Here is a 288,358-nt window from a genome sequence, read left to right as displayed (position 1 = left end):
TTGCACTCCCCAGGATAAAGCAGTGGGCAAACCACCCACTGTAGAGACTTGAGAGACTGTGGCTTTGCACTCCCCAGGTTGGTACAGTGGGCAAACCACCCACTGGAGAGACTTGGGAGACTGTGGCTTTTCACTCCCCAGGATAAAGCAGTGGGCGACCCACCCACTGGAGAGACTTGAGAGACTGTGGCTTTGCACTCCCCAGGATGGTACAGTGGGCAAACCACCCACTTGAGAGACTTGAGAGACTGTGGCTTTGCACTCCCCAGGATAAAGCAGTGGGCAAACCACCCACTGGAGAGACTTGAGAGACTGTGGCTTTGCACTCCCCAGGATACATCAGTGGGCAAACCACCCACTGGAGAGACTTGAGAGACTGTGGCTTTGCACTCCCAAGGATACATTAATGGGCATGGAGCCCCCTCGTGGATCTGGTGTTGTGCACTCATCCGGCTGAGGTGCCCCCCTTCCCTTCCCCCTGAGGTGCCTGCTGTTTTTCTATCTGTTGCCCCTGCAGTGTTCTCTCCGTCATGTTCGGGTATCTTGTGTGGGCCTCGCCCATGCATTTTGGGCCCAATGGTCCACGGACTATGAATGGTGTATTACCTGGACTACTATTCGTGGTGTATATTTTGTTAATAGTGTATATATGTATATTTTTGCTTACTCTATTTAGATATTATACAATGGTTACACTCATTTCCTTTTGTCTTTGCATTCTTCCGGGGGGTTAGGGGGTGTTAGTGTAATGTTTGGACATGCTGTATTAGTGTGTGTGTTGTAGTGGGTGAGGGTGGGGGTGTTGCGTGTGTGTGTCCCTGTTTTTTGCCTCCCCCCTCCCCCCTCCCCTATGTCATAGGTGCAGTACTCACCGTGGCTTCGCCGCCGGCGTTGGTGCTCCTGGTACAGGAGCAGGAATACTAGTGCAGGAAGAATATGGAGTTCCGGCTCCATGGTGCCCTCCTTCCTCGTGGAGTGTGATGAGGTGAGCGTTTTTCCTTCGAAATTCCTGTTTCCGCCGTATTTTTATCCGCGGTGAATCCGTCCCGGAAAAGGTGGCGGATTGGCCTGTAATAATAGTGTGGGCGGTACATTGTCTCCCGCCTGTCTGTTGGCAGTGACCGCCAAGCTGTTTGTCTGTACCGCCGTGGCGGTCAGAGTGTTAAAGTGGCTGTCTTTGTTGGCGGTTTCCGCCACAGTCGTAATTCCAAATATTTTACCGCCGCTTTAACACCGTCCGCCAGGGTTGTAATGACCACCTAAGTCTTTAGCTTGCAGTGCCAACATTTTTCAAAGATTTTGCAATCTGTGTTGATAAGGGAGATTGGTCTATAATTTTTACATTCCGCCAAGTCTTTATCTTTCTTGAGAATTAGACAGATCATTGCTTCCGTAAAAGAACCAACCTTGGTGTTAATGGATAAAATATGTTGAAAGATTGAGAACATGTGAGGAACCAAAAGAGTTAAGAATTTAGAATACAACTCGATCATAAAACCATCCGTACATGGTGCTTCGTAGTTTGGAAGTTTAGAGATGGACATATGTATTTCAGCCTGGGAAACATCTGCTTCCATTGGGGAGAAATGAACCTGTGGGGCTTTTCGTTTTGGAATTGAATTAAAGAAGGGTTCCAAGGAATCCTCAGTGGGCAGGGTGCCCTCAGTGTAAAGGTTAGAGTAAAATTCTCCAAAACGATTCTTAATTTCCATATTGTTTAATAATTTTTTCCTGGAGGCATCATGTATGGCCTCTATCCTAGATCTCTGTTTTTTAACTTTTAAATAGTTGGGAAGCACCTGTTTTGTTAGAGGCGCTATAGTACTTTGCATTGATTTTTAGGAGGGCATTGCTAGCATTAGTGATGGAAGAGCTATTAAAATCAAGTTTGGCTTGGATGAGTCTGTCTAGAACATCTTTGTGAGATGAAGAATGGTGTGCGTATTCTAATTTCCTTATATGATATAAAAGAGCAGAGGATTCCCTGGCAGCAGCCTTTTTTGCTGAATACATAGTTTATAATATAGCCTCTCCCTGTAGCTTTAAAAGAGTCCCAAACATGGTGAAACTTGACGCCTGGACTTATATTATCATTAAATAAATCAATAATTATTTTCTCAAATTGTTGGTCTTGTAACAGCCAGTTACTGAAGTGCCACCTGCTAGAGAGAGTGAAAGATTGGGTGGGTTCTAAATCGGTTATCACCAGAGCATAGTCTGAGACAAGGATGGGACATATTCAGTGTCAAGTAATCCTCTGTGTGTAATAGTTCTGTAAAAAGAGTTTTGTATGTTGTTAGGGATATATCTAAAGTCAGATTTGCGGGTTAAAAAAAAGGGAACCATAAGTTGGTCCATAAACAATAAAAAAAGGAGTTGGCTCATAAACATTAAAAAAGGAGTAGGGGAAACCATGGATTGTAGCTATGAGGTAAAGCCATTTTCTTGTTTCAGTTTCTTGTTTTAAAATCACAACAGATAGAGATTTAGGAAACAAATAACCACACCATTTTAATGATGAACAGCAGCAGGACAACAGACATAACCTCCGCAACTTCTTTTCAACATATGAATATAATTTTAAAGTAGATGTGGCTCTTGTAGCATGGCAACAGGACAAAACAAATGAGAGAGGTGAGTAAGAACTCTCTGTCTCCTGATAGGGATCCAAAGGCCCTTGACTTTCCTAGAAACAATTCTATAACTATTCATAAAAAACAATGTTAAACATTATTTAAAGAAAAAGAGTAGCCTCCTTTAATTAAGAGAAAACATAACTTCATAATTGTATACCATCAATTACAAACAAACAGAACATGGACACCTAAAATGGGAAAAGAAAAAGGGAACACAGGAATAAGGAGAAAGGGAGAGATAAGGTATGAGTTTGAAAAAGACCCACAGCACAAGAAACAAGGGAAGGATGGCAAAAGATCAAAGGTACGAGCCATCAAAGTAAAATGAGAGAAAGGAAAAAAGTAATGAATGAAGCACAGAGGAACAAACCAGAAAACACAGTCTGGAAATGAAAATGCAAGGAAAAAAGAGACCAGAGGAGACAGAAAAAGAAAGAAACAAGTATGTAAATGAGATACAGCAATAAAAAAAATAAGCCATTAAAAAAACCAATGGTCTTACCCATTCAGGAGGAGAAGCTTGGGGTGGACGTTCTATAGAAGGAGGACTAGACAGCATGTGAATAACAAACAGTAAAAAGATGGTAATGGTAACAAATAAGGAACCTGGAGGAGAAAAAGGCAAATAAAATGCTGGTAAAAGACTAATATATAACAGTGCAATAAGACCTAGACCCTTAATAAATAAGAACAGAATTAGAAGGAATAAGAATATAAATAGAGCTTCAGGAGCCACCAGTGTCCATAGATTTTCTCTTGTGGAACTGAATAAATTCCTTAAGTTGTGCAGGAGAGTCGAAGGAAGTGGTCCTGTCATTGTATGTAATCTTCAAAAGCATGGATGAAGAAGACCATGTCTTGCATTCATAGCTCACAGTGAGGGGAGCATGTTCAGTATTTCTTTGTGATGAGCAGCTGAAGTTGAGGAAACATCTTGTGAAAGAAAAATCCTGTGACCAGACCAAATCGACTGTTTACGTTGCTAAGAGGCTTGTAAAACCTGGATTACGTCTGTATATTGGAAGAAGAGAATAATTATCCCTCTGGGTTTAGAGTTAGAATTGGTGATGGAGGATCTAGGGCCAAGACGATGGGCTCTTTGAATGTTGAGTTGTGAACTGCCTGTGAGACCTACTAACTTTGGTACATTTATCTGTAGAAAAGCAATCATATCGCCTCCGTCCGCCCCTCTCTGGAAAACCATAAATGCGAAGATTGTTGTGCCTATTTCGATTTTTCAAATCCTCGGTTTGTCTTTTGAGTGAGGCAACTTCCTGAGCCATATTGTTTACTTTTGAAGTGACGTATGGGGACTCTGCAATTTGTAATTCAATGTCCAAAATCCTAGATTTAAAAGAGGACCATTTATTTTCAAGACGTTAAAGAGTAGAGGTTGTGTCCATCATGAAGGTTTTCAATAGTTTTAGCTCATCTATTAAGTCCTCCATAATAATAAGGGGAGGAGATTTCCTAGGAGAGGCTGGGTCTTTTTTCAGTCATTTGTCACCTCCACCATTATTCTCTTTGGGTGAGACAGAAGCCACATTTATGAAAGAAGTCGCTTTTGAGGGAATACTGCCACCCTCTGCCATTATGAAGGCATAGCAGACAATAAAAAAGGCTAAATTATGTCATATCCAAGGATTTGGATGAAGTTTGGCCAGGCAAGAACCAGACATGAATTTGAGGGAGAAGTGCGTGCTTAGAATTTGCTGCTGAAATGGTGGGAAAAACGCTGGTCTCACCATGCCTTGAAAAAGGAGAAGCGAGCTGTTTTCTAGAAGGTGGATGTGTACTCACCGTCAGAGTCGCCCATCTGTCAGTCTTCCACTGCCACCACTGTGAGGGGAAAATTGTGCCTCTAGTTGTTAAAGCAGAAAGCCAGACCAAGGAGCAAGAGTTCAGCTAGCCGGTGGCCACCTTGGGAGCATTCGAGCTACATCTTTACTTAGTTTGTTTTATCTACCATATTTCTGTCTAAGACTGTATCACTTCACTGTGTGTGACATGGACTAGATAATTGTCATTATGATTTGGAGACTTAACTACATACTTTCTCTTATGGTTTTGCCATTTCTCATTTCTATTACCTTTCTTCATTTTGGCCCTTATTTGGAATTTGATGGATGGGATACTCCGTCACAAATGTGGCAGACAACTTGTGCACCATATTACAAGTGCATTATAACTATTCTCACTTGTAATACATCAGAAAGAAATCCTCCAAGTTTTTACGAGTATTGTGTCCACCAGACTCTAAATGAGGACCTTTTTCTTGTTTTGTTTTCTTTTATCTATAAAATGAATAATATGTTTTGAACATGCATAGGAATCACATTGAACTATTACTTTCTGCCTCTTTATTTTATTGGGTGCTGGCTGCCCTGCAAGTCTCACCAATAGGATTCCCAGTGACTTCACTGTCATTATTTGCAATTTCACTCAGTATTCCTTGGTGAATAAAAATGTTCTTCCCCAACTACAAAGCTACATATAGTTAATCTTGGTTGTAACACAATTACCAGAACTCTGTAAAAGCTGCTTTGATATAATTTGCATCAATGGATTGGCTGGTACCTGTTACTGTATATGCTGAAAATCATTTAATTGAAGCTCTTCAGGCCCAATGTGGCATCTGCAGGTGTGTGTTCTCTAGAAATAGGTTAAATGTGAATTTTGAAAGTCAGACATCATAGCCCACAGATAATCCTCCCCAGTAAAAACCTTATCATCTACATAACTGCACAAAATTGAAAATACTACCTCACTTCACTCTAGCAGTGATGTCTCCCATGTATAGCTAAACGTAAATATGACATGCAATCAGTTTGTAAACTACTTTTCCCAGACACTTGTTCTGTTTTGATATTGATAGACTTCCAATTTGAGGATAGAAATTCTTAGTCAGAATCACAAAAGACATCTTGAGGTGCCCAGTGCCAAAGCAGAGTACGTCAATTTTTGTGGCAGCCGGGGTTAGATTAAGAGGTGGACAAGTAGACAAAACAGTTTAGATTTTGCAGCATTAATGACAAGCCCAGTAACCTTGGCTGAGGAGTCCTCTGCGTATGGATCTTCCTGAGGGCCCATGTTAGATACTTAGGCTGCATGTGATTGGTCCATTCAGTGTTCCCAATAGAAGAAAACCATTTGTCCTCACCTTGATAGGCTAGTACACTAAGGGCCAGATGTAGGTAGGTTTCCTTTTGCGAGTTGCAAATTGTGAGTCCCAGCGACTCGCAATTTGCAACTCGCAAAAGGAAATGCAGAAAGGTGTCTCAGACACCTTCTGCGACTCGCTATGGGGTGGCAAAGACCCACCTCGTGAATATTTATGAGGTGAGTCGCAGTTTGCAACCCCATAGCGAGTCTAGGCACTCACGGGGATGGTGGCCTGCTGGAGACAGCAGACCACCATGTCCGTGACTGCTTTTAAATAAAGCAGTTTTTTTTTCTCTTTGCCGCCTGTTTTCCTTAAAGGAAAACGAGCTGCAAAAAGAAAAAATACCTAAACCTTTTTGTTTCGTTTTTTTCAGAGTAGGGAGTGGTCCATAGGACCACTGGCTGCTCTGAAAAAATATTTTTGTGAGCATTCACAAAGGGAAAGGGGTCCCATGGGGACCCCTTCCCTTTTGCGAATGAGTAACCATCCACTTCAAGTGGATGGTAACTGCGAGTTGGTTTGTGACCGCTTTCGCGGTCACACAGCAACTCTACATCGTGATGCGGTCGCAAATAGGAAGGGAACACCCCTTCCTATTTGAGAGTCGGAATCACATTTTTCGAGTCGGTACCGACTCGCAAAATGTGATTCTGCATCGCGTTCAGCCTTTTGCGCCTCGCAAACTATGTTTTTAGCAGTTTGCGAGGCGCAAAAGGCTTCCTACATCTGGCCCTAAGTAACTGTATTTTTAATTGCTGGACAGTGTTTCATTAGAAGCTTTTGTCACTTTTTAGAGGATGTCTTCTGAGTGTTTAGCTTCAGACAACTTACCTCAATTTACTAGTTCTAAGTTTTCTGAGTATATGGCAAGATGTGGAATTCATCACAGTCATGTTATTAAAGAGGCCATATAGTAGTTGTCACTGGTGAATTAGTTTGGGCAAGGCTTTACAGACAAATTTGCTATTTTACAGGACAACACCTAATTCAGTAACAAGGTATTCCCTACTTGAAACCTGGCTCATGGTTGGTGCCTTGGTGGTTGAAGTGGAATCCTCAACTGGTCTAAAGCATCAAGCAAAACAGCGTATGAATATGTAGGCTGAGGAGTACAAGTGGAAGATGAAGTGGTACATATGAGATAAGAGGGGTAAAGTTTCTCAGGGAGTAATTAATGTGTGCCTTTAGCAACACAAAAGGATGATGGACAGAGTGCTTAAACATTTCAAACATTCACCCCCAGCCACAGAGCTGGGTTAAATCATTTGTTCTTTTGCTCACCATGCCACCCCAGTTTGTGTCCCTTGCTTGCTGCATCACCGGTTTCAAGGTAGCCTGGCTGATGAGGGGTGATACCCCAAAATCGGTCCCAGGATGCTTGTTTCTAGTTCAGGGAGAACATGGCCTGGCAGTTCGGGCTGGACTGTTCCCATGCGGAGCAGGGTCAAAACTGATTTACATATGGCTGGGCCCAAACTGCGGTGATGTGGTGAGCAAAATAACAATAGATTAAACCCAGATATGTGATTGGAGATGAGTGTTTGAAAAGTTTCAACACTCTGTCCATCATTTTATTTTGTGTTGTTGCTATGTTCACCCTATGTGGCCAGGGTGTGCCCAGACATGGGTCCCTTGCCTGCTGTGCCACTGGATTCAAGCAACCCTGGCTGATGAGGGGTGATACCCTGGAACCTGTCCTAGAATGCTTGTTTCTGGTCCAGGGAGGACCCGGCATGGCAGTTCAGGCTGGATTGTTCACTTGGGGAGCAGGGTCAAGACTGATTTGCTTATGGCTGGGTCCAAACTGGGGTGATGTGGTGAACAAAATAACAATGGATTAAACCCATATACGTGACTGGGGTGAGGGTTTGAAAAGTTTCAACACTCCGTCCATCATTTTATTTTGTGTTTTTGCTATGTTTGCCCTAAGTGGCCAGAGTATGCCGAGAAGTGGGTCCCTTGCTCACTACGCCATCTGATTCAAGCTAGCTTGGCTGATGAGGGGTGATACCCCAAAACCGGTTCCAAGATGCTTGTTTCCAGCCCAGGGTGGGCCTGGCCTGGCAGTACTAGCTGGACTGTTCCCATGGGGATCAGAGTTCAGACTGATTTGCATATGCCTGGGTCCAAACTGGGGTGATGCGGAAAGCAAAAGAACAATGGATTAAATCCAGATCTGTGACAGGGGGTGAGTGTTTGAAAGTTTCAACACTTTGTCCATCATTTTATTTTGTGTTGTTGCTGTGATTAATGTGCGCCAGTTAATTTGGTTAAACTGACTGATAGGCATGGAAGTGTGCTCTAATAACAGACTGGCCTGATGAAAGTCATAGAGGTCTTGAAGAGTGTGATAACAGCAGAAAATTGGACTGTCTAGAATCTAAACTGATTATCTATTTTCAATGGTTTGGATGAGTGCAATAGTGGTGGTGAGGCTGATGGTAATATTTTTTTTCATGTGTGAGTTTTCCTGGTTCTGGAGAGTGTTTGGTCTCCCTCACATGTGTATCTGGGCAGATCAGGGGTACTAACTTGCTTTCTGAATGAAATGTTTCGATGGAGGAAGTAACTTCAGTGGGACCAATTGAGAATGTTGAAGTTAGTAGTACCAGAAAGAGGACTTTAGACATGAATTATGGAAAATATTTTTATTTTATGTCGCAGGTTCACAATGATTTTTCTCTGGTCGCTTATTTTGTTTGGGTCTTCTTTCTGACATTATTATTTTCTCTTGTTCAATCACTCAACCAACATTCATAAAGCATGGATTATCACCCAGGGGGTCTCATGGCGCTAGCTGGTATATGCGGATCAGTCAAAGAGCCAGGTTTTGAGGTCCTTCCTGAACTGAGCCAGCGATGCGGACTGACTGAGGTGGAGCAGCATCGTGTTCCAGGTCTGCGCAGTAAGGTAGGAAAAGGATCTTCCTCCAGCCGTGTTCTTCCAGATCCTGGGGATGGTAGAGAGGGCCAGTTGCGCTGAGTGGAGTTGCCTAGAGGGGGTGTAGAAGGAGAGGCAGTGGTTGATGTAGGCAGGTCAGACATTGTGTAGGACCTTTTATGCGTGGGTCAGGAGTTTGAAGGTGATGCGTTTGTTGACGGGGAGCCAGTGTAGGTCTTTCAAGTGTTCTGAGATGTGGCTGTGGCGGGGGATGTCCAGGATCAGTCTGACCGCAGTGTTCTGTTTTCTCTGGAGTCTTGCTTGGAGTTTTTTGTTGATTCCGGCATAGAGTGTGTTTCCGGTGTCAAGTTTCCTGCTGACAATTGCCTGGGTGACTGTTCTACTTGTGTCGATGGGGATCCACTTGAAGATCTTTCGTAGCTGGCGAAGAGCGTGGAAGCATGATGAGGAGACAGCGTTGACTTGGCGGGCCATGAACAATGATGAGTGGAGAATAATGCTGAGATTGCAGGTTTGCAGGCATGGTTGGTTGGAGGTGGATCAATTCTGAGGCTACTGGGCCACCAGGAGTCATCCCAGGTGGAAGTGGCGGCCCCGGGATGAGGATCTCCATCTTATCTGAGTTGAGCTTGAGGCAGCTGTCCCTCATCCAGTCGGCAACTGCCTTCATTCCATTGTGAAAGTTATTTTTGGCTGTTGATAGTTCATCAGTGAGGGAGAGAATGAGCTGTGTGTTGTCGGTGTATGAGACAATGTTGAGTCCATGGTGTCTCACGATCTTGATGAGCACGTCATATAAATGTTGAAGAGGAACTCTGCATCTGGTTTCAGACGGCTTCGAGATGAAGGGTGGGAACCTGACTTTCTGGGTTCAGCCAGTTAGGAAGGGCTTTGCCGTGGATGCCGGCATTGTGTAGTCTGGTGCACAGGGTGGTGTGTAGGAGGCGGTGTCGAAGGTGGCAGAGAGGTCGAGAAGGATGAAGTCAGCTGTCTCGCCACAGTCCAGTAGGGTGTGGATGTCATCTGTGGGTGCTAGGAGAGCGGTTTTGGTACTGTGGTTGCTCCTGAATACGGATTGGCAGGGGTCGAGGATGTGGTTAGCTTCGATGAACTCGGTGAGCTGCCCGTTGATCACTTTTTTCAATTACCTTGGCTGGAAAAGGGAGCAGTGAGATACGTCTGGTTTTTCAGCTTCGTTGGGTCCGTCAAAGGTTTCTGCAGGAGGTGTTTCCAGACATCTGGGAAGGTGGAAGTGTAGATGGAGAAATTGATGGTACGGCATAGCTCGTGAGCGATGATGGCACTGGCTTGATTAAAGATGTGGTGGGGCCATGGGTCCGAGAGTGCCCCAGAGTGGGTGGTATTCAAGAGCTTGAGTGTAAGTTCTGGGGTGAGGAGGGTCCAGTGCTCCATGATCGGTTGGTGATAAGTGTCTGTGTTGGTGCTGGGGTATGGAGGATTGTCCTTTGCTTGCAAATCCTTCATAGATGTCCTGAATTTTCCAGTGGGAGAAGATGGCTAGGCTGTTGCAGAGGTCTTTAGAGGGTGGGATGTCCATGGTGTCCGTGTCAGGTTTTGTGAATTCCTTGACTATGGTGAAAAGTTCCTTGCTGTTGTGCGCGTTGGTGTTGAGTCTCTCCTGAATGGCTAATTTCCTAGTCGATCTGATGAACCGATGGTGTGATGTGACAGCGTCTTTGAAGGCTTTGTGGTCTTTTGTGCTCTTACAGTTTCTCCACTTTCTCTCAAGTTGTCTGCATGCGGTTTTAGATTTTTGGAGATTTGGGGAGAACGAGCTGGGTCTCCTGTGGTGATGATTGCCGGCTGGTTTCATTAGGGGGGCTAGGATGTTGGCACAGTTGGTGATCCATTGGTGGAGGTTGTGGGCTGAGGTGTTAGCGTCAGTGGTGTCTGGTGGTGGGGAGTGGCAGGGCATCGTGGTGAGCTGGGTTTCGGTGACCTTGGTCCAGTTTCTGCGCTGGGTGGTAGGATTTGTGCTGTTTGACCATCTTGGTGAAGGAAAAGTGGACGCAGTGGTGTTCGGTCCAGTGAAGTTCGGAGGTGTGTGTGAAGGAGATGTGGTGTCCGGCAGAAAAGACAGGGTCGAGGGTGTACCCTGCTGAGAGCGTGGGGAGGTTGGCCAGTTGCGTCCGAGTGTGGCGAGGTTCTTCCTGAGGGTAGAGGTATTTGGGTCGCTATGGTTGTTGAGGTGAAAGTTGAGGTCATCAAGGAGTATGTAGTCTGTTGATGTGAGGTCATGGGGGCGATGAAATTGGCCAGTGCTTCGCAGAAGGGTGGGTGGGATCCGGGGGGATCTGTAGATGAGTGTTCCACAGAGGGTGGTGTTAGGATTAGTCTGGATCTGAAAGTGAAGGTGTTCGGCGATGAGGGTCTGGATATCAATGCTGGTCGTGAGGCAGAGTGATTTTTTGTGGACGATGGTGACACAATCCTCAAGGTCGGTTGATGCGGTCTTGATGTATGATCTTGTAGCCGTCGGGGATGGAAATAGCGGTGTTCAGAACTGAGGAGGTGGTGATCCAGGTCTCAATGAAGAAGATGACGTTGGGGGCGATGGAGTAGAGGAGACTCCAAACTTCTATTGCGTGTTGAGAGGTATACATCTGAGGTACCTGGGAGGTCCACACAGCGCTGGGAAGGGGGCAGGGCCACAGAGGCGGCAGAGGACGTGCGGGGAACAGAGAACAGAGAAAAAAAGGCAAAAACAGAATGACAACAGAGCAAAAAGGCAGAAAAAGGGCACAGAAAAGGTAGAAGGCAGCAGAGAGAGAGAGAGAGACAGAAGGCAACCACTAGGCCACCAGGGATGATGCGTAGGTGGGAGCATGCGAGTGGAGGAGGGCCTCGAACACAATGAGCCAGGCAGGCTCAGTGGGTGAAAGGCAGCAGCAGCAGCTGGAGCTGCACAGGGAGATCGATGCAATCACTGACCAGGGGTCAGTGAAGTCGTTCCTATCACCCTGTAGCGGCCGCCATTAAGAAGGGGAAGGAAATCGGAGGGGTTGCTAAGCTGGAAGGCGGGAGGGTGGGAAACACGGTGCTGGGTGGAGGGGGGTCGAAGGGGCAGCAACAGCAGGGGAGGTACAGGGAATGGTGAACTAAAAAAAAAAAGGCAAAAAAGGCAAAAAGGAGAAAGAATGGCAACAGAGCAAAAAGGCAGAAAAAGGGCACAGAAAAGGCAGAAGAAAGCAGAGAAAGACAGAAGGCAACCACTAGGCCACCAGGGATGAGGCACAGGTGGGAGCATGTGGGTGGGGGAGTGCCTCGAACACAATGAGCCAGGCAGGCTCAGCAGATGAAAGGCAGCAGCAGCAGGTGGAGCTGCACGGGGAGAGCGATGCTATCACTGACCAGGGGTCAGTGAAGCCGCTCTTATCACAGTGTAGCGGCTGCCATTAAAAAGGGGGGGAAATGGGCGGGTCGCTAAGCTGGGAGGCGGGAGGGTGGGAAACACGGTGCTGGGAGGGGGCGGGGAACAGAGGCAGCAGTGGCAGTGAAGGTACAGGGAATGGAGAACGGAGAAAAAAAGGAAAAAAGGAGAAAGAAAGGCAACAGAGCAAAAAGACAGAAAAAGGGCACAAAAAAGGCAGAAGACAGCAGAGAGAGAGACAGAAGGCAGCCACTAGGCCACCAGGGATGAGGCACAGGTAGGAGCATGCGGATGGAGGAGTGCCTCGGACACAAAGAGCCAGGCAGGCTCAGAGGATGAAAGGAAGCAGCAGCAGTTGGAGCTGCGCGGGGGAAGCGATGCTATCGCTGACTTGTGGGAAAGTGTGTGTGTTAGGAATGAGTTGGAGGTGGTATTTGTATTGAGTGTGGGTAATCTGGGTTGTGCATGAGAGTCTAAGGTGAAAGGTAGTTGATATGACGCGTTAGCTGGGCACCTCTCGATTTCCTTTGCTCCTTCATTTATTTAACTTTGGCGAACAAAGAATGTTGTAGATTTTATTGGGCCATTTTGGTGGGCCTCCTAACGCCGGAACGCCCCCCCCCTGGGATAAATTATGCCTGGAGCAGACATAATGTGGCTCCAGGGGTTGCAAAGTGGCGCAATGCATGCATTGTGCCACCTTGTAAATATGGTGCAGAAAAAATTGCCTCTTTGGGCCACATTAGCGTAAAAAAATGATGCTAGTTTGGCACAAGGAGGCGCAAGGTCCTTGTATATCTTGCCAAGTCTGTAATATTTTCTGACTTCCAGTACCAGCCCTTCGAGCAGTATCTCATTCACCTGTACCTCTACGAACCATGGCTCACAGCTTGAACCCCCATCGAGTCTACATCACTTCCTTCTGCCTCATTCTCCCTCTCTTGTCCTCTGCCAGCTGATCCCTACTTTTGTACATAGTGTTATGTTATTCAAATCTCTATCTGTACATCCATTCACACATACAGAAATTCATTCTTCTTCATTTGCTTATCGTGATCCTCGTCACATATACCGACTGTTGCATTCATGTCTTGTGTAGCAACCAACCTATCAGTGGTTTAGAGGAAGTCCTTTTTAGTAAGTTGGCAAAGTGGCTTTTAAAAAATATATCATAATACCTATATCATAGTTGCCCTCTTTTGGTTATTAGCTTTAAAGACCACAAAGTTCCTTTTCTCAGACAGTTGTAGAGCTACTGAGGTCCTCATTATGCGTGACTTATTAAAATACCTATTATGTCACAGCTGTGTAATTATCCTTACCGTGAGTCCTTGTAATTTGTAACCAGTGATTGCACTTTTTGGGGGAATAACATGCAGAACTCGATCTTTCTTCACCAATTCTCCTATGTTTTTCCATAGAGTTTCACATGGAGATTTCAGCTAATTTCAGAAACTGCAATCACTGTGTAAAACCATCTCAAAATCTTGACGGGCCGTTACAGCGTAGCTTTGTTTGGGGGGGAGGGATTAGGGTGTGGGGCGTTGAAGTGTTACACCCCCTAATAAATGTATTTTTGGTAAAGAGTTGGATACAGGTGCTTTCAGTCGGGTATGGTGAGGTGTCTGTCGGATTTCACAAGGAATTTTTACATACGCAGACAAACACGGACACACACTCTCCCTCACTCTGTTTTGAAAGTCTTCAAAAATATTGGTTATTTAAATAAAATATTGTTTCCTCTCACCTAGTCCCCCACCTGTGTTCTTCTCCCTTTCCACTGCCTCTAAAGCCCCTGTCATGTGCCCTGCCTCTGTATAATGCATTTTAACATTCTAGCTGTTGTATCCTAGCAATGTTGATGTGCTGCTGGAGTTCTAGAAATGCTCCAGCAGAGAGAGAGGACAGTTGCAGGAGTGATGACACAGAGAAGACGTGTATGGGGTTTGTTGCTCTAAATCTAATAAACTATATATGCTTATAACCTATTGGACCCAGGATTATTCTTAAAATTGGCAAAGATGGTGGGAGCCACATATGAATGAATTGGAATGGAAGGTATGGATGGATAAGGAGAACAAGGTAAAACCATTATTGGAAGCTAAGTCGGATCATAAAGGACATTGTGGCAAGGCAAAACCACAATTGGTAGTTGAAGGGTGCAAGAAAAGCGTTCCAAGACCAGATCAGTCTGGTGGAAGGACTATAATAACATGATGTAGTTTATTTGTAGACATGCTAAAAAAAATATGTATATTGAAGGTGAAGCAGTTACAAGTGAAGATGTTAACATGTTTAATTAATTAATTAATTAATCTTTATTTCGGCCAATTTGGCCATAAAAGATGTACACAAAAAACACACATATGAACATGTAGAACCATCAAGGAAAAGTAAACAAAAAACACATCAGATAAAAGACCATACAATTAAAAATAAAAACTTAAAATTAGATAGGAGCCTGCAACTTTAAAATACGGGTACGAATATGCCAGACATTGGTAAGGAATTTGGCTAGTGCAAACACAATTGGACCTGAAACATCAGTTTTTAAAATTCTGTACACCGGGAGGAACTCCCTAAAACCAAGGTTTCTAATAAGTGGTAGGAGCCAATATTTCCTGGCGGCCTTGTAAGTTGGACAAAACAAGACCACATGCAGATCGCTTTCCTCTGCTCCCACACATGTCGGACATAGCTTGGTAGATGGCAGTGTTGACCAGGAGCAGGTGTAAGATCGCAGAGGCAATGTGCCATATCTCCATTGGAGAAATAGCTTCCTGGCCAGCACAGGAGACATAGCATCCAGAACCCTCTCCAGGCGGTATGAGTCCTTGCTTTGCGCGAATACAGATGTTAATGACCCCTCATTCTTGCAGTCTAGGGCCATAGCTAATTTCTGCTCGTGGTAAGCACTGACCAAAGCTCTTCGTGGGATCCTTAGTGAGGCGTTAGCTGGATCCGACCACAGGTCAGGGAGGCCCAATCCCATACAGGACTTTTTTATATATTTTATCCACGGGATCTGTAGAGCTTTGGGGTGGGTTAAAAACTCCCTCAGTTCCGCCCTATAAGAAGAGAGTTCTTCGGTGCTCCATAGCCTTCGCCAGAAGACTATGGGTCTGAGACCTAATTCATCTGCTATTGGTCTCAGACCCAGATCCATCCTCAGGGGGAGGAGCGGAGTACTGGACGGGAGTGCTACTATCTGTCTAATGAAGTTGTTCTCAGTTATAGACAAACTGCAGGAAGCTGTGTGACCCCACAGTTCCGCCCCGTACATCAGAGCTCCTCTAGCCTGTGCCTTGTATATCTGGATAAGCGGCCCCAGCGGTGGAGCTTCTCATCAACCGAACAATGCCGCCAGTGGTCTGCACTAATTTAAGATTAACCCTAGTCTGGTGAGTTCCCCAGGACATGGTTTCATTCAACGTTACACCTAGATATTCAAAGGTGGAGACTCTCTCTAAACGTGAAGCTCCCAGTAAGGGGTTCGGGCGTGATCTTGGGGTTGGGTTCATAACCATAAACTTGGTTTTGTTAGCATTGATTTCTAACCCCCTATCTGTGCAAAAAGCCACAAAAGAATCAAGGATCCTCTGTATCCCCATAGGGGTTTTGGACAGCAGCAGGGTGTCATCTGCAAACATGATTAACATGTTTGGTTTTCTTTTCTTTCTAAGTAATATGTATGTATAAAAGGTGTGGGTAAAATTGTGTGTATTTCAAAGTAATGTCATGTGTTTTTGGATGGTTTGGGAAAAAGGGGAGATGTTGTATCCAGCAATGTTGATGTGCTGCTGGAGTTCTAGAACTGCTCCAGCAGAGAGAGAGGACAGTTGCAGGAGTGGTGACACATAGAAGACGTGTATGGGGTTTGTTTCTCTAAATCTAATAACTATATATGCTTATAACCTATTTAACCCAGGATTATTCTTAGAACTATCTAGAGTGACTGTTGGAAAGCCTGGAGCTCACGCCTCTGCAGTATTAGTGATCAAGCTACGTCCCTGCGCCCTCGAGGCATAAATGAAAAAATAACATGCTGACATCCGATCAAAGTGTGTGAAAGGGAATACAAGTGTAAGTTTGATTGTTCGCTGTTGGTATCTTTCCCTCAGGTACAATAAACCTTTCTAGGTCACAGTTTAGCTCAGATTTCATGGTTCTGCATTCTGTCGTACAAACTTCAGACAGCACTGCCATACATATACATTGACGAGGAGCAAACCTTCTGAAGTTTAAAGGGAGGCGTTTCTGTGTCCTCACCTGGTGAGTGAGGCTTTTTTCATTAAAGCAGTGGTTTCCGCTCGTCTAGGTTGCCACTTGTCTGAAAATACATTACACCAGGTGCAAGATTCCGCAGAATTGCATTCCCTGTTGTTTAAACACTGACTCATCCTGCTAGGAGTTCAAAGTAATCAAGCCCGTGGGTAGAGCAATGTTAACTTTATGATTCATCGTTCAGAACAATTATTCATCTTTCTGCGTAGCTCTCCTTCAGCCTTCCATGCCAATATTGAGATCAGTGACGTAATTAGCTACTAGGATATGCAATTTCAGTCACTTGTTTATCGGTAATAGAGATACTCAGAGTATTGAAGAAGTATATTTCTGTTTCTGTGCAAATGTTTGAGGATTAGTTGTCACAATGTCGTTCTGTCCTGCTGTCCTGCCCCCTGTAACACTGTTCATTGATCAGAACACGGTATCGTCAAAACCTCGCTGAAGCCAATATTAAGAAAGACTGAGCTCGACATTGTCACTAATCTCTTAATACTTACACCCCTTGTCACCTTGCCCTGAGGTACATTTGAAGCCATTTTGCTCAAAAACTTTGTTTTTGCAGGTGGCAGGTCAAATCTTGTAAAAGAAAGGGGTGCATATCCCACTGCCTTTGGAGGGAGATGGATGGATAATTGTGATGATTTCCAAGGAGGATGTACTGGTAAACGTAATAAACATGATGTGTTTTCCACGGAAAGTATCTTTGATTATTTCACGCTACTGCACGACAGGCTTGATCACTTTTTTTTACAGAGTGTTACAAATTTAATATTTTCCAATGTGTTACAGTTAGAGAGTAAGACATTATAACATTATTATGCCCGCCGCACTCCAGGCGGTCCAACCGCCACATTACAACCCTGCCTGGCTCACCGTACCACCATCACAGCCAAGAACATCGTTCCCGACTGGGCTGAAGGTGGTCTGGGTTGTACTCAGCCACGACAGTGCTAACGCAGAGCTGCCGTGCTGATTACAACTCAGCTTACCGTCAGCCTTTCCATGGTGGTCACCCTGCCATGGAAAGGCTGATAGAAAGCCAGTGCCGGGGACCACAGGAGTGGGCTCCTGGACTGCCCATCTCATGGGCAGTGTAGGGGCCCCCCTGCCCAGCACCATCGGTAGCGCACTGTCTGTTTTGCAGACAGTGCGCCTTACGTTGGTGCTGGTGTGCTTTGCAGACAGTGCACATTTCAATGGGGCTGGTGTGCTATGGTATTGGCAATGCCGTAGCATTGTTCCCACAGGTCAGCCCGGCAAGAACAGCGTAATACAAGTTTTGGGCCGTGAGCCCGGCGAGAACATAGTAATAAACTTGGGGGAGACGTCACCACCATGGTGGTGGCGTCCTCCCTGAAAGTTTGGCAGTCGGCTTGTCCGACCCCCAAACTCATAATTAGACCCATATGCATTTTAAATTAATAGGGTTAACATGATGGTTAATATTAGGGTTCAGGTAAACCACATATTTTTAATTAATTTAATTTAATTAACATAATTAGGTATTTACCCTTGGTTAGGGCCAATCTTGGGACGAGGGCGAAAATTCTCATTTTGTTTAATGAAATTATATTTAATTACTATAGTTATATAAAATTACCTGGAATTACTGTTAAGTTCACTATAGGTTTTCCTCAGTTTTTGATGTCATTTACTTTAATTAATTTTAGTTGTATCAAATGTTTACCATTGCTTAATTTAGGGGTATGAGCTAGAGGTATGGTTATGACTATGGTTATGATTAAAAGATATTGGTATGGTATAGGTTTACATGAGGTGATGATATCAAGGCAATAACATTTTTAAAGATATTTTAAACAGACAAGGTAATGAAATAGTGGTTGTAAGTTAATTACAGTAGTTGTAATTGTAAATGTATTTATATAGAGAGGAAATAGTACGTTGTTTGTAAGTAGTGGTCCTGTGTGGTTGTTGGTTAGGTAGCCTGTCTAAACAAGCATTGGCAGAGCCAATAGTTCTCACCTATACAAGAGCTACTGGCTTGGCAATGTATTTTTGCCATGTTGTAAACCAGTGTGGCTGCTATTCAACATTGCTATAAAGAAGTGGTGTGGAGTGTCGTAGATTGGAGTGGGGGAGTAGTGTTGTAGAGTAGACTTGTTGGAGTAGAGTGCTGTGGAGTGGAGTGGGGGAGTAGAGTGTCATAGAACTAAGTAGAGGGGAGTAGAGTTCAGTGGCAGAGTGTGTTGTAGAGTGGAGTTGTGTAGAGTGGAGTGTGATGGAATAGGGTGGAGTGGGGTGGACTGGGTGGAGTGGGGTGGATTGGAGTGGGGTGGACCGAAATGAGGTGAGGTGGATTGGAGTGAGGTAGATTCGATTGGATTGGGGTGCTAGTACTGGGGTGGGGTGGATTGGATTATGATGGGGTGGACTGGATTGGAGTGAGGTGGATTAGACAGACTGGAGTGGTGTGGATTGGATTAGATGGGATTGGATTAGCGAGGGGTGGATTGGACTAGAGTGGGGAGGATTAGAGTGGGGTGGATTGGATTGGATTGAAGTAGAGTGGATTGGATTGGAGTGGGTTGGGCTTGATGGATTGGAGTGGGGGAGACTGACCTGGGGTTGGGTGGATTGGATTGGGGTACAGTGGGGTGGATTGGAGTAAAATGGACTGGAGTGGATTGAAGTGGGGTGGATTGGAGTGTGGTGAACTGGATCGGGTGGATTTGATTGGAGTATTGTGGACAGAAATGGAGTAGGGTGGATTAGATGGGGTGGGGTGGGGTGGGGTGGACTGAAGTGGGGTGGATTGGAGTAGGGTGGGGTGTATTGGATTGGTGTGGGTTAGATTGGGATGGTTCGGGATGGGTGGGGTGAATTGTGGTGGGGTAGGGTGAATTGGATTGGAGTGGGTTGAATTGGATTGATAGGAGTGGCATGGAGGTTTGGAATGGGGTGGATTGGAGTGGGATGGACCATAGTGGGATTGGCTTGGGGTGGAGTGGACTGGATTTGAGTGGGGTGTTCCATGTTGGATTGGACTGGAGTGGAGTGGGGTGGATTGGAGAGGGGTGAATTAGATTGCTTTAGAGTGTACTGGATTGGTGTGGGGTGGACTTTTTGGAGTGGGGTGGATTTTGGAGTGGGGTGGATTGGAGTGGGGTGAATTGGCCTGTTTTTGGGTGGATTGGATTGGTATGGGGTGGGTTGGACTGGAGTGGTGTGGATTAAGGTGGTTTCGGAGTGGGGTGATTTGGACTGGAGGGGGGTGGATTAAGGTGAACTGGATTGGACTGGAGTGGGGTGGACTACAATGAATTGTATTGTAGTGTGATGGATTGGAGTGGGGTCCTTTGGGTTTCAGTGAATTGGATTGGAGTGGGGTGGAATGGATGTGAGTGGGTGGATTGGGAAGGACTGGAGTGGAGTGGGTTGGATCTGTGTGGGGTGACTTGGACTGGAGTGGGTGGATTGGAGTGGGGTGGACTTCTTGGAGTGGGTGGATTTTTGGAGTGGGATGGATTGGAGTGGGGTGGATTGGGGTGGGGTGAATGGGATCAATGTGGGAGGATTGGATTGGTGTGGGGTAGATTGGATTGTAGTGGGGTGGACTAAAATGGATTGGATTGGAGTGGGATGGATTGGAGGGCGGGCAATTCGGTTTCAATGAATCACATTTGAGTGGGTGAATTGGGTTGGACTGGACAGTGTTGGATCAGTGTGGGGTGGATTGGACTGAAGTGGGACAGATTGGACTGGAGTGGGGTGGATTGAACTGGAGTTGGGTGGAGTGGATTGGAGTGAGGTGAATTGGAGTGGATTGGGGTGAGGTGGATTGGATTGGTGTGAGGTGAATTGGATTGGGGTAGATTGGATTGGGCTGTTTTGGATTGGTGTGGGGTGGATTGGAGTGGAATGACATGGGACGGAGTGGGGTGGATTAGATTGGGATGAGGTGGATTGGATTTGAGTGGGTGGATTGGAGTGGGGTGACATGGGATGGAGTGGGGTGGATTAGATTGGGGGAGCTGGATTGGATTGGAGTGGGAGGATTGGAGTGGGGCAGATTGTTTTGGATTGGAGTGGGGCAGATTTTTTAGGATTGCAGTAGGGCAGAATGGAGTGGGGTAGATGGTTTTGGATTGGAGTGGGGCAGATTGTTTTGGATTGAGGTGAGCAGGTTGTTTTGGATTGGAGTGGGACAGATTGGAGTGGAGCAGATTGTTTTGGATTAGAGTCTGGTTGATAGTGGTGGATTGGAGTGGGGTAGATTGCGGTGGATTGGACTGGGATGAGGTGGACTTGAATTGGATACGGATAGATTGGATTGGAGTGGACTGGAGTGGGATGGATTGTGGTGGGTCAGACTGTTTTAGATTGGGGTGTGGCACGTTTAGTGGGGCAGACTGAAGTGAGGCCAATTTTAGTGGGAAAGATTGGAGTGGGGTGGATTGGAGTGGGGCAGATTGGAGAGTTGTAGATTGGAGTGGGACAGATTGTTTTGCAATAAAGTGGGGAGGTGGCAGATTGAAGTGGGGCAGTTTGAAGTGAGATGGATTGGAATGGAGCAGATTGTTTCAGATGGGAGGGGGGAGATTGTTTTGGATTTGAGTGGGGCAGATTGGAATGGGACAGATTGAAGTGGGGCATATTTTTGGGATTGGAGTGGGATGGATGGGACTGGGGCAGATTGGAGTGGGGTAGATTGTTTTGGATAGAGTGGAGCAGATTGTGTTGGATTGAGCAGGGAAGGTTGTTTTGTATTGGAGTGGGGCCCAATGTTTTCAACAGGAGTGGGAAAGAATGAAGTGGGGAGATTTTTTTTAGATTGGAATGGGGCAGATTGTTTTATATTGGAGTGGGCAGATTGTTTGGGATTGGTGTGGGGCAGATTGTATGGAATTGGAGTGGGGAATATTGTTGGGGATTGGAGTGGGGCATATTGGAGTGGGGCACATTGTTTTGCATTGAGTGGGACAGAATGGAGTAGGACAGATTGGTACAAGATAAGATTGAAGTGGGGCAGATTGTTTTGGATTGGAGCAGGGCAGATTGGAGTGGGGTAGATTGTTTTGGATTGGAGTGGGGCAGATTGTATTGGATTGGAGTGGAGCAGATTGTTTTGGATTGGAGTGGGGCATAATAGCGTGGGCCAGATTGTTTTGGAATGAAGTGGGGCAGATTGGAGTGGGGCACATTGTTTTGGATTAGAGTGGGGCAGATTTAGGTGGGGCAGATTGCTTTAGATTGAAATGTGGTTGTTTTGGGTTGGCGTTGTGCAGTTTGGAGTGGGGCAGATTGGGGCATAATAGAGTGGGGCAGATTGTTTTGGATTAGAGTGGGGCAGATTTTTTGGGATTGGCGTGGGGCAGATTGTTTTGGATTGGAGTGGGGAAAATTGTTTTGGATTGGAGTGGGACAGATTGGACTGAGACAGATTGGAGTGGGGCAGATTGTTTTGCATTGGAGTTGGGAAGATTGGAGTGGGGCAGACTGTTTTGGATTGGAGTGGGGCAGATTAGGTGGGGAAGTTTGTTTTATATTGGATTTGGTCAGACTGGAGTGGGACAGATTGTTTTGGATTGGAATGGGACAGATTGTTTTGGATTGGAGTGAGGCAGACTCGAGTGCATCAGATTGCTTTAGATTGGAGAGAAACAGATTGGAGTGGGGCAGATTGCGTTATATTGGAGAGGAGCATATTATTTTGGATTAACGTGGGGAAGATTGTTTGGGGTTGGAGCAAATTGTCTTGAATTGGAGTGAGGCAGGTTTTTTCTTATTGGAGTGGGGCAGATTGTTTTGGATTGGAGTGGGGCAGATTAGGGTATGGTGGATTGGAGTGAATTAGTGAGAGTGGTTTGGTTTGAAGTCGGGTGAGGTTGGTTGGATTGACGTAGAGTAGACTGGAGAGGATTGGATTGGAGTGAGGTGGATTGGGGTGTACTGCACGATTATGTGTGAAAGCATCATTTCTGAAATTACACATAGGAAAGAAACAATGCTTCTTTGTAATATGTAGAACAAAGTAAGCATCATCTTCTGAGAATGGTGCCTACGAACAAAAACAAAGCATGAGTGCAAAGGGAGAAAAGAAGACTTGGCAAAATAAAATAAAAGAATTAGCTATAGAAAATAAAAATGTTTTTTGCCAGTCACACACCTTCTGCTTGCAGGGCCCTAGAAGTTAAAAAGTAGTACCTGAATCACGTTGGAAGCAGCGGACGGCACAGATTAAGATGAATCAATCAGTGCATAGTCCCTACTTCACAGACAGGAAGGGAAATGATGTTTGGCCTGCATTGATGAATTACAAGGCTTTAAAGAACAGGGCTGCGCAAGCCTACAAATGGAAATCAACAGGCAGGCTCCAAGCCCTTTTAGTTAACAGCAGAGTCTTGCCAGCAAGATGCATGCTCTCGGAGGCTCAACCCTAAAAAGAAGGGGTGAAAGTTTGAGAAGGATATTTGGGAGTTCATAGTATTCAGAAGAGTTTCGGATGAGACAGAAGGATGGGAAGGACGGAAGGAATTTTTCTTTTTTTAATAGTAAAATGTAAATAATTTATGTTAGGGTAAGGGTAAGTAAGACATGATTACATGTCTTTCATGTTACATGAAACGTGTTTTCAACTAAAAGTGTGTTTGGTTATTTCACATTACTGCACAACAGGTATGACCACTATATATATATATATATATAAAAATATATATATATATATATATCGCCAGTATGTAGTTATAGTCAGGACCTAGTTTCCATAGAAAAAGCGTTTTTTGACTTGGCTATATCTTTGGCACCATTTGACGAATTGCCATGGTACAGGGTTGGTTGGTTATAGGGGGTTGGCTGGAGGCCCTGCAGCCAACCTCCGCCATGCATGGCCAAAGGCCATCTGCGGCAGTGGTTGGATTAATGTATAGTAATTACAAATAATTTATGTTAAAGGGACGTTATAGTTAGAAAATAGAATTAAAAAGCCATAGAAATTCACTTAAAAAAGGAAACGTTACAGGGACTTCATAGTTAGGCTCACATTTTAAACGCACAAAACCACAGAAATGTAGCTGTTAGAGTTATTTCAAGTAACTCTATGGCAGGGACACAAGTTTGCGAGTTATAGTTGCCTTAGGGCATGCGTTTTGGAGAGAAAGGAAACTGGGGCACTTCAAAACCACTCTTTGAAGTCTCCCCCACTTCAGAGGCACATTTGGGTATAAGTACTGGGCTCTGACCTGACACCATACACTCAGTGAGAGGAATGGATCAAACTCTCTACATCCTGCAATCTAAAGTTTCTCCAAGTGCCTGAGTGAGCTTGCATCCTTATTCTGAAGTCTCAGGGACATCAAAGACTTCACCGGCATCTTGATACCAGCACTTGGGCTCCTCTGCTGTGAGTCCTGCTCTGCCAAGTGGTGCCAGATCCAATCCTGGGCCCTTGGAGGTGAGTGTGGTGCTGCAACACAAGAACTGATGCAACAACACCGGCACATCACTTGGAATTGACACATCCTGCTGCAGAAACGCTACTTTGCCACTGCCTGCAGCGAAGCCACAGACACTGCTTGCCGACTGCGCAGCTCAACAACCCCGACTTACAGTGCAGCCCCAGCTTGGCCAACGCAGCAGATAGATAGATAGATAGATAGTTCTGGTTGGAGCAATTGTGTTTTAAGCACTGCATTTTGATAGATTTTTTTAAAATTCATAAGTTGGATTGTGTATGTTGGATTTTTGTCGTTTTTTTCTTGTTTGACTTAGATAAATATTGGCTATTTTTTTCTCAACTGGTGTGGAGTCCCTTTGTGGTGTTTTCACTGTGTTACTATGTGTGTGCACAAATATTTTACACATTGACTCTTTAGTTTAGCCTGACTTCTCTGTGCTGAGGTACTAGAGGGTGATAACTTTAAACTTTCTAACTGTATTGTAGGGTTTCTAGGTCACATTTAAACATGCTCCACGTATTGCCTTTATTATGCATGTTTTTTAACCATTCTTTGCCTGGTGAAGGGCCTTAGCAAACGCAGTCTGTCTAAAGTGTATTTATGTAAATAAATATTCCTATGGTGTTAGGACTTTAAAATGACAGGTTAATGTAACATTGTGTCTCATATGAGAAGTATTTGTGTACTACCTTATGCATACTAGAATTATGAATCCCCAAATTATACAGATTTAATTTTTCAGCCAAAGAAAGAGGAAACAGACATGGGTGAAAGCAGCATTCGCACACACGTACTCATCTAAACTGAACAGTCAACTGTACCCCAGTGTTCTGCTGTGGAACGAGCGCAGGACCACCTGACGTCAACAAAGGCAGCATCCCATGCAAGCTTCTACTTATGCATCTCTCCACCATCTGAGACAACTTCAGAAGCAACGAATGAGTCACAATGAGGTCAAGGGCTCCACAGGTGGATGGCTTTGAGGGAGGTGTACCAACTCCTCGGTCTTCTCAGACACTAGTGTCTGGTATGCTAATGGTACAATAAGAGCAAGGGCACATCATACAGCGACTGAGTTAAAGGGTTGGCAGACAGCTTTTACAAAATAGTAGGATATTTTAAAAACATAAAATGCAACTCTGTAACTTATAAACTCTATTAACAAGAGAGTTTAGACTCTCCATCCTACAGGTTAGTGCTTGATGCAGTAAAAGTAACACCTGACAATGTGGTCACATGATGTGCCTGCAGATCTGGGCTTCAGAAACATATGAAGGAATTAAATGAAAGCAAATGCAGTAGCGACTGAGGAAGCATCAGTCCCCACTTAGGCAGGCATGGATTCAATCCCTGGAGGCAAAAACAGTGAAGAGATATTTGTGACATTGAGACTCCTATATGGTCAAACATTTGGGATGACCATTACAGAAAGACCGTTCACTATGCTATCTCGAGGGCCATACTGCCATAGAGCACTACCCAAAGTTTCCAATCTGAAGACAGATTGCCAGGGGACTGTACGCAAGTGTGAGTGCGTCTGACCTTATTTTGTCTTTTATAATTTAATTAATAAGGGGACACGTTAGAGGTTCGATGGACCTTTTGACTACGCCTGGAGTGATTCCACTATGAGCTTCACATCTAAACGATGAGCTTTTCAATATTAATTACTAAACAAATGTTTCATCTGGAGTCAATAATCTTCACACGCCATGACCCATCTGGCCACGAATAACCACACCTTTATGTAAAAGTTAGAAAGTTTATTTCCCCTATATTAGCAATGCTAATGTCACGTAAATTAATCTCAAAACCAAATGATAAACATACATGAATAACACCGGCTGACCAAATCTTCTAAAGAATCTCAATTTAACCAAAACATTAGCAATCAAGCATTCAATATTCACAGTACAAATTAACAGCAACAATAACTGTGCAATAGAAATGACATACATCAAGATTTAACAGGTGAACAACATCAATTCTTTGTTAAATCTAATGTTAACCTCTCCAGGGCTCCCTAACTCATCTTCTGATTGGAATAGCATGTTTGGGCTTCATGCAAAACTATTTAGTCAAAGTTCATTCTGAAAACATCTAACTATGGCTCTATCAAAAAAAGCACTTGGTACCTAGAAACAAAAAATAAATCTACAACAACAACAACAACATTTTGTTATACTTCTCCTCAATATGGATCAGCAAGCTGTGATTCTCTTTGTCAGTTGTACATCTGTCTGGCCAGCATCAGCAACGGGGCAGTGAAGGGGGATGGCTCAGACACACGGGACTCTAAGCTATCTGAACCATTTAAGAAGCAATCTCTAAGGGATCAGCATTCGGCATTAGAAACTCAAGCAATAAAGTCAAAGTTAGAAATAAAGTCATAAGGTACTTATTCAGCTCCCCAAATCAGGACCACTACGGGGGAAACCAGAATAGAAAGAGCTCCCTCTCCTCTGTGCAGTCGGGCTAAGTTAGAATGTCCTAAATAATCTTCCCACATTGTCATTGGTCAGAAAATTATACGTTCACAATTTATCCAATAGAAACTAAAATCCAAATCTAAGATATAACTAAACTGTCTTTCACACGTCGATGATTGGCTCCTCTTCTGTTATCATCGTCAGACTCGTCAGGTAACTTTTCTTGTTCCAATCCTTACTCCAGTCAGTACATCAATTGTTGGTTCCTGGGAACATCACTGTCTCATGCATCAAACTTTACAAAGTTGCAATTTCTGGTACAAGAAATTCTAGCAGCAGTTCTCATAAGAAAGTCTAAAACATTTGCTAAACGGTTGATCAGCACAGTGTGAACAATAAAAGCATTGATCCTCAGGTCATACATTTGCTACTATTTTATAAGACACTGCAGCGTAATATGAGGTTGTGCAGACTAGGCCCAAACCTCGCTAACTTAAGGCCTATAGTAAATAAAACAAATACATAGCATAAATCATTAATATGACATACTACTACAGTTTTTCTTTACACATGCACTTCAACTAATAATAATATTCATTTACTAAAAGCATTAAGTATTTAATGGCTACCTCTCAAGTGGGCACATTTTCCAAGTCGCACATTATTTTCTATATTAGCTTAATTCTATGAAAATCATTAGAAATAAATTCAGCTTTCACACAAGTAATATAGCCAAAGTAGACTCATCATCCCTGATGGTGTAACAACAGCCATAATCTAATGAGTAACATCAAAGTGAAGAAAATGAAGCATTGCTTCTCAACTTAAAAATAACATATGAGAGAGATATTTTATTGCCCCTCCTAACAGGGAAGTGAGAATCGAACTGAAAGGGGTAGTGAAGATGGAGAGCATTTACACCAGGAGCAACAACAGTGCTCAAATTACGGAGGAATCAAATTCACAAGAGGAATTGGATGCATGAGTGTGTTTGCACGTATTAGCAGAGAAGACAATGACTCACTGTCTCCCATTATCTGAGTGCCCTTACCATTGCTAACTTTAAGAAAACTAAGATGAAATAATCATGCGTTAACGCAGATAAACATTAGTCGCCATCTTGTAAAGTTGCGTAAAATATGAACCTGGCATATTTCCGTAGGCTTTGCTTTCTCACCCATGGGTGACATAAGTGAACTTGGTTCAATGGACCAGCCATGAATGCGACAGACAGGTTATTGTAGTCCTGCAAAACCCCACCCAACACATTTTTGTGAGAAATTGAGTTGCTGGTTGAGTGGGATGTGAGCCCTGGTCCAGAACATACACAATCCCTTGAGGGGAGAACCAAAGAAAGTCACAAAATTAACCTGTGCTTAATCCTGGGGAGCTTGGCAAAAAATCAGTCAGGTTTAACTTAGGGGCAATGTGCAAAGTATTTATGAAGCACACAAACATAGATAAAGCGAAAATACAAAACAAGAAAAATCCCACATCAATTTAGAAAACAAATACTAAAGTAAAATTTAATAAACAATTTGACACTAAAACAACAAAAATCCAATCAGTAGAGCCGGAGTTATGAATTTTTAAAGAATTTATTTTAAAAAGCACCAAAAAGCACAAAGCGCCAGCTATGGATATCTGGTCGCCCTGGACTGAATTAAAGTCACAATTACTGGAGCACAGGTTAGCTTAAGTCACCATATAGGCCTGCTGAAAGTGATACCTTTTCAAATGAGCACCAAGAGGACCTTTCGCAGTGGAGGGGGCTGCGAGGAGCAGAAAGAGCATCGCAGAAGGCTGCATGCAGGAAGAGCATTGCAGAAGGTTGCTCAAGTAGCACGAAGAGCAGACCAGGAGTTGTGGATGGTTATCGCTGTAGGGCATAGATCCTGTAGTCATTGCAGATGGGTCTTGCTAGAGTGTCACATTGGCGGTGTCTGGGAGTGGTCAATACTGCAGTGCAAAGAGATGGCTACTGGAGCTACATGCTGCAATATGGCACAGGTGCGACAAGGTCTTGGCACAAACAGGTCCATTTGAGGTGTTGAAGAGCCCAAAAACGTCAATGCAGCTCACTGAGGCCACACAAGGGTCCAGGACCTGAGGGGGACCACTTCAGCATCAGGAACTCACTTCAGCTGGGTCCAGGTGCTGGTGCAGGATGTTGGGCAGCCTGTTATGTCTATGAAGCTCAGATCAGGAGGTTAGCAGATTAGTCCTTGGAGTCACTCTGGTAGACTTGAGTTCAAGATGAAGCTGCAGGTCCAGTTCCCCTCGCACAGGCAAGAGGACAGCGGGTCAATAGTTCTTCAAAGCATCAGTCCAGCAGGGCAGCCAGCAAGCAGCCAGCAGCCAGCAGCCAGCAATCCAGCACAGTAACAGTTCTTTCAGCAGCACAGCAGTCTTCCTTCCTGGTACAGTGCACAGGTCCAGAAGTGTACCCTAGAGTTAGTGTCTGGGGCCCCTTTTTCACCCTGGAACTCTCCTTCTGGAAGGTGGGAGAAGCATCTCAACAGTGGCTTTGAAGTGCATGGAAATTCCTGACTCTCCAACCTCGGCTCCAAGCAGGCTGCAGTGAAAATGTGAAGGTGATAGGCCCTGTGTCTGAAGGCAGAGCACTCCCTATTCAGTTGCAAGTGGGGTTGTGCTCAACTCCACCCCCTCATCTTGGCAGCAGATACCCATGAAGGGACACCTAACCCCTCTATTGTGTGACTGTCTGTGAGGAATTCACAAAGTCTAACTGTCAGTTACACCCAGTCTTGTGACCCTAGAGAGGTTACAGGCACAAAAGGGCTAAGGGCTGACAAATGCCAACTTTCTAAAAGTGGTATTTTCACAATTGTAATAAAAAACCTGACTTTACCATTAAATAGAGTTTTTCATTACAATTCTAAAGACACGAAAAATAAACTAGCACCCTTCTCCCAAATTGGAAATTACAGCTTATTAAATGTATTAAGGATTCCTAAATGTTATCCTATTGAAGGGGTAGTCCTCTCAGTTGTGAAAAACAAATGTAAGAGTTTTTCACTACCAGGACATGTACACCTAAATACTACATATCCAAGCTTTAAACTACAGGGCACCCTGCTCAATGGGCTAAATAGATCCTACCTTGGGGGTGAAATGTGTTATAAAAGGTGAGTTTAAGACTTGGCAAGGGGGTTTTATTGTCAAGTCAACATGGCAGTTTAAAACTGCACTTTGGCTGCAATGGCAGGCCTGGGACATGTTGTAAGGTGCTATTTAAGTGGCAGGTTAACAACTGTCTCCCCTTTGCCCTTGACCTCATTACCCTACTAAAAAAGGTTAATCTTAAGGAGATCTAGGCCTTCAGCAGTTTGGTTCTCCCCTGCCTTTAGAGCAGAAAGGTTGTACTGTAAATGCCTTGAGCGGAGTTGGAGGAGAGGGTATGATTAGGAGGCAAAAGCTACATACAAGAGAGCCTTGGTAAATTTCTGTAAACCTTCTCGGAGGGTGAATCGGAAGTTTTTCTCATCCTCAATTTCATCTGCTTCTAATAATCCTCAAGAATTTTTTAAGGTGGTTAATTCTTTTATGCCCCCAAACGCTTCCCAGCGTGGCCTGACCCCATCAGCTAGTCTATGTAAAGACCTTTCTAACTTTTTCTTTAACTTTGAAGATCTTATTAACTTCTTCTTTAACAAAATCAAAATGTTTATGAGCAATTCCCCTCCCAGAGGCCAGTGACATTGATTCTGGAGAATATGCCATTCTCATGCCCAAACTGTCTAAGTTTAAATCCATTTCCCTGGAGGAATCTCATTCTTTAATAGCTGACTCTAAGTCCGGCTCGCTGCTTGATCAATGTCCCCCAGACGTTCTGAAATTGGCCACCCCTCTTGTTAATCTTGTGTTGCACAAACTGATTAACTCCTCCCTGGAGTCCCTCTCCCGAAGAAACCTAATGAGGATCCTAATGTGTTGAGTAACTTTAGGCCTATTTCTCTTCTTTCTGCTGTAGTCAAAATGTTAGAAAGGTGGTTAATCATCAACTATCCCAGTATTTCCAATCCAACCACCTCCTTCACAATACAAAATTAGGCTTTTGAGTGGGCTACAGCACAGAATCCGCTCTCTTGGCTGTATTAAAGACAACCTGGATCAGAATGCCAAAGCTATGGTAGTGTTACTTGATCTATCTTTGGCGTTCGACATTGTATCGCATTCAATCCTTCTTAACATGGAATGCCGGAGTCCACGGACAGCTATGGGCCTGGCTTGAATCCTATCTGAAAGGTAGGTCACAGAAAGTTTTTCTTGCCCCTTTTACATTAACCTTCAAACCACTTGACTGTGCTGTGCCCCAGGGTTCAGCCTTGAGTCTGACCCCTTTGTAAAACTTATATGACATCTCTTGCTAGCCTGCTGGAATCGTGGGGTATCTGCCTAATTTGTTATGCTGATGATACTCAGCTGATGCTGACCTTCCAAAATAATGAAGCGGAGGCATTGCAGTCCTTCAAGCATTATTTGAAGGTGGTCTGGAGTTGGATGAATGTTAATTACCTTAAACTGATCTGAAAAAACTGAAATCCTTGTATTGCCAGTAGCATCCACCCAGGTTCTCATAACTGGTGGCCTTCAGAGCTTGGACCCCCCTGTATACTTTTCATGTGTAAGAAACATTGGTTTTAAATTCGATTCAAATCTGTCCTTGGAACAACAGGTGAATGTTGTGTCTGCCAGCTGCTTCTTCACTTTGAAATCACTCAGGAAAATGTTTCTTCTACTGGTGGAAACTTATATTGGAAGACCTTTGTACATGCTTTGGTTACATCTAAACTGGATTATTTGAACTGTCTTTACCTTGGCATGCCTCATACTGAAGGTGCCGGTGCGCTTATCAGTCACTGCCTCTGTGGGCCAACTTCACTGGCTGCCCATCAGTTGTCGCATCAAATTTAAAGCATTAATTTATGCATACATAACCCTTCTCGTTGAAAGCCCTATGTATCTGAGGAGAAGGCTGAAAGTGTACTGTTAGGGCAGAGCCTTGGGTTCCAATGCTCTGATGCTATTTCAAGTTCCAATGGTGCACAGGGTGAGAAAGGAAGAACGATCTTGTACTTTCCTGACTACTAAACTCAGGAACTCCTTCCTTACTGCACTATCCTCCATCCCATCTGAATCAATTTTTAGTGAACAGCTAAAGACTTTCCTCTTTGGTGCTTGGCTCTAGGCTTTCTGATTCTTGAGGATTTTGGTCTTTGTAGTTTTTCTGCCCCTAGCGCCAGGGCTCTTCCTTGGAAGCAGCTGAGGGCTTCATAAACTGTATTGCATTGAATTGTATTATGTATTGTATGAGGAGTTCCTTGAAAGCTCTTTTGAGCACTACACTGCTCCATATTTACAAACTGATGCTTTGGGCCCAATGCGTCAGTTTGTAAAGCCCTGTGTAACATTTTACCTGTGCCAGGAATAATGAATGCAGGGTAGGCATTCCCTCAGAAAAAGCCATATAGAACTGATGCAGTGAAATGTAAAACTTCCACTGCGTCATTCTACGACTTCACTGTGTCATCATTTAACTGCCTGCTCTGAGCAGGCGTGAAATCGGCGTAGGGCTTTTTCCTATGGGACTCTCCTCGTATTTCTGAAATTGTGTCAGTTTAATGGCACAATTCCAGCAATGCGTCAAGTTAGCTCTAACAGATGCATCAGAATTTCTGACACATCTGTGAAAACATGCTCCATGGAGCTCTGTATTGTAAACACAGCGCATCCATGGTGTTGTTAGGGGATGTGCGGCAGGCGCAAGAAATCTGACGCATCAATGATGATGCGTCAGATTCTTGTAAATTAGGCCCTTTGTGTTTAGCTGGCAGCCACCTGGCTTGGTGACTGTGCTGTTAGTTAGGTGTGTGTCTGGCGAAATTACAAAAGGACTTCTAGCAAAATTTAGAACTTTATCCAGAAGAGTAATGGAATGTATGCAGAGACATGCTGATAGAGAATTACAGAAGTCACATATGGACAAGTGAGGAGAGCATTATTTGAACTCTATGCAAAGAAACAATTAACAATAGTTTTATGTATATAATTTAAAACTAGCTGTAGTGGCAGTGTTACCAATGAATTGCAGTCTTTTCCATCTTTTAGGATTACTAAAACATTAACTAATTTCAGCTGCAGTAGAAATTTGAAATGTTTTAATGTTATTTTACACACATCTCTTCAAATCTCTGGAAAGTTTATCTTCAACTGGAAAGCAGCAGGACCAGGTGCTGAATTCCCCTTCAGAGACTCTGAGTCCTAAACATATCCTACAGGTCGCACAAGGTTATAGGACAGAACATACTCAGTTCTGAAATTCTAGGAATAAGATTGTGGTTTAAGTACTCCTGACTTAATCCTGGCCTACACCTAGAATTGAGAAGTAAGCTAAGAGTACAACAAGAATAAGTGAATGCAAAATACTTTTGAATCAGGCCCAGTACTTTACCATTTCCTTTTCTATGCTCCCAAGTCGGCAGTTTGAGGTAACATAAGGCATATTCAGATGCATTAGCCTGAAGAATATGTATTTTATATTGTACTTTCTTCACTTATGTTAGAAACGGGGTCTCTGGTTGGCAGTGGTTTGCACCCTTCACTCTAGTCAGGGTAAGGGAGCCACACAGCTAAAATAATCCCTGCTCACACCCTCGGTAGTTTGGATCAAGCAGACAGGCTTATCTCAGAGGCAATGTGTAAAGTATTTGTACACACACACACATACACACACAGAGTAACACAGTGAAAGCACTACAAAAGTACTCCACACCAGTTTAGAAAGATAACCAATATTTATCTAAGTAAAACAAGACCAAAATCACAAAAATCCAACATACACAAATAAAGATATCACTTTTTAAAGGTTTAAAACAGTCTTAATCCATAGGAATCAATGGTTATGTCCTTTTAACACACAGTACCTGGGATGCGTCAAAAATGAAGATAGTACAGAGTGCAGGGGAGGTGAGGCACTGAAAAGCAAAGCGATGCATCGGTTCCCTACTGTGCATGGGAGGTAATGCATCGATTCTTTCCTTGCAGGAGAGACAATGTGTTGGTTTATTACTGGCAGGAGAGGTGATTCTTTCCTCACAGGAAATGCAATGCACTGATTTCCGGACACGCAGTCTTGGTTCCTTACAGCTGTGTGGGGTTGATGAGAAGTTGACGCCCAGACGTGATGCATGGAAAACACAGATGCACTGAGTATAGGCACAGCTTTAATCAGGTATGTCAGCTCCTCCCACCACTCTAGCCCACGAAGACCCACCAGGATATGCAGGGCACACTTCAGCTCCCTTTGTATGACAGTCTAGAGTGAATTCACGAACATCCCAACTGTCATTCTGATGCAGACGTGTATTCCACAGACAGGCAGAGGCACGGAATGGTTAAGCAAGAAAATGTCCATTTTCTAAAAGTGGCATTTTCAAACCTTTAATTCAAAAACCAATTTCACCAGAAGATGTTTTTTTAAATTGTGAGTTCACAAACCCCAATCTCCATGCCTGTATCTGCTCCCAATGGGGAATTATGCTTAAAAATATTTCAAGGCAATCCGCAAGTTACCCTATGGGAGAGATAGGCCTTACAGTAGTGAAAATAGAACTCAGCAGTATTTCACTATCAGGACATGTAAAACACATCAGTACATGTCCTACCTTTTAAATACACTAAACCCTGCCCATGGGGCTGCCTTGGGTCTAGCTTAGGGATGACATATGTACGAAAAGGGAAGGTTTGGGCCTGGCAAGTGGGTGCACTTGCCAGGTCGAAGTGGCAGTTTAAAACTGCACAAACATACACTGCAGTGGCAGGTCTGAGCCATGGTTACAGGGCTAATTATGTGGGGCACTATCAGTGGTGCAGGCCCACTAGTAGCATTTGACATACAGGCCCTAGACACACTGTTGTGTAATGTAGTTCTTACTTAGAATGTAGAGTTAGTGGAATGTTTGTAGTTGAAAGAATGGAATGGGGAGGATGTGAAGAACTGGAGGAAGGGGCAGTTGGAGTTGACCAGGGTGGAGAACAGGCAGACACTGGTGTTGGCGTGCTTTCTTATTTGAATAAACTACAAGGAAACTCAATGCTGTTTGATGAGTTATACTACAAGAATTTTGGCGACGACTACATTTCAAGTCTGAAACCCTCGCTGATCCGTCTCGTCTTTGAGAGTGTCCAAGGACCATCCGGAGTGAGTAGCGCGCCAACACCTTCCCCTTTTTGTGACTGGGCATCTCTAAAGCAGTTTATCCCGCCCGTACCGCTGCGCTGCACCGTGTGTTATTATTTTTTTTTATGTGGACGAACGGACTAGCGCTGTGCTGTCTCAAGTCGTGAGACATCAACGCCACGAGGCATCAACCGTTGCTCTTGTGCGATCTCGGCTGTGTTGTATTGCGTGTGCACATACAATGCTCGCGCTCAAGCTTCGGTGAAGGGCGCAAGGTGTTTTTTTTTTAAGAGGAGCGCGCTGTTTCCACTGCTACACACGTGCCCAGGCAAAAGAGGTCTTACACAGCGCTCAGTCCACAACAAAGCTCTGCAGAAATAGCTAGTAAAGAAGCCCAAGTGTCTGCTTTACCGTCCTCTACTTCACACGCCCGCTCCTTCGCACTCACTGTGATCTCGGTGTTGTGATTAGGGCGTGTACTAAATGCTACGTCCTCCTGGACACTAGAACTCTTTGAGGTGTCTTCGGCGGCCGTATTGGATGTACCTTTTTGTTTTTTGAGAGACTTCTTTCATAATTTTGTAAAGTAAAGAAACAAAAATGAGTGCTGCTCAAACATTTACTCTTACTCCTCCACAACCTTTTCTGACTTCCACTGGAGATCAACATGTCAAGTGGCTAGAGTGGAAAGAATACTTTTTGAACTATTTAGATACTATTGATGACGAAGATTTGACTCAAACTAGAAAGAAGAAAATTTTATTACACTGCTTGGGTCCTATGGGTCTTAAGGTGTATAACTCAATAGAAAAAAAAGTTCAACAAGATGGGGATTTGAATGTGTTTTCTCATGCTTTAGAAGACCTCGACAGATATTATTCAACATCAGTCTGTATTGCAATTGACAGATACAATTTTTTCAGTAGGAAACAACTGAAAACAGAATCTATTGAAGAATATGTTTCCGAGCTAAAAAAACTAGCACTTACTTGTAGATTTGGTGGGTTGCATAATGAATTTATCAGGGATCAAATCATTATGCATGTTAATAATTCTCACATTCAAGAGAGATTGTGGGTACATGGAGAGTCACAGTTGGAGGAAGTTGTGGCTCCAAAAAAGTCAAGTAGTAGTCAAAAAAGCTGAAATTTCGAATAAATGTGCAAAGGCTATTTATTGTGAAAAAACAGAAGTACAGAATGAAGTAGTTAGCAAGGTTAAATTTAAAAGGAATAAGGAAGAAACACATAGGAAACAGGTGGAAACAAAGAATATTGAACGAAAATGTTTTTGATGTGGGAGTAAAGATCACTTAGCATTTTACAAGAAATGTCCGGCGTGAGACCAACAGTGTGCTAAGTGTGGCATTAAGGGCCATTTCGCTAAAGTGTGTAGCAGAGGTAGAAACGTTGCAGCGGTGATCAGTAAATCAGATTCGGAATGCAATTCTGATTCTAGTGCAGATTCAAAGGGCCATGAGTATGTCTTAGGTATTAACAGTGATTTTGATGTAGAAGATTGCGTAGAAGTAAATCAAATAGAAAATTCTTGTGTATCACACTTAAGTTTACAATCTAGAAATAAGCCTGTTTGTGAAATTCTCTTGGGGGGAGTGCGTGTACTGATCGTAGCAGACTCTGGTTCCCCGTACACAATTATAAACAAGAATATGTGGGAGCATAAATTTCAAAAGGTTCTGGGCTCCACATTAAATCCAACAGATGTGTCTCCAGAGAGTTTTACAGGTGAATCCATTCCTATGATTGGTTTTAGAGACGTGGTTTTTGAATTCAAGGGCAGGAGAGCCGTGGGCAAATTATATGTTGCTGAAGAAGGACCAGCAGTATTGGGTTGGTTGGATCAAAGGGCCCTGAATATTGTTTTGGATCCCAACGGTGTGGAACAGGTTAAGGTAGTGGGTGACTATAAAAGTTATAGTGTTACTTTGAGGAATGAATTTCCAGAACTTTTTTCTGGGAATATTGGTGCCCTTAAGAATTTTACACATAGAATTGTGCTGAAGGATAATGCTGTACCGAAAGTCCACAAATCACTTGATATTCCCTAGGTGAAAAGAGACGAAGTAAATAAAGAATTAGAGTCTCTTCTACGCAAGGGTATTATTGAAGAGGTGGATGCCTCTGAATGGATCTCACCTTTGGTCGCAGTACGCAAAGCCAATGGGAAGATTTGTCTATGCATCGACTTGCGGTACCTAAATAACAACATAGTAGTGGAGAGGTTTCCTTTACCAAAAATTTCTGAAATGCTTGCCCTGACAAAAGACATGGAATGGTTCACTTCCATTGACTTATCGTCCGCTTACCATCAGGTGAGATTACATGAAGATAGTAAGAATCTGACTGCGTTCATGACCTCTCAGGGTTGTTTCCGTTATGTTCGTATGCCTTTTGGACTGGCCTCAGCGGCAGCGGTCTTCCAGAAACTGATGCACAAACTGTTTAAGAATATGGAAAGTGTAGTTGTCTTTCAAGATGACATTTTAATTATGGGAAGGAACAGACTGCAACATGATAAGAGGGTTAATTGTGTATTAAGTAATTAAGGGGGTTATTCTAACTTTGGAGGAGGTGTTAATCCGTCCCAAAAGTGACGGAAAAGTGACAGATTTACCACCAGCCGTATTACGAGTCCATTATATCCTATGGAACTCGTAATACGGCTGGTGGTATATCTGTCACTTTACCGTCACTTTTGGGACGGATTAACACTCCTCCAAAGTTAGAATAACCCCCTAAGTATCTTAAGAGAGAATGGTCTGACAGCTGAATTTTCGAAATGTAAGTTTGGAGTTCAATGCTTAAATTATTTAGGACATGAAATCACTATGAGGGGGATTAAACAAAAAAAAGAGTTGTTATCAGCCATTAGGGGTGCCCCAGCTCCTAGAAATAAGGACGAATAATGGTCGTTCCTTGGCTTAGCAGAATTCTATGCAAGGTTTGTCAGGAGTTTCTCTGAGAAAACGTTTAACTTAAGACAACTGCTGAAAGAAAGATGTAAATTTGTATGGACGGATGTGTTACAAGAAGATTTTGAATGTATAAAACGAGAGATTTGTGAGGGCATAGCGTTGTCAGGGTTTGACCCTAACCTTGCTTCTATTCTCACTACTGACGCATCAAATAGAGGTATTGGTGCTGTATTAAGCCAGAAAGGTATCACTGGTGAGGAAGTTACTATAGCCTTTGCCTCTAGAGCGCTTTCTCCCACAGAAGAGAGGTACTCAGTTATTGAGAGAGAGACTCTGGCGGTTGTTTGGGGATTAGAACATTTCAGAAATTTTCTGTGGGGCTTTCACATTGAAATTAGATGCGATCATAAACCCCTAATCAAGGTGTTGACTACGGAAGGTTTGTTAAAGTCAACGGCAAGAATAGCTAGAATGTCCATAAGATTGTTGGATTTCAAATACAATTTGGTATATGTTCCAGGAGTTAAAAATAAGGTGGCGGACTGTTTGAGCAGATTGCCCTTACCACTTAAAGAATTAGTGGGTGATGACGAAGAGTTCATGGTCGCTTGGTCAGGGAGTTATGATTGGAAGGCCATTAGTTCTGAGGTTTGGAATGAAACTGTAGCAAATGACCCCATATTAACCACGCTTAAACAGTATATTCAAGAAGGTTGGCCAGGGAAAAATGAAATGCCAGCAGAATTCAGAGTTTTCTTTGAGTTACGAGATGAGTTATCTGTAGAACAGGATAAGGTATTGAGGGGTGATAGGATAATTCCACCTGAGAAATTAAGGGACTCCATTATTAAAATAAATCATGAAGGACATCTTGGCATTGTCCAAACTAAAAAGAAAGTTAAGGAGAATTATTGGTGGCCTGGTATGGATGTCAATATTGAAAGAATTGTTAGGAGTTGTGATTTATGCGTGAATGCTGACAAATCGCTGGTGACCTTAAAACCTACTTTACATCCCGTGCCTTGCCCTGAGATGGCTTGGGAAGTTATAGGTCTGGATATAATGGGACCAATTGTAGAGGAGAATGTGCAGTGGTACATTATAGTAGCAGTAGACTACTTCTCAAAGTGGCCAGAGATTAAAATTGTTTCTAAAGCTAATTCAAAGAATGTTCTTATATTCTTGGATGAACTGTTTCAAAGGGAAGGGCTGCCTAGGAAGATAATAACTGATAATGGGGTGCAATTTAAGAGTGAGGAGGTTGGAGAATTTTTTGAGAGAAATGGCATAGAACACAAGTTAGTTTCTGTTTACCATCCTAGTGGAAATGGAGAAGTGGAGAGGTTTAATCGAGTTATTAAAGATTCTGTACAACTAGCTAAATTTAGAAATGTTGATTGGAAAACTAGTGTTAAGAAAATGATCTGGCTGTACAGAACCACCCCAACGGTAACAGGCTATACCCCTTTTACAGTTATAAGGGGTAGAATTCCATTTACAAAGGATAATCAGGGTTGGTTAAGCAAATCTAGAGTAAAAGAATGGTCACTTGCTGAAATTAAGGAGAATATTCAGAAAGCACAGGAGTTGTATAAAACCTATGTGGATTTTAAAAAAGGGGCAAGAGACGTTGGTCTGAAGAAAGGTGATGTTGTTCGAGTTAAACTACCAGGTAAAGTTAAAAAAGGTGATACTAAGTTTTCAGAGCCTAAAACAGTTCTTGAAGTATACAAAAACTCTGCCAAATTAAGTGAAGGTCGTATGTGGCATATGAGTCGTTGTGCTAAGTTATTGGGTGATGCTGTTGGGGCGAATTCTACTGTACCTATGAAGAATTATTTGTGGCTAGACCCTGTTTATGAAGACACATTCTCTGGAGCTGGTAACATCCTAGAAGCTGATTCGGCGTCAGAAGATGTTATGGACAATTATGACATCCCGGCACAGGAAGTGGAAGTGTCCAAGGACCATCCGGACAATCTTGGAAGGAATGCAACCTACAGGAGCAGATTGGGTAGAATGATTAAGAAACCTTTGCATTTAAAGGACTACATTGTAAATTAGGATCTGTATTGTAAATTAGTTTACTTTGTATCATTTTCCTTCCTTTCCTTCCTTGTGATTTATGTTTTACTTATTGTTTATTTCCCAAAGGGGGAAGATGTGTTGTGTAATGTAGCTCTTACTTAGAATGTAGAGTTAGTGGAATGTTTGTAGTTGAAAGAATGGAATGGGGAGGATGTGGAGAACTGGAGGAAGGGGCAGTTGTAGTTGACCAGGGTGGAGAACAGGCAGACACTGGTGTTGGCGTGCTTTCTTATTTGAATAAACTACAAGGAAACTCAATGCTGTTTGATGAGTTATACTACACACACATAATTTACTTTACTGGAGACTTACTAGTAAATCACATGTACCACTCATGGAGAAACCAATCACCAATACAATTTAGACAGAGAGCACTTGCACCGTAGCACTGGTCAGCAGCAGTACTTAATTTGAAAATAAAAACGTGCCGGTGCCCAAAGCCCTCCTCTTAAATATGCGGCTTCCGCAATTAAATGTACGAACACGGAATACTGAGGCAGCATACCCCTGAAGCCATCTTGGGCATCTTTACTCCATTTATAGCCACTCTCTGCCCCTTTAGCTCACTCCTGCAGCTTTCTGCTTTCTCCTTTTGTAAGGCTTTTTCGTTTTTCTCTTCCGCCGCCTTTCCGAAATGTGTCTTTTGCTCGCAATAAATGCTTGAGGCAGAAAATTAAGCTCCGGACCTCAAAAATAAGTGTTGGTGCTCAGCTCCGGAAACAACAAGCACAAATTAAGCATTGGTCAGAAGCCTTCTTAATGGGCATTTCAACTGGGATTTTTCTTAGAATTTTAGAAAATGAACCTCTGCTTTGCAACATTATGCAGGTTATTCATTGTCAAGTTCAGTGTGACTCACGACAGTTACTTAAGGTCACCGCGAGAATGAGCTACAAAGGGGTGAAAATAAAGCCTGCAAACACCTGACTCCGGGCCCTTTGTTAGATCAAAGCGTGGGAAAGAAAAATAGTACGTGACAGCAACCTAAAAAAGCCGGCGATATAAAACAAGGAAACTATGTGTAAAAAAACAAAATGTTGGATAAAATAAATAGTATTCACCGAAGTGCTACAAAGGAACCAGCAACGGAAGATGATAGCCGAGTGTGAGGCCTAAGAGGCAACAACCTTGTATGAGTAATAGCATTAGCTCTAGAACAATAAATCCTCAAGGCGCTACACTGCATTCTGAAGTGCTATGTTGGTGACAATGTGTAGCGGCTGCACAGAGCCACTGTCAGAAATGTGGCCCAGCCCCGCCCGTACATTTAATAGCCCGTCACTAAGCACTGAAGAACTAGTGTTCTGTGATGAACGTAGACATCTAACTACATCACCGTGTAGGACAAAACCACTGGCAAGCAAAAGAGAGAGAACCTTGACGCATAAAGTCTGATTTGAAGGCTGAAAGTAACAAGAAACCCTTAGATTTTTTGAAGTACTGCTAACCCTCAGGTGAATCCACTGGCGGAATTTTCTCCACCGTGAGTAAATTCCGCCAGTGCATTCATGTTTTAAATTGGCACTTACTACAGAAATAGTAACCAAGCTTCATTTTTTTTCACTAGCTTCTCTAGTCTTATGCAATTTACCTTCAGTGGAAGCCTGCACTATTGGGGAGTCGCACCACAAGAAATTCAGGCAATGCATGTATTGCTACGAATGAATAACATCGCCTGAATGATGTGTAGCACGTAAGAGGTGCCTTCATCATTGTTCAACAGGTAAGTTGGTCAAACTACAGGTTACATGCAAGATTATCAAGCAAACAAGTCTGATATTTCTATACTAGAACGCACTCCTATGGGGCAAACACCAGTAGAGAGGAGAAAAAAATGAAGTATTTCAAATTTGAAAAAAAAATCACATTGTATCCAATCACATAAGTACATCTATCTCACTGCACTACTGGCTATTCACCATCTACAATTGCATCTCAACCGTTTAGCTTCAAGATAAAACTTGGCGGCATCGGTCACCATTCGCCCATTCAGAACACAAAGGGGGTCATTACAACCCTGGCGGTACAAGACTGGGCTGTAATGACGGAAGCACCGCCAACAGGCTGGCGGTGCTTCTCAGATCATTACGACTGCAGCGGAAGCGCCGCGGTCGCACCGACGGGCTGACGGTTTTCCACCACAATGGCCCCGGCGCTAGCAGCGCTGCCCAGGGGATTACGAGTCCTCCTACCGCCAGCATTTTCCTGGCGGTTTGAACCGCCAGGAAAAGGCTGGCGGTACGGGGAGTCGTGGGGCCACTGGGTGCCCCTGCACTGCCCATGCCACTGGAATGGGCAGTGCAGGGGCACCCTGACAGGGCCCCGGGCAGCTTTTCACTGTCTGCATAGCAGACAGTGAAAAGCGCGACGGGTGCAACTGCACCCGTCGCACAGCCGCAACACCGCCGGCTCCATTTGGAGCCGGCTCCTGTGTTGCGGCCGAGATCCCCGCTGGGCCGGTGGGCGGAAACCAGGTTTCCACCCGCCGGCCCAGCGGGGATCTCCAAATGGCCGTGGCAGGGGTGTGGCCGCATTGGCGGCCGCCCGGCGGTCCGATCTTGGCAGGCGGCTTCAGCCGCCCGCCAAGGTCGTAATGAGGGCCAAAAGTTTCTAAATCAGCAATCAATAAATAAACTGATTCCTAAGAGGAGAAAGCAATGGTTCCAGTCGGTAGCCCCGGTTTCACCACCAATACGCAACATAACTCTGTGGGTGGCACCGCTTCGTGGTACTGATGTGGCACTTACTGCACAGGAGAAACCACACCTCTTGGCCCGCGTGCTGGATGAACTTGAGGAACTCATTCTCCTAAAGCAAATACCCATGTTGCCTCCTTTCGATTGGAGCCTAGCAAATCAGAACCTTTCCAATAACTAAAACAACCCAAGCCCTCTGAAACTCCAGATAACAACACCCATATGGGGTACTCATACTCAGTAAGCACCTCGTTCTCTTACAATCACTTGCATCCCAAACACAAGCTAGTGCAGTGACAACATTCACCCGACCAACATCAGGGGCATCTCTTCCTTTCCTCACAACATGGAAATTCGAGGCAAATCCCTTCATGACCCCCTTGCACACATATATCTAATAGGAAATTACATTTACTCCCTGAGTGGAAAACAAAGTGTGCAATAATGAGAGAGTGTGCACATGCTTCCTGAAGGGCCTGCCCACTTTTAGCAACTAGAGTTCTACGTCAGGTTCAGAAATGACTGCTGAGGTTAGTAGCCATCAGTGTTGGCTCACTCAGCACATTTAGTCTGCATCAGAAACTGAGGGGTCCTGATCCAGCATCTCCTGTCTGATCTCCAGGCCTTGGTGGGCCTCTCAAGGATGGGCTCAGTGACACCCACTGTCTGCCCACCTTTGTATCCACGGGGATCCTGTCCTGAATCAAAGCTGTTCAGAGACCTTATGCCCTGAGAACATGGAATGGAGTAAAATGGCAACTGTGTTTGAAGTAACCCTCATAATCTGCACTCCTTTCCCCAGGCCCCCAAAACCCCTCATGCATTGCTTCTGATGTAATAATTAACGTTACATCTCAGTGTGATTGTCAGAAAAACTGAAGCTGACACCCCCAAACTTACTGATCAAACTACACCCCTCGGGTTAGCATGGCTAACAAAGGGAGGTGAATGCAGCTTTTGCAGACAGCAGAAGGGTATTAAATGCATTCCTGTGGCTGAAGAGTGCAGGCCTAGAGGCTGAAGTGAGGGAGTCTGGGGAGTGCTCTGCAGAGTACTTAAAGAGCTGCTGTGTGACGAAGGCTGATATACCAATGGCAGCCAGCCCCCATATGTAAGGGAACAATTTGAAGTGTGCACCTCTTGCTGGAGAAGCCGAGGTTCTGCATAGTGCTTTGAAGCCTGCATGCCTGCCTGCTCAGAGAGGAAAGGAGAGTGTTTGGCCCTGCTGGAGGAGAGACTGTCCAGGAGGAGAACCTCTGCATGTTCCAGGTGGGAGGAACAACCAGAACAAGCTGCCAGAGGGATTGAAGCCAGTAGATGACCAATGTTGTGACTGCCCAAACCTTCAACAAAAGAGCTACACTGTGTCATTCGGCATCCCTGCCAAGGGTTGAACCCCTCTCACAATGCCGAAACTGATAACACATCCGAGCCGGACCTGGCAGGCTGCAGCTGCTGAAGATGAGTCGTGCAGACCTGCCGCATTGATCACTGTCCACCAACCCATGTGCCAGGTGAAGCTTCCGCTACTGTCTGCATTATCAAAACCACTCATCCAGAAGCAGTTACTGAGAATGCACCTGCTAATACCACAAGAACCACATATTTACGCAAGGTAAAATTGAGCCTAGCCGTGAAAGGACTAAGAGACTAAACACACAGTGGCAAATCTGTTGTAAGAACCTTAAACTTTGTCCATGTGAACTTGCAGTGGCACAAACTGTTGAAGTCATCTACTTATTAACCAGTGGCACTATCCAGAGCGAACTGCGCCAGCGCCTAATCAATGTTTATGACCATATTTCCTAAGAGGAGCTGCAGACATTAGGAGAACCCCTAGAGCTGGGAAATGGGCATCAAAGGGGGTGCAGCAAGCCACTTGGAATTCATATAACCCTGTAACTGTATTTCTATTTACATTTTGTAGGATTTCATTTTGTTGTTTGATTACAGTACTTTCTGTTTTTTACTAAGATAATTACTGGGCTGGACAATACATTATTGCACTTGTTGACTGACTGAGCTCCTGTTCCCACACTACCTCCATGGAACTCTATGACTGCTCGCCCTCACTGTCTCGATAGTCAAGTGCAGCAAGGGTGTTTACAGACCCTTGGGAGGACAAACCCCTGGACACCAGTGACAAACAAACACGACCACCACTTATGAAGCCCAGTGACCACTGTCTACCTTTTATCCCCAAAAAACGGGATCTGACAGTCACCCTGTCAGTTTTTCAGGACACTTGGACATTTTGTCCCAGGAATATGTGCTTGATATAGGTTAATCTATTCTATTCAATGGGGGTTGTGCCTTGCCGACCCTCATGGCGGCCACATAGAGCAAGAGCTTCCGCTCAAGCCTGCTAAATCCTACACAATCCTACTTTCAGACAATGGGAGAAAGGTTCAGATTGAGCTCCCGGGCATTGTGTCTCCTTGGGGCCTTCCTAAAGGAACAGATGGTGAAAATGCAGTGCTGTTGCCTGCCTAAGGGTGCTGGACAGCAGGTGCTACTTACAGAAAGAGATGGTGGCAGAGCAGTGAATAGGTGGCGGACGTCTACTTCTGGAAGTTGGGGCTCCAGGGCCTGTTGGTATGTGGCTTGGTAGCCTGGAAGCTGAGTGGGGGCCCACCAGCCTCACAAGGCCCCCTGTGGATTTTGGCAAAGAGGATGCAGTGGTGCCCACTGCATTTAGGCTGCAGCATGCCAGATACAGCAGTGCCCACTTCATTTAGGCTGCAGCATGCCACTGGCCAGGAGAGTGGGTCCAACTGCTAAGACTGAGGCAGTGTCATGTGTGTCCGCAGCTGTTCAGATCACATTTAGGGGTGACAATGTTATGAACCCGGGGGCACTGGGATAGCAGGTGTGCCCTCCCGGCCAGTCCCCGGACTCCTTTCCACCCCCTGCCACTGATCCTTCTAGGATGGCTTCCTGGTGGTCTCGGTGAGCGACGCAGGTAATGTTGACTGCTGAGGGCCTAGGGAAATTGGTGATCTATCATCCACCTGGCTGCAACTTCTGGGACATACTGCAGTGGGTAGCTGTAACAGAGATCTCCTCTCTCCCTCCCTTGCGGTCTGCTTTTCGCGAGGCGAATTGTCACCCTCCCATGGTTAGGATTGACTTGGACACACTCCTGAGATTGGTGGTCCATGCTCTCCCCTGTCTGCTGCTACATGGGACTTTTGGGGAATCCATCTGTGACACTGAGAGGGCTCCTTATGGGGCACTACTGCTCCATAATCTTACAGCATTTACCTACGCATGACTTGCTGGCATGTCCTCTCTGGGGGTCCAGTACCAACTGTGCTGTGCTGCTCTCAAGTCACCCCCAAGCAGAACATGCAAAAGAACAGGGCAACACCTCAGCAGGCAGAACTTGATAAGTTCACTAGACTGATACCTGCTGATGGAGCAGACCCTGGAGGGGATGGATTGAAGGAGTCGAGGGCTAGTCTGACCTCGCCTTCACCACTGAAATTTGGGCAATAGGAAACATCCATTTCTTTCAGTACCTGTACAGGAGATGAATGACGTTAGACCTTCCCTCCATGATGAGGTGCTAGAGCTCTGGAACAAGTCTCTTAGAGGCTTCGGCTGACATAACAAGCTGACTAAAGAAACTCCACAGTGGGTGAGAACTATTATACAATGAAACTGCTGCTGAGAAGCGCAGCTTGAGAGATTATTGAGATTTCCAGAGTGGAAGACATGAGTTTGGGGGTTCATAGGAGCTCATTGTTTAAGCGTCAAGAATTTTATGGTATGCACAAATAACACTTTCTCAGATCTTTACAACTCTGCCATGCCCAGCACCACTATGTTAAAAACGACGATTCCCCTGACTTTAATCTACTTTAAGCCAAGCTCCTGATGGGGGATAGGGGCTGAAAAAAAATCCTTGTACCGCTCCTTGGTTATTAATACATGTGATACCTTTGGCTTGCTCCAATTAGCCTGGGAAAGAGAGGTGGGTGAAATAACAGATGAGAAATGGCATGCGGACAGTCTAGCCTCCAGAGAAGTGGCTATTGCCACCCAATTTATGATAATTCAGTTGTGGTTCCTCCACGTGGTTTAAAAGGCCTTAAAAGGCATTAAGCTTGAAAGCCGTGGGAGGATTGAGTCTCCCAATTCTCAGGTATGGGAATGGTACTGGTGTCTTCCTCCACACTGTATGGTCAGCCCCAATGCTGCACCGTTTTTAGAAAGATGTGATGCCCACGTATAGAAAAGTATTGGAAAGAAGTTTAGTCCCAGACCCCAAAACTATCCTCCTACAAATAATGGTCAATGTCAATACTAAAAGGTACAAACGCCCTCCTATGTGTTGGCCTACTGGTCGTCAAGCGAGAGCTTCCCCATTGCTTGACAACTGGGCTCGAGGAGTGGACAATTGTAGGGTACTGGAGATGCCAGTGTCCCAGTCCCATGAATGCCCGCTCGAACACATCAAGATATGGGGTGATTGACGGGAGTATAGAGGTCTAGTCCTGGGCCCACAGAGAGGCGACGACAGACCCAGGGACATATTGACTGCTTAACAAACATCATGATGTGAGACTCTGGATCTACATATCATACTGATGGAATGAAGAGACCACTTTGTTTTACCGTTGTTATCACTGTGCTATAGCCTTTGTATCAGATACTTATTAAGAAGTGATGTGAGATCTTGAAATAAAGATAGCCATATATGCCCTGAAGGGTTAATAAATAAGAGTAAACTTGTTCTATAAAAACAAGCTAGTCTATTTCAAGGTTAGATTTGCCTTTCGAGAGGGAGTTGTAGTTACAGCAAGCCATCTTCACCCTACGGGTTCCACATTCTACTCTGTTTTGTATATCGGCCTCCATTTATCAACAGTTTGTATTCTGTAAGTTACTTACTTGCAGTTCCACAACCAACACATACTCATAACATATTTGCTTAATCAGGTTGCAATTGTGCAAGCACAAAAATATGTGGGGCAGTTGGAAAACTAATGCCATTGCAGGAGGGAGAAAGGAGTAAATGGCTCACCAGATGCACTTCACCTAAAAGGAGACACTGATATTTTATCAGCTACTCGGTGCATCCACAGTGTCGCTCTCCCTAATCGTTCCACTTCCATCTACACAGTAAAACCTACGCCAACTTATGGTTCAGAAGCTGACCGCAGAGACTATGGTGGTCATTCCAACCCTGGCGGTCCATGACCGCCGGGTTGGAGGACCGCGGGAGCACCGCCGACAGGCCGGCGGTGCTCCAATGGGCATTCCGACCGCGGCGGTAGGGGGGGTCGCGGGGCCCCTGGGGGCCCCTGCAGTGCCCATGCCACTGGCATGGGCACTGCAGGGGCCCCCGTAAGAGGGTCCCTAAATGTATTTCACTGTCTGCTGCGCAGACAGTGAAATACGCGACGGGTGCAACTGCACCCGTCGCACAGCTTCCACTCCGCCGGCTCGATTCCGAGCCGGCTTCATCGTGGAAGCCTCTTTCCCGCTGGGCTGGCTGGCGGGCGGCCTGAAGGCGGCCGCCCGCCAGCCCAGCAGGAAAGTCAGAATTACCGCCGCGGTCTTTCGACCGCGGAACGGTAACCTGACGGCGGGACTTTGGCGGGCGGCCTCCGCCGCCCGCCAAGGTCCGAATGAGGGCCTATGTATCCAACGATAATGAAATGCATCTAAATTCCAAAATTCCCCCGTCCCTGTTTTTGAAAAGTTAAGTCAATTGGCCGTTCAGTTTCGTAGATGCAGAATACTGCACATTTAATTTCCTTTCCCCAACATGAATACAAAATAATAGGTCCGGACTCCATCCAGTGTTGTAGGCTTGAAATTAACTTTGCAAATTAGTGGGATCCTTGACCCTTGTCGAATTCCCATAAAGGAGTAGTGAATTGATTGCTTACCCATTCCCTTCAAATGTGCATTATTTTATTTTATCATCATTTACATAGGGCATTTTTAACATTTGTGTGGAACACCACAGATCATAGTAATCATTTCAGACAAATCACTTCAGGCTTATCAGACTGGCTTGACTTAAGAAATTCTAAAAACTGAATCTTCCAACTATCAATAGTGTTTTCAACTTTTCTGAAATGTCCTGTGACTCTTAATGGTTAAGGCCGTTTGGTGTGCCGATACATAAAACACCATTGCACCTTGGCTTAATGTTGGGTCATGAACTCCAAACAGTTGGGCAATATGTCAGCAAAATTACCAAAGTCTAAAATGTCTGAAACTGAAAGCAGATTCCCTGGTGGGAGTGATACAAAACGAATCTGACTCAGTAACATAGTAATTAAATAATCACTATCAAGGACATACGTTTACCGTAGGGCACTCCTGTCTTCATCAAAGCTTCAGTGATGAGTGTTTATTTTTCAAAATGAGACGGACCAAACCCAAATTCCTCCTCGTTGACAGCAACGTCAGGTGCACAACAATCCAGGAATTTCACAAATGTTAACCTTATCCTTTGAAATGTTGATGCATGCCAGATCTGCAAAGTCTCTCAGAAGACAACACAATCTCATCCAATTTACCAAGTGAGGAACAGAGCTCTGTCTATCTGACAGAAGAATAGACATGACCACACTGACAATTTGTATCTCTGGCATCACTCCTAAACATACAGGAGAACGTTCTATTGGATACACATCGCTAAACCCTCCTCCTTAAAATGGTCACCAATTTCTAGAGATTAATAATAACTTTATTGTTTGGTTACTTAAATCCATTACAGTCGATAAAAAGTGAACAATTTTAATATTCCAAGCCAAATTGCATTTAAAGCTTTTTTTATATTTATCGATTACCAAGTACAATTAATACATTTCAGGTGCAAGAGGCCAGTGCTTCAATGAGGAATAAAAATGAGGTGCAAAGTGCAACATATAGAATAGTAGCAAACTTTTATCAACACAAATTGGCGCGAGGGCCTAATGTCCCAACTGAGAGCTAACACCTGATATACATTTTGTTTTTATCGAAAATACAGACGCTGACAACTGCTCCAACGGCTAATAAAAGCAAAGTGTGGCATGCAATTTATAAAGCTGTAACAAACTTATCAACAGAGGTTTAGGCGCAGGAGCTTGTTGTTCCCCATCGGAGCTGACACCTAGCTTTCTCAGATTACTTAAACCTGTGACGCCCAAGGAGACGTGACGGCAACTTAGCCAAGGAGCCTCAATAAGGAGTCAGTAGAGCGGGGCTAGCAGACTACACAGTTTAATGCTAAGGACAAAGGGCGTCATGAAAGAACAGATAGTGACAGGCTTTTATCAGTGGCGCAAGGGCCAATTTCTCCGTATAGGGACTAACACATGAGTAGACCCGGAGTATCTTCAGTAGTTACATAAAGCTCAAGATGCAATTACAATGCTTTTCACACAGCACAATGTAACAAAGAGTTAGGCCCATATTTATACTTTTTGAAGCAAAACTGCGCAAATGCAGTTTTGCATCAAAAAGTATAGCACCAGTTGGGCGCCAAAGTTATGGAATCCCACAAGCCAGCACAAAGGGTGGACTAACGTCTGGGTAAATGACGTTAGCCGGGTGGGGGTGGGGGTGTGAGGAAGGGTGTTTTGCACCAAAAAAACATTACGCTGGTTAGAGGCAAAAGAAAATGCCTCTAACCAGTCTAGCATCATTTCCTGACGCAAAACCATCCATACCACATGACTCTTGTCTTATAAAAGACAGGAGTCATGCCCACCACCCCAATGGCCAGCACAGGAGACAAGGGTCCCCTGGGCATGGTCATTGCATCCAGTGCCATGTAGGGGGTCCCATTTCACGGCCCCCAATGACACTTAAAAAATATTTAAAATACTTACCTCTACTTACCTGGGATGGGGTCCATCATCCTCTGGCATCCCTTTGGTGTGGGTGGGGGTGTTCCTGGGGTTTGGGATGGGCACCTGTGGGCTCTTTCCATGGTGTTTAACCATGGGAGTGGGTCAATCAATCAATCAATCAGTGAATTTATAAAGCGCGCTATGTACCCGACAGGGGGGGGGTGCTGCTAGCGTTCGAAGAGCCATGTCTTGAGGAGTCTCCTGAAGGTGAGGAGGTCCTGGGTCTGGCGTAGTGAGGTGGGGAGAGAGTTCCAGGTCTTGGTGGCGAGGAAGGAGAAGGATCTGCCGCCAGAGGTCTTGCGCTGGATTCGGGGGACGATGGCGAGGGCGAGGTTGGCAGAGCGGAGTTGACGTGTGGGGACGTAGAAGTTGAAGTCCACAGGTCCCCTAACGCCTGCCCTGACCCAGGCATTAAATAATGGCACTAAGCAGGCTTAGCAACATTATGTAGGCCCACCTCCCCGTGCACCTTTTTGCACAGGAGGATAAGTAAGGCACTAGGGCCTTAGAGTCATTTATTGGACGGGAACACCTACCTTGCATCTCATTGACGCAAGGTGGTTTCACGCATCCAAAAAATGACTTTGATATTTTGGCGCTAGACGGGTCTAGCTTCAAAATATAAATATGGAGTTAAGTTTGCACTGAATTACCGTAAAAAAAAAATGTTGGTATATCAGCGCAAAGGAAATATAACCATGCTTTCAGTCCTTAAACTTGATACGGTTGATTAAAAGGAACTGCCTTGATGGTCTGTGGAGCTGGTGAGCAGTCCAGTGGAGTGCGTGAAATAATAATTGGATCCACACCATGCATTGTTGCATCCAAACTTAACTTCTTGGCCGCTAGCACCGCAGACTTGACCAATTGTTGTGTAGCCATTTTTAATTATGGCTCCATGCACGTTATTTTAATACACTAGGCCGCTGTGCACTTTAACCTAGATATATTTTATTCAACTTTGTTTTATTATTGGTACAAGAACCATTTTAACGGTCTTGTTTTATTTTCCATTTATCTGTTTTTGCCTAGGCCAACACTCTGTTATCAAACAAGACATTCTTGATCACTCTGTGCTTCTTCCAAGGCTACAGCACGGTACATTGCCGGTGAACATGGTAGAAGTTTAGTCTCCAATATTCGTAGAAAATACACATCCTTACGTAGGGACATTTTCTCAGAATATCAGCTGTGTTGTTATAAAAACACTTCCTTGTCCCTTACACGTTAGAGGGGGATTCCAGCCAGGGAACCACGACTGTATGCTGATTACTGAATGCTTCGCTACAGATGCTAATGCAGACCGCAGGCCTTTGCTCAGGTATGGGGGTTGATGTCTTCTTAGGGAAACCTGAAGGGCAGAATTAGAGCTCTATCTTAGCCTAGGTAGGAGCTAGTCCATTGATTATAGTGACAATATGATAGCGTTATTCTTATGCTTCACTCTGCTAGTTACAATTTTAATACTGTCATGTTGTGTCGTCCTGGTTGTTGAAGCTCACGCTTTGCTAACTAAGATGCAGTTGTTTTATTAAACCTATTACTGAAACATGTACTGCCTCTGTTTGTCATTTATATGTGAGACTGAATTGTAAATGAGAGAACCGGATGAGACCTGAGTGACCACGACTTCCCTGAGAAGCCAAGTATGTCATGCGCTCGGCTGCCCAGTCATCCCTACCCTTGGGTGGAGATGAGGCGCTGCTAGTTAGCCGGAGCAAAACCCGGATTGGAGCGACCGGTGTCACCTGCAGTGGGTTCGACTTAGTCTCCCACACAGCGGGCGATTCTGCCGCTCAAAATCCAGTAGTCTCATTAGAATAATGAGAGCCTACATGACACAATAAGGTCTTCAGAATGGCATTGTCAGGGTTCAGGGCATTAATAATTGCCTGCCAGCATGTACACATGGCTAATTTGATCCATTCCAGTTTTAGGATTACTTTTGATTCTTCTTGCAAGGCGGGACAGCTGCAAATGAAGTGCTGAAATGACTCATCATACATGCTGCAACCTCTGCATATTGTGGATTCTGAAGACTGGTACCACCTGTCTAGGTGTGTAAAAAAATGGGTACTCCCCAAGCCTCAGCATCATAAACTTTGTTTTATGTTTTGGGTATGTGCAGCCCTGTTAGGGTTGGAGATGCCTCAGCTGATAAAAGTTGATGATGACCCAAGCATGTCTGCACTTCGCCAAGGTATCCATGTCAGCCTGACGTAAGAGAACACACACTTGCTTTTTATTGCTTAGCTAGAAGACATTTTGACTCACGTGGGAAACCCAAAGCTGCCCGGCATTCAGGAGACTGCAACAATCCTCAAGGTACAAGGAATACGGTTGTCTGGTGCCACCAGATTCAATTTTATCCCACAATAGGAACTCCAGACTTCTTCTCCTAGCAAGCCAAAGTTTGTGTTAGAGGTTCAAAAAGGTACCTGCCCTTGCCAACCGTGGGTCGAGGAGGCTAAATTCCAGTCGGATTTGATTTGAGCAACTGATGAGAATTTCGGCAGCCGAAGAGCGGCCTTATAAGTTTTAGTGACCAACTTGTTTAGAAGCTTGCCATCCTTCTTCAGCAGTGCCATAAGCCATAGATGGAATGAGTTTTGCCCTCATTACCTTCAGAATTGGGTCAAAGCTCATCCCCCACAATTAGTTGATAGTTTTGAGAAGGGTGACAGGAGGAACAAAGCCTTTGTTTCCACGGCCTTCATTTGCCAGGCAAAGGATCACCTTGAATCAATTCTAACACCAAGATATATATGTCTGTTCCTTCGAGATCTTATTGCCATTGAGGTGCCAGCAGCCTGCATTTCCTGCCCAATATTAAAATTTTGATATTCTTTAAGTTAACTTCCAGACGGTTAACGTTGGAATAAGAGTGCAATACACTTTACAAGTGCTGCAATCTGACTCTTGTGTGACTAAGCAGAGCTAAGTCATTTGCATAAAGCAAGTGATGTGTTTGCCTCTGATCTTCTGGAGGATGGCTGTTTGTATTATCAAGAGCACTGGACAAATCAGAGATGTATAAGTTGAAAAGAAATGGTGCCAGCACGCGCCCCTGTTTGAACCCCGCAAGGTGGCGATTTTCCTGGATACGCTGGTACCATCACCCAGGTTGATACAAATCCATGTGTTGGCATGTAGTTGTAAAATTTCATCAAGGAGTAATGGTGGGATGCCCCAATCCTTAACTTTGTCTACAGGGCCCCCTGTGGGACACAGATGAACACTGTCCTGAAGTCAACAAAGCAACAGTGCAGCAAGGTCTGAGATGTTATTGCCCTTCCTGAGAGGAAGGATATTGCAAACAGGTTTGTCGAGACGCCAAACTTCTCAACAAGCTCTGTTTGATTCTTCGGAATGAGGCCTCTCAACTCCACCCATTATACCAGATCCTCCAGAAGTAAGCTTGCAAAACCTTTTGCTTCATTGTCCTGAAGAGCTATCAGTCTATCATTTCTGGGGTCGGATTTAGAGCCACCTTTAAAGATAGGTTGAATGATGGTACAGCTCCAAGAGTCCAATACTGATTAACTCCTTAGACAGTAATTGAACAGAGGGGTGAGTTTGCTGGCCAAAAAGAAGATGGCCTAACAGATCTGATATTCGCCAAAACCAGTTTCAGCTGGCACATCAAGGAGGACCGGTCATCTGAAGAGAGGGTACTACCCACAGAGCCTCAATAACTGACAGGGTTGAAAGCCTCTGTGGTGCCTGTAAGGCCAAAATAACTCCCTTGCTGGGTAGCAGACTGAGCTTTCTGCAGATTCGCTGGATGTGAAGTGTTTAGACAGAAAAGAAGGCCAATCCGATTCAGAGATGTTGGCCCAACCTGCTCTGCAGGGGCCATTTATCTGCCAGTTTATCAAAGCCCAAAAGTTTTCTGAGTTGCTATTTTTACTCTCATTTAAGAGTGTCATCCAGAACTGGTCAATGCATCTGGTCTTTTCAGCCAATACTGCTAGCTTGAGGCATTTTTGCACCAGCTTAAACTTGATTGCTAGCTCTTTGTTGTCAGGTTTTTACGAACTAGTCTCAGGGCAATTCTCAGAGCCTTTTTCAAACTTCCAATCATAGCAGTTGGAGGGAACAGTTTGTAGTGGGTCGGAGGCTATGAGTTAACTTTCCTTGTATGTGTAAATTTCACAAGCAGCAGGGTAGTAAAGTTAGACCATTCAGCTTTTCGAGTTGTAGTTTCAATTGTGACCCCACATCCCTAAATCCTCCTTCCATAAAATTATCACCAATTTCACAAACCCGGAGTCACCATTTATGACCTCACCAATTCAACTTCTCTATGACGCTCTAGCAGTATACTGCTTATCTCCAAAAGGTACTCTAATGGCATGAGCAATCCACCCAACATTGATCCAGCCTTTTGTGCCTTTAGTTCTTAGTCATGTGACAATAAAATAATTGAGAAAAATTCTGTGGCACGTCTGGTTCATTTGCTGACCCTGGGCATCCTCGAGGAGGACATCCTTCTATCGGCTTAGGCAGCTGCCCAGGCCATGACTATTCCTTTCTGTTTTCTTTCATCAGGTACCTTCAAGAAGGATTCACGAAAGCACACATCACACCTCTCCTAAGAAAAATACTAGCTCCATCTGATCTAAAAAATTTCAAAGCATGCTTCTTGGGGAATCTGACTGAGAGACAAGCCTTCCATAAGTATCAACATTCTTGGAAGATAATATTATTCGATCTGATGCTCAAACCAAGTATGCCCTGGATGAGGCACTGGACCATCACTGATTGCTATTTAGGACAATCTCAAATCAAACATTTCAATACATTGAGCTGGAATCACTCCTTATTCTTGACCTCTCGGTGGCATTTGACTTAGCCCATCATTGCACCCTACTGAGCAGACTAAGGGGGTTATTACAACTTTGGAGGAGGTGTTAATCCGTCCCAAAAGTGACGGATATACCACCAGCCGTATTATGAGTTCCATAGGATATAATGGACTCGTAATACGGCTGGTGGTATATCCGTCACTTTACCGTCACTTTTGGGACGGATTAACACCTCCTCCAAAGTTGTAATAACCCCCTAAATGATTTTAAAATCCAAAAAAAGAGTGTACTGGGCCTCTTCTTTCCTCACATGGGAGTTCAAAATAATCACCCTCTCACCTTTACAATCTTTTCTGTTCAATATAGGCGGTATCCCTCCATCCTCAGAGGCGGTGCCTTTACTTTTCTTTGTTTATTTGAGTTTTCAAACATCTTCAAAACTTTCCTCCACTCGTGCCATGACAACGCTGATAACACACAAATCAACATGAAAAACCTATGGACATAGACAGTTGTGCACTTTGACCTTTACTGCTATCAGTCCAGACCTGGATGATCTGAAACCATCAACATGAGAAATAATAATAATAATAGCTGGAAATGTTCTATCACTGAGATATATGCCCTATAGCCCAAGGAACTTGGAGCACACCACATCACTACCAGAAAGGTCATGTACCTTAGAATCATCATGGTCACACAGCTTTGGCTGACACCTAATATGAATACATAATTAAAACGTCTTTCCACATGCATGTGACCCTACCCTATGGTTCATTCATAATTCCTGGGGGTTCCTCCAAGGCCACCATCACTCTTACATTCTCATAGATGAACTATGCTGATATTGTATAAGTTAGACTCCCTGCCTTTCCTCCAAATACAGTGCACTGGATTCAGTACACTCCTGCCACATTCATCCGGCACTTTCGAACATGCAATTAGACTCCTATGCTGAGGCTTGGGGTGTGTCCTTCAGCCACACACTGCACCAGTACCCCCAGAAACCACTGGGCCCATGTTGTGGCTGATGGGTCCACCCTGTGCCCTGTCCTCTAACCTGTGCAAGCTGAGCATGACTAAATGCTATGTCCAGTGGCTTCATACTAAGTCAGGGTTAGAGAAAATTAGGGTTTGGTCAAATCTCGTTGCACCCGGTCTTTGTTTTCATTCCCATTCTTTAGGACCTCTACAATATTTTTATGTGGCACTGTAAGTGTACACTCATTTTTATTGGATAACGGTTTGCAAATCAGGAAGAGATTCACAAATGGTTTTCAGGGGAAAGGTATTGCTTGGTCTCACATATGGTTGAGGGTGGATACCCTTCCTACACATGGCTCCAAGAGGTTCCAAGATTATTTTCCTTAACGTGGTTTATGTTCCAGGAGCAGAGGTCAGTTTCATAATAGTGATGGGGGCTCTTGTGAACTCATTTGTCCAGTTTACTTTATTTAGGGGGAGGTTGACCCTTGGGGTGCAGCCTGCTCACCATGACCTAACATAGCCCCCAATAAATGGTTTGGTACATCGATGATATTGAACACAGAACACCTTTCATAATCTGTGAAATTTTAACATTAAAAAATTAAGACCTGAAGAGCAGCGGTTCCAGGTTCCATATTTTCCCCGATCAAATCCACCCAATGATAAAGTGAAAGCACAGACTTTAGCAAAAAACATAACGTAAGATCTGATTTTACTCGACTGTGAGGTGTCCCTTCGGGTACCAAATATGTTTTTCTCGATAAATGCATTCACATTTACACATCCTTTTATATTTAGAATAACTCCCTCAATATATGCCACAATATGCTCTTTTCTGGAAAATTAATACAGTATCTACATGATTTCTGTAGAACTGGAAAATACGGAGAATGAATAACATCTTTTGATTCCCTATACTTAGCAAAATATATATATATATATATATATATATATATATATATATATATATATCCATCTTTCACAATAAAACATAACATGTACAATTGAACCTGAGAATTACCACATAAATGGCAAGTCACCAAGTTGCAGCTTTCTTCCATTTAATAGTAACTTCGAGTGATAGTAATTAACCAAACAAACCAAAACATATTTTTTATCAATATTTGCGTAATCAATTACTTGTTGAATACATCCAAATCTTAATAGCACTTAAAAAACCCTAATTAGATATTTTCCCCATGTGTGTCATATCAACTTCTTTAGACCAGACAGATAAAGCCGAATTTACATTGTTGTTTGATTGGAGTGTTGATACTCCAGTGCGATCTCCTTGGAACAACTACCTTTCAATATACGGCCATTGAACTCCACCAAACTCTCCTCATTTTCAGCAACCTGCTGTCTGGGAAAATAACCCAATAATGGTCCTGGCATCATGGTATAAACATTGTAACAATGCAGTAGTAAAACCTGCTATGCATTGAGCTTATATGTCTTATTGGAAGTGCTAGTCCCACCACCTGAACTGGGTTAGAGATTGAAATTCCAAACGCTTTCTTCCAAGTAAAGTAAATACATCAAAAAACCTGGAATAAAAGGCCCGTATAATACTATCAAAATACTTTTGACCCCTTGAAATGGTCTTCACCCTTGCTTTGACATCAACTCACTGGTTATTACAATTTAATCCATCATCAAACATCCCACAATAGTTGTAAAATTGAACTATCTCTAATCTACAGTGAAGTTAGTCTGCAGCCGCTAATGTTCAGGGAAGAGCAAAATATATATATTTAGTGTTACTCATGTTCACAATCCATCTATAATCAGGAAAGTAAAGGGAACTCAAGTTTAGGATCCTTTGTAATCCAACCTGGTTATGTTATCACAACAGTAAATAGCTGGGACGGGTTGTGTGTAACAATATTTTAACAAAAATATAATAGTCTTTCAATATCATGGGCTAAACATAGTTTACAAAAATATCACTGGATTGGGTTCAGATTTATTTAAGTAGTAAGTCCAATAAGCAAATACTTTGGGAAACATTATATAAGAAAATATATGCTTGTAAGGCTACATTTAGGCAACTATATTTTGGTACCAAGTCTTGGCAGCAGTTAAACATGACCCCCAACTCGACTTGGAAGACAGAATGTCGAGTTGCCTCAATTGGAATCTCACAAACCCATTCCATATATAATTAACATTGGTATATTAAGTAGTTTTGCATCCACAACACATGATCACAACACGTTACTTCTTATCTTAGCAGCTCTTTACTGTAAACTATTTAGGGTCAAAGTATCTGCTTCAAAGCTAGCATTTTTACTGCCATTTTTCTATGTTGCTTTAATACAGACTTAAACAAAAGGTATCAGACCAGTGTTCTTGTAGATTGTACTTTACAATAAGGGATTCATGCTGTCACATGAATTTATGTTTATTAAATTCTATCCTGTAAACCCTCCTGTCCATAGACAGCCTGCCATTGTAAATACCTGTGATCTATTTGTCCGTAATAGTATGCTAAGGCCATTCGATCTGCAAGCTTGCTCATTGCTACTAGACCAAGTTCTAGGCTCAAGAGGGTTTGCTTGGTACACGTTCAACAGACATTTAAGGGAGTCTGATTGAAAAACATCTAATCTTCTATTTATCAGTCCCTTGTGTGCCACTAATGTGTATATCGTACTGCTGCGTTCAATTTTGTCAGTACTGCTGCCAGTAGGGGAGTACCAGCTAACTCTCTATATTTCTTATTGAATAACTTCAAACCCTTAATGATAGTTGTTGTTATATATTCCCTTGAACTTTCCAGGAAAGATATAGAAAGATAGAGATACCTTTATTGATCCACCATTAAACTTTATTATACCTCCTCTCAAGATTCAAAACTTTGGTTTTCTTTAGGTTTATATTTAAGTAGTTCATTTTGAATATAGATGTAGCTGATTTAACATTCTCTGCAGACATTACAGTTTGATCAATTAATATTAAGTCATCTGCATACATCAAAACAGATAGAAGTAAAGATTATAATACTGAAGGGTAGCAAGTAGCTGTGTTGAAGAACCCAGGTAAATCAGATGTATAGAGATTGAATAAAGTTAGGGCTAGAATACATCCAGGTCGAGCCATTCTCAGTTTTTATCGTACTCGAATATGCGTCATCCCACTTTAATTGAATTTATGTGATACGCTTTTAGTAAGGTAAGTAAGAGCTTTTCCCATAGCCTATTCCTGCTAAGACAGTAAGAGAAAATGTTCTTTGAAATCACAGCTTCATTGCCCAAGCCTGATACTGCTAGGATGTTGTGTGTTTTTGCTGCCCTTTTTCCAGAGCCAGAGTTTTCAACAGGCAATAGATTATTTTGTCAATCCAGACACCAACATGAATGGAATGTCTTATGGAGTTACAGGACTCTCAGGAGACTTGCTAATGGTGGTGGCTATCATGAATGCCTAGACTATGGTCCTCATTATGAGTTTGGTGGTCAGACAAGCCGACCGCCAAACTTGCGGGGAGGATGCCACCGCCTTGGCATCCCCACCCAAGCGTATTACAATGTTTCTGCTGGGCTGACCGGTGGGAACATTGTATTATGCCTCGAGTTATTAGTAAGAATCGTGCAACAATAATTTCTAGTTAACATGAGAGAGTGTGTGCACCAGGTACTAACCTATGTATGTGTGCCTGCTTTGCTTCAGAAAAAGGGCTATCTGTAAAATGTTCACCACAGTATGAAGACTGCAGGTTATATGATCTTTAGCACTTTTAGATCTTTGTTATTTTTATCAAATAGTGATTTGTCAACTGCTGCATAGATTGTACACTCTTCTTAGTGGATTTTTTCAATACTCTGTGATCTATTTTTCTCATGAGAGTTTCACTGTTTGCAAACAGTGTGGTATAGAGAGAACTCTGCCTATAGAGTAAACACTGCTTACAGTACGCTGTTCTCTACTGCTATAAACTTCATTTCTTAATGTAGGTTCAGTGTGTATCAGGGGTTTGATACCGTTAAGTGCTGTCCATAGTAGGGCTTTTGTTTTGGGATTGGCATTCACTATTTTGGTTTTCTATGAACAGTTGTATACAGATTGAACACCGTACTCAATGAGGGCTTCCCACATATCTATAGATGACTGTGAATGTGAACTATAGTAAGTGGAAAGCCATAACAATTTATACAGCAATATGCGGGGAAACGAAGCTTGGACGCTGTCATCAGTGATATCTTCAATGATGTAATTTGAGATGTCATGAGTGATGTCATAAATGATGTAATGGAACGTGTCATGAATAATGTCATATGTGAAGTCATAAGGAGCGCATGACAGGAGCAAAAGTTATAGTTAGTGCTGCTAACCATAACTGGTAAATTTCTGTATTTTTGTTAGTCAAAAACATTACCGTTGTCACTGAGAATTTAAACTAACTACAACGTCACTTTAACCTTTGTTTTTTCAGTGAATTTCTAAGGTTTTTTTTAATCCAAAATACATCCTTTTATTGCACCTACCTATAATGTTACTTTAACCTTTGTTTTTTCAGTGAATTTCTATGGTACATTTAAAATAAAAATATATTTAAAAATACATAGACGCTAACTAATCCATCAATGTTTGCACTGAGAATGTTCAACTTCTTAGTTTTTGTAAATCTCACATATAGTGAAAATTCCCAGCATAGTTTTCATAGTCTTTGTATGTAAATATCTTTACATAAACTTCATATCTATGCTTTAACAAGACACTGATTAGTTTTTCCTATATTGCAAGTTATGTGTTTTCACTATGCACATCTATTTTTAAGGTGTGTGATCACTCTCTCAGGAGGCTGGTGAGATTGCACAGTTATATATGTTTTTCTAATGTGTTATATATAGTTCTTTTTCACCTGGTCGGTTATTATTGAATGCTAATTTTTAATAATACAGTCAGTACAGTATATAAGTTGTATTAATAAGTTTGTTTACAAACTTATGGCTCTGGTGAGATGATCGGGGAGCCGAACACACAAGCCCCTAATTGGACTACAAGGGGGCTGTACTTCCTGTGCGGCTCTCGCAATTCACTGTTTGCAATTAAGTTCAGAACTGTGTATTCTCATCATTTTGAAGAAAGTAAGACATGAGAAGAGTTGTTTAAAGTAGAAAACATTTGATGTATTGTTGCATTTGAGATATTAAGAAAGTTCTCTGTTTTTACAATCTCAATGGCCTCTTGCTAGACACCCGGGAGAGGAAAGATTGTGATTGGTTCATATGGATGTCTTTATTTAGCAAAAAAGATTCCCTCCTTGTTACATCATCTGCCTATGGGTTTTTTTCTGTGATTACACCTTTTGGCTACTTCTCTGACTTAGCTGACTTTTTGTGATCAGAATGTCATCATCTGATTCAGATGACAACCCTACTCATGTACCTGCAAGTCAGCCACCTCAGCCACCCAGGAAGTCCTTGGTATGGCAGTTTTTCAGATGAGGCCTGGTAGGAAGAATGCGTCTGCCAAATATGTAATTTGTAACAAGCAATATTCCCTCAGAGCCACTAGGATGTGGCAACATATGAGAGCTATGCAACATAAATGTCTTGCTCGGGCTAAGGTAGCCTGTGCTGCAGAGCTTGATAACTACTCAGGGGCATCCACATCATTTCAACCTGGTGACAGTGTACCTGCCCAAGTACTCGCCGCCCAAGCAGGTAACAACCCAGTGTATCTAAACAAAGCCCTTTTTTAACGTTTATACAAGCAGATTATATATTCTTCTGAAACAAGCAGGTCAGCAAAGGAGAGGCTTGGCCAGGATCATAAATGTACACCTAGGCAGTAGTTTTTTTAAAACATTTTTTTCTACTTTTTTGTTTTTGTTTTTTTTTTTAACTCCCTGGTTCTTGTTTTTGTTCAATCGTTTTTTTCATAATATACAAAAAAATGTTCCAAATGTTGAAATAAAACATACAAAAAATACAGTTGTTTAAAATGATACTTTTCATTATGTATGTTGTTTGTACCATGTACTCTTTTCTTTTCCTATTTGATGACTCTTGCGAGACACTCAAAAGAGCCATAATGCTCGCAGTGATTCTCGCTAGCCATAGCGTCCACTGCGTGGGGGCAGTGCTTGCTGGTTTGCAAGCATCTCGCGATACTTCACTTTTATAATGGAATTTTCATTTTCACCAAACAGACCTTGTTGTAATAGGTATGATTTATATGCACCAAATTTTCGCTACCTCTCTCTTTTTTTTTTTTTTTTTTTACACACTCCTGTGAGACTCTCGAGAGATCGTAACTTTTTAAAAAGTACAAAATGTACACTTTCCGTCATTACAGTACTTACAACTTTTACTTCCTTCCCCAAGGATTTTAGGAAAAAAGACCACTTCAGTCCCATCTGTCCATAGTACGGCAGCAGCATATAGTAGGGAGTGAGGAGAGACTGGACTCTTCAAGAACACTTAACCACAGAATAACCACTCTACATAGTAGGGTATAATAGGGACTGGCCATTCCACTAAGACCTCTCCCGAGGATATTAAGGATGCACAATATAGGTGTGGGGGAAGGATAGGCCTCAACAGTGAGAATTCTGTCGTGGGTGAAGAGTGTGTGTACTAGGGTGTAGGAAGAAACTGGCCTCTGCAGTGAGACCTCTCTCATATCACAGGTGTTCATAGTAGGGTGTGTGGAAGTACTGGCCTCTCCGCTGAGAGGTCTCTCTGGGATGACGGGTATGTTCTAGGGTGTGGGGAGCGACTTGCCACTATCATTAGATGATGGATATGCATAGTAGGTTGTTCGTAGGTACTGGTCTCTCTGCTGAGACATCTCTGTTGAATGACAGATGTACAACTATGGTGCGGAAAGAAATAGAGGTCCATACAGAGACGTTTCTCTTGGATTACAAGCATACAGACTAAGGTATTGATAGATTGCTGGGTCAGCTCAGACAGTGGCTGGAGACTGCTCTCTCTGCTCATACCTCTCTTTATGCTAACAAATGAAATTAGTAGAGTATGAAATGGAGTATCCTCTCTGCTGACAACTGTTTCTTGGAAAACTGGTGTATAAAGTTGAATAAAAGGACACACTCACCCCTCTCTCAGACACCTCCTTATGATGACAGGCATGTGTAGTAAGGTGTACACAGAGACAGACCTATGTGCTGAAACCTCTCTCCAGTGAGACAAACATATATACTAAGATGTGTAAAAGAACTGCCATCTCCATCAGCTGACAGTAGGGCATAGTATACTACGAGGATGCAAGTGCCTGTGTGCCAAAAGCTCTCTCTTGTATAAAAATATTTATACTACAGTGGGAAGAAGCACCAATCTCTCTATAGCACCGTATATATACATATACATAAAGGAGCACAGTTACATTCTTGAAGATGGAACTACCACTTTGAGTCAACAATGCAAGACTGTAATAATATTAAAATCTTTAAAAGCTATTAAGGAAAGGGATCAGTCATAACTTTAAACTATTATTACAAAAAAACAATTTAACAATGTTACAAACAACAACTACATTAACAAACTACAACAACAATTGTAAACAAACTTTAACAGCATACTTAACAAATCTATAATATTTTCCCTTACTCCAGCGCTAAAACTTCCTCCCCATTTGCTTCATATGCCTACTGGATTTTGATGTACTTAGATCTTTTCCTTTGTTTCAGCCACCTGAGCCTGCCAAACCATATCTGCTTTAATAGTCTTTTTGTGGCAGACTAAGTGGCAAAAGAGTCACTTAAAATAAAATAAAATTAGCAAAAAGAAGTTCAGCCGGGAAAAATAAAACAACCAGTGTGTTACACCATTTCAGGAATCTACATCTGATCAAAAAGATAACAACCCTCCTTTTCTAAGTAAAGCATTTTTTGCTGTTCAAGTAAGCAGATCATTTTGTCATTAAAACAAACAAATAGAGCTACACAAAATAAGCTTCTTCAAGTGTACAAATGCCGCTGTAGGCAGTAACAACATCAGTTGTGCAATTTTTTTTTTTTTGCTTTCCACACAGTTATTGTTCCCTCTTTCTTTCAATGTGAACAATTTTTGTTTTTCTCCTCCATATATTTTGACATGATAATTCGGTTTTTCAAAACTTCCATTTTCCTTTTTCCACCTAAAAAAAGACAAGACTAAAACAATCGAAGTTACATACTGATCAATAATTGATAACAGTGGTACATCACTATATTTTGTAAAGTTTATTTATATATTTCATCCACAAATACATACTTGTATGTGCTATGCCACTATCATCATATTCCTTTCTCTTGAAGAATTTAACACCCTCAACCGGTGCATCATTTTCATAATTAAATTATAACATGCCTTCAAACATGGTTTCATAACAATCTGTAAAGTAACACATTTCTCTTTGCACACATTTCCTAACAGTGACCAGTGTTTACTCTAGCAATGGCAATATCTCCACTCAAACATCTCGTAGGGGTAAATTATGTGCACAGTAAGGTTCATAGAAACCCTAGGCCTTGTATTATCAGATTGCAGATGTTTTGTTTTATAATTTCAGAAACACTGCCTCTTTTACTTACAACTACAAAGACATTGACCATTTAATTTTTTAACACAACATCCAATACTTGGTGGTATCTCTCCACATTCTAAAGTCTACCTCTCAAAAAAGTTTTTAATAATCATGCTCCTCTGCAAACAGCTTTTGGCTCACTAAACCTTATAAAGAATCAGTTTACCAACAAGAGTGCACTTACTGGCACTTCTCAACAAAGTTCATAAAGTATATTTCTAATTACCTGAACTTAGAGAAGTTTCTTATACACAGATGAAGACACCAGTCTGTCTCAGTTCCAACTTCAGTCACTTCTGCAGAGCACAACTGTAAGAGGTTTCTTTCTCCTCCAAATCACCAAGAACAATCTGAGCTATCCCTGGTTCGGCACCTAATCACTTCACAGCATTCCTTTAACCATTCAATAAGAAATGTAACTATTGGTTGAGCCTTGGCCTTTTTTTTTTATTTCCCCCATATGATCTTGTGATACTCTTGTGAGATCCTAAAATGCCTCATAACAGGCCCTGTAATTTTCCATGGGGGTCTTGTGAAAGGCTCACTGGATCATGAAATACCTCATGGCAGGCTCAGTCATTTCCCCTCAGGTCTTGCAAGCCTCTCGCAAGATCATAGGTGTCCATGCAGCAAGCTTTACTCCCTGAAGTTTGCAAGCTACTCTCTTGATAGTCTTGCGGAATTATAACAAAACTGTAGGGTAATAGTAGTGTGTGGGATAGAGTATCCTCACCACTGAGACCTGTTTCTTATATGGCAGGTGTGTGCAGTAAGGTGTAGGGAGAGACTGGCCTCTCCACACAGATCTGTCTCAGATGACAGGTGCATGTAGTGTGTGTATGGAGGGACTGGCCTCTCCAGAGAGACCCCCTCTCTTGGGTGATGGGTGTGCACAGCAGGGTGTTAGGAGAGACTGGCTTCTTCCCTCAGACCTCTCTCTTACATGAAAGGTGTGTGCAGTACGGTCTATACATGGACTGCCCTTTTTACATATTAGGGTATATACACAGACTGGTCTCTTCTATCGGATCTCTGTCTCAGAAGATGGCTGTGCGTAATAGGGTGTGTACATCAACTGCCCTCTCCTTCCAGAGTTCTCTCTCAGATGATAGGTGTGCATAGTAGGCTGTGTGGATAAATATTGGCCTCTCCAGTTAAACCTCAGTCTCAGATGATGGGTGTGGTTATTATGGTGCATACATGGACTAGTCTCTCCTGTCAGACCTCTCTCTCAGATGACAGCTATGCGTACTAGGTTGTGTACATGGACTGGCCTCTTTTGTCATATCTCTGTCTCAGATGACGGGTGTGCATGGTAGGACGTGCGGAAAGAGAGACTGCCCTCTCCACAGCGACCTCTCTCTTGGATAACATGTGAGCATAGTATGCTTTTTCCAGCGACTGTCCTCCCTGCTCTCTGACAATGGATGTGCATAGGAGGGCGTGGGAGGAGACTTTACCCTACTCACAAATCTTACAAAGCCAATGGGTGTAAATAGCACACTCCAACAAACACCATATCCAATAATACTCCTTCCTACAGTAGCAAGCAAGTGTGCATACTAGAGTCTATTCAAATATCACCTACTCCTTTCTACTGTTCACTATCCTGGTAGTCTTATGAGATTGTACTTTTTTGGACAATAGGAATTAACCATCTACTCCTCACAGTACTTCTCTTACACACTTCCTCTCGAATACAATGACTACAATATGCATTCCTACTAAAAGAGTGTATTCAGAACTTATCTACCCCTTTTTACTATTCACGATCCCCTGAGTGTCCTTCAAGGTTGTAAAAATTAGTTAAAACAATATAGATTTATTTTCACCATAGTAGTTATCCCTTAGACATCTCCTGTCTAAATCTAGGGGGACAGCATGTTTTTCTGCTGCCCCCTTATATAGCTTTTTTACTTCATTTCCACAACACCTCAACTTTTTTCACAGGAAACAGTAATAACCGCCATTTCATTTCGAACATTCCAACAGCCAGCCAATCAGAACTCTTGCTAAACTCGTAGGAGCATCTTGCTCCCACAAGAGGATGAAGGATCGCTGGAAAAATAGGCCTCTTGACCAATCACAGGGTTCCATTTTTTAATTTGCTCTCACTGAAGAATCATGGGACTCTTCTGAGCCCAACAGTCCAAGTATACATTTTGTTTTTTACTTTTAACTTCTCAAAAACTATTGGACTGATTGACACCTAATCACAAAAAGCACAATCTGCAAACCAAGATCTAGCTTCTGGACAAATTTGGGATAATGCTGTTCAGCAGTCTTTGCTGTAGCGGTGTTGAAAGAAGTCTATGAAAAAATGCAAGATTTTATGTTTTGGGACTCCCTTTTTTCTTGGCCCCCACTTGACGGATCACCCCAAAAATTTCCAGGAAGGAGCTGTGGTGGATGAACTAATTTTTTGAAAGTTTCGTCAAACAGGGCTAAATTTATTAGCTAACTAAAAAAAGTGACCACCAGTAGGTAATATATACATACATATATATATGAATATATGAGATTTTTAAGTTTCTATATACTTTTAAAAAATGGACAGAGTACAGCGGTACTTCCTCTGAAGTGCAGCAGTACTTAAAAAAATTTAAAAAAGTGGATTTTCAAATTTTACTATATTTAAATCTTCACAAAAATGTCTACAGAGTACCAGGGTAATACTACAAATTACCGCACTATTCAATGTTTTTTTTTTTTGTTTTAAACTACACAGTTCTCCATAAACAGTTGGAAAAATACATATAGAGATTTTCAAATAAACTTCTCTAACTATTAACACTTTGATAAAGTGGTAATAGGGAGCAACAATAGAGCATCAATAAAGCCTAATACTTACCTATATATAAGGCCCTAACTCAGAAAGCAGTGACAAAGTGCTGAAAAGTACATGACTGCCTTTTATGTGTTGTAAAGACAGCCATTAGCCAATCAGATACCGCCTTCTTATCGGCATGTACAGCGATATATATACCACAAAGTTACCGCAGTACACCATAGGACAATATAATACAAACTATTTTAACACATAACTTTTAACACTACTCACACTATTTACACCTAATACCAATACTTAGCATTTAAACCTCAATCTATATTCTTGGCACATTACAACTACATCCATTCACCCACTTTCACGCTACATCTGTTTCAAGTACGATTCTACAGTCTACGTTATTACACTCTACACAACTCCACACAGCATCACTACAGTATACAACACTCCACCCTATGCTAATCCACTATACACCACTCCACGTCATGCTAATCCACTGTGCGACATTCCACTCCAAACCACTCCACTGTATGCTATTACACTCTACATCACTCCATTCTGCGACACTGCAATGTATGCCACTACACTATACGCTCCTCCACTATATGCTACTCCACTTTACACCATTGCACTCTGTGCTACTCCACTCTACACCACTCCACTGTATGCTATTTCACTGTATGGCCCTTCACTGTACACTACTACACTCTAAGCCCCTCCAGTTTATGCCCCTACATGCTATTCCACTCTACTACAATCCACTCTATGCCACTACACTCTGCACTATTCCACTGACTGCCACTCCACTCTACACCAATCCACTGTATCCTGTTCTCTGTATGGCACTCCACTGAATGCTACAACACAGTACGCCACACCAGTTTACAACACTCTACCCCACGCCATGCAATGCTATTGTATTGTTCTATTGTACAACACTCTACTCTGCAACTAGACTCTAGGCCATTCAACTGTATGCTACTCCACTTTCCACCGCTCCGGTGTATGCCACTCCGCTATACGCTATTCCAGTGTATGCCCACTACACTCTACCCTTTTTCCATTGTATGCCATTCCACTATATGCCACTTCATTCCACGGCACTCCCGTGAACACTATTCCACTCTGCACCACTCCATACTACTCCCCTCTATGCCACTCCACTCTATGCTATTCCACTCTATGACACTCCACTCCGTAGGTACTCACAAACATTTTCCCAGGGGCTGCACTGTTTGGTCTGTGACGTGACTGAAAATTTCAAAATTCATGTTTGAAAACTATCATTTTAAAAAAATACTTCTGGTATAGTCTTGTGTACTAAGGTGAAATGGTTCTGCATGTTAATGAAATGCACTTTTTGAATTTCAAACAGATCATACTTTTATACTTTTGCTGCAAGATGTCTTTAACAATGAGGGTGTTTCTAAAGTTATGAGGTCCAGGTCACACTAGTTACTCCCTTTCTTAAACTTAAATTAGCCTCTAAATAAACACTTGCACGTTTATTCAACATTTTTTTGTGTTAGTGCTGTCGAGTAAATAGCAGCACAGTGCTGCTGTTGACCTGGGGTCCACATATAAAAACTTCAGGAGGGCAGCATGTGGCTCCCAGCCTATACTTTGAGTATCACTGCTCCACTCTATGCCACTCCACACTATTACACTGTACACCACTATACTCTACCTGACTGCAGTCTACCCTACTGCACTGTAAGTTATTCCACTCTACGTCATTCCACTCTGCCTCTCCCGTCTACACCGCTCGAATGTACGCTGCTCCATTGTATCCTATTCCTCTGTACATCACTCCATTGTACGCCACTCGCACACCTCCATACACAGTGTATTGAACTTGGTAGCCACGTTACATTAGGCATTCTAACACGCACTGTGCTCTCACAAATGATGTTATTTACAATGTTATAAGTGCTATTGTAAATGTTATTATTTCAGGTGGTATAACTGATATAATATAAAACAAGTATAAGCAGTGCATGGAGAAGGTGCGATGTTTTTATTTAATGGAGTGTATCTACCGATTTCAATACACTGTGTATGAAGGTGCACAAGGTAAAGTAATTTAAAGGTACTGCCAGTGCTTTAAATGGGCCGGTACTCTCCGGTACTGAGTACCGGCACTTTTTTATTTTGAGAGGGAGAGTACCGGCATACCTCAAGAAAAACGTAATACTTTTAATTGGAGAGTAACGGCACTTCTCAGAAACAAGCAGGTACTCTATTACAGAGTACCTGCACTTCTATTTTTCCATTTAAAGCACTGGGTACTGCATACATTTTAAGTTAAATGTATAAGTATATGTTTTAATTTCTATTTTTTGTGTAGTTTAAATTTGGTTTCTATCTAAAGCATAATGTTGCAGTAATTTAAAGGTGGTGTGGAAGTTACACATTTGAGGTACAACTGTAAATTTTGAATTTGTAATCTTTGTGTAGTTTCTGTTTGGTTTCTATAGAAAGAATAAACAGTGTTCCTAGCTATAACCTTTGTTTTCTATTGAATATATATATATATATATATATATATATATATATATATATATATATATATATATGTGTGTGTGTGCGCACACACATATATTCACATATATATTTCACTACCATGACAATGGTAAAGCATCTGTAAATCAAGATGTTGCGCTTTTTAGGGTTTACGTATGCTCTTTTCCATATTTGTATGTTAGAAAAATAGTATTTTACAAGAACCACAGTACAAGGGGCTAAACATCTCTGTAGTGACAGTCAACCGTACTGAATAAGCCTTGTTAGCATGGGTCCACTTGTTTTCCTCTATAAATCATTGTAACATGAGAGCTGTACGCAGTAAACAGTAATTGATTATGTTAGCTAGTCTTTGCTTATGGGATTATATCTCCTGGCACAGTATTATAGACCTGTGTTATTTCTCCTCCTACAAGGTTTATTAATATTTTCAAAAACATTTTATGTACGGTTTGTTACAACCATATAAATGTCTTCAAGTGCCAGATTATATGTTTACCATTTAAAAAAACAAAAAAAAGAAAAAATGGATGCTACAGTCCCACATTCTGGGCGCCTCAGTTATTTCCCCATCCATTCCCTTGGTGTAGGCGAGCGATCTCGCATTATGGGGTTGATACTGTAAAGTTCTCCAGGTTTGCTTGTAGTTCTGTCCAGTCTTGCAATGTCGTCGTCTGTCCACTTTACCAGAAACATTGAGCCAATCTTCAGGTGCCGCTGCCATCCTGCCCTTTTGTATTTCTCCAGCAGGTGGCAGCATTAAACCTAAATACATTAACAGATACCAAGTTCTAAGGGTTAACGGAGAAAGAAAAATAAGAGAATGTGACCGAAACAAAATACCAACAGGCCTGGGTTACAACGCCATGGATCAATTTGTCGCTCTTGTTTTCTATCGCTATACCACTCCATACCCCTCAACCAAACCTAGACGGTAGGCACCACGGACAGGGGCGGGTCGAAGCATCACATACTCGTAAATTAACACGGACCCTGCAGGGCTGCCACAGAAGGCGCTAGAAGCACATCCGTCCACTGCTGTCTCTCTTAGGGCAACAGAGTAGTGATGTACTCAGAACTCAAGTCACTGGACCCTATTCACGAGGAGAGTTGTAAAAGTATATGTGGAGATTAAGATCCAGGGTCGGGCAAAAAGTAAGCGTCATAAACGAAATTGGGGGAGGTTTTACACTATGCGGCGCGTTTTCCTTGCGCGCGCTGGGTGCACCTTTCGAAAGGTGCATCCTCGCAAACAAGGAGTGCACCTATTAGATTGAATGTGCTGAGGGGGTTCCCTGGAGCTTCCTCCACCCGCACCGCGGGGTCTATGGCGGCCTGTGTTATGCCACTGGGGAAGTCCCGCTACCCTGGGGGCAGTGCATATATAGTTTGCCTCTGGTTTGGCATGCCACGAGATGGAGGCTGGATGCTTCCCCAGACAGAAGGAAGGCATTGCCTGTATTTCTGTGGCTGGAGAGCGGAGAGCGGAGACCCAGAAGCCAAAGTGAAGCAGTAATGAGGCAGGGCTGCCCTTAAAATTCCATCGAGGACCTCGTTAGCAAAGGGTTTCTGATTAGTTCTTCCTCAGCACTGCCATTTGGTAGATGGTAGGGGTGATGGCAGGCACTGCGGTTTCTCTTCAAGGTGAGAACGTTTCTGGACAAAGGATGTTCATTTGTTATTGCTTCAGAATAGCTGATGACAGCCAGATGCAGGGATCGCACACTTCTTTGTGCCCTTGTTTTGAGTACTCTTGCTTGGAGTCACCACTGTCTCCAAAATGTATATTAAAAGTGTGTTTCAAAACACTCCACTGGGTTACAGTTCCAAGTTCTTCCAGACCTATGTAGGAAATATTCTGCAGAATTCTGAGACTGCAGTGTGACCAGGGATAGTGTCCGCAAGACTGCTAGACTCCCACTGGTGAGCATCCAACACCTTAATGCTTCACTTTTTGCTGCAGGAGGTGAGGGACTTTCTAGTGACCAGAGCCCCACAGGAGGAGAAGCCCAGCATATTCCTGGTTTGGGAAACAGAATGAGCGAGTGCCAGGGAGAAAAGCCAGCAGTGATCTGTATGTGCAAGGGTTCCTCCGGTCTTCCTAAATGTCTCTAGCCATGAATCGTATCAAGTCTTCTAAAGTAAATAAGTATCAAGTGAGATTGGCAGCGTGCTGGGGCTCAGAGACCGGTGCTGCTTCCTCTCATTCTTGAGTCGGAGTGCTTTATCAAAGTTGATTTGTGTGCCCTGATCGGACCAGAAGCTACAACTGCCGAAGACACCCACAAGGTTACGATCATTCCAGGGGATGCACCTGCCATACCACCATTCCCATCTGCACACTGCCTATGGCAGCCACAGCTGCCAAAGACGAGAGCTGCCAGAGGGAGCCGATCCACCAAAATCCAGGGCATCTTCACAGTTCCAGGAGAGGCAACCACATGACCCAGACAACTTTGAATCTGTGGTCATATAAGAAGTAATACTGAACGTGTCTGTTCTGCAGTAGCCCAGACAGCAACCCCCAGACACAGGGAACAGCCACCCTTGAGAACTGTCAGTGGATGAAAGACTGAATAGTGGGCTGAGGCCTGCCACGCAAACTTTGCTAAAAATCTCTCACAAAGAGAAAACAAACAACTGTTTGGTGCTTACAGACCTTCAGGGAAACAACAGAATTGTACATGTTCCTAAAAAGGCTGTCCAAGATTATGTGCCAGGGATTAGAAATGCAGCAGAACTTAATTTTTGTTGTGTACATTCTGAAGAATGTAGCACCCCAAGATAACTAGCAGAATCTTAATCCTGTGATGCATTCCCTTAATAGTGTTGTGTAGTATTAAATAACAGTAAGTGACTTACGTAGTTTCTTTTATTCAAAAAGCAACCCTGGAATGGACACTACAATATTGTCTATGTTGGTTCTGAGGTTTTGTCCCCCATTTCTACCTACCTGAGAAGACTTCCACTGCTTGCCCTTGAAAGTCCAGAATAGAAAGGGTGTACTCAACACAGTTTGCAGAGCCGCAGTAAGGCGGACCCCAAGACACCAGCGGCAACAGACCTCAACCACCATGGTTAAGATTCAACAGCCCTTGCCTGTCCTGTGCCTCACCCCTAAGTCTGGCACAGTTCTATAAAAAAGACAAACCAAGGATAACAGATGCTATTCTTGGTTACCCAAACATCTGTGTCTGCTCCTCCAGGCCTGAGCAGCTGGCATCTCTGAATTTAGTCTGCCGTGTGTCCATAGTTGACTTAACCATGGGTTTGATCTAAAACTATTCAGATTAGAAAAAACTGTATTCCACATTAAAACTGTGTTCAGACTAAGGAAACCACTTGTCCTGTTGCCAAAGTGTGTATATCCAATATTAATGACCAAAGAGAATAACACAACAGCTATCATGTATCTGGATCAACGCAAGATCCTTATGGAAGAATGGAATCCACATACGTAGGTTGTCAACTGAAATACCTCATCTTTATCACAGAAGGATGGATCTCACGCTATAAAGTGACAAAATATCATCCTACAATAATGTTGTATCCAGGATATTGATTTCCACAACATTATGGAGGTAAGTACATACAGCTGTAGAAGAATTTAAGCACATTAGGCCTCTCTTGGCATAACTGTAACCTGATGCAGTCATGTTTAGTTACTCATACTAGGTTTGCCTACCTGGGTCATACTATACAAAGTGCCCTGGTAGCACAATGGGTAGGCGTGCCTGCTTTGCGTGCCCTGGGGCGCTTTGGTATTACAGAAAGGGTCTCGGACGCTTGTGTGGCCCTTTCTGCAATACAGACAGAGCTGGCGCACAAAGAGCACCAGCCCTATCACCAGAGGGTGTTCCCTCATTTGCATGTGGACATGGTCCCATGCAAATGAGGGAATCCCTCTGCCTCTGCGCTAGCACCGTATTACAGACATCAGCGCAGAGGCAAATAATTTGTCAGGAGGTGAATTGACTGAGCATTACCTAAAAAGTAGGCAGACTGTCAGTACAGCCCCAAATGGCAGCCCTCTGGAGGGGGAAAAGGATGTTCTATGGACCCCCCAGACATCCCCTTGAAGTCAGGAGCAGTCATTCACTGCACCCGTCTGCACAGTGAAACATGGAACGGCTGCTTCAAAACCACTCAACTTTTCACTTGAATGCACTGCCCCCTGATATATATATGAATATAATGTGTGTGAGTTTTTTCCCTTGTATCAGAAGCCTGGCTCCTTAGTTGAGGAGAGAGAGAGAGACTGACTCCCTTACCGGTTCTCTCTGTAATTCACAGACTATTCATTTCTAAATTAAACACTTTAACACATAATAAAAACACAGTACGGAGATTTCGTTCACAGTCATTGTGTGTCCGGAACCGCCTGCACTTGGCAGGATGTGGTAATGACAGCAAAACAGCCAAATCTCAGGGGGGGAGCCTGGGTGGCTGGAAGACGGCACACAGTCTGGTGTGATTTAATTTTGAAATGTGAGTCTGTTTGTGTTTACTGATTTCACACTTGGTAATTGTTTCATACTTTAACCATGGACATGTCACCTTGGCACATAAAAGCAGGGTGAAATGGTTCCGCAAGAACGGAGCGAGTTCCAGGAACTAGAAGGTTGAGGTGTGAGTGACACACGACACTATAGCAGGAAGCTCAGGACGAATGGCAATACAATATTGCATAGATCCCCAGTTCAGACCTTATTTGATGAATGCTTTGAAAGAGGTACACTGGTTGGCTGAACTTTCAGTGAGCCTCCGTGAGCTTTGATAGGAAGTGTTCCACTTTCAAGTTAGCCATGGACAATCATGAACTTACTTCCCAACTCCCTCCTAGGTAGCTGAAGGGAAACAGCTGCCAGATCCTCCCCTTCTCCGTCAACCTACATTCCTACCCCTTCCATGTGGATGAGCTGCTGAAAAAGCAGCGGACAACCTGTTTTCCTTCGCTTGTTCATGAATGAGGATTCAGTAAAGAAAATGGGAGCCAAGGAATCAAAACTGAATAAGGGCCCAGCTGGAGCGACTCCCATCCTTGTTATGAATCACCAGTATGGCAGATGCTCGTGCAGGTTTATAGAGAATTTGGTAAAGTGCTCTAATGGTGATGAAAACAAATTCTTTCTGGGGGTAAGGTACCTTTAATATAGAACTCTGAAATAACCTCAAGAACGAAACAGAGAGACCCTAAAACCAAACCCACCCAAGAACAATGGTTGGTCTTCTCGAATTGCTGTGAGTAAGCTAGGCATTGCTGGCAGGAACCTCAGGTGAGGGACAAACAGATACTAAATCAGCCATGTGAAGGATCGAATCTGAGCTTGTGCCCCTACTGTACTGTCTCCTCCATACCGCTTTGCACAAAACTCAAATATTACCCCCCTCAAAAAAACAAAAAGAGGTAAAAGGGTTTATTAAATGTCTTTAGCTTTAATTTCCAGTAGTTGCACCTGGAAGTGGAGCAGAACTTGTTAATGGGTAGCCATTTTTTGTTCAAGCTTTGACAGCTCAATTGGGGGTTAGAGGAGTGCTTGTGTGCACTGCAGACACAACAAGCACCAGCATAGCAAGCAAAGCCAGGAGTGAACCAAGTGTAAGGACTAGATGGGAGGTAGACATGATAATTGTCCATCAGCCACCAGCATAGACACGATCTTGATCTGTGCCTCCCTGTTCCAAAGAAAATGGCATGAGTGGACAGATGTGAAGTCCAACTATCACCTAGTATAGTCTCAGACAGAACATCGGATGGAGGGCTCTGATGCCTGGCCCATCCAATAGATGAGCCCGATCCCTTTGTGATGAGGACACAATGGCTCTATCCCATGTCAGCCTGATTCCCTCCTAATACTGAGTTAGTATCATGGCCCTGGAGAGGAAAGTTGAATTGCCATTCACACAACCTGGTTCCCACTGGTATTTCTTGTTACTAGATTTTTTCCCAACATCTAAGAAACAAACCCAGAAATTCAGGGAAGAACTGCAAATTGTTTCTGAATGTTATAATCCTGGGGTAGAGAAGTAAGATGAAGGTAGATAATCAAAACGATCTGGCCATGGCAAATAATTGAAAATGATGCAGATTAGATGGCTGCTACAGACTGAAGCCTGTCCAACTAAAATGGAATGGGCCAACATTAACAACTGTAAGCAAAATAAAGGTGAAACCCCACTGATTTGCTACACTGATTAAAATATATATATGACCACCATCATTCTGATCTTATGAACCCTGTTAAAACTGCTAAAGAAGCAGTGAAAGCTGCTTTTCTTACCAAAGATGCAAGAATAGTTGAGAATTATTGGTTGGAAAAAAAAAAAAACTTTGTTTGTATTGATTTCTTGAGTAAATCATTAAGTGGTGGTTCAAGGATGTAAGAAAACGTCTAATTTGTCGAACAAATGCAATTCTTCTGGTAAATAGTCAGATGGACGGGCTGAGGGGTCAGGAAGTGAGATTGTTTGAAATTATCATTTAGTTCTCCTAATGAACCTGAAAAATCTGGCTTCCTTTCTCCTCTTCCTCTGAACAAATTCCCAATGTTTTAGGACAGTCAGAGGGGAGCCTACTGCTTGCTACACACTTGGATCTCTGAAGACCACAGAGGGCAATATGTATAAGGTGTCATCAATGTAAAGCCAACTTCATGCTTCATTGCTACTGATGAAAGTCAATACCTCTAAAATCCCAGAGTTTCTCACTCTTTCTCTCTTTTTCATCAAAATTGTTAAATTACCATATTACAAAATCTGTGTCTGTTTCTTTGGGAAAGAGAACAGACCAACATGTTTTTCTCCTGAGCCCCAACCCTCCAGCAGACATGCTGGGGAAGAACCTACAGGTAATAGTAACTGTTTTGTATTTTGCGTTTGTGAAGTTGTCTTTCTGCATGTTTCAATTATTTAACAAAAATGTTGATCGCCATTTTACAAAATCTGTGTCTATTTCTTTGGATAAGAAAACAGACCAAAGATTTTCTTTTGAGCCGCAACTCCCCGGAAAACATGCTGGGAAGAACCTACAGGTAAATTTAGCTGTTTTGTGTATTGCATTTGTAAAGTTATCTTTCTGCATGTTTCAATTAAAAATGAAAATGCTGTTTTATGTGGAAATGAATGTTCTGTAAATGTTCATGATACTGTGAATGCTTCACCTCAAGTCATGCATGATGCCTTAGCCCAGATTTCTTGCTCTTTAAGGTCTCAACTTGCCAGCGATGTAGCCGACCCGTGAAGAACAAGTTATATCCAATGAAGGAGTTTCCTTGTACCCACTATAGCCACTAGACCCCAAGGTGAAAGCAGGTGCTTTGTTAATGCAAAATATTTGGTCCACATTGTCAGCATCTGTAATACTCCCATTCTGCTTATCCAGCATCCAGGTAAAGAAAAGCATCGCTTTGTATATGATCTACATGCCAATACTGCTTTCGTATTACCGGTTGTGCTGAACACAGCTGTCACTCTGTTGTGTATTCCACCCACTTCTACATGATTTACTATTGTTGATCTGTCTTCTTTTCTATCCCAATGTCCTCTGAAAGTTAGTTTCTGTATGCCTGTTTCTTTGGTGGCTTACAAGTGATGAGAACACTGCTTTTCACAAGCACTTACAAAAGAAGCGGGCAACGTTTTCTTCCCTGGTGGCTCTACGCTGGTTCAGTATGTTGATGATTTGTTGGTTGCCTTTGATTCATAGACCAGTGCAAATGTGATTCTCGAGATCAGTTCGCCGAACTAGCTAAATGTATGCATAAAGCCTTCAGGGAGAAACTGCAATTTTGTCTACCCTGTGTTTGATATGTAGGACACAACATGTCAGATACGGGAAAAAATCCGTTTGCTGATCGCATCACAATTGTTTGTAAGCGACCTTGAATGATCACTGTTTCTCAGGTACACATTCTCTTGAGGATAGTTGGGTACTGTAAACAAATGGTTTGGGGTTATGCTAGCATTGTGAAACCACTGCAAGATTTTGTGAAAAAGGATACCCCCGAACGTTTGCCATAACCCATAGAAGCAAAACAAACCTTTCTGTCTTTGAAGCTTGCATTATTGTCATGTTGTATTGCTATGAGAGAGAGCTTTGACTTCAACGTGCTGGAACAAGACCGTGGTGGCACAAAGCAACTGATTGCATAGTGCTCCTCTGCTCTTGATGTTGTGGATGAAGGCGACCTCCATGTTTAAGCACTATTGCGGTAGCCGCCCATCAAGTTGAAGTGATGGAAAACTTTGTGGGCTCACCTTTTGCATGTCAGTTAGTTCCTAAGGAACATGTGGCTACTAGATACATTCCAACAAATCACATTGGCACTCCATATAGGTCTAGGAAACGTCATAATGAACAAAATAACTCATAACTTCAATACATATTAATACTCACCCATATCAATTTTATTGAATGTGTGTGTAGATTGTGATTTACATTCTGTAGGGTACCACACAAAAACACACACTGCATGTCTTTGTTGCAGATTATGCTAAGTATGACCTCTCTCATCTCCCCAACCCCTTCAGATATCCAACCACACTCCCTCAACAAAGATCCAATAGGGAATGCATATACACAAGCCATAATTGAGGGCACTTGTGGTATCCTGAAGTCATGCAGAGGGGTGCACCAATACTCTCAAGATGTTACATGCAAAATTACTGTAACCTGTTGAGCATTGCCCAATATCGCCATTCAATGCGGCTTACACTGAGACCTTAAGCTTTAATTACAACCCCATTCTTATTCCCATGGTGGGACACAGAAAACAGCTCAGGGTCTGCACATGGTTGACCAACTAGTGACATAAATTTGTCACATAAGCTGCTAGGTTTCTGCATCACAGTGATTGTACAGTGTCAAGTCATTGATAAATGGGGGGCTGTATCTTCAATTATATCATTCTGATGCACCCTGTTTCATTATCATGATGTAACATCTAAACTAGCGTCAACTAACACATCACTTTCTCACTCATCTGCTCGAAGACGTCATTTACACACAAACATTTTCAAATCACATCCTAACACACACATCTGTATTGTTCTTATTCTAAATTATGAGCTAATTTGCATTCGATACACCCACCTTCATTAGAACATGTATGTACTTATAAATGTATTTACAGCATCCTTTTTTTAATTTTCATACAACTTTAGAGGTACTTTTAAAACTACATAGGTTTCTTTTTTCCTTTAGTATCATACCTATTTAATCCGTCTCCATAGTGGATTTCTCTGCCTTTGCAAAATAGATGGATAACTCTTTTGCTTAGGAGAACTAAGCGATAGGGTGGGGTTCTTCACTTACCATGACAACCAGGACATGAAATAGTTCAACAGGAAATAGGCTATTGCCGAGACATCCAAGAACCACAAAAATCCACTTCCATTCTACTGCTTCTTTGACTTCAAACAGCCTGCAAATGTGTGATGATGGCGAGGTAGGAGCCCTTTTTTCCTAGGAAGAGAAATCTTCGGGCTAAGCTCCTTGAACAGTATCCTCAGGTATGCTGGGGATCTAAGACCCAGCTGAGTAAGGCAACATAGACAAGATATGTCAGAGCATCGCCACATGCTGCAGTACAGTTGATGTCCAAACCCAAAGAGTTAGGGAATGCCCTGAGGGTACCTCTGGTTGCAGGATGTTCTGGGGGGGAGGGGAGGGAGGGAGATCCTCTCAGACCCACCGACACAGAACCCCAGGGCTGCTCCAAAGGGTTCTAAGAACAATGTGACCAACCCTCCATGTTCAGTTCTCACTATGTGATACTTGGTTGCTTGGTCTGTGGTGGACTTGGTGCAGTCATGCAGCTGCTCTGCTTCATCCCCGCTACTTCTGGAAGAGCATGTGACCAAGCAGTTCTAGCAGGGCCTCTTCTGTGGCGGCAGGCCCCCACTCAGTACACACATCTTCAGTGTGATTGCTGCTTCATGTCTTCGATGGCTGTAGGCAGTGGTCTTGAAGACATGGGCAGCAATCCCCAGAGAAGTCTAGATCACATATAGAAATGGTGGCCAGGTGCTCTGTGCAGTCCTGCCCAGTCCTGGGTGCAGTCCTAGTCAGGTCAACATTGTCCTGGCCGTGCACAGTCTAGTCTTCAAGGCCGATGTCAGATGGACCACTCACTTCTTAGGCAAGCAGCTGCGATTTTTTCTGGCATGGCGGCTAAGCCCAATGTCGCTATTCTTTCTGGCACAGCGGGTAAGTACATGCCGTGCTTCTTCTGGCATGACACCAATACAGGCCACACTGACCTGGCTCACAAGACCAAATAGGCTTCAGCGATCTTCAGGCTGTATCATCATGGTTCCTGGCAGGAACTATGCGTGGAGTCTGTTTCCCACCCATACCCAGGTAACACTTCTCTCTCTGCAGGCCTCTCCTTCTGGCAGACCTGGATGGCACTGTGGTCATGCTGCCCATTGCTCCTCCTGGACAGTCACTTCTCCTGCAGGGCTGGCAGACTTCTTTCCTCTCGTGGGCAGGCTGGCTTCTAGGTGCTTAAGGTCAGAGAAACCACTCTTCCAGTAAGGGGTAGACTCGGGTGATGTCCTCTCACCTCTGGGGAGCAGACTGTCAGGCAGACACCAGCTCAGGTTGCACAGCAGTCCTCAGAGTACTCTGCAGAGCACTTCCTTCCTTAGAAATAGAGAACTAGGAAGTGGAATGACAAGTGGGGTAGAGTGGTCCCAGTTTTACACAGTAACAGCAGATAAGAGATGTGTATCCACGGTCTCGACTTTCAGAACTGGCTTGGGGCACTTCTCCTCTTAAGTGTCCTCTCCAGACAGAGTCTTTGTGTAGAAAGATGCTTCTTAGAGCAGGTTTGTCTTCAGCCAGAAACAACTACCACAGAGGCACAAAGAGGAACAATCTTTCTGCATCTGGCTGTCATCAGCCAAACTGAAAGAGTGCTCAGGGAAGGACAAAAGGATGGGCCTCACCTTGCGGGTCCCCTTCACACGTTGCACTAAAGTAAGCAGTCCCAACGTTGACCCGCACCATTCACCAAACAGCTGTGCTTCAGGAAGACCAATCAGCAGACCAGGGCTCAGCAAAATGCCTAACTGAACTTGTAAAGGAGTGTTGTCTCCTCTTTGCACATTTCAGTGTATAGATCGCCTCCCTTCAATTTCATGAACATCAGCAATATACTTCTGCTGTCTGGGAAACAACATCACCTTCATTGTGTGCAAAAGGCCAGGCCAGTGTTATCCAAATGAATTCCCCAAGCCTCCTTTAGTCTGGTTCATTCACACACACCACGCAGGGTACACAAAAACACACACAAAAATACCCAACTCCTAGCGTTAACATCCCAAGTGTAAGTGCATAGAAGTAAAACTTTGCACGAGTAGACCAGTGGGCCTCCACTCCAGTGACACAGATACAAAGGTTGGGCCCCAACTATGGATTCAGAAAAAACGGTACGTTGCTGTCAACGCTCTATGTGATAAACCCATGACAAAGATACTAGTCTACTGTGTTTCAATGAGGGTGCACCCCTCCAGTTGATAGACAGGTCCAGGACCTTACTCGTCTTAATGAATAGACCTAAGCCTCTGCACACATACTTAAGATTAGCATGACACCAGGGCCAAAATCAAAAGCCTGGATACCAGATACACACAAAGGGGCACTGTTGGAAATGGCCCTTTTTTCAGTGTCACCCCCAAACCTTTTGCCTCTGACCTCCTGTTTTTGACTGTGGGCTGCATTTCGTTTTTGCTGGTTTTAGGACTGTGGGTACTTTACCACTGCTGACCAGTGCTAAATTGAAAGTGCTCCCTGTCTAAACTGTATTGGTGATTGGTTTATTCATGATTAGCATATTTGGTTTACTAGTAAGTCCTTACTATAGTCCACCATGGGTGCCCAGGGTCTGTGTACCAAATGCTACTAATGGGCCTGCAGCACTGATTGTGCCACCCACAGGGGTAGCCCTGTGAACATGTCTCAGACCTGCCACTGCAGTGTCTGTGTGGGCAGATTTAAACTGCTATTTCATCCTGGCAAGTGCACCCACTCGCCAGGCCCAAATGTTCCCTTTTACTACATCCAAGTCACCCCTAAAGTAGGCCCAATCCAGACCCACGGGCAGGGTGCATTGTATTTAAAAGTTAGGACATGTACTGATGTGTTTTACATGTCCAGATACTGAAGTACTGCTAAAAATTAGTTTTTCACTATTGCAAGGCCTATCTCTCCCACAGGGTAACATAGGGATTGCCTTGAAATATCTTTTAAGTGTAATTTCCCATTGGGAGCCAATAGAGATGTGGAGTTTGAAGTCTCTGAACTCACAATTCAAAAATACATCTTTTGGTGGAGTTGGTTTTTGAATTGTAAGTTTGAAAATCCCACTTTTAGAAAGTCGCCATTTTCTTGCTTAACCATTTTGTGCCTCTGCCTGTCTGCTGAATACATGTACGGGTCCGGGTGACAGTTGGTCCGTTTGTGTATTCACTCTAGACAGTCACACTAAGGAAGCTGAGGTGTGCCCTGCATATACTGATGGCCCATCACCAGGCTGATGGGTCTTCCTGAGCTAGAGTGGTGGGAGGAGCCAACACTTGTACTTGAATAGGGCTGTGCCTGTCCTCACACATACGGCTTCCAACCCCCTGGAGTGTGCCTGGGGCAAGAGCAGGGCAGGGAAGGGTCTTGAGCACTACAAAGATTTCTCTTTTAAGTTTGCCTACTTCCAAGACAGAAATTGGGATAAGTACTGGACCTCTGACAGCACATAGAATCCTTCTGGACTGAGGACATTCTGCCAGGAAAAAGAGCTGGATGCTGTAGGAGGGACTGCCACTCTGCCCGTTGCTTTGCTGTGCTGGCCTGCTGCTTCTGTCCTGGGAGGGAAAGGACTGGACTTTGCTTTGTACATCCTGCTTCCAAAGGTTCTCCCAGGGCTTGGACTGAGCTTGCATCCTGCTAAGAAGTCTAAGGGACAACAAAGACTTAACCTGTCAGCGTCTGGGCTCTCTTGCTGAGACTCCTGACTTGCTAAGTGGTGCCAAATCCAGTCCAGTTCCTGGCCCCTTGGGAGTGAGTTCTGGTGTACCAAGGAAAAAGCAAGTGCATCTACCTCCAGAACGACTTTGGGACCGGTGTTGCTCTCTGACCCCGTGCCGGTGCCTTCATTGGCGCTGGAGCCCCCGATGAGTGCAACAACCGCAACTGATGCTGCAGGCCCGACGCCGACACAGTGCCTCCAAAGTCCCACCACAGTGGGAGTCCACAGCGCAGTGTCACTGACGTCCGGGGCACCCAACTCAGCACCTTTTGCACCGTGGTGTGATCACGACACCGCAAAGTCGATGGCTCACATCTTGACCTGCTGGATTCATCGACTCTGCCTTGTAAGGAACCGCAGCCACACCACCATAGCTGCATCAGCTCCCCTGAAACGGTAAGGAACCAACGCCTCACCTCCCCCTGCCTAGCAGTAAGGAACCGACGCCTCACCTTCCTAGGGGCAGTAGGGAACCAACGCCTCACTGCCCTGACTCCGTGAAACGTCTTTGTTTCCTCATCGTTTTCCAAGGTACTGCACACAGGATCCATGCGACTCCGTGACCAGCCCGCAGTCCCTTGCGAGTGGCATCAGACTGTTGGAGACAACCCCGTCAAGACATTGTGACAGCCCCAGTTGGAGCTATTGTGTTTCTAAGCGCTATACTAAAAATTTTATCTTTGAAAATATGTATCTTTCCTTGCGTATGTTGGATTTTTGTTGTTTTGGTCTTGTTTTACGCAGATAAATATTGGCTATTCTTTTAAACTGGTGTGGAATACTTTTGTTGTGTTTTGTGTGTTTGTGTGTTTGTGTGTGTGTCTGTGTCTGTATAAATGCTTTATACGTTGAGGTAAACCTGACTGCTTGAGCCAAGCTGAAAAAAGGGGGTTAGCAGGGGTTATCTTAGCTGTGTGACTCCCTTGCCCTGACTAGAGTGAGGGTCCCTACGTGGACAGAGAGCAAACTACTGCAAACCAGAGAGTCCATTTCTAACAGGCATTCCAAGCAGGAGAGCATGACTACACTACAAAGGGACATTCTTGCCAGGACAGTGTCATTGTTTTTTTTTTTTTTTTTATAACCAAATTTTATTGTTTTAGAAAAGGGTACAAATAAAATATACAAATAACTTAGAAACCTTGGTCTATTATACACCAACTGGACAGTTAATTCTGATCTAGCAATTAAATGCTCTAGGCATCCATAAAAAGTCACTTCATTACAGTTTGCCAAGACAGAGATAGAAGAGAGAGGAGCATGTGTATACTCTTGGTCTGAGCCCCTTTTACTTAGCTTAGGAGTCCAACCCATTTTCCCCATATTCTTTCATACTTATGAGGGCATCCCCTTGATTCATACACCACTTTTTCTTGGGCTGCACACCAGTCCACCCCCCTTTTCCATTTCTGAAGGGAGGGACCTTTGGTACTCTTCCAAGCGGCTGCTATATCTCTCTTTGCAACCGCAGTCGCCGTTCCAACCAATGTTTTATCTGTTCTAGACCCCTCCATGTCACTCATCATCCCCAATAGTATCGTTTTGGGGGTCAGTACCTGTGATGATCCCAAGGCATTATTCAGCTCTTGATTTATTCCCTTCCAGAACCTCTGAATCACGGGGCAGGACCATATCATATGATAGAAGTCAGCTTTGTCTTCTTTGCATCTTGGGCATCGACTAGAACCAAGGGCACCCATCTTGTACATTCTATCTGGAGTCAGATATGCTTTGTGTAAGAAGTAGAATTGTGTCACTCTCAACCTCGTCAACACCACCAGCTCTTCAAGTGGTCCCACCCATTTCTCCCAACCCTTCTTAAGGTGGTCTAGGTCCCCGGGTGCGTTTGTGGTCAGCATTTTATAGATTTGGGAGACCCCCTTCCTCCCCAGGCTGCCCATTAGTGTTTTGGCTTCAACCGGGTTGAACTCCGGTATTTGGAATGTTTCTTTTAAGTGCCTAGTCAGGGCATGTCGGAGCTGGAGGTATTTAAAGAATTGTTTCGGGGATAGCTGGAACTCTTGCTGCATTTCTTGAAAGGACTTCATCAAACTTCCTTTCCATACATCCCCAACCAAGGATATTCCCAGTGTGTCCCAATTCCCGAATCCCTCCAACCTGGCCGTCTCTCTCAGCCAACTGCCATGCCATAGCGGTGTTTGCCGGGTAATCACTTTGCTCCAACCAGTATGCCTTAGAGCCGATCTCCATGCCAAGAATACGGCTCTGGTGATGGGCTCTAGATCCTTGGGGATCGGAGCCCCATATAACATATCTATGATATGGGGATATCCTAAAGCGTCTAATTCAACCTGATATGCTGGGTCTGACCAACCTCCGTTGAACCAATCATGCACCACCAGGAGTTGTGTCACCAGATAGTACAGGTAGGGGTCAGCCATGCCCAATCCCCCGTCATAAACTTCTCTTCGGCAGTTCCGGGCTGCTACTCTATGTCTCGCCCCTCCCCACATAAAGGAGGTGGTGATTCCATCCAGCTTTTTAAACCACGAGCGTGGGATATTAAATGGTAAGTTCTGGACCACATATAAGAGGCGTGGTAGGATCATCATCTTGTACAGGGCTATACGGCCCAGAATATTCAGAAGCAGTGAATGCCAATGCTTAAGGTCTTCCCGTATACGAGACACCAGTGGGTTTAGATTCAGGGACCAGGACAGCTCAGGGAGCAGCGCGACCCATATCCCTAAGTATTTAGCCGACGCAGTGGAACCACCCTCTGCCAGTCAAAGCAATCTCTTGACTGCGCCAGAGGGACCAGCACCGATTTGGACGGGTTCATTTTGAGCCCCGAGGTCTCCCCGAAGTGCCGCAGTAATTGGAAGCTTCGGGGTCCGGCCACTCCCGGATCCGCCATATATAGCAGGACATCATCCGCGTATAAAGCCACTCGGTCTTCACAAGAGGGGCCCCATCTCCAACCCTGATAAATCGGATCTTCTCTCAACATTCCCGCCAATGGCTCAATGGCCAGAGCAAAGAGGAGAGGGGAGAGGGGGCAGCCCTGTTGTGTTCCCCGATGTATCGGAAAGGCCGAGGACAAGACTCCATTGACCCGCACCCGCGCCATGGGTCTGACATACAAGGCCTGAACCAGTCTACGAAACCGTGGCCCAAAGCCGGCCCGCCGGAGCACCGCGAAGAGGATTTCCCAGTCAACTGAGTCAAATGCCTTTTCAAAGTCGATGAATAGGAGAGCCAGTTGCTGGGGTAAACGGTGCCGCCCTGCAAGAGCCACCTGGAGCCTTCGTATACAGTGGCGTGTGCTACGTCCGGTCATGAAGCCGCACTGATCTGGGTGCACCAGTAAGGGCATCACCCTTTTTAGGCGGGAGGCCATAATTGTGGCATAGATCTTTACTTCACTGTTGATGAGAGATATGGGTCTGTAGTCAGCGCAGGAGAGGGAGGGGGGTTGGGTCTTAGGCAGTACAACAATGGTGGCAATGTCTAGTCCGTCTGGAAAGAAGCCCTTTTGGTCCACCTCAGTATAGAGATTCATTAGGTGGGGAACCAGTTCCCCTTTGAGTCTTTTATAGTATTCTGGGGGAAACCCATCGGGCCCGGGAGTTTTCCCCACCCCCATTGCCGATATGGCCTCGCTGACCTTCGCCTCCGTGAACTGTTCCTCCAGAGCCCGTACATCCACAGTGGGCAGAACCGGGAGTGAAGAGTCCACCAGGAACCCGTCTGGGGAGTCCCTAACTTCTGCACTTGTCGCTCGGTATAGGGCCTTATAGAATTCGGCGAATGTTTCGGCCACCTCTTGGAGCTCCACCACTCGTTCTCCTCGTTCATTGCATATCTCAGGGACGATTCGGGGAGCCTGTTGTTGGGAAATCAACCAATACAATAGTTTCCCTGTTTTATTACCCCAACCATATACTCGAGCCGTGGAGGCGCACCACATGTGTTTCGCCGTTTCTAGGGATAGACTACGTATTTCCTCCTGAATCAGCAAGAGGTTTCTGGTTATTTGTTCGTCTGAGTGTGATTCCTGTTCTATCTCAAGAAGAGTGGCAAGAGCTTCCAGTTGAGTGATTCTGGAGTCGCGAGTGCGCTCCCGAGCACGGATCAGGCCCTTGGCTATCCCTCTCATTACTACCTTACTTGCAGCCCATAGGGTTCCCGGCGATTTCACTGAGCCCTCATTAGTGTTGAAGTAATCACGCAACGACACCCTTAAGCTATCTACAACTTCCTTGGCTTGCAAGTGCCATGCGTTTAGTCTCCATATGGGGCGAATCAGCGGGTCGGCAAGGCCCATCCTGAGCCGAACCGGTGCGTGGTCCGAGATCCCCCGCGGCAGGATCTCGATGTGGGAGAGGTGTCCACATTCCCTGGGTGACACCAACACCAGGTCTATTCTGGACTGTGGGCTGCCGACCTATGTGTGAATTGTTTGCTTCTCGGGTGCCACGCCCTCCATGCATCGCAGAGCCCTGTTGATGCCTTCCATCCTTCCAGACTAGTGGCCAATGCCTGTCTATGAGCGGAGGGTCCCCCGCTTGTATCTAGTCCTGGGTTTGGGACTGCGTTGAAGTCACCCCCTATTACCGTTTTCCCAGGGGGTAGTTCTGCTAATAACCTTGTCAGATCTTCTAGGGTTTTACGCACCATATTTGGGGGAGCGTAAGCACTCACAATATTCATTCATAGGCCCTCTACCATGCCTGAGACTGCCACGTACCTCCCTAGCGGGTCTCTCCATTCTTGTCTCACCACCAAAGGTAGGGAGTGATGCAGCAGTACAGCAACCCCCCTTGAGCCTCTAGTAAACCCTGCATGGAATACCCTGTCAAATCCCTTGCGGGCTAAGAAGGGGCAGTGACTCCCCATGAGATGTGTTTCCTGCATCAGGAGTATGTTAGGTTTATGTCTATGAATGTAAGTGAGTACTGCTGATCTCTTAATCTTGTCAAGGAGCCCGTTGACGTTCCATGATATTATGTGAGTCATCCCTATTCCTCCCCTCTCATGCATCCGTACCCTGACCCCAGTGATTTCTCCCTTGGTTCTTTCCTAGTGTTTCTGTGTCTGGATGTCCTATTACTATTGTTCCCAGCTGGTAGTGGAGACCATAGACCTACAACTATACAGAACAATAACAACAGCCTGTTGGCTGGATAGAACCAAACAAGTCCCCCAACTCCCATCCCACCCCATACTTCCCTCCAGAAGCATCTGTCGCCCAATACCAACAGCCCATTCCCAAACATAACGAGCTGATAACTGTTAGTGTCTGAGCTATGGTGGACCCCTCCATTTTTGCGGATTAAGAAGTGTTAAGTTTTGTAATGCTTGAACCCAAGCTCCAGGACCATCTCCTGGTCTTTGGCCTTTCTGTTCCAGTTTTCCTCTCTCCGGAGGAGGACTCACATCACTGGACTCTGTGAGAGATCAGTGTCGTCTACTGTTCCGGGGAGCTGCTCTCCAGGATCCAGGGGGCTCCGGTTCACTTCCTTGTCTCTCGGTCTCACTTCTACCCCAGGCCTTTGGGTTGAATCTTCTGCGGAGCCTCGGGGGGAACCCGAGATAGACTCTTCCCCTTCCCTGCGCCTCCTTGAAAGAGTTCTCCGGCGAGACCCACGGGGCCGTCGCGGCTGGTTGCTCCTTTGCTGACCCGAGATTGCCAGCCGCCGTTCTCCCTCATTAAGACCCATCGGGACCTCTTCGGTTAGCCACTTCCAGGCCTGATCGGGGGATTCAAAGAAGTGGGTCTTGTTGCTGTGAACCACCCTTAGCTTGGCCGGGAAGAGAAGACGGTACGGCACCTCCATCGCCCTTAGTTTTTGTTTAATTTCTATAAACGAGCGGCGTTGCATTTGAACATCTTTGGTGTAATCTGGAAACACCATAACTTTGGTCCCGTCACAATGCAGGTCTCCTTTTGATCTTGCCGCTTGGAGTATCGCATCTCTGTCTCTGAAGTTGAAAAGTCTAAGGATCACTGGCCTCGGTGGAGAGCCCGGGGGGGGGCCCAATGGGCGCGTTCGATCGCAAACCAGGGTGTCAAAAGATCCCGGGGCAGCCAGGACCGGAACCAGTCCTCCAGGAATATGGCCAGGGAGGATGCAGCGGTGTTTTAGGGCAGACCCACAATTCTGAGGTTGTTGCGGCGGGATCTATTTTCAGCATCTTCTGCCCTTCGGTATAGTTCCGCTGTCCGAGTTGTTAGTGTTGATACCTGTGTTTTGAGGGCCGCCAGATCGTCTTCCACCGTGGAGATCATGGACTCCGTTTTTGCAATCCTCGCTATAGCATTGCAAAGGTCTTGGCGTACCAGGGCCACATCCACCCTCACCTCTCCAATTTTGCCTTCCACCGCCTCTTGGGAGGACTGTATTGCTTGAAGAATGGCTTCCAGGTCACTGTTCCCGGTTTGCTTTCTTTCGCCATTTTCTGTCTTTCGGTCATCTTTTGACACTCCACTGGGGCTCATGGCGAATTGGTCGATACGTGTCTGTGCCGCGGCGGGGCGGGTTTGCCTATCTTTGCCCATTTTAACTACCTTGTTGGACCTGCTTGTGGGTTATTTCCATGCTGCTTACTCCTCAATTTCTGCTGGAGTGCCCATTTCTACCATTGTGCTCACTTCCGCTGGTGTGTCTTAATTCGTCCTTTGGTCACAAGGGCCTCAGTATTTCTTCATGCCAGCCTTGCCGATAGGATCCGTTCTTCACCTCGTCCACCTCACACCCCCTGATCTTGATCTCCCAATGACCGAGGATTATTAGTCACGGGGGGAAAGACAAGTCGCTCCCCCCTTCCTTCAAGGCCCCCGGCGTCTTCCCCAGTATGTCCCGACAGCTCACCAGCGCAGAGGGGAAGAGGAGGAAGCAGCGAGAATGCCACCACTACCTGCCTTCGTCTTTTGGGGCGCTTCCAGCACTCTCCGGGTCCTCAGGTTCGTCCCAGTCCCTCCGATACGGTGCTGCCCCCGCCGTTCACAGGGGTACGGGCCTCACCCAGCCGAAGTCTCTAAGCTCTGTCGCTTCCCGTCTTCTGCGCACCTGCCATTTGGGCGCGAGACATCGTATGCAGAGGGTCTCCTCTCTCCCCCTCAGATTGCCAAGTATCGTCGGACTTGCGTGCTGTCATTATGGTTCTCTTTCTCTTCCAGGCCAGTCACTCGTGATCCCGATCACCGTCACTTCACCAGCAGCGTTTATGCGCTCGGAGCGCCCGCCATTTTGAGTGCGGGACGCTCCGTCTGTTCTCTGCTTCCCCTGAGTCTGCGAACTCCGGACTACGACTCTTTTGCCCCGGGGGCTGCCCTGATCTTCCTCCGTCTCTCCCTCCTCCGGAGAGGGCTGATTTGTACACGTTTCTCGAGCGGATGACGGAGGGGTCCGGAGCACCTTTAAGGTGCGGCCGTCATCTTGACGCTCAAGCCACGCCCTCTTTTTTAAAATTTTATTTTTACAATAATTGTTTAGCTACTTTGGTATTTGTTTCAATCATAGTTACTCACTTTTTAAAACGGTAGCTTGATTTTACAAATTTGCATGGTATTTTATTGAAAGTGTATTTTTGATTCACATGAACTGAACAAGTGAACATAGACACTCATAAACATACATTTCTTCCTTTTCATTGGGCAGACAAAATACAAGTGTTAAACAGTGAGGGACTTGAGCAAAGTAGAATGAGAACCTCAGAGAAGGAAGACACCAGCACTAATACAGATGATGAGGGAACATCCACTAGCAGGGAGGGTGCACGCTCCCAGAAGGTCACTCATTTTCAAGCAAAGAGATACCAGGCGGAGGTTGGGGAGTCCATTTAAAGGGCGATCGATCTGTAGACTAGATGCCAGGAGCAGGCAGAAAACTGGGGTGCTCGTAGCCTACAAACAACACCATTGTAGTGTCCCAGGAGCAGGCTCCTTTTATCATCAGGGCCCAAAGGCACACCTACACCACTCATGAGGCCCTGACAAAAATGGGGCTTTCACTTGCCACCCTTTTTCCCCTCCTTTTCCTGAAAGTGCCCATCCAGAAGAAGAGCGTCAGAGAGTGAGATTCGCCCTGGATGCCCCTGAGCCTTCACCTTCACTCTCTGAACATGGGACCATGTCTGCCTTCCAGGAGTTCATGAAGTAGGCAATTGCTGGTTTGCAGGTGCTGTCTCCGGGCCTTCAAGAGGTTGAAGCAGACATGAAAACACAGAGAAGCAGATGCTGACTAGCAGAAAGAGTTGTGGTGTTTCCTGTCATCCTGGATTGCGGACATAAGCTTGTGTTCTGTGTTTCAGCCTAACCTTACCGGTGATGTTGTGTGCCGTAGTATGGTTTTCTCCTTGTCACACAATTCTACCCCATTTTTTCCAGATTCCCATGTGATGTCTGGTTCAACCCCACAACAGCAAGTGTCTGCACCTGTGGAGGAAGTTCAGATAGATAGGTCTGGTCTCTGAAGAAGAGGATGAGAATGACCTAAAACTTTAAAAGAGGAGTGCATTTCAAGGCACCCCATCTCCGTTTACAGATGGACTTTTATATTTAATTTGGACTCTTTGAAACTAAACGTTAATGTAGGACTTTTTTAACTGATTGTGACTATGTTTTTATGAACTTTTAGATTTTGTTTGCAAACATTATTGCTATTTGAGTTTGTGCTCAGGCTGCTCCGCTGGCCAGTAAGGTCCTTCTAATGCTAACCCTTCAGAATGCAGTCCAGTTTGCAGCCAGAGAGCCACACCCTACTCGGGAGATTTCGGGGAAGCACACCTCAAGATTTTGTTATGAAGTGAAGTGCCTCACTTTACAGCAAATATATACATATTTTTTAAACTGTCATTGCAAGCAGGTCTTGAACTACTCTGGAAGTATTCTAGTACTTCTAGAATTCGCCGTATGGTTGTTGGCTCACAGGTCTAAGCACCAGCAGACGAACTTCTCATTTCTCGGGGACCCGTGGAGCCATGGCACAAACTCGCCATGAATTAGGGAGCAGGTGGTCAGTAGCCACTTCTGAGGTGGGGTAATACTCAGAATCATGGCAGCTGCTCACCCACAAAAGGCCACATGCTGAGGACCTGTTCAGCAATGGCCGCCGACTGAAAATATAGACCTGTTCCTCAGCCGATGGCAGTGAACACGCCACCTCTGCAAGCTCCCAAAACCTTAAGAGGTGGTGTACTGACGCGGCCTCTGTGTTTATCTAGGGAGGGGTCGGGACAGGACACACTCTTAGCTTATGCTGCAGAATGTGTACAAGGTGTGGCTGAGAGATTACCGTTGCCCGGGCTCACCAGTTTCCATGATGGCGGGGGTCAGGAATCCTGCCCCGTAATCAGGTTAATAAACATCTTATTGAGATAAGGGGCTAGTAAAAAAAGCGCAGTGAATACTGGACTCTTGCAACAGACGCGTGCTGTGTGCAAATTACCCTTTACAGGTACCAGCATCAAGTAATGTGAAGTAAAGATACTTTCCATGGACATGCAATAAGTGCCATGAAAAAAATGGATCCTTGCCAGGGACAAGCAAAAAGTGCTGGGAGCAACACAATGTTGCACGGGATTCGCAATTCGCAGTAAGTTTTGTGAGAAGCACAGCATTGTGAGAGAGGCAGCAAACGTTGTAACTAGAGCAGTCTAAACCTGCCTCAAAGATCAGATGACTACAGGAACCTCACTTATGGTATCATATAGATAAAAAACGTCAGCACTTTAAACGACAAAGCAGATTTGTGCAATAAGTTTATGCGGCTCCTACAGATTTAGGCCACAGGAGGTACAACCATCACTCCGTTTTCACAGATCTCAGACTCATCTAAGCTACACAGCTATTACAGCTGTCAACCTGCAGAACCACCTTTCAGTTCGCAGATCCCAGTCTGAGCAATTAAATGAACAATCCACCACTTTACAAAGATTTTACACCGCCACGTCTTCGATGGAAGAACTATCCTTCTTACAGCCTGGGGCAGTGGTTCCCAACCTTTTGACTTCTGTGGACCCCCACTTTATCAATACTGGAACCCAGGGACACCCACTGAATCGTTATTGGTATCCAGGGACCCCCCACTGAGTCATTACTAAAGGCTGTAGACCTAATCTGTTGATATTATTTAATTTTCTAAGCAGCTGGGGACCCCTGAGGAGGGTTCGCGGGCCCCCAGGGGTCCCCAGACCACAGGTTGGGAACCACTGGCCTGGAGAATCTGTTGCGCACTGCCCCAGTTACACTTGAATGAAATCAAATAATCACAGACAATATTCAGGTTTGTCTTTCTTTCTTCATTAAACTCTAAAATTCTTCTTTTTCGGGTTCATAGAGGTTGATTACAGAGTCCGGGGAAGCCTTGACAAATGACTTCCCCAAAGTACAATCTTCAACAATACCAAAATTTACACTATAAAAATATCTCTATATCAGAATTGTGTTCATTTCAAAATTAAACATTCTTGACATTGAAAGTTGTGGAATATTGTGAAATGAGCAGGCACATGGGTAGGTAGTAAGGGATAGATTTCAAATTAAAAATAAGCACAAATGCAAGAAAATGAAGACACATCATCTGGTGAAGTGTCCTGCGTAGAGATCACTTCCTCGAAGATCTGGGCCTTATGGGAATGGGACATCCTTCTCTCCGCCCCACCCCACCATCTGAGAAAGTGTGACGAGAGCTACCGGCAACTTAGGATTCTAATGCACTAACGGGGTGTGGAGTATGAAGAGCACTTGAGTTGGGGCACACAGTTTCAACTCAAAATCTCGTAGGAGTATGGGCCGTAACTCCACTTTTATGATCTTATTTGCAAGCTGTCTCCTGTAACTGTAAATGGAAAAGCATGTTGACACTTCACTGTGCCTATGAGCAAGTTAACCTGCAATCATGTCAAACCAAACCAACCACTGGAGTTTGAAAATCTTGACCACATGCTTCTTCACATTTAAAAGTACAATGGCTGGGAATAAACTCTCCAGGCTGAGGCACGAGATATGCAAACATTATCCACAGAGGTCTACTGATGGTCCCCTCTGATCCCAGTGTGGATACAGGCCTCCAACAAACTTTTCATTGCATTCTGTGGTATGATCACCTGATCTCCATTCTATTGTATAGCTGGCTCTTCTGATGTCCAAAAAGTTCAATTCATCTCCACCTCACGGCCTCCTCCAGAATGGTCTCCAGAGACAGACAGCCTTTTGGGCATGAGATACACCCCAGCTTCATTCCATATCCAAGGGTGCAGAGTAAGTGGGCACTATTGACTACAAAGGTCCACAATAAACACTATCAAGTTTGGCCATGTTCAATCAGGCATTTAACTGTGGCCTCTTGATATTGTCTGAAGATGCCATTTAATACATGGGATTCTGCAATCGCTGTATAAACACCTGTCTCTAATTTCTTTATAATAGGTGACGTGATGCATCAGGCACCTACTATAAAGAAATGATGTAGTTGTTCAACTGTAGTAACTTATTACTGTTGAGTTCTCACGTCACAGTGCATTCTGCCAGATGCAGCAGCCGAGGGGAAAGCAGGTGAGGTCACAAAGCATAATTAAAGCAATTGTTTAAAGAATGACAACAAAACGTTGCTTTGCTTTCTTCTGCTCTGTTTTTCTAGTTGTACAGTGACAAGCAGAAAGCCAATACTCAGCAACATGTTTATAGTTCACACTCCTTAGGTAATAATAAAAAAAAGCTAAATCCATCAGTATACGTTCTAAGCTTCTGCGCTTTTTTTAAAATTAAAACTGTATTAAACATTCAACTGATTCTAACATCCTTTTACAAGAACCATTTAACAGCATTTTTGATGTGTTTAATTTTGCACTAGAGGGTCTATTTTTAGTCTTCATGTTTCCAAACATGCTCTCTCTTGCATATGAAAGAGCTATGCACCACAGATTTAAGTGGTCTGTGTGAAAAGTGATGGTGTGACCATGTATTACAAGGAATAAAGTACCCACTTACATACATGATGAGGATATTGTAAGTCATTTCGAATTTTAATATCGTTACAAAGTAACTCGTCCTTCAGCCTTGTTTCTCTATATGGTCATGGAACTCCTCTATCACTTGCAATATCCTTGTAATGTACAGCAGGGGGGTACATTATCTCATATATTCACATACAACTCCCTGACCTCTCATAAATAGTTGCTGGGTTCTTGAGGTGCCCACACTTTTTTAAATGCACTCTGGCTTTGCTTGGTACAGGCCGGTGCTTGGGAGCATAATATGACCTGATGGTGAGGTGGAGGTAGCAGACCCCTAAGTTGTCATGCCATCCAGGGCTTTTCGTACCGTGTAATAAAGGATTAACTAAATGCCATCAAAATTATCCACAGGTCTTGAACTAGGTATTTACGGGCCATCTGTTGGCAATACAAAGGCAAGGAAGATCCCAAAAGTAATTCAATTTTGGGGCATGCATGCTTCAGACCACATACATGTGTAACGAGGCTACAAGAGATACTGTCCCTCACAATCATGTATTCTATTTTACATAGGGACTTTGTCCTTCACCATAAAGCATTAAGAAACATTATAAAACTTTGCAGAATGAAAAAAAGAGCCTTTGTCACATACGAGAAATTCTAGAATTGGGCAACCACTTTTTGTCAATTTTTCGAAAAGATGAATTATTGTGCTCAGTGAGACGTGACGGGATTATACATCAGATATTGCAAGAGTAATAGTGGCTGTGAAGGGAGTAGAGGTCTGTGCTGGAGGAGCAATAGGGCTGTGCAGGAAGCAGACCTGAGGCACTAGAGGAGAGATGAGATCATACACAGAGCAGATGTAAGCTTAAAGATTGTCGGGAAACATGCAGACCTTAGGTGCTGGAGGAAAGATAGGGTGATGCAGTGAGTAAGTCAGATGCAGAGAAGCAATCTGACATCTGTGGAAGGCCAGATTCCATGAGCTGGAACTGCAGTGGGGGGGATAGAACGAGAAGATGTAGGGTGCTGGAGGAGAAACTGGGGCAACAACAGAACTGAAACCAGGATGTGCAAGGAACGCTGTGCTCCCTATGGACGGAGGGGGCTATTGCTATTTCCCACCTGCTCCAGTGCCTTCTGGCCTCAGGAGAACAGTGGTTCAAGGCCTACAGGTTGCTAAAAAGCTCATTCTTCTTGCTCCAGTCCATAGGCGGTGCCTTCTTTTGAGAGCGTTTTTGGTGTGCTCTCTCCTTCGCAATGGCCAACGAGACACTGAGGTCCAGTTCTGAATCTGGCATAGATTCCTGGGGCACCTAACAGAGGGGATGGCAAGGTGAGAAAGAAGGAGAAGAAAAAAGGGAGAGCATGATGAAACAGAAAATGGAGAGGAGAGAGAGAGAGAGAGGTCAATACACAATCCACTCTCATTTTTATTTTGCAACAACAGCCACCTTCCCCCAAGTGGTGAACATATCTTTTAGTAGCACCTCCTGCTATAGTAAGTATTTTTTTTTTTTTTAATAAGATAAGCACTTTTTACTTGTATTGCATTAAGTACGGCATCCCAACCCCGTCAACCAAGGCCGCAAACTAAAATCCATCACCTGAGTTCTTCGAAAGTGAAACAGCAAACTAACGAGTGATATCTCCGCTATTCTACATATGCAAAATAGGGAACCCATAAGATACAACATAGTAACCTTTGCAAAGGTAAATAACAAGCTCGAGAGACATTTAAGCAATACAGTATATCCCTACATAAATAAGAACAAATTATTTTTTACGATAAAGCGAGTTACTGACTGAATCCGATTACAAACTGCCGGAATACCACCCTTCCAAGATACTTTTTACACATACAATTTGCAAAGAAAAAAATGTACACAGATTTCTACAGCTATTGTACTGTTCCTCAAGAGAAAACTCTGAATACTGCTGGAATTACTGTGCCCCACCGAAGAACTAGTTTTAGGTGCAGGATTACAATGCAATTTCTCTGCAACAGTTGTAATGATGGTGTATGTAAGACTTAAGTTGTTAACTTTACCAGAGAAATTGGTGTGTTCACCCCTAATGTGTTAGACCCGTGAAGCTCTTGACCGGTCACGTCAACTAATATGCACATTAATACAATTCCAGGGTAGATCTTAAACTGCTGGTAAGACTATGGACTCCATCTGCTTGCTAAGGTCGGTCTTACCAAGTGGTTTAGCAAGTATGCAGGGGAGGAGGGCATAGAAAGCACACTTGAGGAGTGGGCACAGTAACCGCCACTTGAATGAGTTTTGCAGAGGAAGCCCCCTGATGGACTTCTTTATGAAGGGCAGCTGACTGATCCCTGCTTATTTCAAAAGCCTACAAGGTACTGATATTGGCTTCTATTGACAAGAAGTGTCATCTACCTAAGGAGGAGCCCGATGTACCACACAAGTTATGCTACCTCAAAATGGATGTATGGTTGCATTGGGCATATTTTGTGAGTTGAAAAGCATTTACGGCTTCCAAAAAGGGTTCAATGATCCATATAGAATCACAATTGTGAAGGGGTGCGCCATGCATCACTGGACTGCACCCGCAATTGTGGTCACAAAGCACCAATTAGTTACGGACTCTCAAAGGAGGCGATGACTGATTCAGAAAGAGGAAGCTGTTCCTGCTGGACAGTGCATGCTCCTCCCGACATCTTCCCAAGTGATTTTTAAATAATGTTTTAAAGCACCACTCGTTCCTTTGGTGAACACAGCCGCTTTAAAAAAAAAAAAAAAAAAAAACAATTGGGAATGCAAACTCAGGGAAGGTGGTCTGCTGTTCCTTGTGGGCCTCCATCCTGTCGCAAATAGTGACCTGCCTAAATAATATCCATTACGCAGGTCGTTATGTGACCCTTTGGAAATATTGATTTTGTGCTGAGAGTTAACAGTAATAGTATAGTTACATATTTGTTGCAAAAAGTATATTTGCGATTTGCACCAGCTTTAGTACGTCAGGGATCTAGATCTTTCTGGAATAATACCAGGCTGTGTGCCGCTGAACTGCACCCGCTCTGGCTCTATAGACAGAGAACAGGTTCATGCAGTAGGCTAGCTGCTGGTGGAAGACCATCCCCAAGCAGTCGCCAGGCTATGCTTGGGAACATTTGTTGTAGCAATTCGGAACCCTATGGAGCGCCTAAAGTTAAAGTACCATTAGCGTAGCTGCGCCACATGAAGCAAGAGGCAGCCTTCACGTGCAAAGGTAGACGAGTATTCCCCTCTCATTGGCACACGTGAAGGGGGGCGCTGTTTAAGGCGGACGAGCTGATTGTTTGGTTTCCAATGAACCTTTCTTCTTGAGTCTGCAAATATTGGAGTGATGCTGTCTGAACCCTTTGGTTAGCAGACCTCAGGTTTCCTAGGTCCAGATGATACCTTGTAGTGCCCACCTCTCTATGTTTTAGTGCCAGTAGGTCATTGCAGAGTGACCCGTTCCCTATGTTCGCTGACTCTACAGTTTGAAGCACCCAACAATATGTTTCTTTTCGAGCTGAATTTCATGAACAACTTGCTGCACGGTTTCAGTGTAGCCAAGCATTCTCTGGGTATTTCTTCACTAGCTGCTTTGAGCTGTGCACCCCCACTACATCATGTCCACTACAGCATGGGGTGCAACATCAATGAATATGCGAGAGGTACATTATTCTGGAAACAGGGTGAATGGTAGGTAAAACACATTTTTTTAAAAAAAAGATTGGGGCCCAAGTGGTCTTCCCTCATGCTGATGCACTGTCATAGAATGTAACAGATCTGAAGAACTAATCCACGATTCAGTGAGTTTCGATATAGAGGCAAAAGCCTCTTAGCACCACTGATGCTCTTTCAAGTTTTAGACCACGTTTTTCCCTCAAAGAGTTTTTCCTGGGTTTGATGTGTTTTCTATATATGCCTGTTTTTGGCTATAGCTTTCCCATAGATCCTTCGCTGTTCGGAACAGCAAGTGCTGCTATTTACAAATCATTTACATTAACTAGGATCATCCTGTGCTGCTGACATATAGTTCGATTCTCCTCTCTTGCTTTTTCAACTGCGACTGGTATGTATTTTTCTTAGTAACTGATTAGTGTTTGTCATCTTCTGCAGTGTTTTGTTTCCAGGAATTGTCCTCCATTTCCTTTCACTACGTCACATATACGTGGCCAGAATATTACTTCTAAGTAATGGAATCGTCACATTCCATGGATGGTAGACCTGTGTGCTAGATTGGCTTCATGGAACACTTTCCCTTTTGATTCGTTTCACGTGGCTACTGACTCTCTTCATTGTTTAGCAGTAAGCTGATCAGTAAATGTACTTTAGTGCCAGGTATCCTTCTAGGCTACTAAAGGGAATGAATTTCATGGACCCTACTACCTTAAGATGCACCACCCTATTACTCACCTTCCTAGGTGGGCCACATTTCTTTCTCACTTACCCACCACATACTCAACATTCCATTCCTCAAGTCCCTTGCAAGGTATATTCTTCACCTCTTTATCTTCGGAGTATCTCACGAATCCTACTGCTGATGGCTCACTTCTTCGACTCTTCCATGGTACATATTCATTCCCTCCATCAGGGATGCCCTATATTTCTCACCTGCACATTCCTTGCATTTATTTCAGAACTTTGCTCTTGTTCCTTCCCATCTGGCTCATCTGCCGTGGATGCTGTTGATGCTGTGGAACTTGGCCTTGGCGTGGAAGGAGGGCTTTCCATCACAACCTCAGAGGGTGTCTGTGCGGCATTCACCTGAAATGGGGAGAAGACGAGACATTGGGCATGCACCCAGTACTCTTTAAAATCAGCATTCTCACTGTTCCAACAAGGCTTGCCTGAAGCAGTCAAGATACCTGGAGGACCAGAATTAGGTACCCTGCAAAGTGCCTCCCACTGGGATTTAGAGAGAAGGATAAGCAGCCTTTGTAACCTATGTAGGGACCATCCTAAAGGGTAACATTTGCACACCTACTTGAAAGCTGTGGAAGTAAGTGGTACTTTAGGAGGAAGGTACATCATGATCTACAACCTTCCCTCATCAATCAAACCAGGAGGCAGTTTTGTCCACTACTCTTTGATAATGTGATGCAAAGACCATCAACTATTGGAGTGAAGGGGGTTGGGGTTAAAGTGAGGGCAGTAACCCTTGCTTCTCCATAGACGTGTTACTAACTACATTTACATGAAACACAACACTGAAACCCACCTTGCTCTACATTAGATGTGGGGGAAATATTTGGCTTGCTGCATCATGTAATGCTGTACCTCTATCTAACCAATAAGAAGATCAACACCACTTCCCCAGCTCCCACAACGAGCCACACACACAGGCTCTTTACCAATTATACAAGGGGCCCATCACGGCTCACATTTCTATACCCAAAACTGTAATCCTTTACGTCGATCATATAAAAGACTTGACAGTGGATAACTCACACCCAAAATGGAATGTATGCCCAACATCATCCTTTTCCAACTCAAGCAGGAATGAACACCCTAGAACACTAGAAAGATGCCCACTAGAAGCCCAACAAAGGCACGTGGCCAGATTGTGATTTTCCTTTGTGTTCCAAACATATATTGATCCCCAGGAATGACCAGCATTGCTCAAACATTACCTTTTCTTCTGTTTCTCCATTGGAAATAAATTCTGGCAGAGCACCTGAAGAGAAAACGAGAGTTGGTCAAAGACTGATTGCTCACAGTTCACAAATTCAATGCTCAGTTGATTCCCAGCTTGTTTTGCACTCAATTTATTTTTAATTTATTTGCTTTTTTTTTTTTAAAGCAGGTACCACACAGATGAGATGGCAGAGAGTTGTACATCTGATAAAGAGAGTGAAAAGCCCTGTAGCAGCATCTTATACAAAGTTACAAAAATAGTGATTTGTTTCAGCCCATAGGCCATACAAGTAAGCGAGTGATTAAGAGTATTTAAGAATAGAAAGTGTCATTGCCTGGAAGAAAAATCATGGCTCGGGTGGTCTGCCCTCAGAGTTTTATAAAACCTTCTCAGGAATGCTGATGAACTGCTGGAGGTTTTTGGTGACAAGAGGGCCGTATTGCTGAAATCTATCACTGAAGCCATCATAGTAAGGATGAAGAAACCAGAGAAAGACCCACTACTCTTTGCCTCTTACAGGCCTCTGTCCATGATATATACGGATGCCACAATGTAGGCAAAAGTGTTGGCAAATAGACTGCTGTGGGTAATAAACTCATGATGACCAGTGTGGGTTTATCCTAGGACACAGCACAAATCAGACGTGAGTCACATGATACGTGAGCTGGGGAGGACCAATATCAATGCTGGTCTAGTAGCACTTGATATTGAAAAGGCGTTTGACATTGTTGACTGGAGATATATAGTATATGTCCTTCAAAAAATATGGGCTTTGGATCTAACTTTTTGGCATTGGTTAAATTATTCTATGCGATTCCAACAGCAAGGGTCGGATCTCGGGGAGTGATATCAGACAGTCAGTCCTCAGAGACAGGCACCAGTCAAGGTTGCCCTTTCTCCTTGAGCCTCTGGCAATACACATTAGGAAGCCATTAGAGGAATGGGCTATCAGAACAGATGTGAATCATTTTGTGCAGGGGTGGCTCAGCATCCTCCCCGGCCAGCAGCAGCTGCAAGGCATCCCTCCGCTCGGGCCAGCAGGAGCTGCAAAACTTTTACAGTAAAAACATAATAAAGTATGTTTATTATGTTTTTACTGTAAAAGGGGCGGACATGGGTGTGACAGGGACAGAGGGAAAGTGCACATCAATCCTCCTAAGTGCGCATGTATGTCTTGGGCCGGCCAAACATACATGCGCACTATGCTCTCTCCAACCCTGCAACGCAGTGCCAGGTTGCAGACAGCAGGCAGAGACTTCCACTCTGCCTCAGAGCGCCCTGGCTGGGCGCTCCGCCCAATCCTAACGCTGCTTTCATGTTGCCAGCAGCATGAAAGCAGCGTTAGGATTGGACACAGGCAAGCTGGGAGCCTGTGTCTAAAAAGCAGGACTGGAGCGGATCAGAGCAGCACGGCGAAAAAGGTTTTTTTTTTGTTTTATTATTATTATTTTTTTCGCCCCCCACCACACCGCCTGCCCCTTTTCCCTCCTGCGAGTTGCAACTGATTTTGTGTCATTGTATGCTTATGATACATTGGTTTATCTCACTCACCTACAGGCCTAGGTACCTGTATTATTACATACTACTGAATTTTTTGTTAAACCTCTGGCCTATCCATCACTGTGGACAATATGGTGACCTTCCCGCTAAGGGGAAGAAGGGGTTGGGGTATGGGGCAGAGGGGCTGGCAAGGGTATACGATACAGACTTACCAGGTGTGTGCTTAAACTGGTAAACTTATACATTTCAATACCTCGGTGTCCAGATAGAGCACACACTGAAAAAGCTGTACCAATACAACATGGGTGTGTGCTGAAGGTTCTTAGGGCATCAATGAGATTTCGAATATGCTGGCCCTATCAATGTTTGGGTGAGTGGCTGTGACAAAGATGGTGTTTCTCCTCTGCTGTCTGTATGTGCTACAAAACTCCATGTGTGTGCTCCTGAGCATGGTTCTTAAGAAGCTTGATAGCCTGTCGATCTTGCTGGTTTGGGCTGGTAGACAGAGTAGGGGCAAGCTAGACAACTTGGGGGAACTGGGTCTTCAGAATCTAGAGCTCTACTATCTCATTGCAAATCCCCAGCCTGGAATGAGAATGATAACTGGGAGAGGCTGCTGCTGGGTGGCATGGTACAAGGGAAAGCAGTGCCACTCGCACTGATGAAAGGCAGAAACATACCTAAGACTAGTCTGTATAGTGCATCAACTGGTGTTTTAGTGGGATATGCAGTGACAAGGGGGCTGCAAAGCCCCGTTTTTTGGTCACTAAAGCCCGTATTTATACTTTTTTTAGCGCCGCATTTGCACCGCTTTTTGACGCAAAATGGCGCAAACCTACAAAATACAATGGTATTTTGCAAGTTTGCGCCGTTTTTGCGTCAAAAAACGACGCAAATTCGGCGCAAAAAAAGTATAAAGACGGGCCTAAATGTCAACTGGTTGCACCTTTTTTGAAAGATTGGCAGATATGATTGTAAGTCAGTGGTCGGTGGGTGGGTCACTGTTGCAAACTGGGCGATCTATACCCGAGTGATCAGCCTATTTCCTTCCCAGATGCCCAAGAACAAGTTGGAGTAAGAATGGGGCAGTTCTTGCAATATGTCAAATTGGCAAAAATGCCTAAAGAAATATAGAGAAAGCTCACTGGTGCCCCTGCAGGTACTGTAACCATGGATGAGCAATAAGAAATAGGCACGTGTTGTAGACTGATAACTCGCATATATTGGGCACTGAAGGAGGACAGAGTGAAGGCTCACATGCAGGAGTGATAGTTATGGGAGATAGATTCCGGGAACAGTTGGCAGACGCCATGGAGAGTGACTTGTACAGTGGTGAGGGAGGTGTTTAGTAATGTATGTTTCAAATAGCATACATTGAATTTTTCCACCTGACATGTATGACCACCTTTACGTTACATAAAGTTTAGCCATAGAGAGCCGTGGTGTGTCAGATGCGGCGCTTCAGAGGCCACATTCGAGCACTTGATGTGGAGTTGTACTAACATTAACAGGTACTCTCAACAGATAGCACACAGACTGACACTAATCACTGGCATTCAGGTGTCACTATTAAGCATTGCATACTGTGAATATGCTGACCCTATTCACCGAAATGTCAGGGGTAGCGGAAGTGCCATGACACGCCCTTTGACCTCCACTTTCATTCACACACCCATAGTTATACATACACACAAATTCACTTACATACACTGTCTCACATAAACACATACTTCCCCCAAGCACGTACACCACATACATTTAAAAGCATTTTTACTTATCTCAGTTGCCAGGTAAGAGCATATTCCAGCTAACTGTACTTCATTTTAATTACACTAATAGTGAGGAATATGTTATTATTCACTATAAGTGTAATATAAATTTTACAGAAAACAAAGAGAGGACTCCCAACTGACATCCATAAGGACGAGCTGCCACTGCATTCCTGGAACTGAATTTGCCACCTTTGAGGCCTGGGGTCGCAAAGGCAGGGTCAGGGGTATCTAAAGGCAAGCCAGGGGTCGCAAATGCGATCCCTGGACACACCTAAATGACGTCCATGCCGTAGACTTCTGAGAACAAGACCCAACGTTCAATAGTGGAGCTCCGGATGATGGAGGTCACAACAGATGAAAGGGCGATGGAGGCTATACTTCAGTGGGCAGTGATGACAGAGTAAGTGGTGGGGAAGTAGATGGGAATAATGTGCTCAGCGGAGACCCTGATGATGGGAGCACATAGATACGGGAACTCTGTTTGTATAGACTGGCCAGTAGGTGCGCAGTGGATGGCAGAATGGGATGGAGCATTCTATTGTATATTTCATCTGTGGTTCTTAAAGGATGGAGAGAGTTGTTGACTAGCCACAAACTACTGTACTGATTGTCTATCAAGGTAAAGTTTGCCGGGTAATTATTGTGATTGTTAGGACGGTACGTCTTCTGCATATTTCTACAGGCAAGTCACTTAAAAATTATGATGTGGCTTCTAGATCCCTACCTCAGTGAACATGAGCATCCACAGACAATCTCCCTGTTTACATGGGCTGAGACCCTAGAGCTTAGCTCTGAGGTCGAGGAGGGAATAGCCCAGGTTGGTAGCAAAAGCTTGCCCTGACGGAAAGAAACTCAACATTGCATGTCTTCCGCAGGCTGTGAGCATGACACACATGTGCCTCACGATTGTTGAGTGGATCAGCCTATCAATCAGAGGTGATAAAAGTCTGGCCTGAGTGGTTAGTGGTTGTTCAAGACTGGCATTCGGTTCTAACAAGCATCTACAGAAGGCAGTTGTTGGCCCGTGGTGTAAAGGCAAGGACGCTTGCTCACTGCGTCTGAACTTGAGTTTTACCTGTGATGGATGGATTCTGCCGTAAAGGAGCAAAGGCATCAGTCAGCAGCCTGAATGTAGAGGACCAGCTGTGGTATGAGGCTTATCGAGCATCTGCTTGGAAGACAAGGACATTGCAAATAGCTGCTCAAGTTGGGAAGCTTGCAGCACATCCACACACAGAGGGAGACGGGGAAGCTTGATTGCAGTCACTGAAGATGAGGTAGCTTTGCTCAGACCCTACCGCTGTGTTGTGGGAGCCTGTGTGATACATCCAGTTACCATCTGGACCTGGGAAGAGTGTCCTGTGATATAGGTCCCCTACCTTTCTCTTTGTGACACATGGGGGTACCAGAGTGTACTGGCATTCTGGCCAGCCCACTACCCTCCCACAGCTAGCCAGTGGCTAGTGGACTAGTGGGACTCCAGTAAACTGGGCAAAGTCATCAGGCACTTGTGATCAGATACCTGACGCCACCAGAGCGGTGTCCTTGCTAAAGGCGGGATGGCACTTCTGTTCTTTGGGTGGGTTCTGGGGCTTATCTGGAATGTTTGACTTCAAAGGATATACTGAAACTACATCATTGCAATGCGAGGATTGGTATCATGGCTCTAGAGAATGAGAGCAACCCTGTGCAACATGGTCTGTAATATGCAATGCTAATTGTGTGTCTACCTTCTAATTGTGTTTTTATAGTGCTTAGCATCTAGGAGTTATAGTACTGTTTGGGGCCCCGAGTGTTGTAGAGATGTCTGGTTTTCACTGTTTATGTGTAGAATATTTCACTTTTGTGTATTAAAGTACTTTTCTTTTTAAAAAGTGAATCACTGACTGGACATTGATCTTGTTAGCTGGTAGTACGGTGTGCACTGTATTCTGAATGTCTAAATCCGCCTCACCTCCTTGAGTAAGCCTGGGACTGCTCTGCCTTGCTATGCTGAGTGAATCAAGTGCTGGAGAGGTGAACCTGGTTATTCAGTTTTGGGACCTCTAGTACTGAAGCCCCAGGACAACAGCAGGGAACACTCCTATTAATCCGACTGGAGCATAGTAACCCCTGAGTGCAGTGGTGCCCAGGAAACTGGGTCTAACAGTGATCATTGTGCGCAATCCTGTGTCTGTAACGTTTGTTTTTCTCTTCTTTCTGAAAAATGACAATTAAAATGCAAGTCCTTTAAAAAAAAAAAAAAAAAAAATGCTGGAAATCCAAAAATAAAAAAATATACACAGAAACTTTAATTTGGTCTTTGCAATTCTCAAGAGAACATCAAGTATGTAAGGACTTATGGCTGCCTGCTGTGTCTAGTCAGTTTCCACGCTCTAACGATGTGCAGCGCCACCTTCTGGAACAAAGGCTCTGAGTTCAACCAGAGAAAGAATAACAGTCTCACTGCATCTTCTTATTTTGTGCATTAACAACAAGGGTCAAAGAATCTGCCTCCTTTGCTGCACGTTTCACAACTCTTTTAAAGGTGATGTATGATGGGCCTACTCTTAGTTCCGTAAGGATGTTGTTCCTTATTCTGGAGAAGGATCAATTGGGTGCTTTCAGCTTACTGAATTCGGGGATCTAAAGCACGTGTCATTCTGGACATTCGGTTAGTTCCTGGGATATGTAGTTTCTGAGCTGAGTAGGATGGAGAGTTACAATGCGCAGCTTTAGAGCTTCACTACTGGTGGCCAGTTTAGAAACCTTATGACTGGTGCGTTGTGTTCCATCCTCTTACTGTTTGTGACTAGCCTTGAATGCCACTTCAGTGCTACTCCGATGTTTGTAAGCCTAGATTTACTAAAGCAGATCCACTGTCTAATCTTCAGAAAAGTAGGGAATGGACTAGTTTAAAAAGGGGCTGCTTCAGAGATAATTTATTTAAGATTACAGCTACCAGTGATCGTTTTAGGTCTGGCATTTGTCAAAACTTTTTGATTTTACTAAAATAATAATTATAGCATACTTTCCCCCTCTTCATCTAATGGTCTGTTGCTGCTTCATTCACATTTTCCTTCCATCTACTACAGCAGAATGCCCGGGTCTATTGGGTAGGCCTCTTCAGCTAATGGCTAACTTCCCTAAGAGAGATAGCATTCTGCCCTTTCACAAGGAGCATATCAGGGAAAAACGTAGTTCCCTACCATTTCCAGTGTTTTTGTTTTTACTTTACTGTTGCCTTTGTTTTTCAATACTGAGTATCTGCCAGGGTGCTTTCTACAACTCATGTTGTTTTTCATGTGAGCACAGAGCACATTCCAGCTTTATCAGTTCTTATCTGCTGCTCATGGTGTGGTACAATCCTCAAGGAGAGGCCTTTATCTACCTACTGCTGTTTCACAACATACCAGATTTGTGTCCATTTGAAACTATTTATGAAGTTGTGACAGTCTCTGAAACTCTACGTATCTATCTTTGCAAATCTATCTACCTAGCTTGTTTGAAAATCTCTCCATCTATTCTTTGCAACTCTAGATTTCTACCTTTGCAATCCTATACATTGTTCTTTCTATCTTTGCAACCCTTGCTATCTTTGCAAATCATGCTACCTTCTTTTGGACATCTATCTATCTATCTATGCAACCCTATCCATTTATCTTTGCAACTGAATCTCTTTGCATCTTTATATTTCTTTTTATCTAATTGTCTTTGTAACACTATCCATCTATCTTTGCAACCCTATCTATAATTACAAATCGATTTTGCTACCTTCCTTTGCAAATCGGTCTAACTTTGCAACTCTATTCATCTATCCCTATATTTGCAACCCAACACATCTATTTATCTTTGTAACCCTATCTCTTTGCAACGAGATTTTTGTAAATCTATCAATTTATCTTTGCACTGCTCTCCATCTATCTTTGTAAAATGCTCTGTCAAAGATTTGTAAAAACATTACAAAATACCACTGACACAGGCAAGAGGATAGCAGCCAATGCCACGTCTACTGGTTTTGGCAATGCTGGTTTACAATGTTATTAATGTGTGTGTGCAATGAGTAGTTTGTCTAGGATATCTTCTAGGGATCTGGCTTCATTGACAAATGTTGGTTTGATTCCCAATGGCTTTGAATCCATTATCTTGTTGTGGGCAACTACATTAAGCAAGAAGAGAATGCAAGCCAGACCTAATACCAATTATTTTCTGTGCCTGTTTTCCTGTGCCAGACTGCCTTTTTTAGGTTTTGCCTGCACAGCACTTGCGCTGTGCTTGAGGGAATCTATTGTGTTATATATACTTTAAAACAGGCTTACATCCCGCCCTTGCTTTTCCCTTGTTTCTCATTGGTTGCTGTGTTTGCCACTTACTTTTCCTCGGTTTCCACTGCCGGTGGCATATTTCCTGCCGATACCAATGATTCTTTCTTATATGTTCGCTCTTATCAGTGTTCCGAGGCCCAAATACTGTTTCCTTCCACTTCGTGGGACATTTTTTTAAGCTGTTGTCTGCACAACGCTTGCCCTCTCCATATATAATGTGGCATACCCTACACATCGCTTGCGCTTATTTTTATTTTTAGATATACCCTGCACAGCGCTTGCGCTGTACTTGTTTACTGAATCTGCCGGTGGCTGCACGCATTTCAAGCATGAATGGTAAAGGCATTCTTCAAATGCATGCAACTACGTAGAGATCATAATTCAGATCCTGGCTTCAACACTCTTGCTCTCGTTACGCTGATCCCCATGCACTTCTTTTTAGGTTTCGCCTGCACAGCGCATAAGCCAAACCTAATGCATTTACTAATGCTTGTTGTATTTTGGGGCGACAAGCTATGAGAAAGAGTTTGTTCTTATTTTCTGCCTTATGGCCAACTACAAGCGCAATGCTGGAAGTAAAGATTGTCCTCTGTCAATACACAGTACTAGTTTCAATAAATTAAATTACTAAAGTCAGATACATTTTACCATCTTAGGACTTTTAGGTTTCATTAAAGGTCTTGCGCTCGCTTATCTCTAGCCAGCCCATCCAACTTCTTTATAAACTGGGTACAGTTCTTGTCCGTCGTATTGAGATCTGTGCTAGATATGTCACTGTCGAGCAAGAGCCCTTCTAATGGACACCCTAGAACCTGCCATGACCATTCTCTGGCAGGAGTCCAGTGTGGACACCCCAGAACATGCTAGCACCATTCCCTGGTAGGAGTTCAGTATTCTGCAGTCTGGAATTAATTAAAATTCCTCTCTGACGACAGCTCAACAGCATCATGTCTGGTGCCACAAGACCGACTTCAACATCTATGCGTGCCTCCAAAATATGACATGCATCCGATCGTGGTGCACTCAAGCCATGACTTGAGATATCCTGGTGTCCGCATTTGGTAAACTCATCATTTTGGAACAACTGTCAGGTCTCAGTATACAGGACTGGTCTTATGGCCAAAACACTTATTTTTCTCATGTGTGGATAATAAAGAAGTAGATTTATTCACCTTTCTTTTCAAGTCTGCTTTCTTTACCTTACATTGGATTTATTAATTGTTTATTGACTTTAATCCAGGACCAGGTGTTTTATCTCAGGTACTCTCTGTATTGTAGTGTACAGAAACATTTATAGTGCTTTATAGGTCGCTACTGGGAGCTAAACAGGGCCTGAATGAAAATCAAAATCAGCCCTGGCAAAAATATTAAAAACAGCCAACCACTGCAGAAGGCTGTGACTAGAGTGGGGCCATGGCTGTTTTTATGGCAGTCCATTCTGCTCTTAAAGCAACCTCCTCGTCTCAGCGCTTGGGAAAAATGGCAGGATGGTCAGTCCGGCCCTCGCCAAAGTGAATTTTAAGATGGGCAGCCTGCTAAACCTTGGGGAGTGTGTGGTTGGATGAGTGTTATGCTTGTTGTGATCCCATAGGGGAAGCATGTTGATGTTGTGTGCGAGTGACCAGAGACATGCTCTTACCTTGTCATGGGGCACAGCACTCAGCAGTGTGAAACGGATTAGGTGTGAGCTGAGAAGTATACAAATTCTAACAGAAATTAGGACTGAAACCCATAGGCAGCTACACTGTATGAACCTAGCCAGTGGAGCATGTGAATGCTATGTGCGCGTACATCAAAAAAGCTCACAGCACAGAAGGCCCAATAATCCATACAGCGGGATGCACAAGGCAGACATGATCTGAAATGACTAAAATGATGTCAAATGGGCAAGAATGGGAGTAGGTGACACATGCAGTAGCCATGTACCTTTTTTGATGGGATAATGCCTACTGCTATTCAAATATATTTCGTGAGCGAGGCAAGAACAATGATGGTTAGGAATTTGAGCAGAAACTACACATTCTTTAAATGGTCAAGCAGCACCTACTATGAGACCATCATTGGCCTTGGGACTTGAACCACCTATCTGTGGAAGTTGCTAGCCCAGCCATCCGCAGCGGCAGGGAGGACATGCACCACCGGGCCTGGCTAGGGCCAGATAGCCCTTACTAAAGTTAGGCAGAAAAAGGCCAAAACGTTTGGCAGAGTTTCACACTCATCAGGTTTCAGAAGATGGGCGAGCACCAGTCAAATGAGCTCTTGTTTGGGTCATGGCCTGCATCCTGTGCATGCAAGGGGGAGCAATGAAGTGCTTGGTAGGATGCTGCCCTGACAACTCCTGAACAAATCAGCCTATCCTATGTTACCCTTTTAGCATCACCAATATTTTATCTAGGATCCCAGACACAGTTGCTTGGTCCAGTTTACATGCGGAGATGCATCTTTCTGCCCTTCTAGAGCATTCTCCCAAGCAATTCCCACTTTTGTTATTATAAGGGAATTTTAGGTAAAAAAAAAAAAAAGGAGACAAAATGGTGTAGGCCTCAGGACATGCCCACTAGCCCCATGTATCTCAGGTCCACTCTTGCAGTACAGGTGAGGCTTAGTCAGGTATACTGTTTCTGCCGAAGGGGGAGAGTTCTATCATAACCCCCACCCTCATAACTATTTGTCTAGCTGCCAGAACTGTAGACCTCAGTCTGTGTGGTCTCTCTGGGCCCATTTACTCAACAGAAGGAGCAAGGGAAGATGCTTATCTACATAGAAGCCTCCGTCAGGAGGCGTATATGATGCAGGCAGGCTACATGTATAAGGCCATGGCCCAATGGTACACTACTGTTTAAATTATTCACCCAATGCACACAACTGTTCAGTGCCTCAACCTCACAAATGCCCACTTTCACCTTCCAGCCACTGCAGCTGGAGAGTTTACCCACGGCTTCTGCTCCAAAAAGCATGGAACGGCTTCCTCAAACCCAGCAGCCAGTAAAAATAGATAAGACCTAAAGACACCAGGCTCGGTAACCAATGTAACTACAGGCTCATGGAGGACAAGCAAAGCAGCTAGTATCACCACTCAAAGGCTAGGTTCCGCAACCACTATATGCAGAGGAACAGAGGAAGAAGACCCAGAGTTGGCACTGGGTGTGTAACCTCAAAACCACAGCGATAGGCCTCACTCTGAGGATGGTACCCAGAAGAGCTCAGTTGTGGAAGCTCGACCATGATAACTTGTAAAAGCTGTTGAGGGATCAGGTGATAAACTGTGATGGAAGAGAAGCTTATACTTGCTCATGCCACTGCAGATGATATAATATGTAATGAGTCGGTGTTCAGCTTGGAGTGAGGCAACTGGAGACGACATGTGAAACGTGGAGCATGGTGGTCTAGCTCCTGGAAGAGTGTCCTATTCCTTTATTTTAACTCACTTCTGAATAAATAAGAGTAACCTGCATTGTTTATAGATGCAGGACTGATGGAGGGTTTATCCAAGACCCCTGGGACTTTGATATTGTAGACGCATAAGGAGGACAGTCCTCGTTTTTTGTTTAACTAAGGGAACTCTAGAGAGGCCAATTACTGCAGCCAGCATTAAACACTAAGACCTGGTGAAGTACGGTCCCATGGACAGTATAGCAAAGGGGCAGGGCTAGAGTGGCCAGGCTCAACTTTAGGAGTACAAGAAGGCAGCCCAGATAGTTCAGGCCCTGCTGTAAAAATAAGAGTACAAGAAGCAGGGAGAGATGCCAAGCCCTGCTGTAAGAGTGCAAGAAGGAGGCCCAGAGAGGCCTTGCCCTACTATAGGAATACAAGAAAGAGGCCAGGCCCTACTTCAAGGGTACAAGAGTGAGGGCCAGAGTAACCAGGCCCTGCTACAAGAGTGCATGCAGAGAGGCCAAACCCTCCACTCTGAGTAAAATAAGTGCTGTACATAGCATTCAGGCATTGCCACATGAGTGAAATACAGAGACTTGGAGGGGCCTGGTCCTGCTTTATGAATAAAAGAGGGAGGTCCATGAAGGCCACTCATTGTTATCGGAGTAAGAAGAGTGCATGGAGTGAGGCCAAGTATCCAAGTAACAATAGTACATGCAGACAGGCAAGGCCCTGCTGGAAGAGTCCAGAGAAAACAGGCTCTTCTATCAGAGAAATAAAGGTGAAGCAGGAGAGGGTTGTGCCTGCTATCAGAGTAACAAGCGTGAGTGCAGAGAGGCCAGGCCTGCTACCAGAGTACCTCCAATTAAGCACAGCGTTTTATATCCACACAATGAAGCCCCCGACCTGTACATTTTGATGTTAGGCTGTACGCACATATTCCCCTCATGCCTTGAATGCATAAAATACATACCAATGCCAAAGCATAATACAGCACATTAATACTAAAATCCAAGGTGCTCGAGTTTACCTTACAGTAGAATGACCCTATAATAATTTGTAATTCACTTTGCTGTTTTACCCAGGGGCACTTTTCTGAGTTTCCAAGGTTAGAATGAGATATAAAGAGCACCATCGGAGTTACTGCACCCAATTCTTCATTTTCCCTCATTATAACCCTATTTTGGACCTTCAAATTGCACCTAACAAAATGTGCACTTGGAAATATAACAGGTGTGAGGTATTCACGCACAACTCAGAACACTGGACTCAGGAGCAAACACAGCTTTCCTCCGATCCCAGCAAATTAAATGGCAGAGCATTAAGTTGTGAACTTAGTTTGCATAATGCCTTTCAGCATACAGTTTCACTCTTCACAATGCTGCAGTAATGAACCTTTCTGCCAGGTGTCCAGAATGCTACAGTAATGTAAATATTTGCCAAGCCTCCCCAACGCCAGAATAATGCACATACTTGCCCAGTTACTAAGTACACAGTTAATGCGCACACCTACACACAATGATCCGGTAAACAGTCTGTGGGTAAATATGCTCTCACACATACACTCTCTGAGGCAGCAATTCTTAACCTGGGGTCTAGTTGGGGGGACCGCAACTGCTGAGAAAATTAAATAATGTTAACAGATTAATAAGGTGTATATAAATAAAGAAGCAACATTTAAAACTGAAAATTTCAAAGTGTTCCGTAAATATGAAGGAACTTGAAATTTGAGGCTAAAATTTAAGCTGGTATCCTCGTAATGATTTGTGGAAGCAGTGCTAGTGCATCAAAGAGAATATAATATGGATGACGTGTGGGCTCAATTTAATTTACAAAAGCTCCAACTTTACCATTAAAATGTAAATTTTGATTTTTTAGTATTCATTTGTTAGTAAAAAATATTTCATAATTTGTGTATTTGTTTGATGAAAGCTTGTTTCCTTATTTTTGTGTATTGTTTTGCGGTTCCACTCACCGAAAATGCTTAGGCTGCTGTCCCCGGATTCCCTCAAGGACTTTGTCAGGGTACCCCTCTAGTTCCAGTGATTCCGTGACAGGCCCTATTTTCTAGTAATGATTAAGTGAGGGTCCACAGAAGTCAAAAAATTCAGAACCACTGCTCTAGGGCATGAAGCAAGTCCACTTTCAAAGTCAAGGCAGCAAAGTATAGGATTCTGCGAGGTTAGTGCATCCACCCTGGATATAAATCTCCGGTCAACAGGGAGCTTCATTCACAAACAAGAAGTCTGAGGGCCGAATGATGTAGCCGAATGGTAAACCACTGGTTGTCCACCACTTCTAGTATCATGAATGGAGTGGTAGATCAAGTACTATGTTGCAGATTCAGCTATGCCTATGCACCACACCTGATGGGTACAGCCACACAAGTGTAGGAGACAGGTGAGTCTTCTCTGTGCTTCAGCATCTGTATGTGCTTCTAGTGCCGGTATCTATCTCTGTTGTCACTGGCACAACTAGCTCAATAACCACCACCACCAAATGGGAGCTTAGGCCCACTAAACTCAGCCTGCTCTAACCTGTCTAGTAAAGCACGGCAAGCCAGCCTACCTTTCACCGGTACATCCTGCTCTCCCTATCATCCTAGCCCGAGTCTCTGGCCTCCTTACTGTATTGCTCTCTACTCCAATGGCACTAGACTCCCCACCTTAGTCTCAATCCAATGAGTGCAATATCGTTGTCAGAATATGTCGACATGAATGTTATCCGGAGAAATATCGCCTCATTTATTTAGGACACATTATTTATGCCAGACCACATTTTGCAGGCAATGTTCTGACATACAATCATTCCAATAGCTCTCACCCTACCTGCTTCTCATTAGACCGACTCTGAGATGGCGCCATGCCCCATGACATGGACCCTACTTCTGCTTTCTACTTTCAACTGATTGTACGAATACCGCCTCCTTCCCAGTTTTCACCCCACATCTAGGGCCTATCTGCACACCTTAGTTTTAATCCCTTCCCTTCCACCATCTGATTCTATATATTCCCATTCTCTATCCCCCTTCACCGGTGTCCATCTTTTCCTATTTAGATGTCCTTCTCTCTGCCTGCAGCTTCCTATTACTTGCCTCTATATTTCCTCTGTCCCTTTCTACGCGCCCTTCTGTCTGCATCCTCGGTTCCCCTCAATGAACATTTATTTCCTATCCAATCTGTGTCCATCCATTGGTAATCACCTCTCACATCTTATTCTCTGTGTCTATCGCTTCAAACTCGCAGAGACTCTCCCCCACCACTGTACACATCCTTTACTATTCTTTCTCAGGGTCTATCTCTCCCCATAATCTCTGATCATCTGTATGTGCCATCAACCCTCAATGTCCTCGCTCATCTCGCTTCAATCGCTCTCCATCGCCTTCAATATTTGCTGTCCCTCTTCTCTCACTGCAACCATTTCTACCAATTCTCTATGCCCTCCAAAGACAAGTTTCTTCTTCACTCAACTTCCCAGCATTTGCCTCGTTCTTTGGCCCTCCCATGCCTATATAGTCTCTCAACTGCCTCTGTCTCCTGGCCTTGTCTTTGCCTGTCTGTCCCCGCAGCTTCCCTCTTCTTCTTCCAAACTCCACAGTCTTTCCTACTTTCTCTGGCTCTCTCCCATACCCTGAAATCTCTTTTCATTCTCCTGGTATTGCAAACTCATCTCTTCTGGCGCCAACACTGGCCCTGAACTCACATTTTTTTCAGACTACAAGACTGCTCTGTCTTTCCCTGGTTCTACCCCTTCATACTAACCACTTCCCCCGACTCCCCAGCCATGCTTTTTCCTATACCCAGTTGCTCACCTTTCCGTGTTGCACCAGTCACCACTAGCATCTCCCTCCTGCTCAAGTCTAGCTGCCTCCAGTCTACTGCATCAACAGATGACTCTCCCCTTTCACGGACCCTTGTCTTCATTTCAATCACAGCCCCACTCCCCATTTTCCCTGCTTCCTCCTTCAACAAATCATTTATCACGCATGTCCCCTTCCTCCAACTAAAAAGCCTCCATAAATTGCCCTTCTCCCCTTTTTGACACTATAGTTTTGCTCTCTCATCTTCGCCTTACACTCATGTTTTGTTTTGAAAATATTACATTGGTGAGAACAACGCCCCATTGCGTATCAGAGTGCCTCAAAACTAAATTACAGTGTTTGGGATTTACATGGAATCTTAGGAGATACTTTACAGCAGTGGTCTTCAACCTTTTAATGCTCAATCCCCCTGCCCCCATGAAACAAAATCACAGAGGCCCTCCTCCAAATTTTTTACAATTATTCTATGAAATTGGCAATGTTTAAATATGTGTAGACCTATTTAAACATTGCTGTAAAGTTATGTTTCTGTTTTTAAAATGCAATCGAATAGATGATGCCAAATATACTATTCTAGTGAGGCAGGCCTTACTTATATGTAAAAGTATCCAGTGCGATTATTAGAATTGGAGGTGTGGTTGGGGTTTTGAAGAGTATTTGGAGTTTCTTCCCTTTTGACACATTCTCCCAGCCAGATATAAATAACAAAAGATGTTAGTGATGGCCCATTACAGAGCGTCTTAGTCCTGCTAATTATAAATGTATCTAGTCATAAACTTTAAAGGAACGCAGAGAGAGAGAGACAAAGAGATGGGATTTTTCAGGTTTATAAATGTAATTATACATTTATTTAGTTATATGAAGTTTGTTAAGATTAAACAGTACCTATTTCAATAAGATATACAATTAAAAATCCAAACACAGCTTTCTTACAGCAATGAAATAATGGCCAAAGCCAAATGACACATTTAAAAGTTCATATTTACTGTAAGGCTCGATATCGCTTGATTCACTGAAAACCCATATTTTAAAAATATATATATTTTTTAATGTGCACAACTAAACACAGGACAGTGCGTTATTATAAGGGCACATAAACATTCGTAGTGCTAAAAATACATACGGTTCAGATTGTTTTCAACCTAGCTTGCAGCCTTTAAACAGGCAATAAACGATTAAAACCTAACAAATTTCAATATCTTTGTTCTCAAACTGTGATTGAATAAATTGTGGCTAGGGCAATTGGCCTTCATACCCTAAATATAACAAGGTGAACAAGACTGAGATTTTTTTAATAAGATATTTAAAGTCTATATCGCATGATTTTTAAAGGGCATATCCTCTTAGTATGTGTTTTGAAGGAAGATAATATATTTGATTTATAAGAGATCTTGCTCATTTGTTTTCACTTGTTTGGGTTTCCGTCCAAAATTTACAAGACAATTTCTGATGTTCGCTACTAGATAGGAGCTAGAAGAATCTTAGCATATGTCTAAGTGTCCAAGCCATCATATTGAAAGTGAGATTCAATACCATATATACAAGGAGTATGGGGTGTGGTTAGGGGACCGGTGGCAAAGAAATTGCCCTTAGCCCTAGAATCCCAGATTTTGAGATTCAATAACCATTTTAAACAGCAAATCACAAATTAATCCCAAGAGATGCTTGGATCACAAGGCAATATATGTTATGTTATATGGATTTGTAAAGCATGGCTACCTGAAGGCCTCCCAGCGCTGAATGCAGTCCCTCAAAATATAGCCTGGGATTTATATTCTGAATAGCCAAGCCTTAAGCAGTCGATGAAAGGGATGCTCATGGCTGGTCAGCCAAAGGTTGAGGGGAAGGGAACTCCATAGCCTACTTCCCAAGTAAGCCATAGAGGTACCACCCCATCTAGCTTTTTTTCCCACAACTTGAAGAAGTCTAGCTAATGCAGCCAATGAGGATCTAAGCTGTCTGGAAGGCATATAGAAGGAGGCTAATGATCTTAGCAGAGCAGGGCCTCTATTGTGTAAGGACCTATGAATGTAGCACAGAGCTTTGAACTTAATGCGCTGTGCCACCAGGAGCCAGGGAAGGGAGGAGATGGTCTCTCTGACCGACATATGTCTAGGTATGTCTAGGAGAAAACGAACAGCGGCGTTCTGGACCACTTGAAGTTTTCTGCTTACATACTTTGGCGGGCCGAGGTATAGGGCATTACCATAGTCCAGCCGGGATATAATAAGGGATTGAATAATTTGTCTTTTATCCACAAATGGCAGGATTCGGAGGACTTTCCTCAGAAGCCTAAGCAGACTAAAACAGCTTGCGGACATCTTTTTTACATGATGGTCCATCATAAGTTGCGGGTCTAGCCAGACTCCTAGACTCTTAATATTCTCTTTAGGAGGGGGGCAGATTCCTTATGGGATCAAAGGAAGAAGGATGCAGTCCCAGAGGAGAACAGTGCCCTAGTATCATTATTTCAGTTTTGTCTTCATTTAACTTCAGTTTGCGTTCTGACATCCATCTGGTCATTGCCTATCTGCATGGTGTAAGAGCTGAGCCTTCAGTGTTGCAATTAGTGGAGAAAGAGAATACCAACTGAGTGTCATCTATTCAAAGACCGTAGGGTTTCACAATCTCTGCCAATGGAGATATATATATATATATATATATATATATATATAAATATATATATATATATAGAGAGAGAGAGAGAGAGAGAGAGAACAGCGTGGGGCTAAGGGAGGAGCCCTGAGGTACCCCACAGCTGAACGATATACTCTCTCTATATGAAGGAAGGGAATGTATTATATCGCTGTAAGTAGTGAATAGTAGAGTCAGAGAGAAACCACTGTATTAATAGTTACATTTTGTTTAACATCAGTCCAACCCAAGAACATATTCTGGAGTTATTTCCACATTACACCCATGTATGACCTCGTTAAAGTAATTACACAGTTAGACTCTTCTGGTCTCTGACAGAACACTACCCAAGGTTTCTTCTATCTCTATTAAAACTGAATGCGTCATGCATAAAGAACGGTCCCTTCTTCCGCACTTCCTGTTAATGCTGAGCCAGTATATTTGTGATAGGAAGAGAGGGATGTTACGATAACGAGGAGGATTACTAAGGGTAACTGTTGGACCTGGCCCTTTTAGCAGGGTTATCCCCAGAATTTTTGTCTCCTTCCTTCTATTTTTTCTGACCTGTTTTTGTTGGCTTTAGGACTCTGCACACTTTATCACTGCTAAACAGTGCTAAATTGCATATGCTGTCCGTCTAAATTGCATTTGCGATTGGTTTATCCATGATTCACATATCTGATTTACTAGTAAGTCCCCAATGAAGTGCACTATGTGTGCGCAGGGCTTGTAAATCAAATTCTACTAGTGGGCCTGCAGCACTGATTGTGCCACCTACATGAATAGCCCTGTAAACATGTCTCAGACCTGCCACTGCAGTCTGTGGTTGCAGCTTTAAACTGACATTTCAACCTCGCAAGTGCCCCCACTTGCCAGGCCCAAACCATCCCCTTTTGCTACATGTAATTCACCACTAAAGTAGGCCCAAGTCAGCCCATGGTCAGTGTGCACTGTATTTAAAGGTAGGACATGTGCAGGTGTGCTTTACATGTCCTGATAGTGAAATACGGCTACATTTGGTTTTCACTGTTGCAACAACTTTCTCTCCCATAGGGTAACATGGCAATTACCCTGAAGTATCTCCTAAGCGTAGCTTCCCATTGGGAGCAGATGGAGATTTGCAGTTTGGGGTCTCTGAACTCACAATTTAAAAATACATCTTTTGGTGAAATTGGTTTATGAATTGTAAGGGTGAAAATGCCATTTTTAGAAAGTAGCCATTTTCTTGCTTAGCCATTCTGTGCCTCTGTCTGTCTGCTGAATACACATCTGGGTCAGGATGACAGCTGGGCTGTTTGTGCATTCCCTCTAGACAGTCACACAAAGGGAGCTGAGGTGTGCCCTGCATATCCTGATGACCCATCACCAGGCTGATGGGCATTCCTGATCTAGAGTGGTGGGAGGAGCTGACACAACTCAATAGGGCTGTGCCTGTCCTCAAACAAAGCAGTCTCCAACCTCTTGGAGTGTGTCTGGGGCCAGAGCAGGGAAGGGCAGGGTCTTGTGCACTACAAAGACTTCTCTTTGAAGTTTGCCTACTTCAAAGACAGAAAGGGGTATAAGTACCGAACCTCTGACACCACATAGTTAGAATCCTTCTGGACTGAGGATATTCTGCCAGGAAGAAGAGCTGGATGCTGTAGGAGGGATTGTCACTCTGCCTGTTGCTTTGCTGTGCTGGCCTGCTGCTTGCTGTTTTTGTTCTGGGAGTGAAAGGACTCGACTTTGCTTTCTACATTCTGCTTCCAAAGGTCCTCCGAGGGCTTGGACTGAGCTTGCCTCCTGTTAAGAAGTCTCAGGGACATCGAATACTTCACCTACCAGCACCTGGGCTCTCTTGCGGAGACTCCTGACTTGCCAAGTGGGGCCAAATCCAGTTCCTGGGTCCTTGGGAGTGATTTCTGGTGTACCAAAGAAGAAAGAAGGGCATCGACCTCCAGAATGACTTCGGAACCGGCACCGCTCTGACACCTGTTCAGCTGCCTGCACCGGAGCCATAGTCCCCACTGAATGCAACGACAGTGACAGACACCACAGGCCCAACACCACCGCTTTGCCTCTGAAGTCCTGCCACAGCATGAGTCCAGAGCACTGTACCACCGATGTCCATGACACTTGACTCCAACTCCACTGCAGCACCTGAGGCCCCATGGTATGGCCGCGACACAGCGATGCCGATGCTTTGCGTCTTGACCTGCTGGATTTATCGACCCTGCCTTGTCTTAAGGAACCAATGCCTCACAACTGATGCTGCATCACCTCCCCTGCAACGACAAGGAACTGACGCTTCATCTCCCCAGTAGCAGTAAGGAACCAACACCGCACTGGCTCCAGCGACACCACACCTCTGTGACTCGGTGCAACGTCTTTGTTTCCTCATTGATTTCCAAGGTACTGTACCTGGGGTCCGTGCGAATCCGTGACCGGCCCGAACTCCCTCGCAAGTGGTGTCGGATTGTTGGAGATGACTCCATCAAGACGTCGTGATAGCCGCAGTCGGAGCTATTGTGTTTCTAAGCACTTTACTAAGATTTAATCTTTGAAAATTCATATCTTTATTTGTGAATGTTGGATTTTTGTTGTTTTGGTCTTGTATGACTCAGATAAATATTGGCTATTATTTTAAACTGTTGTGGAGTACTTTTGTGGTGTTTTTACTGTGCTACTGTGTGTGTGTGAACAAATAATTTACATATTGCCTCTGAGATAAGCCAGACTGCTCGTGCCATGCTACCAAGGAGGTGAGCAGACGTTATCTTAGCCGTGTGACTCACTTACCGTGACTAGAGTGAGTCCCTTCTTGGACCACTGCCAACTAGAGACCCAATTTGTACCAGTAACAAAGATTACCAGTACATAATTAGTTCATTAGAGTTCACCAATGTTGCATCTCTACATACCCCTTTGAGTGAAACACCACCTACCTCAGCCCATAGTGCTGCCCTGTTTGATCCCGCCATCACATTCCCAGGTAAGTCTAGCCAATGGAAGAAGAGGACAGGGAAACTGCCTGTCTGCCCCATCTGCTAAGTTTGAGAGTTGAAGCTTTATCTTTATTAGCTGTATCACAGGATACAAACAATGGCAGAGAAGCTTTGAATTCCTTAGTTTTCTCCAAGTATATCAAGAGTGCCCCTCTAACAACCAAGGATGACAGTATATTATCAGCAGTTTGAAAGGCAGGTAGAATGATTCGCTGTAATGAATGGAGCATCTACTGCACCTTCAGCTTGAAATTAGGTTCAGGTCTGAGAACCACTCTATCAGGAAAATGCATGTGTGGGAAAATCAAGAAGTTCCAAGCCATCCCTGGCAGGGATTGTGGTGTGAAGGGATGAATCAGCATGCATGGAAATCAGGTTTCCTCAAGCTCCAATTAAAGAAAGGATATGTGCATATCAAAGCATTTCGGTACAAGAGACCTCTGCTCAAGGGTTCTTCGGAAAGCTGAGCAAACAATGTGAATTAGCTTTTTACTGAATTCGTGCAGCAGATCACAAATCCACTTCTCAGAGGCTAGTAGATGAAGAAACAAAGCACTGGAAAAGCCAGTAGGTCTAGGTTGTATTTTCAGTCCTTACTAAACCAACAGGCATGATGCAGTGAAAAACACAAAAATGTGTGATGATTCAGTGTCCTTTTGAGAGAACATTATGCCTATTTGTAAAGCGCACAGTCACCCTGTGTGGTATCTTGGAGCTGAAGTAACAGATGTTTTTGCTGCTAGGAACTCAGTGGTGCTCATTTTATCAACCACAAGAGGATGAAAAGCTCAGTGGACCCCTGGGATTCAAACCTGTGACCATGAGGCCAAACACAAATCCTTTCTATGGATGCATTAGTCCACCGAGCCACCAGACCCACCAGATGTAAAATAGTACATCATGCGTTGCAATGCAAGCATTCCACAGGAGGCTGAATGATTCATAAACAAACAATGGAATGAAATGAGAAGACAATACTCATCTGTAGGTGCCAAAACCCACTCTGCATATATTTTGAAGTACTGGTAGAATAGGTCAGCAGGCCTGAACAGCTTCTCCTCAAAGAGTCTGATATTGCTTTTGTCAGACCATGTTCAGGGAGGATACAGAGCAGACATAGGATGCTGGGGCCCAACCATACCAAGTGACGTTGTTTGCAAGTCATCCTCCTACGGCTGAATGAAGTACACCCTTTCCACACTGGACTCTCAGGGTAGTGAGGGGGAGCAGGCTTCTCTGAGAAGTAGTGCTGGGGCAAAAGCTCAGAACTCAACAGTCAAACACACAACACAATAATAGATTGTCCAGCCCAGTGCTCATCTTAGGAAAAAAGAAAGCACTTTTATTGTAATAACACAGCAAATGTGATGTAATGCTGCACAATTCACTGGGGATCAGCTATGGGGTTGGGATTCAAACTACGATTCCCAGGTAAGAGTTTACATCCTTTATGGTGCCCTCCCCCCATTCAAATACTTTTTCCACTGTGTGTGGGACTTCTACCCAGGCATAGACACAGGTATACATTACGCACAGGTGCACTTCAGTAGGTCTTGAAACATGAGGAGTATTTCGTAGTTCAGTTCAACAGTTTGTAACCAAAATGGGACTGCATAAGTAACAGTCAATATTCAAGCTGCAGAACAGAGTCTACAGGTCTATGCTTTTTGTATAAGTACAATAGACACTTAGCTAACATGGGACCATGCAGTGACTTCATTCAAGCCAAGGAGAGGTAGGCTATCAGTCCTACTTTCTCTGTCCATGCACAGCCACTTTCTGAGACCTAGCAATCTATATGAAGCAAGAGAGTCAGTCAGTGCTATTACCCACCCAGGGAAAAATACTGCAGGCACAGATGCTCCAGATTTCCGTTCATGATTCGAAACAGCGCTGAAACGCACACCCTTTCCTTCAGCACCTATAGGCAGTCCTCAGACTTCTCATCGCGTCCTCTTAGATGGACATTTTTTAAATCAGGAATATTATATGGTGCAGTAGCCTGAGCCCTTTCCAGCCTTTCCAAAAACAAAGGCACAAAGTACACATTCCAAGTGAGGGACTGGCAAAACAGCACTGGTCCAGATTCGCCCATAAGCAGGGCCCCTGGAATTATGTGATTCTCAAGCCGCTACTTTTTCCCCTAAAGTATTGTTTTGCAGCATTTGCCAGATAATCCATCATCTGCTGTATAATCTGCAGATTTTACCCAAAAAATTTGTTTATAGCTCAAAAGGATGAAAAGTTATTAAAACGTGCAGGCAAGTGTTTGCTGTGGAAGCCTTTCTCAAAGGTTAACTGGTCATCTCTCAGTTGCTTATTCCTATTTATGGTTGTTAAACTGGCAGTAATTAAGTGATTTATTTGCCCAGAAAGTATTATCATGTGTAAAAATCACAACATAATGAAGTAATACCATCAAAAAATGTGTTAAGCTTATGGTGCATAGGACCTTCTCGTGGTGGCGGTCAGCCTGCCTCGGCTGTGGCGATCCGACCACCACATTACGAGGTTGACTGGCAGACCCGCCAACCGACTGCCATCCCCGCCAGGATCAGTGATGGGCTGATGGCGGTCCTGGTTGTAATCAGCCAGGGCAGTGCTGAAGTCAGCACCGCTCTGCTGATTACAAACTTGTTCTTCGCCAGCCTTTTTATGAAGGTCTGACCGCCATGAAAAGGCTGGCGGAAAGCAAGTGCAAGGGTTTACAGGGGGGCCCCTGCACAGCCCATGCACTTGACATGGCGGTGCAGGGGTCCACCTGCCCAGTACTCTTGACATGTAAACTGTCTGTTGTGCAGACAGTGTGCATTTCAAGGGCGCTGCTGCACTCTGCGAGTGGCAGCATTGCCGCAGGCTCTATTATGAGCCGATGGCAATGCTGCCAAACTTTTCCCACTGGACTTACGGCGGGAACCTTGGTTCCTGCTCGTCAGCCCAGTGGGAAAGTTGTAATAGGGATGGTGGGAAGACCATCACCTCAATGGCGGCCTTCTCACCACGCGTCTGGCCAAACTTTTCATCAGGCCCTTAGTCTCCCATTTCTTGCCACATAATTTAGTCAACTCTGCCACACAATTTGATGCTCTGGTGCCGCATTATTTCAGTGGCCCTTCTCATAAGTAGCCACCCTTACATGTGCGGCAGGCAGGTGTAGTAGTCTGGCTCTCTTTCTCTGTCAGATGGCAGCTTCAACACAAACGTATACTGGGCTAGCCCGACTATTTGTTATGGAATGTATCATAATTAGCCAGAGCTAGCTGTGTATGTGTGTGGCATTATACCTGCTTCTGTGGTTGTCTTAGGTCAGCCCACCTTGAAGCGATGGGTTTGACACCGGACTGCTTGGGCTGGCTTCATGACTGCCGCTGAGGTTAAAGGCCTGCTTGGTCAGAAGGGATCGCCTAAGCAGGGTCCTTGGTTCTGCTTTGGGCTCTCCAGATCCAGCCTCAGTTGACTGCGGACAGAAGAGCATCGATGATGGTGAGGGCAAGACAGGGGGCGGGACTTAAGGCATTTAATCTAAAAAGGATTATCCACAGTCTCCACAGCAACCTTCGTTGGCGCAGGGGGCCTGGAGCCAAACTGAACCGCTTTGAACTGCAGCACCATGTAAATGGTACTTTTCTGTCCAGAGCAGATGAGATGCAAATCCTTTCTGCAAAAACGTTTGTCTCTCTTCTCAGCCCTCAGTCCCCGGTCCCCATACCAGGCATCGGCAGAGAAGTAAGGAGCCACAGTGACTCAAAACCCACCTGCAGGATGAAGGGTGGATGACGGGAAATACTGGGACCACCTGTCATACCGGCAGATTACTGAGATTAGCTGTTTGTCAAGTATGTAGGGACATACAGTGTGTCTGGGCAAAATTATAATTATGCTCGTGAAATTGGTGTTGTATGAAAGTTCAGGGTGCACAATTTCGGCTAATTTTTGCTCACAGGACGCTGGTCTGAACACAATGTTTTGTCTGGAATCATTTTCTGCTGGAAGCAGTCACCTGCCAGTATTTTGGTGCCTCTTAAGCGTGGTATGCCCACATGTGAACATTTAACACGAGATACTGGCAAAACCCTTTTTAAGCCATTGACGCAATTTTTTATTTATTTTTTTAGAAATGTCAATGCTGGCCTCTGCCTTCATCTGTTTCTAGAAGTGTGGCGGTGTTGTCATTTAACCTATGGGTAGACATCTTCAGTAACAACGGACCCAAATAAGTGTTAAAAACTGGCACCAAACAGACCTGCATACTTAATCTGTCATTCTGAGTGTCGCGAGTGTCCAGTTTTTTTTCTGATCCCTGAGCAAACACAATTTTTCCCAAGTACATTTTAGTAGGTCAAACCTGCTGAAAGTTAATTTTGGACAATGCTAGGCAAATACTACTACATGCAAATCCGGGTGTGGAAAGCATCAGAATCTTCCATTTCGATGGGAAAAACTCTATACTGGAGTTATTAAACGAGCCCGATAAATACTGATCCCTAGGGTATCAGTTTTCATTGTAACCCATAAATAACTCACCCCGACCTGGCCACTTAATATGAGGGCTTAAAAAGCGACCACCGTCCGCTTCCCGTCCAGCATCTTCGGTATGGCTGTGCCAGGGTATCACTGCCCTCCTAGGGGTGCTGGCACGCACCCAAGGGTGCACAGAGGTCTTGGAGTGAATGTGTGACGTTATCACCAGCTCAAGGAGGATAAGCGATTATGGACGCTTGGGTCTCAACATTAAGACTGACAACCCAAGTGTTGCACAAATCAGGGGCTTTATGGAATGAACCGTCCTTTGACAGGATGGTCAAATGCCCCTAGAAGCCCGAGGAACGGATATCAGAAGAGCATGCCATGACGGACCTCAACATAGACAAACCTGAACATGTTCTATGAACATGGTACCTTTTAGGCCCAAAAGGAAGCGTTCTCTTTATTTGTGCTCCTTACCAGCACACATTTCATTTAAGAACACTCCATGAATTCCATGAATGGCTAATATGTAAGACAAATGAAGTTTTACACAGTGTGACAGAGTTTACCAAAGAAGTTCAATGGTAGGATGAGAGTGGTGGGTGCTGAGAACTAGTATTATCAGTCTGCCAGCAAAAAAAGATCCGAAGCAGGTCACCCAGAGATGTTGTCGAACCTGAGGTACCAATGCAGAAGAGGAGCGGAGAGTTCCCATGGATGAATGATTGAATCTACTAGGCAACAGAGGGGGCAATAACGTGTTATGTTAAATTCTAACATGCAAATTAATTTTTGAGAAGGGAGCACATAGGACTAAAACGTTTAATTTAACAATAGAGCTGAGCTCCATTAACAGATGTAGGAAATCATTTTTTGAGGTTCACGCATGCAAGTCATCTGTGTTCTCGGGAATGGTGGGCTAGAACTATACCAAATTTAAAGAGGAGAAAGAAAACATATTTTGCTCATAGCAATAAAATTTTGGCAAAGAATGACGGGTGATAACCTGCTTTCTCATCCACAGGCCTGTACCCCTTTCTTTCATTTTTAGGTCAAGCACACAAGCGCTTTGACCTGTTGTAAGTAATGTGGGCTTTTAACCATGACCACCTCACGCCCATCATTTTCATTCATTCGTGGGCTTGCCTTTCAAAAATGACTTGATATCATTGGTAAATGGTTTATGTTTGTCCCGGCTTGGGGCGCTTTTGTTACCACCTTGCAGACTGACCCTGTTACATGGATTATTGCAAGATTGCAGATATACTTCAGCGTGGGCAAACTACTTTTTTCTTTTGTTTGTGCTCCATGGCTGCCATTGCCTCACAGTGCTCAGTGCGCAACCTCGATCCGCGGTATTGGAACGCTGCTCACATTTATAATGTTATCTAATAAGAGTAATTTCATTTTTGCTTTTGGATTTTATTTGCGTGGTCTGTAGGTTACCGGATAAGCTGTAGGTGGGTGCCACTGCGTTCAGTATGGGAAATGAGGTCTTTGTGAGTCAGAAGCAGGGGGAAGAGAACGTGGACAAATCAAAGGGTCACCAGGACATATAGCACAGACCTCGAGTGACTTCACAGTCGAGATTTGACCAGGAGGCAGAAATACAAAGCTGTTCTCTCTACAGAAAGAACATTAATCGCTAGAGTTATTTTGAAATTTTTACTTTATATGCACTCTGATCTGCCTAGTACATGTTCTTTGCAACAGGCACATTAACCCTCTGCACTATATAATGAGGACTACAAGCTTCCACTAGACAAAAGTACGTTCTCTTTTCAGAAAGAACATTGATCACCAGAGTTATTTTGACATTTTTACATTATATGCACTTTGTGATTTGCCTAGCACACGTTCTTTGCAGCAGGCACGTTAACCCTCTGTGCTACCTTATGATGACTCCAAGCTTCCACTAGACAAAATTATGTTCTCTCTTCAGAAAGAACATTAATCACCAGAGTTATTTTGACATTTTTACATTGGATGCACTTTAAACAGAAAAATGTCACAAATGAAATAATAACAAAAAATACAGCTGTAAGCTGAAGGGGTCGCGAGTGGCTGGACATGGAATATATATGCCCGATATCGCTTTAAAATTATGTTGCCTCAGTAATTAGCGCTTTAACATTGATATGCAGCAGCTGTGTTACTGCACAGAGCTTTAAAGCTATTTTCTGCTTTGAAGATGTTTGGTTTTTATGGCCTCCAGGAATAATGAGTTATTTGTTTGAGCTCAATATTACAACTTTACTGACCTCCTTAAGAAACACCTTTGAAATGTGTGCACTGCGGTCGCTTCCAAACACTGTGCAGGAAGCCAGCCCCAGCTCATGAGCTGCAGCTGCAGTCCCTGATTAAAACAGTCCGGTAAGGTGCTGAAATCATGGCCTTGCCATGTATTTACTATGATACTCTACTATTCAAGAGGGCATCCCAACTGTAATATCTTAAAGTTGGATACAGCCCTTGGAGTAGTATTTGTAGAATTGTCCAGCTCCCTAGTTCAAAACGTGATTCACTCATTTAGTTTATGCTTCTGCTTTGCATTCTGGGACTTAGTTTTATTTTTATAACATGATACAAGCTGGAAACCAGCCTTTGGAGTAGCATTCGTAGCATTGTCCAGCTCCCTAGTTCTATGTGTGATTCGCTCATTTAGTTTATGTTTCTGCTTTGCATTTTGGGACGATACAGGCTGCGAATACAAAGCAGAAACCTTACTAGATGAACTACACACGTTTGATTCTGTGAAACTTGAGCTGCGTGTATTTATAAAACTATCCTCGAGGAGAGCTTACAGTTGAGTATGCTGTACAATGGTCAATATTTTTTTACTAATATTTCAGTTCAAGACTGAGGATCATTAGTATGATGTGAGATGGCTCTTCTCAAACGTGTAAAAAGCATAGGCGTTTTGTTTGGCTGCCCCAGACAGCAGTAAAGGAACAGTGATCCAGTAAGCATGCATTCTTGGAGTACAATTATTTATTCATTGCCCCGTGGGCAATGTCAACTGCAAAGTAAATATATTTTGCACCTGGGAAAAATTTGTGTTTTAAGGGCCTTGCTTAGAAAAATATTCCAGTAGGCCTACTATCCCTTTAGTTATATGCAGGGCCACTGGAATTATGTGGCAGAAAGGACCACGATATGTGGCAAGGTTGACCAAATAATGTGGCAAGAAAGTCCAGTTATGCATTTACAATGCCAATAGCTCCAGCTCAAGTAAATGCGAGACCTATTGCATTGCAAATGCTTGTTATTGCATTGAGTGTGTGGAGAGAGGCCGCCACCCCTTATGTAAAGGTTTCCCGCATTTTAAAGTCTTAAAAGTGGCTGCTGACAAAACCACATTATTGCAATGTTCCTGGACATCACCATTTAGAGGGACACTTCTTTGCTCTAAAGTAGGGATGTTCAACACAGGGTCAGGTAGGAAATTACAAACCTATTTTGAGGATGACAACTGATTACGCAAAGGATTTTTTAGATGTATTCTATGTAAATGTCCCCAATGCAGATATACTGACACCAAATATGGATCCAACCTCATAGACAAGCATAATCAGACCACTTCCCCACCTCAAATGTTAGTTTCCCTGAGCCTTCACAAAATTGGATCCCATTAAGAGAACCATCCAGCTTTCTCATCTCCACCCTTAACCCCATTGAGTCACATGAGTTTGGGAAAAGGGGCTCTCCTTTGAGGAGGCACCCTTGATAAAGTAGTGGGCACGAGTTGCAGCCTACCTGGAGGTGAGAAGAATGTTAACTCTTTGTTCTTCCTCTATGAATGAGAAGTAATATGCTTGCTGCACTGTCCTGTTCAGGCCACAGTTCCTCAAGTTTTGAAGAACTTCAAACGGTGGGTGTGAGCTCGGAGGCTGAAAGTACACCAATGGGCATAGTCTGAGGTTACAGAGAACAAATTGGGGCATTCTGAGTGTTAAACTGATGACTTTTAGCAAAGGATGGCCTCTTTCATAAGTACTCCTGTCTGCACATATCATAGACTTGTGACTACTGGGGTATGTGGAGGTTTGTGGAATAACTATATATAGCGTTCCTCTTTAGGCTTGGTGAGAGGGTTCATGGAAGCCTCTCACAACAGAAAGTCCTTGATGCAATGTACATCTGCTGGTCCAGAGAGGTGCTAAGCTGAGCAACTTCCTCCTTGTTCAAACAAGGAGTGTGGAGCCTGCAGAAGAGCCATGAGACCTCTCCCATTATAGCACAGCTCTGTAAAGATTCTTCGCAATGTAACAACCACCACTGGATATGATGTAACAAGTACTAACTTCAGTTAACCTTCTGCTGCTCCCTTATTACTTTGATTATACTGTAAATAAAAATTAGAATGTTGATATATCTACAGTCTTCTGTGTGGGATTATGGGATTAAGAAGGATGTCAGGCTGGCATGAAAGAAGGCAGAAGGCACGAGGAACACACCAAGCTTGTGTGCTTTTATAATAATTATTTTTTTAACTGTTATCCTCGATCAAACAATTAACTAGTGCGTGACAGAGCGCATCCGATTAATTTAGATCATCATACAGTACATGCGTGAGATATCAGTAGTGAGCTTGCAGAGGTTCTAAATGAAAACATTAAAAATGAAAATTCCCCCTACGAAAACCAATCAAGCATACATAAATCTTCAAACTTATACACAGCACTCCACAATCTTTGCAAGCATGTACACATTTGCACAGAGCTTTTATCATATAAAAATGTACATTACAATCTATTATTGTAAAATACTTAATCCATTATACAATAGTATTTTCACTTATCAGAACCCCTACAACATTCAAAAGGAGGTTTCACAATCCCCAGCATCATTTAATACATAAATCTGCCACCTCCTCACAATACAGCACAAATAATAGAAAACCTATTTCTAAGCTATAAATAAATTGCAAAAAGGAAGCAGACACAAGACAGTACATATTGATCTATTCCCATGTTGCTGGCACGCTGTAACCATGAGGTTTCACGATCCCCAGCATCAGTTAATACATGAATCTGCCACCTCCTCACAATACAGCACAAATATGAAAAACCTATTTCCAAGCTACAAATAAATTGCAAAAAGGGAGAAGACACAAGACGGTACATAAAGAACTATTACCATGTTGCTGGCCCGCTGTAATAATGAACAATAATATGTTGTGTTTTGCTGGAATAACCATCAACCATATTACATTATAAATTGGATCCTGCATAAGCAAAATATGTTGAAGCGTTTCAGTGGATCTCGCCGTATACTGCCACCTTCTTCAGGACAACAATTTTTTACAGTCTCCCACAAAATTACTCAACAAAAACAGACTTTTTTTTTTAATTAAAACCCAACGCGAGATAGAGGATTGCTATATTAAGCCTTTTAACTATTAATTCTCACAAGTAATCCTCAATTGGTTCTTGTTCATAACCACCAACACTTATATGACTACTTACTTGGATAGCTGTGAACTAGAATCTTTCCATAATTCTCTAGTTTTTTTTTTCCATTTTAGCATCTACCCCAATTTGTATAGTAAAGGGAATTAATCCTCTACCATTTTCTAGGCCTCAGGTTACCCTCTGTCCACGTCATCAATGTGAAATGTGCCCTTTTTATTTTCCAATGATCACGTAATTCATTCGTATAGTCGGCTGGGATTTCTAGTCTCTTGTTTTCAAATGTTCCTCTGGGCCAGGGTCCTAAAATTCTATTAGCCAATATTAGAATTTCTAATAGACTTTTGGACCCCGGCCCAGAGGAGCATTTAGAAATGAGAGATTAGAAATCCTGGCTGACTTTAGGAATGAATTAAGCGACCATTGGAAAATAAAAAAGGGCACATTTCATGTTGATGACTGGGACAGGGCGTAACCTGAGGTCCGGAAAAGGAAGGAGGACTAATTCCTTTTACTATAGGAATTGGCGTAGATGCTGAAACAACAAAAAAAAAAAACTAGAGAATGATGGGAAGATTCTAGTTCACAACTATCCAAATGAGTAATTACATAGGTATTGGTGATTATGAAAAATAACTAATGGAGAACTACTTGTGAGAATTAATATTGAGTTAAAAGGCTCAATATAGCAGTCCTCTATCTCACTTTGTTTTTTTAATAAAAAGTCTGACTTTGTTGAGTAATTTTGTGGGAGACTGTAAAAATTGTTGCCCTGAAGAAGGTGGCAATATACCACGAGATTCACTGAACCGTGTTGACATATACTATAATATGGTTAATAGTTAATCCAGCAAAACACAACATCCCTTTTGAATATTGTAGGGGTTCGGATATGTGGAAATACTATTATATAATGGATTTAAGTACTTTACAATAATAGATTGTAATGTACATTTATTTATATGATTAAAGCTCTGTGCAAACTTGATGTGGTATGTGAACATGCTTGCAAAGATTGTAGAGTGTTGTGTATAAGTTTGAGGATTTATGTATGCTTGATTGGTTTTCCCAAATGGAATTTTCCTTTTTATTGCTTGATGCGGTGCTCTGTCCCCTTGGTTTGTGGAGACCCTCTCTCTCTTGTCTGTGAACTAAATCAAAACATTCGAAAACTTTTTTTTATCAGGAGTAACAAAGGTCAAAGATACAGTCAAGGAGTTTGCATCCTTCTTAAAAGTAGCTACTTAGTTTTAGAGGTACTTACTGGGAGTGGATTTTTAAGAGAGGAAAGAAACATCAAGAAAGGAAAAGAAAAATGTCAAGTACCGAAATATTTGCCGGGCAAAGAGATTTCAAGAAGGGCTTAAATAAGCTAAAGGAGTTGCGCAATCTAATGGATGCTTGTAAGTAGTTTTATATTTTAAGCGCATGTCTGGAGAAAGTTTAGATAATTGAAGTTCTTTTCCTTACTCATTTGCCCTGTAAGTGATACATTATTTTTGCTTATAACCACAGAAGCCCGAAGAGATGGTCTGTTTCTGCCAAAGAGATTTTGCTGGTATTTTGATGTAATGCGTTGTAAGTTAAGCAGACAGGCAGGAGGAGAGGAGGGGTATGATATGGTCATATTTGTTTGGAACAAGCCTGGCTAGAGCACACAGGGTAGCCTTTAGGAGTCAAGGCTCTTCTTTATAAATCTAGTGACTAGACCAATGAAATAGTTCGGATGAGAAAGGACAAAGGGTTGCAATGCAGTTTTAAGTCATTTGGAGGTTGGAAAGGCTGGTCCCGAGTATGAGTGGGTCGAAATTTTGAGTTTGAGGACATTAAGCGCATCTGATAATTTTTAGATGTGTTAAATAAGTTAGCCTTTGCTAAATTTCGGCAGTTCAAACCTGCCAAAATGTAACGGGTGAAAAGTACACAGTACTTACTGTATCATGCGGACTGTGGCACAATAAACACCAAAATATGCATGGTATTCCCCGCAAGCTTGTAACAGTTGTTGTTTACAGCACCCAATAAATAACATACTCCATGGTATAATTATTTATCAGGTGTGTTAAATAAAACCGAAACTCGTTATCAGCCCCTAAGTTAGAAAAATGCTTATTTGGCCAGAGCCTTAATGTAGGCTTCAGGGTTCGCTTTTCTGTCTACTATGATTCCCAATCGTTTGGCAGACTAAATGCCCGCAAATTACATTAGATGTATCGTTCACACAAAGTCAGGTTTCAGTGAGAGGAAAAGAAATTCTGTTTTTAGTTCATTTTGTTTTGAACAGTCTTTAGCTGTTTTTGAATGTTGGTTAGGCAGAAGGTTAGGACTGTAATCAGTTAGTGGAGACTTCAAGGTTTAACTAGGTATCATCTGCATAAAGTTAATGCTAAATACCTAATAGGTAAATACCTAATGTGTTTAGAAGTGACCCTAAGAGTTTGAAATAAATACTGAAAAGATTAGGAGATGAGCACAACAACAGTTGTTTATTAATTCAAAATACATTAAAAGTGACTAATACCTGCTGACTAAGCCATTCTTATAGCTTTGGGGGCCAGGAATAGTCTGATTGTTAGTAGCTGTGCTGGTACTGACATTGGCAGAGCAGGCAGGTCAAGGGGTGTTGCAAGCTGCAGCAGCCTCCTGACCAGGGCCCGGGCACTTCATTGTTTCAAATTAAGAACTGAAACCATACCAACACTTCACCAGATGGTTGCCTTATATCACGACTATCTAGTTCAGTTGACAACCTTGACTAATACCACAGCAATTCCAGGATAGCAAGTCATTGGCTAAACACGTGGGCCCTTATTACGGATCTGCCGGTCCTGGGACCACCAGACTTGCGGTGACGGTAAGAGCACTGCCAAAGCAGCAGTCCGGCATCCACATTATGACTGTGGCAGAGCCACCGCAGTCCGACCGCCGGCACCGCCAGGTTGCCACCAGTTGACAGCCTGGCGATGCCGGCAGTCTTAATCCGCCACTGCAGCGCAGCAAGCAGCGTTGCCCTGTGGATTACGAGTTCCATCTCCGCCAACTTTTGCATCGCAGTCCCACCGCCATGCAAAGGATGGCGGAGACAGGGGGGGCCTTGCACTGCCCATGCACTTGACATGAGCAGTGCAGGGTCCCCCATGGACAGCCCTGTCACACTTTTCATGGCTTCAATTACAGGCAGTGAAAAGCGCGATGGGTGCTGTCGCACCAGATGCACCGCAAGCCGCAAGATTGCCGCCGGCTCGATTACGAGCTAGCGTCAATGTTGTGGCCTTTTTCCAACTGGGCCAGCAGACGGAAACGCTGTTTCAACCCGGTGGCTCAGCGTGTAACTTGTAATAGGGCCAGGGGGCGGAAAACCCCAGTGGCAGTTTTCTGGCCAAAAGCGTTTGGCTGGCGGCTTCTGCCACCCGTCAAGCTCATAATGAGTGCCTAAGCTTGACTACATACCTGGAATTAAATTAGTTAACTTGTGTTCTTCCCAGAGCTTGTATGTAGGATCAGCAAATGTGTTCAATGCAAGAGTGTTGGAACTCCAGGTAGAACTGCCAAGTTTGAAGAGAATTCATCACAACCTACTAAGCCACCAGTGACCTTGAGCAAATACATACCCATTTATTAAGCCTACAGCAGACACTATTCATGATTGCCCTGTTACATGGGTACATCGGTGCCGCCATGCAAAATGGAGTGTGAGTAGGCCCGTCATTATAGCCAGTTACGCCATCTTCGAAAACCCTTAGTCAAGTTGTTCACTTTTACAAAGTAGCCTACCTCTGCGACTCCTCACAAGTCTGGGGGAGGCCGCCATCCCTCCCAAGCTCTAAGTGTCAATTCTCAAATTCTATACCCCACCATATCGCAGCTGTGTGTTACTCCCCAATGCTATGCATAGACTCCATTAACCTACAAATAGAGGTGGGCGAGCCCCTGAGACCTTGAGCCATGCTTGAGCCAGATGCCCATCTCTGGCTCACCTCGAGGTCCTCTTGGAACCTCGTGACCAAAGGAAGCAAAGCAGAGGTTTCATGTTACAAGAAGTAAACACAACACATTAACGTTCGGTGTAAAAAGGAGAGAAAGTGATACCGATTTAGGGGGCAGAACTGCACTAAGTAAAACTAGAAAATCTTCCCTGCTTAATCAGATTGTGAGATCCAAGGCAAATTTTGTATTTCACTGAGCGTTCTTTTTCTTCATTATCATATCTGAGAACACCTTCAAATGCATGAGTTCAGAATTTATGCTGTGCAAAAACCTCTTTTGAGTGATTTAATATAGTATAATGTTGCTCTATGAATAGTAATAATTTAGCCAACATACAGGGTGCACGACAACTGACTTGTATCATAGTCCACTAATAGGATTGTCAGGATGGGGGCAGGAATATTTCTAAGTACAAATTTTAAAAACTTTTTTTAATGAGCACCTCTTTATGCAGTTATAACACCTACTGTGCTACGGCGAAACGCTTTCGCGTGGTATAATAATACACTTTTTAATTTTGAACACACGTTATTATATTTTTAAAATATTTTTTGCATGCTTTACATGTCCAATATTTTCAAGGCTGGGCTCGTGTAGGGCCTCTTACAGCTAAGTCAGCCCTTGGCGCCGTTCCCCTTGCACATTTGTCGGCTCGTCCCCCTGTACCTACCGAACTGTGCCACTCCCCAGGTTACTCCTCTACTCGGCCAACTTCCCAACTCTGTGCATGCCACTTCAGCGGTGTACTCACTGCGAATCTCATGCCCGGCTCGGTGCCCCACCACCGCATCCCATCTCGGCATCACTCCCCAGCTCGGAGACCCTCCCTAGCCCCGCGCCTCACCTCTGACCGCAGTGGGAAAGCTCTGCTGCCTCCCGCACCTGCAATCTTTAGTTGCCAGATAAACAGAGCGGTGCCAATGTACATAACGCTCGGCTGCCAACACGGTTGGTCTCAAATCCTGGCACATGCACTTCAACCTGCCCCTACATGCTCATTAAACCCTCATTGGTCAGTGCCAGTGTTAGCTGGGTTCCTAGTGGCACTCTGCATTGGCTGGCGCAGTCCCTCGACTCTCCCGTCTTGGTCACATGCCCCTCAGCTCACACTTTCCTTATTTCTTGAGTCTCCCGACAAGGACGCGTTTCCCTCCACGCCCTCACAGCTTGTCTCGCTTTCGCTATTCCTGGAATTCCAAAGCCTTTTCTTTCGTTCCAGCGCCAAGCTGTTCCCCGCTGTTTAACAATCCGCAGATAATTCACTCTGTGAATCCCTGGCCGCAGACAATGTAAACAATGACGTAAGCCGGATTCACCGCACCCTCTGCTTCTGTTCACCTGCTCGGCCTAGTGAGAGAATGGACGTCGAGCGCTGGGGCCTGCCAAGCGCTCTCCCCTAGCCGTCCCCGACGCACAAGAGCGACAGACTGCCGGCCGCCTCGGTGAGAGAGACGGACTGCCTGCCAGCTCAGCGAGAGGGAACAGTTTTTAATCTGACCGAGCGTGCCGTCCTCACACCCCAGCTTTTCACTAAACTTCTCGATCTCATGGCAGCCCGCGCTGAGTGTTGGCCAAGTCTTGAATTAGGAGGAGAAAAGCGAGTTAAGGGGCCGGGGGGGGGGGGGGGGGGGGTGCAAAAAGCGTAGCTAGGAATCCTTTCCAAGGGGTCTCGCCTACGTACTTAAGGGCAAAGTTAAAAACACAAATTACAATTCTGTGGTTCCCATAGTATACAATCATCCAACCATTATGTTGGCGCCTCTCAGAATTTTCGTTATTGCACCCAGACGTATCACACAGTAACAGTCATGCACCTAAAACAAGCCAAACCTATGGGCTTTACCAATGCTGATTAGCTGTATCAGATGAACGAGTAAAAATGGTTTTGTTGTGAATAACTAAAATTGCAAATGTTTCAATTCTGAAGACATGAGACTGCGTAATAAACATTACTAAGATCTGTGGAAGGGGTAGTAGTCTTCAGAGGGTCTCAATTACTCCCATTCTTCTCTACATCTGAGTTTTACACCTTGTTAGACATTCACACCCTTTTACTCCTCACAGCTTTCCTGAACATTTCCATCTGGATATCTAATACTTTGTCTTTCCAGTTCAGTACCGTCTTTTCACTCTTTCCTGCATGTACTTCCTTGCAACTCCCTCACCTTACCACTCCCCACGCACACAACGGCCCACTCGCCTGTGGCAGTGCATTTTCTTTTACTTTTATTGTGTCAATATTTCGACAGCTATGTACCTCCTTCACGCAGTTTCACATAGAAAAAATTAAAACCGGCCTGCATGACCACTGAAATGTGTGACCTGACAAGAGGCCAATGATTGGATGAGCACAATTCCTGAACATCGTTATGATCTACTGACAGGTGCTTTGAGAAACGGGCACCACCTTCAGCCTCAACTCCAGAGCTCTCACTTGTGGCAAGTTACAAAAACCCACCTACACACGTGTTCACAAAAATACCCGAATGCGACTGACTTCACAGTGCTCACTATGCAACACTATTATGCGAATCGAAAAAAGCCTACAGACACAAAACTTCCTTGAAAATGCAAACACTTAAGTAATGCAAGAATAGTGTAAAGAGGGACTGCATTGGCAACATGGATTACTGTAATGCTTTTTACAGTCATTGTTCAGAAATCGATCAGTGTTTTTCCCCTGAAAAGAGGACATAGAATATACAGGGAGTGCAGAATTATTAGGCAAATGAGTATTTTGACCACATCATCCTCTCTATGCATGTTGTCTTACTCCAAGCTGTATAGGCTCGAAAGCCTACTACCAATTAAGCATATTAGGTGATGTGCATCTCTGTAATGAGAAGGGGTGTGGTCTAATGACATCAACACCCTATATCAGGTGTGCATAATTATTAGGCAACTTCCTTTCCTTTGGCAAAATGGGTCAAAGGAAGGACTTGACAGGCTCAGAAAAGTCAAAAATAGTGAGATATCTTGCAGAGGGATGCAGCACTCTTAAAATTGCAAAGCTTCTGAAGGGTGATCATCGAACAATCAAGCGTTTCATTCAAAATAGTCAACAGGGTCGCAAGAAGCGTGTGGAAAAACCAAGGCGCAAAATAACTGCCCATGAACTGAGAAAAGTCAAGCGTGCAGCTGCCACGATGCCACTTGCCACCAGTTTGGCCATATTTCAGAGCTGCAACATCACTGGAGTGCCCAAAAGCACAAGGTGTGCAATACTCAGAGACATGGCCAAGGTAAGAAAGGCTGAAAGACGACCACCACTGAACAAGACACAAGCTGAAAGGTCAAGACTGGGCCAAGAAATATCTCAAGACTGATTTTTATAAGGTTTTATGGACTGATGAAATGAGAGTGAGTCTTGATGGGCCAGATGGATGGGCCCGTGGCTGGATTGGTAAAGGGCAGAGAGCTCCAGTCCGACTCAGACGCCAGCAAGGTGGAGGTGGAGTACTGGTTTGGGCTGGTATCATCAAAGATGAGCTTGTGGGGCCTTTTCGGGTTGAGGATGGAGTCAAGCTCAACTCCCAGTCCTACTGCCAGTTCCTGGAAGACACCTTCTTCAAGCAGTGGTACAGGAAGAAGTCTGCATCCTTCAAGAAAAACATGATTTTCATGCAGGACAATTCTCCATCACACGCGTCCAAGTACTCCACAGCGTGGCTGGCAAGAAAGGGTATAAAAGAAGGAAATCTAATGACATGGCCTCCTTGTTCACCTGATCTGAACCCCATTGAGAACCTGTGGTCCATCATCAAATGTGAGATTTACAAGGAGGGAAAACAGTACACCTCTCTGAACAGTGTCTGGGAGGCTGTGGTTGCTGCTGCACGCAATGTTGATGGTGAACAGATCAAAACACTGACAGAATCCATGGATGGCAGGCTTTTGAGTGTCCTTGCAAAGAAAGGTGGCTATATTGGTCACTGATTTGTTTTTGTTTTGTTTTTGAATGTCAGAAATGTATATTTGTGAATGTTGAGATGTTATATTGGTTTCACTGGTAATAATAAATAATTGAAATGGGTATATATTTTTTTTTGTTAAGTTGCCTAATAATTATGCACAGTAATAGTCACCTGCACACACAGATATCCCCCTAACATAGCTAAAACTAAAAACAAACTAAAAACTACTTCCAAAAATATTCAGCTTTGATATTAATGAGTTTTTTGGGTTCATTGAGAACATGGTTGTTGTTCAATAATAAAATTAATCCTCAAAAATACAACTTGCCTAATAATTCTGCACTCCCTGTAGGGTTCGATAGGGACCTGTTTCAATGTCAAATTGTAATCACTGCCGGGCCTGAATCCCATAGAGACCCATCTCACTCAAAGCCCCAGTGTTGGCCTGAAGTTCGCCATACAAATATGTGCATCTTATATAGCCACACAGAAATAGAGTCAGGGAGGGGAACATGTGTTGAGCAGCTTTCCTAAGCAACATATTGACAGGCAACATCTGTTAAATAGAATGGTGGGTTTATTTTGTTAAATTAACAGGATTTGGTGTGTTAGGATTGCTTTATTGCACGCATTTGTCACTCTCACGGACCTCCTGGCTCTAAAACTTCCCAGAAACACAAGTACGCATTTAGGCTAGGCTGTGTTTTGGTTTCCACTAACAAAGCATGAACGCTGCAGGGCCGTCTGAAATAATAAGGGTGGGTTAACAGAGGGGGCATTTACGCATTCTGGGGCATACAGAGTTGCAGCATCATAGGTCGAGCATCATAATTTGTTAAACAGGCGTTACTGGTAGCAAGCAACATGGTGGAACTTGGCAGGTGTGTAGGGTTGCCGCCTGACCAGATTTTTACCGGCTTGGCTGATATTTTTAAGCCCAGGACAATAACACGTTTGGGAAAAGCAGAGAAATCCTGTATTTTTTCTTTCTTAAACAATCCTAAAATAGCAAGCACATGAAGAACTTAGTTAAAAAGTATGTGAGAGCTGTCTAAATCATTTCAGCATGGTTATTAGAGCAAACAGAGGGATCCTAACAGAAGAGAATTATACAAACTTTACACAAATTCCTGTTCACCTACCAACTTTTGGCCAGAATAGCAAAAAATAATCAATGGTCGATATTTTTTTCTGCGAAAGGTGTTAAAGGTACTGTAATTAGAAACAAGCATTTGCAATGCAACAGGTTTTGCATTTGCTCGAGTTAGAGCTATTAGCATTGTAAACTCCTAACCAGACTTTTCTTGCTACATAAATAAAAAATAAAAAGTAATACAGTTTCACATAAGTGAGCCAATTCAAAGCACCACGGCATCAGCGTGAAGCAGCCCACAAAAGGAAAAAGAAGTTCACGTGCAGTCAAAGTTATCAGCGTACGAGTGCATTTAGCCATGTAACAGGGGCGATGTCCAAGGCGGTAACTAAACCGCCCCAAGGAAGAACAAACGTAAGGCATTTACCAACGAAAATAAAGGATTTTTGAAGGGCAAGCCCATGAACTAGTGATAGTGATGGGCATGCAGTGGGCGTGGTTAAAAGCCCAGATACATACCAACACGTCGGAAAAGAAGCGCTTGCGTGCAGCTAAGCTCATCCTAAAAAATGACTCCAGGAACCAATAATTTGGGGATCAAGGTGTGGCACAGGAAAGGGGGAATCATGAAAAGTGGAGTCTGACATTCAACTTACACATTCATTTAAAAAAAAAAATCTGCTACAAAGAAATGGACAACAAGGACAAATGTGACAGTAAATCTGTTCTGGCTTAATTGGTCACAAAGAGGCTCCATTTTGAAATGTCTGACAAGGCTAAGACACCTGCTGCAGAGATCGTTGTTTGACCAGGCATTCACAGATGGTTATAATAACGGTAAAATAACTCTGGTGGTTAATACAGGGCAGAAAGAGTTTGGTGTTTTGTCCAATTCCTGCTCATTATGTGGCATAGAGGGCTAAAGTGGCTACACAAAGCACATCATGTAACATGCAGATCACAGATTTTATATGGATATGTAAGTGTGTTATGGCTTTCAATATAAAAATGCTTTTGTTACTTCCAATTCAAAAGTTGCAATCCTTCTATTATAGCACAGTAAGCCATCCACCGGCATTAGGGAGCGGGACGGAAACTGCAAGCCGTGGGCTTGGATTTGTATAGTTTTTTTCCAATCTATTGTTATTCTAAGTTTGCAAAGAAGGGTTTCTTTGGGTAGTAATAAAGTTTTGTTCGTACAGACAAACCCAATCACTGTGTTACATTTTAAATCCAGACATTGTGTTTCTCCTGACCATGCACTCTTAACATATGGTGTCTACAAGCATAGATGATATGTAAATCCAACACCTCATAACCCTCATTATGTTATATGACATTTCCTATACATTGATATATACATGTATGTGATTTATTGTCTCGGTGTCTGGTGTAAAGTTGCTGGCACCCTACACTGGTCTGACTAACACTATTAAAAAATGAAATAAAAACAAATTAGTTAAGTACCATTTAAATTGCTATTTGTGTAATTACACACAAATATTGACATATTTACACTGCATGCGCATCCCTTACATAGGAAGTTTGAACAAAGTAAAGACCCTGCCTCCAAATCAGTTCCTCTTAAGTGTTTGTGAAGTGATAAGTTTTGAGCCTTTGTTTCCCTCCATTGCATTGGCATCTAGACGTTAGGCTCCAAATGCTTCTCAAGCAGGATAATACTTGAACAAAAGTAGGGCTGAGGGCCTTTTAAATTAGGCCTTTTTTTTTGTTTTTAGCCCTGCTGTGATTGAAAATAAGAAAGCCGCCTGCAGGTTGCTGAACAGAACAAAAAACAGACAAGGTGAGGACACTGCTAAACTGTGTCCGTCAAATGACACCACAACATATTTCCCTAGTAGGCAGGAACTTATTCCATATCTGGCTCAAAAACACCTCCCCGAGGGATACTGCAGGGTCCATCTCATTTCTTGCAATGGTGGCAACCATATAGAAATGCAACTCTTTCCTGCATCTCTTTCACACCCATACCTGTCCTCAGCCCCGCCTTCATCCACTCATCCTTACCAGTTAGGTGGACTGCTGATGGAACCACTTTGCATTTTTTGAAATACTCGTCGGTTTCCGAATCCACCACTAGCAACCGCGTCTCATCACCTCCAACCTTAATGGCGGTCACCACATCGGAGTGCTGCTTGCCTTCCATGCACACACCGTTCACCTGGAAAGGGAATCACAGCAAGTGTGAGCAGACAAATCCAGTGTTTGTGCCATCAACTAGAATGAGACCCAAGGTGCCACTGGAAATGGCTGGTACATAGCCATGGCATCAGTTTGACGGCTGTTTTGAATTGCTAATTGTTGGGCTCTCCCACGCCCGTGCCCATATACTTGGAAGTAGTTTTTTTATGTACGTGGTTTTTAGGTAGCACTGTAACTGTGTGGGGAAAGCCATTCTGCTACCCTGGCTTTTGAAAAGCCAGTCAACTAGTTATATTTAAACACGTGGCTAGGTCTCTCATGTAGGGGCACAGTGGATATTATATGGGAGCAATGCCTTATGGGTGAAGTTTACTTGTCACCAGTTTTGGACTGAGTACCTCCAAGAAGGATTTTTAATGTTTGCTGAATGGGTGGGATTCAGAGGTGCAGCAGAAGGAAGGTCTGAGGTTGAGGGAGTGCTACTATTTGGAGAAGGTCAGCTTTTAGCTGAAGACCACGAGGACCACAACGTTGGTGGTTGTAGTGGGAACACATCACATTAATTGATTAAGTGGTTGGCTGTGAGGGTAATGCACAGTATCAGATGTCTACTCCAGTCTTTTTTGGCATCCAATATAGCCAGTGGGGTGTGGGTAAGATCTAGTCTGACTCTTGGGTTAGCTACTACACTGGCAGCTATATTTCGAACTAGCTTCAGAAGAAAACGTGGAGATTCTGGGAGACTGAGGAAATTGTAAACGAGTAGCTATTGTGAAGTGTGGTCAGCCGGGGCTTGGAGTTAGATAAATCATGGGTCAGAGAAAAGGAGAGTGTGGTTGCAAAGAGACCTTCTAGAGACTTTTCTGAGTACTAATACTTGGGACAAGTGAAAATTGGAAGGAGATGATGGAGACGTGGCCACTGGCAATTTGGCCTGAGGATCACTGCCAAAAACTGGTTAGGCTGAAATTTGCCTTTCAATAGGTCCTAGGCACTTAAATAGGCAATTGTCACTTTCATTCACTTGGACACTCAATTCTCTTCTGCCAAATATTGGTCTGAGAAACTACTGGCTCTTAGGAGGACAACAAGAGATACACAGAAGGACTCAGGAGTAAGTCAGATTTCTGGTGATCCCATATGTTAGAGGGGAGCTCTTTGGAGAAGGCCTGGGTTACTATAAAAGTTTTTGTTCTATTGTGTGGAAAGGTTTATATCCAGATGAGTCCTAGACCAGCCAGGTCTATTTCATTCATTCAGCTTTTCTTCAGGATCTTCCGCAAGTGATGGGGGCTGAAGATGCCAAGTGGAGGACCTCACAAGCATTATAGATAAGCGTTTGGACGCGGACATCCCGGGACACTCTTAAGTGCTGTAAGGCAAAAGCAGTCTGTGCTTTTGACAGTGATTCTCAGGACATGAGCTACCAGACTCCTGTTTCTCTAACATCTTGTCTAGCTATGGTAGGCTGAACACTGGGTAAATGTTGAAGTCGTTGGGATGTAGGGTTTGATTCTATGACAATTTTGTTGGGTCACGGATAGAGACAATAGGTGCTGTGCACACCTAGCCCGTAACACGGTGGGATCCGGACTATTGCCCTTTTTCCAGCTGAGAGTGACAGGTGACAAAGGCACAGGAGAAAGATTTCTTGGATTTAACAGGTGCCGATGCTGAGCTGCAGTGACAGGGATGGGGGATGGGTGCAATGAAACGACTGGGCAAGGTTTGCAACACAGCTGATGTGCATGCTATCCTGGTGCATTACTGTACTGAATGTTTGGAAGGGGTGCATTCAACAGTGTCGGAGACCATCTGCCCAGACCCGAGCCATCTAGTGTTTTCACAACCCAATCCAACCTGCGTTTCCAGAGTGTGTGTTTTTTTTTTAGTCCCAAAGCCTTAGAATGGAACAGCATTCTTGGACACTGCGTGTTTAAGACACCTCACCCATTTCACAACACAACATAATTCTCTCACACAGTACAGTCTACCGTGTACACAGGGCTGAACGAGGCTCGCCGTGGTGAGACTGGATAAGCTGCTGAAGGGGTGCACCATGCAAAACCTGCTGCACAAAGAAGTATACGTCTCACACACACACGCACACAACCAGCCATGCAGACATATGCACAAGGCACAACCTCACTTCACGGGATACAGTGCCCAAACTGTGATGCAGTAAGGTGCACTGCCCATTACATGGTGAGGTGTGCCACGCACAGCCTGCCACAGGAAGGGGTGTAAAACACAGAACCTAATGCATGGAGAGTTGTACAACGCATAACTCAATACACATGTGTAAAGCACACACTCCACTAATGATGTAAAAACATGTCACAAGCTACCCAGAAAGGTTTGCAATGTATGTCCTGCCACAGTCTCAGGTATACAACATAACCCGCTACTCCGAAGAGCACAGCACACAACCCACCACGTTCAAAGATGGACAACACAACCCGCAATACGGAAACACGCTGCACAAGGTGCATAATTCACAACCCTCCATGCAGTAAGGTATACAACACAAAACCTGCTGCACAGGGAGGTATACAATGCAAAATCTGCCACGCGGTGTGGTGTACCATACGGAATCTGCCACGTGGCGAGATATTCAATGCACAACCCACTCCACATGGAGGTGTACAATCTAACATGCAGGGAGCTGTACACCAGACAACCTGCTGCTCAGAAGGTTACAACAGCTGTGCAGCGCGTGCACGCATAGCACTACAGCACGGCTATGACGTCGTTGGAGTCATGCTTCGTTACGGTCACCAGGCAATAAACACAAGCTGCACAAGGGCTTGGAGTGGTGATAAGAGGCTACAAGTGAGTCAGTCATAGGGCGCTGGTGGTACGAAGGGCGTGTAATGACCAGAATGTCAGCTGCGGGGCTTGTGGTAGTGTTGTGGGGGTGAATGGTGATGACTGGTGAGTCAGACCCAAGGTACGGCCCTGGGGGGAACTGACAGCAGAAAGCACGCTGCTCTCAGCTTCCTCTCTGGGATTCCTGGCAGATCCCTGATAAACCTCAGAGACAGCGTGATGGGCGGCGGGGCGAAGCGCCGGGGAACGAGAAAAGAGGGAGCAGAAAGAGAAAAAGAGGTGAGAGATAAACAGAAAATAGAAACAGATAAGGGAGGTGGAGAGAAAAAGAAAAATGGTGGAGAGAGAATAAATATAGGAAAAAAATTCAGGTCGGAGAGAGAACACCAGAGGGAACAAGAGGGAAAACTAAGCGAATTACAGTGAAGAACTCCATAGGAGGAGAGAGGCAGATTGGGTAGAGCTATACAAACAGGTGGCAGTTGAGCTAGAGAGACAGAGGGGACAGAGCTGAAGAGATGGGCTAGAACTGGAGAGTCAGGGGGAAGAGCCTGAGAGACAGAGGGGGTAGAGGTAGAGAGGTGGAGAGGTGGAGGAGAGGAGAGCTAGAGAGACAGGCGAGGTAGCGGTGAGCTAAAAGGAGACTAGAGCAAGAGAGGCAGAAAGGATTCGAACTAGAGAACTGAGGGGCAGAGACAGTGCGCAGAGCTAAAGCGCCCCAATAGAGTTTGGGTGTGAGAAGATCAGGGGCAGGGAGACAGGGAATGTAGAGGTAGAGAGACAAAGGTGGTAGAAAGCTAGAGACGGAGGACAGTAGAGCTAGAGAGACAAAGGGGGTAGAGAGACAAAATAGGGTAGAGCTAAAGAGAGAGAGGGCAGTAGAGCAAAAGAAACAGAGGGGTTAAGCTTGAGAGACAGAGGGGATAGAGTTCGAGAGACGGGAGAAGAGCTAGAGAGGCAGAGGGAAGGAGGGGTAGAAAGACAGAGGGTAATAGAGCTAGAGAGAGGGGTGGGGGAGTAGAGCTTGGGAGAAAAAGGAGAGTAGAGCTAGTGAGAGTGGAGTAGTATAGACAGGAGGGAGTAGAGACAGAGGGGGGCAGAGTTAGAGGGACCGAGGGGGTAGAACCAGGGAGATAGAGGCCAAGCTGGTTGAGCTAGAGATGCAAACAGCGTTGAGACAGAGGGCTGTGGTTGAGCTACAGAGACATACGGGACTAAAGAGCTATGGAGAACCAGGGAGCGGATTTGGAGAGCCTACTTGGAGTGAAGCTAGAGAGACGTAAGCGAGTGGAGCTAGTGTGTCCCAAAGGGGTCACACTAGAGAGACAGATGGGGGCAGGACCACAGTGGGCAGAGGTAGAGGCGTTAGAGGTTCAGAGGTGTAGACCCATGGAGAGACCCATGGAGACAGGGTGGTCAGAGCCTGTGTGACCCAGGGGGTGGAGCCAGAGGGGGAGGGGCCACAACCACATCCTGAGGGGAGGGGCTAGTGAGCGTGTTTAATGCAGCGATACCAGGGTAGAGCTGGATAGAGAGGGCTAGAGTTACAAAGAGGATAGAGCTACAGAGATAGACACCTAGGGAGCCGGAGGAGAGAGAAAGAGAAGAACAGAGCTCGAGAGGAAGAGGAGACAGGGCAAGGAAGACAGAGATGGGTCAAGCTAGAGAGACAGCGAGAGGTAGAGAACAAATAGGTTTGACTTGGAAGACATGAAGGGGGGAGTGATATAAAGAGCAGAGAATAATAGACCGATCGCCAGACAGCCGAGGGAGAGGGCTCGAGAGACAGCGGATTAGATAGAGACAGACAAAGTGGGCAAAGTTGAGGAGCGAGGGAGAAACCGAGACAGGGGTGCAGCTACGGAGACAGGTGACGGGAGACCGGGCTGGAGATAAAGAGAGAACAGAGCTTGAGAGAAAGACGGGGAGATCTACCATGCGGTAGTAGCGAGAGATAGCGATCCAGTGGGTCTGAGGCAGAGACACACACAGGTGGTAGATCTAGGGAGCCCACTGGGGACTGAGTTGGACAAGCAGAGGTGACCGGTGCACCTAGGAGGGGTCAGAGCCAGACATCCAGAAGGTGTGATAGGTAGAGTGCCACGGGGGAATACAACTAGAGACAGACGCGACGTCAGAGTGTCGAAAAGGAACAGAGCAACATGACCAAAATCTAGAGTGAGGATCCGATGCTACCCCACCCAGCCCCGTCAGTCATACCTCGATGATGCGGTCCTGCGCTTTCAGCCCTGAGGCCTCGGCGGGGGAGTCGGGGTCCACAGCCCGCACGTACTGGCCCGGTTTTGCTTTGTCGCTGTGAAGGTTAAAGCCATACCCATTAGGGCCCTTCTTCATGCAGCAGAGGCGTGGGCGCAGCTCGTCCTGGGGGGACAAAAACAATTTACTCTTATGGTCTGCAATAAAATCCTCTCCAAAAAGAGCCACAGTAAATGCTCCTCTGTTTCTTCCATGCCTGTCACTGTGCTTCCTACTCAACCTTATGCCTGCAAATGCAGATCCTACCCAACCTCATGTCTGTACTGTTCCTCCTCATCAGGTACCTGTAAATGTACACACAACCCAACATCTCATTTATAACTGTGCATCCTACCCAAACTCATGGGTCGGCTGGCTGTAAAAGTACACCCTACCTAACATCTTGTGCCTGCAAACGTATATCCTGCACCTCATGTCTAGAACTGTGCTCCATACCAAACTTCATACCAGTCTCCTACCCAACCTCGTTTGTAGCTGAACATCTATTCCAACCATACGCCTCTAAAGACGCATCCTACTCAATCTCACGCCTGTTAATATGCACTCTACCCAACCTCATGCCTGTAAATGTGCATCCTTCGCAACTCTATGCTTGCAACTGTACATCACACAAAAACTCATGCCTTGAAATGTACATCCTATCTAACATCATGTCTAACTGTGCATCCTACCCAACCTCACTCTCCTAAATGCGCTTTCTGTCCAAACTTGTCTGTACCTATGCGTCCACCCGAACTGGACCTCATACCTCCAAATGCATCCGCCAAACTCATGCTATATATGTGCATCAGACCCAAAGTCATGCCTTTAAATGTGCATCCTTCCAAACTTCATGCCTATAACAGCGCCTCCCGCACAAACAGATGCCTGTAAGTGTGCATCCTTCCCCAACTTTATGGCCAAATATGTGCACCATATTCAATCTCATATCTGTAACAGTGGCTTATACGCAAACTTGTTCATAAATGGGCATCCTGCCCACCCTCATGTCTTTAACTGTGCCTCCTAAGCACACTCATTCCCAAAAAGGTACATCCTACCCAACTTCTTACACCTCACTGGACTGCATCTCAATGCCCCGTCATCTATGGCCTCGTAGTTGATTACACCCATCAATACCTCACTTCCCTTTTTGCAAACACCCCTCCATCTCTACTCTTTCAGTAAGTAAATGTCATGCCATCTCCAACATCCCAGCTTGGTCAGGAAACTCCTCTTTGAGCCACACCTCTTCCACATCCTGCCTGTTTAGTTGTAAATCCCTGAAATAACTCCTCCCTGTCCCTTCACACCTGCCTTTGCTTTATGAGTTAGGTCAAAATGCGCCAACGTTACCCTGCAGAATCTCAAAGCCCCAGATGATGACAGCCAGTGACAGATAATGGTCATCTCAACCCTGGCACCACAGAGGAATATCATAATGGCCCACCTTGGTTCTTGGGGCAAACAGTGGTGTGTGATAATGTCTTGCACAGCTTCTCTCAGACACAATCTGATTTTTGACATTTCATTGTGCTATGTTACATTTCCTTTACACTAGAATCAGTGGACTACATGCAGTGGTTCCCAAACTGGCAGTTTGTGGGGACCACTGGCTGTGGTTTTATTGTGTCCGAACTGGAAATAGCTAAGTGGTTCCCAAACTGTGTGCGGCGCCCCTGGCTAGTTTCGATGGCGCACCAGGGAGCCGCGGCTCCCAGTTTGGGAACCACTGGAGTGCCTGGAAATTTAGAAAAATCAGCAGATGGAAAGCCGTGTATGCAGTTTTCTAAAAATCTAGAGTGGCTAGGCACCAAAAACAAGTCCTGAGGTATATAATTAACTTTTGTTTACAAGATCAAGAACTGTTACTTACCTGTTTTTCCAGAAAATACTATCACAAAATGTACTTCTGTTGGGAACACTGTTCCAAACAATATTTTCTGACTCCTATTCAACCTCCCCCCAAGACATTGCAGAACCAGATTTGACTTGAATTCGCCTTGGTGGATGAAGATGTGGCCCAGAATGCTTCTCTCCTTAAATATCCTTAAATATCTTTTCGCCTTGTGGCACGCAGTTTGTGAATCCTTTAGATTCTATATCAGGAAAGAAATACAACTTGGGGAATTTACCAAATCAAATACTGGGCAATAGCACCAACCGAGGGCCTGAAACACTTCAAAGCCGAACCTTTATGGGAACACACCCCATTGCATAATGTTTTTAGAAAAGTTCCTTAATAAACAGGTACAATGCCTTTTGCTTGCCAATGAGAAGGAAAAATTCAGCCATACCGGTCACGCTTGTCTCTCAATTAACTCCTAGAAACAACTGTTGGCGCAGGCCTTCTTGGCAGATGCCTTTAAAGGCTATATTAAAATAAAGCTCTTACAACTGAGATTTGGCGTTTTTCCGTCAGAGGACCGCTTGCCAAAATGGGCCATCATCCTGCCATCAGAAATATGCAGGCTGTGCCAAGGGCATAAGGAAGGCATTATTCACCTACTATGCACCTGCACTTCCTTGCCAAATGACCACAAGTTCTTCCTTCGAAACATTTTTAATTTCTATGAAATCAGAACTTCCACCAAGCACTTATCTTTTGCATCAAAGTAGAATTTGCTGATAACCTGCACATTTTGTTAAAACGATGAACACTATAGAGTTGGCAGCTAAGTTGACTACAGAGAATCATCCCCCAGTACAAAGGTTGATACTAGAGCACAGCGTCACACTGTGGGCTGCTGGGTGGGGATGCTCCGCAACCTTACGCCACTCCATGGCAGCTGGCAACATGCAAACAAGTTTCCTCAGCAATGGTTTGCGAGCGCTGCACTTTCAGGGAGCATGCAGGAATCAGTGCCACCATCCATTTAGTTACCTGTGAACTGATTCTTAAGCTGTTTAGTGGCACTATTACGTTTAATTAACTGATCCTTAACGAGACGCTGTAGGAGCAGATCGTTTTAGAGTCAGTCTCCTAAGATGCCCTTAGTAACATTTGGACAGTGAATTATGTTTTTTCCCAAATGACAGTAACTGAATGTTTCCCATTTTGTTCATTGTTAATGCTAACTTTACTTACGTGGTCATTTTGTTGCAATGTTTGCTTTTTAATCATGTCCAATGATAAGGTTTTATTGAGAGGTTTCTAATTATGAACTTGTTTTAAGTGTATTGAAGTGTTAATGATTTTAATTAGCTGAAATAAAGGGTTTTTCTTAACTTTTCACATTTAAATGGTCAATATGATGTGTTCCTGGCAATGTTTACTTAATAACTTCATTTTATTTCTCATATTATTTGTTTTCTTTTTATCCTCACTTTTGTTTTAAATCTGGTGCCAAATTACATTTCGGGTGTACTGTTGCCATTTGGGTCACAAAGCACTCTCAATAGGGTGCGCCTGGTGTAGGATGGGACTGTGCACCTCAGTATGAGAACAAATCTGCTCTCACCAGCACAGATGAAAATTGTGACTGTTCACATCTGCCCTGGGGATAACAAATCAGTGAAAACAGGTTGCCAATGTTTGAAATTGTGATTCCATCTTTCACTACCATTGGCTCACAGTAGAGAAGTGAATCAACTTCAAACTACTCACCCACACCTACAAGACCCTGCACAACATAGGACCGGCCTACTAGAACCATAGCATCTCTTTCCATACCCCACCAGACCCCTCCGCTCTGCTCAGCAGGTGCTAGCTATCGTCCCACGCATCCAGAAAACCACCACCAGAGGAAGATCTTCCGCATACCTCGTGGCCAAGAGCTGGAACAACCTACCCACTCACCTCAGACAAAGCCCATCTCTCACCATCTTCAGGAAGACCCTCAAAACATGGCTCTTCGAATGAGGCCCTCACCCACCACCAGCGCCTTGAGACACTCATGGGTGAGTAGTTGCGCTTTACAAAAACTGATTGACTACCAGCAGACAGGGCCTCATTTTTAGGAATGGGCAGTGTGTAAGTGCATCTGCCTGTGGGGGGTATGTATAGGAGGGTCCCTGGGATCACTGTACCCTCTTCCAACCAAGCTGGTCCATCTGGTGGAAAATCATAATTCACAACTGTAATTGAATTTATACAGCGCTGACTACCCCTGGCAAGGAGCTGAGGCACTTTATGCTGGGCAGCACGCTGCTCTAGAGCTCATGGTTAGTGGTTAGTCTAATGTAATTGGTTATATTTATTGTTTGTTATTGGAATTAGTCTTGTGCGCTCAGCAAACCGTTCATGCATTCATCCCAGTTGTTTTGTGATTGCACTAAAAGGAGTTGGCTGTGGTCATTAGTGGAGGGGTTATGGGAGTTCAAGCACTCTGATGGTGAGGTTAGATGCATGTGAAGAGATTAAGTATTGGGAGGTTGCAGGGGTATGACTTTCAATGAAGGAGAGGCTGTGACCTTTCATATAAATTGTGGGTGTTTTTCAGAAATACTATCAAAGATTAAGGTAACCGTGCAAGCGACTTTCAGAAGGTTGTGCTCCGAGAGAAGACATGCAGATGATGGAGGGGGAGCATTTGAAAAAGTAGAGGAGGCGACAATCAGAAGTTTTAAGAAAAGATCAGTTAACATGCATAGTTTAGAAATATTGAGGTTGATTTTGAGACGGCATGCAAATCGAGAAAGCAAGACTGTATCAGCATAATTTGTGTGCAAAGATAGTGATATATTACGTACTTCAGATAGACAGTTCACCTGATTCTAAATGTGAGCATCTCTGCGGATAGAGTAAGATAATTATTTAACTACGAGAGCCAAACCGTGTATCGAAGCACCTGCAGAGACAGGTAAGAAGACCACTGCGTAAATTTGCAGACAGGATGGATCTAAGCACACCTGCAAAGACAGAAAATATTATTATTTACACCTGCAGACGCAGGGGTGAATCTAAGGGCCTGCCTCCACTGGAAGGTAAATATAAGCGCTTACTGCCACAGGAAAGCCAGTTCTTTACACTTGCTGCGACAGGAGTCGAAGCGCCTTCAGGGAAGGAGTGAATTTAGTCCGCTGCAGGTGCTAGTGCCACAGAGGCGGCGTCCTGCTGGACTTACCGCCAAGGATCGCCCAGGGCTGGCTTGAGCAAAGCTCGGCTGCCGTGCCCGCTCCCAGCTCTGCACAAAAGCCGGGCAGTGCCCTCCCTCCCTCCCTCCCCAGGAAAATTCCTGTAGGAGCCCGGGCGGCAGGGAGGGCGCAGCACGCAGAGCGGTGCCCAGCCATGAATCAGCGGCTCAGATAAAGCCGCTCATTATGGGCTCAGCTGCTCCACTTCCGCGGTCTCAGGGTCCCTTCCACGGGCCAGTGAAGCCTGCCATTGTACACCAGGCCGTGGGGGCACTTCCTCGCCCCACAGAGGCCCCCTCGCCTACGGAGGAACGGGAGAGCCTATGACGGAAGCCTTGTTAATGCCACCAAGTGCCAGGGGCTCTCAGGGGCCGCGGCAGGGGTGCCAGGAGTCTCATGCGCCCGCGGCCCTCGGGAGCCAGTGGGGGTGCGGATCCAGCAGGCCCGGAATGAGCGAGTGCAGTGGGTCTCAGTAGACACAGTAGGCGCAGCAAGAGTGGCCCGTGTGCGCTTAGGTGCCAGTGGGCCCTCGTGGGTGAGAGGGAGTCACAAAGATCTGATCAGATGCCAGGGAATTGCGGGCCCTGCCGGGGCAATTTCGCCGGTGGCAGTACACGCAGGAGGGTAAATCCTCGAACGTCATTACCCCCTCACACTGCTAGCAGTCCGTCTTAGTGCTCATCAGTATCACATGCACGGCTGCCCGCCATTGCCTCACGCTCACACGGCCCACCAGACGTTAATGCTTGGCAAAAAGGTAAATAACACTAACCGTTGATGAAACACCAGTGAGAGGAGTTTTAGATTCAACCCAACAACATCTTTCAACCCTAGTTCAAGAATGCAGCCAGGTATCAATCACACTGGTGTGGTATCCTAGTTACATATGCCTCGGTCCAACGTGCTCTGAAAAGTGCAACTCCGAGTGGGGGGTTTCGGGGGGGGGGGGGGGGGGGGGGGGTGGAGGGGTAAGTGGGCGAAGAGGAGCTTCTGATTTCCCAACAATTATGCTGGGACATCTTGTTGAAACACATTGTATGGGAAGAAGGATATCTTGAGGGGTTCTTGAGGGGCAGTGGAAAAAGAGAGATTAAATCATTAACATTTATAAAGCGCGCTACTCACCCGTGCGGGTCTCAAGGCGCTTAGAGATTAGACGAGTGTCATTATAGGTTCCATAAAGATAACAAGCGCTTATCAGGGACCTGGTCAGGGAATAGCATATTGGTACTGCCACACTTCTAGACATTCCTAAGAGAAGTCAGCAGTGGGCAACTGTTGGGCCTTGGAGCGGGCGGCTGGGACACAGCGGATTCCGTGAAATGTGTGTTCACTGTGGAAGGGGACGAGATTTTTGACGTTTCCCATCATGACTGGATCTCAAAAGACCCCGCCATCTCCGCCAGACTGACAACTGTGTCCTGGCTCAAAGGGTGGGAAGAGGGCAAGGCGACATGGTCGCAGGTGCGCTCCAGGGGTTGGAGGCAGGTCAACCTGGACCTGTCAGCTGGCCAGGCCTGCAACAGGTCACTGCCAGTAAAAGAAAGCTGCGAGACTTGAGGGACGGGGTAACAAAGTCCTCCGTGGTAGAATGCCACCCTGCCCAGGCTGTTTATATGGCAGCAGCCCTGTCCTGAAACCCTTCGACTGCCTCCTTCAAAACATCGCTGCGACGCTTGGGATGCCCCCGTTCGGCAACTGGTTGTGCCAGAGGGAGTGTGCCTGGCTCGCATGTCGTTCTGTCTTTATAGACAGAATGTGCAGTCAGCTAGGTCACCAAGTTACGAAGAGAAACCACTCATTTACCAAAAAAGAAAAATTGTTAGGCCGTCCATTGTATGCTTCGCTGGGGCACCCCTTGTAGGCCTCTAGTTTTGGGTCACCCTTGGCTCTCATCCCCACACCGTCAGCTCACTCACTATCCATCACCAGCCTGTTTTACCTAAATCATGGGCCGGTGCCAGTCTAGGAGCAGATATGACGGGTTACCTCTTGGCCGTGGCTGCATTAGGAGGGGCCCCTAGAAAAGCCGAGGTAATGTCCTAGTTTTCGAAGACATTATGTAAACAAGTAAGCACTAGCAATACTTGTACATCTGGTCAGGTCAATAAAGTACTATTTTATAGTGCGGAGTGAGACTGCACATCATAAATACGCAGCAAAAAAGTCATGAAAGGTAGCTGCTGGGCAGGTCTCTGCATTCAAACACAACCAGTCAGAAAAAGTTAAACACTGCATACATGCCAACAGATCCCATCCGGGCGGGAGACCCCTCATTTTTAAAGCCAAAAATGGCTTTATTTTGTCTGTCTCCCGCCTGAAATTGCCTCTGCTTTAATAGCAACCAAAGAGGGAAGTACATTCTTCCGATTGTTTTTATTTTTTTAATCTCACCCGTCCTTTACTAAAGTGTTGGCATGTATGCCATTGTTATTTGAAGACAGAAAAGTGAACCATTCGCTTTGGGCGCTTTTGTGGCACCTTTATACCACTCTCTTTGCACTCAGCTCTAATACCACTTAAAAACTCACACTCAAACGATGCCACCTTCCACTCACATTCGTCACAGGAAATTAAAACATTTCCTGCAGTAACCACCAGGGCCGGAAGAGGTCAGAAAAGGCGTGCCTAACGGAACTACACGTCCCACTTAAGAGAACAATGCCAAATGGCTCAGCTGAAAGCTTTGAACTTTGCCTGACCCCGACCACTTCAAACTTATATCTGCAGGGTTTGATGCTTCTGTGGACTCCTGTTCAAAGCCAGAATTCGTGTTTCAACTCACGGTCACAGATTCTAAAACAGACGCAACTGCTTACCCCTCATCCTCCTCAGGTTCAAAACAGGAGATCTACTGACTCGCACAACACACAGCATCAACAAACCCCTCATGGTGGCCATCAAGGGAACTCCAATGGATCACCTCAGTACACATTGCGCGAAAACTCCCACTCCGTGATTACCACAGAGGCCTACACCTCACCAGTATCACGACGTGGATTTAATGCCATACCGTACGAATATGATCAGCAAGCCCTCCTCTACATCTTCACAACAATCGTAAAGCTTGCACCTCCTTTACTGCCCTCAAGTTGGCATACAGCAAACCACTGCTACACAAATGAGGTCTAGAGACTACTGACCCATCGAACTACCCACCCGTTGCTTAGGAACCAGCCGATCACAATAGCTTACAATCACAGTTCCTCGACGAGCATCCTCTCTTATTTGGAGGCCAGTTTTTATCTCAGATGCAGCCACTCAACTCTCACTGATCGCCAACCAGGGCAATATAAAGTCAAAAATAGATCAAACTGGTTGAGAGCTCTCCAGCTACTCTGCCTCTAATTGTAACCTTCAGCACCAAGAGACCTTGTATATCGTTGAAAGACCACTCTAACAATTTCCATATCCACACATTCAACACTGTCCCAAGAAACGTTGATTTTAAGGGGCTACATCAAGCAAAAACTCGATGTCATTGTTCTCGGCATGAAGGCTGCTTCCTTACTAAAGTCCAGTGAATACTGAAGCAGGAGTCCCTCAAGGTACCTTTATGTCATTTGCCAGCAGTGTCTTTATCAGAACACTCTATGACATTAAGATATTCACTCTCACCTCCTACAACTAAGTGGATGACACAGATTATCCTGAAGCTAGAAAAAGCCACTGACTCAGATCGTTGAATGTTTAACACCAGTTTGCTAGTAGTCAAAATAAGCATTGGCAAAGCCAATAGGTCTCGCCTTATTGCGAGTGCAAAGCTGATGGGTTTGACATTTGTCTGTAAAGTTTTTTTTTTTTTAAAGTAAGAAAAAAGTACTGAAGGAAAAGCAAACACGTCTTATGATATTTTCAAACTGTACATTGAACTCAATGTTTTCAATCTTCAGAAGTCGCATGGTTTATTTTTCAAATACTTTTCCCTCTGGAAACTCTGAACAAGATTTAGAAAAGATAAGGAAGTGTCAGAATGCAAGGGGAAATGCTTGCCAAGGCCGTATTCACTGTCCACAGAATTCAGTCACTTGGACCTCTGTGGTACCCAGCCAAGAGCAGACACTTGCACCAGAATAGGCGAACATTATTTTTCCCATTGCCATTTGTAAGATTACTTCAAGACCCCCTTCTATCTCCTTAGTCTAAGAGGATGATTTGCAAAGATGGTATGTATTATTTATGCACTTTAACTTTCTCATGTATCTCAGGCTCCTTTGTCAATGTTGCAAAAGATAGTGCCTGATATAGTGCACTTTTTTATCATTGCACGTGGAGGGTGAATTGCAATGAGGTACACATTTTAAAGGAGGTAGCCGATTTCATTATGATGAAATGTAGCACTTTTTGCTAACATTGTAGTATGTTAACTTTTGACAGAAGCACATTTCTTAACATATTTCCATCTATTGTTAGTACGTGAGTTGTACAGAGAGTGGGCGTCCAATATTGCTTATATAAAGGTAGATGGTGATTTATGATGCAAGAATGTGCCTCTGTCCTTATATTTTATCTATACACGCCGTTTGATTTTATTCTTGTTTTTACTTGTGCAATATAGTGTTATATACATAGGTAGATGACAATTTTTGATGTGGGAATGCACGTTTGGTCGCATATATTATGCATTGAACTTTTGATTTTTAATGTTTTATCTGTGCAACGATTTTAAGTAATCATGCAATAAAGCTTATTACTACTACTACTGAATAGAGCTATGTCTGTCCTCAAACAAAGGAGTCTCCAACCCCCTGGGGTCTGTCTGGAGCCAGCACAGGGAAAGGCAGGGCCTTGTGCACTGCAAAGACTTCTCTTCGAAGTTTGCCAACTTCAAAGGCAGAAATGGGTATAAGTACTGGACCCCTAACACCACATGGTTAGAACACTTCTGTACTGGACTGAGGACATTTTGCCAGGAAGAAGAGCTGGATGCTGTGGAGGAACTGCCACTCTGCCTGTTGCTTTGTTGTGCTGGCCTGCTTCTTGCTGCTTCTGTCCTGGGAGTGAAAGTACTGGACTTTGCTTTCCAAGGTTCTCCAAGAGCTTGAACTAAGCTTGTTAAAAAGACTCCGGGGCATCAAAGTCTTCATCTGCCAGTGCCTGAGTTGTTCTGCTGACAGTCCTGACTTGCTAAGTGGTGCCAATTCCAGTCCCTGGGCCCTTGGAAGTGTAAGCTGGTGATCTAAAAGGAAAATCCACGCACCAGTGTGCCACAGCTGAAAAATCGATGTAGCACCCGTCCCGCGGATGGAGACTCAATGGAGCGCCTGTCTTGCGGCTGCAGAATAGAGGCAGCGCCTGTTTCATCGTTGCTCCGTCACCACAGCATGTATGAATTTTCCACGCATCATCCCTGGGGTGTCTTTTTCTTATTGACCCCGTACTGCAATAAGTTACTGAGGCTGGTTGTCTGGAAATCAATGCATCATCTTTCCTGCGAGGAACAAATCAATACATTACCTCCCCTGCCAGTAAGGAACTGATGCATCACCTCTCCTGTGAGGAAAGAATCGACATGTAGAATCTCCTGCACAGTAAGGAACTGACACATCACTTCGCTCTTTGGCGCCGCACCTCGCCTGCGGCACGCATTGTCTTTGTTTTTGACGCATCCCAGGTACTTTGTGTGAAAAAGACACAATCATTGATTCCAATGTACTAAGACTCATTTATACCTTAAAACGTGATATCTTTACCTTTGTATGTTGGATTGTTGTCGTTTTGGTCTTGTTTTATTCAGATAAACATTTTAAAATTTCATTTGACTGGAGGAAGCAGCATACAAGAATGAGCTAGAAGACACATGAATTCTAAAGGAGAGATGAATGAAAAACAAAAAAAGTAGCTCCCTAAATGTAGTCAACCAGTCAAACAGATTATAAAGTGGCTGTGCTCCTGGGAGAAGGGGAGAAACACAAGAAGAGGAAAACAAGGCACTGAATAAGGTGTAAGCAAATGGATGACAACAAAGCCAACCTATTGTAAGCAGTGGGTAGACGTTAAGCCCACTATATGTTCACAATACATCTTTCCCAAACAGACAGCTTGCACGGCAAGACCTAAAAATGCATGAATATCAACCACCTCAAACTGGACACAGCAGAGTAGAAGGGGAATGGGTTGACAGTCCAGCCATGTATCAAATTACAAAATGGCAATTAGGAAATTCTAGGCCTACCAACCACAGCAATTAAGACATGAAACTCTTTGGACACCGGGTTCTCCCTAATCCAAACCAACTACAAAATGAGGCTAAAATGCATTTTCTCATTCCAGGTTCCCCCAGCAGGTCAAGGCAATCATCGCCCTCTTACTTTCCTGGCCAGACTACACCAATGGCATATACCTGAGGTTTTGGACCACCATCGCCAATAGCCCCAGAGAATAGCAAACACAGCAGCAGCAATGCTACTCCTCCACCTCTAACATTTGGAATCGATCTTTTCTCCTGCCTTACAAACAATGCACTGTCTCAAGAAGACTGATCCCTTATAAGGCTCTCACTTAAGGCACCCTGCCTGCGAGTCAGACAGTAAATGGTGGCTACTCTCTCTTCCTGCAACAAAAGCTTAGAACTTGCCATTAGAAGAGGCATCTCAGATCTGCACTGGCTTTAATAATTGTCATCCTTAGGTTCAGAAAACACAGGATGTGGTTCACCACTTTCTTTGTGGAGACAGGTACATTTTGCAACACTCTACGAAGGTGACAAAAGACACTTTCGGATGTCTGGACATGGTCTTGAAAGTCAGATTCAATCTGAGATTTAGCTGATCTATATATATATATTTTTTGTTAGCAAGAAGCACATCTGGTCAATGAATTTTGTTATTTCTGGTGGTGAAACTGCCACACAACTCACAGAGGCTTTGGAAAACTTTCAGGAGTCTCAAGGCAAGGACAGCATCAGCAGGATCATAAAAAGGGAACTTAATAGACTCCAAGTAAGAACTGACCCTCTATTGCCCAGCTTACAGATGTGGTTGTTCAAGGTACAGATACATGGGATAGTTTCCAGGACAGAAACAGGAATCCCTACACCTCAGTAACAACAAATTCCAGAGACTCAAGAACGTTTTTCTGCTTCTCCATGTTTTACGTGTTTCACCGACAAATGGGGATAACTAAGCGTGTACAAGACCCAAACTCAATGTATTTTCCATACAGTTTCTAAGGTTATGTGATGAAGGTATTAGCGTAGTACATGCAGCTAAAGCAAACCTCCAGCCTGCCAGTTCCTGCAACACATTTCCTGGTCAAACTGAGACTCCCAGGAAGAAAAACAATACAAGCGCAGTATAAGCATATTGAAAACAGAAGATATGTGTACTACACAAAGCCTAATAAGTCAGGGTTTATGCAAGATTAAGACTCTAAAGGAGGCGTGCGCAGCAGTCTAACAAGATGCCCATAAACTAGTGAAGCTCTGTGCCATGCTGCCAAAATGCTGCCAAAATGCTGACATCCTGAAAGTTATCTGGCCACTGGTGATGCTATCCAGCAATAATCAAAACCATTGACGGTTGGAAAGCAGCACCTGAAATCCTGAGGCTCCGACCTGCTGCTGTTGGTGGTTAGAGCTGGAGTCATCACTCCTCTATCCCACCCCACCCCCTTTAAATAGAGGATGAAGCTGGCCCACTAAGCCTTTGAGGGCTGAATGCCTGAAATGTAGGGGGAAACAGGAAAGACTGTGGCAGTACACACTAATGCAAGCCAGAGTAGTAAAAACGAACCAGATCTGCCAACTCACATGGTGCCAACCACGTGTCTCAGGATGCTGGTTCCCCTCACATGGTTACCTGGCAAGGAGTTGATATCACATGGTGGGAGGGAAAACAGCTTGAAACCACTGCACAATAGCGACTTTTCAGCTGTTTTTGGAGGCTCCAAGTAGGCGATGTCAATTATGGCATGTGAATAAAACCAAAGACATTTGTGGCCAGTGTAACTAAGGAGTGTGAAAACACCCGAGGACATCAGCAGTAGTAGCCCTGGCAAGCTTTTGTTCTGTTTTTTTTTTTTTTTGGAGTAGGGGGCAATCGAGGGCGGAGGGGGCAGAAGTGTCTCTTGGAGAAGCAGTCCTCTGTACAATGCCCTGCCCCTTTTGCGGCCTTGCCCACTCCTCACACAGTGAAATGTTACATTAGGTTGGCAGGTCTGGAGAACAATGGGATGGCCTACGTACATGGAGAACACCAGTCAGTGAAGGGCCTTATGGGGCTACATAATGAGGAGAAGAAGGCCCCAAACATAAGAAGGTGAAGCCAATTGAACAAATGGCACATATACTACAAATATCTGGCAGAATAGTCTCCACCTTGCTAAATGTATATAACCCTAATGTAAGACATCTACCTGTAGCAAAAAGTAGTGTACTAGGAAATTCAGAAGACCAATGGAGGAACCTAGTAAATAAGACATGCTGGTGAAGGAGAAAAACCTTGACAAAGCCTATAGATCCCACTTGGGCGAAACCTTTTGGCTTTGCTAATGCTTGTTTTTACCCACCATGGCATGGAGGTGTTTCACTACTTGCTTCTTTCCTCTTGAGCTACTCTCAACAAATAACAATTGTAGGAGGCTGTCCCTCTATGTAGTGGGCAAAACTAAGCACACTGTGCAGGGGGTCCAGACAACCACACTGTTGGCTGACAGAAGTAAAAACTAGACCACCTAATCCTCTAATTTTTATGGTAGCTTGGTTGAGCAGTTAGGCCAATCTTGGAAAAGCACAAAGCATTTGTTGTACTCACAGTATCAATAAATTGAGACACACACTCAAATGAATATCTTGGGACCAATTTACAAGAATACTTCAGATTTTTATAAAACCTTTAAGACCAATGTCATCCAGATTAGGTAAGTACTTTTCCAGTTATGATTTTTTAAAGTTTTAATAAAGTTAGTCTTTTTGTGCATAATTATGCACCAAAGGAATCAATGGATAAATAGATTGAAAATTCAGAGTAAATCAGGCAATGCGTTAACCAGTGTCTCCTTTTGCAGGTACGTCGAGGTAGTTGGTGAGGACCCTGGACTAGCTGGAGAAGTTCAGACGACTCACGGTTCAGAGTCCTGGTGCAGCAGGACTTCAGTTCTCGAGCCTTGGATCTTCTTTGCTGCTGGGCTTCTTTTGAATCTGATTTCTTGGTCTGGGGATGCCCACTAAATACTGCATTTAGTGGGCGTTTTAGTGGGTACCTAGTAGTGACCAATGGATCATCTACCTTAGGGTGGCTACATCCACTAAGTCACCATTTCCTGTGGGAAGAGGTCACTTCCCTACACCTGATTGGCTATTTTCCTTCCATGCAAGATGGAGGAAAATAAAATGGAAAAGGTCCCTCACATGCAACACACCTTAGGGGTGGTGCAAGCCAGGACTGACCACTCCTCCTACCCTTTGTCTGTTTTCCAGCCGTTGATCCTGACAAAAGTGGGGGTTTGCAATGGGGGCGGACATCTGCTGCTAGCAGCAGGCCTGGGGGTCGAGTTTCAAGGGTGGTAAGCCCTTGAAGCTCCCCAGCAGGGCAGTGCACATTCCTGAGGGAGGGAGTGTTAGCACCTCCACCAAGGACGGGCTTTGTTCTGAATCCCAGAAAACAGGATCTCTCACCCCAGGGATTCAGAATCTTGTCTGGTGGTGGCAGGCTGGATGTGACAGGCCAGCAACCATGCCAGGGTAGTTAGCTTTTGCTGGGGGCACCTCTAAGCTGATCCCTGGATACATTGTGTAATAAATCCAATACTGGTACCAGTTTGGATTTATCATTCTGAGTTGTTTGATACCAAACAACCCATGGTTCAGGGTAGCCATCATTTAGCTGTGAAAGTCATGCTGACCAGTGTCCACCACATGCATTAAAATGACTGCCCTGTTCACTTACTATCTCACTGGTTTGGCAAGGACACAGTAGGGGCATATTTCTCATGCATCTATGCCCACAAATACCACACAGAGCACCCTGTCTTAGGGCTGGAGGGCCTGCCAGAGGGGGGACTTACCTACAGTGCATGCAGTGTATAGTGGACAGGGCACACAGGCTGTGTGCCATGTCAAGTTTGTCTTTTAGGATTGCATCAGAACTGTCAGCCTCTATTAGCAGTGCTGGGTGCTTCTGGATGCATGGCCCTAGAGGGTGGCACAATCTGTGCTGCTGCCCTCAGGGGCGTATCACATGCCCTAGGTACATAAGTACCATTTACTAGGGACTTATAGTGGCAGCTACAGGCGTCGTCAATTGCGCTACTGCGTCACATCAGTTGTAGGGACAGAGATCTGGCCCAGGGAACCTTTGAGGCTACATCACATACCAGGCAAAAAGTGGGGACTAACTATGACAAAAGAGGCCTTTTCTCACACTAATTACAACCCAAAGACAATAAACGAAGAGGGCGAAATGTGTCAGGTCATTAATAATCATCTTAGAGAGAGGTCTAATTTTGTTGACATATTCAGATTTAAAGAGGCACTTCCTATAAAATTGTTTACATAACCCAAAGAGTTTCTTAGAGGATTTTGACTTGTTTTAGTGAAAAATGCCTGCGTGCAGTTTTTGCTTGATCCCAAATCCAATGAAATGACCCTGATTCCCAATAAAATGAAATAAATTGTAATATATTGGGAGTCCTAACAGGCAGCGCGGGCAGCTTTTGTACAGGGGAACAAGGAGCGAGTCCTGGCATCGGCTCAACATCCTGTGATTCTGAGCAAATCATTTACCCTTACTGTGCCTACAAAATGAATCTGACCTGTAATGTAAGTGGTGCTCATGTAAAGCACTCCACTGCTTGAAGTATATAAAAAAACTAAAAAAAAAAAAAAAAAAAGCAAGCCTCCCTCCCACCGCTTAAGGCTGGCTGAATGAGGTTAGACTATTTTCTTGTACATCATAAACGGACACACTTTCATTTAACTTTAAAGCACGTAAAGGTGTTCATGTACCAACAAAAAATAAATAAATTTAAATAAAAGCAAGAATTTGCCATTGGTGAGGAGGGACTGGCAGCACTACTCACTTTTACTGCTGTTTACAGAGCAAAGTAAAGCAATGTCGTCTCAGGAGGCAACAAGTCGGAATTGCCCTACAATCATCACAAGACCAGTTCGGTAAATGCTTACGTGTACTTTTTTAAATTGTTTGTTTATTTGAGTGGCTCAGTTGCTTTAGCTATAACCTGCTTTAGGTATCCTCTTTCTTCAAAACCTTGCGTGAATAAGTCATTGGCGTTTGTTGGCAATAAGAAGGCATGAGTTAGACCTAGCTACCGATATTGGCGGTGATGAGCACCTCCCACTTTCTTCATCTCACAGTAACAGCCGTGCAATATTCTAGTCTTCTGCCACATGACGTGAGGCATGACTCATCTGTGAATGCAAATCTACTGGCCAGGGGAGTAACATTAGCCCCCGCGCCAGCACAGTACACTGTGAGGTGGGCCGCTGGCCTGAGAGCTCCTGACTGAATCAGGGAAGAGTGGGCCCCATCCATGTACTTTGCAGGGAGGTCCTGTCAAGTTTTGTTATGCCACTGCTACTGGTTTACAACGTATTATGAGTGAATGACATCTGTGTGTGTGTGTGTGTGTGTAAATACACAAAAAACTGTACACATTGCATTAACCGCTTTGGTGCATCCAACGGCCAATGGCCTTCACACGCACGGCCAGCACTGGCCATCACCCGGGAGGGCTTTAAAAAAAATACTCCAGTGCAAACAACCAGGGCATTTGTTTTTAAAAACCCCTGGGGGATACACGGGACAGCTTCCAAGTGTCTCTCCACTCCCCCTCCCGGGATACGTGGTGACATCACAATTTTTTCCCCAATGGAGCAAAGACACAGAAGGTAAGGCTGCTCTCTACTCTGGTAGAGAAAAGAAGGGCAAAATGGCCTCCCCAGCTTTCAGGAAGGACTCATTTGAAAGGGGAGAGTTCCCCTTCTTTCAAGCTAGGCCTTCCGGAAACGGCTTTCTGGCCAAGGATCGTGGCCACACAGCGATCAACAGCTAGGAAACCCCACTAGACACCAGGGATTTCATCTAGGGGGGTACTGCGCTAGTGGAAGTGGGCCACCCCCTCCTCAGCCCCAGAGAGGAGGGCATTGTTTTTAAAATAAACACTGGATTTCCCCGGGGGGACGAATACCTGCGATCTGCCTTCCTCAGGAATGGAGCACCTCAGGGTCAACAGTAGTGCTCATGCAAGGACTACCATGGACCCCTGTGTGATCCATATTGTTGCAGGCACTAGGTCTAGGCACACCAGTGGAGTAGCTTTTTTGTTGAGGCAAAGTGGGGAAAGCTGGGTGGTAGGAAGTTTGTGGATCCCTGCATATATCTGTAATTTACAGCACAGAAATGCAAGGAAAAATAGTGTTTTTATTCAACGTTTCACTTTTGCAGGGTATTCTGGGTAAGAATACTTTCGGGGATCCACACAAGTGATTCCTCCCTGGAGTCCCCTTGATATCTACTTTTAAGAAATGTATGGGTTTGACAGGTTTCCCTACATGGTTGCCAATCTCAGGACTAATTAGTACACCCAACATTGTTATCATTATCACCACAATAAGTTTTGGCCCTTCCCTGTCATTGGCACTTGGCCCACCCACATAAGTGAGGCACCGTGTTTTTGGGGAGACTTGGGGTGGTAAGAAATTGTGGCTGCCTGCAGATTCCAGAACTTTCCGTCACAGAAATGTGAGGAAAATGTGTTTTTTAGCCAAAGTTTAAGGTTTGCAAGGGATTCTGGGTAAAAAAATATGGTGAGAGCTATACAAGTCAGCTCAACCTGGATACCACAAGGTGTCTTCAGTTTTAAAAAATGTGCAGGTTGGCTACGTTTCCGTTGGTGCCAGCGCAGCTAGGGTCCAAAGCCTTGGGCTACTTACACTGGAAAAAAGGTTCTGTTTTCAGAGGAAAAACATGATGCTTCCATGGTGCGTTTTGGGCCATTTCCTGTCATGGGCACTAAATCTACCCACACAGCTGAGGTACTATTAGTATCAGGACACCTGGGGGAATGCTGGATGGAAGGAAGTTTGAGGCTCCCCATAGACTTCAGAACTTTCCATCACAGAAATTTGAGGAAAATGTGTTTTTTTAGCCAACATTTGAAGTTTGCAAGGTATTCTGGGTTAAAAGAAATGTGGTGAGAGCCATACAAGTCAGCTCACCCTGGATACCCCCAGGTGTCTAGTTTTTAAAACTGTACAGGTTGGCTAGGTTTCCCTTGGTGCCAGCTGAGCTAGGGTCTAGAATCTCGAGCTACCCACATTGGTAAAAAAGGGTTGGTTTTCAGTGGAAAAATGTGCTGCGTTTATGTTGCATCTTGGGTCATTTCCTGTCACAGACACTGGGCCTATGCACACAAGTGAGGTACCTTTTTTTATCAAGAGACTTGGTAGAGCACTGAATAGTAGAACACTTGTTATTACCTATTGGATTTTGCTGCATTTGTGCCTTTCAAAATAAGCTGCTGTATAAGAAAGATGACATTTTGAAAATTACCCTCCAAATCATATGCTAGTACGGGTACCCACACATTCAGAGATGTACAAATGGCCACTGCTCCTAAACTCTACATCTTGTATCCATTTCCGAAATGCACAAGTTTCCTTGATACTCATTTTTCACTCTGCCTATTTTGCTATAAGAACCGGTCTATACTCGCTACTCAATGAAAAATGATTCTACGGTGTAGCTCAGTTGTTGGCTCTGGGTATGTTGAGTTCTTGGAGAACCTACAAACCCTATATATCCCCACAACCACAAGGGTCTAGCAGACGTAATGGTGTATTGCTTTTATCAATCAGCCATCGTTACAAAAAGTTGCAGATCAAAATGATGTCGGGAATGCCAATTTTTTCCTACTCATTTTCAATGTTTCTTTATTTCAACAGTCCATTTCCTTGGCAAAAATTTGAAGGATCTACACATATATCCCCTTGCTGAATTCTGAATTTTGTCTACTTTTGGGTGCATAAAGATATTCAGTTTCCACTTGCGCTTCACCATCTGAAGAACCCCTTGTTTGCAGCGTGCAACCACCGCCATGCGTAAAGCAGATAAAACCCAAGCTAAGCTCCATTTTGAGCAACGCAAGTCACATAGATCTCGCGAAGAGCACATAGATGACATGAGACTCAATGTAGGTGACTCTGACTCCGAGACAGAGCCAGATTTAAAACATATCCTCAGAGCTATACACCACAGTCTCGCTATGATTGATGGCAAAATCGACTCATCAGTTCAAATGGACAGAATGACTGAGACTTGATAAACATGCTGAGTGCATCAGCACAACCAAACACAGAATCTCTGACGTAGAGGATGATCATGCCACCATAAACGCAACACAATCCAAGTTGGGCAAAATGTCAACAGGAAGACCTTAATCTGGATTACTGTATGCTTTATCCAGCCAAGTTACGAGTCATGGTAGACGGGAAGCCAATGATTTTCACGGACCACAAACAACTCTCAATTCCTGAAATGCAAGGCTGCCGCGGCCGGCCACCGAGACTCATCTGCCTCAACTCCCTGATGGGAGAGGAGAGTGCGATTTGTTGTTTAACATTACAATCTGCCTCTACTAACCTCTTTCCCCTTACATATCATACTGTCCCAATTCCTCTTAATGATGGAGGGGAAGGGAGTCACTTCATCACTAAATATATTCCTAGTCAGCCTGAGAGGACACCTTAGTCTAACTATTTAAGTACAGGTAAACTGTTACTAGGTGATACACCAGATGTAACAGTTACCAAAATACTTAGATGGTGTTATAAAATAATCTTCACATTCTCTTTTTACACCAATGTGAGTTGACAGAAGGGATTACTGGGTCATGGTATACATCATCCATCAAGGCAGGATTATAAACTTTGTATAAAATAGAGGATCAATAGCATAAAGTAAAGTGACCTGACAGGAGCATTAAAGAGGACGGCCTGGCAACATCTGCCCAAATGTGTGCTCCACACTACCCTAGGAATGGTTTCATTAGAAGTGGATGGGTGAGATTGGGAGGGATCTTGTATGTAAAGACAAGCAGGTTGGGGGCCAGCCTGTCATGGGCAGGGGAAGGGCAACACTGAATGACTTTGGCATTGTTTCTGTAGGTTTTAAGCAACAATGGATGATAATCTGTTTGCCCAGACTAGGTGCAGCACACCAAACGCTACTTGTCACACAGCAGAGCATAATGTAGAGGCCGTTGGACATGAGAGCACTGCTAATTTGAAGCTACGTGGAATGTCAGAGGCAACAATGATAACAGGAAGGTACAGAAGGTGATGGCCTGCTTAAGAAGTCACTGTATAGATTTGACAATCCTACAAGAAAAACATCTTGCCCCACACAGTCCTGTCCTCACCCCACATAGACTTTAGGGTCAGTTTTGGCAGTGGGCTTTACCTCACTTGGACAGGGGTATTGATTTGGGCACTGAAGACCCTGGGTTGCACCTACAGTAACTAGGGAAGGATCCATGGGGCAGATACCTTATAGCCTGTTGTACCAAAGGGGACCTTACATTTTTGCTGGTGGGACTCTACAGTCTAAATTATGATGATCCTCGGTTTTATCAAAGTTTGTCCATGAAACTGGCCACATGGGGAGGCCTCCCACAAATCTAGGGGGAAGGGGATTTCAACTGTGTGTTAGATCCAGCACTGGATTGCTCGGGTGATCCCCCCAGAAAGCCTTCTGCTGCAGCTTGAGTGATCACTACCATATCCACCAACACTGGCTTGGTTGATATTTGGAGGCATAACTTCCCTACGGAGGGTGGTTATAGTTACAACTCAGCAGCACATGATTTACACACACACACACAAACACACATTCATTACTGGCTGGTGGCCAGGAGCCTCATACCCAGAGTTCGTACATCTAAACCTGCGTCTAGGACGTACCCAGACCATGCACCACTACTCCGGACATTAAAAGTGCGTAGTCACCGTGTTAACCCATTCACATGGCGCTTCCCACCATATTCATTACTATACGTGGCCTTCTGAAATGACCTGACCCAAGCTATAGAATAATGTTTTCACAAAACATAGGCTCAGTCCCTAAATTTTGAGTAGTGTGGGAAACACTTAAGGTGTACATTTGAGGAATAGCAGTTGCAAAGCAGACAGAAGTCCTGAAGTCCTTGCGTGGCCGTCTGGCACACCTGGAGACTGAGATAGCACATTTGGAAGGGGAGCACCTCACCACAGGGAATAGATGGTTGTTTGGCCTCATTCAGGACAAACTCATGGAATTCCAAGAGATGGCACTTTACGAAGTCCAGCATATGGGAAGTATGCCACAGAATGCACATATGGGAAAGGTGATCATCCAGGGGCGACGCTGGCTGCACTCCTGTGCCCCAATAGAGAATTTGACACAATTTTAGAAATACAGGATGAAGAGGGGGGTGACTGCTTAGAGATCCCACGGCCATTGCAAATCGGTTTTGCAACTACTATACTTCACTATACACCTCTAAAATAACCCCTACATGGCCTCAATGTTAGATTATCTCGAACACATAGCTCTGCCCTGGCTGACAAATGCGGACAGAGAATACTTAATGGCGCCTTTGCAACCAGGGGAGATATGCCATGCCCTCAAAGGAATGGTGATGGGGAAAGCCCTGGGCCCTGATGGGCTGACAGTGGCCTTTTACAAGGCATGTCGAGACCTTTTGATACTACACCTGATGACACTGTAGGAGTAAATAGCCAAAGAAAGAAATGCCACCTTCCATGAAGGAAGCATTAATTAATACATAACTCAAGCCTGGCAAATCCCCACAGCAGGGCTCCTCCTCCTATAGATCCCACTCTCTAATCAATGTTTTGGCTAAAATCCCTGCGAACAGATTGGCACCACTTCTGCCAGTGGTGGTGAAATCAGAACAAGCAGGGTTTGTCTCCCACCTTAGCTTCAAAATGAATCTCAGAACCTTATTTGGCACTATACAACACATGGGCCCTGCGGTGCAGGCAGATGTGGTTTTCATATATGCCGAAAAGGCATTTGACTCTGTTGAATGGGCCTTCATGATTGAGGTGCTTCGCTGCCAGGGGGTTGGTGAGGTGTTCCTCCAATTGATGCAGACCGTCTATACCGCTCCAACGGCTCCAATGAGAATCAATGAGGGAGTCTCTGACCCAATATCAATCACCTGCGGCATTAGGCAAGGCTGTCCGCTATCACCCTTGATATATACACTGGTGGCGGAGATACTGGCTTTTGCTTTGCGCGAATACCATAGTCCTAAGGGCGTTCGCTTTCCGGGCTAAAACTTATTATGCTCTGCTTACGTAGATGACACCTTGTTATATATCCCGAGATCTGGCTCCTAACTTCACGTCTGTGCTTCGGAAGGTCATTTGATTTGGTGGTCACTCAGGTTTCAGAATTAATTGGGATAAGGCTATAATGTTCCCTCTGACCCCTGTCACGACTTCAATACCACTGGACTTTCCCCTCAAATGGAAAACAGACTCAGTGCATTACTTGGGATTAAAATTCACACAAACCCTGCAATTGTCATGTCATAACTATTGAAGAGCTATACAAAAACTAACCAAAGCTGTAGAACGCTAGATTAAACTACTGCTCTTCTTAACAGGGCATATTGCCATCATTACTCCCACGGTTTTTGTTCCTTTTTAAGAATATCCCCATGTTACTGCCAAGATATGTATTCTCCACCCTACGGTCGCTTCTGATTCGATTGGCTTGGGCAGGAAAACAACCCAGAGTTCAATTGTAAGTCCTAACATTGCCATATGACATGGAGGAGATTTAATGTCCCCGATTTTGGAGACCTACTATAGGGGAGCCCATTGAGAGTTTGCAGCCTCCTTGAAGCATGGCCCTCCTGACCTACCACATTTACATATACAGCAAGACATGTCAGCACTATACGCCCTGCCTAATCAAATATTATGGCCCCCCTAAACAACATCATGGTGTATTTGACACTCTGAGTACCACCACACATGCATGGCATAGTCTTATGACCAAACAGGCACTTCCTTCACTATACTTACCTCACATAGGCACCTATACCACTTCTGCAATATCAGTACTACAGAGCACAGCACACTATACATGACCTCCTAGGAGATGAGTTACTAGAACTGCCCGACATGCTGGCACTCTTCATAGTAACTGAAGATACCACACACAGCAAATTGGTCACCAGGTTATACGTTTACACCCAGGAAGCACACAGACCAGGAGTAGTGAAGGCTAGGCTGGAATCGCAAAGGGACCAAGACACAGATACCCAGTGGCAATACTGCTGCTCCATGACCCGCTCCATCTCTCTCAATGGAAGACACAGATTAATTCACTTCAAATATATAAATAGGATATACTATACACCCCTTAGGCTAATGGTCTGCGCACTACAGCCAGCTGTCTGAGGTGTGGAGAGAGGGAAGTGGGCTTTCTTCACATGGCATGTGTCTGCCCGGGATACAACGGTTTTGGGTTCAAGTGTTTGCAGAACTGGTAGACATTACAGGTGTCCAACTGACTGTCACACCACTCTTGGCACTCCTCAGCTATGATAGGGATGTGGAAAAGGGAGTTAGGCGATTGGTGGCTATGGGCCTCTTACTAGCGAAATGGAGAGTAGCCAACAGAAGGGATCATGGCCCATTACCCATCCAAAAAGAACGGCATAGTGATATGATATTTTGCAATACCCAGACAGGCGCATATAGTGAGCAAACCCCACCACAGTACCACCCAAAAAATTACTGGGGACCATATCAAAGCTATTTAATTGGTAAGGAGACTGGAGAGCCTGAGGGTGAACAATAGTACAACTATACAGAGAATTAAACTCTAAGCGTTGTTTCCCCAACTCTTGCTACATAACCTGCCATGCCTGAAATGCATCGGGAGAAATGCCTAAGGATGTATCACAAGAGCTTGTGCACGTCACTATTCATTACATTGTCAAAAGTGGGTTCTGGATATGCGATAGCAGATGGACAGTGGACTTGGTCAACAGGACTGTATCGCTTATAATATGTGTACCATTTGATATGCTGATTGGTGCATGTATATATATTACAGAAAATTGTAAATAAAAAATGTAAAAAATAAATATATATTCCCGAAAGATCTGTGCATAAAAATTGGAAGCAACAAGCGTCGTACACTGCAGATAACAGATTAGCAATCTTGGGAATTTTCCATTGGGAACCAAAATGTCGATAAGCAATAATAAGGAAAAAACAAGAGATTTTAATGGCAAAACCTAATCCAATAGGAAAAGCAACCTTCGCTCACATACACAAGGCCATCTGCAGCCAAGAGAGCACACTGCCATTATACTCACTCAGAGTATGCCATCACAAGCACTGGCAAACAGATTTGGTGAATCTCAGCAATTTACTTAATGACAAAAACCCAAAATGAACATGTTCTTGTGTAATGTAACTAGAGCACATGTAAAGCACTCAAAAACCAAATGAACATGTTCTTGTGTATTGTAACTGGAGCACAAGTAAAGCACTCAATTACCTTTACGATGTGTTTGCGCTATATAAATCTTTGGGGGGGGAAAGCAACAAGGAGGTGGGAAACAACGGTGGTGTGGAAGAGGATCAAAAACAGCAGTGGGGGAATGAAAATAATGTAAGGTGGGAGTGGGGTTAAAAAAAAAACAGAGTGGGAGGATGGTGGCAGTGGGTTTTAAAAGAACAACGGCAAGCGGGGGGATTTAAAAATAATGGAGATCGGGCTAGAATACCACGTGGAGGAGAAAGATGTCCTGCTGATACACTCATACGGAGTGCTTGTTCGTAAATGTAAAAAAAAACTAAAAAAAACTGCAGAGTAGCCAGTGGAAGTACACTGGCCAATAGCCAGTGACAAGAAGCTGTACTTGGTCCAAGCTCCACACCAGGCAAGGAAAGCAAAGCAAGAGCAGAAGTGAAAGCGAACAAAACGCTGGCCAACCAGAAACAGGTAAACTAAAGCGATGCTAGAATCAATGAATGGTAGGTTCAGGTAAGTAAGGGTCAAGTTCTAAGACCCTTTTAAGATTGTTTTTTTAATACAAAAAAATTCTCAAGCACAGCGCAAGCTCTTGGCAGGCGAAACCTAAACAGTGAATGATCTAACAGGGTTAAAGAAATGGTATACTATAAAAAATCTGTATTGAACGAGGTGTGGATAGGATGGTCCCATATGAACATTCACAGCAGAAATATGAGTTAGAGGATCCACAGACCGTTCGATACCTGCAACTCAGCATGCTCATAAGACATGCAAAGAAGCATTTCTGCATTCAAACTAATATGTGCGTTAACATAAACAGCTCTAATCCACCCATCTATACTGACAGAGGGCAATTGCAACTGAAACCAAAACATTTGGATGTGTTAAAGTGTGTTTCCTAATTTAGATTTAAGTAGGCCTCAATTAGGCCTCAGAGCCATTTTGTTTAAAATACATTCTGAAGCACAATGTTTATTTCTGTATGACATACTATTCTCGAAGAACTTGCTAGAGGAAGCCTCTTGCTACAATTTGAAGGTTCTTCCTGTGGTCAAACTTTACTGCATTCATTCACAAGGATTGTCTGTTGATTATGTAAATAGTTTGCTTTTACACCTTCAGGAGGTATTAGGTCAGAAAGGGAAATCAATATTCATGTAGTGTGTTAATGCTAAGGATGGAAGGGTCATGTGACGTTTTCAAAATATGATTTGTAAATTCGTTGTAATACTGCTCGTCCCATGCTGACTTTGCAGTTTTAATAATTCTCTAAGCAAGAAAACTGTATATAAACCCATTAATTTGGGAGTGAGCCATGATTATTTTGGTCTCCACTAAGGATGCTCTCCAAACTTTTTACAGAATTTGCTGCCCATTTTCAGACTAAGCGCTTGATTTATATGATAGCGGAAAGGGCACTTCGTCCTTCCACCAACATGTTAGAACCCACCACAGTTCGACCCTGCCCACGGCCCGACAGAGTAAGGGCCATCAGAAATGGACCTGCATGTCCACCCACCACATTTAGACAGGCCCACATACAGGTCAGCTTTCATTGCCCATCACTGTCAGGAAAACACTGTCAGGAAAACCCTGGCAGTAATGGGCAGTAAAAACTGCAAAATGTCCTACTCCCCATGGGAGATAACAGGCAAGATATAACCACTCCCCTAGTGAGGAAAGCATTGTTTTTTATGTTCAAAAACAAAATCCTACTTTGTTTTTTTTTTCTAATTATTTAAAAATGTTCAACGGACATTTATAAATTTACTAGTGGGGACCTCCACCAGAGGGACTTAGTAGAAAACTCCATCGCCTAGAAAGAGGACAGCCAGACCGCCAACAAACAAAAGAAATCAGGCCATAAGTCTATTTCTTAGTTTAACTTTTATTTTGTATGTTTCCTATCATTAAGAGCTTTCATTGTTAATTATGTTTATGTATTTTAAGGAGATTACTAAGGCATTTTTAAATTTTCTGTAGTACATTTTAACCTTTAATAAACATACATGTTTTTTTTCTAAATTCTAATCTCAAACTCCCTTTTTGAGTCGGTCCTTTCCTATTGACTGTATTCTGAAATGCTGTTTTATCTCCAGGGACATATGTTATCTCACAGACTTTGAGGTTAACACTGTTTCGGATCCACCAAACACTGTGCGTGCCACTGTTGTGCAGAATTTTACAGGGGTACAATACGTCCGAACATGTATAGGGCATAGGGAGGTCGTCAATGAGACATCACCTCTACAGATTAGATTGTTGGAGAAGGAATTGCACTAGTATGTGGTGTTCCAGATCTATGCAACACGGTCAAAGAAAACAGGTAAAGATGTGATGAAGCTGAGAAGTAGCTGTGTCTGGAATGTAGGCAATTTAGAAGATGATGAATGATTGTAGGTCTTAAGATTACCAAGGGAAATATGAATCAAAACCAGTTTTTGACATATTCAGCTCAAGGTTTTGCAGAAGGTATATGGTACCAGAGAACATCTGTTCAAAATAAGTAGGGTGACAGGTGCTTGTGGGGGCGTGGGGTAGGCACCTTCTTCAATACAATATGGGAATGCCCATGACAGTGTCATATTGGAAAGAGATACAGAAAGAATTAGAACCAGTAGTTACATTGACTATTGATAAGAGGGTGTCAACCATACTCTGGGTCTATGGGATGCAACTCAAGTCTCCATATACTAGAGGCTGTTAGTAAATTAGAAGTATGCAGTGGCAAAAGAGATACAGCAAAAAATAGAGAAGTTCTATAACATCAAAGCTGGAGGAGTGAACTAAAGTTATGAACTGATGTAGGGCCACAGAATGAGGGGGTCATGCCAAATTTGAGACTACTTAGGGCTACTAGGAGGAATGAACTGGGATTGGTTGAATAGTTGGGAATAGGGGGTGAACAGGTCTAATGCATTACTCCAAATACATAAGGATTTGTACTTATTATTGTGTTAGACGGTACCTCTTGGTGCATGACTTGATAATATACTGCGACCTGTCAGTAAATGTACTATTGTGACAGTTTTTGTTGCTAACAATAGACTTAAACAATGATATTGGACTCTTATTGCACAACATTTCTCAACAACTAGGAGTATTTCCTTTAGTATAAGAATGAAGAAACGAAAAATAAATGGTTTTGGAAAAAATATGCTTGTGAAAATAATACACACAACCCTACTCACAATACGAATGAAAAAAAGCTTTGCGATTCAATAAATGGCGCTCACACTCTACCGAAATCACCTGTGCATGGAGTACAATTTTATGGCAAAATCGGGGGCTCTCATAATGCTCCCTTAATCTCCTTAATCTGAATAGCATTGTTGTGTATTTTTCATTATATTATTTGTAATAACAGTGCTGACTAACATTGTTGTGGTTTATTTGTTTATGACATTAGTTACTGTAAGTGTAAAACTTTTCTAATAGAGATTTTAATAAATCTGAAAAGGAGCCAGAACAAACAGAACCACAATTCCTTGCATGTCTGGGTAAAAAACTACCAAAAGAAAGTCAGTAACCAATCAGAAAAGACTTACTAATACAGCTACTGTAGACCAAGCCGGGTGATTTAGCCAACTCAGTAGACGTTCCAGTGGCTCAACGGCTCCTTTGAGGAGTAGGTTTGATAAATGAGCTATTGAAAAATATGGACATATGTTACATAATTTACCAGCATTAACAAAGCACATTTTTTCACACGGGCTGTTAGAATTCTTTCAGGACAGCCAGTACTACTACTGTGTTGGTCAACTTGTGGTCTCGACCCCACAATACCATACCTTCTTCCCGCAAAGTCTTCAAAGACTGTCCATAAACAATTTTGTTTCTATACAACTGTCAAAGCAGAGCAATAGGTTCTAAGTACAAGGTTTCGACAAAGAGATCCTCTCCAATCAAATGCATCACAAGATACCTTGCTCAAAGCATTTCTCCAAACAAGACTCCTTCTATGCCAATTAGGAGGTCCAAAACGTTTTCACCAAGGAAGCCACAGATCAATGCTAACAGGATACAGCAGGCTTTAAAAGGACTACTTTGTTGGTTAAAAGACAACCCAATGGCATGGGGTGGGGGCTTAACAGCCCAGGATGGCGGACACAATTCTTTATGAGTCAGAGGGGAACCACCAAGATCCTATTTCAGCCTATCTTTAGTGACTTTATTGTGCTGCCATGGAGTCGGCACTGACCCCTCACCTGAAAGTGGTGAGGAGGTGGTGACCTCCCTTTCCTTGGTGGCTCCCCAGGTGTTGAGGCTGAGCCCACATAGTGGGGAGCTGAGCTGAAGGCAGCATGTGGTTTGGACATAGGTTTGTGAAGTGTCCTGAATCGGAGGTTCCAATGGGGCCTGACTTGCCCGCCTCTCTCCATATGGAGCAGTGGTGAGTGTTGTGGGGATGCAGGGCTGGCAGAGTACAGGGTGGAGGCCCGGGAAGAATTATAAACATCTCTTTTTCTGAGCAGGGAGGCTGAGAGCTGATGCCGTAATGCTTATTGTGTCTATAGTTGCAGCTGGCTCCAGGCCTCTGGGGCCATCTGACAGCGTCTGTGGCCTGAGTGGTGATCCATCTTTTCTCCCCCATTCCTTTCTTCCCACAGATGTGGCCCTGCTGTTGGGGCTGAGACATGGGGTTGAAGCCTGGGGTGAGGGGGACCTAGCAGTTCTGAGGGGAGCCCCAACTCACGCAACTCCTAGACTAGATATTGTGGGACATGTATTGGCTGGGTCTTGGGCAAGGACTAGGGCCTGTTGAGCTACCTGGTCCTGCCTCTCCCCTGTCTGGACACTGTGGTGGGAGCCGACGGTAGCTAAGAAGGTGCCCTTCCTCCTATGGCAGGGAGAGGTGAACCGCCCTGTGGCTCAAACTTGGGGTTCTGCAGTAGCTAGGATCCTCCAAGGATTGGATGGGCTAGCAGCAGAGATTTCCCCTTTTGTTTCTCACTTTCCATTCTGGCCATTCTTCTGCCACATGAAGGACTCTGCTGGTGATATTGAAGAGGACAGTCTGACCCAAGTGGAGATGGCTGGAGGTGTGAAACAGCAGTGGGGTGACAGTGGAGTGCCTTGTGGCCAAACCCTCCTGGCCCTGCCATTGAGATCGGGGCAGTAGCTGAGAACCCACTTAGACTAAAATATGCAAAGACAATGGTCAGGTAGCCTCCCTTTAGGAGAAAATCAACAAGTTTGGCAAGTTCTCCACATGCCAGGCTGGTCGGATTCCCGGGGACACAGTGGCCCCCAAAGACAACTCTAAAATAATGGCCACACCAGCAATTTTCCTGCAGGCCATCAGAGAGATGAAGCTGGTAATTTGGGATAAACTTGAAGGGGTCAAAGTGGAAACTTCATTACTCTGATAGGATCTTCAGAACCTAGCGGACTACACCACAATGGCAGAGACCGGCATCTCCACAGTCGAAGATTAGTTGCAAACACTAAAGAAAGACCTGAAACATCTGTGGGAAGTGTCGGTTCTGCTACAACAAAGGGCAGAGGATGGAGAAGGCTTCTCCAAGCGAAACAATCTGAGGCTTGTCGGCATTCAGGAGGGGGTGGGGGCCAACAGGCCTGAACAATTTTTCACCACTTGGTCTAAATCCTAGATGCGGGAGATGGATGTGAACCCTGTTTCATGCTGGCGAGAGCATATCAGGATCTGTCCCCCAGCCTCCTAATAACATCCACTAATCTTAGGAGTTTTCACAGGTATACCACCATGCTTACAGTAGCACGACAAAAAAAAAAAAGGTCCACTATAACTCCGCTAAAGTCCTCAGTATCCAAGACTGTTCTTCATGGGAGTAACAGAAGTGAAAATCCTTCACTGGAGTCAAACAAAAACGAAGGGCTATGCAAGTTAAATTCACGCTTGAGAAACATGTGACCCAAACACTGGCCAACTACCTTGAAGAAAAATACTACCTTCACCCTACACAAGCGGGCTTCCGAGCTCAACACAACACCGAGCCAACCCTGCTAGTAGTAGCAGAGGAACTTAAACACCCACTTGACCAGGGTGGTGCCGCCGCACTTACATTACTAGATTTAAGTACCGCCGTTGACACTGTTGACAATTCAATAATAACTGAAAGACTAAAAGAGGGTGGAGTGAATGGTAAGGCACTGGATTGGATGACATCCTTTATAGTGTCTCCTCTGACCTGGTCAGCATTTGCTCGCCCCCTCTGCGCAGCTCCACCTGCTGCTGGTCCCCCTGCTGCCTGCCTCTCAGTTCGAGGCCCACCTCCATCCACAGGCATCCACCTGCGCCTTATCCCTGGTGGCCTAGTGCCAACAGTACTTTTCTGTGTGTGTCTCTTTGCCTTTTTGTCATCTTTTTTCTCTTCTTGTCTTTTTTTTCTTCTTTTTTCCACTATTTTGTGCTTTTTTCCCCCGTGCTCAGTCCCTACTGCTCCTGCCTCTGCAGCCCTGGCACTGTTCCTGCGAAGCGCTTTCCCAACCTCCCACCTCCCAGCTGACCGGACCCTCCCACCTCCCTCCCCTTCTTAATGGCGGCTGCTGTGCAGTGAGAGGGCGACTCCTCTGACCTTCTGGTCAGCGTCTGCTCACCCCCTCTGCACAGCTTCATCTGCTGCTGGTCCGAGTGAGAGCCTGCCTGACTAAGTTCAAGACCCACCTCCACCTGCAGACATCTGCCTGCGCCTCATCCCTGATGCCTAGTGGCCATCTCTACCTGTCTGTGTGTCTCTTTGCCTTTCTGTCATCTTTTTTTCTCTTCTACTCTCTTTTTTCTCCTTTTTCCACTATTTTGAATTTTTTTCCCCCCAGAGCTCCGTCCCTCACGCTGCTGCCCCGAGAAGCACTTTCCCGCCTCCCAGCTGACCGAACCCTCCCAACTCCTTACACTTCTTAATGGCAGCTGCTGCGTAGTGAGAGTGCGACTCCTCTGACCTCCTGATCAGCGTCTGCTCACCCACTTTGCGCAGCTCCACCTGCTGCTGCTGGTCTGACTGACAGCCTGATTGACTCTCGTTCGAGGCCCACCACCACCTGTGGGCACCCGCCTACGCCTCACCCCGGGTGGCCTAGTGGCCATATGTACCTGTCTGTATAGGTCTCTTTGCCATTTTGTCGCCTTTTGCCGCCCCCCTCCCTGCGAAGAGCTTTCCCACCCTCGCACTTACCAGCTGACCGGATCTTGTCACCTCTTCTTCATGGAGGCCACTGCGCGGCAGTGCTGCTGACGCACCAAAGGCACACCAAAGACAAGCCAGTCTGCACCAGTTGGAGCCTGGACTGCGCCCAACGCCACGGACCCCGATTCCCACACCACCCACCAGTACAACGCCAGCGCTCTGCAGGCCATCAGCCCTGGAAGATCTTCATCCTGCTACCAAGCCGATTCAAAGAACACTCATGGAACATTCTCCTGCTGCTTCTGCTCCCTTACCTGCCACCATACGCCACACCACCCCACCCACAGCATAGACGGACACCTCCAGTGCTTACTCCTCAACACCCACTCCCTCGCCAAACATGCAGTAGAAGTCTGGGACCTCCTCAACTCAATCACCCCGGACGTCACCTTCCTCACAGAGACCTGGATTACCTCCACTTCAGCCCCAGACATCGCCACTGCCCTTTCCTGACGGCTACAAAATCGTCCACAGAAACAGAGTCAATCGATCAGGAGGAGGCATTGCCATGGTCTACAGGAACACCCTCTGCATCTCAACCACCACTGAAACGCAGAACTAGCCAACCACCACTGAACACCTACACTTCCAAATTCAGACGAACCTGAACACCTTCCTGCGTGGCAAGCTCGTCTACAGATCACCCGGTCCCCAGCCCCAGTTCAGCAAAACCTTTGCAGACCTCATCGCCCTCCACGCACTCGCCTCCACCAACTACATCCTAGTCTGAGACCTCAAATTTCACCTTGAAAACCACAGGGAACCTAACACCACATTCCTCCTGGATAACCTTGCCACCCTCGGTGTGAAGCAACTAGTCAAACTCCACACCCACTCTGCAGGTCACACACTCGACCCTGTCTTCTTGGGCGGAAACAACAGTACCATCTTACACACCTCCGAATACCAATGGACCGACCACCGATGTGTCCGCTTCACCTTTACAAAAACCACTGCACGCTACTGTCACGGTTGACTCGTCGCTTACCAGATTTATCTGCAGGATGGTCTTGCCGCTTGTAGGTTCTGCCTTGGCCAAGATATGGGCGATCCTTTCTGGTAGCCACGGTGCTGCTGACAAGGGAACGTCAGGACAGTCTGTGCCTTCCAAAAGGAGTCCCCGAGGAAAAACCCGAAGGAAAAAAACCTCAAGGCTGGAACTCCCTATAACAACAAAAAGGCACAGGCAAGGTAAGTTTTCAATAACAAAAATATAACTGGAAGGGCCAGAAAAAAAGGGCAAAAAAAAGCTGGAAAACACGGAGCGTGATCACCATAAAAGGAAGTGTTGCAGCGCAAGGAGATCAAATGTCTTAGACCTTATATACCCAAGAACACGAAGTGACCTTCAGGAAGGGAAAAGACGCCATGTTAGTTTGGGAAAAACTACCATAGGAATATAGATGAAGTCACCATGTTAGATAGGGATCCTGATTCATGCAGGAAAGAGAAAGACATGCTGGGAAAAAAAGAGCAAAAAACATGGCTCCACCCAACAAGAGACAGAGAATAAAAGGAAGAGCAAAAACAGAAGAGAAAAGAACAGAAGAAAACAAAGATGCAGGTAAGAGCCCCGGGTTTGTGCGGATGCAGACGGAAAAAATGATGAACCAAAATGGGGGCGTGAACAGAGGAGGCATCTTCCCAAGAACATTCGCTCAAAGGGTAGCCCTTCCAATGGATAAGATACTGGAGGCGATTGCGGAACAGACGGGGATCACAAATTTCTTGGACCTCGTACTCAGGTTCATTATTCACCAAAAGAGGAGGAGGACAGGTGAATTGTCTGCCAAAAGGATCAGATCTATACGGCCTCAGTTGCGAGACATGAAAGAAAGGATGAACCTTTTAAGTCCTAGGCAAACGCAGCCAAAAAGAAACGGGATTGATCTTTAGAAGGATAGAAAAGGGTCCATAATAACGGGGCTTGAATTTGTTTTGTGTTAAACGGAGAGGTAAAAACCAGGAGGAAAGCCAGACTTTGTCTTGTACTTTATAGGATGCAGCTTCACAGCGTCTCCTGTCAGCCATTCTTTTCATCTGTTGCTTAGTAGATAGAAGGTTAGAATGGATGAGGCGTTGAATAGTACATAATCTTCTAATAGAGGAAGTGACTGCAGGAAGTGTAGAAGAATTTCTCATTGCAGAAGGAAAAGACTTGGGATGAAAACTGTATGAACAGAAAAAAGGAGTATCCTTTGAGGCACTATGTATTGTGTTATTGTATGAAAATTCAGTCATAAGTAAATATGTGGACCAATTACTCTGAGTTGTGTTACAGAAGCAATGTAGATATTGTTCTAGTCCTTGATTTAGACGTTCCGTCTGGCCATTAGTCTGAGGGTGGAAAGCAGAGGACAAGGCGACCTCAATTTGTAAAGTCTTACAGAAATACTTCCAAAAACTTGATATATATTGCGGACCACGATCGGAGAGGATAACGTGAGGGAGACCATGGAGACAAAATATGTCTTGTATAAAAATCGGACTTAATTCTTGTGAGGTTGGTAGTTCCTTCAGGGCGGTAAAATTAGATATTTTTGTGAAGGAATCCACAGTCACCGTTATCACCCGGTTACCTGCGGAAGGTGGTAAAGAACACATAAAATCCCTTTATACTGTGTGCCAAGGAGTGGCACAGGTGATGGATGAAGTAATCCTGCAGGCTTGGTATGAGGTGTCTTAGCTTGGGCACAGATGGGACAAGACGCCACATAACTCTCAGTATCTTTTTTAAGCGTAGGCCACCAGAAGGAACGGAGAATTAGTTCTTGCATGTCCTTAATTCCACGATGACCTGCTATAGGGGAATCATGACACATTTGGAGTGCTCTCCTTTGTACCTTTTTGGAGGGGAGAAATAATGCGTCTTTGTAATAAAAGTGTTGTTTGACTTTGCGTAATCTTGAACCTAGTTCTTTCATTTCCATGTCGGAGAGAGTGGAGTATTCAGACTGTACTTCATCAAGAAAAGACTACTAGACCAATGATTTTTTGGGGGTCAATAAGATGTTGTGAAGGAGAAGGGAGAACTTCAGGGTAACGTTGTGACAAGGCATCTGCAAGTATATTCTGAGATCCAGGGATATATGTAATATAAAAATCAAATTGAGAAAAAAAAAAAGCCCAACAGGCTTGGCGATGGTTCTGACATTGGAAGTTCTGTAGACATTGTAAATTTCGGTGGTCGGTTCGTACTTCAAAAGGTTCCCTGGATCCCATAAGGAAATGACTCCATTCGTTACATGCTGTCTTTAGTGCTAGAAGTTCTCGTTCCAAAACGAAATAATTATGTTCGGAATCTGATAGTAGATGAGACAAATAAAAGATTGGATGCTCTAATCCATTGTCAATTTGTTTTTGTAGTAAGGCAGCCCCTATAGCTCTCTCTGAAGCATCAGTAACCACAATAAATTGTTTAGTGGTATCAGGATGTCGTAGTATTGGAGCCTGGGTAAAGGCATGTTTTTAAATCCTGGAATGCTCTTTCGGCAGTGTCAGACCACATAAACCCATTACGTAAATTCTCTTTAAGAACTTGCGTTATTTGGCTGGTTCGTTGAGCGAAATTGGAAATAAATTGATGGTAAAAGTTGGCCAACCCTAAAAAACACTGTTTCTTTAATGGAAGAGGGGGATGGCCAATCTAGTACAGCCTGAACCTTCTCAAAATCCATGGAAATACCAGTTGGACTGATGTGATATCCAAGATATTTCACTTCCGTTCTATCAAATTCACATTTGTCCGGTTTGCAGAACAGTTGATGTTGTCGAAGTCAGCCTAGGACTTGAGTTACATGCACGGTATGATGTGCAGGATTCTTAGAGTATATCAGGATGTCATCCAAGTAAATGACCACAGTGTGATTTAGCAGATCAGAAAATATCGAATCCATAAATCTCTGGAATATGGAGGGAGCGTTGGTTAAACCAAAAGGCATTACTCGATACTCTTAATGACCAAAAGGAGTAAGAAAGGCAGTTTTCCATTCATCACCTTCTATTCTCAACAGATGGTAAGCTCCTCTAAGATCTAACTTTGTGAATCTGTGCGCTCCTCTGACAGATTCCAAGATATCCCTTATTAAGGGTAAGGGGTATCTGTCTTTTATAGTATATTTATTTAACCCACGAAAGTCTATACAGGGTCGTAGACCCTTCGTCTTCTTGGGCACGAAGAAAAGAAGAGCCCCAGCTGGGGAAGAAGATGGAGCAATCAGGCCACTCTGGATATTTTCCTGCAGATAGTCCTTGAGTATCCTTTTCTCTGATTCAATAAGCGAGTACATTCTACCAAAGGGAACAACAGCACCGGGTTCCAATGTAATGGTACAATCATACTCTCTGTGTGGTGGTAACACTGGTCTTGTTGGTTTTTGAAATACATCGGCATAATACATTTAATGAATAGGTACCCCTTCGATCGCATTTATGGAACAACCCACTTCTGGTGCTATGGGTAACACCTTCTTTGGTGACCAATATGTTCCTGAAGCATAACAATGGACTTGACAAAATTGTGAGGAAAGAGAAATAGTTCTGGTCTCCCAGTTGATATAGAGGTTATGCCTGGTGAACTAGGGTATGCCTACGATTATGATATGGTTAGGTGTAGATATCAAATCGAAAGAAACATGTTCTTGATGTTTACCAAAGTGTAAACACAAAGCAGGAGTTGCATTGATGACAGGACTGGAGGCTAGCAAAGAACCATCAATGGTATGAACTTGTTCTGGTATATCTTTTAATACTCGAGGGATCCTGTGTTCCATAGCCCATGTCTCATCCAAATATATTCCACTAGCTCCACAGTCTAATAAGGCTAAAGTTCTTTCTTCCCGAACGTCAAGTAGCTGTAGGATGATTGGTAACAAAAACAATGTAGTGGAATTCTCGTTACAAGAACTGACAGAAGGTATTGCCGAAAATCCTGTACCCTCCCTTCTCGTAGAGGATGGGAACTGGCATTTCCCAAGGGTTTTACTGGACGGACGGGGCAAGTATGTACCAGGTGGCCAGCCGCGCCACAATAGAGACATAATACTTTTCTACACCGATTCTTGCGTTCAGTTGCCGTGAGGGGACCACGAGTGGTATCTATTTCCATGGGTTCTTCTTCAGTTGTCTCTTTTGAGGCTGATCGAGTTTCTTCAGTGCGATGGAACGTGGATTTCCAACATAAGAAGGACCACGATTCTTTCAAGACGGCGTTCCTTTAGCCGATACTCTATGGAAAGTGCTTGATCCATCAATCCATGTAGATCTTCCGCTCTGGTTGAATGTACAAATTCGTCTTTGATTTCATCTTGTAGGCCCCTTCAGAACAGAGTGACCAAGGTGCGTTCTACCCATGTTGTCTCTGCTGCTAGTTGCCTAAAACGTGTAATATATTGAAGAACATTCTGGTTACCTTGTTGGATATTGCATAACGCTTCTTCTGCAGACGCCTCCAATCCTGGGCGTTCGAACATTTGTTTGAAAGCAGTGAGAAAAGCTGGATAACCAGATAACTTAGGGTCGTTGGCGGCTACCAAAGGAGTTGCCCATGCCAAAGCAGGACCAGACAAGGCACTGATAAGATATCCCACCTTTTTTTTATTTTGTGCCAATTGTGTTGGACGAAAAGCAACATAGACGGTCAGGGCATCAAGGAATTCTTGTAGTGTGTTCGGATCTCCTGAGAAACATGGCGTGGTAGCAGAAACAGTGGGAACATTGGTGGTTCGGGATGCCAGGGCTTGACGTAAAGCCACATTGTCATTACGTACTTGTTGTAATTCCTGGGCCTGCTGTTTAATAGTCACTAGCAACGACTGGTTGGATTCTGCAGCTGCCGTTAAGTTATCCTCCATGCTGCTCAAAAAAGGCTAGTTTGTTTGGCGCTGCAATCTGTCACGGTTGACTCGTCGCTTACCAGATTTATCTGCAGGATGGTCTTGCCGCTTGTAGGTCCTGCTTGGCCGAGATATGGGCGACCCTTTCTGGTACCCACGGTGCTGCTGACAAGGGAACTTCAGGGCAGTCCGTGCCTTCCAAAAGGAGTCCTGGAGGAAAAACCCAAAGGAAAAAAAACCTCAAGGATGGAACTCCCTAAAACAACAAAAAGGCACAGGCAAGGTAAGTTTTCAATAACAAAAATATAACTGGAAGGGCCAGAAAAAAGGGCAGAAAAAAGCTGGAAAACACAGAGCGTGATCACCACCAAAGGAAGTGTTGCAGCGCAAGGATATCAAGTGTCTTAAACCTTATATACCCAAGAACAGGAAGTGACCTTCAGGAAGGGTAAAAGACGCCATGTTAGTTTGGGGAAAAACTACCATAGGAATATAGATGAAGTCACCATGTTAGATAGGGACCCTGATACCTGCAGGGAAGAGAAAGACATGCTGGGAAAGAAGAGCAAAAAAACATGGCTCCACCCAACAAGAGACAGAGAATAAAAGGAAGAGCAAAAACGGAAGAGAAAAGAACAGAAGAAAAAGAACCAGGTAAGTGCCAATGTTGGGGGAAGGGCTGTCACTAGCTCCCAGGCTGCGCCGCACTCCGAGCTCACCGAGGCCTGAGAAAACCCCAGTGCCTCATGGGAGGAAAAGCACAAAAGAAAGGAGTGTGGCATGACCGGCGGCCCAGGAGCTGAACCGCAGCCGCCACGACCTGACTCGGAGCTTCCATGCACGCCGCGGCAGGTCGCGGCGCAACAGCTACCACGCCCCGTACCCCCAGCAGACACTGGAGCAAAGTCACCGAAGCCCAGCTCATTGATGCCCTCAGCCACTCCCCACCACGGGATGCAACAAACGCGAACGACTCAGCGCGCAACCTGCACCGCTGGATTAAAGATTGCGCCAACACCATACCTCTGTGACAACCTCACAACCTTTTTCCACTGGAAAATTCAGGACATATACAAAGGATTAAAAAAACATAACCCGCTCTCACCGCCAACCAGCTCCACCACGGACCCCATGCCGCAGATCCTGAACCACTGGACACCTATTTCTACAGAATACACCCAGAAACTCATGAATTCCATCCATTCCGAGGCACCCCCGGACCTGTGCCTACATCACATCATCAACCTGGGCAGTGCCACCATCACACCAGAGCTCTGCCGGACTATCAACCCTTCCATTGAAACCGCCGCCTCTCCATCCAACTGAAAACACGCAGAGATCAACACGCTCCTAAAGAAACCCTCTGCCGACCCAAGGGAGATGAAAAACTACAGACCCATCCCTCTGCTTCCCAGCCAAGGTAACAGAAAAGGTTATCAACATGCAACTGATGGAATTCTCCAAAACAAACCACATCCTAGACCCTTTACAGTCCGGTTTCAGGAGCAACCACAACACAGACAGCCCTCCTCGCAGCCACCAATGATATCTGCGTCATACTGGACCACGGTGACAGAGCCGCATTCATCCTCCTCCACCTCTCCGCTGCCTTCAACACAGTCTTCCACTCCACCTTTTCCATCAGACTCCATGATACCAGTATCCACAGCAAAGCACTCTAATGGATGTGTTCCTTCCTGTCCAGAGGAACCCAGAGTGTCAGACTCCTACTGTAGACTTCAACACCCAAAGAAACCTGCTGCAGGGTTCCCCAGGGATCCTCGCTGAGCCCGACCCTCTTCAACATCTACATGTCCCGCTCGCCAAAATCGTCCGAAAGCACGTACTCAACATTGTCTCCTGTGCAGACGATACCCAACTGATCCTCTCCCTCACAGATGGCCCATCAACAGCCAAGAGAAACTTCTACAACGGTATGAGTGCAGTAACCACCTGGATGGAAGCCAGCTGCCTTAGGCTCAACTCAGACAAGACAGATCCTCTTACTCGGCTCCACCCCCTCCACCTGGGACGACTCCTGGTGGCCAGCCACCCAAGGAAACGCTCCCATCGACCACGCAAGCAACCTGGGCATCACCCTGGACTCCACGCTTTCGATGACCCTCCAAGTCAACAACATCTCATCAGCCTGCTTCCACACCCTATGTCTCCTTCTGAAGATCTTCAAGAGGATCCCCAACGAGACTAGAAGGATGGTCACCCACTCTCTGGTCAGCAGCAAATTAGACTATGGCAACGCACTCTACGTTGGCATCACAAAGAAGCTACAAGGAAGGCTACAGAGAATCCAGAACACAGCAGCCAGACTCATCCTGGACATCCCCCGACACAGCCACATCTCCGCCCACCCAGATCGATAAACGCATCACCTTCAAGCTACTGAGTCACACCTACAAGGCACTTCACAACATCGGACCAGACTACCTCAATCACCTCCTGAACCCCTGCCCCCCACCACTGCCAGGCAAATCCAATCCTCCCATCTCGCCGCCATCCCCAGAATCAGGAAAAGCACAGCTGGAGGCAGATCCTTCTCCTTCCTCACAGCCCGGACATGGAATACTCTCCTACTCAACCTCAGACAGGCCGCATCTCTGAAGCAATTCAGAAAGGACCTCAAGACCTGCTGTTATTACGCTCGCTCTCACCTGGCGCTGGGAGGCCTCAGGGTAGCCACGAGCTATATAAATGTATAAACGCTGATGTACCCTGAAAAACTGAAGGTGCTGTACCAGGGAAAATCCCTCTTCAACACCCTTGAATGTGTGTGGGAAAGAGTGAAAGAACAAAAAATCTCTAACTGCAGCCGTGATTAGCTCTGTCTGCCTGAAGAATCTTGTCTGAAACACGGGTAACAGCTATGCACCAGATCTAAGACAAGGGAAATGGAATAGAGCAACATGATCTCATCTGGCACCAGTGATGATGAGAGTCCTAATACACACACTATTTAACTCACCTCTTTGATTTCCACAGTTCTTACTAATACAAGGAATTTGTTATACAGAAGGAAGCGGATCTCGCTGTGGCTCTAGGAGCGGATCTCGCTGTAGCTCTAAACGCTGTCTCAATTTGCTTACGATTCAAGAGGTTATATAGTTCATGGGTGGGAGGCAGTTACACTTCTACATACATGTCACCATTCAGCTAATTAACAAGTCAAGGTCGAGCAAACGGATGTTAATACCCTGTGAATTTTCACTCATTTAAGTTACAGGACAACAGATACTTCCAAATACGAATTGTAGGATGGGTGGGAGTTGTGTTTTGTTATTTGTTTACAGCCCACTTATACCACACTAGATATGGCTGCCTATGACGGACTAAACTTGATGGCTAGAACACAAAGCACACTCGTTGAATGTAAGTAGCCTGAATATTAAAATCCAATGAGGTTGTATTTCAATGTGTTAAAAAATGAGCTCCCAATATTCTCCTACTTCAGGAAGTGCTCCTTCTGAGAACCAGTGTAATTTCCGGGGGAGATAAGGGTACACTAGGGTGTTTCATTCTGGTTTCAATAAAAGATGTAGGGGGCTGCTATAGTACATATGTCCTTCCCACTGGAAGTGGCAGAGGTCTACCATGACGCCCTAGGATGGCTATGTGCCAACCACATTAATCTTTACAGGTTAACCAACCTCCTACTGAAGGCTCCAGTAGGGTAGACAGTCGCTGGGAGACGAGTTTGATTCAATGATGAATCCAGGTCAGGATTCCACTGGATCCCCCACCCATACCAGAGCCAAAACTCTCCCCAGATGGACATCATCATCAGGATTCAGTGCAAGTGAAACATCCATAGTTTACTAGTTACTCATGTATATACAAATTGCAAGCCAGACTGACTTCTTTGTACCAGCGGCAGTTCTAATTGGTATCTATGGCTCACATATTTTATCAAGAAGCTTCTCTGACCACTCCCCAATAGAGATTACATTCAGGCACCACTATAGTGGTAACTGAAGCCACTGGATACCAGGTCATGCTACAGGACAACCAATTACTCCCGGTCAAAGACTGGGTCTTAGCAGGTCGGGCACATCCCACTGCAAGATAGGAAATGTACATCCTTGATATTCCAAATTTAATGTTGCAGATGTATGGGGAGAGACTGACCCTGACACAACTACCAATCACCAGGATACCACTGGAGTGCTGGTACTGGACCATAAAAAGAAAAAAGATGAGTTGGCATGGGAGAATACCAAAGGTGCCATGGTTTGTGGCTTTCAACAGTCACTCAACTCACAGGTATCACTCATGGGGTACCATAGGATTTTCTAGGGATGGCAATATCAGGCAAGCTAGTTGCAGCAAAACATTCAGGCAGTTAGCAGAAGAGTTTGAACTCCATAAATCATAGTTTTTTTTCCTACATAACAATAGACATGCCCAAGAGGAATACAAGACAGCCACTAGAATTCAAACTAGTCTTTAAAAAAATGGAAAAGAAAGGTAAACAGAATATACACTAGTGGCAAACACACAAGACCCCCTAAAATCACTATAAAAACATGTACAGTACGTGTCATACCTGTACCTATCTTGACATTTGAGTCAAGAATATTAAATTCTTTGACAGATGAGAAAAACAACAACACTGATTATGGCCCTCCCTCCTCGAAATACCAAACAGGTACCATTCTTCAAATCCTTGAAGCCCAGAAACTCCTTTTGTGGGACTTCCAACCAATAGTGGGGCTTGCCATAAAATACTTTGCTTCTATGTAGAATCCACCACAATCTGTGCTCTTCATATTATCACAGTGGCTTGAGGTACTGGAGCAGTCACCCTACCCTCATTCAATATCTAGCTGTAATGTAAAAATATTGATTTGCCCAATTCTAGATCTCTTCATCCTCAACCAGGTTCATCCAGTGCCTTAAAGGCCCACTTATTGATAATCATCAGCTGCACTGCAAAACAGTAGTTACAAAGTCATGGACAAGAGATCTGCTATCATCTATTCCTATATATAGCATGTCCACTGATATGCCAAGTGCCCAACACTCCCACAAGAAATTTCTAAGTATCGCCTCAGCCTGCCTAAAAAATATATTGGGGACTCGGAAGGTGGTGTTTTGCTATGTGTACAGGAACCTGACTATTTGGTATTTTGAATAATGCTGCCTTTCCTCGTAGAGTCAATAGTAGGGGAATCCACTTAACCTCTTTCTCAAAGCATTTCAACCATGTTTTCAGGTGATAATCATACAATAGCATATAGCAATAGCATCTTTGGTCACGTATATCCACAAATATTTGAACCCGTCTGGTACAACCTAGAATGAGATTATCTCCCTTCAAGCAGGATTACTGGAAACAGTACGACTTATCTCAGTGATCCTAAAGACAGAGGATTACAACAAATGTCTTAAGAAATCTAATAATCATGTCACTGAGATTTGTAAAGTTAAGGAGAATGTCACCTGCATAAAAAAACAGCCTTTTATACCACTCTAGATTCCACTGCACCCCTCTGAACAAAGAATCTCCATGTATCCAGCATGTCAGCAGCTCCAGGGTCAGGGCAAATGGTACTGGTGACAAGTAGTGCCTTTGTCTGGAAGAAAATGTCTTTCTTATGCAAAAAATATTCCTTTGGATGATGAAACCAAGTAGGAAGCTACCTGGTGGATAGATTACCTACCTGGAATGCCAGATCAATTTTCAATTTATATCTCCATCTACTTTCAACGTCGGATGAAAATGTATCAAGATGGAAAGCAAAATGCAGCCAGTTTTCTCCTGGTTAAAATGGTCCCTGGTAGAGCTCTGCTGACGCATCATTATATTTTTAGAGGTCCTACAGGTTCTTAAGCAATTCATACTTTCAGAAAACACAAAGTCCAATGTTCAATCTTATTGTAGTGGCAATAAAGAGAACCTTGACAACCTATTGTAGTGTAATAAATAAACCATTTAGGGAAGGAGGACGTATTAAGATAAAAAAATATTGACAGAGATAACCAAGTAGCTTGGGGAATTTGTTCTTTTACAAAGAATATCAAAGAATACTCCAGGTATTCCTAATGTGGTATCAGATTGGCACGTCCATCACCTGGTGGGTTATTTCGACTGACATCTACCTTTGCCAGTATTTCAGGTTTATCAGGACCTCTGGAGCCCATTTCTCATAGATATCCTTGCCTCCCAACTCAACACTCAGATTCCATTCTTTCACTTTTGGAACCGATTGCCATGAAAGCTTTCCAACAGAATTGTTTAGGTCTCAAATATGCCTTTCCCCTTTTCGTAATGATGCCCAAACGTCTTTCTCTTGACAGGTGCCAAAAAGCATGAATTTAACTAATAACTCTGTTGTGACATTTTCAACTCTGGTTTCCGGTCCTTCTGGAACTAGCAATAGATTTTCCTATCCTCTTTCCTCACAAAGTTCCTGGGACACAGTCACAATTGGATGGGTCCAGGGTCTCTGAGTCCGAAGGCCTGAAAGGCTATGCAACAACCTGATCTGCCCCATGACTTTTGGTAGAAGTTATCTATTTAATCAAACAATCACAATTCCAGGCACCACTACACTATAGAAATCAATGTCGGCCATCTGATGTTCCTTGTTGTTGACCGCAGAGATACAAATTCCTTTTCTTTTCTTGCTTTGAGTGGGAAATCATACAGAAAAGTGAATCCACAACACTCTATTATGTACCTCAAACACATCTGTTTCAATGGAAAACCATCAGGGGCACGCCCTTTAGTATGTTGTTTACTCAGGGGCGTTAGAAAGTCCAAACCTCTAATTCTTAAATACTTCATGATGTGAGATGCTAAATTCGTTTTACAAATGTTAATGCTTAGATTGACAATGATCTGCTTTTTCTCAAAGATTTATCTATAAAACTCACACCTCAGCAACACCTGTCATGTTTCAAAAACAAGTCAGATGTTACAGCAATAGAGCTTGCTTACAGACATTTTTCTGCAAGATGAGTGTTCCTTAACATTTCTATTTAAATTAAGATCTTATTTACAATTGCCGAGACGTTATTTCCTAACTCTAAAAAATAACGTGTTGCTCGTTTTTGTATGAATATGAATCATAATCTTCTGCCTTATGAATCATTTCTTTTAGGAAACCCCATGACCCACTAGGGTTAAATGAATCATGCATCTGCGGGTACTGATACCCTATCTTGGGGTAATTTTACCAGGGGAGCTAGGACATGGAAAGCTTTCTGGGTAAGGGCTGAATTGGAAGACAGTTGTAAGGCAACAGAATGGTCAAGAATTTCCCTTGTCAGTACATTTTGCTGAAGATCACTTGCTCATGTTTCTTTGCCCTTTGTTGAGCTGCTTAGAACAAGCACAAGACCCCCTCCTCAATTCTTGTAAAGAAATGTGGATTTTGTTAGTGTAAGTGAAAGAAAAGTGCTGATTTTATTGAAGACATTGTTGAGTATTATCCTGCCTTTGTATCTTTAAATTTAAATGAGTAATATTCTCCTGTCCCCTATGTTACAGCATTTGGACAATTCATAATTCCATCCGCACCAATATATTCCACATCTTGGGAACCTGGACGAGCATAATTCCTGAACATTGATTTTTCCACCTTTGGTATTTAGCATACTAATCCTAAATGTTCTGGTGTTTTATTCTGTTTCAATTCCCATGCATTAAGAAATAGGAGTTACACTCTCTAGTCAGCTAAATTTGTAGCTGTGGGTCTTATCTAAATGGTTACTGTCCTTGGTTTCTTTTGATAGTTCTACTTACAGGCATACTGGCAATTGTTGCTCTGTTCGTTCGCGCTGCTATTTAGATGAAAGCAAGTGAGACAGCACCATACTAGATAACGTGCCTTTAATACAATCAGAATTGTACTTGCTCTGGGAAAATCTTTAGTTCGTGTATGGAGGCCTGAACAAAATCATTGTGCTCAAAATAAGTGCCAGTCTCTAGCACCCACTCCATCATGTTCTTCTGCAGGGCAGCCACACACTGTGCAGGAAGCGCTATGTGGTTTTAATGAAATATATTTCAGAGAAAACAAGTGGGTAACTTTCTCACACTTAGTCACCAGAACGCCAATCTCTGAGAGAGAGGTACAGGACAGAAGCACAACTTGCAGAGAGAAAGAGAGAGAGAGAGAAAGACTATGACTACAGCAAGACCCTCGATACTTCAACACAAACATTAAATTCAGTGACAGTGGGAAGTGTGAGAAAGACTGGAACAGAATAGAGAATGTAACCTACTCAATACTCCTGAAGGAGAAAAAATGAAAATAATTATATTATACACACAAAAGGCCACTGGAGAGTGTGTCTCTAACCTACACCCAAACCCTTCAGCCAGAGAAATGAGTACACTTGCAGGAATTGAGCAGCATATATATATAAGACAGACTGGGCATCCAACTCACGCACAATGCAGAAGTTGTCCTAGAGAAGGGACCTACGAGACAGAAATGCACCACAGAGAAAGCAACACAAGAAAAGAAGCAGCAGAGCTTTATCTTGCAGGTAGGAACTTGAGTGAAGGGACCCTCATATGTATGAGATCAAGAATACACCTACACATATAGAAACTCAAATGACCTAGGAGAGAGGGGCCGAAACCACCAGCAGAAAACCCAGGAAGCAAGAGTTTAATTTGACACCAGTACGAGCCCCAGGGAAAAGGATCTTATAAGACTTGGAAAGAACCCAAGTTAATACATAGACCGTGGTACTGGAAATAAGACCAGAATCAGTGGCTTGTGAGACACAGAAATTCTAGAGGGATGCTGATAGAATAAATAGAACCCCAGGCAGGGGCTCCATGCAGCAGAAGATTCCTACAGCCAGGTCTCAACAGAGTGAGTGGGGAAGCTGCAGGACAATCACGAATCCAAGGAAGAGGGAAAGGACATCAACAGCAAAAGTGTGAAAAGAGAGGCGCCCACAGGACAAACACTTAGTCCAGTGAGAGGGTCTCCTACCTATACTAAGAAACCTTTCTATGCTGGTTTTATACTTATTATCAATTATTATTATCTACAAATGCAAACTAGCACACCAAAAAGCTTCCTTGCACTAATCAACAGAAATAAATTAAATGGGGGGCTCACATGCTAGCTCAATGGATGCGCAAACAGATGGCACTTTAAAGTTTAAATAAAGGGGGAGGATATTAAACACTTCATGGATTTAGAGGTAGTAGATCGATAGCAACCTCTCAGGCATGCACTCCTGCTCCAAGGGACATTAAATAGTAAAGAGAATGTAAAGCCATGGAGGTACAGTTCTTTTTTTACCTTTTGCAGAAGCATCAGTTATTATGCTTTTAACATAACTTGTGTGTAAGGCTTGTGGTCTTAAATGTAATGCACTACCCAACAGTAACCAATGGAGAGTCGGTCAAGCCTGACTAAGATCCAGAGATTTTCTAACTACAAAATGTTCAATTAATAGCAGTTTGTTAATGAACAGTAAATTAATCCAAGATGTAGACTGTTGCAAAAGTCAATTTTTGAGAGTACAGCTGCTGTGATGACCCTGGCAAAAGAACAAGAAGCACTCGGATGTAATGAAGAATTTCGCATATTTTAATACAGACAGTGAAGCACAAAGATATAATCTTGTTTGTCTGTGTAGGAACCCAAGAAAAAAAAGAGCTTATGAAACCATAACCATCTCTGTGTCTATCCCTCTTCTCCTTTGTAGAAGACATTAAAGTGAACTAGGGCTGGGCCATGGAGGAAAGGTTTAGTGGGATGTACTGGCCAACGAAACAGGGTCACCCCCTCTATACGATGAGGATCAAAGTTATTTGGTCTCTGATTTTATCCCTGGGAGACATTGTTTCTCAGGGACACTGTCTCGCATTATGTGCTGATCAGCTACAGAAAGTCTCCACAGGACCAGAGAAAGACTTAGGAATTTAAAGTGTGCCTCTGGTTTATTGTTACTCTTGAACTTTATTCTTAATAGCAATTACATGCCTGTGTTGTGTTACTTAAGGCTTTGCAGTGAACATTTCCTGGCCCTTGTTCAAAGATTCCTGTTGAGTACTAGTGGATGGGAACTGGAGAAGTGGTTAATGGAGAAGTCACACATGGTATCTACAATTGGTCTTTCAGTACAAAACTAGTAGCATGGTTTATGTTTGGGGAATGAGCCTAAACCCCTAAATCAATCAATATTAACAAGCAGTTCACACCACGAGCTGTGAAAAGAGAAAGTGGAAGCAAGTCAACCCATTCATGGATAGATCACATGACACTAGATACTCGGATTACAGACTGAGTTAATGGCAAGTCCACTCTGAGCGGTCGTAACCATTCAGACCATAGCACCGGTCATCGATCACAAGTGAAAGGTGCAGTCAAACAAACCCTCAAGTATATGAAGCTCTGACTCGAAGTGTGTGATCACGTTTATTAGTTGCAGTTCAGCTCCCTACCTACACCACAAGCTAGCTGTACATCCAGTCAATGACCTATCCTCTTCAATGAAGCGTGCAATACAATTTTTGACTTTGCAGCAGTCATTAAGAGACTCCAGCCCCTGCTGCGCTTGAGAGAGCCTTAGAGTATCTGCACACCAGTAACATGCCTCTACCCCCAGGACATGACATAGCCAATAAAAAGGGGCAAACAGAGTCAGAATGGGACAGAAAATAGGACCAGATACCTAAATAAAAGTGTCCCCCATAGAAATAGAAAGCTAAAAAAGTGTCCCTTATTTGCAAATTGGGGCAGCTTTGAACTTTATAGTCACTTTGTATAAGTTGTGTGCAAGGTCTAGGAGACAGCATTGATTTGAGCTTGCTGCAGGCAATATTTGTTTCAATATCAGGGAAAGCAATAGTAAAAAGCAGCCCAGTCGATCTTAAAACAGGCCCACAAACAGAAAAGGCAGACATACTGACCTTTCAGACCAGCCCATCAGGCACTGCCTCATTGCCCTACAGGCAATTACGACCATGCAGGCAAATGAAGCGTGGCAAGCCAAATTCACATCTTGGCAATGGTTCTTTCATCACAGAACTCCCCAAAAAATCCCCAATTAACTATGGCTTTGCTTAGGACCTTATTTAGAGCTTAGCGGTGTTACCACTAAACCGATGCGGCTGCGGACTTGAGAAGACCATCAAGTTGACGGTGTTCCGCTCACCGTATTTAGATGTATTGCGGCAGAACCGCCAACCACCATAACTGAGTGCTATTCCTAGGCGTCAGGCAGGCAGGTTTCTGCCGCCCATATTTAGATGTTAAGGTCCTGCAGGCGGTGTACTGCCGGTGGTTTGTTGATGGAAGGAGGACATCGCTGGACCCAATGGACATCGTAAAATGGCAGTGGATGAGGAATAGAGGTAAATCACACATACACACACACACACACTGTAACTTTGTCATTTGTGTCCTCCTGCATCCCACACAACACACCATTATCCATTTCCGTTTCACCACAACACAACATGTACATGCCACAAACACACATTAACGTACATCCATGACACAACATACACATACTATTGATGCTGCACTCACACACGACATAACCACAACAACCAACACAACTACACAAACACACTCCACATCTACACACATCACGGCAACGACCGCCACACAACACTCACTGGAATATTGCACACAGCAATACAATATACACAACAACATCAAAGCAACATGCAAGTGGCACATGCATTAACACAAACACATCACCCACTTCAGTTCCCTCCACCTCACCCAGCCAGTCGTACTGCACACAAACATCCACGTACTGACTTACACACACAATTCAAAGCACAGCATGACAGGTACAGGTCCCCTTGCAATGTGCATACATGGAAACTGTTGACTAGTGTGACTGTACTGTCACTGTGGTGCCAGCGTTCATTTGGCAATTAATACTAACACCAAAAGGACAGTTGTGTATGTGTGCAATATGTGTGGTGTACCTGTGTGTCCCCATCCGTGTCTGACCCACTTATGTCCCCGACATATGCATGTCACAGTAATTATAAAAAAATTACAGTGACATATACATGTCTGCTGTGGTCCCGAGCTCATGTGCAATGATCCTTCCAATGTATGCAGCCAATGTGCGTTCTCTACCTTTGTGTCCAGCAATGGGGGGGGCATGTTTTCTCCGTGGTCCAGTGGCAGCAGTGATGGAGGGTGTTGTCCAGTCATGTCCAGTCAAAAACGGGAGTCAAATCGACCATCTCAGAAGTAGAGGTCGGACCGCCACATTTTGCTTGGCGGTATGGCACATCTGAATCTGCACAGCGGTAAGTGTGGCTGGGGTCAAGCCGCCAGCCATTATTTTCTATGGCAACGTTGCGGCAAATGGTAATCGTTGGCGAAGTCGGCAGGACTCAAGCAGGTTAAAGTCTGTGGGACCACCAACATCTAAATTGGGTGGGCAACGCCAAGCCATCGGATTGCGTTTCCGTCTGAAAAGTGGCAGTGGACCTGTTACAGCAAACGTCTAAACCAGGCCCTTAGCATGTAGATACATTGTTTGTGGGTTGTCTGAAGAATAAAATTAGTAACTTATCTTCAAACTATGCCTTCCTGCAAGCATACTGCAGTGTTTGCATTGTAGTATGCCGGATGGTATGGAAACTTGCTGCATATTTAGTAACACAGCAATATGCAACAGAGGGGAATGCCTCAACATAGCGCCCCTAAGGAGAGTGACTGACTTAACTGTACCTGCTGGAGGATAAGGGAGAGTGTCACAAATCCATGAGGGTTCCAAGGAAGACTATGAGTGAATGTGATAGATCACTGCCATTCTGCCTCTCTCTCTAAGAGGCAGCCAAGTAAGGTTGAGAGTCTAGGGATTCACCAGAATGGTCACTACAGGGGCCCATCAGAACAGTCTGGCTGTAAGAAACTAAATTATTATTTGAAGGAGGTGATTACCCACCCCAATAAATAGTGGAAACTCTTGTCAGGGTGAACAGTCAAAGTCATTAAATTAGCCTGAAAGCAATCTCTTTGTACCTATGGCACAGACCAGACAGGTTTAACATAGGGCAATGTGTAAAGTACTTCGGTTGTTCTGAAACAGTAATAAGGTTAAAATGCAAAACACTGAAAATCTCAAACTGAATTAGAACAAGAGAGTAAAATTCAATAAACAAAGTTACATCAAAATGACAAAAATCCAATAATGGAAACTGGAGATATGAATTTTAAAAGTGTTCAGAGGAATAGCACCAAAAACCATAAAGTGCCAATGATAGTCAAGTTGTCATGGCAGACCAGAACCTAAGTGCATAATGATAATGACCACGATGGCGCATAGTTCAAATACACCAACCAGGTTCAATCGGGTCAAAGGTTTTGCCTTATGACTTTAGTCCTTTAAGTTTCAATCCACCATAGGAGTACACTTCTAAAGTTCCCCAAGAGCTCAGGGGATGCACTCAAAAACTCACAGGGTACCAGGTGGAGGCCAAATAGCAGGGTCCAGTCCACATCCAGTTGCCACTGGTCAGTTGGGTAGTTGCTGTTCAAATGGACCCAAAAAGATTGGTGTACTCAGGACAACAACTACAAGCTTTCAACAGTTATACCCTGCATACAGCCCATCTCATTACACCCCCTGATTCTCCCAACAAGGCCTGCAACAACTGCACCTGGACCCCACAACTTGCCCTACCCTCCCCTCTTAGTAAATCTAAAGAGCAATCTGGTAAATTTTTATTGGCCAACTGTCGCTCTCTACCAGAACACAATCTACAATATTTTTTCACTGCTGGAAGAATATATTCCAGATGCCCTGCCTCTAACTGAAACCTGGCTCAGTGAAGACTCCGCTCCAGAGGTAGTGTTGGCACTACCTCAGGACTACTCAATTCACCATATATACCATGGGTACTCACAAACTTTTTCTCGGGGGCCAAAATTGCAGTATGGTTTGCGGCCGATGCTGCAGCACAGTTCTTACCCTTGCAGGGTCCGGTCTATCACACACAGCGCCATCTGCTCTCACCCCTACCGCCATCTGCACACAGTGCCATCTGCTCTCACCCCTACCCCAGTAACAGACACAGCGCCATCTGCTCTCACCCCTACCCCAGTAACACACACACAGCGCACACACACAGCGCCATCTGCTCTCACCCCTACCCCAGTAACACACACAGCGCCATCTGCACACAGCGCCATCTGCTCTCGCCCCTACCCCAGTAACGCACACAGCGCCATCTGCACACAGCGCCATCTGCTCTCACCCCGACCCAGGTAACACACACAGTGCCATCTGCTCTTACCCCTACCCCAGTAACACACACAGCGCCATCTGCACACAGCGCCATCTGCACACAGCGCCATCTGCTCTCACCCCTACCCCAGTAACACACACAGCGCCATCTGCTCTCACCCCTACCCCAGTAACACACACACAGCGCACACACACAGCGCAATCTGCTCTCACCCCTACCCCAGTAAGACACACACAGCGCACACACACAGCACCATCTGCTCTCACCCCTACCCCAGTAACACATACAGCGCCATCTGCTCTCACCCCTACCCCAGTAACACACACACACAGCGCACACACACAGCGCCATCTGCTCTCACCCCTACCCCAGTAACACACACACAGTGCACACACACAGCGCCATCTGCTCTCACCCCTACCCCAGTAACACACACACAGCGCTATCTGCTCTCACCCCTACCCCAGTAACACACACACACAGTGCACTCTACTCTCACCTCTACCCCAGTAACACACACACTACATTAAAAACAAATAAATAAATAACCAAAGAGCCTTACCTGACTCAAAGCACTGTAAAGATGGTACAAATGTAGAACGGCAGGCAGGCAGGCAGGCGGGCAGCAGACGTGGAGCCGGTGACAGGAAGCAGATGACAAAGCCCCGTAAAAGTTAGCTGCAAGCGCTGACTTTTATGGGGCTTTGGCTTCCAGGATCCACGGAAACGCCATAAAATAATGGCCGCCGTAGTAAACATAGAGGAGGGCCGCGGGAGCATGCGCAAAGAAGCCACTGTTGCGCATGCTCCCGCGGCCCTCTTCTATGTTTACATACTGCGGCCATTATCATAGGCCGTTTGTTGTACGTCTCCGCGGGCCGCCAAGGTCGGTCCGTGGGGCCGCTGGCGGCCGGCGGGCCGTACTTTGAGTAACGTCGATATAGACAGATCTCACTTCAAAGGTGGCGTGGTTGCCGTCATCTATAAGAACTCAATCAAATGCCTTACCACACCTTTTGCTATACCTGACTGCAAAAGCCTGTCCTCTGCACTAGCCATAAATGCTACATTCACTTTCTCTGAACTACTCATCTATCGCCCCTGGGTCTTTATAGGGGATTCCTACAAGCCTTGCCTGATCTAGCGGCAGACATGTCCTGTAATACTTCCAACTTCACCATTCTTGGTGACTATCATCCATGCAGATGATGAATATTGCTACCAAATCTTTACTTTCTGATTTGGCCTCATTAGATCTATCACAGCTGATCAAGGGATCCACTCATATTAAAGGACATACTATCAATTTGGTGTTTAGCAACCTTCTTAATCTATCTTCTCAAGGTCCTCTTCCCTGATCTGGTCATTATTTAATTTGACTCATATTTCCTTGTTCCTCTCTTCCTTCCCATCAAATACCCATAAAGTCAACTTCTTGTCAATGGTGACAACTGAACCATAGAGTTGGAAGGACTCATTATATCTTTCGCACCTACCTTTGATGAGTCTGGATTGTGCCCGATAGAGAATTTCAATAGGTGGATTTCCACTTCTTTAGATAAGATACTACCAATCAAGACTGTTACCAGAAGGACTGGCTGCAAAACTAGACCATGGTTTACGCCTCAACTGCTTCAACTAAAAAAAGAAGTGTAAGCGGCTCGAAAGGAGGTGGAGGAAGGATTATGAGGATACCTCTAAGACAGAATACAGGAAAGCGATTAGATCATTTCATGTGGAAATTAAATTAGCTCAAGCAGCTTTCTACACTTCCAGAATCAAACAATCTGCAAACTCTTCCAAAGAGCTCCTTGTAATTTTTAAAGAAATGACCCTGGACCCCTCTGTGGATAACCTCGTGGAGACCTCCAGAGACATTAGTAGTAGCCTGGAAGACTACTTCCTAAAGAAAATCGTAGATATTCATTCAACTTTTCCCTCTGATTCCCCTGAAAAGATAGATCTGCAACCACATGACAACTCCCATTAGCCCAGAGCTACATTTTCTTTTTTCCAACCTGTAACAGAAGACTTAGTTACTAAATACCTGCATACGATAAAATCTGGATCCCCTTTAGATCCTGCTCCCCCTTATGTTCTAGCCTTGGGGTCGAACATAATCTCGCCCATACTAACAGACATATTGAACTACTCCTTAAAATCTGGCCTTGTATTCCAGCATTGGAAACATGCAGTTGTTAAGCCTCTATTAAAAAAAACTAAACTTGATGCAACCCTGTTTAGTAACTACGGACCTATTGCTATCCTTCCCATTGCTTTGAAGATAATTGAAAAACATGTCAACTTGATGGTCATAAACTCCTCCACCCTTCAGAAATGGGTTTCAGACCACAACATAGCACAGAATCGGCTCTGTAGGCCTTTATGAAAGAAACCCACCAGCAACTGGATTTAGGTGGACACGCAGCCATTATTCTATTGGATCTCAGTGCCGCATTTGACACTATGGACTACAGTATACTACTACAAAGACCACTATCAATAGGAATTGAAGGCACCACATTTAAGTGGTTTTCCTCCTTTTTGAGAGATAGAACTTTCCAAGTCCTTGATCTTTCCTTCTTTTCCAACACATTCCCCATCACTTGTGGAGTCCCTCAGGTCTCTTTGCTGAATCCCCTCTGTTTAACATTTATATGTCCCCCTTAGCTAAGATTTTTGAACCCTAAGGTCTCTCCCTGGTATCGTATGCAGACGATACTCAGTTGGTAGTGTCTCTATCCAGCACTGGTAATGTTGTACAAACCAATCTATCTTCCTGTCTCGCAGATGTAGCTAGATGGACGGCTAATTCTAAACGCAAATTGAATGATGATAAATTGGAAGTAATGATAGTAGGGAACTACCCCCTCCTGAAATCTCCAGACCTGGTATTGGAAGATCTTAAAGACCCTTCTCCGCCTAAAGAAAACATAAAAAGATTAGGCTTCTGGTTAGACTCCTGTCTCATGATGGACTGCCAAGCAAAAAAGTTGGCTGCAACTTGTTTCGGCCTACTAAGAACCATCGGAAAAATTCTTAAAGCTCTACCTTTCTCGGCTAGAAGACTCATCATTCAGGCCCTTGTTTTATCTTGCTTGGACTATGGTAACTCTCTTTTTCTTGGCTCTCCTGGCTATGTAAATTAGAGATTGCAGGACGTGCAAAATGCCGCCACACGTCTGCTTATGAACACACCCAGACACCTCTCTGCCAAACCAGCACTAGCCTTGTTTCAATGGCTTCCTATAGAACAACATATTAACTTTAAGGCTATTTGCATGACATAAAAAGCCCTCCATGATAAGGGTCCGCTGTTTCTCAGGGAATGCATAACACCTTATACCCCTCAGAGGGCACTTAGATCTTCCACCGCCTTGTTGATCAACACCTCCCGGTTTAGGAAAACATTATGGGGAGGTAGTGCTTTTTCTTTCAAAGCCGCAAACCTTTGGAATTCACTCCCTCTGGAACTCAGACAAGAGCAGTTGGAATATTCTTTTCGTAAGAAATTGAAGACATTTCTATTCACAGCATAGGATCCCCTAGTCTGGCGGTCTACTTTTAGCCCTGGGAAACCCTCGGGTAGCCATGCGCTCTAAAAATGCAAAAAACTAAACTAAACTAGTTGCAGGAAAAGGCCTCTTGCAGCTTGTTGTGTCGCAATAGCTTTAACGGGAGGTCAGGCTTATGACCTTTGGAGTCTATTTCTTTGTCCTGGGTAAAGAGAGCAGGGCAAGCCCTTCATCCTCTTCTTGGGTTGCAGGCAGCAAGTTCAGCCCTCTTTTGGTCTTCCTCAGGTCCAGGAGTGTACTGAAGTGGGTGCCTGGAGGTGCCACGTTTTTTCATGGCATGAGCTAGTTAACGAGAATGACTGCTGGCCACGTCCTAACCAATAGGGTAAAAGTTCTCGAGTCCAACGTTGCCCACTTTGGGCATTTTCAAAATGGCAAAAGTCTTTGCCACACTAAACTTGGGCTCTGAGGGGTGCAGTGTGTGTAAGGAGAGTGTATTAAGGTAATTATAGTGTCTTCCCACTTCCAACGCTAAAATACAGTTTGGGGCAGCCAGTGAACCCATAATAAACCCAGAGACAGAAGTGTGGTAGAATAAATGTAGTGTTTTCCAGCAACCAGATAGGAGAAACACAATTATTGTTTTAGCATCCTTGTTCCCTTCCTTTCAAGTATGCCCTCTGTGCAACATGTAAAACCTAGAAACATAAATATGGTAGAGCAATTCCGCTGCCAGACAGTGGATATACAAGAAATGTTTTGGCATTCTGTTTCCTTCCTTTCAAGTATGCTTCCAGAGTTACATGTAAAACCCAACAGACCTTTCAAGGAAGATTCGACATACAAGCAGAATTTGACACAATTTCAAAAAAGGATGCTCACAGCTCCACCCTGCATATTCTGTCAGGCTCAGAGGAGTCATCTTTGCCCATTCAGGTCAACCTATTGTACGCTCAAAAGAGGCACTTGGCAACTTTTTCACAACTATTAAAATGCTACCTACAGCCTGGAAAAAGTAGGAGAGCAAAACCACATTTAGCTATCAGGAACATCAGGCAGGGAAAAGATAACTTTCTAAAAGTTACTTTTCCTTATTTTTTTTCATTAGTAATTGAATTAGATTTTAATAACTATCAAAAATAGTTGTTTAATATATTTTGCAGCTAATCCCATCGTGGAGATACGGTATTAGGATTTTAATAGGAGCTCTAGTTTTCTACATAGGACTTCTAAGCCTGTCATAGTGAAAAACAGAACTTGGGTGCAAGTAACTGTAAGGACACGTTATTGTTAAATTTCAACATGTCCTACATTTCAATACAGTGCACCCCGTCTTGTGGATTACAAAGCTTAAATGAGGGTGATTTATTAATATTTAAAAGGGATGTTTGAAATTTTAAATTTAAAGGGTGTATTTTGACAGAACGAATTGCAGTTTGCGGGGAGAGGGTGTGGCATAACAACCTGAGCTGCCATCTTCGAAGCTGGAGGAGCCAGATTTGAGTCTAGGCGCTGGCTCAGCAGCCTGTGATTCTAGGTAAATCACTTAATGTCCCTTTGCCTACAAATTCAGCTCCTTGAGACCTTCATGGGTGATTTGTCAAACTTTACAAATCCTGGATTTATTTATTTAATACTGCTACAGTCAGGCTATACTGGCAAATGTCAAGTGCCCACTGCAGAAAGTAAGATGAGGCACTTAGGCTGCGCTCGCCCTCCTCGCTGTTTTTCTAGCTGCTACTCCCGCCTCAGCACATGCAAGGGGTGAGTGGGTTCTCTCGTGGCAGCAGGCGCCCTGCCCCCGCTGCGCCACACCCCCTTGGTCTACTCCTCCTCAGAGCGCTCATCTTATCTCCTTAATGGGTTTCGCACATAATCCCTACTAAACCATGGATGGCCAGAGAGACAGGTGTCCACGGAGTTTATATCATTTATATTATTTACGTAGTTGTGTACACTAAAACAGTTACCTCCCCAAGGCAAGGGGCAGCTCAGAGGCGAGCTAGGCACGGAGCACTCCATTGGCTGTACCCCACCTGCCTCTGCAGAGACGTAGGATCCATCACACACCGAAATCGCAGGTTTACGTGAAAATTAACAACACGTAAACTGTGTCTTTGAGAGATGGAGTGGGTGCGAGGCGGGGTGCAGTCTCACCCCTGGCCTATCCTACAACTCAGCCCTGCCAAGTGGGCCAGAGGCACCCGAGGGCTGCTGTTCGGCAACTCACAAAGTGTCTTTCGTATGCCGCCTTGCCCCCAATAAAAACGCAGCACCAGCACAGCCCGTGCCCCCTAGAAGCACTCTGCAAAGCATCAACCGTTGAGCAGAATATAAGCAGAGGAACAGAGAAGTGTCAAAAAATCCGGACATTTTAAAATTCTTTCCTGGAGGTAAATATGTTGAACACGCCACTGGTCATTCATTCTTAACGAGGGCTTTCAATAAACGTATTAGAACGTTTTAATCTAGTAATAAAAAATATACAAAAAGCCCTCTTAGTGTTCACAGACACAAAGAAAAAGCTCGCATACTTCAATTTACTGGTTCACAAATGTTAACACTCCAGCAGCGTAATCTCTCCGAGCCTTCTGTGTGGGAGGGAATTATGGGGACAAGAATTAGAGCAGTGAATAGGGCAATAACACTCACCTAGCTACCGCTGCCACATGTGACCACTGGTTTTACCAGGGTTTTTGTTTTTTTTTGCCATCCAAAAACTGCTTCAAGGAACTTGTAGGTTCCCTTTTAATACTCAATGTATGATCTTAAAAATCCCAGCATGTAAAATATTGCGACACTAAAAAAAGGGCAGTTTGAAAGGAGCACACAACAAAGGAAAAACAAAAGATAAACAAAACATGCAATGTGGGTATGTGGCACTTTCACGCTCAGAAATCCTACATCCGAGTTCAGTGCGGCGATAGGCAAGTTACCGTTTACTAACAGAAAGTGTACCCGCAGCAGAACAATGCCCTTAGGCCATTTACAGATTCTGGCACCGCCTAAAAAGTGTGAAACAAAATCCCTCCATCACCACCTGGCACTTCACGACAAATAACCAAACATCCCAGAAATCTGCTGCAAAACACAGCAGCATCACCCGCCAGAGCCACATGCAAGGAGAGGCGCCTCCAAGGAACATAAATGGGGCGTAGAGAACTTTGGCAAAGCTTATTGACAAGTTAGTGGCGTAAAGCAGATTGGCATGGATTGGAATGTCGTAAAGAGGAGGGTCGTGGAGTAGAGTGGAGTGTTATGGAGTGGTGCGGCGTGGCATAAAGTGACTTCGAGTAGCACACAGTGGCAGAGTGGCATAGTGGCACAGAGTGGCGTAGTGTCATGGATGGAGTAGAGTGTTTTAGAGTGGAAGAGTGGAGTAGAAATTCAGGGTTGAGTGGCAGAGTGGATGAGAGTGTCAGAGTGGAATGGTGTAAAGGGTGTTGCGCAGACTGGAGTAGGGTTTTGTAGAGGAGAGTGTCGTAGAGCAGAGTACATTGTCATAGAGTGGAGTGGCATAGAGTGGAATAGTGTAGTAGGGTGGAATTGCACAGAGTGGAGTAGAACGTTGTAGAGTGTCGTAGAGAGGAGTGGCATAGAGTGGAGTGGTGTAGAATGTAGTGGCATTGAGCGTCAGAGTGGAGTGGCCTTGAGTGGAGTGGAGTTTATGTTGTAAAATAGAGTGGAGTAATGTGGCATGGGGTGTCATAGAGGGAGTTGCATAGAGCATTATGGAATAGTGTTGAGAGTGCCACAGAGTGGAGTAGACTTTAATGGAGTACAGCGTCATAGAGTGTAGTGTCATAGACAGGAGCATCACACAGTGGAGTATAGTGGCCTAGAGCGAAGTGGTGTAAAGTACAGGGTAGACTGGCAGAGTGCAGTGGCATAGAATGCATTGGTTTTAAGAAAAGTGGTGTACAGCACATTGGTATAGAGTGCAGTGACAGAGTGGCATAGAGTGCAGCGGTGTAAAGTAGACTGGCATAGAGTGGAGTGCAGCAGCACAGAGTGCAGTGGCATAGAGTGCAGAAGAGCAGCATTCAGAGTGGAGTAGAGTGACAGAGTAGATTGTTTCAGAGTTAGTAGAGTGAAGTGGCATAAAGTGGAGTGGTGCAGGGAGAGGTGCAGAGGTGTAGGGTGGCATAGAGTAGATTAGTATAGACTGCAATGGAGTGCAGTGGTGAAGAGTAGATTAGAGTGTCGTAGACTGGAGTGTTACACAGTAGAGTGTAGTGGCAAAGAGTGCAGTAGAGTTGCACAGAGTTAAGTGGTGCAGAGTAGAATGTATTGGCACAGAGTGCAGTGGTGTAGAGTAGAGTGGCGTAGAGTTCAGTGGCAGAGAGTGCAGTCTTGCAGAGAAGAGTGTTGTATAGTGAAGTGGTGTGGTGGTGTGGTGTAGAGAGCCATGGTATTGTGTACAGTGGTGCAGAGTAGAAAAGAGTGACACAGAGTGCAGTGTTGTAGAGTGGCATAGCACAGCATAGTGTTGTGGAGTAGAGTATAGTGGCATAGACTGCAGTGGTGTAGAGTAGTTGGCATAGAATGCACTGGTGAAAAGTGCATTTGTTTTGAGTAAAGTGGTCAAGAGTATATTGGCGGAGAGTGCAGTGGTTTAGAGTAGAGTAGCGTAAAGCACCGTGGTGTAGAGCAGAATTGTGCAAAATAAAGTAAAGTAGAGCAGCATACAGTGCAGTGGCATAAAGTGCAGTGGTGAGGAGTGCAGTGGTACAGAGAATATTGTCTGAGTACAGTGAAGTGGCGTGGTTGGAGTGGTGCAGGGTAGAGTGCAGTGGCACAGATTAGTGGCGTAGAGTGCACCTACGTGGAGTGATACAGAGTAAAGTGCAGTGGCGTAGAGTGTTGCATAGAGTGCAGTGTTGCAGAGCAGAATGGCATAGAGTGAAGTGCTGCAGAGTATAGTGGTGTAGAGTAGAGTGGTGTACAGTGCAGTGGCAAAGAGGTGGTAAAGAGTAGAGTGGGGGAGAGTGCACTAGAATAATGAAAAATGGTTCAGAGTAGAGAGGCGTACAGTGTAGTGACGTAGAGTATTGTGGTGAAGAGTGCAATGGCAGAGTGTAGTAGATTGGTGCAGAGTGCAGTGGCATTAAGTGTAGTGGTGTTGAGTGTCTGAGTGCAGTGGTGTAGAGTGGCACAGAGTAGAGTGTGAAGAGAAGTGGCATAGAGTACAGTGGTCCAAACTACAATAGAGTGGCATTGAGTGCAGTGAAGTAGAATACAATGGTGTAGAGTGCAGTGCCATAGAGTGTTGCAAAGTAGAGTACAGTGGCATAGAATGACGTGGTGAGGAGTAGATTCGCATAGAGTGCAATGGTGTACAGTGCACTGGTGTGGAGTGCAGTGGTTAGAGTAAAGTGCAATGGCACAGAGTAGAGTGGTGCACAACAGAGTAAAGTTGCACAGGGTAGAGTGATACAGAGTGGAGTGGTACAGCATGGATTGCAGTAGCATGTAGTAGAGTGACACAGAGTAGATTGTTTCAGAATATAGTGAAGTGGCGTAGGGTAGATTGCAGTGCTGTAGAGTGCAGTGGTGCAGAGTAGAATAGAGTGGCATAGAGTGGATTGGCATAGAGTACAGTGACGTAGAATGGTATACAGTAAGGTGCACTGACGTAGAGTGGAGTGGCACAGAGTGCAGTGTTGCAGAGTTTTGGCATGGAGTGATGTAGAGTGGAATGGTGCAGAGTGGAGTGGCCTAGACTAGAGTGGTGTAGAGCGCAGAAGCGAAGAGTGCAGTGGTGCATAGGAGAGTAGAGTGAGTTACAGTGCTTTGGCGTGCAGTAGAGTGGTGCAGTGTACAGTAGAGAGGCATAGAGTGAAGTGGTGCAGTGTAGAGTGCAACATCGCAGTATGGAGTTGCGTAGAGGGGAGTGGGGTAGTGTGGAGTGGTGCAGAGTAAACCGCAGTAGGTGGAGTGGTGCAGAGTAGAGTGGAATGGGCTAAAGAGGAGTATGCATGGTGTGGTAGTGCACTGCCATTACAGACAACACATCTTCAATTGAAAGGACCATTACATTTGCACAGACATACAGTTTTACTTATAAGAGTATACAGCTCACAAGAGATATGTTAACTGTCATCATCTATTATAGTGATTTTTTTTAATCATATTAAAATATTTGTTTCCACTACATTTCGGAATTACTAAAAAATGTGTTTCAATTGTGATTCCCTAATTCTGATAGATTATGAAATATTTGCACAGTGCACTTACAGACATTTAAATGTTGTGTGCTAGAAAAAAAGACCACCACACAGCCTTCCATCCAGCACATCCCCAGTAGCCAGCATGATTGACACATAAATCCTCTCACTTTGAAGTCAGAGAAAGAAAAGAAAACACACCCCTCAGAAGACAGAGCCTGACATTTAACCACTGTCTTTGAATGCACAGCAAATGTGACAAGATAAGAACAAGATTTAATGGCTTGTTTACAGAAATCGAGCACTGGTGGAAGGCTACTGTAAATGGTATATGGGCCACGGAAAGGACAAACTCAAGTTGGACAGACAAAAACAAATAAAGCCAGAAAACAGAAATCAAGCAAATGTGATTCACAAAACACAAAGCCAATGGTAAGCAAAGGGTGGAATGCATTCCCAGAGAAGCTTTCAGAATGTCCTCAAAATGTCATCAGCAAACCAGACAGCACAGCTGTGCTGTCTGGTAGGCTTTGACATAAAAATGCCTTCTGGAAGACAAAGCTAATACAATACAAGGTTTCCTGGGAGACACGGCTAGAGCAAAATAAAAGGCCTCTTAGAAGACACAGCTAATGCTATACAAGGTCTGGAGGGAGGTACAGCTAGTTTAATATGAGGTCTCCTGGGAGACATACAGAAATGCACTGGGAGACATTTCAAGTAACTCAAGGCCTAGAGTGAAACTGAGATAACGCAATACAAGACCTACTGAGTAATATAGTTAGTGAAGTACTCTAGGACAGTGGTTCCCAACCTTTTGACTTCTGTGGACCCCCACTTTGTCAGTACTGGAGCCCGGGGACCCCCACTGAATGTTTATTGGAATCTGGGGACCCCCACACTGAGTCATTACTAAAAGTTAGGGACCTAGGGCCAGATCTACAGACCTTTTTGCACGTCGCAAACAGTGAATTTTGCTGTTTGCGACGTGGAAAAAGCACATTGCAATGCCCAATCCCCGTTTTATGAGTCAGTAATCTGGTTAGCGACTCGCAAAACGGGACTGTGAGTTGCAATTAGGAAGGGGTGTTCCCCTTCCTAATTGCGAGTCGCAGCGCAATGCTGTATTGGTTTGTGACCGCAAACGCGATTGCAAAGCAATCTCAGTTACCACCAGTGTCCTATGGACCACTGCCTGCTCTGAAAAAATTAAACGAAAACGTTTCATTTTTTAGTTTTGTAATGCATTTGGTTTTCCTATAAGGAAAACGGGCTGCATTACAAAACAAAAAAAACTGCTTTATTTAAAAGCAGTCACAGACATTGTGGTCTGCTGTCTCCAGCAGGCCACCATCCCTGTGAGTGCCGCCACTCGCAAGGGGGTCGCAAATTGCGACCCACCTCATTAATATTAATGAGGTGGGCCTGTGCGACCCCCTTGCTAGTCGCAGATGGTGTCAGGGACACCATCCTACATTCTGGATTGCAACTCGCAAATTGCGAGTCGGTCTGACTCGCAATTTGGGAGTCACAATCCATATTTTTGCTACATCTGGCCCCTAGTCTGTTAATATTATTTAATTTTCTAAGTAGTCAAAGACCCCCTGGGGAGACTTCGCGGACCCCCGGGGGTCCCCAAACCACAGGTTGGGAGCCACTGCTCTAGGAGACAAAGCTAGAGCAATAAAAGGCCTTCAGTAAGACAACACTAAAACAATATACTGAGAGAGAGAGCTATTGTAAAAAAGACCTACCTGGAGGCACAACTAGTGCAACACAAGGTCTCCAGGGAGATGGAACTAGAACAATACACAGTAAGACAGAGCCAAATAACTACAAGTCCTATAGGGGGGTTCCACCCTTGTACCCCGAAGGCCTTCAGAGAAAGACATCTATAACGATACAAGGCCTCCTGGGGAGACACAGATAAAGCAATACAGGGCCTATCCAGAGACACAGCTAGCACAGTGTAACTAGACAGAGAGCTAGTGCAATAGGAGGCATCCTCAAAGATAAAGCTAAAGCAGTACAGACCTCCTGAAGGGCACAGCCGGTGCAATACAAGGCTTGTGAGCAACACTGATTGTGCAATATGAGGCTTCATGGGAGACCCAGCTAAAGCAATATAAGGCCTGTTAATATACATAGTCAGGGCAATGCAATGCACCCTGAGAGGCACAAGCAGAAGACCTACTGCAAGACACAGCTAGTGCAACACAAGGTGTCCTGGGAGACATAGCTTGAAGAACAGAAGGTCGCTCAGAAACAGCTACAGCAATTCAAGGCTTACTGAGAGACACACAGCAAGACCCTGGGCAATACAAGGCCTCTTAGTTGACAAATCTGCCACAATACAAAGGCCATGGGAGGCATGACAAGCCCAATACACTGGAAGATACAGTTAGAGCAATACACACCCTCTGTGAGAGAGAAATAGTGCAATACAAAGCTTACTGGGGATTAGAACTTGTCAATAGGTGGCCTGGGAGATGCAGCTAATATATAATAATCCAATTAGTGCATCACAGCAACTAGTGAGAGAAATAGTGCAATGCAAGGGCGACTGGGATACACATCCAGTGCAGTGCAAGGGTGACTGGGATACATATCCAGTGCAGTGCAAGGGTGACTGGGATCCGCATCCAGTGCAGTGCAAGGGCGACTGGGATACACATCCAGTGCAGTGCAAGGGAGACTGGGATACGCATCCAGTGTGGTGCAAGGGTGACTGGGATACGCATCCAGTGCAGTGTAAGGGCGACTGGGATACGCATCCAGTGCAGTGCAAGGGTGACTGGGATACGCATCCAGTGCAGTGCAAGGGCGACTGGGATACGCATCCAGTGCAGTGCAAGGGCGACTGGGATACGCATCCAGTGCAGTGCAAGGGCGACTGGGATACGCATCCAGTGCAGTGCAAGGGCGACTGGGATACGCATCCAGTGCAGTGCAAGGGCGACTGGGATACGCATCCAGTGCAGTGCAAGGGCGACTGGGATACGCATCCAGTGCAGTGCAAGGGAGACTGGGATACGCATCCAGTGCAGTGCAAGGGCGACTGGGATACACATCCAGTGCAGTGCAAGGGCGACTGGGATACACATCCAGTGCAGTGCAAGGGAGACTGGGATATGCATCCAGTGTGGTGCAAGGGCAACTGGGATACACATCCAGTGCAGTGCAAGGGTGACTGGGATACACAGCTACAGCAACACAAGCACTACTGGGATACACAGCTAGTGCAACACAAGGTCTACTGGAAGATAGTTATTGTAACATAGGATCACCTGAGCTCGGATAATATTCAGCCTTGTGGAAAAGACAGCAAGCGGAAACCAATGACTACATAAAGATACTGTATAAGGTTTGACATTAACAGAACAGACCACAGTGGTCGTAAAAGGCAACCCCAGACAAATGTCCACTCAATACTGATAGAATAAGTACTCAATAGAGGACGAGGGAGTCCAGCATAGATCAGGTCAAAAAACAAAATAAATGGCTAGAGTCTGCCACCAGAGTGACCTGGAAGAGGTAGCGACTGAGAGACACTGTCTTCTATTATGAACAACAAGGATATTTTGCTGACATAATTTCTTCCCACATGTTGCAGAGACCAGGATAACCAAAGCTTGGGCTACATCCTTGGGGCTGTCTGAGAGAGTCACAGGTACTGAGTCTGCCTGCCACCAAAAGAGACATTACAATCAAGAAAACAAATAAAGGTGCTTTAGAAACGACCAAGAAAAGACATTAAAAATATTTCATTTCAGTATCATTCTGAGTACTCTATGTATAGGACTTTGGTAACAACTATTAGACTTGAGGTCTATTTTTGTTTGAAGGACCTTCCTGAAAGAGAAGAGGGGAGGGAAGCTGCCACTGAGCAAGAATGTAATGGTCTGTACACAGAAGTTTCATTTGAACATACTTCCCATTTCCTTAACACTGAGGCACACTTCTGAAGAAGTTTTTGGACCAGGTGGTTACTCAGCTACCGAGATAGATTAGTGATAAATCAATGAAACCTTCTGAAGTCAAGGCGTAGGGTCATGATCCGGAACCTGTCATGAAGACATGGCACTGATTTTTTACTACATGGCCACATTCTAGGGTTTCTGAATGCTCTTCAGCTAGTGTCATGGGAAAAAGTTTCTGCAGACTAGAATACGAGTCCCACCAGAGCAGTCCGTGTTAAGAGCATCAGCATACTTAAGCAAACACACACAGAGTGGGCCAGGCATCTCACTGGTATTTAAGGACTAAGAATGTTCAAAGCTTGGCACGGACTGTTTCCAACCGCTTAGCCAGATTTGACATACCTCATGTACCCAAACTTGCTCTTTGCTACGGAACCCATTATATGACTTTGGTAGAGGCCATTTTGGGTACTTTAGCCTGCCACTAACTAGATGTCCCCCTGTCTGGAGGATTCTGAGTGTTTGTTAAGGTGCCCACTAGTGGAAATGGTTTGAAGCATGTTGGGTTCCCAAACAATAGCCAAGCTTGAGTGTGCCACCTGAGTAGAGTGTGCTACGGTACCCTTCACTACAATCTGTGAGGCGCACTATTGGCATAATAAACTTAGAGTTCACCAGTGTGACCGGTGCTGAGGTAGCTGGAGGATTCAGACTCAGCAGCTGCTTGGATGTTCACTTGTTAGGAGGTGCTGGAGAACTCAAGCTGGGTATTTATTAAAGTGCACACAAGTCTTCAGGTACACAACAAATTGATGTATTCAAGTGCAGTGCTTACTCTGGTTTGGATTAGTGTAGCTCACTGTGCTCCACTATTTTCCCTGCATATGTAAAAAATGAAAGTCAATGCATCTGCAAGCATTCACTTCAGCTCCAGGGTGGCAGGCTATGAATAGAGGGGTGGAAGTCATCAGGGTACGCTGGGGAGAAATGATCAAACAAATAGTACCGAGAAGAACCTTCCGGCAGTGAGGACAGACACATATCTCTGCAGTCAAACAGGAGAGGGGCACTGGAGCAGTTTGAACTATTAAAATTAACTTTACTGCAAAATACAATAGTTTGTATGAGCCAATTACATCTCAAACAGTAAAATCTTCACTGCACACCCATGTCCTGTTCCACCCCCACATTCTTGGTCAGAAATGGGCTAGGAATATTTGCTCTGCTACCTAAATCTAGGAGATCTAATCAGTGACCTCTCACAGGCAAGAGAAGAATCACTTTTGAAGCAAGTAATAAGACACTGGTGAGCATGGCTTTCATTGGACTTTAATGGCTTAAAGTCCCATAGTAGAACACTGGAAGAGGATGGGCTATTTAAAGATCCCTGGAAGGTGACAACAGGGAGAGGTGTTCCTCGACAAACCAGACATTTGCTACACAGATGGCAAATTATGAAGCTTCTGTGCAAAAAAACCTTTAGAGAATGGTAATCCTATGTTACCGTCCATAAGAGTTGATCTTCATTGGTGGGCAAAGTCTGAGTTACTGGTTTGCACAAACACCATGCTTACTGAAGAGAAGAAATACAGCCAACACCAAAAGTAATTTGTTGCTTCAGGGAATTATGGTTTTATCGAATGGCAGAGGAACAGATGCTCTGTGCAGAAAGGGGATACTGGCTGTACCATTGACGGGGACCAAGAGAGTTTGAGTATGAGCGTCTCTCAATGTAGAGAAACTCCAATGCAGAGAGCATTTTCATTTTACAAGCTGGCCTTGGTTACAGCATAAACCAATGGAGCTTTTGTGGAGGCCATTGGAGTACATAGGTGTAGGAGGCTAGTCATCTATGTAGTGTGCAAAACTAGGCACACTGTGCAGGGGGTCCAGGCAAGCACAAGTTGGTTTACAGAGGTAGAAACTAGATCACCTAATGCTCTAATTTTCATGGTAGCTTGGTTGAGCAGTTAGGCTAATCTTGGAGAAGTGCAAGGCATTTGTTGTACTCACAGTATCAATTAATGAGACCACACACTCAAAAGAATACCTTGCAACCAATTTAGAAAAATACTTTGGATTTGTAAATAAATGTTAAGACCAAGAACATAAAAATCGTGTAAGTACTTTATAAGTTATGAATTTTGGAAGTTTTAATACAAATAGTCTTTTGTGCATAATTACGCACTATACGAATCAATGGAGAAAATACTTTGAAAATGCATATAAAATCAATCAGTGCGATTAGCGATGTCTCCTTTTTCAGGTATGTCAAGGTCATCGGTGGCACTATGGACCAGCTGGAGAAGTTCGGGCAGTTCCCAGTTTTGATGGGAGCAGCTGCAGAAACTCGTTGGAGCTGGTGCCAGGCCACGTGGGTGACCACTTGGAAAAGCACTGCACAGGTGGACTTAAAGGTAAGCCCGATGGGTCCTCTTGAAGTGTTGGGGTCCCAAAGTGTGTGGTACCCTTAAGGCCACAGCTAGATCTTCTGTGCACAGCACAGGGTGGCCGGTTGCAGAGAGAATCGGTGAGCCAGGAGCTGTGCATAAAGGTGCCCTTGGAAGCAGGAGGTAGATATATTTGAGGGTCGCTTGCAGGTCAACAGGGACACTCTGGTTGTTTGTGAAGTCACTCGACTGGGGATTCCTCCTGGTCCTTTTACAGTCCGGAATGGACTGTCCTTCTTGGTGTCCGTTGTGAGGTGATCAGTACCTAGGGCTATTGCACAGTTTGGCCACTGGAGGGCGCAGTACCGCCAAACTTGGCACACCTGCAGGGTTTGTCCTCATGGTCCATCAAGCGGAGTTTGGCCCAGCTGTAGCATACGGTTCCTTGGTCAGCAGCCTGTCAGTGAAGTGGCTTTTCACTGGGTCTTTGGACTTGGGACTTGGGTTGCAGGAGAGTAATGCCTCCACTCTGGAGGGAGATCTTTGGGCAAGCAACCCCTCAGCAGCGATTGTCGAGTCCTGGGTGCAGCAGCCAGGGTTTGGCGCCTTTTCTTTGTGCAGAAGGACTTCAGTTCTCGAGCCTTGGGTCTTCTTTGCTGCTGGTCTTCTTTTGTCCTTGGAATCAGATTTCTTAGTCTACAGATGCCCACTAAATACTGTATTTAGTGGGCGTTTCGGGGAGTACTGGTTAGTGACCAATGTGTTATCTACCTTAGGGTGGCTACACCCACTACGTGACCACTTCCTGTGGGCAGAGGTCACATCCCTACACCTGATTGGTTATTTCCTTCCATTCAAGATTAAGTAAATGAAATAGAGAGGTCACCTCACATGCAATACCATAGGGGTGGTGGAAGCTGGGAGTGACCACTCATCCTATCCTTTGTGTGGTTTCCCGCCATTGCTCCCGCCAAAAGTGGGGGTTTGCAACAGGGCCGTCAATCTGCTTCAAGCAGAAGCCTTCGGAGTCGAGTTTCAAGGCTCGCTAGCAGGGCAGTGCACATTCCTGAGGGAGGGAGTGTTTGCACCTCCACCCTGAGAGGGATTTGTTCTGGGACCCAGAGAGCAGGACCTCTCACCCCAGGATTAAATAATCTTGTCTGGTGGAGGGAGGCAGGTTATGACCGGCCAGCAACCATGCCAGTGTAGTTAGCTTTTGCAGAGGGCACCTCTATGGTGACCCCTGGATACATTTTGTAATAAATCCAATACTGGTACCAGTTTGAATTTATCATTCTGAGTTGTTTGTTACCAAACAACCCAGGGCTCATAGTAGCCTTCATCTAGCTGTGAAACTCTTATTGACCAGTGTCCACCACATGCATTAAAATAGCAGCCCTGTTCACTTACTATGTCCCAAGTTTGGCAAGGACACAGTAGAGGCATGTTTCTCATTGCATCTATGCCCACACATACAGTATAGTGCACCCTGCCTTAGGGCATGCAGTGTGTAGCGGACAGGGCACACAGGCTGTGTGTCATGTCGAGTTTGCATTTTAGGATTGCATCGGAACACTTAGCCTGCAATGGCAGTGCTGGGTGCTTCTGGATGCATGGCTCTAGAGGGTGGCACAATCTGTGCTGCTGCCTTCAGGCGCATACCCTTAGTACCCCATGCTCTTGGTACCTAAATACCATTATTAGGGACTTACAGTGGCAGCTAAAGGTGTTGCCAATTGTGCTAATGCATCACAACAGTTTTAGGGAAAAAGATCTGGGCCAGGGAACCTGGTTAGCACTAACAACTTTGAGACTACATCAAATACCAGGCAAAACGTGGGGGCTAACCATGACAAAAGAGGCCTTTTCTCACAGTAGGTTTGGAATTAAAGTGGGCCCTCGAATGCAACCAATGAAATTGATATACAGAATATTGCCACTGGGTGTCCTTCAGGACAGCCAGGGTAGAAGGTAGTGTCATAATCAAGTTTACAATTGAGTTAGGTGCATATTAATGCAGGTGGTGGTCTGTACAGGTCTGCGTTGCTTAGGGGACACACCAGTGCTGTATAGGCATACAGAATGTACGGCAAGGATTACGTTTCTTCAATCAAGCAAAAGAGGCTAAGTGTCAAACGTAATACCATAGATCTTTAAGGGAAAAAAAACAAAAGGTGGTGAGATGTGTCCAAAAATTATGATGTGTATGAAGTTGAAATATGCTATAAATGTTTTTTCAAACTATTTTTAAGGAAATAAGTAGGTTTTATGAAACTGAATTGTGAAAACCAGATAATAAAAACGTCAACTAAAATGGCAGTTTGAAGCGAGTTGGCATGCTAATGACTGGCGGGAACTTGAATGCCTACCAGTGTGACTTCTGTAAACGGTGTAGATGTTCTATTAATAACACCAATTGGAAATATTTCTGGAGGCAATATTTCATACACAATATTTATTGTCAGACAATATTTTGACTACAACATTCTGGTACCACACCCTCACACACAAATGACAAGTATAGACCTAGGGCCCTTTGCTGGCTGAAAACACCCAGATTACAGCATATCAGTGGCTGGAGCATACCGGGCGCAAGGCCCGCTGTTTGCACCGGCCCACCTCCTACTCTAAACCCTGAATGTTCAAAGGGCAGTAAAGCCTGCTGAGCACCGAGCAATTCCATAGGCTAAAGTCCAAAGATGCGAACCATTAACAGGGAGCTTCTAACGGGAACCATTAACAGAACTATTAACAGGGATCTCTGAGCAGAAACCACTGGTGGAAAAAAATAAGGCGGAGGTGCTGTGTCAGCCTTCGTTTCAGAAACCAACCCAGCTTCAGCGTCATCAGAACCATGTCAAGCGACGCAGAAATCAGGACGGCAACACACACTTACATAGGAGGCATCTCAGAAGGCAAAGATACCCACCAAAACGGAGGAACTCCAAGAAAACCAGCTACAGAAGGAAATGCCACGATTACAGCCAGTAATACACGGAATCACTCCTGTTTAACCTTCTAACAGAGGCTAACACAACTGGCACATCAACTGAGAGAGAATCACACCAAAATCATACAACGATTGTAGGTGTCCCATTAAGAAGGACAAAAAACACCTCAGAGACTCAACAAGAATAAGGAAAATGCAGAGAACCAACAAACAGAGGGAAAGCCCCCGTGGCTGCAACTAAAAGGGGAAAACATACCTTTAAAACCTGCAAACAAAGGGAAGCCATGGGTCATCCAACAGAGTAGCAAGAGTGGAGGCTTCTAGGAGCCCAACAAGGTGTAAAACATCACAAGAAGGGGCAGTAAGAGGATGAAACCAATCTCCAGGGACAAATGCCTCTGGTACAACCAATGAAGTATGGGAAATACTCACTGAAACATTCCAAGAGCAGGAAAGCAACAGCAGACTCCCTCCGATGTTGGGAGAAAAGAAATGTGAAGGGCTGTCCAAAACTAAAAATACACCCTCATGCGACTCATCCATGAGATAGAAAAAACCCAGTATACCAGACAAGAACGATGAAACAACATGATACCTAACATTTTCCCTGAAAGGTCCCATCAATCACAGAGAAGAGGGAATATCCCAGGAGACCCCTAAATGGGCACGCACTGCCCAAAAAAGCTCATAAATAGTGCGTGTGACTAGAAATCCATAGGGGACGTTTTTAGCCCTTGGTGCCAGCCAGAGGAAGGGTGTTACTAAAAGACACAGATAGGGGGAGTGGTAGTGTCCATGGGAAACCCACCAAAAGGATGAGAACTCAAGGGTATGAAACCAATCTAATTAGGGCAAATATCTCCAAAGGAGTAACCTAGCCGAAGTAACCAAAAAATATGTATGTAAGACACAATTGTTTTATTTTAAGTAACACTTCTCTGGGAACCAAAGTTTGCCTGAGCAGGAGATAAAAGCGCACGTGTAGGCCAGATGTGGACTGCCAGGACCGCCAGGGTTCCACACTCTCATGGCTCAGTCAGATTGGCTCTCATACTGGACATGCATTCACTCTTGAACTGTATCACTAAACATTGTCACTACCCCAGACATGGGTCAGCATTTGAAAAGTTCCCGAAACATTTAAGTTACTGATCTGTCAAAGCTTGGAATAAACTGCAGTGACTTAACTCACAGCTAAGGCTCGCCTGATCCTGGGAGATCTGCAAGCCTGTTCCACACTCCACCAGGAACAGCATACCTGGGCTCATTACTCACCTTAGCTGACCACACTGTTTGAAAGAGGATTATGGTGGCTTACACCCTTTTCTTGCCTGTGTCTAGTGTGTTCTATAGAAGAGTGAAGCTTACACACATACATGAAAAACCAGGACAGAGTAAGACCTAGGCCTACTAGATGTCAGGCCCAGTTTCAGCTGCCATGATATTCTGAAAAACAAAGGAGAGGGGCATCCCTGTCGATCTAAGGCCATTGATTTTCCTACTACAAGCCAAAGCCATCTCTGTAGTGGCCACACGTCCTTAATACAAGCTGTGCGGAAAAGTGTGGGGGTATTGACCACACCAAGTAAATACTGGCGGTGGCATTTTTGTGTGGTAAATACATCCTATCACAAGTCTAGTACAAAAATGAGGGATAAGGTGGAGTGATCATTAACACACTGAAATCTACGTATTTTGTCTTTTTCGACCAACTCCACTCTCTCCCCTACACCCCCCAAATACACTTTGGAAGGCTTGAGCTGCCTAAATCGATCAGGAACTCTAAGGGTGCGATAATTATCTCAAAATTAGGTATTCTGGTCCCCGTGCAAACTACTCCTTGCACAGAGATTGGAATTTAGGCCTGAACTTGTAACGTTGGCCCTAGTCACCTCCTCACAATTGGCCTCAAGATAAATGGGGTGACATTTATCACACCTGATAAGATCCAACCAACTCTGCCTAGTCGGAATTTATCGGGTGCCATAAAAACCACAGGATTGCAAGTTTGTGGGAAATAAAATGCAGAGAACAAGGCGAGGTAAGGTAATTACAAAAAAGAACATGCTACAAAGGGAGGCGTCAAGTAATATGCAAGCAAAGACAGAGGAGAGTGGGGGTGTACTGGGTAGGAAGGAATGTTTGTACATTGTAGGAGAGGCCATGGCAAAGGAAGTTATTAAAGTGACATATCCCTGCGTAGGCTAAACGGTTCAGCTGACTCTGTACCTCCACAGTGTGGTGGAGACTGGCACAGTGCCTGGGGCGCGGAATGCCCGGCACCAAACCATTTATCACTCCAGGTGATATGTTGTTGTAAGAGCAGAGACGTATAAAATCAATACGAAAGCACAGGCCGTGGGATGTTTTATCCTGCAGATATGAAACATCATACATCACTCCATGTTCCGAGTGCAGGCAGACGGGGAAGCAGCCCAGTGTTGTTACATACACGGTGAGAATGCACGGCAGGGCTCTAGGTGTAGTCGCATACCAGGAAAGGATAAGTGAGAGACCCCGAAAAGTGTACACAAGTGCACCGAAAACGTGCATTGAAAATGTAAAAATGCTACGCTGCGAAGGGCCGATATAGTTTCCAAACACCCCTCACGGTCAGACCCTGCTCGGGTGTAGTGTCGCACCAGTGAAGTAACTGGTCGCAGGCACTGCCAAGTTGCTCGTTGTGAGCGAGGGATCGACCCCCTTCATGGTAATGATCAGTAGCATTGTCCCCACACCACGTGTCGCATAAGGTATAAATAAAGCAGGTTGGCAGGCGGTGGGTAAGGGTGGTTATTCCATACCTCCAAGTGCCTTGGCGCCGCCCCAACCCCGTCGACAACACTAGGCAGCACACGTTGATCCAGTGTATTTGTTACTAGTGATTCAGTCCTGGGTGGCGTAGCAGGCAGCCCAAAAGCTTGGGCACGACCTAGTAACAAAATAGTGCACAGGCTTCATACAAATGTTGCAAAGGGGATCTTGAGGGGCGGCCGGTATCGGCCTGCCCGCTGGGCTGTTTGGGCGAGTTGGTGCAAATGTGTGGGAATCACAAATCCCAGTTGGTCAGGATTACGAAGGTGAGGTTTTATTAAGGCTTAAGGGCAGGGAACACTTAGCCACCATTTTAAGGAGAAATAGCACAAGTCAGTGGCCCGCCCTCGCACCCACTGTTTGTAGGGAGCGGGCAAGGTGTGAGTGGGAAGGGTTTTTGCTTTGTGAGTATGATGCACAGGGGCACGTTTTGATGTTAGGGTCTGTCGCCGTTGAACAGGTGCTTGATGCATTATTGATGGAGGTTTAGGGTCAAAGCAGTTTAATTACAAGTTGGGAGGGGGGAGCAAGAGGCCTAAAGTTGACATTTAGATCATGTAGGAAGTTCAAGGTTTGCATGTTTTAAGGGTAACGAAAGTTCCAGTGGGAGGTAAAGGTACGTTGATCAGGGGTGGGGAAGTGACGTCAGAGTTAGTGGCAATGTTTAGTGAGGCATGTTTTAGTCTATAAGGCTTAAAGCACTGGGTGACGTTTGTGATGCGCACTTGTTCCACTGAGGCAGCCTTTCCCACACACTTGATAGTCGGGTGGTTTTGTCTGCGCAGTCTCACACAGAGGCGCAGAAGAACCCTTGTGAGGCACTGCAACTTGTTTAAAATCAATCCCAGTTGATACGGCCCACTTGAAAGTTGCTGTTTCCATTTTTAAACATCCTCTGTCCCCATCCCTTCAGTGCATTTAATTATCTGATGCACATTTACAAAAATGATTTCAGCAAATCAAGAGCACAGCAATTTTTCTTTACCACGCTTCTGTGTTATTTTCACCACCTCCACATTCACTGACAAACATGGAGGCACAGAGGCTCACTTAAGTATGTATAACGCTTTCTGTAAAACAGATGGGAGGGTATACTAAAAAGGCAATTACGTTTTAAGGAATGGGACAAGGCACTGGTGCTTATACACACTATATCCACGAATACCCGCTTCAAGTATACATAACTATGTCATCAGACCTACCTGACACCACACAAATTGAACGTTATGATGCATACTAATAAACTGAGATGCCCCAGGTGTGACCTTGTGGATGTTGTTTTTGCTCCCATGGTTTGGGGATGCTCGGGTATAACCAGCTTCTGGTTACTAGCAGTAAGAACCAAGCTGGGCAAGGCATTGAAAGAAAGGAATTTATATAAAACAGATCTACCGGCTGAGGTTGTAGAGTAGATAGAAGCTGAAAAAAGCAGGTAATACATTTTAGGCTTGGCTTTGGGAGTTGCCCACCGAGACATCGAAATGCATTGGCGCTCACCAGATGGCCTGCCACATACCAGATGGAAAATGTGGAAGAAGAATGGGCCTCTGGAGAGGGAGCCTCCTTGTGATTGGAGAAGAAAAGTCGTCAGAGATGCAGGCCACGATGTCTGGATGGAAATACGCATGGGCCTTCACTGATTATGATCAATAAAAGGAGGCTATATTGGCAATAGGTTACAAGAACAGGGGGCAAGGCAAATCCCACAAGAAATGTTCAAGCTTATTATTAAATGTATAGTTAACTAAAACCAATCCACCATACAAAAATACATAATTAATTTCATACTTATAAATACCATCTATTTCTGCTTCCTAGGATCCTGCATGATAAAACATAGTACATAAAAGGCACTGTGCACATGACCATAGTTATCAATCTATTATATATTTTAAAATAAAAACACTTTTGCTTGACTTTACTGACAGTCTACCCTCTAATCGTCTACATATTAAAATTCTGTCTTCTCATCCTCAAGACATTCCAGCGAATTGGAAAGCAGAAACGGCTCCCCCGATTGTGAAGTGGCGCCAAGGGGTAGACTGCTGTGCCCAGCAAGAAAAACTGGTTTATGGAGCAAGGGGCTGCCCTGCTAAATATGACAGAGTGTGGGGGGAAATGGATGGGGACCTGGGAAGACTGTTCTGCAGGCATGTCTCCAATGTAGGAATGTTGTGTGCCTTGTCCTTGACTAATATGACGGTACTCGATAGTATACCTTTGTTATATGCCTCGGACTTGTGCTGTGTTTAGTCTGCCGAGTGCAATTGTGACCTGTTGGGGTTTTATGTTGTTACACAAAATTAATAAAATTGCTTATCAAAAAAAAATCCTGTCTTCCCATCCTATTACTTTAAAATACAGATTTTTTTTAAACATCGTCCTATCATGTTTATGAATACCATTTTCTAAAATCTCAGCCGTTTACAGTAAAGATAGTACATAAAGGTGAGAGGCGAAAACACTATGCGAAGGACCATAGTCAACAACAATTCATCGAATTCCACATCTTATATCAAACAAAGATTGATAATATTTTTTAAAAAAAGCTTTACATAGTTGAGATGTAGAACTTATTTACCTAGATTAACTAGAAGTTTACCCTCTGATATTAAACAAATAGTAATGGTAACAGTAACATTTCAAAGTGCAGAGAAATTATATTTTTTAACCTAGTGTCTAGATGGTTATCTTACGTCTGCCCCTCTACCCGATCCCTAAATAGCTAGGAGACATATAATCAGAATAGTGGGACGGCATCATTCATGCAAATAGACCATGTAAAACTACCACATTTTATATTAATATTACTGCTGCCCATTTAGTTATTTCTTGAATGTCAAACGCAAGAATTTTGTTAGCCTGGCATTCAAAATATTATCAGATAGTTTAAAACAGGCAATCACCGCTTCTCTGCATGATCGTATACATCTCTGATTAAAAGCAGCCTTCAATAGGGTCCTACGCTCATTTAATAAACCACTACACAGTTAAATAAGATGGATGACGTCTTCCACCCGACAACCACACAGCCTACACATGGGGTTTAAATCAGTGCGTTTCCAGGGGTCTGAGTGGGCGCTACCTTGAATAAGGCCGAATCAATGTTTAATAAATACATCTTTATCAGCTTTTGACCACCCAGCCTCCAAATATGGCAGATTTTTTTTAGGGTGTTATCCTCATTTATTATCATCCATGAATGCCATCTGCCTGTTAACAGATCCTTATCCATGAGTATTGATTTCTTCTTCACTGTATGATTTAAAACGTTTTTGAATGCATAATAGAAGAGACTTTCATCCCCCAATGACGGTACATCCAGATCTTCCATGCCTTGATCCAAGTACTGCCTGGATTTGGATGTGGGGGTCAAATTTATCTCTTTCAAGAGTGCCTGACAAAGTTGAATCCCCCCCTTGTTGTCTGTAAGTGCTTCCAGATTTAAATGTAACTGCCCTTCGTAGCTATATTTTGGTTCAAATACCCATTTTCAAGCCTAATTTGAGGCTGAGAGCAGTTTCCTGGTAGTTGGAATAGGGACCTATACACTTTCCCAATTACCCTGTTTAGGATATCAGCATCTCTTCCTCGCACAGCTTCACTCCCATACCTGATAACTGAAGTTAATTTGGCAGCAATAACAAGTAGCAAGAGTCGATAACTAAGGCCTTCAAGCAACCTTTTCAATGTAAGAAAAGCAAGCAATAGTGTGTTTCCTTTTCTCTGTAAACCCTGCTTCTGAGGAAAAAAGGATCCCAAGAAATGTGTATTGTAGCAATAAAGAGTTACTAGATATCCACTGCAATACACCTGGGGCCTGATGTACAAAAAGTTCTAATAAGAAATCGGAAATTGCATCACATAATGATTTTCAATTCGGAATTAGGAATATACTAAAATGGATTAGTAGAAGTGGGCACAATTTGCACACTGAATTCTGCTGAATACATTGGTATTGTGTGAAACAACCTATGTATTAATAGGTTGGTCCACAAAATACTGATTTGTAGTGGGTCACAATTTGACCTCCCTCTATCATATGGATAGGGTAGGTCGCAAACTAAAACCCGCTACGAATAGTTAGTCACAGGCATGGTTGCTTGCTGAGGTCAGCAATTTTTTAAGGCAATCTGTTTTCTTAAAAGAAAAAAAGTGGGATACGTTTACAAAAGCAATTGAGTAATTTTACTAACGTATTTTAGGAGCAGGCAGTGGTTCATGACACTGTCTGCTCCTAACAAATGTTTTTGCCTATATTCGCAACGGGGAAGGGGTGGTTTTGGAACCCTTTCCAGTTTGCAAATGGTTACCGCCAGTTTGGAATTGGTGGTAAAGTACTAATGTTTTGTGACTGGATTTTGGTTACAAAACATTAATGCATACGTTAAGGAATGGGTACTTGGAAGAGACAACCTTTATATGCCCCTTCCAAATATTTATTCTCCTTTTTGTCTGGAACCCAAATTTTGATTTAATGTAACATGTTACCTAATCGCAATTTAGGTTTTGTACATTCAGAAAAGCCATTTTGTGGTCGCAAAGGCTCAAATGAGTCCTTTTAGATCGTTCAACTGCTGTGTATACCAGGCTCCAAATCATGAGTTTGAAATTATATTTAAGGAATACAAAATCTGAAGGCATATGGGCAATAAATACAGAACGTCTGAATTATACTGTTATATGTGCAAGTGTATACTGTAAGATTGCAGCATTAAGGGGAAATGCCAAGCTGAAACTAACTAGTGACACGTATAGCTACGCTAAACGTTGATATGCAATCAAAAAGATTTGTAATGTGGATACAAATGATACAATCAATAAATCTACTAAAACGAGTATAATGTTTACATTTCAAAACAAAAGAAGTCAAAGAAAATAAAACACCTCTTCAAAGGCACGACTGCTCGAGCCAAATCACGCAGCCTTTAGTTTACCGAAGGCCTCGGCTGGGCGTTCCCTTTGCGTCCCAGCCCCCACCATCCACTAATGACCCACGTTTTTAATCAAGCAGAAGGCAGTTGGAAATCCGTGCTCCTTTCCTCTATTCTGGGACAGCTTCCTCTTTCCTGTTCTTTTATTGCCTTCAGTAAACATACAAGACTAAGCTGCCTGTGGTGTGTGCTTCAGTGGCCGGTTTGTCTGGAAAGGAAAGCCGGGCTACTGCTGCACACGCTGCACTTGATTTGCGTGTGTAGGTGAAGCTTGCAATGCGCGGTTCATGGGCCAGTAGTTCTGCGCGAGAAGAGAACGCCCGTGCTTCTGCTTGCCAAGCAGTTCCTGTATTGTACACGTGAGGAAGGCTGTCACTCATTGGTGGTGCTTACACTGCACCAGGACTGAGGAGCAAAGAGCAACCTTCTGCTGCTTGTGCTCTACCTGTTCATCACATAAATGAAGCTTGCTCTATTGTTGCCGAGCTGCATCTTTCCGTTATACATAACAGAACTGAGGAGTGAAGCTTGATCTGCTGAGGTCTGTGCGGTTTGTTCCTTTAGTGAGTGAAACTTGCTCTCTAGCTGTCTGCATTTTTTGCGGGGCTGCAGCTCACATTGCTGCTGGGGAAAGAAGCTTGATCTGCTGATATATGTGCTGTCAGTTCTTTCAGTGAGTGAACTTAGGATTCCTGCTCCCTGCATTTTCTGTGGGAATGCAACCTGCTCTACATGTGCTGAAACTCTTAACTTGTGGATGCGGACTATGCTGGACCTTCTGAGTGAGCATTTAAACAGTGTCTATGGAATATCGGTTTGTGTGTGAAGGATGCTTGCATTGCTGAGGTATGTGGAATCCACATTTGGAGTGTTATGATGATTGTGATTCTATTTCCGGCACCAAACCAGCTGTGTGTGTGTGCGCAAGAAACATGCCTGACAGGCAGTGGCGCCTAGGACCCCAAGCATCTGGACTATGGGCACCAGTGTCACATTCTTCTGCTCCAATGTTAGATGAGCAGTGGAGCCAGATTCCTGTACCCCATGCCAAGTGGACAGTTGTTAGACCTGACATCCCTGGTGTGTTTTTTCCCTAAACTTTTTGCGTTCCCTCCTTCTATTTTGTAGACTTTGTTTTTGTTGGCCTTAGTAGTCTGTGCATTTTACAATTGCTAACCAGTGCTAAAGAGCTTGTGCTCATTCCCCTAAACATGGTAAAAACTGGCTTACATCAATTTGGCATATCTAATTTACTTGTAAGTCCCTAGTAATGTGGTGCCACATGTACCCAGGGCCTGCAAATGAAATACTACTAGTGGGCCCTCAGCACTTATTGTGACACCCACTTAAGTAGCCTTTAAAACATGTCCCAGGCCTGAAATTGCAGCATGTATGTACTTTTAAACTGCTATTTTGACCTGGCAAAGTAACCCTTTTGCTAGGCCTAAAACTCCCTTATTGATACATTTAAATATTCCTCAAGGTAGGCCCTAAACTGCCATAGTGAAGGGTGGATTGTATTTAAAAAGCTAGATAGGTACTTTCAAGTTTTACATTTCCTGGTAGTGAAAAACTCACAAATGTGTTTTTCACTACTGTGAGGCCTACCTCTCCCTCTCTCGTTGAATAACAATAATTTACATTATTACATTTGATAATGATAACGTTTGTTTGCGAATGGGTAGAAATCTCATGTTTGATGTTTAAGGAATTATAAATTAAAATCCTCTTTAGAGGTAAAGTTGTATTTCAATTCACAATTCTGAAAATGCCACTTTTAGAAAGATGACATGTTCTTGTCCTATCAATTTGGTGCCTTCAGCCTGTATCCTGGGTCACATGACTAGGTGTAGTTGGCCTTTGTGTATTCCTCCCACACAGTAACACAAAAGGGGGACTGGGTATTGACAAGGTGGATGGAGGCAGAGCTGCCATCTACCACACTTGCACTTCAATAGGTGCTGCCTCCTGCATTCACAAAGAACTCCACACTAGCCTTTTTTCACCCCAGACATTGTGGGACAAGGGTACGGAGGAAGAAAACTCCAGAACCATCTGTGTGTGTGGGGGTAGGGTATTTCCAGAAGTTTCTTCTACTTCAAAGCTGGCACCTGGTATTAAAATAGAACCCTCAACCCTGATCTTCAGAACACTCCTGGAGCTGTGGATACTACAGAAGAAGGACTGCCCAGCTGTCAGTGGACTGCCCTGCTGCTTGAGTCCTGCCCTGCTTTTCTGAGAAGGAAGACTGGACCTTACCCCTTCATCCCAGGCTACCTGAGTGATTTGAAGGGTCACGTGGCTGACCTCCTATCTGAGCTAAAGGAATACAACAAACTCCATAGGCATCCCTGCAAGTGCTCAGCTGACCTGTTGCAACTGGACCTGCAGTGGGGCCTGCGTGAGCCCTGCTGGCCTCTGCAAGAGCAAATCCTTAATCCACAAATGGTGCCTTCCCAGGCCCTGAGCCCTTAGCTGGCACCAGAGTGCACTCATCTGGACACAAGGAGAAATCCTGATGTTTTGGGCTAATGACCATGAATGGGTCAGTTCACACTGAGATCTTGCCACCTGTGCTAACCAGCAATGCGAAGCTCCAGTAAACCCGACTCTTCATGCTACAGTGACCAGCAATGCAAGATCTGAAACTTGGACCACAGCATCAGCAGACCACTGACACAAGGCTCCAGCAATGACTGTCTGTGATGCCAGACAGGATCTTCGTGCTCTTTGTGCTACAACGACGAGTGTTTGCAACGCACGGCTTGCTCTTTGTGCTACAGTGACAACCATCTACTACACACTTCCTGCTCCTCGTGGCCTCCCCCATCTCAAACTGGATTCTTCATGACAGACTTAGAAAAGATAACTTTTTTCAGCTAGACTAACCTGGTCCCTGTGTGTTCAAGTTGTGAAAAGAGGCAAAAGGTAAACATTCCTCTTCTGTATCCAAACTGAGTGTCCCTCCAGACCTCTGGTCAAGGGTTGATGAACATGAATGACCTTTCTATGCTCTTCTGCCTCACAGCATTTTGTTTTTGTAGTCATGGACTACTATAGCAAATGGCCTGAGGTCAAATTCAAGGGTGAGCCAGGTTTGAAGAAAGCTGTTAACGCCTTAAATGCCATTTGTTCCTGGAAAATGATTTCCAGAGTTCCTTATGTCGGACAATGATGTACAATTTGTTAGTTCTGACATGGTCTCATTCCTTGACAATCCTGGGATCAAGCGCCAGTATCATCCCCAACCAATGATCTGGTTGAACACATGAATAGAGACTTGTTGGAGAGCATACAGTGGGCAACAGAGAATGACTGCAAAACTGAGGAAGCAGAAAGCACAAACACAATGCTGAGATTTGATCACACTACTCCTAATTCAGGTACAAAAGTTTCACCTTTTGAGCCTATGCAGGGTAAAAAACATTCCTCCTAAGTTTTTGCACCTTGGATGGTCAAATAATTGAAAGGGTATGTGTAGTTCAAAGAGATGGATGACATTGTGTCTGGTAGGGTATAAGAAGCACAGGGCAAACGGAAAGCCTCTTTTGATGCTAGGAAGAGTGTGAAACAATTGACTTTGACGTAATGGACGAGGATGTGTCCCCATCTCATATTCTAAATAGGAGTGAGCGGGTGAAGAATCTCCTTCTAAGGTTCCATTGACTTTTAAGCTATGCTTTCATCTCATGGGGTCTGCTCTTCTCTGGGTCGGGTTATTCTCCATTACTGCAGTAATTATATTTGCAACTTGTGATTATATAGTTTAAGCAATTTGTATTGTTTTAATTTCATTTTTTTTAAAGGGGGAAATATTAATGCTGTGTCCTTCCTATTGGTGCTCAGTGTCTGTGCAAATGAGGTTCTGAGTGCTCCCTGGAAGTTCTAGAGCTTCCCCATCAATAGATGTTCTGAGGCGAGAGGGTCAGTTGGAGCTGTTGGTGACTCTGTAATGGATGCTGAAAATAAACCTCTTTCATCTTACTTGTATCGACTCCTGCAATGCATCACAACACATATTCATACACCTTTTATCAGATAGGCAGTGGTGGAGAAGTTCTATCCATTTTTGATGGGCCTTAGTGGCATTTCTTCACCTCCAATGTGTAGAGCGCAGCAATTTAGTTTTACCCTGCCCACCCATTTCCAATGGGCTGTGGTACCACGTTCCTATGCTACTGTGTTGCATGGTTGGTAGTGCACTGTTTGCATGCCCCCATTTAAAGAGTGGCTAAGATTCATTAGCAACAGAGCCTTGTTCCTAGACTTCTTTGGGCAATTATGCTTTGTTCTGATACTCCATACGGTACTGTGCATGACATTGCCACGTTCCTCCTGCATACCTCTCTGGTGAACAGTGTTACCAAGCCACTATGCCTGTGTCCGATGTGTGGGCGTTCAGTGTCTCTATAAATAAGAGTACATAACACGTACACTGTGTCATGTTCCTATAACCCCCAGTCTGCTGGGTGGGATGCCACATTCTCATAAACTGGCATTTGATGAGCAGCAGTGGTTGGTTTCAGTAATTCTGTGTCTGCTGGGAGGTGGAGACATGCTCCTGTATCCCAGTATCTCATTAGGATGCTTGTCATGCTGCAGTTTTTATCAAATGTAACCCCAACGAACAGAAGTCCTGCACTCCGATCCAAAAAAAATTCTGGTAAACATTCAGAAGTTACATGCTCCTCACTCTGAACAGGTGCCTCGACTTACATGGGTACCCACCCTAAAACCTATGGGTTCCATTTAATTTCCCATGGTATCTCAAATCCCTGTCTACCACCAATCCAGATTTGCACTTAATAAATTGCACCTCCATGGAAATGAAAGACTGATAGTTTCTTATAAAAACGTGTTTTTAAATAGCAGTTCATACCACACGTCTACCATTTGTAAGTGCTGTAAATAATCAATATTGCTATTATTCAGTTTCAGACACACAATTTACCGACCCTAAAGGATGGATGACTAAGTGTGCCGTGTCGGGATTAGAATTTACCTTCAGATCATCTCATATGCTTGTTGCAAGCATTTCAGTAATTGAGCACAGTCTTAATCCACTGCCTCACTGTAATTCAGTAGTAGTACACGCTCTGGTACTGTCCTGAAGAAAATGCCATATTATACGGCTTACCGAATTCAACTTTTGCTCTGTTGGAAGACATTTTTCCTTCTGAAGTATGTCCTGAAAGACCCAGTACATCAACCGTACTATATGATCAACTCAATGGCTATCTATTCAAGGGCACTTGAAACCTAAACTCTGCCGCATCACTACGCAACCTTCCTCTTTCAATAGCCCTTCTACCTCACCAGCAACTTCTCGCTTTCCCTTGTATCATATGCAACCAAGAGTAAACCACCTGAACAACACCAACCAAAAGAACCTCAAATTGGAGAAATGAACCTGTCCAAGGTAAGCACGGTCTCACATAACCCAAGACACATGGATTCACGCATCTCCAAGTCTCACTGCCTTCACACAAAAGATGGATTATTTTTTCTTCAAAAACTATTTGCATTGCTTCCTGAGTACAAATATTTCCACCATCTTTTCGTCAAGTATAGGCATGGTCTACTATTTGCTCCCGCAGATGTCAGGATTGCGAGTACCTCATTGTCCTCATGGGTTTTCTATAAAAGTGCCTTAAATATCACCGTCGCAATGTACAATAAATAGTAGGATTATTTTCCTATTGCCCCATGTCTGCTTAGCAGTGATGCTATCACAAGGTGCCCATATATTGATGTCCATAGATTGCGGGGTATCAGGCTCCTCTACACCATATTCACTGGGGTGCGGAGCTAGGTTCCTATAACCCTGTTCCTCTGCAATGGTGACTCAGGTTCCTATATATTTGTTCAAGAGAAAATGTTGTAGTTATATAACCCATCTTGTTCGATGGGTGGAAGCACTTCTGTTCCAAAACTTTCAAAGTATGTCTGGCCTACATCATCACAGCATGTTGAACTAGACTGTTTATGTACCTTCTGAGTAACACAAAGAATCACAAAATATTGCTGTACTCCTGGAAGATGACAAAACATATATACATTATAAGGGAATGGTAACAAAACTTTGGAATGGAATACACCCAGAGTACGTATTAGTGCCTCAGATAGAAGGAAGCATTACTTTTTGCACTCTCAATCTCGTTGGGTGAAAAGGGCATATACAGACACGGCTCTCGAGCTAGCTGTGCCATTCAGATTCGAGCTGCACCTCAACACAGAAGACCAATCAGACGGAAAAAGCATTGCCCACTAGGTATTTCTAGTTTATTGCTTTCATCAGCATCCTCAGGTCAGGTGCCACTGGATTTTACAGGAAAACAGAAGTGCAGAGTTTCAACCCTATGTTACAACATTTGGGCTATTTTTAACTTTCCCAACAATATTACGGGACTGGAGTTAAAATACTAAATAAGCACCCTGGACTATTTTGGGGGAAAGCTGCAATTTTCCCAAATACTCTGGGTCTGGAGACAGACTAGTTAATTAGTTGCCCAGCATCCTCAGAACCTCAGCTACCCTACCATTTGGATTGGGCATGGCTGAGCAGTCTGAAACAACTAGTCAAATTTGGGGCAGGACTATGAAGGATTTGGTATGGTTGGTCTCTGACTACAGTCGCACTGAAAAATGAAAAGTGATTTAATACACCCGGGTAACCGTCAGTGGTTTAAACTGTCAAAAACTTATACCCTTCACGTTTTAGGTATCATGGTGTCAGAGAACAGCAGTATTTTAAGTATTTAAACATATAGGGGGTCATTTACGACCCCGGCGGTCAGTGATAATATGGCGTTAAGTACTGCCAACAGGCTGTCTGTACTTACCGCCATACCCCTACCACCACAAAAACCATGGCGACAGGCACTATCAGTGACAGGGAATTCATTCCCTGTCACTGATATGGGTCTCCTCCCCCCCCCTCCTCCAGTTAGCCCCCCACCAGCCTCTACCTCTCCAAAGCACTTCCCACCCCCTCTATATTCACGCCCCCTTCACACACACATGCATACACACACCCATTCCCCCATGCATCCACGCATGCATACATCGATTCACACACGTATCCGCACACACTGTCATACATACACGCAGACACACATTCACATTACACAACATACACGCACTCACACCTCCATACATGCACACACACATTCAACATGCAACACACACCCGCATCCACGCACACAAACATTTACACACCCACACACAACACCACACTGATTTACCTGTGTTCAGGGCGTCCGACAGCAGAACACCGCCAGGCCGTATTATGGGTCATAATACAGCTGGCGGCGGTCCGCTGGAGTGGAGCTGCTGGTGGCAGCAGCTCCACCTTACCAATATCCGCCGGCATGGCCACAGCTGGATTTCTGCCATCCTTCTGGCGGAAATCCAGCAGTGGTCATAATACGGCGGACAGCTGGTAGCCGCGGCAATGGTCTTTTGGCGGCCGTCGCAGCAGCGGTAGTTGGTTTTTACCGCTAGTCTCAAAATGAGGGCCATAATGGCGCTGGGCATCTGAGTATATTATGTACCAGCAATCCATTTGTGCAGCACTCAAACTTCTACTGTGCAAGGTAGCTCCTAATAAGCTACAAACATATCTGATGGGAAGAGCACCATGTTTCTATACCCCTGTACCCGATGGCTAGAACTGCATTGTTCTTCTGTCCCTGTGACAAGATGGGCAACTGTGATATACTCCTATACTTCCTACATCCATAGGTTTCACAGGGCGAAGTGCTCTATTAGTTTTAATCACTGATGTTTAAAATGTAATAGTTTGTTATAAATACATCCCTACATGCACAATCCTATGCATTTGTTGGATGACATAGTCATGTTCCTAAAACTCAGTGTCCAAAGGTAATGTTTAGACTAATGTAGAATAAAAGGCAGTGACATGTTGCTAAATCTATGACTGTATTCCCATGAGTGCACTCTTGATGGGTGTTTTCCTATCATCCTATACTGTCCAACAGACAGTACCATCTTCTGCATATAAGATTCTGTGCAGCAGTGCCTGAGCCTGTGACCAACTAACTGATGAGCAATTGTGAGGTTTTCCTATTACCGGGTCTATGATGGACAACAATGACATGTACCCATTACCCTGTGCTTGATGGTAAGAACTGCTGTGCTGATATAAGTTAGGGTGTGGCGGGCTGCAGTGCTGTACTCGTATACCTCCGTGTCTGTATATACTCTTGTCTGATGAGTGGTGGTACTATTACTAGAGTCTCACGGGTGGTGGTGCCATGCCAGTATATTCTAGCATCCTATCACTTCAATGAGCTACCGCTATACTTGCTTGGCCAGCACAAAGGTTCGTAAGTCAAACCCATAATGTCCTGTTCAGCATCTGCTGTAGAACAGTACCATTATTCACCAATCAGAGAGCACTTTGCATCTTCCACCTTCATCTATGAGAGATCTGCCCTTAAAACACCACGTGAAGCGGGAGTGGGCGCTATGTGGTCTGTTACTCAGGGCCTCTGGAATTATGCAGCAGTAGTGCACCAAATTATGCAGCACATTTTTTTTATAGTATTTCTTTATTTTGTAATGTGTAAACATGGAAATACTGTCTTGGGAAATATATCGCCTCATTAGTACGAATTTAACAACCAAATACAGAAATAAGCAAAGGGAAAATGAACAGTTAATCTTTGACAAGGGCCTTCCACTACATGCAAACATGTCACCTTATTTTAGTAAACTTTGACCCAGATAAGGTAGAAAAACGTTTTGGATAAAATCTGCAGATTTTGCAGCAGATGATAGATTATATAGTAAAAGCAGCAAATTGACAGTTATGCGAAAAAAGCAGCGGACGGAGAACTGCATAATTCCAGTGGCTCTGCCACAACTACATGGTGACAATGTGCTGCATCAGACAGCAGAGCTGAATTCTGACCTGTGCCAGGTTAGTGGCAGGTTGATACAGCCCTGTACATAGAGACATAATCCGGCTTTAACACAGCACAGATCTTTATCTGAAAACTTGCAGCAATGGACTCAAAACCTTCTCATCAAACAACACAAGCTTATTCACAGACGTAGGTAAAGTTCTCAGAATACCAAACCTACATTTATGTTATCATGGCTCTGCCTTTTCCTAATTTCTATTGTCCAGTCTCCTCACCTTCTAAATTTCAGCCTCTTGTCTCGCAAGGTTTCTCTCCAAGCTCCACCTTGCTCGATTTCTGTTCCCCAGGTACCATTCCACCCTTTTTCTCTTAGTCAAGCTCTGCTCCACCCTTCCATTTCAATCTTTCCTATCTTATATCTCTATTCTCCAGTCTCCACCCCTCATTAGGTTTTCAATCTTTAGGCACCAACCTTCTTCTCCTTTTTATGGGCGACCACAAAGTGCTCCGTCCATTCTGTAATCTCTCTTTGGGCTTGAAACCACGCCGATGCCACGCCAGTCACTTACACTGGTTCATGGGCTTGCCGTTTAAAATCCGCTTGCTTTCATTTGTGAAAGGCATGCATACGTCATGCCTTTTCCGGTGTTTAGCCCACCTAAACAGCACCGGTAAAGTACCAAAAACATACAAGGCTCAATGTTTTCAGCCTGGAGTCCGGACTACTTTATCTGTTTGTTTTCCACGCAGCGTGATCGCGCTGCATTTTACATAGCGTGATCGCGCTGTGTTTTTTTTGCTTTACAGCGCTAATAGCTCAAACTCGAACAAATGCGAGACCCGTTGCATTGAAAATGCTTGTTTCGTTTAACTAGCTCCAGCCTAGATTTCTAGTGACCAGTAACTTATGCTCATAGTTTCCATGTTCCAGGAGCTGATCCTATCCAGGCTCAGCCATTCTTCATGTCTATTTTTTGGACTTCTTCCCTTAGCATATCTCCTCTTTCCGCCGTCTTTCCTTGGCTCCACCATAACAAATATATATATGTTCCAGGCTCTACCTCTGATAATCTTCTGTGCTCTATTCAGATGTTTGTCTGCTTTTAATATTCACCCTTCTGCATTTGTCACTCTGCTAGCCACTGTACTGGTGAGGCCTGGGTATTATCTGGTTTTATTCCTCCACAACAGGGTGTGACCTACGACCTCTGACTCTGCATTGATGCCGTTGGTTCTGCTCTACTCCCAAGGTTTTAACCCACTGTCCTATTTCTGGACCACTTTTCTAAAATCTTGCCAAGTTCCACCCTCTTCCTGATTCTGACCATTGTTCTTAGTTTTGCCCCCTTTTGTCTGTAGTTTAGCCCTTATTCCCTAGTCTTGTCCCCATCACTTCTTGATCGTCTACTCCTGGATCTGGATCTCTTCCACATGTCTCTGGGCTCACTCTCGGATTCTGACTTCTCTGCATATTGTCTTCCTCGTTTTTTGCCCCAATCCATCATTTCTACGACACTCTCCCAACATGGGCTCTGCCTCTTCCACCCACAAGTTCAACCCCAGCAACGCGCTGCCTCACCTCGCCGTACTAGTTCCACTGCACCCTCCCCTCACCTGTTTATTCCCCTCTCTCCTCCTTACTTGTAGCCACATCCAATTACCTGTTCCTTCTTGCTTTCCTCGCTTGCCCGTTGTACCTTCTCCTCCTCCTTCTCCTCCTCTGTACCCGAGGGCTTGGAGGCCTGGTCCCCAGGCAGCCCATGGACCAGGTTCTCAGAACATGAAAGCCCAAGGGTCTTCAGTCGCTCATCGGTGTCAGGGTCCACCACAAGTAGCCTCAGGGTGCCAGCTGCCGCCCGAATGCGCTCCACCACCTGCTGGTGACTCTCAGCCTCCACATTTTGGCCATTTACCTCTACCAGGCGGTCATTTGGGCGCAGACCAGCTCGGCTTGCTGGAGAGCCAGTTTCCACCAGCCGAATGAACTGTCCCTGCCGGTCTTTCTGCCCATGCAGGTGGAAGCCATAGCCATCAGGGCCCTTCTCCAAACTGCAGAGCCGGGGCAGCTGCTCCACCTTCCCTGCCATTGCTCAGGAGTGACCGCTGCAAAGCCTGTCTTCCAGAATCTAATAGTGGGCCGAGAGCAGGATGGTGATAGCTGCAATAAGTGGCCTTTGAGGGATGAGAAGAGCAGGGGTGTGCCAAGACCCTGGAAGCAACAACAGAAGGTAATGGAGCAATCAAAGAAGTTAATGGGGCAATATGGGAACCTGATGGGCCAAAAAAGGAAAATTCAACGGCAATAAGGGGAAGTTACAAAGACAGGAGGATTCCAGATCCAGGGGCTGAAGGGGCAATGTGACTAACTGGAGAAGAGGATACAGTCTCAAGAAATTGCGCTGGGTGGCCAGCTACGCGCGCTGATGGGTCACCGTCACAAACTCAGAGAAGGAAAATGGGGGGTTAAAAAGGCAATTAAATCGAAAGTGGACAATACGGGAATGAGACTAAATGATCAACAGGATGAGAGGCTACGGGAAAGAAGAGGAGGTGTACGGAGACTGAAAGCGTCTCGGGCTCTCTCAGCAGCTGTTTGGAGTTCCGGAAACTTTCTGGGTGCTACTTTGACGGGGATCCTGCGCTCTGAGAGCTCGCTCGGAAGCCCTGGACACTCCCGGATTTCCCTGGGATCTCCCTCTATCGTCCAGAACAATCCCGGATCTCTTCTCCTCGGGCATCAACCGGACTCTGAACCGCTTCGAGTGTAAATGCCGGCTTTCTAGAGGGGCGCGGCCTTGCAATCTAGAAAGACTGATAACACAACCAATCAGGCTACAGAAGGCGGACCCAGGAAAAAAATCATACATATTGGGTGGGGCTATTCAAATGAAAGCACAGGCCCGCTCCTGCTGCCCTCGGGCTCATGTGCGCGCGCCCCACGTACAGCCGCAGGCACCCTGGGATATGCAGAGAAGAGTACGTGCGAGGCGCAGCCAGGCAGATATGTCTTAAGGCATGAGCAAAGTGCGCTCTGGCACAGGGCCACCCCAGCCTTTAAGCCTCCCGACCCCCATAAAGCCAGCTCTGTTATGTTGCGTTTTGCCGTGATGAGCTTGAATAATTCTTAAACAGATTGTATTAAATGCTGTTTTCCTTTAACTTATTTTTAATGTGAGTGGTGTGTGAGATTCTATGACAGACATTTTGCAGAGAAATGTTGTGTATATGTTTAATGCAACACCCATAAAAGTTTCTTCTAGATAAAACATGACCTCAGGTATGTCACAGACATCATTTGCAGTGATATTGGTGTCTGCTGGTGTGTTACAATATTTGATAACAGGTCACTAACCTGAATATTAGATGCAAACACATTTAAAATTCAGACGAATGTTCCTATGCACTGTCATTGACCTGGCTAAAGAAGACATGAATGTACTGAAACTGGATCATAAATTCAAAGCTATTCCAAACAGGCACTCCCCTAAAATTCTTAGGATGTCCCTGCAGCCAGGAACAGTGAACATGGCGAGAGCGCTGGAACCACGAAAAGGACGTGCATGGAATCTAACGAGGTACGTTATAGCGCAGTCCCCCTCCATTTATTTATTGATAATTAGGATTTTCTGTAGCGCAAACCTGTCCCGAAGGCATTGATAGCACGCCTTGTCCTTAGTAAGTAAACTTACAAGGGGACGCTTATAGGTCGATGAATCTTTTAGATCGCATGGAGTATCCTAGTCAAGCGGCAACCAATGCATCATCAACAACATCATAATCAATAAATAACACCATGAAGAAAACCTTATCTAATAAGAAAATACCATCACTCTCAAAATGTTAATCATATTTTTTATTCCCTATGAGTTACAATTCTGATCAAAACCTTTATTTCAAACTTTGTATTGTTAATCAAACTTTATTAGCATCATGAGCAACAATTCACCATTGATTTATTGATAGGCAAAAAACGAGCATCAACATAAGTCAGCAATTTCTTTAACCTCGAATAGTTCAGCAAAGCAAGTCAGTCAGTCTACCGTCACCATTAAGTCACCCTTGTCAGCCTGCCTATCTCAAATTAGCATCAGCATGTGGGTCTTCATGCAAAAACAATCTAGCTAAAAATCATTAATTTGGAAAAAAATCTATTGAAGAGAGAAAACATTTTAAACAGCGCAGTTGGTACCTAGAAGAAAAAGCACACGTTAATCAATCAACATTTTATAGCTACCTATCCAAGATAGATCAGCAACGAGTCAGTCTTCGTCTCCAGGTCATCAGTCATCGGAAAGGCTCGGACTCACAGAGAGCAAGCCCAATTTTCAGCACTTCGGACAGTTTCTCCTGACGTCATCAACTTTCACCTCTCCACACTCATTTCCCTTCTTGTGTCATGACTTTTTATTAGAGTCTCTCAGTCCGTCCCACAAATTGCTAATTGGTCAACCATATCAGGGGTTATGACTCCAACCTATAGTTTTTGTTTACCACTTGTTTGCGTCAGTTCAAGCATCAAGTTCCATTAACATGATTGGTCCTTCTATCGATGAGAACATCATCCGGCTCTTCAGGTAACAAAATTGTTGCCCACAGTCTTTTAGTCAGTGCTTCCATTGTTCAAGTCTTGGGAAAGTACATTTAGCCTACTCTACACATAATTGTATCAATTTGTTCTGATCGTCTCCTGTCCGCTGGTACATTGCAGAAAATTCTAGCAGAGCTCATCTGAACTCTGTACATTGTTGGAGTGTGACCTTTTAAAATTAATATTAACATGAAAAGCTTGCAATATAATGTGTAATGGAGCTGCATAGAAAATGTGTTAGCGTAGAAAAATAATGTACGCGTTGAAATGTGCCCACGGGGAGTGGCCACCAAGGTATACGATGGTTAATGAAACTGACTAATGATGAATTAACAATGTATTAATGTATGACTTTGTATTAGCATTAAGGGTTATGTATTAGGGATTATGCTAAATTAATAATTAGGCCTTAGTTAGTGAGGGTCTGGGCCTAGCTGCCTGGTCTTATATTAACTGTCTTTTTCTAACGTGCAATGTGCTGTTTTTCTGAAGGACACGAAGCTGTACTTTTCCAGAAGCTAGAGCTATGTGTGTAGCAGTAGTAAATTCTTTCTCATGGGACCCGACTTGCTCAAGGAGACATTCTTGCCAAATGCAACAGTGTAATTCACAACAGGTGCAAGGCCGCTTGGACTAGGAGAAGACAGTAGGACTACTGACTGGAGTGTAAAGTGTAACTTTTCCTACCTGACATTCCACCCGTTGAAGACGTCAATCACAGGAGCCAATCGACTGCATGAGAACTGTGTTAGGTGGAAATTCTAGTAAGGTGCGCGGAGAATCATTGGACAGAAATAATGATGCACCAAAATTGATCCAATAAGAAATTAAGGACTTGTTCGACAGTTTTGATATAACAGGATGACCTGAGAAGAAATCAGTTATTATTGGGACACTTTTGTTGTTATTCTGACATTCTGCCTTAAGCCATAGTTTGCCATTATTCTTTGGGACTTTGTTTGTCTATTTGCATCCGATATTAGTGAATTCCTTAACTAACTCTGAATTAGCATCAGCATGTTGGGCTTCATGCAAAACAATTTGGCAAACACAAGTTTGGAAAAACATCTAACTATGGCCTCTATCAAAAGAGCAGTTGGTACCTAGAAAGTAAAGGCAAACAGACAATTACAATTTTCCATCAGATAGTTACCCCTCCAACGTATCAGCAATCAGCGGCAGTCTTCGTCTTCAGGACATCAGTCGATTCGCCATCAGCAAAGATAGGACAGGACAAGTCTCAGTATGGCATAGTTTAGAATAGACTCTTCCCTCATAAGGAGGAGAAGCCAGTATCAGATAAGGATTCAATAGAGGATGGTTAAGATATCTATCTTTAGCCAGGTCAATGGTCCTGGGCAGAGGCAGATGACTCAGATGATGATGAGTTCCTTAATCAGTTGCTAAATGATCGACCACCACCATACGCCCAAGATGACAATAGACCAAGTACTACTGCAGGTCCTATAAATTTGACGCAGAACCAGGGAACAACAAACACAGTACAGGTTAATACTGTTGCAACACCAGTTCCGGTGCAGAATAGTGTCAGTGTGTCCACCGCTCCAGAGATGCAACCTCAGTTAGAGCCACCACAGGTTCAGAGACTTTACCCTGATGTCCCAGTACTAGAGACTACTACGAATTTGATGGTGCCGTCAGATCTGGCATACACGAGACCAAAACTGATACAGACTGAGCCAACTCCACTTTTACTGCTTCAGGCACAGCAACAGATGATTCCGAATTACACTTCGGTCACAGGACCGCAGTCAGCCATGGCACCAGTAATAAACCAGAATATGGGAGTTAATGCTCCACAGGTTTTGGGAAGCAGGCAGACGCCAGCCACCATATCTTTGCCTATTACAGTTGGTCTGCCAGTACCATTGTATGCACAGGCGAAGCCTAGTGTATGTGATCAAGGAATAATGACCCAAGAGATGACAAGAGGAGGGTTCGTAGGGAGCTCTCAAGGGAGGACTCCAGTGGAACCGACATTCAAAAGGATCAGGTCTTAATTAGACTTCAGTCCAATTGGGGTTCCTCCAGATACCATGAGACAATCATGTTTGGGACTGCTGACTCCGCTGTTCCCAAGTGCGAATGTACCGCAAACACCGATAGTGCAAGCTGGAAATATCTCTTTGCAAGGTTTAACTGCACAACAACTGAATGAATGGTTAGACAAGTTAAATTCACCAGAGACCACTCCTGCGACAACAGAGCAGTCGGAAAGAGAAGAGTACCTGAATTTTGTGAGGTTCGGCATGGAGGCAAATGAACTAGTTGAAGGGAGCATGGGAGTGAACAGGCTAGAGTCTTACACTGAAGCAGAATTGACGTATTTGTGCCCAAAAATAACCAATGAAGTGAGCAGGGTGCACCAGAGGTTGGCGAACTTGGCAGATAAGTATGGAATAGATCTAGAAAATACCAAACATCTGAAGAGAAGTTATAGGTTAGATTTTGAACCCAAAGATTTTGAACACATGAGGTCTACTGGGATGAAGGCACACCTCAAAGAGATACTGCAGAGTGCACAAGTTTGGGGAGCATTAGAGAAGTGGGAAGGCAGATGGGCAAAGAAAAGAGATAAAAGGAAGAGTGACGGCATAGAGCAGCAGGCGAAAGCCGTGCCGGATACCGGTACAATAAAGATGTTACCAATGAGAGAAACGGCCGGAGGGGTTCTTGTCCATGTACCGTGGACCAGAGGTGATATTTTGTCATTCACAAATGATTTCCCCAGGCTGAGGGAGAAGCCAATAGAGTGGTATCAGCAGTCGGACAGGTTTGTGAAGCTTGCGAAGTGTCTTTGGGAAGACCTGAATACTCTTTTTGAGATCATAGTTCCAGCTGATTTGTGGCTTGAGTGCAAGAGGAGTGTGGATTGCCCGGCTGCGGAACCGGCAAGGGATAGAGTCACAGGAGCACTGTCACCTGAGGTGATGAAATACTACTAGAAAGTGATTGAGTTCTTGAAACAGAGGGTATTGCCGCAAAATATTGATTGGCAAAAGATTGATCGAACTGCGCAGGAGGCCAAGGAGTCGATACATGCCTACTCTGAGAGGCTATTGAAGGCGTTCAAGCACTACAGTGGTACAGAGGTTATAGAGGCGAAGGACATGAATCACCTTGTGTTCAGATTTGTTGAAGGATTGAGACCCGAGATTAGTCAGATGATTAAGAATCATTTAATCTGTTGGCAAGCGAAGCCGATTGACGAGGTGTTGCAATATGCAAAGTATTGTAGTGACGAGATTGAGTTGAAACAGAAAAAGTTGAAGGAGAAAGTGATGGTGATGCAAATTAAAGTGGCACAGTCAGGGTTGCAGGGAGGTAGTCTACAGCAGATGGTGCAACAGCCACAAGGAAACGGGATGTTTCAGGCGCAATAAGAGGCATAGGTCAAGGAGGTTTTGTGAACCGCGGTCCAGATTTAAATACCGTAGTTGTTAAAAATGATGTGCAGGGGATGAAGAAGATGTTGCCTTGACATGCTTGCGGGGGCGTCGGACACTGGAAGCGGGAATGTCCGATGATGGCGCAGGAAGGTGTTGTTCAACAAAGCAATGATGATAATGCATTCCAAAATGTTAAAGGACCAAGGATGAGAGGTCCTAATCTGAACTTTCAGAATAACATGGTTCAGATGCAGGGTCTCCAACCCATGCAACAAGTGCAGATGTCACTTGTACAACCAATGCAGATGCAGCAAATGCAACAGCAGGTTCCTGTGGTACCTAGACAGCAAATGCAGTTGCCCTTAGCACCAATGGAACGGCAACAGGTGATGCTTCCTCAACAGGTCACAGGTCAAAGAATGAGTCAAAATAACACAGTACAACAATTCCCATTGCCTGGTGAGAATGGAATAAACGATGAATGGTCGGATGAGAGTTCAGATAGTGAGGAGTGCAGGCTTGCAGCGTCCCTAGATGTAGATCAGAGGGGGCCCTACGTGCAAGGGAAAGTAATGGGTCACAAGGTCTCATTCTTGGCTGACACAGGAGCTACACTCTCTATAGTTAGAAGTGTAGAGGTTCCAAAATTGCCTCTTTCGGACGTACAGATAAGGTAGTGGGAGTGGCGAATCAGCTCTTGACTAACCCGATCACAGATCTGGTTCAGGTTGAGCTTGGCACTTTTCAGGGGTTGCACAGGTTTGTAGTTTGCAATTCAAGTCCCGTGTCCCTACTGGTAAGAGACTTACTGTGCAAGGCAAGGTGTTCGATCACCTGTTCCAATGAGGGGATTGAGGTGCAGACAAACTGTGACGATGAAGGAGATTAAGGGCAGGTTTCAGAGCCTGAAACGGAGACGATAGATGAGGAGTATCCTCTGATTAACTTCTTCCCAATGTTCACAGTGACTGATCTTCCAGCAGACTTGCAGGGGACAGTCAAAGAGAAACTGTGGGACTTGACAGGAAAGGAAGTGGGACTGATAAAAGGAGTAGAACCAGTCAAAGTCAGTGTGAAGCCAAATGCTGTGTTCCCCCAGGTACCACAGTATCACATGGCGCAAGATGTCCTTATAAAGGTGGCACAATTAATTGCAGACTTTGTGAAGCAGGGAGTTTTGAAAGAAGTGATTAGCAGTCCATGTAATTCACCAATAATGGGACTGAGAAAGCCTTGTGGGAAAGTTCGAATTGTCCAAGACTTGAGAAAAATTAATAACATAGTGGTGAAATGTTGCCCAGTGGTGCCAAATCCAGCTGTGATCATGTTCCAGGTTCTATGTGATGCAGAGTGGTTCACAGTAGTAGATTTGTCCCAAGAGTTTCTTTTCCGTGCCTCTTCATGAGGACAGCCAATTTCTCTTCAGTTTCAATTTCCTGGATAAGGTTTACAAGTGGTGTTGAATTCCTCAAGGGTTTTCGGAATCACCTTCCATTTTCAATCAGATACTGAAGAAGGATTTGGAGTCATTGGAATCGCCTTTTCAATCGACTCTGGTGCAGTACATTGATGATTTGTTGATCGCTTCCAAGACAAAGGATGACTGCAAGTATGATTCGATTGCCTTACTGAACCACTTGGGAAAGAACGGGCATAAGGTGTCTCCAAAGAAGCTGCAATATTGTCAGAAAGAGGTGAAATACTTAGGTCATCAAATTGAGAAAGGGTTGAGGAAGTTGTCCAGGGAAAGAGTGACTGCCCTTTTGCAGATGAATCCTCCAACGACACGTAGAGACACTAGGATGTTTCTGGTAATGGTGGGCTACTGTCGTCAGTGGATCCCGAATTTCTCAGTCATCTCCAAGCCATTGGTGAGACTGACAGTTAAGGATGGGCCAGATGTCATAGTGCTGTCAGAGAATGAAATGAAGGCGTTTACTGAGTTGAGGGAGTGTATGTGCAGGGCTCCCGCTTTAGGTATGCCTGACTACACAAAGCCTTTTGTTCTGTTTTGTCATGAACGTGATGCATGTTCTTTGTCTGTCCTGACGCAGGTCCATGGAGGTGTAAACCGACCAGTAGCATATTTTTCAGCTACTTTGACCCAGTTGCAGCAGCCTTACCAGATTGTCAGCGTGCAGTAGCAGCAGTTAGTCAAAGCCTCGCGCAATGTGAAGGCATAGTGATGGGACATCCTTTAACAGTTATGGTCCCACACTCAGTTGAGATCTTGTTAACCCGTACCAAAATGCAGCACATGACAAATGCAAGACTGACAAAATATGAAACGATTATATTGGGGTTGCCAAATGTAACGTTGAAAAGATGTACAGTGCTGAACCCGGCAACATTGCTTCCAAATGAAAACACAGAAGTTGAAGATGCAGAAGATGTAGAACATGATTGTCTTGAGGTAACAGAAATGTGCACCAAACCAAGGCCTGATATTAAAGATACCCAATTGGAAGAAAATGACAAAATTATCTTTGTTGATGGCTCATGTTTGAGAGACTCGGTAGGAGTGTTGAGAGCCGGATACGCTGTATGTACGATCTCTGGTATCCTGGAAGCGTCTTGGCTTGAGAGAGTCTATTCTACTCAAGTGGCTGAATTGGTTGCTCTTACTAGAGCTTGCCATGCTGCTGCCTAGTTGAGAGTGACTATCTATACTGATAGTAGATACGGATTTGGAATTGTCCATGATTTTGGCCAGCTATGGTCACAGAGGGGTTTTCTGGTTCTCCAGTGAAAAATAGTGAAAGAATTAAGGAATTGTTGCACGCAATGCAGTTACCTCATGAAATTGCCGTGGTGAAATGCAGTGTTCATTTGAAATCACAAGACTTTGTTTCAATGGGAAATGGATATGCGGATCAAGTCGCAAGGTTTTGCGCATTGAACTTTATATCATTTAGGGATCAGTGGGAATTGTTACCTGAAACAGAAAATGAGACATGCACAGGTTACGCATTAAGGGTGGTTGACACGTTGGAGGAATTGAGATTGTTGCAAGGTTGCGCTAGTAAGGAGGAGAAGCGTTCTTGGGATAAGGTGCAATGTGTACAAAGACCAGATGACTTATGGGTCTCAGATGAAAGGAAAATGGTTTCGCCGAACAGTCTCCTGTCACAGTTTGAAAGGTTTTACCATGGGCAAGCACATATTGGGAGAGATGCCATGATCAGGCTGTTCAAAATTGACTGGTTTAGCCCGAAATTCAGACAAGCTGCAGAAGTGATCTGTCACAGGTGTATCATCTCTCAACAGATGAATGCGGGGAAAGGGACAGTGGTGAATTTGAGCCACATTGGGAGAGCAGGAGGTCCATTTAGCAGAATGCAGTTGGATTTCATTGAGATGCCTGTGTTTGGAGGTCTGAGATACGTGTTGGTGATTGTGTGTATCTTTAGTCATTGGATTGAAGCATACCCTACACGCAGAAATGAAAGTCTTACAGTAGCGAAGCTGCTGCTTAGGGAATTGATACCACGTTTCGGGTTTCCGATCTCTTTAGAATCAGATAGGGGAAGTCACTTCAACAACGAGGTGGTTAAACTATTGTGTGCAGCATTGAACATTGAACAGAAGTTGCATTGCAGCTACCGCCCTGAAGCATCATGACTAGTGGAGCAGATGAATGGTACTCTGAAGTCAAGAATGGCAAAAATGTGTGCAGCCACGAATTTGAAATGGCCCGATGCATTGCCTTTGGTGCTAATGTCAATGAGAAATACACATAGCAAGAAAACAGGACTGTCTTCTCATGAAATTCTCATGGGCCGAGCTATGAGACTGCCCACAGTGCCTGCGAATGCTCTTGTGAATATCACAGATGATATGGTATTGGACTACTGCAAGGGTCTGGCTGACGTGGTCTGCTCTTTCTCTCACCAGGTAGAAGCTACCACACTGCCACCGATAAATGATCCAAGTCACAACCTGAAAGCTGGTGACTGGGTTGTCATCAAGAAACACGTGAGGAAGTCGTGTTTGGAGCCACGTTGGAAGGGGTCATATCAAGTAATACTAACAACTACTACTGCTGTGAAAAGTGCGGGAATTCTGAACAGGATCTATGCCAGTCATACGAAAAAGGTGACGTGTCCAACTGATGAGGAAGTGGAATTGTCGAAAGTAAGAAGAGCAGAGAAGGAAGTCTCCGGGCCGGAGAGTAATCAAAGGGGAACTGAGAGAAAAGGAGAGCCCTTTGAGGACGGCTTCATCACTCCAATAAGAGATGAAGAAGAAGAGACCCAGAGGGGTGACGGTGAGCCTCTCTCAACTGAGGCACCAGGAGGACCGAGTCGGAAGGAGGTTCTCCCAGAAGTAGACGAATATGGACAAGGACTAGAGCCCCTGACAGACCCAGAAGGCAAAGGAGTTGAGGCGGAAGAGATTCAGAGTGTCCAGACACCTCCTGAGCAAATTGCAGGTCCATCAAGAGAAAACACCATAGAGTCACTGAAAGGAGATAAGTGGCCAGAACTGCAAGTGGCAAAGGGAAAAGTGGTTGATGACGATGCAATAGAGGAGGAGGTCGATACAACAAGGAGAGAAGATCTGAGTGAAGGAGAGTTGCAAGGTGATCGCAAGTTGAAAAGAAAGAGAGTAGCAAGCAGAAGGTACACAGGTCCTGAATGGGCATACGCAACGTCAGCCGAATGGCAACAAGAATTCTTAGCATTCTGTTTTGATCGAGAAGTTCCAGGTCAGTACTTTGGTACCTGAGTCTGGCCCGAGAGACTGCGTTGACACGAGATTGAATTAAAGGAGAAAATATTTTTTTTTTAAAGAAAAGAGACTGATAACTTACCGGATGTGACACTGTTAACCTGAATTGACTTTTGAGAACTGATTTTGACAAGCTACTAACCTGAATTGACAAGGATCCTGGGAGTGAATGTGAAAGATGCAAATAATTGTTGAAGTAAGACTTTCGCTTGCTTTAACTTGCTGAAGAAGAAAAAAAAAAAGAGTTTCAACCGTCCTCTATTGGTTGTTGTTTGAACTAATAATACTTCACTTTCTGATTCTTTACAGATCATGGCTAACACTAGAGGGGTTAATAGGGGAAGTAGGCGTTTGGGTGTTGGTTTAGGTGTCGTGTGTGTAATATTCATCATAGTTGTGATTATGGGAATGCCATTTGTAGATAAGAGTGGAACTAACAATGCTACAACTCCTGAGACAGCCACTGCACTAGCAGCTTGGGAGAAGTTTGAGCAAGACATGAAGTATTTGCATGAGGGAACTAATGCTAAAGGGGAATTATCAACTAATGTTTTCTATCGCTTGCTGAGTGAGTATGTTGACACTATGGATGCAAAAGACTGTTATGTGTGTACACAGATTCCTGTTTTGGTACAAGAGGGGGTTACCTATCATAGTTTGCCTTTAACATATTGGATAAGCTGTAGCTTGTTACTAACAAGATTCTATAACCAGGGAGAAATTCAGTACTTTTATTCCAATCACGACCTTGTGTTTTCTTATGTGCCTATCATAGAGGATTTGAGTAGTGTAGCTAAGTACTATAGCATCAAGTTAGTTAAGGGATTATTTGAGGCAACATTAACAATTAGTACATCTTATGCACACCGCAATAATTTTACATGTTTGCTTACACCTGTAGAGAGAAGCTTTTTAGATCACAAGGAAGATAGAAGGAGGTCATTGAAGGGGAAGTTAGAAAAAGGATTGCAGCAGCGAGCTTTTGTTAATAGTGAGAGTTATAGTGCAATTTGGGAACAAGGGAAATTAGCTTTAGATGCACTACACGTAGGGAAGCTTTGCATAACGTGTTTGTGGGAACAAGTGAATGTAAGCATGTGTTTTTGTTCCAGAGTAAATGGACATTTATGTTAAATGGACAGGATCCAGCGATCCCTGGGATCTATTATATATGTGGACTTAATGCTTATTACCGTCTTCCAAAGAGATGGTATGGGACGTGTTATTTGGGGATAGTTTTCCCAAAGATATACCAATTAGAGGACTTGAAAAGGTTTCCGAAATTGTCTGAATTACATCGTACTAGACAAAGGAGAGAGACTGCTGCTGGTGTAGGAGGCATATTTGGGGCGATAATTCCTTCAGTGGGAGTTATCCTAAACTCCATAAAGATTTGAAAGTTCTCTACTATTGTGGATAACATGCTGACAAATTTTACAGGGGCTATACTCCTGATGGATACTGAACTTGCTGCGGAGAGGGCTATGACTTGAAAACAGGCTTGCTTTAGACATTCTTTTAGCGAAAAATGGCAGAGTTTGTAAAATGCTTAATGAGCGTCATTGTTGGGCTTATTTACCTGACAATAGTAATGAAATTAGAAGTATGCTTACTAACTTAACAAGAGATAGTACAGATCTGAAGGAACTGAAAGAGGCAGGAGTTTGGGAAAAGGTTGGAAAAGGACTTGCTAAAGTGGGAAATTGGTTTAGTAATATTTGGCATGGGATATTGGCAAAAATAATACAGGAAATATTAATTGTTATAGCTTGTTTATTTGGATTATGGCTGTCATGTAAAATTAGTAAAATAATTTAATTGAAAATGGCGAAAAATAATAAGAGGAGGGAAGAAAGGAAAAGGGAAAAATTGTTCAGGGCAAATTTGGAAGGGGAACGATTGAGAGAGGAAATTGAAATGAGGGAATTCTAGGGTGCAAATTGTAAGGAGAAAAGTTTGTGTGATGACAAGAGTCATCAGAGGAGGGATTGTTGGAGTGTGACCTTTTAAAATTAATATTAACATGAAAAGCTTGCAATATAATGTGTATTGGAGCTGCATAGAAAATGTGTTAGCATAGAAAAATAATGTACGCGTTGAAATATGCCCATGGGGAGTGGCCACCAATGTATACGATGAATAATGAAACTGACTAATGATGAATTAACAATGTACTAATGTATGACTTTGTATTAGCATTAAGGGTTATGTATTAGGGATTATGCTAAACTAATCATTAGGCCTTAGTTAGCAAGGGTCTGGGCCTAGCTGCCTGGTCTGATATTAACTGTGTTTTTCTAACATGCAATGTACTGTTTCCAGGAAGGACACGAAGCTGTACTTTTCCAGAAGCTAGAGATATGGGTGTAGCCGTAGTAAATTCTTTCTCATGGGACCCGACTTGCTCAAGGAGACATTCTTGCCAAATGCAACAGTGTACTTCACAACAGGTGCAAGGCCACCTGGACTAGGAGAAGACAATGGGACTACTGACTGGAGCATAAAGCGTAACTTTTCTTACCTGACATTCCACCGGTTGAAGATGTCAATCACAGGAGCCAATCGACTGTATGAGAACTGTGTTAGGTGAAAATTCTAGTAAGGTGCGCGGAGAATTATTGGACAGAGATAATAATGCACCAAAATTGATCCAATAAGAAATTAAGGAATAATTCGACAGTTTTGATATAACAGGATGACCAGAGAAGAAATCAGTTATTATTGGGACACTTTTGTCGTGACAATTCTGCCTTAAGCCATACTTTGCCATTATTCTTTGAGACTTTGCGGTTCTGATATCTTAACCATCCTCTATTGAATCCTTACCTGATACTGACTTCTCCTCCTTATGAGGGAAGAGTCTATTCTAAACTATGCCATACTGGACTTGTCCTGTCCTATCTTTGCTGATGGCGAATCGACTGATGTACTGAAGACGAAGTCTGACGCTGATTGCTGATACATTGGAGGGGTAACTATCTGATGGAAAATTGTAATTGTCTGTTTGCCTTTACTTTCTAGGTACCAACTGCTCTTTTGATAGAGGCCACAGTTAGATGTTTTTCCAAACTTGTGTTTGCCAAATTGTTTTGCATGAAGCCCAACATGCTGATGCTAATTCGGAGTTAGTTAAGGAATTCACTAATATCAGATGCACATAGACAAACAACTGAAATGGCACATTTTATGCATTAAACGTTATTTTCAATTATTAGTTTCGTTTGCCATTATTTCTCATTAGTATGTATACGCTAATCATTAGAATATTCTCATATTAGCATATCTGCTCCAACAGTCCCTCCTCTGATGACTAAATATGTCATCACATCTTTCCCTTGTCAATCATTTTACAAATTACTTTCAGCCACATTTTGATCTCTTTTTCTTACATTTTCCTGATAAATTCTTCTTTTGGATTGTTCTTCCCTCCTCTGATCATTTTTAGCCCTTTTTAGTCTAATTTTCTGCCATAATTTACATGCCCCCCATAATCCTAATATAGCAGTGATTACAATTAATATTCCCTGGACGATTATCCACAATATCCCACCCCAAATTTGGGTAAACCAATTGCTCACAGTAACAAATACATTTCCGACTTTTTCCCAAACTCCTGGTTCCTTCAGCTCCTTCAAACCCTTACTTGCATTAGTTAAATTAGTAAGTAAGGGCCAGATGTAGCAAAGGTTTGCGAGTCGCAAATGGCCCGAATCGCAATTTGCGACCTCGCAAAATCCGAAATGGGATGCAAAAATCCAATTTCCGAAATGCAAATAGCGATGCGACACAGCCTCGACTCGCAAAAATTGCGACCTGATTTTGCGACCCGCAAATAGTAAGTTGCAAATTGCGAGTCGCAAACCATATGCAAAAGCCAGTCACAAATTGCGAATAGTCACAAAAAGCCCATTTTGCACATCCAGATTACCACTGATTCAGAGCAGGTGGTAACCAGAACCAAAGTATAAAAGGAGACCCAGAAGGCATCTGGGTGACTCAAAATGGCTGAACTGTATGTGATAGCATGGAGGAGGAGAGTCCAGGCCGCCAGCAGAGGAGGAGGAGGCAGAGACAGGAGAGGATATACCGAACCAGGCAGACACTATTTCAACAAACTGAGGCGGAGATATATGACAAACATAGACTGAGCAGTGCTGTAATCTTAGAATTAATTGAACTACTGAATCCACAGCTTGAACGACAGACAATGCGCGGCAGCGCCATACCTACACATGTGCAAGTGTTATACTCACTGCACCTCTTGGCCTCGGGTAGCTATCGGGGGTGATTGCTGTGGCAGGTAGGGTATCCCAAAGTGCACTCTCACGATTCTTCAGATGTTTCCTAGATGCCATACTCACACACATGTCCAGATATATATACCTACTCAGGAATGAGGCAGAAATTAACAGCACCAAGTTGGACTTCTACAGAATTGCCAATTACCCCCATGTAATAGGGTGTGTGGACGGGACACATATACAAATTTGCCCTCCTGCAAATCTGGAATATGTGTTCCGCAATAGGAAATGTACCCACTCACTAAACATCCAGGTGGTATGTGATGCCCATTATGTAATTACTGACATTGTAGCTAAATATCCAGGGAGTACACATGACTCATACATATTCAGGCACAGTGAGTAAACCAACGCCTAGAACGTGGGGAGTTTGGAAACAGATATCTATTAGGTATTGCTGACTACACCCTGAAGCCATACATACAGGTCACTGTGTAACGCTGTGATGCTCTGCTAAATTTGCCTTTTTTGTCAAACAGGTGACAGTGCATATGCCCTGAGACCCTGGATACTCACCCCGTACCTAACACCTGGCAATCAGAACGAGAGGCGATACAACATTGCACATCAGCGGACCAGAACTGTAGTGGAGAGGACCTTTGACTTGTCAAAGGCAAGATTCAGATGCCGCCACAAAAGTGGAGGTGCACTCCAGTATGCCCCAGAAACAGCATGCAAGATAGTTGCCGCCTGTGCCATCCTACACAACATTGCCACCAGACGAGGGCTACATCTCACCCATGAAGACACAGACACGGAGGATGAGGAGCAAGAGCTACTGCACCGACAGCCTCGGGATAGAAGCATCGCAAATGAGGGCAGACAGAGACGGAACCACATTGCAACCCAATACTTTGGCAGGTACGTGGCAACTGTGACCACACTCACTAATGTCAGATACACATAGTCCAGTTGTGTAGTCACACAAACAAAACCTTTTTATTTCAAAACTTTGAAAAATATAGAATTGTGCTGTACGCCACAGTCTTGAATTGTCAATTGTCAATGAAGACACATTAATTGCATGTGCCTTATTCAGAGTACAGTTTGGTGGCTCACACACTCCTCCTACCACGGCCACCATGGCTCATTCCTGTTGGGTCTCCTGACCCCTGCCGGGCACTGCTACTCCGCAGCACACGGGAATCACTGGCAGGCACAATGCTTATGGTCGACCCCTCCTCGCTGTCCTGCGGGGTATCCCCTGTGCCCCTTGCAGCTTGCCTGGTCTCCATTAGGTCTACCACATGGCTGATGCGGCCAAGTCCTCATGCCACATCCCCTGCAAAATGACCGAGTTTAACCTGCAGGCTGACAGTACGCCTTGACAGGCATGTGGTGTTAGTAGCAAGGCGCCCAATGGATGCTGCCAGTCTGTCAAAGCAGGCGGCAGTGTTGCGCTGCCTGCGCCTTGCCTGTGCCCTATCTGCCACAAGTTCAGTGACCAAATGTTCAATGGCCTGTGTCAAGTTCCCCAGATGTTGGTTCATGTGTTGGAACTAACTGTCCACATTTGCCATCCCATGGGTCATGGTGGTCTGCAGTCTATTAAGATTCCTATTTATTGACCGCAATTGTCTGTTTTGCAGGTGCTGACCCTGAACCAGTGATGCCTCCAGTCCCGCAAACTCTACGTCTGCGACATCATCCCAGGGCACAGACTGCACTCTGCGCCGGTGTCTGCGCACGGCTCCAGCTGCTGGCTCTGTGCGCCTCTCTGTGGGGCTGGGCCCTGGTGCTATCCCTGCTGCCTCCATGTCCTGCGTTGGATCTTCCATGGACTCTGATGGTGTTCTGCTGGGCCCTCCTGTGTCACTGGTAGGCTCCTGCTGTGGGTCTGGCCCATGTACCTCTCCCTGCATGTGTTCGCTGCTGGGGGTGCCTTGTGGGAGACCTGTGGGACATAGGGGATACACTGTCAGTCTCACACATCTGTTTTATGCTTCATAATAAACATTTGCCTATATTTGAACCACTGTACTACATTGCCCATAATGCACTATTCTAGAGGTTGCTAGACTGGAATGGATCTAGTCTGGTGGTGCCTGCTGCATTGTGTTCTGGGATAGTGTGTATACTGCATTTGTGTGTGTCAAAGCATATCTCATGGTACTCACTTTTTGATGTCCCAGGCGCTGAACTGTCCAATCCTCCCATGCCCAGTATGGCCTCTGTCTCCAGTGTCTGCTCCACCGTGCTTTCCAGGGTTGTGGGTGGCCCTCATCTCCCTCACGCGCTCCACAACCCTCTCCTTGTCATCACTGAGAGCCAGGAAGTGGGTTTCCCAACTGTTTTGTTCCACCTGCAGGCAATTTGCGAGGCAGTCGCAATTTGCGACATCGGACCACACCCTTCGTGCAAATTGCGAGGTTGCTTTTAGCGAGGTCGCACATTGCGACCTCGCTAAAAACAGAGGTCGCAAAATGCGGTGCAATACCTCTGCGACTCACAATTTGGTATCGCAAATCTTTCTTGCATTTGGTTTTGCGAGTCGGAAATAGTGATTCGCATGGAGTCACTATATCCGATTCGCAAAATTTGACCTACCTACATCTGGCCCCATATCTTTTATCTCTTTCTCATTTGCAGGTATATATGAACAACAGTGCCTTTCATTAATCATTTTGCAGACTCCTCCGTCCTTCGCTAATATTATGTCTAAGGCAAGCCTATTTTGAAACGTCATAGCTCTATCCGCAGCTAATTCAGTGTTTATTAAAAGTATAACTCCTGTAAAATTGGTTAACATATTATCTACTATAGTTGACAATGTTCGTATCTTGTTTGCATTCAATATAACTCCTACAGAAGGAATTACTGCTCCAAAGATATCCCCTAATATTGCAGAGGCTGTCTCTCTCCTTTGCCTCATTTGGTGTAATTCAGTCATTTTCGGTATCTTTTTCAAATCATCTATTTGATAGATCTTAGGGAACACCATTCCCAAGTAACATGTCCCATACCATCCTTTACGAAGACGGTAATAAGCATTAAGTCCACAAATATAATATATTCCAGGAATCACAGGGTCTGCACCATTCAACATAAATGTCCATTTACTCTGAAACAAAAACACATGCCTACATTCACTCGTTCCCACAAATAAAGTGTCAGTGTGTGATTCTGGCCTATATATACAAAGTTTCCCTACATGCAATGCATCTAAGGCTAATTTCCCTTCGGTTTTAATAGCAGTGTAAGCATAATCATTCTTGTAAGTTCTCTTCTCTAACCCTTTCTCTAGTTTTTCTTTTATTGCTTTTCTCCTGTCATCAGTATTCCCAATAAAGCTCTTTTCCTTAGGTTTTAATAAACAAGTTAAATTGTTACGATGCGCATAAGCCGTGCCAAAGGTTAGTGTAGGTTCAAAGAATCCCCTAATACTATATCAAGATCGTTAGCTATTTCACTCAAATATTTAATTATAGGAACAAAAGAAAATACCAAATCATAATTAGAATAAAAATATTGAATGTACTCCTGATTATAGAATTGAGTTAGTAACAAACTACAAGTTGTACCATAAGTTAGAGGTAAGCTATGATAAGTGACCCCTTCTTCCACAGATGAAGGTATTTGCGTACACACAAGACAATCCCTTGCATTCATCGTGTCTACATACTCACTCAATAAACGATAAAAGACGTTAGAAGACAGCTCCCCCTTTGCGTTAGTATAATCATGCAAGTATTGCTCATCCAATTTAAACTTCTCTATAGCTGTTAGTGGAGTAGTCTCAAGAGCAGATGTAACTTTAGCTTCTCTCATCTCATGAATTGACATTCTTACAATCTTTATTATAAACTATATTCCACACACAATCCCCATTCCCACACTCAAATATCTACAATACCTAATGTGCCTAGTGTTCTCTAATCTAGCCATGATCTGTAAAGGATCAGAAAGCAGAATTTTAACTCTTAATTAATCTGCAACACGAAAAAAGAAAAAAAAGAAAAAATATACTTTTTTTCTTTTTTTTTCTTTCACGCTTCGACTTCACACAACAGGACCCCCTTTCTTCCTTTGTCAAAATCGGTTAGCAGCTGGTCATCTCCGGGATTCTAAGTGTAATATCAGGCTATCAATGTCTTTTCCGGTAAAATCAATAATCTCAGTTCCTTTTCCTTTTGCTCAACGACTCAGTCTATTGATTGTCTCCTTCAGGTTGCATCAAAATACTGATTCGGAACTTCTCTATCGAAGCAAAAAGACATAAACTAATTTTGCCAATCACTTGTTGCGGCATATGCCCACTCTGGTCCTGCGTATTTTCGACTTGCTACCCTCTTTCTTTTCAACCTCCTTTCTCCTGTCAGTTCTCCATCACTCAATTCGTCATTCTTTGTGGTGTCTACTTCTTCCTTTATTGTTTCATTTATAACCAAGTCCTTTTTCTTGCCTATTTGAGACTCAGGCCAGCGATCTCCCTTTCTCGCCCCTTCTGTCAACAATCTCCTCAAGATCAGACTCTTCTCCTTCACCTTACCTGAAGTGCCTTCTCTTGATGGACCTGCAACGGGTACAGGAGGAGTCAGATCACTTTTGCTTCGACGTCTCTCAACTCTTTCCCCCTCAGGCTCTGGCACTTGGTCTCCTTGCGGTTCAGCACTCTTTGTTTTTGTAAGAACCTCTCCTGTGCATGGATCTCTTGTCACTTCTGTTGGATTGATTTCTTGTTCTGCCTCCTGAATTTCCACATCCTCATCTCTTACTGGGGTGATTGATCCTTCTTCCGCCAATTCTGGATCCACTTCTGGCTCAACCTGCTCCGGTTCTGGTTCAGGTAGAACTATTTGTTTTGCAGCTGCTGGCATTCTCAGCAACACTTCTTCGTGATCCTGAGGACTCACCACTTTCTTGGTGTGGCTTGCATGTATCCAGTTAGGCAATCCTGCACACTTCACAGCTGTTGTAGTTGTCAGCACCACTTGATATGGACCTCTCCAACGTGGCTTCTAGGCAAGTTTTTTGCTTATGCTTTTTGATCACGACCCAATCTCCTGCTCTTAGGTTGTGGCCTGGGTCATGGATAGGTGGCAGGGTAAAAGCTTGTACCTGCTGAGAAAAAGATCGAACCACATCAGCTAGACCCTTGCAGTAGTCCAACACATATCATCTGTAATATTGACAAGAGCATTGGCTGGTATTGCTGGCAATCTCATTGCTCTTCCCATAAGAATTTCATGCGGGGACAATCCTGTCTTCCTGTCAGGTATATTTCTCATTGACATCAATACTAAAGGTAATGCATCCGGCCATTTCAGATTTGTGGTAGCACACATTTTGCCAATTCTTGATTTCAGACTACCATTCATTTGCTCTATAAGTCCTGATGCCTCTGGGCGATAGCTGCAGTGGAGCTTCTGTTCAATGTTTAGTGCTGCACATAAGAGCTTAATCACTTCGTTATTGAAGTGCGTTCCCCTATCTGATTCTAAAGAGATCGGGAATCCGAACCTTGGTGTCAGTTCTCTAAGGAGCAACTTTGCAACTGTGAGACTATCATTTCTGCGTGTGGGGTATGCCTCAAACCAGTGGCTAAACACACACACAATCACCAACACGTGCTCCAGTCCACCACAGGCATGCAGGCATCTCAATGAAATCCAATTGCATTCTGCTGAATGGTCCTCCTGCTCTTCCAATGTGGCTCAAATTTACCACTGTCCCTTTTCCCACGTTTAGTTGCTGACAGATCACACATCTGTAACATACTGCTTCAGATGCATGTCTAAATTTCGGATTGAACCAATCAACCTTGAACAGCCTAATCATGGCATCCCTTCAGATGTATGCCTGACCCTGGTAATACCCAGCCATCTGAGGTTGCAGACAATTCGGCAATACCATCTGACCCTCCTCAAACACCCAGATCTCATCTGGTCTTTGTATACATTTCAGCTTTCCCCACAGCTTTTTCTCTTCCTTGTCTGCATTTTCTTGTAATGTTTTTAATTCTTTTAGAGTATCAATTATTTTCAATGCAAAACTTGCACAACTGGTCTCTTCTTCTGACATTAATTCCCACTTGTCTTTAAACGATATACAGTTCAGGGCGCAAAACCTTGCAACCTGATCTGCATACCCATTTCCCAAGGAAATGTAATCTGGTGTTTTCTGATGCGCACTGCAGTTTACCACAGCAATCTCTTCTGGTAATTGAATTGCATACAGTAATTATTTTATTCTGTCACCATTTCGTACAGGGGTTCCACCTGAGGTCATAAACCCTCTTTGCGACCACAATTGACCAAAATCATGAACAATTCCAAAACCGTACTGACTATCAGTGTATATTGTCACTCGCAGCCTGATAGAAACATAACAAGCTCAAGCAAGAGCCACCAGTTCTGCCACTTGTGCTGAATATACACCAGGAAGCCAAGATGCTTCTAGGGTTCCTCTGATAGTACATACAGCATATCCTGCTCTCAAGGTGCCCGTTCCATCTCTAAGGCATGAACCATCAACAAAGACAATTTGGTCATTTTTTTCTAATCGAGTATCTCTGATATCAGGTCTAGGCTTTGTACATAACTCAGTCACTTCAAGACAATCATGTTCTATATCCTCCTCCTTTTCAATTCCAACAGTATCATTTGGCAATAACGTTGCTGGATTCAACACTGTACATCTTTTCAAAGTTACATTTGGAGCTCCCAATATGCTTGTCTCATACCTTGTCAGTCTGGCCCCCATCAAATGTTGTGTTTTCGTCCTTGTCAGTAAAATTTCAACAGAATGTGGTACCATTACCGTCACTGGGTATCCCATGACCACCCCTTCACATTGGGAAAGACTTTGACCAACTGCGGCTACTGCTCGCAAACAACCTGGTAAAGCTGCTGCAACCGGGTCCAAGGTAGCTGAAAAATAAGCTACTGGGCGATAAGCACCTCCATGGCCCTGTGTCAAGACAGACAAAGAACAAGCATCATGTTCATGACAAAACAATGTGAAAGGCTTTATGTAATCAGGCATTCCCAATGCTGGAGCTCTGAACAAACTCTCTCTCAATTCAGTGAAAGCCCTCATCTGATCCTCATCTAAGCTAATGGGATCCATAACTCCTTTGAGTGTCAACTGCTGTAGGGGCTTTGCTATCGCACCAAAATTCGGAATCCATTGTCTACAGTACCCTACCACTCCCAATAACATGCACACATCTTTCTGGGAAGTCGGGGGATTTCTCTGCAAAATCATTGTAATCCTCTCTCAATCTGATGACTCAAGTATTTAACAGACTTCTGGCAATACTGCAACTTCGCAAGTGTGACTTTGGGGGTGATTCTAACCCTGGCGGTCGGTGATAAAGCGGCGGCCAACCCACCAACAGGCTGGCGGTCCAAAAAATGGAATTCTGACCCTGGCGGAAACCGCCAACACAGGCCGCCACATTAACACTCCGACCGCCACGGCGGGACCGACAAACAGCGCGGCGGTCACCGCCAACAGACAGGCGGCAGACAATGTACCGCCCACACTATCATGACCAGCCAATCTGCCACCTTTTCCGGGGCGGGAGCACCGCCGATAAAAACAAGGCGGAAACAGACTACGAACGGGAAAACGCGCACCTCTACGCACTCCACGAGGAAGGAGGACAGCATGGAACCCGAATTGAACATCCTACCTGCTCTCGTCTACCTGCTCATCTACCACGAGTACGAACGCCGGCGCAGACGACAACGGTGAGTACTGCACCTACGACACAGGGGAGGGGGGAGGACGAAAGGTTACGTGCACACACATACGCGATACACCCACCCCCCCAAACCATGTACACACCAATGCAGAGCAACAAGTCACAGTGAAACCACCCAAACCCCCGTAAAAAAAGCAAGGACATAATTAAATTGTGACTCAAAATTTATGGGAAATAAAAACCACTGACAAGTCACGGTCAAATAGCAAAAACAATTCAAAAATACCAATTCAATATCCAGTGCATACGATAAACCGAGGCAATAAGTCCTGCACATCTAACGAGATTCCAAGTGTCCGTGGGCCAAAGTGTAGCAACACAAGGGCAAAGCCCACACAGGAGACCTGAGTCCTTTGGAGAGAACACTGCAGGGGCATCTGATGCAAAAACCACAGGCACCTCAGGGGGAAGGGAAGGGGGGGGCACCACAGCCACATGAGTCCACGACGCCAGATCCACGAAGGGGCCACCATGCCCACTGTGCCATCCTTGGGAGTGCAAAGCCACAGCCTCTCAAGTCTCTACAGTGGGTGGCTTGCCCACTGTTCAATCCTGGGGAGTGCAAAGCCACAGTCTCTCAAGTCTCTACAGTGGGTGGCTTGCCCACTGTTCCATCCTGGGGAGTGCAAAGCCACAGTCTCTCAAGTCTCTACAGTGGGTGGCTTGGCCACTCGGCCATCCTGGGGAGTGCAAAGCCACAGTCTCTCAAGTCTCTACAGTGGGTGGCTTGGCCACTCGACCATCCTGGGGATTGCAAAGCCACAGTCTCTCAAGTCTCTACAGTGGGTGGCTTGCCCACTCGGCCATCCTGGGGATTGCAAAGCCACAGTCCATCAGGTGGATAACAGTCTCCACCGGTCAAGGAGGAGGCATGGTGGGCACAGTGAACCGTGAACAGTAGCTCGAGACAGATCCGGCACTGTCATTGTGCCAGTGGTGCTTGAGACGGCGGGGCCCAGCGGAGCGGTGCTTGAGACGGCGGGGCCCAGCGGAGCGGTGCTTGAGATGAAGGGCCCAGCGGAGCGGTGCTTGAGACGGCGGGGCCCAGCGGAGCGGTGCTTGAGACGGCGGGGCCCTGTTCAGCGGTGCTTGAGACGGTGGGGCCCAGCGGAGCGGTGCTTGAGACGGCGGGGCCCAGCGGAGCGGTGCTTGAGATGAAGGGCCCAGCAGAGTGGTGCTTGAGACGGCGGGGCCCAGCGGAGCGGTGCTTGAGACGGCGGGGCCCAGCGGAGCGGTGCTTGAGATGAAGGGCCCAGCGGAGCGGTGCTTGAGACGGCGGGGCCCAGCGGAGCGGTGCTTGAGACGGCGGGGCCCAGCGGAGCAGCGCTTGAGACGGCGGGGCCCTGTTCAGCGGTGCTTGAGACGGCGGGGCCCAGCGGAGCGGTGCTTGAGACGGCGGGGCCCAGCGGAGCGGTGCTTGAGATGAAGGGCCCAGCGGAGCGGTGCTTGAGACGGCGGGGCCCAGCGGAGCGGTGCTTGAGACGGCGGGGCCCAGCGGAGCGGTGCTTGAGACGGCGGGGCCCTGTTCAGCGGTGCTTGAGACGGCGGGGCCCAGCGGAGTGGTGCTTGAGATGAAGGGCCCAGCGGAGCGGTGCTTGAGACGGCGGGGCCCAGCGGAGCGGTGCTTGAGATGAAGGGCCCAGCGGAGCGGTGCTTGAGACGGCGGGGCCCAGAGGAGCGGTGCTTGAGACGGCGGGGCCCTGTTCAGCGGTGCTTGAGACGGCGGGGCCCAGCGGAGCGGTGCTTGAGACGGCGGGGCCCAGCGGAGCGGTGCTTGAGATGAAGGGCCCAGCGGAGCGGTGCTTGAGACGGCGGGGCCCAGCGGAGCGGTGCTTGAGACGGCAGGGCCCTGTTCAGCGGTGCTTGAGACGGCGGGGCCCAGCGGAGCGGTGCTTGAGATGAAGGGCCCAGCGGAGCGGTGCTTGAGACGGCGGGGCCCAGCGGAGCGGTGCTTGAGATGAAGGGCCCAGCGGAGCGGTGCTTGAGACGGCGGGGCCCAGCGGAGCGGTGCTTGAGACGGCAGGGCCCTGTTCAGCGGTGCTTGAGACGGCGGGGCCCAGCGGAGCGGTGCTTGAGACGGCGGGGCCCTGTTCAGCGGTGCTTGAGACGGCGGGGCCCTGTTCAGCGGTGCTTGAGACGGCAGGGCCCAGCGGAGCGGTGCTTGAGACGGCGGGGCCCAGCGGAGCGGTGCTTGAGATGAAGGGCCCAGCGGAGCGGTGCTTGATACGGCGGGCCCTGTTCAGCGGTGCTTGAGACGGCGAGCCCAGCGGAGCGGTGCTTGAGACGGCGGGGCCCTGTTCAGCGGTGCTTGAGACGGCGGGGCCCAGCGGAGCGGTGCTTGAGACGGCGGGGCCCAGCGGAGCGGTGCTTGAGATGAAGGGCCCAGCGGAGCGGTGCTTGAGACGGCGGGGCCCAGCGGAGCGATGCTTGAGACGGCGGGGCCCAGCGGAGCGGTGCTTGAGACGGCGGGGCCCTGTTCAGCGGTGCTTGAGACGGCGGGGCCCAGCGGAGCGGTGCTTGAGATGAAGGGCCCAGCGGAGCGGTGCTTGAGACGGCGGGGCCCAGCGGAGCGGTGCTTGAGACGGCGGGGCCCTGTTCAGCGGTGCTTGAGACGGCGGGGCCCAGCGGAGCGGTGCTTGAGACGGCGGGGCCCAGCGGAGCGGTGCTTGAGACAGCGGGGCCCTGTTCAGCGGTGCTCTTCTCCACGGCGGGGCCCTGTTCAGCGGTGCTCTTCTCCAAGGCGGGGCCCTGTTCAGCGGTGCTCGTCCAGTAGGTCAAGGGAGCCAGACCTGGCCTGGACTCCCTGCTCAGTCGCCCTCCGACCGTGCTGTTGCTGGACCCTTCGGTGACGGAGTCCTGGGCCCTTTGGTGTCCTTCCTAACACCCGGGATGGGGCTTGTGGGCCCCTCCTGCTCCGCGCTCCTGCTTGCTGACTTTTCCGCCCTGCTGCCCTTTCACTCCTTAGATGGGGCTCTCGGGCCCTTGCCTCCCCTAGATGTTGTGGCTGGTGAAGTGGGCGAACTTTGCTCCTTGGGGGCAGCCGTGTCAGTCCTCTCACGGCGGCCCTTTAGCTTCCTGGTCTTCTTGCCTGGTGGGGGGCTGGCTGTCCCCTTGCTGCTGATTGAAGTGTCACTGCTGGCAAAGGGTGGGTTCCAGAACCCATGCACAACAGTGACACTCGAAGCTGGGCTGGTGGTGGCTGAGGTGCTCTTGGGACTCTTTGCAGATGGAGGGGGTGGGTCAGTGGAGGGAAAGAGGTCAAGATTAGCAAGGAAAACTTTCTTAGGACCAAGGTAAAAGGTAGGAGAAGTGGTGATGGAAGTGGAGGAAGAGGATGTGGTTGTAGGAGAGTCAGGTGTGCTGTCTTTGGGTGCAGGTGCTTGTGCTGGAGGCTGTCGTGAGGTGGATGGCTGTTGGGTGGGTGTCTGCCTGCGTTTGTGTGTCTTGGAAGAGGGGGTGACAGACACAGTGGGAGAGGACACAGGGGACGTGTAAATGGTAGTGGGGGTGGTGACTGCACGTGTGCGGACTGGACTGGAGGGTGTGCTGGTGATGGAAGCACTGGCTGATGGTGGTGTGCATGCAGGTGTGAGTGTAGACGTCACAGGGAGGGAGGAGGGAGACGAGGAGGAGGGGGACACAGAGGTGGTAGTGAATGTTGGAATGTCTGCATCTGGGTGTTGCTTGCGTGAATGCTTGTGGGTTCTGTGGTGCTTGTGTCTGGATGAGCTGCCCTTGGGTGTTGAGGTGTGTGCAGGCTGGTCTGATGGTGTGGATGGGATAGGCTGAGGAACAGGAGACAGAGACAGGCTGGAGGCAGTCAGAAGAGGGAGGCTGGAAACAGGGACAATGGCTGCCGTCAGTGCTGAGGCCAGAGCATTGAACGATCGTTGATGGGCAGCCTGACCCGAATGAATGCCCTCCAGGTAGGCATTGCTCCGATGCACCTCCCTTTCTACCCCCTGGATGGCATTCAAAAGGGTAGTCTGCCCAACAATGATGGTCCGCAGGAGGTCAATGACCTCCTCACTGAGGGCAGCAGGGGTAACAGGGGCAGGGGCTGAGGTGCCTGGGGCGAAGGAGACGACCGCCTTCCTGGGCGAGCGGGCACGGAGCGTGGGCTGAGGGGCTGCTGGGAGGGCGGGGCTGGTGCGCTGGGTGGCGGCTGTACCTGTAGAGGCGGGGGGCCCGGATGTTGCCGCCACCGCTAGGGAGCTCCCATCCGAGGACGTGTCGCTGTCGCTGGTGTCACCACCGTTCCCCGTTGTGGTGCTCCCCTCGCCCTCCGGATCACTGGTGCCCTCGGTGTCTGTTCCTGGTCCCACCGGGGCCTTGTGACTTGCAGCTCCCTCGTGCTTCGATGCCAATTCTCCTCCGCCTGATGATGCTAATGCACAGATGCACAAGAAGACGAAGAAGAAGGGTGAGGGGAGAAAAACGAAGACCAGATTGAGTGCATGCAATGTCAACACCGTTGGCGGAGAGGACAGACACAGGAGCCTCATGCACTAAGCCGCGCATTCGGGGTACACTACTCAGTACTTCGGACTAGGACAACAGGTCTAGAGACGACAAAGGCGCACATGTGTGATGCTGGACCATCGATAGCTGTACTTGTCACCCTACAGAGGTGGGGGCCGGGAGCACAGGGCCATGCCTAAAGGAGAGGACTACACTACAGAAAGCGCCCTGGCCTAATGTCACCCCCAACCCTCCTCCCCCACCCAGACGCCTCCACTGCGCAGAGAGATAGCAGAATGTGCTGATACTCACCCCCTTGTGTCTGCTGTGATGTCCTCAAGCGCCCATCCAAATCAGGGTAGGCCACCGCCAGGATCCGGGACATCAGGGGGGTCAGGGTACGACTGGCACCCCTCCTAGGTTGGGAGGCCATCCCCAGCAGTGACTCAGCGGTCTTCCTGGTCCCGCGGCGGATGTCCTCCCACCTCTTGCGGCAGTGGGTGCCCCGTCTGACGTGGACCCCCAGGGCCCGGACTTCCTTGGCAATGGCACGCCAAATGTCCACTTTCTGATGGGCGCTGACCTATTTGACATGTACAGGGTGGGAAGGAAAAAACATCAATTTTCTGCATGTTAGATGCGATTGGCCCCCCCTCCCCAACCTTGCCATATGGCACATGCTCTCATCTGTCGTGCGTTGCACTCCTCATTCGCCCCCCACCCCACCAACTTAGCATCCACCCCACTCCACACAGGCATAGCCCATTCAATGTGCATCCAGTGTACTTACCTGTTGGTCTGGAGGACCGTAGAGTAACGCATACTGGGGGAGGACCCCATCCACAAGTTTCTCCAACTCCTCAGACGTGAAGGCAGGGGCCCTTTCCCCAGTCGCAGCAGCCATTGTCACTTCCAGACCGAGGTCACAGCAGCACTTGCAGTATAGGTCCTCTCCTGTGGATGATCAGGTCTCGAGTGATTAAGCAGATAGAAAATGGCGGTCACGCCCGCGGCGGTGCGTACCGCGGCGGTGCGTACCGCGACCGCCGGCGTACCTCGTCATTGGCTCCTGAAACCCATAGGCCTCAATGTTAGCCAATGCGGCTTCGTATAGCGGTCTTCGACCGCCTACCGCCACGGTGTGCCACGCCAGCGCATTGACCTCACATCCCATTGTCCCACTTCACAGGTCAGGCAGCCGCCATTTCAAGGGCTCACATGGCATTATTTGTACTGCGTCACACAGGCCTAGGCCTTGCATTGCCACACATACACGCCTTTCAATACATAGATAAACGTGTGCTATGCATGCAGTGGTGAACGTACCTGTGATTTGCTTGACTCTGTGCGCCATGTTGTCCTTCCTAGGCACCGTCCGCTGGGACTTGCGAGGAGAAGGATGAATCCTCGCGTGTACCGACCGCTGGTGGACCTGTCGACAATGGAAGAACGCCATATCATACTACGATACCGACTTGACCGAGCCACTATACATGAACTGTGTGCCCAGCTGGAGCCAGCCCTGATGTCCCCCATCCGCCAACCCACAGGAATTCCCCCTCTAGTGCAGGTTCTGTCAGTCCTCCATTTTTTGGCAAGTGGCTCATTCCAGACAACAGTGGCCATGTCATCTGGAATGTCTCAGCCTATGTTTTCAAAAATCTTGTCTAGAGTGTTGTCTGCCCTGACGAAACACATGCGGCGCTACATTGTATTCCCTGAGGAGGTTGATTTGGCCACTGTGAAGGGTGATTTTTATGCCCTTGGACATATCCCCAACATAATTGGTGCCATTGATGGGACCCAGGTGGCTTTAGTACCCCCAAAAGCAGGTGTACAGAAACAGGAAAAGTTACCATTCGATGAACATCCAGGTGGTCTGTTTGGCTGACCAGTACATCTCCCATGTGAATGCCAAGTTCCCTGGGTCAGTGCATGACGCGTATGTGATGCGAAATAGCAGCCTCCCTTATGTGATGGAACAGCTACAGAGACAACGTGTGTGGCTAATTGGTGACTCTGGTTACCCCAACCTGCCTTGGCTATTGACCCCAGTGAGGAATCCCCGGACCAGGGCAGAGGAACGGTACAATGAGGCCCATGGGCGAACTAGGAGGATCATTGAAAGAACCTTTGGCCTCCTGAAGGCCAGGTTTAGGTGCCTGCATATGACAGGGGGATCCCTGATGTACTCACCAAAGAAGGTGTGCCAGATCATCGTGGCCTGCTGTATGCTTCACAATCTGGCATTGCGACGTCAGGTGCCCTTCCTGCAGGAGGATGGTCCAGATGGTGGTGTTGAAGCAGCTGTGGAGCCTGCGGAGAGTGAAGAGGAGGAAGACGAAGAGGACGACCCAGACAACAGGGACAGAGTTATCCAACAGTATTTTCAGTAGCACACAGGTAGGAATCACCCACGCCATTTAACATTTACTGAATGCCCCCTGCATCTTTACTTTGTGTATTTCCCCCCAGTTCTTTTAAACTGAAGTTTGCTTTTCCCTTCCCTTTTCAGTGCTGTATGACCCACTGCGTGACTTCTGCTTGGTTAGCCCATGGACTAATGCTTATTGACATCGGTATGTTGTCCACACATAAATAACAGAACATTATTGATAAGTAATGTGTTATACATTTGTAAATAATACAGGCTGACTCCAGAATGATTTCTGTGCAATGAGTGATTTATTTTTAGTGCTATATATTGGTACATGATATTAAAACGGTGATGGGTGAGGGTGGAGTTATGTCCATGGCAGAGTCCAGTTCTCTGTCGCACAGGTGCATTGTTCATATGGCTGTGGAAGGATGGAGCAGGGGCAGTTCAAGGTTGGACAGGGTGACACTGTGGGACAGTGGAATGACATCCGGGGGGATATTAGGCTGGCGGGGGTCTTGGCATCCTACTCTGTCTTCCTTTGAGATCTCAGGTTCCTCTTGCGGGTGGTTGTTCTTCAGCAGGAGGTGGGGTTCTGGTGGCCCGTCGTTCTGTGGGGGCCTCCTGACCACTAGCGCCGGCGGAGGTGGTAGGCTGTTCCTGGCTAGTGACAGGGGCCCTTTGCGGTGCCACATGGTCCCGCAATGTGGTTTCTATCCGGTTGAGGGCCTGGACTATGGTCCCCATAGCGGTAGCGATGTTCCGGAGTTCATTGCTGAACCCCATGTACCGTTCCTCCTGCTGTGCCTGGATCTCGGTGAACCTGGCCAGTACCGTCGCCATCGTCTCCTGGGAGTGATGGTACGCTCCCATGATGGTGGTGAGGGCCTCTTGGAGAGTCGGTTCCCTGGGCCTGTCCTCCCCCCCCTGTCGCACAGCAGCCCTCCCAGTTGCCCTGTTTCCCCGGGCCTCTGTCCCCTGGACGGTGTGCCCACTACCACTGCCCCCAGGTCCCTGTTGTTGTTGGGGTGTTGGGTCAGCCTGGGTGCCCTGTAGTGGCGGACACACCGCTGATTGACGCGTCCGCGAGACAGAGGCATGGGCCCGCTGGGTGGGAGCTGTGCTGGTGTTCCCAGAGGGGTTTGGGTCTGCTGTGGCCTGTGTCTGTGTCTGGGGAACCGACTGTCCAGAGGTCCCCGATGGTCCGGGCTGGTCGTCAGGTTCTAGGTCGACAGAGCTGCTGTCCTCGCTGGGGGCCTGTTCTGGGGGTGGGATGGACAAATCTGGACCCTCCGTGGCGGTGTGTTGGCGTTCGGGCCCTGCAGGGGTAAAGGAGTATGGTTATTGTTTCTGTGCATGCCATGGCGTGCATTTTGAGTGCCCTTGTCCCCCAGTGCTAGGGTGGGTTGTGCTGGTGAGACATTGGCAGGGAGGTTGTGTGCTGGGGGGTTGAGATTGGGGGTGAGCGGGGGGGTTGGCATGCTGGTGGTTGGGGGGGGGTGAAGTAGTTGAGATTCGACTTACCAGAGTCCATTCCTCCGCCTACTCCAGCGAGGCCATCAGGATGCAGGATGTTTACCACCTCTTGCTCCCATGCTGTGAATTGGGGTGGAGTGGGTGGGGGTCCGCCGCCAGTCTTCTGCACATCGATGTTGTGCCTGGAGATCATCGAGCGCACCTTCCCCCATAGGTCGTTCCATCGCTTTCTGATATCTTCCCGATTTCTGGGATGCTGTCCCACAGCGTTGACCCTGTCTACGATCCTTTGCCATAGCTCAGCCTTTCTTGCTATGGTGGTGTGCTGCACCTGTGTGCCGAAGAGCTGGGGCTCAACCCTCATGATTTCCTCCACCATGACCCGGAGTTCTTGGTCCGAAAACCTTGGGTGTCTTTGGGGTGCCATGGGGTGGTGTGGATGAGGTGTGGGGTGGTGTTTTTGGTGATGTGCGTGGTGATATGTGGTGATGTGTGCGTAGATGTGGTGTGGGTGATGAAGTTGGGTTCCTGTGTGTGTTGGGGTTTTCTATTGCTGTGCTCGCTCTCTCTATCTCTATCTCTCTCGCTCTCGCCTTCGCTCCGATTTCCAACTAGTGGGGGTTTGTGAGTGATGTGGGTGTGTGTTTTATAGTTGATTGGATGTGTGGGTGTGTTGTTTGTATGTGTCTCAGGTGTGCGTATTTCAAAATGTCCAATGTGGCAGTGTTTTGGAGCTGGGTGTGTATTTTGACCGCGGCGGTGTGTACCGCCAATGGAATACCGCGGTTGAAAGACCGCCACGTGGATTCGTGGTTCAGAATGGCATGGGCGTGTTTGTGTTGGCGTGACGGTGGAGGTTTGGTCATCTCCAGTTTTCCGCGGCCCGCTGATGTAGCGGCCTTCCTTGGATGTCGGATTTTTGGCGGTTTCACAGTTGGTGGTCAGAATGACCGTGGCGGTTTACCGCGGCCGCGGCGGTGGAATGGCGGACTTCTGACCGGCGGTAAGGGCCTTTTACCACCGAGGTCAGAATGACCCCCTTTGTGTCCAAAATCTCCCAAATGATTTAACAGGGCAATCGAGTCGTACTTACACTCGTCCTTTGTTCTGGACGCAATTAACAAGTCATCAATGTACTGCACAAGAGTGGATTGGCAGGGCAATTCCAATGACTCCAACTTCTTCTTTAGAATCTGATTGAACAAGGATGGTGACTCAGTATACCCTTGTGGAAGCCTGCACCAGCTGTAGACTTTATCTAGGAATTTGAAACTGAAAAGAAACTGACTATCCTCATGAAGTGGCACTGAAAAGGAAGCTTGTGACAAATCAACCACCTTAAACCACTCTGCATCACATGGAATCTGAAACAGTATCATCTCTGGATTGGGCACAATAGGACAACACTTAACCACCATGTTGTTCACTTTTCACAAGTCCTGCACAACCCGTACCTTCCCACAAGGCTTTTTCAATCCCATTATCAGTGAATTACATGGGCTACTCAACACTTCCTTTAGAATTCCCTGTTTCAGGAAATCTCCAATTATCTGTGCCACTTTTATCATCACATCCTGTGCCATGTTATACTATGGATGTTTCGGGAACTCAACATTCGGCTTCAAAGTGATTTTAATTGGTTCCACTCCTTTGATCAATCCCACTTCCTTTCCTGTCAAATCCCAAACCTTCTCCTTTACTGTTCCCTGCAGGTCTGCATGCAACTCCTTCAGTGTGAACATCGGAAAGATTTCAATCAATGGGTATTCTTCGTAAGCATTATTAAGTATCATGGCTGACGCCTGTTCCTCCTCATCATCACTATTTGTTTGGACTTCTATCCCTGCATCTGTGCAGTTTATGGAACATTTGGTCTTGCACAATAAATCTCTGCCTAACAAAGATACAGGACTTGAGTCACATACCACAAATCCCAAATAATTTCCGATTTTGACTTGCACCGGTTTTGTGATAGGGTTCGTTAACTGCCTATTCTCCACTCCCACGACCTGAACTGTCCTGCCGGAAAGGGGTAAATCTGGCACTTCCACACTCCTCACTGTGGAGCGTGGAGCTCCAGTATCAACCAGGAACGAGACCTTATGTCCCATTAACTTTCCCTTCACAAAAGACCCTCTCTGATATACCTCTAAGGACGCAGCAAGAATACAAGCTCCTTCATCTGAACTGTCACTCATCCATTCATCGTTTATGTCATCCTCACTGTGAAATGGGAACTAGTGTACTGTGTTGTTACTATTGTCTGGCCTCTGACCTGTGACCTGTTGAGTAAGCATAACTTGTTGCTGCTCCATCGGTGCTTGGGGTATGTGCATTTGCTGTCTAGGCACCATAGAAATCTGCTACTGTACTGGTGTTAGGGAAGTAAATTGTGCTTGAGGCACCTGCAATTGTTGTACAGGCAAGAAATTCTGACCTCGATTTTGAGCATTCGTAACTATGCCCCTCATTCTTGGGACTCTTATAGTTTGAGCTGCACCAACATCGCTTTGCTGAACCATTCCTTCCTGCACCATCAATGGGCACAACCGCTTCCAGTGTCCCACGTTTCCGCACAAATGACATGGCAACATCCTTTTCATGCCCTGCATCTCATTCTGAACAACTACAGTACTTAGGTCTGGACCACGTATCATATCCATCCCACGTCCTCTACCCCTCACTTGAGGTTGAAACATGACAGCTTTTTGATGCTGCGGCATCGGCGGTACTAAAGCTCCCTGTACTCCTGATTGCGCTGCCTTAATCTGCATCACCATTGCCTTTTCTTTTAACTTCTTTTGTTTCAATTCAATCTCATCACTACAATATTTAGCATATTGCAACACCTCATCAATCGGCTTTGCCTGCCAGCAAATCAAGTGATTCTTAATTATCTGCCCTACTTCAGGTCTCAATCCTTCAACAAATCTAAACACAAAATGTAACATGTCTTTTGGTTTGGTCGCTTTTTTGCCACTGTACTCCCTGAAAGCCTTTAACAATCTTTCATAATAAGTGTGTTTTGACTCTTTAGTTTCCTGGACTGTCCTGTCAATCCTCTGCCAATCAATATTTTTAGGAGAAATCGTAGTTTTCAGAAACTCAATCACCTTATAATAATTTTTCATTACCTCAGGTGATGGTGCGCCAGTAATCTTATTCCTTTCAGGTTCACTCGTTGGCCAGTCTACTACCCTCTTACATTCCACCCATAAGGTGGATGGCACAACTATCTTGAATAAGGTATTCAAGTCTTCCCACAAACACTTAGAGAGTTTCACGAACCTCTCAGTCTGTTGATACCATTCAACTGGCTTCTCTCTCAATCTGGGATAATCATTGGTAAAAGATAATATATCAGTACGGTGCCATGGGACATGAACAAACCGACCCTCTGGAATCTCTCTCATCGGAAGCATTTTAACTGCTTCCCCTTTCTCTGCTCCCTCTGTTTCTTCTTGAGACTCTTGTTTTTGTTTCTCTTTTTTTCTTGCCCATCTGCCTTCCTATTTTTCTAATGCTCCTCAGATTTGCGCACTCTGCAGCAAATCCCTTAAATGTGCCTTCATTCCTGCTGATCTCATGTGTTCAAAATCTTTTGCCTCAAAATCTAATCCGTAACTTCGCCTCAAATGCTTCGTTGTTTTAAGATCAATGTCATGCTTCTCTGCCGATTCCGCTAATTTCTGATGTACTTTCCCTACTTCTTTTGTAATCCTTGGGCATAAATACCTCAGCTCTTCTTCAGTGTAGGATTCTAACCTATTCAATCCCATGGTTCCCTCGACTTATTCATTTGCTTCAATATTTAGTCCCACTCAATTCAACTGATCTTCCCCCTTCGACACACCCTGTGAGGAATTTAAACTATCCAGCCAACTAGTTAACTGCTGAGCTGTTAACCCTTGTAATGAGATATTCCTCGCATTGGTGACTGGCAGCTGCTGTGCTCCTGTACCCAAGGCTTGTGGTGTCAAGAGTCTTAAGCTCTGATTTGCATTAGAGACATTTGACGCATCTGGCAATGTCACAAGAGGACTAAAACCCGTAGGAGATCTGATCTCACCAGGACAAGGTCCTGGAGAAGATGTCGAGTGTATTGAATCTCCCACCCCCCTTCTCACCAAACTTTGTGACATCTCAGCCTGTTCCCCTGCTTCTGTTTTGTTCTGTGCATATAAAGGTACCGCTGGACCAACAGTGATCGGTAGCGCTATGGCATCTGGGGCTGCCCTAGCACCTGCACCCTGTGTGAGTGGTACTCCCATTGTCTGGTTCATAACTGGTGTGAGATCTACCAAAGTCCCTGTCAAGGGATTAAACTTTGACATGCCCTGTGTCTGTACTTGTGGGAATAACATTGGAGTCGGGTCAGTCTGGACCAACATTGGCTTCGAAAGCACCTGCTCCCTCGGCACTACGATATTTGAAACAGTCTCAAGAACTGGCACATCTGGATAAATCCTTGTTACCGAAGGTGTATGTACCTGCACTTGAGCTACCGCACTCGTTCCTGCGACTGGTGTACTCTGTACTGCCCCTGGTAACTGTTCTCCTTCTGCTTGTACAGCGCCCGCAGCTCCCTGGGATGTTCCAGGAGTAGCAGGAGGGGCTGTAGCACTAGTCCCTGGACCCCCTGCATAGGTCGTCATAGGTGGAGGTCTATCGCTCAGCAATTGCGTATTACGATCCTCAGCATCCGAACCATCATCATCCACATAAGACTTCTTTCTTTTCTTTTTCTCCTCACTCTCCTCTTCCTTGGTATTATCCCCTTTGTCTGAATCATCACCTTCTGTGATTGCTGGGAACATCTTAATCTCTTTCATAGTTGCCATCCTCCATCTCTTTTGCTCCCAATCCCACCTAGCTTCTGCTAGTGACTTTTCTATCTTCTTCACCCCTCGGTTGAACTTTAGCTCTTGCTGCTGTCTGGCCACCAACTCCCAAACTGCTAAAGCCTCAAACTGTGCCGGTCTCGGTAACGGTCTCATGTCATACAATGATAATCGCAACTGGTCAAAAATTCTCAAATTGAACGTTCCATCCTCCGGAAAGGCTAATGTCCCTTGATTCTTAGTCAATTTACTCCATTGCTTTAACCAGAGAGATGAAGCTATACCTTTTTCTGTAATCTCTGGATGCGCCGGAGTATCCTCCTGAGGGGTTGGCTCCCCCACTGATGCCTTGATGTATGAATCACCCTTAAACGCACTCTGAAATGCCTTGAAAAATTACTTTTGCCTGTTTTATGTACTACAATTCAATGAATGAAATGACTTTTACTCCCAAGATTCCTTTCACCCGTTAACTCAACAATTGCCTCTCATGAACGGCTGCCAATCCAGTTGTGGCTCTTCTCACTAACCGACCTATCCCAGCGTGGCACACACTGACGTCACACTGACTCACAGCGGCTGACAAAGTCTTGCGGCTTGTCTTCCTCAACTCAATTTCACTTCAACTAATGCAATTGATTGTGAGAGTCTTCACCAAATAATAACTAAAACAAACCTGCTGGTTTACTACAGGAAGGGACACAATCGCTTCAGGAACCTTGCAGATTTTCACTAATGGCACTTTTTGGCTCTTTTAGCTATTCCTCTTTCTCAGTCCCCCACATTCGCAAGTAGAATTTGACCCACAAACTTTACTCTTAACTGATCAATGGGTCTGTCCTGGTGTACATAGGGCTCGCCATATCACACTTAAAGCTTCTTTATTCACCTAACATTCACTCCGACTTGTTGACCATGCCCAATCAACCGATTACAACATGTAACCAAGTGTCTCCTGCACTTGTCAGTATACTCCGGAGTCTTAGACCACACAGGGTCCGTACATCACCAACAACCACGTGGACAATTTTGTAAGCACAAAGCGCCACACACATATGAAGTTCGATGACTTCCCTACTCTCACACTTTGGAGTACGCACACTCCTACTAACCCTGAACTGGAGTATGCAGACTCCCTACTTTTACCTCACATACATCACAATTCACTTCCGATTTGCTCAAGCCTGTGCAAGCGCGATCTACTACTCTCATACTATCTCAAAATAGTCCAGGAACATGCTCAACCTTACTCACAGCATCCAGGATCTCGGAAAGTCATTTCTGGGTTTAAGGGGACATCATCCTTACTACCATTGCCATTTCAGAAAAACAGAATTCAAACCTCATAAAATTCAAACAACTGTACCTAACTTAAACTACTACCATAACCGCTAGTCACCACTTAACTAGTTCCCCAAGAAAACTAACCATCAAGCTGCTACCAAAAACTGATAGCGCGTCTTGTCCTTAGTAAGTAAACTTACAAGGGGACGCGTATAGGTCGATGAATCTTTTGGATCGCATGGAGTATCCTAGTCAAGCGGCAACCAATGGATCATCAATAACATCATAATCAATAAATAACACCATGAAGAAAACCTTATCTAAAAAGAAAATACCATCACTCTCAAAATGTTAATCATTTTTTTTATTCCCTATTAGTTACAATTCTAATCAGAACCTTTATTTCGAACTTTGTATTGTTAATCAAACTTTATTAGCATCATGAGCAACAATTCACCATTGACTTATTGATAGGCAAAAACGAGCATCAACGTAAGTCAGCAATTTCTTTAACCTCGAATAGTTCAGCAATGCAAGTCAGTCAGTCTACCGTCACCATTAAGTCACCCTTGTCAGCCTGCCTATCTCAAATTAGCATCAGCACGTGGGTCTTCATGCGAAAACAATTTAGCCAAAAGTCATTAATTTGGAAACAAATCTATCTAAAAGAGAAAACATTTTAAACAGCGCAGTTGGTACCTAGAAGAAAAAGCACACGTTAGTCAATCAACATTTTATAGCTACCTATCCAAGATAGATCAGCAACGAGTCAGTCTTCATCTCCAGGTCATCAGTCATCGGCAAGACTCGGGCTCACAGAGAGCAAGCCCAGTTTTCAGCACTTCGGACAGCGTCTCCTGAAGTCATCAACTTTCACCTCTCCACACTCATTTCCCTTCTCGTGTCATGACTTTTTATTAGGGTCTCTCAGTCCGTTCCACAAATTGCTAATTGGTCAACCTTATCAGAGGTTATGACTCTAACCTATAGTTTTTGATTACCACTTGTTTGCGTCGGTTCAAGCATCCAGTTCCATTAACATGATTGGTCCTTTTCTCGATGAGAACATCATCCGGCTCTTCGGGTAACAAAATTGTTACCCACAGTCTTTTAGTCAGTGCTTCCATTGTTCAAGTCCTGGGAAAGTACATTTAGCCTACTCTACCCATAATTGTATCAATTTGTTCTGATCGTCACCTATCCGCTGGTACATTGCAGAAAATTCTAGCAGAGCTCATCTGAACTATGTACAGTTCAATGTCCTTTTCTTCAGTTCCAGTCCTCGGCAGCTCATCGCGTCTCCACGTTTAAGCAAGCAAGGCCCAGCGCCGACCAGGCCTCTAGTTCGGCAACGTTAGGGATACGAAGCATCATAAAACATAGTTTATATTATCAGTTATGACATATTAATACATAATTATTATATTTTCACATTATTTTAGTACTGTTAACATACGTGGTGACCACTCCCCGTGGGCATATTTTATGCATTAGACGTTATTTTCAATTATTAGTTTTGTTTGCCATTATTTCTCATTAGTATGTATACACAAATAATTAGAATATTCTCATATTAGCATATCTGCTCCAACAGCATCAATCAGAGCGTTGTGCAAGAGGACAAGACTGAAATGGTCAAAAGTGAAAAAAATCTGAACGGATCAAGCCTGTGTCTTTGATGATGGACGATTATAGTCTGAAAGAGTCTCTCAACAACAAGAATCTTGAGTTCTTATTTTTTTTTTATGCATGCCCAAGGGCAGGGCTTTAAGTGGAATGAAACAACTGGGGGTCTCTAAAAGGGTATGATAAACCTGTTGAAGAGGCGTGGCCAACACAATTAGTGGCGTGGACTAAATCATGAGAACTAGAATCATGAGCTTAAGAAGTTCATTAATTTACATTCATCAAGAGATAATATAATAGTAAAAAGTTACACAAGATGTGCACAGCTCTGCCAGGCAAGAGACACAAATTAGCATGCTTAAAACAATAGTGACATAGACAATGTGTCATTGGCCCTTGTGCAAGGAAAGACATGGGCCTCCAGTCTGCTGTTTGAACTGAAAAATCCCGTAATAATCAAGGTTCAGTGGCCCCTCAGACCTATGGGCCCCAGTGCCACTGCACCCGCTGGAAGCGACTCTCCTTTATCCAACAAGCAGCAGCAGTGAGACAGAAGTGGAGGCAAAGAATGGCACAGACTACAGAGGTTAAATATCTGTAGAATGCAGCTTTTTAAAGAGACTCTACTCTGTGTTAAAGAAATACATTTTTTTTAAATTATCATGTTCAAACAGGACGTTTGTTGAACGGTTTACATATACATTTTGATTCTGACCAAAGCAAACACCGAGTACACATCGTCCCTGGACATGCATGCAGATGGCAATGGGGATCCCAGCAGAAGCTTAGCAAGCTATGTAATGCCTTCCATTCTGATATTTACTTATCATTTGCAATATGCATGTGCAATGGCTATAATTAGCAAGCATGCACCAGTGGGCTGTGTGTTGAAAGCAATCTTCCATCTCATTGTTCAGTATATGGTGGTGGAACCTGACACCATGTAAGCTTACCAGCCAGGAGCAGCTTGCATGGCTGGGTGGGGCAAGAGGTGCAGGGGTACGGAGGGGGTTGGTGGCGCAGAGGGCACAGGAACAAATATTTTTAAAAAATGTACCTGCATTGCTCCTGCGTCACGCTCCTCTCCCATCGCTGCTGCAGGCACAGGCTCCCAGCCTGCCCTGCGCCAATCCTGACGGTTCCAGATTCATGACTGAAGTATTATGTGTGACTCACATAACAATGCATGCACCATCTTTGTTAAGCCTGCCCTCACCAGTCTATATTGCCAGGGCATAGCACAACAATTCCATGGCTTGAAAACCGAGCCAGAGAGGGACCCATTTTGATGCCTTGTTATGGGCGAGCACAAAGTGCTCCGTCCATTCTGGAATCTCTCTTTGGGCTTGAAACCACGCCCATGCCACGTCAGTCACTTACATTGGTTCTTGGGCTTGCCTTTTAAAATCTGCTTGCTTTCATTTGTGAAAGGCATGCATACGTCATGCCTTTTCCGGTGTTTAGCCCACTTACACAGCACCGGTAAAGTACCAAAAACATACGAGGCTCGATGTTTTCAGCCTGGAGTCCGGACTACTTTATCTGTTTATTTTCCAATCACGCTGCATTTCTTTTCACTTTACAACGCTAATAGCTCTAACTCGAACAAATGCGAGACCCGTTGCATTGAAAATGCTTGTTTTTAAAATTGCCAGTGCTCAGCACCAGAAGGACCCAGCCGACTTAAAGCGCTGCCAAGGGGTTGTAGAGAGTATTGGAGGAAAGGAGTTCCAGGTGCTTGTTGCATTGCTAGAGAAAGACTGGTTATTTTAAAATTCATGCTTGAAGGAGGCAAGCTCCAGGGGAAGTATCTCTGGAATTCTTCTTAGCACCTACATTTTTTTGTTTACTTATAGGTAAGTGGGAAAGGGGGTTTGTAGGTGCTTTGTGTGTGATGCAAACTGTTTTGAGGTCTGGCCTCTATGGTAAGCTATTGAATGGTTAGTAAGATTGGTATGATGTAATCAAATAATTTTTGCTCAGTAGCAAAATAAGTCACTGCATGTAAAACTGCTCTGCGTGGAGCTATATGGTCTCTTAGAGGCACAATTTACTGTGGTCAAGTCTGGAGACAAAAAAATGTCTTAATGACATATTTTAAGTCTTGTTCTGGTATGAACTGGCTGATGCCCTAGAGAAACCTTAGTTGGAACCGACCACTCTTGACCTTGGTCGAGATTTTCTTTTATGGACTAAGCCTAGACTCTACAAGAACAGGTTAACAGTCCAGGGCAGAGCAGGATTTCATCACCTCGTGTACAGGAAGGTTGAATTTCTTAGGATAGCTCAGAAGAAATTCTTTTTGTGCAGGGCTGAATTTAAAAGATGGTGAGTTGATATCTAGAGCTGGAGTTTTGCCAAGTTATCAGAAAGGTGAAAGATTTTGGTGAATATAACCTTCAGGTTGAGCTAGAATCATCAGCATACCAGTGGAAGAGAATCCCAGAACTCATACGGATCTCACTATATGATTCAAGATTAAATAGTGTTGAAAAGATGATCGATCCTTGAAGAACCCTTTGTGAAGGCTGAGTTGGTTGGAGAGGATAATCCAAATTTGAACAGTTCATCACATGGTAGATTACCCATTCAAGTACTACCCCTTTGATGACCATGTAGTCTCTTAGAATGCAAAACAGGGCTTGGTGGTTGAATGTATCAAAGGCAGCCAACAGGTCGACAACAAGTAGGCAGGAATTTCCAGATTCAAGGATGCAAAGTGAGTCCTCTATGATTTGTAGAATTGCATTTTCTGTGCTGTAACCCTGTCTGGAGCCTGAATGTGCAGTGTCTGGAAAGTTATTTGCATGGATGTGAGATGACAGCTAAGAAGCTGAGAATTTTCTATCACCTAGCCCAAGAAGGGAAGGGAGGATGCCGAGCAGAAGTTGTTAAAGTTGGGGTCCAATTATGTTTTTTAAGGAGAAGAGCAAGTTTTATAGGGTCTGTAAAAATCCATTGTTCGAGAGAAGAATTTACCAGGATGGACCGATTGGGAAAGAGTTGTTTGGTGAGATTTTTTCTGATGGGTCTGTGGATTTGTGTCATTGCACATGGTCACAGGGGTTTCAGGTGACCTGAGAAAGGTGTTAAGTGAAGGGATATTTGACTGCTTGATCACATCGAAAAGTTTAGGTCTGTTTTTGAAAGCTCGAAGGACGGATCTGATATAAATACACTTTGACATAAACACATTGTCTTTGTAGCTTTTCCTTGGAACTCTCAGCCTAGTTAAAGTTGTTGAGAAGGCAAATGTTTCAAATCTTTCTTAAGCTTTCTGAGGTATTTTATTTTATCATAAAGGTTTTTTGTGGGTTTGGGCCTATACTGCTTACTCTTTAAAGATGCACATTTTTCCTGAAGCGCCAAACCCTCTCTGAAAATGGAGAACATGTTGCATGATGCCACACCAGATTATTCTGCCACTTGCAAAGGGAAAGGGTGTTGACACCTGCTGCAGGAAGGCCCCTTATGTTCCAAGATTGAGTCAAATACATAGAGGCCTTGTTGGTCTGACCAAAAGACTTTCCACCACCCAGAGGTCCTATTGCCCTGACTACCAAGACACTTGACCAACCGAAGACTCCTGAAACACAGTTTGCATTTTCAACACTAACCATAAACTATCCACAGTATCAGCAAAGTGGACCTGCTCTACACACTCAGAATATGATTCTAGAGAGATGCTGTTAAAAGATCCTGGACATCTCTGCATCACTGTTCATGTCCTGATTCACATCAGGTGAAAATGTGAACTTTGAGATGGTATAATTTCTCCAGTTGTCCACCACTATCCTGTTTGCTGGCTGGCAGACCAAGAGATGTAAACTATCCACAGTATCAGCAAAGTGGACCTGCTCTACACACTCTGAATATGATTCTAGAGAGATGCTGTTAGAAGATCCTGGACATCTCTGCATCACTGTTCAAGTCCTGATTCACATCAGGGGAAAATGTGAACTTTGAGCTGGTATCATTTCTCCAGTTGTCCACCACTATCCTGTTGACTGGCTGGCAGACCAAGAGATGTATCTGGGATACAGTGCACCATGGTGGTAGTTAGGGGAACTAGCGTCAACATTTTTGACGCTAGTTCAGAGCTTTGCAGGATTAGCGTATAAAATGTTGACACTAATCCTACAAAGCCCATTGAAGCCAACTGTAAACCATGGTGTGCCTCCTTTTAACGCCTGCTCTGAGCACCACCATCCACACTCACGGCACCATTCAACACCCCATTTACACAAACTGGTTACGAGCACCAATTTCCTGTGTAACCTGCCTTCTTTACACCTGGCCTAATATGAATCCACTGTAGTATTCAGAATTCCATTTCCCTTTATGTTGGGTGATAGTAGTCACCATTTTCCTCTGATGCTTATCCACCCTACCTCATACAACATCATGGATAGCCACATACTCCTTGTTTGGGGAAGCTGATCCACATGCCCTCCTCTTGAACCACCACTGGATAAATAGTGAACTTGGTTTGCACCCTCGAAGTATCTTAAAAGAGGAAAACCTAGTCAGAGTTTGGAGTAGCCCTGTATGATAATATTGTGGCCTGTAAACCCTTCCTCCAATTCAAATCTCCCGAAACTGCCAATTGTATCAGTTCCTTAAGGATATGATTAAATCATACCTCTTGGCCTTATGAAGTTTAATAGCCATCCTTTTCCTATTGATCCCATATTCATACTTGGCACTGGCAAGTTGTGGTCCATTCTCAGAAACTATAATTTCTGGAAGACCTTTTCGGTAAAAAAAACATCTCCAATAAACCCAGTTATAGCATCTGAGTTAATTGTGTACACAATACTTATTTCTGGCTACTTCATGTACTAATCCACTAGTATAATACCATAAGAATTCCTACCAGTGGGAGCATTAAAAGAACCTCTGATGTCTATACCTATCATACTCCAAGGCTCATCTGGAAACTCCATGGGGGTAGATTTTGTCCTACACAAAGTCTTGCTATTTTGCCACATTTGTCGCACAATTCACATTCACAGACTATATCCACCATATAATCCAGGCTAGGCCACAAAAAATGTTCACAAATTCTTCTCTTAGTGGCTGACATACCTATATGCGCTCGTTGGCTCAGAGTGATTATCTCTACTCTAGTCTTGAAAGGTGGCACAACTTTGTCCCTGCTCATGAGGATTTCATTGTTCTAAGCCAGTTCCTCTTGAAACCTAGCAAAGGATCTAATCTTTCAACGCAAATTTCTTATGTCGGACCAACTACACTCCAAAATGTGTCTGATCTCCTTGAGGGTACTACCACTATGTGCCCTCTCCCATTTGTTCTCATCACACACCCTTCCAGGATCCATTTCACTGTTCAAAATATCCTGAACACTTGCAACTACTTCTTTCTCTTCTTTGTCCAATGCAGTCTCTGAATCAAGTAGAGGCAAACATGCTGGTGCCCAAAGCTCAGAAGCCCCTGGTTGGTGCAATTAAATGTCAGCATGCCTAATTGCAAGGCTTTGTAGTTTTGAATCCACTTTGTGTTTCTTTAATCCTCTACCAGACACTTCACACCCTTTTATCTCACTCTTGCAGGATCTTGACTTTGCCCTTTGTGGCGTTTTTTTTTTGTCTGTTCTTTCCTCCTTCTTTTTCCTCTCTTGTTCTCAGAAAATGTCTGAGGAGGAAAAATAAGTGCTGGTCCCTAAAAATGAGTGCTGGTGGGTTTCACAGGCTCAAATTAAGCACTGGCTTGGATGCTTTGTTTCCCGGAAGCAGGTTCAATCCTAAAATGGTAACTCTGGGGTTTTGCAAGTGGCAAAGCCAATCTACCTGTCATCACTCTGTCCTCTCCTGGGGCACACTGTTTAACTAAAGATTTGTGATTAGTCCGTAACATGAACCTGTCACCCCACAAGAACATCCACAAATGTTCTGCAGCCCAAGGGAAAGCTAATGACTCTCTGTCACAGAATATTTTCTCTCAGACTCATTTCAAGCTCCTGATCTGAACATCACCACCCAAACCTCACATACATCCATTTGTTGCAAAGTTGCTCCTAATCCTTATTTGCTAGCATCCACTGACACAATACCATTTTTTCTCATAACAAATGGCATAAGAAAAGGTGCGCGCATCCCTCATTTTTTTGTAACTCGGAAAATGCCGTCCTCTGGGAATCCCCCTTTACAAATTCAAAATTTTTCAGCAGTTTCTTCATAGCTTCAACTTTGGAAGCATATTTCTTCACAGATTCTGAGTAAAACTCTGTTAATCCAATGAAAGATGCCAATTGCTCTCGTGTTTCTGGATCAGGAATGTCACTGGCGGGCTTCGCATGGGAATGGTTTGGCTAGATTCCGTCTTTGGATATAGTGTAACCTAGATATCTCACAATATCACACCTGATGTGGCTTTTTTAATTTGAATGTCAATCCTTTGATCGTGCCTGAAAAACCCAGAACAACCTCATATCATGCTGAATATCTTTAACAAATACAATTATATCATCCTGGAAGTTTATTGCCCCATCAATACCATTCAAAGTTTCATAATGCAGTGGGACATTGAAGCAGCGCTTGCCAGACTGAAAGGCATTGTTTTGAACTGATACATCCTGTCTGGTGTTACAAAGGCAGTGAAGTGCCCTGAGCTTTGCAGGGAGGAAAACACTCAAAGGTAGCAATTAGTTTGTGCATGTTGGGCAAAGCATGTCAGTCAAACGTTATGGTCCTCTGGATTCTTTATCTTAACCCACCAGTGCTTTTGAGGGTAATTACTGAGCAAGGATTCATTAGGTTCAATGAAATCTTTAAAGACTAGCTTACCCAGGATGTCTTTCAATTTGCCTTTATACGATAATGCTACATTTCTTGTGAGGTGTCTTATGGTAACAGCATCTTCCTTAAGAATGATCTTATGTTCAAAGCCCTGGTACCATCCAAACTCATCTTTAAATACATTTTTTATAGCTCACCTTTTATGTCTGTGTGGATTGTCCTACTCTCTCATCTACCTGTTTGTCATTTAACACGACCTTCAAGTTTATTATGTAAACAAGGGATTTGCCATAGGGCGTAGTCTAATCCCCATCGCCTCCTGATGTGGCCAGCCAAGAATGACTCAAAATAATGGGTCCCCTAAGAGTCCAGTCCATCTGGGTAGTACTGTCACATGAGTGATTTTCCTATAAAACTCTCACCAATCAGGAAATCCTGAAAGCATGCTTCATCATAGAGTTTTCACAATGGAGTTTAATACTTCCACTGCGGACTTTAACCTGATCTCTTTCAGGGCACATTTACTGATATTTAAAGGTTTCCTAGCAGTAAGTGGTTAAAAGGCTGCTGATGTGTACCTGCAACAAACCTTACTATCAGAATATTGCCTTGGCAGTGTTAGAAACAAATGCGGACACTGTGTAGGGACTAATTACCCTAGTATCTTTCCTCATGGTCAACATGTCTATATGTTGTCTAATACTTACTAGGTCAAAAAAGTGGAGAATCACCCCTACTCACACATCATACTTCCATTCACACCTTGCATAGACTGTATTCACCTATAGAGTGTGCAGTGTGACCCTATGCACAGGCTTTTGGTGGAAGGTTTTAGTACAAGACAATGGTGTTCTTATCTCTCCAAAGATATTCACTGATGATTTGGTCGGTCGTTGGGAAGTTAGCATATAGTATACATACAGGGCTATGTCCTGGGGAGGCAGACAGGAGTGCTACGATCTATCTGTACTGCACTAGCAACTGCGGAAAGCAAGCTGCTGAAGAGAAATATGACTGTGAGAAATAACCTGGGCTCCTCGCTGACATAATTGAGGCCCTTCTCGCCTTTATAGAGCTGGCAGATAGGGAATGCTGTTTCTTGGGTAGCAATGCAAGTGCCTGCATTTATGATGAAGGTGTGCTCCCAGTAAAACCCTCTCATGGTTATTGAAAAAGGCCCATCGGAACACGGTTATTCACTATAAAAGATGACACTTTGATGAACTGGTGGGCGGGATGGCTTCTATACTGCAAGAATTCAGCTCCTCTTATGAAAATATATATATGTCCAAGCTAAGGAAGAGTTAATCCGATATAGATGACTATTTTAAGAATAGTGCACTTATTTGGATAGAAGGAGGTGCTAGAACTTTCCTACAGGAATCGGATGGGTTGACTGTGGAAATCCATAACCCATTCAAGGCTCTCCTCACTCTGCGGCTGGCTGATTTATACCAGGAGTCTCGAGAGACTGGGATGCTCTCTCCTACAGCACAAGAGGTGCTAATCACTGTACTATTATAACCCAGTAATGAGCCCCAGAACTGTGGCTCTTACCAGGCACTCTTGTTGGCGCGTCTGACCTTATTTGGTTTCTTCTCATTAATTTATAAGGGGACGCGTTAGAGGTTTGATGGACCTTTTGACTGCTCTTAGAGTAGTTCCCACCATAAGACTCAGTTTCAATAACAATACCAATCAATAGGATCAATAATCTTGGGAATCAGTAATTACCACGCACCATGACCCCTTGGCCATGAATAGCCATGCCTTAATGTAAAAGTTAGCATGTTTATTTCCCTATATTAACAAACGCAATATCAAGTAACTTAGTCTCAAAATCAAATGATACACATACAGAAACATTAATGGTTGACTGAATCTTCGAAAGAATCTCAATTTGATCAATGCATGGATCACTACACATTCCAGAGTTACAGTACAAAACAATTGCAAGAATAACTGCGCAATAGAAATAGCATACATTTAGATTCAGCCAGGAAAAGATATCAACTGTTGTAAATATTTAACAAGCATCTTCAATTAGTCTCCTAACTAACCTTCTGAGTAGAATGGCATGTTTGGGCTTCATGCAAAGCAATTTAGTCAACACAAATTTGGAAAAACATTTAACTATGGCTCTATCAAAATTAGCGGTTGGTGCCTAAAGACAAAGCAAATAGACATGGCAATCAGTAACATAGTCTTATACCTCGCATCAGTATGGTTCTGCAAGCTGTCAAAGTCTTCGTCAATTGGACATCTGTTTGGTCAGCAAGACAACAGGACTCAGCAATAAGGTTCAAGATAGAAATGTCTTAGGGACGGACATATTAGGAAGAGTACTTCTCGGTAAAGATTTAGCAAAAAGTATGCCTTCTTTTTTCGGGACAGTTAAGAAAAAAGTGGGGCTCTCTCTGTGCAGTTCAGAAAGAATATGGTTGTCTCCTCTTAGTACTGGCTAAGTTAGAAACCTAGGACATCTTCCCAGGTTGCTATTGGTCAAAGAATCGTACATTTACATTTAGTCCAATGAAAGTAGAACCTCAAATCTAAGCTATAACTAAACTATCTTTCACATGTCAATGATTGTCTCCTCTTCTCCTGTTCCCGTTATTGGGCTCGTCAGGTAACAATTATGTATCGCCTTATACTCCAGTCAGTGCATCCATTGTCAGTTCCTGGGAACATCGCCTTTACTCACACTAAGTTTTACAAAGTATCAATAGCTAGCACAACATATTCTAGCAAGCAGATCTCATGCGAAAGAAATTTAGTTACTAGCATCTGGTCAACGCGATGGAAAATTACAAGTCTAACTCTCTAAGCAGCCATTTTATGTGACTCGTCTAAGCAATGCAACTTGACTGGAAGCAGTGCAACTAGGCCCAAGACCCCGCTAATTTAAGGCCTATGATTAATAAAGCAAATACATAATACATGATCATTAATATAACATACTACTACATCTATCCAAACATGAGCATGACATTTTACACAAGTAAGCAGCTAATAAAGACACTTCGTGATTATTGACAGTCACGCAAGTAGGCACATTTTCAAAGTTGTGTATTATTTCTCTATATTACGTCATTTTCTATGCATATTTAATATTCAGAATACATGAATATTTATTAGTAACATTTCTCCCTAATGAACCTGGACAGTAAAAAATTGTCCTGAATCATTGTGCTTTGACTGAACCTGCTGATGCCCAGGTTGGTACTCCCAGAGCAATCTGGTTTAATTCCTGGCAGGGCCATTGCTAATAATTTAAGAACCTTGCTTGCCCTACTTCACAGGATCCGGCCTGAGTTCAGCGCTATCTTAGATTATTTAGATGCCAAGAAGAGATTCAATTTCATTGAATGACCTACATGTTCACAGTCCTGTGTAAGTTGGGTGTCATCACCAACGTTATGGGACTTAAAAATCTCCTATACACCAACTCTACTGCCATGGTTAGAATAAACAGGGGAGCTTCACAACTTTTCTAAATCTATAGAGGCACCAGACAGGGCTGCCCTGCCCCCTATCTTCCCTACTGTTTGCTCTCAACACAGAGCCCCTAACCACATGGCTATAATCGACCCACTTACACTGAGGGATTACGTTTCCAGAGAAGCGGGTACGATTACCATTATATACAGATGAAATTCTGCTCTTTCATAAAAATCCAGAAATTAATCTTGCTCCTCTAACTGCAGAAATGATGCTTTGGAGAATTATTGGGTATTTGTATCAACTGGGGAAAATCTGAAATATTTCTACTTACTGAGGCCTTGGTTCAACCACAGCTAGGCTATGCTCTTTGCTTGCGGTAGATATTGGTCCGGTATTTGGGCATTTTTGTTAATAGGGACGAATAGCAACTACTGCAGGACAACTATGGCATATTGTTGGACAAGCTTGGTGGCCAAGTGGAGTGCTGGATCTCGCTGCCATTGTTCATGGCCAGTAGAGTGGCTCTCATTAAAATGATAATGTGTCTAAGTTCTTGTATTTATTTAATAATATGGCAGTCCCTCTGAGCCAATCTTTCAATAGGGTTAAATTGTTGCTTATTAGACTGGTGTGGGTGGAATGCCTGGTTGAAATGGCAATGTTTTACACTGCCATATGGCCATGGGGGTTTGCGGTCCCTCACCTGGAATGATAGTACCACAAAGCCCAGTCTCACTACGTGGTGTTTTGGTCACCCCAAATGCATATAGAAAAAGGTCAAATAACTGTTGGAAGTGTAAGGACCAGTGTTATGCTACAAGCACCAGACCAACACACTTGGTTCATATGGTTCGCTATACTAATTGGTCAATATAGATCATGGTGGAAGAGGAAGGGGTACCGTTATGTTCTACTGGTATTCTTCTTCTGAAAAATCCAGGTATAACTCTTACTCTAGATAAAAGGTTGACAACTAGTCTTGCGAAACCTGGACTGCAGGCACTTGTTTGTGGCTAACATGTTCTTGACAAACAGTTTAGGGAGGGGCAGACACTAGCTGCTCTAGATAAATATGACTACCTCAAAATAACACACACTCTCAGTTCAAGATTTTTAAAAAACAAAATGATGGATAGAATGCTTGAATTAATCTCAACCACAAGCCATTATTCGGGCTGCATCCCAATCCATTGTTTTTCGCCCACCATGCCAGCTCAGCTTAGACTCAGCCATATACAAATCAGCCTGGGCCGCTCAAAATGGGAACAGTTCAGCCTGAACTGCCAGGCCAGGACTTCCCTGATCTGGAAGACAAGCAACCCAGGGCCGATTTCACCCTTATTGTGGGCTCATGGACCCAGCCATATGCAAATCAGCCTTGACCCTGCTCATCATGGGAACAGTCCAGTGTGAACTGCCCGGCCTGGTCTTCGCTAAACAGGAATAGCCAGGACCAGTTGTGACCTTATTATGGGCTAATCAGCAAGAAATATCTTGATTACAGTGGCTTGGCAGTTCGCGCAGGATTGTTACGATTGGAGTAGTGTCAAGAACAAATTGCATATGGCTGGGTCCAAACTAAGGTGGCATAGAGTGCAAAGTAACAATGAACTGGGAATGCAGTACCAAGTAATTACCAGTGGCTTAGAGTAATTCAAGCGTTCCATTCTCTAGTTTATCACCCTGAGGGGATGGGTAGTCCCAGGTATGGGTTCCATGCTCACTGTGTCACTGGAACCAAGCTGTACCCAGCTGATGAGCCCATACCTAAGATAAAGTTGATCCTGGGCTGCTTGTGTTCTGGTTCATGGAGGACCTGGCTTGGCAGTTTGGCCTGGGCTGTTCCGAGTGTAGCAGGGTCAAGATGTATTTGCATATATCTGGGTCCAAACGGAGGTGATATGGTGTGCAAGATAATGATGGATTGGGATGCGGCCCAAGTAACTATCAGTGGCTGAGATAAATTCAAGCATTGCATCCATCACTTTTGTGTATACTTTAGTGTGTCTCCCTAAGTGGGGTGGGTATGCCCAGGTGTTGGTCCTGTGCACACTGGGTCACTGGAGCCCATACCTAGGGCGAAATCAGTGCTGGGTTTCTTGTGTTCTGGTTAAGGGAGGACCTGGCTTGGCACTTTGGCATGGACTGTTTTGATTAGAGCAGGGTCAAGACTGATTTGCATATTATTGAGGTGGAATAGTGTGCAAAATAAATAGCCATGAAGGAGGGCAAATCATTTAAATAGATCCCATCATGACCCAAATTTCAAGCTCTATATTGAGCCACATTGGTGCTGATGGCATGTCTAATTTGCCATGTCTTATATTTCTTATTCTTTCATTATTCACATATATCTTTCTTTACTTTCTTTATTGTCATTTCATGCAGACCCAGCAAGGGCCGGCTTTAGGAATGGTGGTGCCCTGTGCGACAGTTTATTGTGGTTCCCCCCCTCACCACATGACCTCCTCCTCGGTTTCACTCACTACCAACGGCAAATGTGCCACTCATCTCTCCATCGCTTGCCTTTTACATACAGTCATGTGTTTTAAAGCACTTGTAAAGTTTGGCTTTACTAATCCACTCAACTAGCCACGTAAAATATAGGGTCATTTTTAAGAGCACCTAGCACCATTCTAACGCCACATTAGTGTCATTTCTTTACGCTAATGTGGCGTTATAAGACCAAAAGTGCTGTGCCATATTTACAAAGTGGCACAATGCGTGCATTTCGCCACTTTGTATCCCTTTGCGCTACATTATACCTGCGCCAGGCATTATGGCGGTCATTATGAACATGGCAAGAAACACCGCCGACCGCCGTGGCAGCGGTGAACAGAATGCCGCCGTTGGCGGTGAATGGAAACCCGCCATATAATGAACGAAAATCCCAACCCCGCCAAAAATCACCAGATCACCACTCCCCTCCATGACCCTGTCGGCGGGAATCCCAGACCTCCCCACCCCACCAAGCACACCCACATCTCGTCCTCCAAATAATGATGCACAAATCACCGTGGGGGACAGTGGAGGCCGAATGACCATTGGCGGCTCCGACCGCCACGGGTGGCAAGTGGACTTAACAGCAAGAAGTGCACACATTGGATAAGTGTGTAACCCACAAACCTGACACACATCCATAACCCCATAAAACACCCCCAGACATACCCCACAATTCTTTGCAACGAAACCAGGCCAAGAAGACGGAGAACACCAGAGGC

The 288,358-nt window shown here is 44.7% G+C and overlaps 1 protein-coding gene across 1 annotated transcript; it reads right to left on the bottom strand.

Annotated features, from left to right (window-relative positions):
• Positions 1–92,914: 92,914 nt before the first annotated feature.
• NHERF1 (NHERF family PDZ scaffold protein 1) lies at positions 92,915–236,882 on the bottom strand. Its single transcript, XM_069200084.1, has 6 exons — positions 235,794–236,882; positions 146,705–146,866; positions 141,521–141,674; positions 100,227–100,270; positions 99,208–99,360; positions 92,915–95,910 (listed from the first exon to the last, which is right to left on the bottom strand). The coding sequence occupies exons 1-6, from the start codon at positions 236,217–236,219 to the stop codon at positions 95,764–95,766; spliced, it is 1,086 nt and encodes a 361-aa protein (XP_069056185.1). The 5' UTR covers positions 236,220–236,882; the 3' UTR covers positions 92,915–95,763.
• Between the last annotated feature and the right edge of the window lie 51,476 nt (positions 236,883–288,358).

Source organism: Pleurodeles waltl, chromosome 7, assembly GCF_031143425.1.
Source record: "Pleurodeles waltl isolate 20211129_DDA chromosome 7, aPleWal1.hap1.20221129, whole genome shotgun sequence".
In the NCBI taxonomy this organism is placed as follows: Eukaryota; Metazoa; Chordata; class Amphibia; order Caudata; family Salamandridae; genus Pleurodeles; species Pleurodeles waltl.
This window is presented reverse-complemented; position numbering and strand designations above follow the sequence as displayed.

Excerpts from the sequence above, each read along its gene's own strand:
- NHERF1 (XM_069200084.1), bottom strand. The coding sequence starts at position 236,219 with ATGGCAGGGAAGGTGGAGCAGCTGCCCCGGCTCTGCAGTTTGGAGAAG. Across the intron at positions 146,867-235,793 it reads AGGAAAGCAAGAAGGAACAG|GACGAGCTGCGCCCACGCCT; the intron begins GTAATTGGATGT and ends TTGTCCCCCCAG. Across the intron at positions 95,911-99,207 it reads TAAATGCAAGGAATGTGCAG|GTGCCCCAGGAATCTATGCC; the intron begins GTGAGAAATATA and ends CCCCTCTGTTAG.